Raw genomic sequence first — 234,696 nt, forward strand, 5'->3', positions numbered from 1 at the left:
ATTTTGCACCGGCGCACAGCGGGATTTTCCCTCCACAGACGCACGTCGGCAAACTAGGGAATAAACTTGCACTCCCTGGGCGGTTCAGCGCAAAAAAGGAGGCGTGTTCCGGCGCAAACCATCCCTGATGCTATTTTGCAGTTTCAAAAAACAATTGCGCCACTGACCAAAAAAAAACTAGTCTAAAGTCAGTGGCGCGTTGCGCGTGGTTCATTATGCTATTTTAAGGGCGCATGCTTGACCATAATAGCGTGCACAATGCACACACACTTTGCTTATATAATCTACACAGATGCAACAGTTATTTTTGCAAATCATAAATTGTTACAATAAAAAATATTAACACATGAGATAAGGGGAATCATAGTGGTGAGCATTGTGGTGATAGTTTTTAATTATTTTGTGTGGCTGCGTAAAAAAAATTCTCATGCAAATAACAATTAAAATATTTTCATAAGAAACCTTAATGTATATGAACTTGATTTGTAAGAGTACTTTGGGGTTGGACCTTGCTTGCGTTTCTTGGATCCGATTTCAAAGCCCCCAAACCCTTTCAGCGGTGAGGGTGGACGCAGCGATGTCCTCTGCTGGCGTCAGGTCCTGAGGCAGATCCACCTCCCGTTACACGGCGTGCCCGATTTATGCTGGCAAGCTTGGGATTCCCCCGTCTCCTGACATCATTGTAGCGCTTGGCGCAACGATGGGGATGTCAGCTGATGAGACAATTGTGGCTATTTCCTCTCACGCGTGTTTAACCTACGCTGATGTGGGCGGGTTTCTCCTATCCCCATACAAAACAAAATCTCTGCCTTTGACTGCTCTTACAAGAAGGTTGGTCTCCTCGGCTGTGAACCGCTCCTGGCGTGCGCCTGGTAAATCCGTCATAATAATAACAACCCGCCCTGGAACTTGCGCCCTTGCGTTTAAAGGGAATGTTGGATAGCGATCTGATTGGTTAATATGACGTTACGCCCAAACCACACCTATGAATAATGAACCTACTTCAGACCAACCCTTTATTGATTTGCGCCTGGCGCAAGAGTTATTTCTCCCGCCGTGAAAATAGCAACAGCGCCCAAGATCCGCCCACAAAGTCGCTTGCGCATTGCGCTTCGCACTTGCGTTTCAGATTGTTAAAATAGGGCCCAATGTGTTTTGTAATGAACTTATGACATGTAACCTATACTTATAACACTAATACATATAATTGCTATACTGCCTGTACGTTTGCCCACCAGAAAGCACTCTAATCTCCTGACCACTATTGTTGCTATGGTTACCACTCCAGGTACAGGTTTGAAATACAACACTATACAACTCACTGTATAATGTGCAGCTTAAAGGGAGACTCCACTTTTTTTAAAATAGGCTCATTTTCCAGCTCCCCTAGAGTTAAACATTGGATTTTTACATTTAAAAAATCCATTCAGGTGATCTCTGGTTCTGGCGCTAGCACTTTTAGCATTAGCACAATCCGTTAAATCTGATTAGACCATTAGCATCGCACTAAAAAATATCCAAAGAGTTTCCATATTTTTCCTATTTTAGACTTGACTCTTCTGTAGTTACATCATGTACTAAGACCGACGTAAATTAAAAGTTGTGATTTTCTAGGCAGATATGGCTAGGACTATACTCTCATTCTGGCGTAACAATCAAGTACTTTGCGCTTGTAACATGGCTGCAGGAGGCGCAATGATATTACGCAGCAGCCGAAAATAGTCCTCTTAGTAACTTTCAATGGCAGGGTACTATTTTCGGGCACTGCATAATATCATTGCGCCTCCTGCAGCCATTTTACAGCAGCAAAGTGCATGATTATTACACTGGAATGGGAGTATAGTTCCTAGCCATATCTGCCTAGAAAATCGCAACTTTTAATTTTTTCAGTCTTAGTACACCATGTAACTACAGAAGAGTCAAGATTTAAATAGGAAAAACATTGAAACTCTTTGGGTTTTTTTAGCAAGATGCTAATGGTCTAATCAGATTCAATGGATTGTGCTAAGCTATGCTAAAAGTGTTAGCACCAGACCCGGAGACCAGCTTAACGGATTCCAAAACGGTAAAAATCAAATGTTTAACTCTAGGGGAGTTGGAAAATTAATATATTGTCCCTTTAAAAATGTTGAATTCAGGTGGAAAAACACAACACATTTTTCTTATATAATTTGTGACCATGGACCACAAAATCAGTCTTAAGTAGCACAGGTATATTTGTAGCAATAGTCAACAAAACATATGGGTCAAAATTATCACTCTTTCCTTTATGCCAAAAATCATTAGGATATTATGTAAAGATCATGTTTCATGAAAATATTTTGTAAATTTCCTACTGCAAATGTATCAAAACTTTATTTTTGTGAGTGGATGCAGTTGCGAAGGACTTCATATGTACAACTTTAAAGGCGATTTTCTCCATTTAAAAATAAAATGTTTTTGTTGAATTTGCTTATTTATTCAGCTGTCAGATGGTGTATAAATCTCAATTAAGAAACTGACCGTTTTGTGGTCCAGGATCACATTTTTACCCAATGTTATGCAAAAATATCTTAACCTTTGGCAGTCTGATCAACTTATGAGTCAGAACAAATACAAATCATAAAAATTTTACAGGTTTATTCATAACACTCACCGGTAACAGCTCAAGCTATATTTATGAGATTAATGAGATCAATAGCATCAAAGTTTAATTTAAAATGACTGATTTTACATTAATTTCATTCTTTGACATGACCTTAACTCACAGAATGTTCTTTACATTATATTGGATGATTTGAAAACATTAAATCACAAAAAAGACTTTCACACATGGAGTCACATTTTAGCAAATCCAGGTATTCCATTTAAATGGACATATGTGTACACTTGCTGCCTACTTCAGAGAAAGTATGAGGCGTATGGTATTCCTGGCCAGCTATTCCTGGCATAGCCTCTGTCCAGCCTACAAACATTATTGCTTTCTGAAATGTTTTAATAATTAAAAGTTTCCATAATACCCTGAGTCTTTGTACAACTTAATACGGCTTTCTTAATAAGCTATAATTAGAGTCCTATCCAGTATCATTGATTAATTTTTTTCTGAAAATTCTTTGCTAAAATAGAAAATGTCATAGAAAAACAAAGCTCTTGTGCAATACTTAAAGATCTCACATTTCCCATGTGCACCACCTCCCACCTAAAACCCATTAAATGAATATTGCATGCCGCATATGGCCGCCTCTTACTTTCTATAAATAGCTTTAAGTGACTAGTAGGCTAAACTAAGAAAAATTAAGCAGCTATTGGTAATTACTTCTGTCTTATTTCTTTGTAACTCGTCTTTTGAGTTATACATCATAACTAAGTAAGTTAGGCAAGCTGTAAGCGTTGTGTAAAACTTTACAAACCAGATAAAACTTAATATTGGCTCTTGGTTATGAGGGAACTGATTCAACCTCTGCCATCCAATCAAATTGAATTAGCCTACAAAGCAGTTTATACCTCTCAGTGGAAGATTGTGTTGGATTTACAGTTCCCTCAGGATATTGACATGGGCTAGATCACACAACACAATACAGTATTTTCATGCCCTCTAAATTACCGTTAATCCCTTTTTGGCATTTACAGATTCTCCCACTCATAAATCAAGACACATAAAAGCCTTGTAAACACATTTCAAGCCTCAGCGGTGTATGTGTTGAATCAAATCATATTATTCACAACAGCAGTTCATGTGAATTAAAACATTACAGTAATATAACCAGCAAGCACTTTGGCATTGATGAGCGCAGTTAATGACCAGCACTAAATCCATTTAACAGGATTTTTGTTATGCAGCGAGATTAAAATGCATCCACATTCTTTTATTATTTGTTTGCTGATGTGTCTTTTGTTATTCAACACTGCAATACATCTGATTTCTTGCAAATTGATAAAGCAATTGTGACACAAATCTGATGTTATTGAAAATGTTATAAAAATGTAAACCAAATGAACCAATGAAAACTTGACTGGCAGCAGATTTATGAGAAAAAATGAAAATTCATCTATCCACCCAGACTCTGTATCCACCCGGATTAACTTGCTATTTGCGATGAACTGAGAAGATTCATAAATATTTCTTACCGCCTATTAAACTGTATTTTGAATTGTTTTATTAACAATATATTTTTGACCTTAAAGGGATAGTTCACTGCAAATAAAAATTTATTCTGTCATCCTTTACTCAACCTCAAGTTGTTACAATCTTGTAAAAATTTTAATGTTTAGGTAAACACAAATTAAGATTTTTTTTATTGTAACCAAGCAGATCTATATGGTATTATTTTTCCTACTACGGAAGTCAATGGTGCCACAGATCTTTTTGGCTACAAATTTTTTTAAATGTCTTTATTTGTGTTTAGCAGGACAATGAAATGTATACATGTTTCAAACAACTTGAGGTTAACAAATGTTTTGGGGGAAGACTTGACTATCCCTTTAAGACAATAAAATGATGTAGGTTTTTATTGCACATTTGTGACGAACAGTGCGGGTTGATGTGTCCTAAAATGAGCTCTTGGTCAACTGGACCTTGCAAAAGCATCAAAATACTGAATTTGCTGCTCTTATTATCATGTTAGTGGCTAGAAATATTCCACCTGTTGCCAGATCGACCAAATAAAAGTTTTTTGTTGTTGTTGTTTGACATGCAAAAATTGCCAGATGTTTTTGTGTTTTGTTCAGGGTTCAGGGTTACTTAAATTTCAAGGACCTTTCCAGGTCCAATACCCTCAAATTCAAGGCCTAAATGTGGGGACACATTTCAAGTGAGAGCAAGGTTACATCGTGTTACCTTTAAAGATACATTGTAACAGTTGCCTTTTGAGGGAACTTGCGCTGCGTCACTGCGGTGACACTTTGGGGACGCCTCCAGGTGCGTCTGAATGTGTGTATCAAATACAAACAAAGGTGAGGCTTAACGATAAAGACAGGGTGATGTGGGAGCCAGGAAGTATATCGCTCTCTGAATTATGGCCAAAGACAGCGTTACAGGGACGCAGGAAGTATAGCAAGGGAGACACAGCGTCTCGTTCCCTTCTCAGGGAATAACAGTTACATACGTAACCCGAGATGTTTTCATGTGTCAAACACAACTATGCAAAAAAGCATTTTGGTATGAATCAACATTCACATACAGAAGATAAAAGCATTTAAAGCGTAGAGTTTAGCATGTGTGCTTAAAAAGTCTAGAATTTTTATGATATTATTGTACACTACATAAGGAATAATATGGATTTTTGCATAAAATAGATCCAAGCACTTTTAATGACCTGTATCTATGTATGTATATTTTCAAAAACTTCCAAGGCCTTGAATGTTTTCCCCCAGATTCACAAACTTTCCAGGATTTCAAGGACCCGTGGGAACCCTGTTTGTTTGTTTTTTGCTGTTTGTATCTTTCACCACACTACAATGTCCGAGGAAATTCTCCGCATAGCTCTGCTTATTAAACCGACATTCTGCCTTGTGTACAATGTCTTAATCCTATATATTAAAAATATCCGACAAAACCACATTTGACATAAATCAATGATCCTTTTAAGATATTATTCAAGATAATTGCAATAAATTTCCATCCTGTAAAAACTGTATAACAAAGTAATGCACCTAAGTTAATTTTTTTGTTTCCAAATCAACTTACACATACTGATGAAATGTATGATATTAAACGCACTGTGATCCATGGGGAGAAGCTGCAGGAACGCTATTTGTGGAAGGAAGACCCCGGTACAATTACAATATTTCAGTACCCAGCTAACCTCTAAATAAAGGACACGAGGACACCAACACCCCCTGTCCGAACTCTGATCAAGGACGTAAAATCCCCTGTCACCTGCTGTGTGTGAGCATAGATGTGTAACGTGTGAATTTTATGTGTGTGTGTGTGTGTGTGTGTGTGAGAGAGAGATTTTTCCCAGTGCAGGTGTGTGCCAGAAGAAACGGGCAGCAGCCACAGCACAGAAACTATTATTATCACCCAGGGCTAAATTTACCTCATCTCTGCTGTCTATAAACACTGATAAAAATAAAGGTGCTACACGATGCCATGGAAAACCCTTTTTGGGTAAGCCGAACCTTTTGGGTTCACAATAGGCGTGTTGCAGTGAAGAAAGGTGTTTCAAACTGTGGGTCGCACAGTGGGATAAGGTGGGTTGCGCAAAGTCGCTTTGCTGTTATGGTGAATGATACAAAAAAACTGTTTGGTCAAATAAATGACCATGACTTAGATTTGTTTGATATTTCAATTAAAATTTAAGGAAAATAAAAAAATTTCTCATATTTTTCATTGAAAAATATGTTGGTGGGTCCCGAGGTAGATTACAGTATACATATGGGTCGCAAAATAAAAAGTTTGGGAACTACTTTAGACATTAAAAAGCTAAGAAAGAAATGTTGTTCTCCAATGGTATCGCTGTGAAGAACCATGTAGCACCCATTTTTAGGAGTTTACAAAATGTCATGCATTTTGATGTTGTTACTGTAAAAGGAAATGATTCTGATATCCATTTGCTTTTAAAATGAAGTGCTATTCACATCTAAAGTTTAACCACAAGAACTCTTTTGAAATGTTTTGGACTTCTATCATGTATATTTAAAAAGGGACACATTATTCATGAGACACGATTCACTTAAATCTTTAATTGAAGTGAATTTCCAGGTCTCCAGACCAGCAATCTCTTGCTGTAGAAAATTGCAAATGTCAGTGTAAAGTCATCATGCCATTAATTAGTCATCCAGTATTAAACACTTGTACCTACAGTATATATATAACTCTACAAGGAGAATATAGCAACTAGACATTTTTTAAAACACCTTGCCATTATCCTTGAAGTGTTTTTAGTTTTTGTGGGGGTTGATAGGATTAAATTATATTTATATATACTGACTCTTAAATTATCAGCAGATGGTTCTACCTCACAAGAGTCTCCATACATTTATTTTTATAATGATCAAGATACATCTTGGTTACAAGCATGCATGCACATGCATAAGTAAAACAAACAGAATTCTGCTCTGAATTGAAAGTGTGCATCAAGCTGCAAGCATTGGCATATTTCAAACCTGGGACTTTAAGTGCATGCACACACTGTTAGGCATAAGACTTCATGCTTCAGAATGGTATTTGATGTATTGGAATTACTGATCACTTTATGCTTTACAGTGTGGTTCTTACTTTACTATAGGCCTACATTTAGGATATAGGAATGTGAAAAATATACAAAAAATTATTTTATGACCTCTGCACTGTAAAAAATTGAGCATTTTTGTCATAAATTTTTTTGTATTACTTTAAGTTACCAAATTAAGTAACAAATCAACATTTTTTAGGTCAAAACTTAAAATAGTAAGTTGAATTGACCACTTAAAACGCAGTTGTTTTAACTTCATTCTGCACTTATTTTTTAGATTGTAAGCAGTTTTATGTTGACTGTTTGCTTTTCACATGAAAGTCTTATGTTTTGTTCAGATGAGTGTAAAATATTCAGAACTAAATAAAGTAAGGAAACCTTCTGAATGCACACTATTTATAATTTAGAAAACATTATTTCCTTTAATTATCTCAAAGCTCAGCATTGTTTACTGTATGAGATATAAATATTTGTCCTGTGATTACTTTGCAACACTTCAATTTCACAAGAGGAAGCCATACAGCCATGCCCACTTTTCAAAAACAACGTGGGGTAAATAATTAACCCGTCAATGTAATAAATGAATGTGTTCCTGTGGATGCAGTCTCCACCCACACTGCATTTTTAACTGTCATATTTAATTGGTTTGCAAGAAAGGTTTTTAGGAGTGGCACAATGTCATAAATGTGACACGCCTTTCGAGTATTTTACATCCAAATCGCTGTAATTATTTCCCAAAAAGGAAAAAATGACTCTGTCAGGTGGTAATTATTAAAACGTTATCACCATCACTGTACTGTATAATATATGAGACTTAAAAACTGTCAGAAAAATGTAAATTCACTGCATGGTGTTTAAATTCAAGATCATATATGGCTGATCAAGCAAGACTTTAATACTTGCAAAATGTAAAGAATTTAATAACCTTAGATGTAAACAAATGATTTTCATAATGATGCATAAAACATTTTCAAGACTTTTTACTGTATGCTGCTCTTTTCTGTTAAATGAAAGTGGAAGACAAGGACCCATGAAGCTGAAAGTAGTTATGTAAGTTGCTATTCACTGAAAATCTTGCCCGGAAAATGCTCAATTAATTTTAATTGTATGAAAAGACCTTGGGCATATTACTTTAAATAACCTTTTGTTTCACGCTAGAAAGTAAAACAAATCAGACCCAGCACATCTAAAACGCTTGCTTTATGTTTAGTGTCAACATGTTGTGTTTGTGAACCTGTATCACTTGGAACTATAATGTGATTGCTTATAGGGGTGTTAAAAAAAGTTTAAACTCATCAAAATAACACTCTCAACAATACATTTTGTTTCCAAACTTTTTATTGGTCACAGGCTGATACTTTTGAATATATAGTTAACTATAAGAGCTTAGTGGACAAACTCAAAAGGAAAATCTAAATGAGAAATATACTAAAGATAGTACAGCGAAAATGTATTTGAAAATAAAGCAGAGACTGCCACCTTGTGGCAGACCCATAATCACATCTGTACCTGAATTGTCTTTAGCTTTGAGGTAAGCTAAACATGTTTAATGAAATAATTTTGAAACACTTCAGAAACTTTACACAGTGTTTGTATAGCTTAAAAATATACTTGTGCTTCAAAATAAATCCTCCCCTTTGGAAGGCCAGAGTCCTGCAGATTTTAGCTCAATAAACACACCTGCCTTTAATTTTAAGGTGCATTATAGACTCCCATCATGTGGAACCATACAGTTTGCGGAACACAAAAGTTGTATTCGGTCATAAAAAGATTTTTAATATCTCAAAAAAACAATAATTGAAAAGAACACAGACTTGAGGCAAATACAATAAGAGGTGTACAGTCAGCATATGGTCTAGGAAAACAACAGACGGCATTAAAAATAAGGTACAACTAGAACAAAAAAGAAATTGCAAAATCACATATGACATGGTTTTAACTTTTTTACTTAATGTGACTTTGAGTAACAACAACAACAACAAAAAAATGCTTAAAAACACACAGTACAACTAAAGACAAAAATACACATGAAAATAACAGCAAATAAATACATGGATAAGCATACTGGAATTATATTCTAATTTCTTTTATTTTCAGTTAAATGGTAAAAAAACCCTCCCTTTTGTGGATAGAAAATGTGAAAATATTTTATTTCATTTATTGTTGTATTCGAATCACCACATAAATCTCTGTGTATCTGCACTGTCAGGCCATTGGAAGGTTTTATAGATGAATATATAGATCGTAGCTGCATTAACTGCAGTGTAAAGGCCAAACTCGAGCAACAGTCTGAGCAGAGATGGTAGAGGGACATGTGCACGATATAACAGATAAGGAACAATGAAGTATCGAAACTCCAGTAGTTTCTGTGGGACGGTGGCCAGCACCACACACACGCAGAACGCCAGATACCAAAACAAAGACTTGTACCTTAAAGTATCGAAAAAGTTCCAGACCGCAAACACGTATCCAGGAACCAGAAGGAAACGGACGAGGTCATGTCTCTGGAAAATTCTGTTCCATACATAGAACGGAAAATGTCTGTTGTCTGCGAGCAGGTATTTGTGAACCAATGTGAATCTCCAAACCAAAATCAAGAAGACGCTCATAAGTACGAGATAAATCGAGGGTTGCTTGCGTACAGCCTGAAAAAAACGGACTACCTTTTGGTAACTCAGAGAGATAGGAAGAGAAAATACGAGAGTGAATGACAGGAAATAGAAAATCTGTGGAAAGTTTAAGCAAGCTTCGTGACTGCTTCTATCTCCGACCACAATACCATTGTTTAGCACGGTGAATATCGCAAAACCGACAGCTATGATTATATACGGCCAGGTTGACAAGACCACGGCTTTTATGTTGGCAGCCGTTTTGACGAAATCCAGCAGAAAACGCATCACTCTCATTGCCCCACTAATGGTCATGGGGACCTGGGAGGGTGATTTCACATCTCGCTTTTTTGACTGTTCAGTTCGCCAGCTTTCGTCCATTATTTGGACCACCACGGTTCCAGCGCAGAATGCCACCCAGATGATGTTGGTCTGCCGAAAGAGGATGGCACAAATGCCGAGCAGCGCTGCTGCTTTATGGGATCCATACAGTGCCATAAGGTACATGAACAATGTGAAGAACGTAGAGCCGGCATCGGTGTAATACAGGAATGTGAAGAAGTAGAGCACAGGAAATGTTGACAGAATGAATGAAGACAGCATTCTGCGGACTGCTGAGCGGGACTAGAGAAAGAAAGGATATTGAAATCAGAAGAACATGACTCTTCATGCTACGTTAAAAAGATTTTAATAAAGTATTAGTAATTGTTAAAATTACATCAACAAAGGTTAATAAGTGCAGTTCATTATTAGTTCATGTTAACTAATGTAGTTAACTAATGTTAACTCATGAACCTTATTGTAAAGTGTTACCATAAAAAGAATGCATAAAGTATATATTTTTTAACATAAAATTATATATATTTAAAAAATTAGGTTTGTGTTACACTTTTAGTGGTTTTACCAAAAATGGCCACTAGCTGTCAATGGTTTGCTGCATACTCTTGTCACAAATTAATAAATTACTGTCGCTGCATTATTATTAATGCATTGAATGAAAACAACATTCTTAGACCTATTCAGGGATATATAGTTTTTCCGTGATAGATTACCATTTACATGCAAAATATTGAAGTAAATTTGGGTGCCCTGCTCATGGAACAGAGCCAGTTGGGGGGTTAAAAGCTATAGAGTGCTCCAAGTTGTACCATATTTGAATACATTTTATGGTCAAAGTCAAACGACTGCTGGCTAAGTGTTAGAAATATGATCATGGTCACAAATTATTACCATCAAAAAGCCATATCTCAAATAATATCAAAATTAATTTCTAGATTGATCGATGTCATTGTTATATTATTTTAGTGTGTGTTTTTAATATCAGTAGCGGAGAGCGGGGGCAAAAGTAACGCGGGACGAAAGTAACAAAGCAAATTTCTCTGAGCTCTGATAACATTTGCATCCCAAACTATGACAGCATCTTTAGGCATTTAGCAATTTAGTAATGTGTACTCTCAACAATTTAAGTTTGTACTGTTGGTTGCTTTTGAAATATTTGATAAAACTGAAATTTAAAAAGAAAATGTTTTTTTTTTTACAAAGATAAATTACAAAGTATGTTTGCAGGTACATATAAACAAGGTCATGGTCATGTATATTTAATAAAAACAAGTCTAACACAAAAATGTTTCTTGTTTTGTTGTGTTAGTTTTGACCCACCTGTGTGTTACTTTCGTCTCTGCAGGTGGGGTCAAATGTAGCAATTCACTACTTATGTTTAAAGTGAAATTATAACTGAAGTAAGTTGTTTTACATTTTTACAAAAATCCACCTGGTATTGATAGACCAAACTTGTGAGTTATTGACCAAAGCAAAAATATATCTGTCTAAAACATTATATTTTAAATAAAATGGTACTTTCGCCCCCGCTCTCCCATACACCCGATTCCTAGTAGCTAAAACTGAAAAATGAGTTGTAATCAGACACCTTATCTTTGGGGTGCAGTCTGCTGATGATCAGATAGATGATATACAGATTCCCACTGTTGAATAGCAGATTGATAAATCTCAGCATGGCAGTGGAGCAGACCGCCTTGCCCTTCAGATCAAACAGCCACGCCGCAGGTTTGATCAGCCCCACCGATGCCAGATATAACCCAGGGAGAGTGGTAATCATTGGATCCCACTGTTGAAACATCAGACACATGAATAATCAAATACACAAACACTGACAAACACAATCCGTCATTACCAGCGTACCTCATTAAACTTTCCTTCACAGTACTTCTGGGCTTGAGGGACATGAAATATCTCATCCATGTAAGGATCTCTCTGTTCCCGTGTGATTTTGGAGAACAAAATGCATGATAAAAGGAAGTTAATGCTGCACAGAGATGTGAAGATATAAAGCTCAAACCTCTCCATACTAATTCTAACACAGAGAAAACGCTTTGATATTTAAACACTTATGTAAGTGAACTACGAAGGGATAATGAGATCTCGCAATGCAATCATTCCTCAGCTCATTAACCATAGAGAAAAAGTATTCACAAAATCGTAAACATCGCATAAATGCTCATTTTTGACAGCTTGCAGGTTCGTCACATAAAGAGTCCGTGTGGAAACCTTGAACGGTGAGAAAATAATTCCGTATCGATGTTATCAAGTATTTACTTAGTAGGTTTTTTAAAGTATAAAACGCTTTATGAAAACATATTATCTAAACAATTATATTGCTCATGATTTAAAAAATAAATAAGTAGAAAAGATGCACTGTGCGACAAACAATTGTGTCCCCTTGGGCACATTTCATTTGACCAATTCAAAACTACTTCCGAGCAAGTTTGCTACGCCCGTTTCACAAAATTTTATATTTTATTCTTCTTCTGTAGTAATGGTATTACATTTTAAAGTTTAATGTTTTGTTATTTAAACTGTGTACTTAAATATATACAAAACTATTTAATATTTTATTAAAACGTCATAACATTCGCAGCAGCATAAGGTGTCACATTATTTTTATTCCGCCTTTGAGCGGAACGTGCTCTGCCTCTGCGTGTGTTTCATACTGAAAATAGTGAAATAACAATGCACCGTACACAGGATTTAGAGCTATTCCCTGAATACACAGTAACTCAGTTACTTTTCAAAGATGTGAAGAATGCGACAGAGTTGAGAAAAATGGCCGTGAATGGCGAAATTAAAGGCGCTTTGATCAACCCATCAATGGTGAGAAAACAGCACATCTTACGTTTTCATAATCGTTTATGGTAATCGGATAGGTAACGCTAAAATACCATTGCTTCTTTTGATCAGTATTAGAAGTCATGTACATTTTACAATGAGGAACTAAAGTAATCATTTAGTACTGTTCTGTACATTCCTGCACTATGGTACAAGTCATTGAGAGATATAACAGAGTGTACTACAGCTTCAATAACTTTATCTGAGAGATCATTTTATCTTATTAACTTTTTTCTCTTTGTAAAGGTTGTGGATGCATTCCAGGTCCTGGTTGCTGCCAATAAAGCGGTTCACCTGCATACAATTGGGAAAATGAAGACCAGAAGTCTTTACTCTGAAATCATTTTTAATCTTTCACCCACAAACAATGTGAGCGATATCCAGTACAGGAATATATTTGTATATGAATACCATTCATAGCGTGCCTTGTTTAACATAATGCTTTCTTGACGTATTAATAGATATCTGAAGCTTTCAAAAGGTTTGGGATTTCAGACAGTGATAGTGCAGTTTATTTTGTGTTAGTACACAATAAAGAAGAAACACTCAACATTGATGACATCATCTCAAAGGTGGATGGACAGCAGATTGATATCGATCAAGTGTCTGATATGACCGATGCTGCTCAAATTAAAAAGGTTTGTTTTCTTAAACAGTGATGACGGGAAGTAGTTTTGCATGTATTTGACAAATACAGTTTTTATTTTTGTTACAGCTTTACAAAGTTGCACCGCAGGAGGAGAAGTGTGGGAGTCTTTTGGATGCTGTTGTGTGCAGGATGGCCACAAAGGATGTTGCATAGATGTTGATCTATAAAAAAATCTGTGTTTTTGACTCATACTGAGTCTCCTGTGTTAATATGTCAATGGCCTTTTTAAATAAATCTGATTCACATATTGCAAAAGACTGGACGAATGTGTTGAAAGTTTTTTAAATATTTAAAAGACTTCTGAATAAGTTTGCTATTATTTAAAGTTCATGGGGTGCTTTCACAGATAGGGATTACCTTAAGCCATTTTCAAAAGCATAATTTAAAGTAAACATTACTGGTGTGCATCTTGAGACACACAGCACTGATTTATTTTAAGATTATGTCAGAGCAAGTGTTTTCGATCAAGACAACACTAACATTTAAGTTAGTCTGGGACTAGGCTTAAGCCCTGTCTGGGAAAATGCCCTATTAATATTAATAAATCATATTCTTTTTTTACTTGCCCTATGGTCCTGATTTATCCCTGGTCACAAGGAAATCACAGGTACATTTAATAAATTGTCAAAACTCAAATAGGATAAGGGACTGAGCAACTCTGTATCTTTGGATACAGCAGTTCCTTTAAATTCATTTTCCAGGCCTGCTGTTTGTTGATTTATGTCTTTAAGATTGAAAGCACCACTAATGTGTTACTCAATGCAAGCATTGGAAAAATCTAGATGACCACCAACTATTTCATGACTTTATTTAGTGTTTTCATATGAAACAGGTCATATACAAATATCACATTATTTCTAATGAGTTAATATTCCCTACTGAAAAAAAACAGCATAAGCTCTTTAAGGGTGGTTTCCCGGACAGGGATTATCTTAAACTAGGACTAGAACTTAGTTTAATTAGGAAAATAGCTAGTTTTAACAAACACACCTTACTAAAAACATTACTTGTGTCTATTTTGAGGCAAAGACTCTAGATTCTAAGACTAGTCTAATTGTTGTCTGGAAAGCTGGTGTAGCAAGCTGGTCTAGCTGTGTTTTGGTAACTTTTTAAGCTGGACTTAGCTGGACCACCATCTTTTCAGGTCGGAAAGACCGGCTACCAGCTCATGCTGGTCTTAGCTGGATTTTACAGTAGGGTTGAACATTGTATCACTGTTGTATCATCTTTTTAGGCCAAATGTATTAAAATGATAAGTATGAGTAAATGCAGAAAAAAACAAATATTTACTCAACCCTTATGTTGTTTGAAATCAGTTCATTTTTTACTTCTGCGGAAAACAAGGTATTTTGGCATAATGTTCAGGCTACTCTTTTCCATACAATGTTAGTGAATGAGGACTGGTGCTGACAAAAAAGAAAAAAATATTTAAGTACTCCATATGTTGCATGAGCTATATATTAAAGGCAGGATGCATGATTTTTGAAAAACACTTTGGAAAAGTGCCAAAACACACTTGTAGCCAATCAGCAGTAAGGGGCGTGTCTACTAACCGACATCGTTACCTGGGTTGCATAAGTGTGGGGCGAGTCTATCAAAAGAAGGGTAACATTGGCTTTCAGGGATCATGCACCCCGCTTTAAGACTTTATAGGTCATACGATAGCTTTATGTGAGGTGCAGACTCAAACTATTTACTCAAGTTTGAGTAAACTAACTTAATCTGGAAAGCTGCTAAGTTCATCTTTGCCGATGTTTCCTCCGCTGAGGATGACCACAACATTCTTGTCAGAGATGTCCGGTATTCTGTTATTTATTACGGCAGCAAACGCTGCAGTGCCTGATGGTTCAACAACGAGGCCGGCCTTATACAGTGTAGAAACAGCAGATTTGATCTCCTCATCGGTCACCAGAACAATATCTTCCACATATCTCTGACACAACTTGTATGGCAACACACCTGGAGTGAATCGAAACATTACAATTTCCAAATGGAATAAGAAAATCCTGAATCTTGTAACATATAAAATATGTAATGTGAATAAATGCATTATATTCAGTGTATTAACAGCATTATTACATTCAACAGGAGATCTTATACCTGCGAATGGTGGTGCTAGCCCTGAAGCAACGCTTTTGGCATCCATACCAACAGGCTTTTTCTCAATGAAGCTCTTGTACATTGTACATGCTATAATAAAAATAAATAAAATCAAAGTCAAAACAGCTCATTTAACAAGTGATTTTTACATTAAGATCTAAAGAAAAGTAGGTGAAGCTTGTCTATGCAAAACACTCTCACATGATAAACTAGTAGATATCATAGTATTTATTAGTAAACTATTCTGTGACAACCATTACACGTCATCGACCTGAAATGCACTATGCGCAAAACATAATGGTGGCCTCCACAGCTTCAAATTAGTATTACATGTTGTTGTTTTTTTTTGACATAATGAAATATTTTTGAGTGGATCTATCAATGGATTTTAGTACTAGAAGGCAAATATAAAATATTAAAGCAAACAAGTCTTCATAGTCAAGGTGCCCGTTAAAAAACACAAAAAATGTGCATGTCACCAAAAGGGAACGTTGAAATATCACAACAACTTTAAATATTCACCTCCTTCTGGTTCCACTCCATAGATCCTTGTATTCTCACATCCAGAGAGTTTGATGGCAGCTGCCACACCGGCAAGTAGCCCACCTCCACCACAACAAACAACAACTACATCTGGATGTGCTATAACCTCTAGAATCTCAAAACCTAAGCTATAATTGAAAGAGATGTTAACAAGTAAATTTATAACAATATACTATGCGCAGATTCACAGAATAAATAACTCTTCTTAGATGCACTGACCTGGCATGGCCTGCTATAAGATCAGGGTCATCATATGAATGCATGAAAGTCATGTTGTCCTCTTGAACGCAGCGGTTAACAACATCCATGAGACGTGGAGTTGGCACTCTTTCAACCTCAACTCCTAAACTCTACAGATGATGGATACAATATTATATTAGTGATTTAATTAAGATACAGACTTTACTGCAAAAAAGAAAAGTTGGGGGTCATACTTGTATAAGCAGAGATCTTGAGATGGGGGCGTTTTCGGGCATTACAACTTTGCCTTTTGATCTATAATGCTTACAGGCATAAGCAAATGACTTTCCATAATTTCCAGCAGACATGGTTACAAAATTGCCCCCTTTGAGTCTCCGTGCAAACTGGTTTGCAACACCTCTTATCTTAAATGAACCTGGTGGTAAGAGAAACATAACATCCATTCATTATCTTTCAGATGGTATATTTTTCATGCGCATATATTGCTGTTATAAAATCATACAGACATCACGCTGTACAATTTCAGACCACAAACCCACCGGTCCTCTGCATGTTCTCCAGTTTGATGTGAATGTCACCAGATGTGATCAGTGGCAGTGTGGTTTGGGACCACGGGATCATTGGAGTTTGGATGACATTTAAAGGACTTCGTCTGACAGTTTCATGTGCCTCTCTGAGCATCTCTACAGTGATGCTGTCTGCTGAAACTTCTCCCATTTTTCCTGTTGCATCAAAAAAATGTTGACGTTTAGTATAATTCTTATACCAATACTATACAAATTTATTGCTATAATTTCTTAACTTGCATAGTTCCAGATGCCTTTAAGAACAAACAGTAAGGAAAAAGGAAATGATAACCACAAAAATATAATAAAATACAAATAATATTTATTACAAATTCATTACAAAATATATCGTAAAAATACTAACATCGTTGCTGTCATTAATAAAATTATGTTAAAAAACTGTTGAAATAAAATGAAGTATATTTCAAGGGATATTTCGCCCAAAAATGAAAATTCTGTCATTTTTTGTCTAAACCTGTATGAGTTTCTTAATTCTCTTGAAAACAAACATATTTTATAAATAATGGTAACTACACAGTTACTTGACACCCATTGACTTTCATGGTATTCGTTTTTCCAACTACAAACAGATAACTTACATGACAGAATATTCATTTTGGTGTTCACATTCACAAATTTCCCTGTGAATTTATCAAATACATTAGATATATTTAACTTAATATTGCGCAGTAATTATGGATTATTACCGGAAAACAGTTAAATCTAAAACGTATTATTAATACTAGAAATTATTAAAAATTATCACGCAAGAGCATTCATCACAAAAACAACTACCATGTGAACCCAGCCGACCTATCTGCTTATGACATAGGAGTACCGCGAGAACTGACTGATCCTAAAGCTTTTGAGTCACTCTCGCGGTACTTTGAAGTCTGAAACAAACTGTTACATTATTGCCACTAGGGTTCGCTCGGCGGCTCAAAAAGTTCACACATTCTGCATATGTACCAGAAAAGTATATTTAAATGCAGTACGTCAAGTTTGGTACCTGACACAACAATGAAATCCGATCCTGTATTACTCTTAAATAAAATGCCTTTATCTAGTTATCATCACCCAGGACTGTGTTTGGTCGGAGCCGCTGACCCACGCTTCGTATTGAGTGTTACAGTTAAATGGATCCTACTAGGAACATGATGCTTTCACTGGCGCTGATTTTTTTGTTACCGGTGTGGCAATGTTTTGCAAATGACTTTAAACATGGCGACCTTCATGATAGAGGCGTGAAACGCACCATCCCATTCTTAAAAATTGTTTATTTGATTAATTTCTATACGCAATATGGGCTTAGTCAGACACGTGGTGTGTGCCATGTCTGGAGGGGTTGACAGTTCGGTCAGTGCGTTGTTACTTAAAAGAATGGGTAAGAATTCACACCCTTCCTGATAATTAAAATGTATTACACTTTTATTAATTACAGTTTAATTGATTTTAAATCAGTTGTTTTATTTATTACAAAAAAGTTTGTATTTTTGTTAGAGATAAATTCATAAAAATGTGCACGTTTAACCCATGATTTCTTTTAATGTTTTATTATTTCTAAATTATACGCACGCGCACACACACCTATGTATGATAAAATAAGATAGTTTGTTTATCTATCTATTAGGCTATCACGTGACTGGAGTGTTTATGAAGAACTGGGATTCTCATGATGAGAAAGGGGTCTGTTCCTCAGAGACAGATTGTGAAGATGCTTATAAAGTGTGTAAGATGCTAGACATGCCTTTCCACCAGGTGTCATATGTTAAAGAATATTGGCATGAAGTGTTCAGGTAAATTTCACAGTGGATTTCTCTGGACATATCATTTAATTATTAAATTAGAGCTTAATTTGTTCATTCTTTTTATCTTTCCTTGTTTTTTAAGTAATCTGCTTAAGGAATATGAGAGCGGCAGAACACCCAATCCAGACATATTGTGTAACAAACACATCAAGTTCAAGCACTTTTATCAGTATGCTGTTAACACTTTAGGTAAGTTTGGAGAGATTCATAAACAAACTTTTCATCTTCTGCCAAAGGTTTAGTAAAAAAAAGTTAGTTTTTATAAAATATTGTTCATCAACTTCAAAATTGTCCAATTAAATATATGTGCTATTTTATTTTGTATTTAATTCTTAAGAGATTTGACGATACCAACATTTATTTATACAATAAACACAACTGCCACAAAAGGCCAGAAAAGCAGAGTTGCACACAAATGTATTGTCCACATTTAATGGGGTATGTAACAAGTTTTGTGAAATGTTTTTTTGTGTTTATTGAGCACTACAATTTGTGTGCAGTTTGGGTTTAAAAAATGTAACTTCCTGGGTGCCACAGTTTTTACAGAATGTTCAGTTTTCGAAGTTCATGCATTAACCGGGGTCCATGTGAAGTTTAAAGGCGGGGTGCATGATCTCTGAAAGCCAATGTTGACATTTGAAATCACCTAAACAAACACGCCCCTACCCCAATAGAATCTGGGTCTTCTTTTGATAGACCCGCCCCACACATACGCAACAGGCAACAATGTCGGTTAGTAGACACGCCCCTTAATGCTGATTGGCTACAAGTGTGTTTTGGTACTCGGCCCGACTTCCTTTTCCAAAGCGTTTTTAAAAAATTGTGCACCCCGCCTTTAATGCTGAATATTTCTCATAACAGTCTCATGTGGAAACAGGTGGTGACGCCATGGCGACAGGACACTATGCACGAACATCCCAAGAAGACAAGGAGGTTTTCCAACAGAAGTACACTCCACCTGGTCGAACCCTCTTCAGAGATCGATTTGAAATCAGAAAACGTAAGCGCAACCTATGCCTCTGCTATGCAGATAATAACAATGTAAAGATATCCTTCAGTAGAGAAACCGTGATAATTTTTTCAGTATTAAAAAAAATCAAAGGAAGCAGCCCTTTTCATTAGCATTTGTGTAAATGATGTGGTTTGTTTCAGCTTTGAGATCTTGAATCCCTTTTTGAATCTTAGCGGTACGGCTATATCAGGGAGCTGATCTCTTAAAGGACCAAACCTTCTTCCTAAGTCAGATCTCCCAGGATGCTTTGCGACGCACATTATTCCCCTTGTCTGGACTAACCAAAGACTTTGTAAAGAAGATAGCAGCTGAGGCCGGCTTTCAGCATGTTTTAAAGAAGAAAGAGGTAATGTTGATTCAATTACATCTTCAAGATCTAGGTACATGAGGCTTTTATTACTTGAGATTAAGTAGTGTTTTGTTATAAGTAATTACTTTGTTTCTACCAAAAGAGCATGGGAATCTGTTTCATTGGAGAAAGAAACTTTGAGCAGTTTATCCTTGAGGTATGTGTTTGATACACATTTCAGCCTAAAAAACAACTGAAAGCACTTTCATAAATTCATAAAAGGGAATATATTAATGATTTACATGTAATCAAGGCACAATCTGATAATTTAAACAAAAATAAACCTAGCATGAAAAGTAGGTAGTTTTGAAACATTAACAACAATGCCCCTTACAGGAAATAATTACCACGTTCAGTCATGAAACTTATATAAATTTCCTCATATTTTATAGTATTTAGAGCCCAAACCTGGAAATTATGTCTCTATTGAAGATGGAAAGATAATGGGGCAGCATAAAGGCAAGTATTTATATTTATAAAATATATATATATATATATATATATATATATATATATATATATAAATTTATATATATATAAATTATTCATTAAAGCTCACGTAACACACGCTGTTTCTGCATTTCTGATATTAATCTGGAGTACCTATGGAGTAGTATGACATCCTTTATATCTCTGAAGAGTCTTTAGTTTAATCAGATTTATAAAAGAAAGATTAGCTTTACCGAATCTTTCCGATAACGTACGAAAAAATGAAGAAGGAGGAGTTATAACACGGGAGGAGCGAGTACGAGTCATGCAACACTATACAACACTGTTTTAACTTATGATTCACTACATGTTCGTGTCATTTATATAATATACACGCGCCTATTTCCAACATAAGACAGAAGTCTTACTTACCGCGTGTAACTCGTCATGAAAATCCACCGCATCAAACACACACACGCAAAACTCCGCTGCTAATCCGGATAATAAACTATATCCATTGTTTCCATAAGGCTGGATGTCTTCTCCTTACATCCAAAAACACACTTCTTGTTGTGCCATTGTTGACTTTTGAAATTAAACAAAGCTGAGTGGCGTGAAAAGCTGTTAGCAAGCTCTAGCGTCTCCCGCTGACTGACGGCTGGGCGGGGTTTTCCAGGGGAAGTTTTCCGGCGGAAGCCCATATAAAGAAGTGATACGTATCGAAAACCCCTGAAACGTCAGTTAGAACCGTAATCGAAAAAAATTAGCCGAAACTTGTACGAACCCTGGCGAAGTGCATTCGGCACAGAAATACTCTGAAACACGCCCAACTGCATTTTTGACACTTTGCCTACGTTTAGCATGAGGAAACAACTCTATAACTGTGTTAATAAGTCAGAATGCTTGAAATACCATTAAACCCCCCCTTTAATATTTCTTCCTCTCCTACACCGAGTCTGTGATACATATTACTGTTATTTGCTTTAGGTTGGTTCACATTAACACTGGGGCAGAGAGCTAGAATAGGAGGGCAAAAAGACCCTTGGTTTGTGGTTGATAAAGACATCACAACTAGTGAGGTATTTGTGGTGAGTTACACATTTTGGATTATTTATACTTGTGTATAATTATTTTACCGCAAAAGATTGATTGATTTATAATGTGTGGAAACTCTTGCAGGCACCAACAACTAACCACCCAGCACTGTTACGAGACACATTAAAAACAGACCGATTCCACTGGATAGCCGAAGAGCCACCTGTTGAACTTATTCGCACTCAAATGATGGAATGTCACTTCCGTTATAATAACCGGATGCCTTTAAGTGAGTAGCATGATTTCTGTTACATGATTTATAACAACAAGCAGGATTTTTTCTTCTGTTTTGATCACGTCAGCTGTGCTAATGGCATTATCTTTCTTCTTTTAGCTCCATGCACTGTGACTTTAAATCTAGATGGGTCAGTGTGGATAATTGCTAAACAGCCAATGAGAGCAATGACACCTGGTCAGGTACACTATTTATTTTTAGAAATACTACATAAAAGCACTCCTCAAAAAAAGCATCCTAGCACAATTATACAATGAAACTTACTTTTATATTTTCGAAGTACACTATATAAAAAAACAATTATAGAAATTATTTTTTACAATTTCCATTATTCTCATTATTACCTCATTAATGTTATGCATTCATGTGTTTTTTATTGTATTACAGTAAAAGAAAATAATTGTGTAATTCAGTGCTTATTGAATCAACAAATACAATACAAAAAATGCCTATCAATAAACAATGCACACTCTCTCAAGTGTGTTCATTGTGCATTAACTAATGTTAACAGTTTAACTTTTGGTTTTAAATATGTATTTGTACTACTGTAAATGCTAAAATTAACATGAACTAAGATTAATTAATTTTTTAGAAGTATTGACTAATGTTAACAAATACAATATTATTGTAAAGTGTCACCCAAAATACTCAAGTTAAAATAAGTGAAAAGTTTTTTTCTTTCATTATTTTTTTTTTTCTTTTCATTTGGATATGTGGAAATCTTGTGTAGTATATTTTCCTATGCAGGTAGATATATCTTTATTTAATCAGTTGATCCTTAAAACAACTCAATGTGTATACTTTCTGGTAATTATAAACAAAAATAAACTTATGTGTGAGATTCTGTACAGTTAGGATACTCAAATGCAATTTTAAAAGGAACATCAGATCTGAATTCATGCCTTAATGTGTGCTATTTTGTTTACTTTTGCAGTTTGCTGTGTTGTATAAAGGAGATGAGTGTTTAGGCAGTGGTAAGATTATTCTTCTAGGACCTACAAAATTCACTCTTCAGAGAGGTCAAAACTGCATGAACTGTACATCTAAAGACACAAGTCATCATAAGCTGGAGCCAATCAGCTGAGACCTATCTGTGTCATATTGAAACACTTCCGGTGGGGAACTACTAAATAACACCAAGATCTTTACAGGCCTGTGCTGTTCAAAAACAAACCTGTCCAACGTCTAAGACTGTAGAAATGCAAAGGCCTTGATTGTTTCTGCTAAAATACGGAAGCATTGGATGTTTTCTGTTATTTTTTTACTATGATTTTTTTTTAAATATAAAGGAAATTTTACGGATTTGTAAATGTTTGTGAATTTGTTGTAAAAAAAAAAAAAAAGATTTGTATTTCTGCTGTCTTTTGAGACAAAGACTGGTTTAGACCAGTGGTTTTCAAACTGGGGGCCGCGAGATGGTGCCAGGGGGGCCCCAGTTTTATGGCATTTTATGAAATACATTAATTTATCATGAATTCTGTGTAATTAAACCTAAAAAAATAAGGCTACTAACCAAAAGCACTACTTTTTTGTATAATTTAATGTTTTTTTTTTTTTTATTAAAATGTTGAGTTTTAGAACAGTTTTTTGTCACAAATTTTGTTTGGGGGGCCGCGCAGGAATGCACCGTGCACAAAGGGGGCCACACGCTGAAAAAGTTTGGGAACCACTGGTAGACGGTCAGTTGTCAGTAGAGGGCGTGCGCCCGTCATTTATGTCTTCTGAGACGCACAAAATCTGTGCGCTTTATATCGTACTGTAATACAATTTTTAATGTACATTTTAGCACAGAATATGTTAGGGTATAATATAGTAAAGTATAATACTAAGATAATTTAATGTAATTAAAAAAAAACTAATGCAATATAGAATTGGCCTTCTTTGCTTATAGTCTCTGAATAATTTAGCCGTTTAAATTTACTTTATGGTAGTTTTATACAGATTGCATTAGTTTGCGGATTCACGTTATGTAGGCCTAAATCCGTTAGGACTTTGTGAATAAATTATTAGCCATGCACGTGCAAAAAAATATCTGCTAAGATATACAATAAAGTATTTTTTAATAAAGGAAACGTCAACGAAAAACAAAAAATTAATGTAAATTAATAAACATAATTACTTTTTGGTGATAACAACAAAGACGTGACAAAAACATCACATCATCCAATAGTTTTAGACAAAAGTCAAGCCACGGTTACTGTATCCTTACTCAGACGGTTGACGAAATAATTAAATTTAATAAATTTTGTTTTATAACATTGGTGACTAGTTGTCACTGTAGGCTACTTATATCACTTTGCCGAAGGTTTAAACCAAACGGATAACATGGTAACCACTTTACTAGGTTAAATATATCTAATGGTTAACATATCCTATGGAAGACATTCTGCTAATAATTTTAAATAAATTAATTAAATGATAAAATTTGAAATTAAAACCAGATTTAATATTTAATTATAAAAAACTACCAAAATATATGCAAAATTCGAAAATAAAATTATTTCATTTTAATCTTCAAGGTTGATAATTCATCCATATCCAAGCTAAATTTAGTTTTTAATACACCTAGTCCTAGGCAAGACGGTGATGATAATGGCAGATTTGATTAGTATACTTAGTTAAGTTGCGTCTAATTAAGGCCGTACATGATGCGAATTATGCCAAGTAAAGACACTAAGTTAGCCTACCGAAACTTTTAACTTGAGTTTTAACACATCAAGCTGTCGACCCAAGATACCAATGTTCAAACTAAAACTGTCCATGTATTACCAACTAACCCTCGTTAATTTAATTTAAGGGCTCGCATTCGTAACCGCATCAAACCTGTGCGCAGCAAAGTTTAATTTATCAAATAACAGCGTTTTACTTTAACGCGTCGTTCGTTCGCAGTGTGAATGGGATATTAGTCTCCAAATAATGGAGAATCCAGCGTTGAATAACAAAAGCCGAATTTCCATGAGAGTTATTCTTTGGTCCTAAGAGGAGGTGCACTGCAGGTTTATGTTAATGTGTGTGTATGTGTGTGCGGGGGAGAGACGCGCACGCACGGAGCCATTTTGTCCTCATTTGAAACTTAACGCGGATAATGTCACAGCTCTCCATGGATACCAGTCGGATAAACCGCATTTTCTGCCGTTTATACCTACAATGAAGGATAAAAGAAGGTCGAAACGTCGGGAGAAGGAGAGTTGATGTGTTTTTCCTGGATGTTTTGTGGAGTTTCACACCATGGATCTTGTAATGTGTTGGTTATTATTGGTTCACCTTCTCCTTTGCGCTCCTCTCATGGGATGTTTTGACTTACACCTATCTGAGACTTTACATTCAGGGGCCTTTCTGGTCAATTTGTCACTGGGACCGGGTTGGACGTATACAATAGACCGTACTTTAACTTCAAAATACCTCGGGAACTTTTTAAAAGTGAACTGGAAAAATGGAGTACTCCGTTTAAATGGAGAGGTGGACTGTGCGCGCTCTCCTCAGGGCGCGCAGCCGCTTTATATTAATATCAAATCTTTAACCACTGAAAGACTAGTAAACGCACATTTTAATGTGTTCGTGCACGGGCGGAATTGCGTCTTCAAATATAAAAGGAAGGGGGCTAAACCTGATATTAACGTGGATCGCCTTTACAACTTGGGAACAACTTCCTGCTTTTCTCCAGGTAATGTACTCTTCAGTCTTGAGGAATATTTACCCGTCTTTACGCGAAACTCTGGAGATTTAGGCTATTTTTGCACGTCGGAACATCTAAATGTGTTTGTGCGTAACGGGACTTTGTTAGTAAAGGATACGTACTGTTTGGAGAACGACTCGAGACCCTTTAAAGACACCATCCACTGTTCGTTGCACAGTTCAAACGGTTTGATCGTCACCATGCTTCTTAATTTACAATGCACAACATTACAGACATCATCATTACAGTATACGCTGCACGAATCAAATCAATGGAAATCAAGAATGAAACGATCTGTGAATTCAGCACCTAAGTTTCAGTTGCAGCGCTACCAGGTTTCCATGCCTGAGAACGAGCCGGCGGGCACCCGCGTCATCACCCTTAAAGCGACTGACAGCGACCCTGGAGAAGCGGGAAAAGTAGAGTACGTCATGGAAGCGTTATTCGACAGCCGATCTAACGATTTTTTCCGAATAGACCCTCAAACCGGCAGCATTGAGACTAAACAGCCCTTAGATAGAGAAGTCAAAGACACGCACTCGTTTAAAGTCACCGCCACAGATAATGGCAACCCGCGGCGCACGGCCACGTCGATCCTGACCGTTACCGTCAGCGACATCAACGACCACGTTCCTGTTTTTGAACAGAATGAGTACAACGTAAAGATAAATGAAAACGTGCCTGTTGGTTTCGAGGTCATAACTGTGAGAGCCACTGACGGAGACGCCCCATCCAATGGCAACATGACATATAAGATTGTAAACGGTGAAGGTGTGAACTCTGGCTTTGAAATAGATGCTGAGAATGGCCTGGTGAAGGTCCGAGTTCCTCCTGATAGAGAAACCATGGACCAGTATCACCTGATAGTTGAGGCAAATGACAGAGGAAAGGACCCCGGGCCCCGCAGTGCCACTGCCATGGTGTACATAACAGTGGAAGACGAAAATGACAACACTCCTCAGTTTAGTGAGAAAAAATACATAGTTCAGGTTCCAGAGAATGTGGCAGTTAACACTGAAGTTGCCTGGGTAAAAGCTACGGACAGAGATGAGGGCAATAATGCCAAGATTTATTACAGCATAATTAGTGGCAATGTGAGGGGTCAGTTTTTCATACAAACCTCTACAGGAACCATTGATGTCATAAACCCTCTAGACTATGAAACGATCAGAGAGTATAGTTTACGCATAAAGGCCCAGGATGGAGGCAGGCCTCCTAAAATTAATGGCACCGGTTTGGTGGTTGTCCAAGTATTGGATGTGAATGACAATATCCCCATGTTTGTAAGCACTCCTTTTCAAGCTACTGTTTTGGAGAATGTGCCTATTGGGTATTTTGTTATTCACATTCAGGCAATTGATTCTGACTCTGGTGAAAATGCTCGGTTAGATTACAGCCTGACAGATACCACTTCGGGCTTTCCCTTCACCATTGATAACAATACTGGCTGGATAACAGTCAGCACTGAGCTGGACAGGGAAACCACTGAGTTTTACACTTTCAGAGTGGAAGTCAGAGACAACGGAGTTCCAGTCATGTCGTCCTCAGCCAGTGTCAGCATCACCGTCCTGGATGTGAACGACAACATCCCTACGTTCACGGAAAAACTGTATTCCCTTAAAATCAATGAGGATGCTGTTGTAGGGACCAGTGTGTTAACAGTTACCGCTCTGGACAGTGATGTAAACAGTGTAGTCACTTATCAAATTTCCAGTGGTAACACACGGAGCAGGTTTGCCATCACAAGTCAAAGCGGCGGTGGGCTCATCACACTAGCACTGCCTTTGGATTACAAACAGGAACGTCAGTATGTTCTGACTGTTACCGCTTCTGATGGCACACTTTTTGACACCGCACAGGTGTTCATCAATGTAACTGATGCTAACACACACAGACCCGTGTTTCAGAGCGCCAACTACCATCAGACCTTAGTTGAAAATCAACCCATTGGATCAACTGTTGTGGTGATCAACGCAACAGATGAGGACACAGGTGAGAATGCACGCATTACTTACATCATGGAGGACAATGTTCCACAGTTTAAGATAGATCCAAACACGGGCGCCATCACTACGCAGATGGAGATTGACTACGAAGAACAGGCCTCCTACACATTGGCTATCACTGCCCATGATAACGGAATCCCACAAAAGTCTGATACTACATATGTAGAGATTATGGTATTGGATGCCAATGACAATGCTCCACAGTTTGGAAAGGACAAATATAAGGGTGCTGTGTCTGAAGATGCATCACCACTCACCAGCGTGCTTCAGATATCCGCTTCAGACCAAGACTCAGGATTAAATGGAAGGGTGAAATACACCTTTGTTGATGGTGACGATGGCCAGGGAGATTTCATGATCGAGGAATATTCAGGAATTATAAGAACCAATATGAAGCTGGACAGAGAGTACAAGCCAGTGTATAACCTTAAGGCCTATGCAGTAGACATGGGCATTCCTTCCCTCAAAGCAGCCGTGGAGATCCAGATTTCCGTGTTGGACACAAATGACAATGCTCCTGTTTTTGAGAAGGATAAGCTTGAAATATATATCAAAGAGAATAGTCCATTGGACTCAGTGGTGGCACGAATCACCGCCATTGACCTGGATGAAGGAATGAACGCTCAGATATTGTACCAGATTGTGGATGGAAACATTCCTGAGGTCTTTGACTTGGATATGTTAACTGGAGACCTAAAAGTGCTTGTGGATCTGGACTATGAGACGAAAAATCAGTATGTTTTAGAAGTACAAGCCACATCTGCTCCTCTGGTCAGCTCTGCAACGGTCAACATTTATCTGCTTGATGTCAACGATAACGCTCCTGTCTTGCAGAATTTTGAGATTATCTTCAATAATTATGTAACAAATAAATCCAACAGCTTCCCTTCTGGGATTATAGGAAAGGTGCCTGCCTATGACCCAGATGTGTCAGATAAACTCAATTATAGTTTCATTGAAGGAAATGACCTGGGTTTGCTCATTCTAAACCCGGATACTGGAGAGCTGAAACTCAGCAAAGATCTGGATAACAACCGACCTCTGGAGGCCATCATGAAAGTTTCTGTCACGGGTGAGTAAATCTGTCATTGAATCTTTCAAATTGGCCATCGTTCCTGTGATGTGTGAGATTGTACAAGCAGAGGGTTTAACAGGATAAAAAGGAAATAAGCTGATCTCAGTTTGTTATAAATGTGCAGCCAGACATTAATATTTTTTATGTACACATGTCACTCTAAAACGTTTTGCTGTTAGAGTTGATAGAGCGGTTTCTCTGAAGTGCTTCATGTTCTCAGCTGGTTTGCTGCAGGCTAAATCCCGATCCTGTTTTTCTGCTTATGAGCTGTTTGTTGAAAATGTTGTGGAGGGCAAGAATTATTTGTGTGTGAGAATGAGGTTTCGGCTCACTTTCACAGTCATATTTGATTTCTGTTTTGTCAAAATGCCTGCCAGTATTTTGTTATGACATGTTGGATATGTGCAACACATTATATTGTTGTATTTAGTGGTGCATCTAAATTATGATTATTCATTTTGTCAAAAACGATTTACTGATGTTTCTTAGATTTTTTTCAAGTTTATTTTATGGATTACTGCTCACAGACAGACCATTTAACTGACCTGTTAATTCACTGTGGTAAATAATTCCCTGAGAAAAGACTTAAATACATAAAAAATACGTAAAAAACATTTCAATATATCTGTATTTAGGCTTTGACAGACACTTTTATCCAAAGCTAGTTACAGAAGTGATACATCCCGGGAGAAAATAATGTGAAAGTGCTATAGTGCAAAGTTTCAGTAATTATTATATACTTTACTTATATATAATAAACAATTAATTTTTCACAGATTTTATTTTTTCACAAGTCACCTTGTTGAATGAATTGGCCATCTTAGTGCATTTTTTGGCTAATGATAAATCAAAAAATGGCTAACATTATCATTCTTCTGCTAGTTAGCTGTGGTGAATTTGCTTTTTTATATTTTCTGCCTTTTTGGGGTAGTTGTGTGTACTGATTGTTGCAGTAATGTATCATAAGATTATTTTTCTAGCAGTTAGCTGCACACATGCACTCATAAAAGTATATGTGCTTCACGATGCCATAGACATTTTTGTCTGAATGAACAAGAGAAACCTAAAACAACAAAGGAGGAGGTCCCTGAAGTGACGTGTGTCCTACGACAACTTGCAATGTTGTATATAATTAACCTTATTTACACAGCACATTGGTCCCAGATAATTTCCGTAAAATTGACACAGAGCCTCAGGGCTGGGATGATTTGTACTAATAACACCTGTCTAAAATCGATTCTGAATCGCAGAGGCGATGTTTTGCACAGCTCTTTCATGTATTATGACTTTTCATTATCATTCTAAAATCACTGAGTTTTAATCGTTTATAACATGCATTTATAAAAGCAACACTCGTCAAACATAATCATTATAAATATATTTTTTTTTAAATCATGAAAATACTAGAAAAGGTTTAAAGCTCCAGTGTGTACTTTTTTTAGTTAATTCTTAGCAAAAACCCATGTTTTCTTCCAAAAGTATGTGCTCATTCATGTGTAATTACTTCCACCCCACTAATCAAAGTATTCTCGTAAGTGTAGAATCTGCTATTTAAAATACATACCGCCGTAGCGCTCTCTGGCTGAATCCATGTTGTGCCTCCATCTTTGAAATACATTCGCCGACGAGGGACATTCCTGAAATTCAAGCTCCGCCTTTCGCGCTTTCAGAGCACACTCAAGCTGGCCGCGAGCTGAAGCCTACGGAGGTTGCATGTGTAGGCGGTATACGTCATCAAGACAGTCTTATTTCAGAATATTAACAATTATAAAGCTGACATTTATTCTTAGTTAATTGTAAATTGATGTAATATGCTTATGACTTGCGAATGTAATGCTCAGTTAATTTAAATAAACCAGGCTTGATGACGTATGCAGCCCGGATATGCGACCTGCGTTAGACTGAATCCTTCGGCCGCACGCCGTGATAAACCTGCGATCTAATGCTTTGATTTGAAAGCCTGTTGAAGAACTATTCTCGAGGACATTAAAACAAGTCGCCAAGGAAGCGAAACAGGGATTTTAAACGACAACGCGACAGGAAAAACATCAAGACCAAAGTCAATATTGGAGTTAGTTTTCCAAGATGGGGCTCATTGGACTCAAGTTACTTTCTATCTTCACCACAGGTAATTCAGCATATTCGTTTACATCTATACAGTTTATGTTGTAAACTTGAAGTTTTATAGTTCCTTGGCTAACTATAGCATGGGTATGCGTAACACTTGTTAGTGTAAACTTTCATGTGGTTTAATGTCTTGGAACAGACACGCCGTCTCTCCGCCCATTTATGTAATCTGAGGTACTGAGATAAATGTTTTTCATCTTTTCTGAACTCTAACACAAACACACGGTGTACAGCGCTATTTTTAGCCTTTCATTGATAAAAGCGTCTGATCTGCGCGTCTTTCGTTTCATTTTACAAGCGTGTGAAAGTTGAGCGATCTTATTACCAATATCAGAGAAAGCTCTTACATATACACGGACATGTAACGTTTACTTAAACATAAGCATTGGACTCTGACATATTAGTTCGCGTCCATTTAAACCCGTCATTACTCTAGCTCATGAGTAAATGACAGGAGAGGAACTGGTCCACAGACCATCTCCTCAGTAATCTGAAGAGAAGCGGTCGAAAATGGACAAAAAGAGACGGATTTAAACACCAAGTGTAAACGTAATGTCTCTCTCTCGTCCACTTGTGATCTGATCGATGAAAACACATCTTAATACCAAGTTTAACAGCCCCTGTGATATTTTTCCTCGCGTGGATGAAAAAGGAGTGTCTAAGCTACGTTTATGATTGCTTTTTGTAACTTATGTGATTTTAAGCGGACATATCATGACAATCAGACTTTTTACATGTTTAACATAAATCTGTGTGCTTTGACGGATCACAGGCAAAGGACAATGCAAATTGTTCATTTTTTTTCTTTGCTTTAGCTACTGGAAGCCATGTTAACCTTGGCATGACAGGGCCACCGTACTAGGTAAAACGCGTTCCGAATGGGGGGGGGGCTAGAAACTAATAATCAGTTGGTTGTCATATAGAGCTTTACCGCTAGATGGGAGTAGATCCTACACAGTGGTGCTTTAAAAAACTGCTAAATAAATATGCTTATAGGCATTTCCTGAAGCAAGCTGTGTGTTTAAATGGTACTTTTATATTCAGTTTCTGCACGAGAGGGCCATCTGGCTATTGGTTGTAGTGGCATTTCACCATAATTCATTGAAAAGCATAGCAAGCAGAATGGCATATTAAAGGGATAGTTCACCAAAAAAATTAAAAATCTGTCACCATTTACTCACTCTCATGTTGTTACAAACCCGCATAAATTTCTTTGTTCTGATAAACACGAAGGAAGGTATTTTGAGGAAGATATTTTGAGAAATGTTTGTAACCAAACCGTACGTGGACCCCATTCACTTCCACAGTAGGAAAAAAGAATACTATGAAAGTAAATGGGGTCCACAAACTGTTTGGTTACAAGCATTTCTCAAAATATCTTCCTTTGTGTTCATCAGATTTATACAGGTTTGTAACAACATGAGAGTGAGTAAATGATGACAGAATTTTCATTTTTGGGTGAACTATCCCTTTAATCATCCTAGCCATAGAGCCTTCAGTGTAAACACAAAAACATTCCGTAATCGTTCTGGGATCGCTCCCGTAAAGGGGACCTAGGAACTTTTCCGTAACATTACGGAAAGCATTCTGTGTGAACAAATGGCAGAAACAGTGTCGTAATTGGCGTGCCCCTTAAGAAGTTATCGTTCAGCTCTTTGACACGCGGGGAATTAAATTAATATTAACATTCACGATGAAAAATGTATGCAAACTGGATTGAAAAGTGATATAGAAGCTCCTTACTGTCCGAGCAGAAGCTGAGATCATTCATTAGCATAATAGAACAGCGCATCATGTTATGATCTTATTATAAACAAAGATACACGCGCATGGTTTCGCGCAAGAGAAATCACGGATTATAAACAAAGTTCAGACGCTGAGGAAAAACCTACCAAGTGGACTTTAAATACGTAACGTGTCTTTATGGGATCTATAGGGTATGTGTGTGAATGAGAAAGTAACATGTTACAGCAGTGCGAAAGCCCCTTATGGGCATCTCTGTGTCGAACCTTTAAAGCACTTTTATATTTATAAAATATAATCATCAAATGGCATCAGTTTCTCAAAACACGCATTACTCTTTCTCTCTGTCCTCTCTTTGTCTGTCCCTCTCTCCCATCCACATGTTCCTCTTCCTGCTCATTTGCAACTCGCAATTCAAATACATCTCACAGAATACAGCTCTGTTGTCTGTACTTTGTGGCTTTACGGCTGTGTCTTTGTTGGCGTGATTGCTGCTCCTCATCTGTATGTGCATGCTCACAGTCATTGTTGGGGTCGTAATGACCACCATTTATGCAACGTTCGCTCATTCATGACAAAGACACATCGGTGTCCATCGGCATAGCTGTTCCCTCCCACCCTCTTTTACCTCTCAGTTCCACCCAGGACTCTCTCTCTGTCCTCTAATAAACTAATGTATTTTATTCTTTAACAGACCCACATGTCATATGTTAGGTAACCATTAACACTAGTTATGTGACCTTTTCACCTTCAGTCCAGGGTAAGGGAAACAGCCCTAAAGGGAAAACTTGTGCCAGATCACTTAGGTGAATTTTAACAACCAAATGTGCCATATAAATCAATTTTATGCTTTTAGCTGATTACAAAGATGTCAGATTTTGTCGTCTTTTTTCCATTAAAAAAGTTTGGAATTTAAAAGAAGCCAGAAAATATCTTACTTTACGTTGTTATCTTTCGCTTTTAAACAGGTGTTGATTCTTTTGACTGAGCTTTAATTGTTTAACTACTTGTGACACACAAGAACTCCCCAAGATGGCCCTGATAAAAGCAAGTTAACATTCTAGTCAAAACAAGGGCCATTCTACCCTAAACCAACACTGGTGTGTACCGCAAATACATCGAGGTGAGGACTGTGTTTAAGTAGTAACTTAATCTGTCTTATCTGTGTAAGTTAACATTCAACAAGCCTTTTCCCCACATGATGGGTGTCCTCTATAAAATCCTGGAGCTTTTTTTAGCCTTTGTGCTTTGTTTCACTGGATCAATACGGGTGATAAGACATCTGTCGATACCCAAACCCTCAAGAAAGATGGAGCCAGCTTTCATTTACACTGGTAAAATAGATTTTTCCAGAATTGTTTGATGTCTGATTCATGTTAGATATAAAGAAAAGACAGTTTGTAAATCATCACTTCTAGCTGGTTTCTTCCCCTGCAGTCGATGAGTCAAGCTTGCTGATACACGCAGACTTTTTAGTGGGGTGAGCTTCTGCCCGTGGGCCACCGTGTCTCATGTAGTTGACTATATAGCCCACTCAATACTACGGGACTCACATACCTGGACTTTGTTACATTTCGTTACCAAACTCTCTGAACTTGGGAAAGCTTCATACCCCATAAAATAGATTTAGAGGTCACGTGAAGTTTGTAGACTGATGACACACAATTACACACACTGCCATAAAGAAGTTTACGGTCACTTACTCATTCTTTATTTTTAATAATCTACTTTTTAAAATAATAATAAACTCATCAAAACTATGAAATAACACAAATGAAACTATGGGAATTATCTTAAAAGTATTTGCCTAAAATTTGTAAAAATGTCCTCTTGGCATTTTATCAGCCATATTATTAAGGTCTCACCCTGAGATGCTTTTTTAGGTAGTATTGAAGGAGTTCCCATCTATTCTGAGCTTCCCTGTCTTAATTATTTGGTTCATGTATTTAAATACATAAAAGATTGTTTGTAAAAATGCTAACTCTTTAACAGTAAGATTTTATTTGTTAACATTAGTAATGCATTAGCTAACATGAATTAGCAATAAGTGATTTGGTTAAATATGTTAGTTAATGCCAATAACAATTGTTTATGTTAGTTCATTGTGTATTAACTAGGGCTGTCAAAAGATTAATCACGATTAATCGCATACAAAATAAAAGTTTGTGTTTGCCTAATGCTTTGTCTATTCTTTGTAATTATAATAAATAGATTTTTTATTTATATAGCTAAATAAATAAATAAATAAATATATATATATGTGCATATGTAAATGTTTATATATAAATGCATGTGTGTGTATTTACATACAAAACAATTAACCACAGTGCATACACATATATAATGCAAAATAACTGTGATTAATCTTTTGACAGCACTAGTGCTAACTAATTTTAAAGGACAAGTTTGGTATTTTACACTTAAAGCCCTGTTTTCAGATTGTTTATGTTGAAATAGAACGGTTTTGACTGAAATTTGGACATATGATGCTGGCCCGAGAATTTTTGGGTGTTTGTTGTATCACCCCGCACCTCTACAATGGCTGCATAGGTGCACTGGAACAATCCTTCCTAAAATGCATTAAACCTTAGTTTACAAAGACGTGAAGCTCACCGAGTGGTCAGGGGTGTTCAACTTCATTGACTTGTTTTGTCCAACTTCATTGACTTGTATTAGATGTGCTGTGAGGTACGGTATTACTCCGTGCCGGGAATCTGAAAACAGGGCTAGAAGCATTGTTTATAGAAGTATTGTTCATTGTTAGTTAATGTTAGCTAATACATTTTGTGTAATTAAATCTAAGAAAAATAAGGCTACTAACCGCCAGCACTACATTGTATAATTTAATATGTTTTGTTAAATTCAAAAATTAGGTTTTGAAATGTTTTATGTCATGAATTTTCTTTGGGGGGCACTTAAGGATACACCATATACAGGAGGGGCCGCACATCGAAAAAGTTTGAGAACCGACCACTGCATTAAGTGATGTTAACAATCACAAGCATATTGTAAAGTGTTACCAGAAAAAAATAATATGTCGACGCAATTATATTTTTCTCAATACATAACTAATTAAAAATAAAAACCTAATATTAAAGATCCTTCAGATCTAAAGGTTTTTAAAGTCATGAATGCAGTATAGTGGCCCCAAATCATGCAACGGTAGTGTACTGCATATAACAAACAGATTTGCAGACTGTGTGTTGTGAAAAGACTCCCCTACTAATAAATTTAATCACAATATATAACGAAGAAGCATGTGAGAGCAGGTAATGTGTAGAAAATCTGTTAATGATTGCTGTTCAGATCCTGCACATGTTTGCAAAGCTTTCTGCTGAATTGTACATTTTTGAGTTTCCTTCAGGGCTGCTTTGAGTAAACGGATCTCATTTGAAATCATTTGTAACTGATTATTAATATGACATTTACATGAAACACTTTGCTCTAAGGAAATCCTTCTTACTAGTTGAATGATGAACTTTATCTTAGGTCTGCCAGTATGCGTGTTTCATGCAAGTAACTGTGTGTTGTGTGAGTAGACGGGTCAGGGGGGTGTAAAGTTGCCCGGCTGTGCTCTCAGATCTGCTGTTTGACATGTACACAGCAGCTGTAAGAGAGACACAGGCTTGAATCACCCCTAAACTGCCCAGAGCGCTCCATTCACTGTCCCCTGTCATCTAGATGTCATTAACAGAGAATCTGCACTCCAGGTGTTACTATCCTTCTACTTTGTCTACACATGACCCCGTGACCTCTGACATCACCAACATGCTCTGGCTGTCACTCTGTTTCAGACATAGGCCTACTTTGTTTAAAATAGACTACTAGGTTTAAACTTAAACTAAATTTGTACTAAAGAAAATGTGAGTGATACTTGCACATGCAAAACTCAGTAGCACATGGTATGGTGTTATGGCGGTTTGCCAGAGCATTGCTATGTGGCTACTAAGATATTTCAAGTGTCATTCGAGATATCACTAATGTCTGTAGCACAAACAGTGTCTGAGGAGTTATGCATTGATTTAATTTAAAGGTTTGTTCAAATCCCAGACCTTATGCTGAATAGTAATAATGTTGCCTTGGCAGGCACCACCAAATAGTTACTGTTTTGCTGGGGATGTTGAATAGACATAACATTAAGACTCAAGGTCTGGGTAGTTTAAACAAATTCTGTTTAGTCAATGTAGCCTAATTATAACACAGTCAGTGGAATGTGTTTTTGCAAAAACTTAAATTAACACTATAAAATGCTTTTTCATTGGCTAATTTGATCCTCTGGCTGTCCCTTGTGTCTATAGAAACAGTTATTAGATTACTAAAGCACACAGTCTGCACTGTTCTCTTACCAGTGTTGTTTTGGTGCAGCTCCATCATCATAACAGGCAAATGGCCTGTACTGTATCTGTGATACTAGCAATTTTGGTTAACCACAGGTTAGGATTTCTTTAGGATATGTTTGCATGCTCTAAAGACACAAATTTCCAAAGGATAAGGTTTAACGCTAAAGAGATGAAGATCAGACATCCTCCTCTTTACATTCCTGTGCTCTGAGAGCAGAATGTCGTCCGAGAGCAGGAAACCTGAACATTAATTAAGCTGAAATAACAGTGTGTGCTCCCTGTATCTCTGTTAAATGAGCGGGAAAGGAATTTGATTCATGTTTAATCTTGCACACTCATTTGAAGGTGGAGAGAGAAGAGAGAGACAGTGATGAATTTTCGAAACAGTGCCAAAAGGGACAAAAAAGATACAATAAATCTCAAACTTTGGGTCATTCTAGGATAGTTTACACAGAAATAGGACTCTGCATTAGAGGTCTTCACGGGTCCACTTAGATCCGAAAACCCGAGGTCTAACACAGTCTCACCCCATGTCGTCAATATTTGACGACACTTGACCATTCGTCATATGTTGACGCGAAGGGTATACCTTTCGCGTCATTTTTTGACGAACTGGGGACTTCAATACTATTACGTCCGTTGCATTCTCTTTCCTATTTTCTTACCATTTTCGCGTCGGTTTAGGGTTAGATTACGCGAAATTAAACAGTCTATGCGAAATTAAACAGTTGTCACCTGGCGTTGGGGTTAGAGAGTTAGGTACGCGAAATGAAACAGTTGTCACCTGGCGTTGGGGTTAGAGTTAGGTTTGGGTAGGGATGTCATTATGTAAATCTAACCCTAAACCGACGCGGAAATGGTAAGAAAATAGGAAAGAGAATGCAACGGACGTAATAGTATTGAAGTCCCCAGTTCGTCAAAAAATGACGCGAAAGGTATACCCTTTGCGTCAACATATGACGAATGGTCAAGTGTCGTCAAATATTGACGACATGGGGTGAGACTGGGTTGCGAGGTCCGACCCGAGACCCGATCGGGTTCGGGTCTAAAAGTTTCACATGTGCTTCGGACACGGGTCGGGTACAGTAATAGCGGCATCGGGTCCCGGGTAATTTAAAAATGAATGTGTTTTTTCTGAAAGGACCCGAGAAGCCCCGAACTCTCTCGCCTGTGTGCGTCAATGTCCTTTTCAAACCTCTCATCTGTTTGCCAAGAGCGCTTGCGACATTGTGTGGTTGTCGGAAGGTTCATTTTCGTTGAGACAAACATGTCAGTCAATTATAAATGTACATTTTAGCGGTTACGTTGGTGTCGTCGTCAGATAACAAAGTAAAACGAATGGAGCAGCTTGCCAAATTGGTTGCAAGGCCACCGGAGTTTCTTTCTGTCTGACTGCTGCGCGTGGGTCTGCAGAATGCACACACATCAGTGCCGTTTACATTCGGTTCCAGTTGGGTTAAAAAAAATTTCACTAGTTCGGGTCGGACTCGGGTCTAATTTTCTCGGGTTTGTCTCGGGTCGGGTCTTTCTTTAATTTTTTTTTATTTATGCACGTCGGGTTCGGGTATGAAGTGATTCGGGTCATTTCGGGTCGGGTACATTTCTTTGGACCCGAGAAGACCTCTACTCTGCATTGTGTTTTAAGGAGGGCATTTGTGAAAATATTATATACTTTTGCTTGAGCCATAAGGTTTTTATGTCTACTGCCAGTGGATGCTGGGAATTTATTTTGTTTGCTTTGATATAGCTGTATTTTTTTAGGAATGGCAAACCTATTATGACTTTTGATTCTTAGTGGATTAGAAATAAATTAAATCAAATAAATTCAAATAATTTAAAAAAAGAATAATTTTGGGGTACTGTGCCATTGATTTTCAAAAAAATTTGACTTTACGAATTTGTCGAATTTACATGAACACAAAATGAACACTAAGATTTTTTAAAGTATACCTTTATGTGTTGCCATGGGACATAGTCTGATTGAATCGCTGTGTTTGCACAAACAAATAATATTTATATTGATGTTATGACAATGTTAACCTAGTAAGATTTGCATGATATGCATCTGTTACTATCAATAAACTCCACCTACAACACTAGTCACACTTCAAAAGAAATAAATCAAATACCTAATACTTTAAATACCAACTTTCATTTTCATTTTTGTTTTGAAAGCCTGCAAAACTCCTTGCCTTATACTTCCATAATAAGTCCATCAGTGTAAACATATTTTTTGTCTGTTGTGTGGGATTTAATAACGTGTGTTTTGGATAACACTTTACAATAAGGTTTCATTTGTTACCGTTAACTAACAATAAACAATACTTCTACAGCATTTTACTCAGTTAACATCTGTTAATATTAGTTAATGCACAATAAACTAAAATGATCAAATAATGTCAAATTTTGTTGACATAGTCTAAAAGTAACAAAGATTAATAAATGTTGTTAAAATGTATCTCCTTGTCAGTTTATGTTAACTAATACATTGAATAGTGATAGATAATAGAACCTTATAGTAAAGTGTTACCCTTGTTATGCATTGAATTCAGGCCATTCTTTTAATTGAGATTGTAAATTAAAAGATTAAGATTGGATTTTCTTGTAAATCTTATGAAACTGTGCCCATACCCCACCTTGTCCTGTACAGTGTAGGCGATCTTGGAACATAAATTAAAGGCATTTTTCAAGAATTGCCTTCTGGGTTCTGAAGGGCTCGTCTGGAAATGGCATCTCCCTTAGGCAACCTTACTAAGATCTGAAAGACCCTTAGCTTTACCTGTAGTTTTAAGAAATGTCAAAGATGTTTGATGGTGTTCTGCAGTTCTTCGTGTTAAATTGAAGATTTTGACTATATTTTCACTAATATAGTAATTCTAATACAGCTTATGAAAAATTATACACATGCTTGTTTGCGCTGTGAATCTATAACTTATAACTGTGAATATAGCTGTGATTGTTTTTAGTCAGTACTTTACCTTTAAATCCTATATATGTTTCATCCTACATACTTATTTACTCTATAGGAATTTGACTGTTTTAGTCTGAATTTAATGTAAAGACACTTCGCTACACTGGAAAATTGAGAAACGTGCTATAGAAATGCATTTGAATTGAATTGAGTAACTTTTGACCATGCCAAAAATTAATAATCATCGCACAGTCTTACAAACAACTTCCTCAAACAGAAATCTGAAGCGCTCTTAAAGTAATAGGAAATCCCCCGAAGCATTTATATTGAATGGCGAAATGTAGGTTTTATAAGCCTCTTTAAATGGACAAACTCTTACCCAGGATTAAATGGCAGTTTTTCAATAGTATAGCTAGTCGGACTGTCTAACAGGTCAGGTTGTTTTGAAGGTGCATTTTAAACCAACTAGACCTGACCTGTGAGCTTAAAGTGGAGGTTCAATTCCTAGGGCTTAGATTTTGTCCCATCATATCAAGATCTATAATTCCCCAGCTAGAAGTCGGAAGGGGAACCTGTTCATGTGTAACCAAACACACTTTTCACTCTATCCCGACCCTGTTCTGCCGCACATGAAAGACATCTTTGTCCCTAACACTAAGAGGTTGGAAAAGCATCTGTTTTAGCCAACGGCCAAAAAGTGTGACATTACATGTGTTCAGTAGTGACCGACTACCGAGTCAGATTGGAGAAATATACTCTCAAAACCATCCATTCACAACAACAGTTAGGGATTATGGGAAAATTCAAGTACCCTAACTTAGATTAGCCTTACAAAAACTTGTCCGATTTATTTTGCATGCTTGAACTAGCATCCTTTCTACGATAGCTGGTCTGTAATTCAATAGTGTTGTTAATACTAATGTATGACAATGCCAGTATTAAATAGAGGAAAGTATTTGATTACAAAACTTTGCATCTTGGCTGCTCTATTTTAAAGTCTGAGCGACATGCTCTTGCTGCCGGGGTGTTTTTTGTCATTCTATGAGTGAAGAAAGACTTACATAGAAATGCAATACTTGGGCTGCCATCCAATACTTATTAAGCCGTGTATTGTGGATAATATTACATTAATTCTGATAAAGACAAAGAATTTTTATTATGGCTAAGTAAGCTGCAAAGAATTTGTCTTAGTGGTTTGCTTAAACAACATGGCTTTTGTTTTAGAAATAACTGAGATTTAAATTGTATTTCTGCTTATTTCAACCCTTAGGGGAGACAGACGCCATATTTAATTTTGGCCAAATGAAAATGAGATTAAAAATTAACAGCTTAGAGTCTGTTGTATGGGTATCATTCATGAATCATGAGTTTAACACATATCAGTATAAATAGTTTAACTCTATATTATGTAAATTGGTTACATAATGCATTTTTGATTGGTTTACACATGATTTGCAAAGACATTTGAGGAGCTCAGATGCAAAAGCAGCTAAACGCCACCTCCATCAAAAATAATATGGTATTAACTGAATGCTCTCGGCATGTATTAGGCCAGTTGTTCTCAAACTGGGGGGCCTCAAGATGGTAACGGGGGGCCCCAGTTTTATGACATTTTATAAAATAAATTAATTTATCATGAATTCTTTGCAATTAAACCTAAAACCATTCAATATGTTTTGTTTAATTAAAAGTTGAGTTTTAGAACAGCATTTTGTCATAAATTTTCTTTGGGGGGGCAGCGAAGGAATGCGCCGTACACAAGGGGGGCCCCACGCTGAAAACGCTTAAGAACCACATACGTTTATCAAATACTTTCCCTTAATTCAAGCCTCGGACCATTCAGAAATACCGGTTTGTCGGCAGAATTAATGAATATAATATTGATAAAAATGCTCATGATAAAAAAATGTATTTATAAGAAAACATATCAAACGCTTTTAGAGGGTTTTGCATCCTTATTTATATTTTATGAATGTTAGATTTCTTACTCTTCTTAGATCACATAATGTTTGCACAATTGACTACTACTACAAAGCATTTAACCTAAGACCGAGTCTTTCATCAAGTGTTTTGTTTTACCTGACCAAGGTCCATAGGACAACATTGTAATGTCAGAGCAAATGTGACATTTTTGCAAGTTAAAGTTAACCAGTCTTGAGAGGCCTTCAGGGAATTGTCGCAGTTTAGTCTTAGTTTAAATGTACTTTGTACTTTTTTGAACCTTCAGGCTAAGCTTAGCAAACATATTTACTAAATTTCTCTTGTCGTTTAGAGAAGGTGTCAAGGCACTGTTTTAGAAATGCCAACACCTCCTACAAGGGGGGATGGTTTCACCTCCCCCTGATTATACAGCCAATAAAACCATTTCATTCATGACCTCTGTCGCCTCACAACAGCGCTTGAAAACAAAGCTCTCTTCTTGAATGTTAACAACCAAACATGAAATCTTCCTCTCAAATGACATTTACATTAAAGCTGGTTTTGGTTTAGGATGGAGCCAGATTTTTTCACACAATGCTATTCTCTGTTTTCTAATCCGGAAAAATGATCTGCAGGCCACTGCAACCTTGGCCGGGAAGATTTATTATTTATCTCACGTTCCTCGTGATAAGTTTGTTTTGTAATCTTGAAGTGCAGAAGTGACCGCAGGACAAATGCATAAAGGCCAGTATTAGCAAAAACATTTCTCCTCCCTTACATGTTTGTAAATCATAATAATAATAATAAATATTAAATAAATAAAATTTTATTTTGTCTGCTCTACTTTTTTTCTTTAATCCAAAATATTTTACTTCCAAATAAAAAAATGGCACACTTTGCAGGTCAGTTTATTTCCTTCATCCGGTTTTGATTAGAACCTGGTTGTTCGGCTATTATGTTAATGGTTAAAACCTTATTTATAACATTTTGATGAAATAATGTTGTCTTAAATAACCTTTAAAACACTTTATTGTTGTAGTAAGATGGATGTGTTTAAATAGGAAGTCCTGCATACTACAAATCTTTGATCGTTGCTCGTTTCCTGTTGTTTTGGTGCGTATATCTGATTTATTGTCTTTGTCTGCTCTGGTGTTTTGGTTCAAAACAGAGCTTGGTTAATAACCTCTGATCTGGTCAACGACATTTACTTAAAGAGGTCAGAGAGGTCACGCCTGGCCAGACCAGCTCAGTTCAATTACTAATTTTATTTGTAGTGAGACTCGAGCTCACAAAAGAGGTCATCTGGGATTTCAGAACACACACAAACAAACAAACACATTTCTGTTTACTTAAAATGTCCGTCTGTTTAGCATTCAGTCTTTGATAACAGCACAGGCCAGCTCAGGTTTATTCCCACAGCCTTTGGACAGAACCTGCCTGCGTACGATAGTAGCCAGTGTAAGCATATATGTTTATATTAAAAGCCAATACATTTAGGCGACAGAGACCTCTGTCAAACTGTATAAATTATTTATTTGGTTCATATCTTTATTGATGATTCAGGAATATGTCCTGTGGGCTTCATCTCTTCAATCCAGATATACTTTTTATAAAAGGCGGGGGTACAGGTTTCTTTTACATGTCAAAAGGTTTCTCTTAAATGAATGCAGGTTGTCAGCGCTACTGGAAAGGTCTGGCTCATTGTCTGCTCTGTTTCTAGGTGTCGGGGACTCTTTAGGGTGTCTCAGGTCACACAACCGTTAATGGATTGACAGAATATATGCAAGCTTGAAGGGTTTCTGTAGTCCTGGTACATCTGAAACTCTTGCGGGTGTCAGACTTTTTGTTGACTGCCTATAGGCTCTCCTTTAGTATGTTAAGAGGAATCACCTCTGTGCTAATTGTTTGTCGGTCAGTGTCAGGTTAAACATGTACCCCTGTAGTATGGGCTCCATACTTGCCGGTTTAATACGAGTAAAACAATAATTGCTTGTTGCATCTAAAAAGGTTTTTTTTGTAATCTTCAATCAAAATAACTTTCTGTACCTGTAAAAAAATGTTTTAGCTGGATGTTTAACATTTCATCCTTTTTCATCTGATGCTTCTTTTTCTATGGCCCTCTTTGTCCACTCCCATTCACCAAAAGCAGTTGTCCCAGCATATGCCCCTGTGTCTGGTTGGTCAGGGTGACTTTACGGCCCTCAGTCATCTCTGTGATCCTAGGAATGAAGTTTCTATATGGGGACAGCCAATGCAACAAATGCGTCAGCATTCTGAAAATGCTTCATAAATGAACACACTTCCAACACACATGGAAGCACACATACAATATCAGGATTGTCCATTGGGATTATTTTGTAGCTCATAGATTTTTCTTTTAGTGGCAGATAACATATGAGTTCTCAGCTGATTATTTAAGTATCAATTTGAGTATTTATTAAATTCTTAGATGCTTCTCAAATTTATTAGAAGATTTGTGACTTTTGTTTGCAGACGTTAGCACCATTATAAATCTAAGCACAGTTTGAGAAGATCTCTTTTGAAACTCTTCAAGCTCCACACCACAAGATATTCAGGCTGAATTTGTGCATATTTCACCCTTATAACAATCTTAGGTAGAGTCCTGCTTGCCTTCGTGGTTGCACCGATTATCTTAACAAATTTTCCTGTGGTGCGTTAAGAGCTTCTGAATCTGCTTGGAAGCATGTCGGGGCTGCTTTGATCGGAAATCAGAAATCCTGTTGTGTGGGGTAGCCCCGAGGACAAACGCACACACTGTAGATTGTCACATAAATCAAAACGATATCCAATCAAAAAGCGAGCAGATGAAAGATAAAACCAAAACAACTACATGGTGCAGCATGCACAGTCCAAAGTGAGATGAACATTAGAGATGTAAAAAAAGCACTCCATTGTAATAATGACATTACTTTATGGCCGTTATTTGCCATGTTTGTTTACTGTGACGTCATGTTTGGACGCGAGAAACATCGCCGAATCTTTGCAAGATTTCCTGTGTTCTCAGCTGAGACTCGCATTGTTTGTGAAGTTCATCTGATTTTGCGTGGTGTGCTGTCATGACCACATAGCGTCAGTCTACATACTATAGACCCTTTTACAGCCCACATGATCAAATAGCCTACACGCGCATTTTGGCAACAGAAGTGGTGTTATTCCCCATTGGTTCTAACGTGTTAGCAACTCAGAAAGTTTATTAAAACAGTTTCCCAGCATCAAAATGTGTGGTTGTTGCATTTGGTTGCACTTATATAATATATGTATATATCTATCTGGCCACTTTGTATTTGGCCATCTGCTTACGTCTTCTATCCACTTCACTATAGTAGACGGATCTGGTAGCTGTGTTTTAAAAGTTGACAAGTCAACTTTTTAAAATAACTTTCTCTGTCTGTGTTACTTCACTGCTGATTCTTGCCATACTTCTGTTGCCAAACTGCACGCGCATACATTGCCATGTCATCATTGTGTACAAACGGTAAAAGGGTCTATAGGAACAAACGTGTTAAATCGTCCATTTTTTTTATCATGCTTCTTGTCTTTAAAAAATATTTTGGTGTGTACCTAGCTTTAGGAAGCACATATGAAATTAATGGTATATATTTTCAGGAAAAAGGCAGGAGTAGGGCTGGGAAAATTTTTTTAAGATTTTTTTTCTCCCCCTCTGCAGTATAGAGCAGTACATACAGTGTTTCCCAAACATAGGCTCTACTGGGCATTCCGCCCAGGTAAAATGGACCCGCCCAGGAAAAAAAATCACTTTACGAATTTCCGTATTTTCTGAACTCGACTGGATGACCCGTGTTTTGTTGAGAGAGCCTGTGAAGATGCACGCGTCATAAACTCATTATCCAGCGCATCATAAACTTATCATCCAGCGCGGCAAACTGGATCAACTGCAGCACATACTGAGGTAACTGAGCAGCCAGGGAACTACACTGCGACCAAAATGGTCGCATATGCTTATGTGCATATGTGTTTATAGCATCCAAGTTGGCTTCATTTTGCGTGCAAGCGTGTCCGTGCAAGCGTGTCCGTTCACGTGCTCTTCGTTTCTCAATGAATTGGGTGCGACGCGAAGCAAGCTCAGTGTCACATTGTATCCTTTCATGTTTCTGAACTTGAGCAGAGTTTTACCATTAGAGGTCTTTCTTCCCTGAGAGGACCCGTACGGTTCCGGGTTTATATTAGAAATGGTCAGTCTGGTCCGGGTCGGTCCTAGTTTATTACTTTGAGTCCCAAGTATGATTAATATTGTGTGTAAAACCCGATTCGACCGGAGAACTGCCGTGAGCGCTACCTAAAGCTCGAGTGAAGTTTCAGCGTGCCTCCAGTTTCTATGGTGATGACAACTGGCTCTTGTTGCGCCCACGCGCTGCATTTTCTTTAATCCATTTTTTTATAATCTAATCTATACTATTAATAGACCATATCTTTTCTAAAATCTAAAAAGTTTGCACAGAGATTGTAGCAAAAAGCAGTGCTAATGTCAAGCCCATTGCACTGAACGAGCAAAGCTAAAGCTGACTCAGGATATAAAAAAACGCTAAGCTGTAATGTAAAGTCTGTCATCAGGACAGCAAGTAAACTTTTAAATCTGAAATAATGAGTGGATTAAGCTTTTTTAATCGGCAAAAGAGAAATAGAAAGCAGAAGCAGTAAAAGTGCCTATCTCTAGAAATTATTACCATTATAACATCAGTCACATTTATAATCTATAGACCTGCACTGTCTTTTAATATACTGTACATAGTATTGTATATATTGAGTTTGATAAAAGGGGTCGTCAAATTGCTTCATATACCAGTGCAAAAACAGAAAGTGTTTTCGTGGTGCTTTGACAAACAGTGTCAGCTTTGTTCATGACAAAGAAAGTTTGGGGTGGTTAGATTAATGAACTATAATGTGAAATTAATATTAATGTTCAATTATTCAAAGTATTGTGTTGTGTCACACATTATTAGTTCTGTGTCACATGTATAGTAGACCATTTTTTGTCGGTGGATTATAATGATTGCCCTTTTCACCAGCTACCACCACAAGTAAATTTCAGATCTGTGGGAAACACTGACATACATTTTGCATTCGCCAATCTTCATTCCTTCCCAATTTTTTGTTGATGCATTTTAATTAAAAATAATAAATATATATTTTAAAAATATATACAGTTTGCAATTATTTTGTTTTAAATGGGGTCGGGGAAAAAAAATCGATTCGAATCGTAAATCGAGTTTTTTATAAAAAAATCTCAGATTTTTTTATGGGGACGAATCGCCCAGCCCTAGGCAGGAGACTATAAAAGTTTCCATTAAATATAATTTCTGTCTAGTAGAAACAACTAATGCTACGTACACACAAAACACGGGGCATCGCATTACACGCTCTAGATTACTCACGGTATTTAACTTCGTGTCATGCAAATTTTTCGCTGGAGTTGAATATTTTAAATTTTGGCGTAGCGCGTTTTAGGCGAATAGCTCGTGTTTTCGTGGCAAACGCGACACTCAAATCCTGTCATTCACATCGCCCCACGCGAGCATGTGTTTTAAGGCAACTTTGCATTGACTTTGTATGTAATCTACTCGCGCAAATTGTTGAACTCGCGTCTGGTGTGAACCCACAGTAAGACATTCGAGTTGCATTCATGATTTTTCCTTATGTAGAAAAGCCTCTGTTTCCTAATATCAACTATCATTATGTTAGTTTACTTACCCAGCTAAATGTTTAATAACCAATAATAAGAAAATGAATGTAAAGAATATGTCTAAATTGGAAGATGCACTACAGTCTGAATAAAGAGCGCATCAATCTCATGTGCATTGGCTGCTTTTTTATAAAGGTTAAGTATTATCGTTGACAGTCTGTATTGTTTTTAAACAGAAGGTCAATTTTCCTTCCCAAGGGCTCTTATAGCCCCTAGTATCACACCATGAGGGAAACATTGTTTACACAGAGGGTGTGCTGTTTATGAAGGGCCCTGTTACCCACAATTCACCACTGGATTCAGTTTGGCACAAAGTTTGATTCTTGTCTGCACTGACTGCAAGTGTAAATGAGGTATTATTACTGCGATGACAACACTGCGTGCCATTGGGTTTTGTAAGCCAGCTTCTTTCTCTTTCTATTCCCTTAACTAAAAGGAGTGTGTCAGCGTCCTGTTATCCATTATCCTTCTTCCAAAACCACCCACACACAAACACACTGACTCTTGGTCGTAGTGTCATGGTGACTGTTAAGGTCTCTCAGTCATTCGGCTTATTGTCTGTACGTTTGGCTCTGAATCGCACTGAAGTCAAATGCTTTGGGTTTCTTTTCGTACAAACTTTGTTTCAACCGTTGGCTGTGACTTTAAATAATTCAGTTTGAGTATACCTTTCTTATCAGTGAAATCTATTTTTGTTAAATGTTTGGATTATGTCAAGCCATTTTACAGTTTTCTCCCAAAGTTCTCCATTGAAGTCCAAAATTCTCCATTGAAGTCCATTGAAATTCAAAATTGCATTTCACTTGGATGATATTGATGTCAAGCTAACTAAAGATCCACTTGGTCAGTCTATGCCACGTTTCCTCCAAAACGTATGTGAAAGTGACTTACAGGAAAGCTGAATTAAAAGTAAATAAACTATAAATATAATAAAATCCGGTCATTCCTGTCGTATGGGATTTAAATAGAAAGAGGAAATCTAATGAGGGTGAGCAGTGAATGAGGGTATGGAAGGATATTAGTTCCCTGAGGAGATGGGGATAGCCAGGCAGGAGTTAACCTGCTCATTCATTAGAGGTTAGTACCATTGAACTATGACCACACGGTTACCAAGATGCTAAGCTTACCCACCCCCAACCTTTTACAGACACTCTCTCAGCAGTCCTTGACTGGGTTTCAGAATTGTAGTGCCAGGTATTGACAGCAATTTTAGGCAATTGACTCAAAATGTTAAAGATCCAAAAGGCATGTACATCTATGATAAAAGCAGTTCGCCTAAGACAGTTGTTCATATCAAAATGATTTTAGTGAGAAAAGTTGAATATTTAAGCATATGTAGCGAAATTTTAACCAAAATAAACACATCCCACTGATCAATTAAAATATGGCTGCAGATTTGTATCTACGCACATTGGTCTTTGTGCGAATAGTAACAAGTTACGCTACAATCAGTGACAACCAAGTTATCAATGTGTTATCAAATATTCTTGTCTTGTTTAAGATAAAATTACTGTATTTTAAGATAAAGTAACTTGTTTGAGTTTAGCTGGCAATGTAATGGCATTTGGGATAGGAAGAGGGTTCGTCAACTATGAGACTATTTAAACTTTTCTGTTAAAGTCAAAACCTGACGTGTTTATAGCTAGCTACCTGAATGATAGTACATCCAGTTTAAGGCCAAACATTTGTGACTTCACTTGTGTAACGCATTTTTCTAGCCTAATAGTTTGCAGATAGTTTTCTTCTTCAAAAGTCACCCATGTACCTTCTCATAACTCTGAGTGCCAAGTGTATCAGTTGCAATGTCATTAGATCTCTCTCTCTCTTTCCCTCTCATTCTCTCTCGCCACAGTGGTGTTTGGTTACGGACATTGTTAAGCCTGGTTACTGATAAACAGGGTGCTTAGTTACCAGCCCCCGGATGGTTGGCTCGTTTCAAAAGCAAAAAAAGCGTTGCCGGGGGAAAGCAGGAACCTGTGTACGTTTGAAAAAGAGAGCTTGTTGTATCAGAAGGCAGCGTGAAGACGTTGAAAGCATACAGTCAGTATTGACCCGCTGTTGCTTGGTTGCCCTCAGTCTGTTGGGAAATGTCCCCATAAATTGTAATGATTTGCTACGTCCACTGCTGACCGCTTTATTAGAAGCAATGGGACTGCTGCCATGAGAGACATTCACAAATGCGTTTGTTTCTGACAACAAGTACGCCTCTTAAATTTGTCATTTGGGCTTGCTGTGGTGTGTATAATTTGCTTTTTGTGCTCAACATGAAGAACTGACTTAAACAATGTAGCACACATTTCTTATAATGTTAGCCGACGTAATCACCCAGACTCCCTAGTTTTGTTTTTCTGCTGCAAACTTTTCATTGTAATTATTGGTAATTTCAAGGTCAGGTCTTTTTTTCTTGCAATATTTTAAGTTTCTGGCTGCCTTATTGTACAAAAATTCTGGCAATCTATTTTGTATCATAAATCATCTACTCTATGTCGTTCCAAACCTGTAATTCCATCGATCGTCTTTGTATTTTTGATGAAACTTGTGACTGCTATTCAACCGACACTATTCAAGCCCAGAAAAGATGGAAAGACATTGCCAAAATGTCCAGGTGCCATCAGTCGTTCAAACTAATATTATGGCGTTTGAGAACGACTTTATTCAAAAAAAAAGAAAATTCTCATCCTTTGTCGTTTGCATGCACGTTCACAAGCAGACTATGGCGCATGTTCCCACTGTACAGACACAAAATAAGTTGGCATTTAATTTGTGCATTTATACGAGTATTGTTTGCAATGTTTGCATAATGGCTTAAAGGTGCAATGTGTAAATTTGAGCTGCATCTAGTTGCACCCAACGGCTCAGTCCTCTGCTCACCTCTCGCTTTTGAAACATATAGAGAAGCTACGGTAGCCGCCACCGGACAAACATGTCATCGTCGGAGACAACTTAGTAAAAAGTTTGTCCGTTAAGAGCTGTAGAAACATGGCGGCACAAAATGGCGACTCCATGTAATTTAATAAACACATAACGGTTCATAATAAAAGATCTTTATACACCCCTGCTAATAGAGTTTTGTATATTATTTTGCATTTCTGTCAAGAGATCCTTCTAAAAATTACACACTGCACCTTTAAATAAAAATAGGAAAAATTAAATACTGGCATGCGCCATAGTCTGCTTGTGAACAGTGGCAGCCGGTTACTTCTTTGTCAAGGGTGCACGATGCATGCTAGTCAAAACATGTATTTAGCCCCTCATGTGTGTGGCTCGTCATGTCAAAATATGTTTTCGGTGCATCATGTGAACCTATATGGACCACCTGTCATGTCAAAACAAGTGCCTGCAGCAGCTGCTTTAAAGGGGTATATGATAAAAGAGATGCTCACATTTGCTAGTACTTTGTGAATGTCTCTTTTATCATAAACCCTTTTGATGCGTGTGCAGCAGGAACATATTTTGACATGATGCATGATGCACATAGGTTCACATGATGCACCGAACACATATTTTGACATGACGCGCCACACTCATGACACTCCATACACATATTTTGAATTTGCGCCCCTAGGAAGAGAAGTCACCGGCCGCCATTGCTCGTGTACGTGCACTCAAACGACCAAGGAGGAGAACAAATTGTTGAATATTTAGTGGTCTACCTTAGCAAACATGACTTACAATTGAAGTGCAAGTTAAATAGGCTTTATAACTTACTGGGCCCTCATTATAAAATATGTGTATGTGCATGTACTTCATGAAATGTTTCTTCATTTTTTTCATCAGAATGAATCCCCAGATTACATCATAAAGCTGTAGGTCTCTGAGACCGCTGCTCTGATGTTTTGATATTTTAATTGAGTTTCCCCTAAGCCCCTCTCTTGCCTAGTTGGTGCTCTGCTCCCGTGGAGTGCTTTAAACCCAATTTACCATCTTGGTAACAGACATCCATCCCAGCCCCTTATACCCCCAGTTTCACCACCCCTCTATGAAAAGAACAAAGATTACAACACAAGGGTTTGGAACTGTGGGGGGAACTGGGTGGATTAAGGCAAAAAAAAGAGCCTCTGTAGGGCAAACCAGGTGCGTTTTATTTTTCCAGCAAATCGTGATTCTTTGCCTGCATGCATGTGGCACTCATTCCTGAGAGTTTATTGTGCCAGATGGATGCTGTTACAGGAAGACTAACTTGTTAACTGGGCTCAGTTGTGTCATGTTGGAGGAACTGCAAGATGATTTGTGATTTCAATAATGAGTGAAGAGAAAAAACTAATGCAAACCAAAGCTTTGATCTAAATACTTATTAGCTGACTTGTAACCTCCTATCCACATGGACCATCTGTCATAAAAAAACCTTGTGACTAAATGCATTCTGCACAGTATAAGAAACAGTATTTGAGCTGTAGTGGGTTATATGGATATTTCATGCTTACCAACAATTTGTATGTTGCAGAAATACTACTGTTTGCTTTGAGATGACCTTAATTTTCCTGCGGTGTAGACAAAAACGTCATATAGTCTAACATTAGAAACCATTAGGAATGCCATCATTCACCTGTTTATGAGCACCGTCTGGCTCTAGTCTTCATAGCATTCAGTTGGAGCCCAGGAAGATGAGCGCATTCCTCACACTTCTAATACTTCACTTTACCCTTTTCTCTCTTTTATTTTTCTTCTAACCGGTGGATTTTTAAGTGTTACAATAAATCACTCAAGTCTTTGGCCCACTCAGGGTATGAAGACTTTTGCTCTTTCACTTCACAGAAAAGCATTGAAAGACAAAAAGACAAGTTTTCTTTGAGGTGAATTATTGGCTCAGTTTATGGTAAAGTGCTCTTGAAGTCAGGCCGTGTTGCCACATGTCGTCGTCTACCTGCATGGGAAGTTCCTTTAAATGGAAATGGGAATAAATTGTTGAAGACGTGGGGCGTGAACTAGAATGACAAGAAATCAGCTCACAGTTATTGCATTAATCAGTGCCAGTTTTTTTTGTAGAGGTTAAAGATTTACAGCACAAAAACTCTTAGGGAGTGTCTTTGGCAGTACATTTTACTACTAGAGGGGGTTTTCTTTTAAATAAGAAAAAGTTTCTTAATACATTAATCTTGGTAGGCGTGTCATGATACACAATTTTTGGTAGTCAACTCTATATACCACTTAAATGTTATAATGGTTGATAACACATTTATTTTGATGCCACATGTAAGCTCACAAATATCACAAAAAATATGTAATATTTTAATAATAATTATTATACCATAAATTATTATCTTTATTTAGTAAGAATTGGTACTGTAATTTATTAAATTCAGTTAAAGGAACAGTATGTAAGAAATGTATATCAATTAATCATTAAATGGCCCTGAAATGTCACTAGACATTAAGAAATAATTTTCATTTCAAATACTTATATCACTGACAACAGTGGTCTAGCCAGGATATTATCATTTAAAAAGTGGAGTTGCAGCCCTCAACTGATGTTTATGTTGTCGTTTTGTATATTGGCCACCAGCTGTGTGATTGCAGTACCGGTTTTAGCCACACGTTTTGTGATTGCAATACCAGTTTTTGCCACAATCCTACATACTGTTCCTTTAAGGTATTAAGTTGTAACTTTTTGTAAAATAAAATATACAAGCAAGTGTTCAAAACTGGTTTTGACTTTGCAGGTAAGACCACTTTGAATTGATTTAACTTGCATAAAGTGCATAAAGCAACTTACATAGTAACTCATTTTTTTATTTTTATTTAAATGTAAAAATATGTTTTAGTACTATATGACAAGAGTCAAATTAAAACATTTATAAATTAATTTATTAGGCTACTTAAAGCTGATGCTGCCATTTATTAATGCGTGTGAAAAATGCAGAAAACAATCAGAACTTACCTTTTAATACACAGATTACGGATAAATATGTAGATGTGTCTGGGATTTGTCATAGGATTGTTTGATTTTGGCTGATTCACACTGCCTGTGATTTTCTGGAATCTATGCGTGCATTCACCTTAAAGACACTGTAATGATGTACATTATAATGTACACTGCAAAAAATTTCTTTCTTACTTAGTATTTTTGTCTTGTTTTCAGTAAAAAATATCAAAAATATTTCTTAAATTAAGATGTATTTTCTTGATGAGCAAAAATAATAATAAAAAATATAAACTTTAAGTTAATTAGTGCCTAAAACAAGCCAAACAAATCTGCCAATGGAAAAGAAATATCTTCTTGAACTATGTTTACTTTTTTGCTTGTTTTAAGCACAAATTTGCTTAAATTGTATATTTATTGTCTAAAAACTAGACTTATTTTACTACTAGGTCATTTTGCTCATCAAGAAAATACACCTTAATTTAAGAATTTTTAGATATTTTTACTAAAAAACAAGACAAAAATACTTAGTACACTGTAAAAAATACTTTGCTGCCTTAAATTTTTTTTGTTGAATCAACTCAGATTTACAAGTCATTTCAACTTACTATTATTTATCTTGACTAGAGATGAGTTGTTATAACTACAGGTGAGTTGTTATAACTTATAAATTTAAGTTGACTTTTCTCAACTATATTTTAAAAGATGTGACAACTAATTTCTGTTGACATGACTCGTAAATCTGAGTTGATTTAACAAAAAATTTTAAGGCAGCAAAGTTTTTTTACAGTGTATTTGTCATTGTGTACTTGGTGAATTTTTTCCACAGTGTCTTAAGTTTGCTTATGATTTCCAATCTGAAAAACCAAGCGTGTGTATTGTTTTCTTATTCAATCTTGATCCAGCACATTGCATACCTTTCCTTTAAGTTGCCGAACCATCTCAGCTTCAGCGTGGAAGTGAAGAGCTCCCTGATCCAGTTTGCAGACATTTTTTCATTGTGAACGCTGATATGTATTTAAAAACCATGTCAAAGTGCTAAATTATAACTACTTTGTTGCAACGCCACACGTATCCTCATTACAACACACCCTTACGCATTGTTCCTAGCTTTTGTTCACACAGGACATGTTAGGGGAATGTTATGGCCATACCGGGAGCTATCCGATTCCCAAGATCATTTCCAGAATCTGTTTGTGTTATTCTGTAAATTTCATGGCAATTTTCTGGATTCTCTGTCAAAAAGGATTAAAATACATTAGCTTGTGAAATAAAAAAAAAACAATCAGCAAGCTCCTGGCTTTTTGCTTATTTCATCTAAGTTGATTTTTCACACAATTCATAGCCTTTTTGTTAGTATCCTGTGTTATCATGGGTTCATGCCCACAGGAACAAAGAGAAGTGTTCATGTCTACTGCAGACAGAGCCAGAGTCCTGTCAGTATCTGAGCAGTCGTCTGCAGACAGACACGTTCCTGGCTGCTAAACTACCTTCAGATATGAGAATCCCTCAATATTGCAAATATGTGCTGTGAATTTTTCTTGTAAAATTCAAATCTGTACAAATGGATAATAAACAAATACTTTAATGATACTTTGCCATTTAAAAAGGATGTCATTTCTTTGTTTTGTTTTTTTTCAATTGGAGCACCAAAAATGTGATTTTGTTTTGTTAACTGCTTTCTCATTTGCTAGTCACTTTGGATTAAAGTAACTGCTATATAAATAAATTTATAAGTAAATATATGCAGCACAGTAATGAGAATTTGGGTTCGTGTTTAGGGGAATCGATTCATGTGCAGTGACAACTTTAAGTATAGGGTCTTTACATAACTTTAAATGTATGTTCATTCATTGTAGAGGTTTCTACATTCATCTGAATACGTGCTTTTCCAGTTCTGTCTAATTAGTTTAAACGTTCACAACGGTACGAAGTTTGCAGTTGTCAATTTATTTTGTGGACTTTCTCTGTCAGCACTCACAACTAAATTTTTTTATCTTATACTGCATCTTGCTTCCTGAAAGCATCTTCTTCCCTGAACAACTGATAGCCTTCGTTGACTCTTTTATGTTAACTTAGGTGTTGTTTTGATTCAGTCTGGTGCATTTGTCTCGGTATCACATCTAGGAGTTTTTCGCCGGAGGGCATGTTTGAATCGCTACATGCCACACTACTGTATCACCTGTTGAGCGATTCAACAGGCCAGATGTTTATTTAATTTAAAATATCTGATTACAGATCATAGAAAGTATTTCAATAATCTGTACTGCTATAATGACTCTTTGATTGCATTTGACAGGCTCTTTGACTGACAATCCTGGCTATTTCAGGTGGAAGGTATCTGCTTGCTTGTGTGATACATAGATATTGTTTTAACGGTCAAATTAGATCAGTGCTTGACACTTTAACTCTTTTCATGTTGCCGGTCATTTCAATATGAGTTGGTTTTTCTTGGTTAGGTTAAAATACTTGGTTCCCTTTCAATACGGTTCACTTCGCATTGCGTCAGTTTGCTGACGCTATGGGGGAAACTCCTGTTTACTCCGTGATTGAAGCCTATTGGTTAACGTCTGTAGAAAATACAGACCAATGACGTTTGAGCCCGCGCGGGGGCGTGGCACACGTCCCTATATAAGCCGGTGAAATACGTCAAGAGCTCATTACTTTTCTCCTTCAGCGCGAACCTTCTCGCTGCTCCGAAGAAGAAGCCCTTACTCGCCGTCGATCCAAGCACTGCAGCGGACTACAACACACCAGCGTGTTCCCCTGCCGCTTTCCGGTGAGCCTACAAAGAGTATCTAAAAGAGCAGAAGCGCGTTGAGATAATGTCGCTTCGGCATTGCGGCTCCTGCCGAGCCCCTTTGCCCGTGGAGGATTTCCACAAAGAGTGCGTCATCTGTCTGGGTCCTGCCCACGCCGAGGCCGTACTCACCGAGGCGGGCTGCGCCCACTGCGAGCTCCTTCCTATCGCGGTGCTGCGCTCCCGCCTCGAGATCTTTAAACGGAAGGCTTCCCGTGCTCTCCCGCCTAAACAGCAGCGGAGCCGTGAAGCTGGAAGACGCCCTGAGACCGAGTCCACGCCGGCTCATCCCCCGCGTGCTCTGTCTCCCCGCCGTCATCCTGTCACCTTCGCCCGTGAGGACTTACGCCCCCTGCCGAGTGCTAGCGGCATGGTTTCCTTTGGGTCCGGTGACAACTTGGAGATGATGTCATCCTCTGAGGAGTTGGAGGATTGGGCGGCTTCGGATGACGACGCCCACGCAGCCGCCGCTGATGAACCTACCGAGTCGCGTCCTCACGACTCTGAGCTCATCCGCATCTTGACGCAAGCTACGGCGGAGCTCAATATCAAGTGGTCGCCGCCGTCAGAGCCTCAACTCAGCCGGTTGGACGAGTGGTTTCTGCAGCCCGGGCGCCGTCAATCATCCCGCCAACGGCAGGCGCCGTTTTTCCCTGAGGTTCACCAGGAGCTCACCAAATCCTGGCGTGCTCCCCACTCCACCCGAGCTCAGAGCGCCGTCTCCCACGTCCTCTCCGTAGTGGACGGCGCCGACGAACACGGCTACTCTAAGATGCCGCCGCTCGAGGAAACTGTCGCCGCCCATCTCTGCCCGTCTTCAGCCGGCGGATGGAGGGCTAAGTTGAACCATCCGTCGAAGCCCTGTCGCCTGACATCGACCCTGGCGTCGAAATCCTACGCCGCCGACGGACACGCTGCATCCGCTCTCCATACGATGGCGGTACTGCAGGTATACCAGGCAAAACTCCTCCGTGACATGGACGAGTCAGGTCCGGACCCGTCGACCTTTCAAAACCTGCGCAGCGCGACTGATCTGGCCCTTCGCGCCACTAAAGTCGCCACTCAGGCTGTAGGAAGAGCCATGGCCAGCCTGGTTGTTCTGGAGAGACATCTGTGGCTGAACTTGACGGACATCAAGGACACGGACCGGGTTGCCCTTCTTGACTCGCCCGTGTCACCGTCGGGGCTCTTCGGCTCCGCTGTGGAGGGGTTCACCCAGCGCTTCACTGAGGCACAGAAATCGTCGCAGGCTATGCGGCATTTTCTACCGAAACGATCTGCCTCAGCGTCTGAGACCGGCCGCCCAAAACCGCCGCCAACTCAACGCCCTAAGCCAGCACCAGCTCAGCCCCAGCCGAGAGCTGAACCGGAGGTCAAGCGCCAGCGTCCTGCACGACCGGCTGGCCCGCCTCGACGCCGCGGTCCCCGTCCTAGGATTACGCTGGACCCGACGCCGGCACCGCCTCCCTGAAGAGAGTCTGAGGAGGAAAAGAGGCTCTGGTCCCGCTTCGGCCGGCCCGCCCTCGAAAGTTCTGCGTGTTTCAGTCCCCTCGGGCGCTGGACACACCCTCGCTGTAACAGCGAAACACAAATTTTTACCTTTTCACAAAAAGAGCAAATTTCCTCCTCTGTACACACAAACACACACACACGGCTTAACGTCCATAAGCATATCGACGCTCGCCGTCAAATTTCACGTTTGGCAATCCACCCCCGGTATGCCGGGCTGGATTCTAAACGTAATCCAACACGGTTATTCACTTCAATTCGCCCGGAGACCACCCCGGTTTCGCGGCGTTCTCTACACCACTGTCCCAGACGATCGTATACAGATCCTCAGGGAAGAGGTGCGTTCTTTATTACTAAAAGACGCGATAGAGACGGTCCCGGCGGATCAAAGCGAATCAGGCTTTTACAGTCGTTATTTTCTCGTTCCAAAGAAAGACGGCGGCCTCAGACCGATATTGGATCTACGCGTTTTGAATCGCGCTCTTGCCAAACGGCCGTTCAAAATGCTTACAGCCAGACGAATCATGGCGTTAATTCGACCGGGCGATTGGTTCATATCAGTGGATCTGAAAGACGCTTACTTTCACATTCCGATAGCGCCACGTCACAGGCCGTTCCTAAGATTCGCGTTCGACGGGACAGCATACCAGTACAAAGTTCTGCCCTTCGGATTATCTCTGGCACCACGCACATTTACCAAATGTGCGGATGCGGCTCTCGCCCCTCTCAGACAGAGCGGCATCCGCATATTGAATTACCTCGACGATTGGCTTATTCTGGCACAGTCAGAGAGGGAAATTACTGCGCACAAGACAGTTGTACTCCAGCATTTGGAGAATTTGGGGTTCAAAATCAACCTCCAGAAGAGTTTGCTCACCCCCACGCAGCGAATCACGTTCTTAGGCACGACGCTCGACTCATTAAAGATGCGGGCATGGCTTACACAGGAACGCGCGCTCACGGTCAGACGCGAGGCGGCATCGTTCAAAGCGGGTTCGCATCTCCCTCTCAAACGATACCAGAAAATGCTGGGTCTGATGGCAGCAGCATCCCCACTAATACCGTTGGGAATGCTGTTCATGAGGCCGCTTCAGTTTTGGTTGAAAGCGAAAGTTCCGCCCCGTGCTTGGTTGTCGGGCCGCTTATTAATCAAAATCACGTACAGCTGCGTGAAAGCGCTTTCGATATGGACATCCCCTCACCTTTTCCTCTCGGGCACGGAGCTCGGCTCCGTGAGCAGGAGGAAAGTGGTGACTACGGATGCGTCTGCGACGGGTTGGGGCGCTCACTGCGACGGCGAGCTCGCCTTCGGTGCGTGGAACAACCAGTTGTCTCAGCTACATATCAACCACCTCGAGATGTGGGCGGTTATCTTAGCGCTACGACACTTTCGACCGAAACTCCAACATCAACACGTTCTAGTGCGGTCGGACAGTATGACGGTGGTTTCGTTCATAAACCACCAAGGAGGGCTGAGATCTCGCTCCCTATCCAGGCTGGCGAAACGGCTTTTATTATGGGCTCACGCGAACGTACGTTCGTTAAAAGCGACTCACGTACCGGGTGTAGCCAATACGGGTGCAGACATTCTCTCGCGCAACGGTCCGCCGCCGGGAGAATGGAGACTGCATCCTCAGACGGTCGAGAGAATATGGACCGTCTTCGGCCGGGCGGAGATCGATCTGTTTGCATCAGACGAGAACGCGCATTGCCCGATCTTCTTCTCGAGACATCACGATGCCCTGTCGCAAGCATGGCCGGCTTGTCTTCTGTATGCTTTTCCTCCGGTGGCCCTGTTACCACAGGTCCTTCAGAGGATAAGAGAGACGAAATGCGCGATAATTCTGGTCGCTCCGTTTTGGCACAATCAACCGTGGCTCCCCGACCTATGGCAGCTGAAAACATCAGCACCATGGCCAGTACCGCTGAGGAAAGACCTCCTATCTCAGGCGAGAGGGACGATATGGCATCCACAGCCGGAGCTATGGAATCTACACGTTTGGTCTCTGAACGGCAACCATCACGTCTTTCAGGACGAGTGTTAAATACTCTAACTGAAGCTAGGGCCCCATCTACCAGGCGCCTTTACGCTCAAAAGTGGTCTATTTTTTCTGATTGGTGCACGACGAAAGACTTAAACCCAAACACCTGTGAAGTGGAGCATATTCTCTCCTTTCTGCAGGAAATGCTGGACAGCGGTCGCGCGCCCTCGACGCTTAAAGTGTATGTGGCGGCGATAACGGCGAATCACGCCCTTATCGCCGGTCGCACCGTGGGAAAACATGATCTAATCATTAAATTCCTCAGAGGCGCTCGCAGACTACACCCACCGCGACCTAACACGGTCCCGTCTTGGGATCTGTCCACGGTCCTGAAAGCGCTGCGCGGTCCCCCTTTCGAGCCCCTCGAGCAGGCTGACCTGCGCGCTCTCTCGTTTAAAACCGCTCTCCTCCTGGCGTTGGCATCGGTTAAACGAGTAGGCGATTTACACGCGTTTTCAATTGACCCGTCGTGTCTGGAATTCGGTCCTAACGATAGCAAAGTGATCCTTAGACCGAGAGCGGGATACATTCCTAAAGTTTTGACCACGCCATTTAGAGTTCAGGTGGTTTCACTTCTCGCCCTTCCGACGGCGGACGGCGAACAAACCCCGAACACGCTCTGCCCCGTCAGAGCGTTAAGAATATACACGGACCGTTCTGCCTCATACCGCAAGTCAGACCAGCTGTTCGTAAGCTTCGCACAACATTCCTTAGGTATGCCGCTCACTAAACAGAGGCTATCTAAGTGGATCGTCGAAGCCATTGCTTTGGCTTACGCCTCCCTGAATGAACATTGTCCAGTTGGTTTAAAAGCTCACTCCACGAGGGGTATGGCTTCATCTTGGGCTTGGTCTACGGGGATTTCTATCATTGACATTTGTAACGCGGCCGGCTGGTCCTCGCCGTCTACGTTTGTCAGATTTTATAGCCTGGATGTCCCTGCCTTACAAGCACAGGTCTTATCGGCTTAATGATTCACGCGATTGCGTTTCTGTATGCCTTCACGGTGCGTTGCTAGCTCACCGTCATGGCTACCTATTAATAAATCATGCACAGCTCGCGGCGCGCTCAGGGAACCCGCCGTCTCGTGCTCTATTGTATATGCATCATGGTGCGTTTAGAAACTTCACTGTATGCGTATTACTGTCTCATATATGGTGCTTACACTTGCGCTCGCTAGAGCTATGTATATGCTGGGTTAGGGCCACATGCAGTGTCTCTCCGGTAAGGGCACCTCAGTCCGTTGTGTATGCACGGCGGGATGGGATTACGTTCCCCCATAGCGTCAGCAAACTGACGCAATGCGAAGTGAACCGTATTGAAAGGGAACGCTTAGGTTACTCACGTAACCCCGGTTCCCTGAAATAACGGGAACGAAGCATTGCGTCGCTGGCCGTGCTACAAACGTCTACGCAGCGAGTGTTATTCGGCTGCGCGCTTCAGTCGAATAATAATGAGCTCTTGACGTATTTCACCGGCTTATATAGGGACGTGTGCCACGCCCCCGCGCGGGCTCAAACGTCATTGGTCTGTATTTTCTACAGACGTTAACCAATAGGCTTCAATCACGGAGTAAACAGGAGTTTCCCCCATAGCGTCAGCAAACTGACGCAATGCTTCGTTCCCGTTATTTCAGGGAACCGGGGTTACGTGAGTAACCTAAGCGTTATATACGCTAGTAATGTTTTGTATTGTCTGCTTTGTAACCCTGAATGAACCTGCATTGAAACGGAGAAAAATCAGACGCCTGTGTCTCTAGTGAACATTCCCACCAAATAATGCAGGGATATTTACCATATATCGACTTATATATAGAATTTTTGGCCATATCGTCCAGCCATAGTAAATTGTATTAAATGTTTTATTTCTTATGTAAGTAAGTACATAGTGTTTACAGACATGCTTTTATCCAAAGCGACTGACAGTCCATTACAATGTATGTTTGATCGGTATGTTCCCTGGTGATCAAATCTTTGACCTTTATGCTGCTAATGCAGTGCTCTACCAATTGCGCTAATGTAATAGAAAATGAACATGACACTTTTTAACTTAATAAAGACTGCATTTGCCACTCCAAAACCTCCAAACGGCCCCCGCTAATGGACAAAGAGCTGTACTGTGAGCTTCTATCTTGATTTGATCTGCTGTACTAAGGAACAGTTCAGTAAGCACAGGCTGTCACAATGACAAGGGCATGGATGAAGGAACAAGAAGCAATCAAAATATTAGTTCAATAAACTGCACCATTAAACAAGGTATGTCTGTGTTCAAGAGTACATCTCTTTTTGTACCCTGCGGAAGGAAACTGTCAGAAACATTTCTTATTGCAAGTCTTTATTGCAGTTCAACCAAAGAAGTTAAAGATTTTATTTGTAATAGAGAACTGCCTCATTGTAAAAAAAATCAGCATTTTTTTATCAAATAAAAAATTAAAAAACTTTAAAAAAAAAAAAAAAAACTTTCACAACTTAAAAAATTAAGTTAAACAATTTCAACTTGTTTTTATAAGTTATGTCAATTATTCACATGTCAAAACTTAAAATATTATGTTGAATTGACTTGCAAAAGTTGTTTTACTGTACTGAAGCCCACTGCACATTCAAGGTGTTTTGAGTGTTTGTGCTGAAGAAGGTTGTGAGCCTATTAGCTTTACTAAAGCCAAATCTTCTGCTCATTTGCTACTATGTGAGCAACACATGATAATAGGCAACAACAAGTTTTATGCGCATGCTTCAAGTCGTCTTCTTAGTTTTTAGTGTATATCTGTTGCGAAATTGCGTGGTTTTGTGTGTACACAGATCTTTATTGAGACGACGCCATGTTTGCAGAGGAAAAGACTGGATAGGGAAAGCTCTGGCTTCATGTGTATGTGGTCTTAGTCTGTATAAAGTCTTATATAAGTAACTTAGTAACTATCACTAACTTTACACCGTGAGAAATACTTTTATCAAAGAGTTTCACTGTTTTCATAACTCGCTTAACACGCTGGAGGCAAACAGACAACCTAAGGACATTATGGGATAGTGTGCCAGATGTATAATGAACCTGTTCCAAAGCTAGCTTGACAAATGGAAATTAATTTTAGTTGAATGAAAACTAAACTACTAACTGCTAAAAAAGGCAATTTTGTAGTCTGAAACTAGAAAATTCACTTTATTAGTCTGAACACTACTCACTTACTAGTGAAATCATCTTCAGTAGTCACTTCAAGACTAGACCTTATTCTGACAATCCAGTTTGTAACATTTATGCATTTAGCAGATGTTTTTATCCGAAGTGACTTACAGTGCATTCCAGATATACATTTTATCAGTATGTATGTGTGTTCCCTGGGAATCGAACCCACAACTCTACTAGTTGAAAGAATTGTGAACATAACCAGCGAATCCATTTTAGTCGTCTGAATTAGGGATGCTAAACAATTAATCGCGATTAATCGTTAGCAGAATAAAAGTTTTTGTTTACATCACATATGTGTGTAAACTGTGTATAATAAATATGTATATATATAAATATGAACACATTCATGTATAATTTTAAGAAGAAAAAAAATTATATATTAAGTATGTATATTTATATATAATATAAATTATATATAAATATACAAATGTATATACACATGTAAACATTTCTAAAACATATACATGCATGTGTGTACATTTATTTATACAAATTTATTATACACAGTTCACACACATATATGATGTAAACAAAAACTTTTATTCTGCTAACGATTAATCACGATTAATTGTTTAGCATCCCTAGTCTGAATATTAAACAGTAAAAACTAAAATTCATTTCAGTAATCTGAGGCCAAGTCTACGCAAACACTGGTATTTTTTATAAAATACCTACGTTTAGAAATAATCCCACACAAGCATGATTTACAAAAATCTCCGTCCACATGAAAACGCAAAAACACGTCATGAAGCACTGTCACGATCATGCCAAACCAACAGGTGGTGATGTAACCATAGCCTTAAAATAGGGCTGAACGATACATCGAATTTTCATCGTCATCGCGATCTGAACTCACGCGATGAACACATCGCAACAGACAGCCTTGACGCGGTGAATGAAGGGAAAACGGTAAGCGCATGTAATAAACGTTTGACCTATCACGTTTAGTCCTGAAGACATGCCCTGCGTCCCAAACCGCATACTTCCATACTATATAGTAGGCGAAAAGCACTTTTTCTTGTACTCTTTGCATACTATATAGTATGGAAGTAGGCAGTTTGGGACGCACGGATGGTTTGCGCGTTCATGCTATTAGGCCAATCAGGGGAACCCCCAAGTCAGCTACGCTCAGATTGATTTGTGAGGTGTCAGTTGCGATGCTGTGCCTGTTAGCAAAAACTATAGCGGAGGAAGGAGAGAAGAGTGAGGAAAATGCGTTGTCAGACGAAGACCTTGTGGTGAAAAAGAACAGCACTTCAGCTATATCATGCAATTATTTTGGATTTAGGAGAGATGACGCCGCAAACACAGGTACTGTGGATGCGGTGATTCACATATTGCGTCTATTGCACGCTCAAGTTCATTATTTCAAATGTAGGCGCGTAGTATGTGCGCTCTGGAAGCGGAGCGGTCGCGACTCGCATGTTTTTCAACGCTTTCCAGGCTTTTCAAAAACATTTTTACTTTTTAGAATGAAAACTTTTACAGTTATTCTCTAATCAGTCTCTCCTATTTTCTCCTACTCCAAGTTTGATGATCAATATTCATAATGCGCAAAACTTTCATTGAACTAGATCTCTGTGTAGGCGGAGCTGTCAGCCGCGACAAAAACTAACATGAAAAAGATACCTTTAATCACGTCACAGCATATCATGTAGTTAGTGTTTCAATTGGGCTGGGGCCACCTGTCTTGCTCTGCTCTGTGTGCAAGTACCCGTTAGACGCAGCGTGACCATACCGGGCCCTATTTTAACGATCTGAAACGCAAGTGCGAAGCGCAACGCGCAAGTGAGTTTGTGGGCAGATCTTGGGTGCTGTTGCTATTTTCCCGCCGTGAGAAATAACTCTTGCGCCGGGCGCAAATCAATAAGGGGTTGGTCTGAAGTAGGTTCATTATTCATAGGTGTGGTTTGGGCGTAACGTCAAATAAACCAATCAGAACGCTATCCAACATTCCCTTTAAACGCAAGGGCGCAAGTTCCATGGCGGGTTGCTATTATTATGACGGATTTACCAGGCGCACGCCAGGAGCGGTTCACAGCCGAGGAGACCGACGTTCTTGTAAATTCCAAACTTGCCAGCATAAATCGGGCACGCCGTGTAACGGGAAGTGGATCTGCCTACACATGACCTGACGCCAGCAGAGGACATCGCTGCGTCCACCCTCACCGCTGAAAGGGTTTGGGGGCTTTGAAATCGGACCCAAGAAACGCAACCAAGGTCCAACCCCAAAGTACACTTACAAATCAAGTTCATATACATTAAGGTTTCTTATGAAAACATTTTAATTATTATTTACATAAAATAAACGTAATACAGCCACACAACAAACTTATTATTATTAACTTATGAAAATATTTTAATAGTTATTTGCATGAGAATTTTTTAACGCAGCCACACAATAAATAAAAACTATCACCACAATGCTCACCACTATGATTTCCCTTATCTTGTGTATTAATATTTTTTAGTGTAACAATTTATGATTTGCAAAAATAACTGTTGCATCTGTGTAGATTAGATGCAAAGTGTATGCGCGTTGTGCACGCTATACATTATGGTCAAGCATGCGCCCTTAAAATAGCATAATGAACCACGCGCAACGCGCCACTGACTTTAAACTTTTTTTTCTGGTCAGTGGCGCAATTGTTTTTTAAAACTGCAAAATAGCACCAGGGATGGTTTGCGCCGGAACACGCCTCCTTTTTTGCGCTGAACCGCCCAGGGAGCGCAAGTTCATTCCCTAGTTTGCCGACGTGCGTCTGTGGAGGAAAAAACCCGCTGTGTGCCGGTGCAAAATACGAAAGATACATGCGTCACTGACAAAGTCAATTGCGCTGGCTGCAGGATAGGGCCCACCGTGTTTTTAGTTCATAAAAGGTAGGCTTTACGCTTTGCATACACACCCCTCGAAAGCACCCTTCCAACCCCCACATAACTTGAATCCAAATTTAACCCCTGCATTTCTGTAGTCTGAATCCTAGACTGTACTTAAAATACACTGTAGCCTTGAATCTTAGACTTTAAGTAGCCATGAAGTCTTCTCTGATATCAGACCACCTCTCCAGGACTGACTTAAGGTCTGTATTGTAATCCCACCTGATACAGGCTGGAGAGATGTACTCGTGCGGCCAGGCCACCTCCTCCCTTTCCCCAAGCTGAATAAAGTCTATTGTGTGCATGGAGTCCTTCTTTAAAGTGCGTCCATATGAAAGCCGGCTAATCCCAGTAAGCCAAGCAGAGACATGCATACGTTTCAATGCAGAGAGAGACAGAAAGAGACACCATGACTGGAAATGCCCTTACTGTAGGACGTCAGGGTGGACAGGTTTATGTGTGATGTACTACTACAAACTAGAAAGTTTTCAAAGTCAGCACGAAGCACTCTCTCAAACCTCAAGTGCACTTTCTGGGAACAGAGCTCATTCGCGTCTATTGTAGGCGCCTGCACTCTACTTTGTCAAATCATCGCTCTGCTTCACAATCTATAGCTACAAACTTCCTCCTCTAAGCTATCATAGAGACATCCACACTCAGACATCCTTATCATTGCTGGATTACCCTGATACAGTAGCTGCCTGCGGTTCTGCGAGATTGACAGTAATAGACTTCAAGATGAGTTGGCGGTATATTTAATCTGACATATAGGAAATGTGTATTGATATGTCGAACCGTCTTAATGATCTAAGTCATGTCTAACTTACAAAGGTTCTGCCTGCCGGATATTCAATTAGAAAGGGATTTCTTTCAAGACATTTCTGAGTGACACCCAGACCAACAAAATTAAGATCTTATGAAACACGGGTCTGTGCAAATGAAAAAATTCTTACATAAACGGATGTAGATGCAGAATAGGGAAAAATAGTATCATTGGAAATTATTGCAGCATTCAGATCTAATTTGAATTTAGTTGTATGTCAAAAGCACTATTCGGACGGGATTAGTTTTCCAAACGACGTTTGAGTTTCAACATGTCCCCCAGGACGTCTGTGATTTTATGTACCGATTCGGACGGGATTAAAATTCTCAGGCTATTCCAGAGATGGGAGTGTCTGTTTCATGCATTTGGGCGTTGCAGAAAATCACGTGCTCTGGATACGTGTGTTTGTAATGTTTAATATTTTGCTTTTAATGTAAAATTATTACCGAACATGTAATTTATTAATTTAATTTTACAAATCAAAATAAAATATACAAATCCTACTGAAGTAATGTTAGCCTACGTGTTTTATATAAGTGGCTGCCTATAAAAAACCCAAAGAAATAATGATTAATAACAATTTATTATCTTTATTAATTAACATTACCATTCCGGAGTTGAACAAGTTTGAACAGAGTTTCTTACCTTATAACGTTACTGATATTACAGTGGCCAGTCTTAACAGTGTTTGATATTCAGCTCGTCTTGATTTAATTATTTTATTTTGCCGAATGTAAAAAAAACATTCATATATAAATAAATGGGACTCAGGAAATACAATATACGTGCATTAGTAAGACCTTACGGCAGATCATGTTGGCCAAAACACGAAATGAACCGCGTTTTCAAAAGATATTGCGGGCAAACACAGACATTTGCATTCCGGACGGGATTAAATTTCACAGAGGACTTCTGAGTTCGGCGAAAAACAGTAGGTAAATTGCTCTGGAATTCTTACGGAGGTCGTCAGAGAAAAACACAGACATGGCCGATTCGGATGGGATTAAAAACACAGAGGACCTCTGAGAAGCACGGTTACCTCAGAGGTCCCCCTGTAAAACTAATCCCGTCCGAATAGGGCTAAAGATTTGTTTATAGTTGTTGCTTTATATAATTTTGTGACAGATTTTGTGGAAACCTGGCTAATGTATTTTTTTTTTTGTGATTTACTGTTTTTATCATAAAATCATTTTACTTAATGTAAAGAACGTTGATATCTATAATACTGACAGAGTTAGGTCATGTTAAAGATTGATGATAAACATGTTAATGAGAATTAGTTGAAATCAAACTTTGATGCTCCTAATCTTATAATTTTGATAAAAATCCCTGGATTTTAAAGACAGGCTCACATTTGCTGCATATAGGTGTAAAATGACATGAAATGTAGTTTTACATTTCTTTGTTTTATAGATAAAGCCTGTGAATCAATTGTTGCATGCATCCCAATGCTTATGTAGCTTAATAACCCAAAGTTTGTGGTTTCAATATCCAGGGAACAAAAACATACAGAAAAAAATTATATATTTAAAGTGCACCTATTTCATTGCTAAAAAACAATGATATTTTGTGTATTTGGTATATATTTGTGTGTATTATTTTTAAAAACAATTATTTTTCACATATTGTACATTTTTGTAGCTACAGAGTTCAAGATCTCTTACTGAAACCCACTGATTTTGTACAAAACTCATTGATCTGAAAAGCTCTGTGTCCCTGATTGGCCAGCTAATCTGTACATTGTGATTGGCCTGAATACTGGAAATGTGATGCTCCTTATCATGTTTGAAAGATTCGCTCACAATGCAATGGTAACAGGAGTTAACTTACAGGCTTTGAGACAAAGCGGGAAGAATTATGATAATGTCGGTCATGTCTACATCACCAATCACAGGGAGTAAACTGTTGCCTTCAATTTGTGTGTTTGTTGTAGTCCAAGAAAAGAGATTTTCGTTGGAAATGATAACTTGCGTCATGTTACTTTTGGGTTTGTACGTTTTGCATATCTTTAACATGTACTAATACACACTTACACACAAAAGAAAATGTAAAAACATGAAACAGCCCATAGTTGCTCTTTAAAACACTGTGTATCGCTTGGAATATAAGTGTCTCCCAAAATGTACATCCTCTATCGACAATCAATAGCCTCATGCTCCCCAAGTGTTTTCAGTGCATTACAAAATGAATACTCATCCACCCCACTGCTCCATCTGTTGGCTTTAGACACATAGGAGGTGGTAATGATGTCAGCGATTTGTAATCTCGTTTTACCCATTCATTAAACGGCTGGTCCCATCTGGCAAGTGCAAGCACTGGGGACATTTGACGACATCTCGCTCTCATTGTCTGCAGTGAGGGCCAGTGGGGTTCAAAGAAAGGCCAAGGTGTTTTGTGGATTTTATAGTTTTTTGTATTCATGTCTTGTGTCCTGTAAAGAACCAGCCCAAACACGGTTAGAAAAAACGTGTTTGAACATAGCTTGGAATAATTGGCTCTTCATCTGTCTGACGCTTTTGTCATCCAACAAAAACATGTCAATGACAAGTAGTCTGTATCACAAAAAGCGATTAATTTCTCTATGTAAGGAAGCAGCCACAAATCTGTATTAAGGTAGTTACTGGGAGACCAAAGAGGTTTATCCTCTCTCTTAGATCAAGCGTCTCATTCATTCTTTGGGTTAATCATCGACTTTAAGGTGTGTTTGTATTTGAAATGGCATAAGTACCAACTGCGAAACACATTCACACATAAATCCCACAAATCTTTTTATTTTATTTCACTGAGAACCCTTTGTACCTTCTTCACGCAGCAACAGTCCCGCCTTTATGTCTTTGTCAGGGATTTGGCCTGTATTTAACAATGGGTATAGGATGCTTGATATCTGCAATCAAACTGGAAAAGTTAATATCAGGATTTTTTAGTATTAGCATTTTAGTAATAGTGCACCCCATATCCATTATTTTAAATATGAAACGTTTAATATAAAATTTTAGATCAGTGATTATAAGTAAAGTAAGTAAACAAGAGAAAAAAACTATATGTCAGTGGCAAGTAGGCTGAGCTTTGATGTATTGCAATATAGTCTTGGCTTGTGGCCATTATAAATATTAGAAATGTATTGTTGGAAGATGTTGCAAAGACTGAACTGTGTAGTACTGAATTGTGGAGTTACAGTGTTGAAGGATTCACTTAAATTACATTCATGATTTTTTGGGCGGGGCTAAAATGGTGGCTTTATGCCACACTAGACAGTGGGCATGGTCTCAGCGCTGACAGCGGACTACCCCAGCATTTGAGAGAAGAGTATCCTGCCTGTTTTTCCAAGATTTAATCATTTAAATTTGGCTTGTATCACATTTTTCTGTATTAACATATTTAATATCGGACTTTACACAGACTTTAAGTAATCAGCTGTCTGTATCAGTTTTTTTTTATATTGGTGCAACCCTACATTTTCTGTTTTTAATTGTGATGACGAACTACTGTATATTGCTTTTACTTACTCAAAAGATTTAGTCAAATAAGTAACGTCAGTGGCACTATGAGTTTATCATCTCACAGATCTTATATTGATATGTTGGTGCCATTGATGCATATGAAGACAGAGATGCAGGTGTGCAGATTGGTCAGAGGAACCCTCATGCAGATCAGCAGAAAGCATTTCATCCATTCACACTTGCATCTGGAATTATTTCATAAGCTACTTATCAAGTCAATCTACCACAACCATGGCCTTATCCTGGCATTTCCTGTTATATTGGCATCTACAATATTTAATGGAAATAATTAATATTACATTTTAGAAATTCACATACAATTATGTTGTTAAAAGCAATGAGCTTTACTGACACAAATTTTCAATGCTTGTAATAATTTCCAAGATTGTTTTGTTGATTGTTAAGTTCAAAGGTTTACACCCTGTGTAACCTTGTGACCCTGTCTGTTAAATCCAGGCTTAAATCTCATAATCTAATTATGAGATAGAGATTAATAGAGATTAGGAGCATCAAAGTTTGTTTCCGTAATTGATTTCAAATTAATTTTAATATTTGGCATGCCCTTAGTCAGTATCAAAGATATCATGGTTATGTGATCTTTACATTACGTAGGATGATATTATGTAGAAAATTTAGCTGTTTTTTTTATTTAACATTTGGTATGTACAAGATATGTTCATTAAAAATAGTGCAATGTATTACAATATTTGGTGTATTACAAAACATCAAAAAGAAATAATAGCAACACTGTACACTATTTCAGGATTCCTTGCAACTTACATCCTGAGTGAATGTGTGTTCGTCTGTTTATGAGAAGTTACATGGATTTTTTTCCTCATGTACCCAAAGCACATCAGTCGTGTAGAGAAAGGTGGGATAAGTCCGTGGTTTCCTCAAGATTAATTGGCTGAGTGGGTGGCACGTTTGCTTCGTTTGTTATGATTCAAACATTTGAACCTGAAGGAGGGTTGCACAAGACTGTCACATGACTGCCACACTAATTTTCTTTGGCTCCTCCTTAGAGATATGTACCTCACAAAAGCCATGTTTTTAGTCTCATTTAATGATTTTGTTTAAATGGTGTGCTCTGGGTGGTGTTTCTTAATGTCTTTGTTAGTATATCATATTTAATACATTGACACCTATATTCCAGTTTTTCAACCATTTCACCCCAAAGCAAGTTTTAGGATGAGCAATGTTTTACAGTACATATAAGTCGATTAGTCATTCTTGTCTAACAGGAGCAAAACTCACTTCAGGTCAACCCACCACTAACACGCTTTGAGAAAATAATGGAATCCACATTCATCCTTGTGTAAGATGAGTGCGTCGTGGATAATGACAGGGAATTCAAATGGCGGAGTTTGTTATCCCATTTTCTTTATCTAATTACATTAGTCAGCTTGAGTAACATAACACACCCTTTTAAAGTAAAGAAACCCTTCTCAATTATTCTTACAGCTGTGGCCATGGGATATCCTATGGCTTTCATCCAATATCTAATACACAATATAAAGATAATGTGAGGCGTACTGCAGATTTAACAACCGCCAGTTAAACATTTAGACACAAGATAAACCAGTGTAAATGTATGTATAAAGATAAGGGTTATTATCATACTAAAGCAGTTTGTTGTGGCTATATAAATGTTGATAAACTTGTCAATGTTTATTTAATTCATGTTATCTAGATATGATTTAAATATTGGTTTATGTAATTATTATAATGTAGGCCAAGTTATTATCAGTTGATTGACTGGAATAACTGTTAACTTTATTTTTGCATGTGGTGGTCATCAGTATGTTAAGACAGCGACAGATCATTTATCTATTGGAGGCAGATGATGGCAATTTGTTGCACTTTTTGTCCTGTTTGCAGGCTTATCTAGGGAAAAGAATATCATAGAAATTCATGGACAAATAAGGTGATATACTTTCTTTAAAAGAAATAAAAATAATCTGAACTTCTTTGGTACGTTCTTATATTATTATTATTATTATTATTATTATTATTTAATTGTGCAACAGTGCAATCATATCACAGAACACAATAAAAACCTAACAATAATCCTGTATCATCATTACATCAATTGCCAACAGACATTTTCTTTAATGTCTTTACCTCCTGACAGAATGTGTTTAAAGGTGCTCTTTTCCTACAGTAAGTGTGCTTAGGTTGTGTAATTGTGTACTTAGGGAAGAAAAAGAGAAAAGGAGAGGGATTGAAGGATGTCAATGAGTATGTCTTTGCTCAAGTCTGTGCAAATGCACTTTTGATGTAATGTGTGACATTGCTGATAGATTCAATTCACTAAGAAGGAAGGTAGAGCTACGGATCAAAGGATACTTGAACTTATTCTGCATTTAGTACTTTAAAGGTGTCGTATAGTGACAGCGTGAGCTTTGTCGAAATGTGGAGGCCAAACTTTCAAAAAGGGTCATTGAAAGATACAGTAACCAGTCTTAAAGGTTCATAGATACAGTAACAAGTCTTAAAGGTGCAGACACAAGTCTAAGGGGCTGTTTACACTTGGTATTAAGATGTGTTTTCATCGATCGGATCACAAGTGGACGAGAGAGACACATTATGTTTACACCTGGTATTTAAATCCGTCTCTTTTGTCCACTTTCGACTGCTTCTGTTCTGAATACTGTGAGGGGACGGTCCGTGAGACGCTGGGCGAATCTCTCTGCTGTCATTCAAACGCGAGCGGGAGTAATTATGAGTTTATATGGACGCAAACTAATATTATGTGCTTGTTTAGCAAGTATACATGCTGCACAGTGTTTTGTACATTTATAGGTTGGAGCTTTCTCTGAATTTTCAGCGCAATTGATGAAATAGGATCGCGCAACTTTCACGCTTTCAAAACAAAACTACGGAGAACACACGCAGTAGTTTTATCAATGAAAGGCTAAAAATAGCGCTGTTCACCGTATGTTCACGCCAGAAGTCAAAAAAGACGTAAAACTTGTGTTTAATACCTCAGATTAGATAAATGGGCGGAGAGAAGGCGGTCGCGTGTGGCTGTTCGAACACATTCAACCACATTTGCGTTCCGCAACTCCAAAGCGATCCGATTGAAAGTGGTTTCGACTACCTCTGAATGTGGTTGAAAGTGGTCGAAAGTGGACGCGTTCAAAACGTTTTGAACACCGTTTACACCTGGCATTAACGTCGTCCACTTGTGATCCGATCGTCGAAAAAACGCATGTTAATGCCAAGTGTAAACAGCCTCTAATTTACAGGGTCACAGAAAGGGACGGGGTGGTTAAAAAAACATCTGCTGCTGCCTATAGTCTGGAGTTGAAGCAGTCATTACTTTTATTATGTTGACCTTATCCTAACCAAGGACTCCACACCGCCATTGCAATGATTAATCTATTTAAATGTATTTAATAAAGAGAAGTTTTTTATTTGTGAACTTACTGTATCCGATTTGGTCTACACTTACGTCACCTCACACAACTTCAATAGTCTGAACTCACTCTGTGCTTTACATACCAGACAGAGCTTTAATATGAATGGTAGTGGTTGCACAACACATTTTCTTGAGATTTATGGTTCTGGTATAATTTAGAGACACATAACTCAACCCACAGAATCATGACACCTCCATATTTGAAAGGTCTCGGCCGCATTGTTTTGCCGGGGGTATTAATTGGTTTTACCACCTGTTCTGCAGTTGTTCCTTTAGCAAAACAGAAAAGGACCCAACGTGGTACTTGCGGGAGCTTCCTTATAATTCATGCTCACCAAATGAAAACAGTGGGCTTTAGATCAAACGTAGGCTGCGTAAAATCGATTTCATCAAATAAGGTGGAATCGCAGAGAGCACTCTGGGGCTAGCCAACTATTAAGTAGTTTTTCTGGGATTATTAAGGCTTTTTTCTAATATCCTGATTTAGTTCACCCAAACAAAACCATTGTAGCTCTGTGCCATTATTAAAACATTGCCTTGTTTGTTTAAGCATGCTTACCTATTCAACAAGGAACACTGTCTTAACCAATGGCCTGAGGTTGGTGGGGCTTTTTGTTAGACTAAAGTCAGATGGGCAGAGTGTTTAGTAAACATGTCATTATTTGGTGACGCTAAGGCCACATAAATTACATATTTTACATATTTTACCTTTAAGACAGAATCCAAGTGCTTACCGGCTAAGGTCACGTGAAATCAGTCTAAAAAGAAACTATTGTCATATTCGGATAATATAGTATATGGCACGTGGATGTTAGTTGGGATATGTGTGCATGATAGTGGGGATATTTATTTGATTTATTATTGATTGTTTGTTTACACTGTTAAAATGTCTGATTTGTTTTATGCTACTGTAAAACCTGTTTTCTTTTTTAGAAGTTGTTGTGATATTAAACATATGTTGGTTATATCATTATTTAAAATAGATTTTAACACAATGTAAAAAAGCATAGTGGCCCTAGTTCCAACATTCCAAGGAATTTCCATGGGATGTGAATCTGTAATATTTATAGTTTGTTGTTTCTTTGCTCTTTAGATGGTATCCACACAGTGATGTCCTTCTGTACTCTCCGTGTGACCATCATCACTGACGAGATGCTCATGAACAGCATCACAGTCCGTCTGGAGAACATGTCCCAGGAACGCTTCCTGTCCCCGCTCCTCTCACTCTTTGCGGAAGGCGTGGCGACGATTCTCTCAACCAGCCGTGATGATGTCTTCATTTTCAATGTCCAGAATGACACAGATGTCACCGGCAGCATCCTCAACGTCACCTTTTCTGCAATGGTCTCCGGAGGAGCTCCCGATCGATACTTCCCTTCGGAAGAGCTCCAGGAGCAAATCTACCTGAACCGGACACTGCTACGGCAAATTTCCAGCCAGAACGTCCTTCCATTTGACGACAACATCTGCCTGCGGGAGCCCTGTGAGAATTATATGAAATGCGTCTCTGTGTTGAAATTCGACAGCTCCCCACCATTCATAGCTTCGAACACAGTTCTCTTCAGGCCGATCCATCCTATTAACGGCCTGCGTTGCCGTTGTCCTGCCGGATTCACCGGTGACTACTGTGAGACCGAGATTGACTTGTGCTACTCTGGTCCATGCCGCAACAACGGTCTCTGCCGCAGTCGAGAGGGAGGGTATACCTGCGAGTGTATGGATGACTTTACAGGTGAGTTTGCATGTCTATTACACAACATTTGTGTGCGGTCTGTTAAGTATTGCACTTGTGGGAATCTATAGCATACTGTTAAGTGTTTAAGAAGGGGTGTTTTGTCAGGAGCCGAAAGAACAACCTGAGGGTTGTAAACCACAGTTAACAAAACCACTTCAAGAACCAAAAAGCATAATGTCCTTGTCACAGGTGGACAAACAAGTGAAGTTTTAAGCACATTAAACTGAGTAAAGATCAGATCGGATATACCATGGTAATTAAAGTTTCTGTCTCATTGACAATGCCTATATCTGATATGACAGTAGGAACCCACTCTCCAGTTTGGAGGCTACTTTGCAGTTCTTGCCCATCTCTTCCTTTTTGATCAATGCCAAATACCCCTCTAATCACCCCCTTTGGTGCTTTGAAGGTCACAGTTCAACTTCAGGTATTCTCCATCTATTATAGTGGTGATGACAGCCCGCCTCTCAACATCTATGCCTTTCTGGCTTTCTCACATTAGTGGAAAACAGATCTGTCTATTTCCCTCTGAGAGAAAGATTATCCCTAGGAAATCAGGGGTCATTACAGGCAGAGGGACTGTCATCCTGTTCCCCGCCACACATAAACACCCCTTGTCCAGATTTTGTCAGGAAAATAGCTGATATACAACACTGCATCAGTTGTATGTCCATCTTCGAAAAGGGAATTGGTGGTGCCATAGAGGAACTCTTGGATTGCAAAGAGCTTCCGTTACGAAACCTGAGACCTAAGTCTGGGCTCAAACTTTGATTTAAGGCCAGCCTAGTATCAGATCAGAGACAATGATTCCTCACGAAGTTTGCCAGTCACAGAATTTTTGGCCAGGTTTCTTCATAATAATGTACATGTCAGAGGCCTGATTGACTCCAATGCTTATTAGAAAGATGTAGATGGTGTCTAGTATTTAATCCTCTTTGGGTTTAAGGGATACATGTTGCAACACTAACTTTAGCTGTTTCATTTAGAAAAAAAGTGTTACATTTTAATCGCAACCATACATAATGTTGTGCATGATGACGTTTTAAGGGACACTTGGTTTCTATATTTGAAGAATTATCTTCGTTGCAAAGTGAGAAAACTCAGTTTTTTTTATTTTTCAGAAATCTCGTTTTTTGGTTGTGCATTCCAATTAATATCAATTCAACTGCAGTTGGTTTGTTTTGATTTAAACCTTCATAACTTGAAAAATACAGCTAAGTAGCACCATAAAACAAAATAATAACATGATAACATAATAATAAACATGTTTTGACAAAAATGTTAAAAACGGAGTTATCTCATTTTGCAACGAAAGTTTTAATGTGCTCTCTTTGAACTGGGTATAGTCATAAAATCTCGAACCTAGTCTCACTCTGTTTATATTTCTGCATAACCTAAGATACCTTGCTTCAAGTAAATATTAGTGCACTTTTCGAAAGAAACTTTTGTAAGTCGCCACTATGCTTCCTGTAAACAGTTCTTGACATACCTTTGCGAACACGATCAATCCAAGACATCAGACGTTTATCCGCCCAGTCTGACGAATATACCCCAATCATTTTCAGTATTTTCTGCTTTGTAACCTTGAATAAACTTAGAGAAAAACAAGTGCCTCTAGTGGACACTCCAGCCTCTCCACAAAGCTAATAAACTTTAAATATGCTTTGATTAGTCGAGTTTCTTTCTTCATGCAGGGACATCTCTATATGAAAGGACATTTTTCTTTAAAGTCGCCATGAACCGGAAGTAGCGATTGCCTTATTTTCCCCGTGGTGACGTATATCCGAATGAAACGGCTTTTGAGATTAAATAAGGCAGGGCTGGATTTGAATTTGTCCATCGAGATCTGATTGGATCGTTTGAAGTTGGGTCGTGTTGCTAATTGCTAATAGCTGCGATCTTCTCCCTGACCCCGCCCACCTGCCATACTTTTGACCGGAAGTGAGAAGAGATCGTTTTGAGGAGGGGAGGAGATTTGCATTTTTGATTAAAGATTATGAGGACACACAAATTTTTTAAAAATAATGAAGCTCACAAATAAGTCATTTGTTAATAATACCACAATATTAAAAATATATATATAGTTTTTCATTTCAATTTCATTGCGACTTTAAGGTGAAGATAGATACATTATTTAATGCTATAGCGTTATACTGTTTAGCACAATAAGCTAGTGTATAGGGACGCCAGCTACACACCTTTTATCTAATTACATCTTTTAAAACTTATTTGCTTAATTATTCAGTATTTTTTATATTTTAATCCTTACTTAATGTGGTACTTTAGTGGTAGTTACTAGGTTTAATTCTTAAAATAGAGCTACCAATGCCTTGCTCATCATCAAATTAAACAATTGTAAAAGTCATATAAATAAATTTTAATTGAATAAATTACAGTAAGTGTGGTTAGGTAACTAAATATTTTCGCTATCTACAGTCACGTAAAGTTCACTATCTGATAAGTTTTTGTTAGTCTGACAATCCTTGTTTGACATGACTTGCTCTCCTGCAGGTGAGAACTGTGAAATAGATGCCCGCTCTGGTCGCTGTGTCCCTGGTGTATGTAAGAACGGAGGTGAATGCGTCAACCTGCTTGTGGGCGGCTTTACATGCAACTGCCCCTCAGGAGAATACGAAAAGCCTTTTTGTGAGATGACAACCCGCAGCTTTCCCGGACAGTCCTTTATTACCTTCCGAGGCCTGCGACAGAGGTTTCACTTCACGGTCTCCTTTATGTAAGTACTGGGATGTATTTTTCATCTTTTAGTTAAGCAGTAATGCCTAAAAATGTGTCCTCATTTGTTGAAAGTTGCATATGTAACCTTTAAGCTCAGCTTGGGGGCCAATGGGGAAATGTATTGCACTTGTCCTTGGTCATATGACAACAAATACTTACAGGCTTATCATTTCCACCCTTTCTTTGAGCTAACAAGTTGCTTTTAAAGCTAGAAAGACATACAGTATGATGGATAATAGATTGTGTGTGTTTTTGTTCTTCCCATGTTCTTTAGAAGTTATTAATGATGCTGTTTCTAAGCATTGAATGTTGAGACAAAGTCACTAGAGAAATATTTTGGCTCACTTGTCATGTAAAAACAGGAAAGGCTACTTGTTGAGAGAGCCCTATCAATGTTTTTCTTTATTGGTATCTTCTTCCTGTAGTGCAGCTGGTCTCTGACTCCTCCGCCTTTTGTACCCCGGCCCAGGCATGGGAGAGGTGGGATGTTAAGGAACCACTTCCTGTTTCAGGACCACTGTTCTTACGCGCACTTCCTCCGCGTTTTATTCTTTTCCTGCTTTGATTAAAAGATGTTATTCCTTCTGTCTGGCTTTGAGGTTTCTTCTGGTTGAAAATGTTTGGGTCATCAGTTCCAGAATATCGGGAATGGAAAACAGTCACACCCGATCGACACTATTGACATTAATGAGGGGTAGTGTAGACCTTTAATAAAACCTGTAGTTCTGGTTGTTCTCATCAATGTTTTTATGTTTTTTCTCTGTCCAGGTTTGCCACAAGAGAACGAAATGCTCTTTTACTCTACAACGGTCGTTTTAATGAGAAACATGACTTCATTGCTATAGAGATCATCGAGGAACAGATTCAACTCACCTTCTCAGCAGGTACGACAATCACACCATCGCATCAGCACAGATTAAGTAAACGATGGAAAACACAAGTATATCATTTAAGTGCTTCTTATACGACTGTGTTAAAATAGTTTTAACTCAACATACATATGCAATTAAAATTTGGCCTAATCGCCAAATATACTTTTGCCAATATTGTGATTCCCTGAAGGCACCTCAGATACTTGTTCAAATAGTACGAGTTGTTGTATTAATGATAAAGTGTCCATACTTCAACCAGACTTTTCATTGTCTGTACTAGTGTCCCAGGGAGTGCAAACATATACACGCATACCTTCACACACACACATACACAGACACTTCATGTCTCAGGCAGTTATAAATTACACAACCCTATAATGGTGCTGGATCTTATAGCAGACATAAATCATTCCCAGACAAAGAGAGGAATCCCGCGTCATGCTGTGGAGCCTGTTTTTCGTGTCATAACCTATGAGATTACTAAAGCTCTTCTTTTGACCAATAAAGGGTCTCGGCATCCTTTAAAATGTTAAAGATCAAAGGGTGCATGCAGTGTTGAGGAAACTGCTTTAAAACCGTAGGACATCTGTGCAGGTTTTCAGAAACCAGGTTCATTTACATACAGTAGCATTTTGTCACGGTTCACAGCAACGTTTTGGTTAAAATTGCTTGTTATTGGAAAAAGTACTGCTTTTAGTTAGTTACTCCCTAAGACCTGTGTGTAAAGATTTGAATTTATTAGTATATCAAAGAGTTTGCTTCCAAAACCAGTTAACTCTTGTTAAAATCTTGTTTTTTGATTGTGCATTATTTTTAATATCAAATTAAACTGCAAATGGTTTGTTTTGATTTTAAGCCTTCATAATTAAAAAAAATACAGCTAAATAGCATAATAAAACACAATAAAACATGATAACATAATAATAAACATGTTTTTTAATTTTTAAACGGAGTTATCTGGTTTTGGAACCAAACTCTTCATATGTTAAAAATAAATTAATGACTTCGGTTGGTGTGAAAAAACAATGTTTCTATTGTTCACTAACCAGGCCACAATATTTGGTTACTGTTTACCGGTGCTTTATGAATACTGAAGACTGTCTCTGCCCTTGGTAAATATTCCTCTAAACCCAATGTAAATGTATGCTCCACAGCCCTCTGAATGAACTCCATTGATAAGACATAAGGATTTCTAAACATGATTGATAGTCGTTGTGTGGGCAGCTTTGTACTGCAGCCACTAAGTGATTTTATATTGAACCAGAATGGTTTTAAAGGGACAAAGACAATTTACATAAGAAATGCCTTTATTACAAATGCCAAAACACACTTTTCAAAGTAATATATCCACTGTAAGGGTGTGATTAACAATCGGATTATTATTTATAATGTGCTTAATGAACTTGTCTTTCATTTTTAGGAGAGGCTAAAACAACTGTGGCACCTTTTGTATTGGGTGGAGTCAGCGATGGCCAGTGGCATTCGGTTCAACTTCATTACTACAACAGAGTAAGCCATTGTCTTGTTTGGGAATTCCTAAAGTTTCTTACTTATTCCAGTTTTTCTCACTGCAGTTTCCACTTGTGTCTAAGTTTGAAGGACAGGATATTTGACTCGTATTACACTTGACTAGAGCTCTTTTTCACAAACATCCACACCCAAAGGCGACAACGTGTTAGCACGAGATTGCATAAGTCTAAATGCACTTACAAGCATGTTTCTGCAAACTTTGCGACCTAAAAATTAAGGATTATCACGGGAGTTTATCAAGCGCCGTCATGTGACGGCCACGGAAAGACAATCTGCTAACTGGAGGCAACAGGATTCCAGTAAACCTTCCGAATAACCTCATACACTTCACTAACAAAAGCCGCAGTCGTCTTTATTTCTGTCTTGTGATTCTCAGCTCTTCCAAGGCCAGAACACAAGAAATTGAATATACCATTGTGACGTGCCAAGTGCCTTCCTGCTTGTGAGAGACTTCAACTTGAGTTTCATAAACCTGCTTTAAAGATTTTTTTACGTGTATTCTTCAAGCATATCTTTGTACTTGTATAAAGTGAGCTTGGAGCGGTTATTGATGATGGCAACAATGAAGTCTCGTATTTCAGGGCAGATTACGAGTCTGTTTTAATACTGCGCAATGACAATAAATGCGGTTTTCTCAAATAATACATCTCAGACTAGATCAACATGTTGGATTTTAACATAGCAAAATATTGAATATTTTCTATTTTTATAGCTCAGTGGTACAGATTTGTGTTAGCATCACAAAAGGTTTTGGGTTCGAACCCAGGGAACACACATACTGATCAAAAATGAATACCTCAACATAATGATAACAAGTCGTAAAGGGGACATATCATGAAAGTCTGACGTTTTCCATGTTTAAGTGCTATAATTGGGTCCCCAGTGCTTATATCAACCAAGAAATTGTGAAAAGAACAACCCAGTACCTTAGTTTTTCGGCAAGCATGTAAAAAATAGGTCATTGAAATTTGTCTCCCCTTGTGATGTCAGAAGGGGATAATACCGCCCCTTAATCAACATTATCAAACCACGGCAGTGCCATTTATTACAGAGATCAGCTCATTTGCATTTAAAATGACACACCCAAAAATGGCACATTTTTGCTCACACCTACAAAGAAGCAATTTTTAACATGCTATGATAAATTATCTATGTGGTATTTTGAGCTAAAAGTTCACATGCATACTGTAGGGAACCCGAAAATTTATTTGTCATCTTAAAAAAGTCTTGTGAAAAGTCCCCTTTAAACAAGCAAATACCACTTACAAAGTGATGAAATGTGTGTATTTTTAAGTTAATTGTGTGCTTTTTTATGTTGTTCTGATTGAGAGGATGATAGTATGAAGGAAGAATTTCTTGCAACTGGCCACCGATTGCCATTGTTGGTAAAATATACAAGCACAAATTTACAAGGCGCTAAATTAACATGGGTGTCAGAGACCACCAGCCAAGTGGGAGTCTTCACGCACTTCTATGTCAAAACCGGTCCACCTGCTCCCCCTCAGCATACACGCACACACACAATCATACTGTACAAGTACCAGGCAGGCTGGAAACACAACAAGTGTGTGACAGCGCACAGCTGTCATAGACTGTGAGCTGTGATTTATGATACCACAGTGAATTGTTCAAACGCACACACTTTGGCACGAGACCCAGTACGAATGAGAAGAACCAACAGCTGAAAAGAGCATAGTAAGAAGTTATACAGTTCTATACATTCCTTCACAACTAGTTAACGCTTTTCTTGATTATCACCTTTCACACATCATCACATATAGGCTTGTTTAGATCTTGAATTTGTGTTGCAATATTATTCATCATGTATTATTCATCACGTGTTATTTTTGCCCCAAGCCCCTGTTAAAGTTCCCATGAAATGAAAATTAAACTTTCCTTCCTTGTAGTAAAAAAAATGTTTAAGCGTAAATATAAACTGCGAAAAAATCACACACAGAAGATAAAAGCATTCAAAAATTACAAAAAAGTTTCTCATCAAATTTCCTGTCCAATCAAATGCTTTCTAGACTGAAACGCCCCACCACCTACATCCCACAGAACCACCGCCTAAATTTCACAAGCCTGAAATGAGATACGTGTTAATACATTTATTAGTTCTTATGCGGGAAATGGCACGTAGTAGCCTACACTATTTAGAGGAAAAGAAATGATTCAGAAAGTGTTCATATGCTTTCCATTGGGGTGAATGAAGTCTGATATTTCGTTAGTGACGCGTGAGCTGCTACGACGTTTGGATAAATCATAAACAAAACACTATTGGTTATTTAAAAATAGGGGGAGGGTCTTCTCAATTAAAATGACATCACCACAACAAATACTGCTGCACGAACTTTAGTGGGCCTTTAATTTCAGACCCTGCAATGGACCTGTACATTTTTTTCAACCCTTTAGAGCAGTGGTTCTCAAACTTTTTCCACGTGCGGCCCCCCTTGTGTACGATGTATTCCTTCACGCCCCCCCCTAAAGAAAATGTATGACAAAAAACTGTTCTAAAATGTTAAATTTTAATTCAACAAAACATATTATGTGTTGTTATACAAAGTAGTGCTGTTGGTTAGTAGCATTATTTTTTTAGGATTAATTACACAGAATTCATGATAAATATATATATATATATATATATATATATATATATATAATATATAATATATTATTAAAAGTTTCTATATTATAAATGAATGTATTTTATAAAATGTCATAACTGGGCCCCCCATTGCACCATCTCGCGGCCCCCAGTTTGAGAACCACTGCTTTAGAGTACCTGGAAGCACTCAATAGTACTGCACATACATAATATGGGTCTATTTTACATGCATTGGGTCCTGATCACACCATCAGGGATTATTTCTGAGATAACAACCGGCTGCCTGTACATTATACTGCTTATTACACGGCTATTTACCTCGTAAATAATGTAAGGAACATTAAATATTGATTTGAAATATTTTATTTGCTCATGTTTAAAGAATGCAGACCGTCCGCTACGAAAATGCATTCAAATGTCACAAACACACTATTTGCTTTAATCCTTTTCAAATATAATGTCATATATGTTATTGAAAGACATATTTATATTTCATGTTTGTGTAATATTAAACTCTACCTGTCAAAATGATTTGCAGCATCCGAGTTACCGTGTGTTATTAGTTTTGAGTGGTTGTTATCTGGGAATAACAAACCTGCAAATGTCGCGACTGGCCAATCAGAATCAAGCATTCTAACAACCTGTGTAATAATTTGCATTATTATAATACACCACTCTCATTGGGTCATAGTTACATTTGATCTTGTCAATGGTTTACTAGCTTGTGAACTTTTTAAGTAACTTTTTCTGCAAAATGTAAACTATTGTTTTAGAAGACATTGGTTTCCGGTCATTCCAACTGTTGTTTTCCTTGTAGCATTGTTGAGAATGCAATGCGTACTTGTGTTGCATTATGAATTGCATTCATGAGACATTTCATAGAAGCATTTGTATTCACATAATACGTGAGTATGCTATTTTCATTCTGGAGGTTATTGAGGCAGTTCTTTTGCTAAGACGTTTTTATGATTGCCGTGACTGGCATTCTTCATTGTTCTCAATAAAGAAAGGAGGACATTTGGAAAATTCCTTAAATTCTTAGTTTCTCAGAAACTCTACTTGAAATTTGATGTTCTTGTCAAGACGCATTAAATAGCATAGAAATTTTCCATAAGAAGACAAGAATATCTTTAGAAAAGAATGTCAGTAGAATAATAGGACAGATGTTTTGCTCATTCTTGTGTTTATTTTATTAATAAATGTTTAGGTATCACAAAGGGTGCTGCAAATGCTAGGAAACCTCAGTTCTCAGAGACTTTGTTTTTGGAGTTGATGTGTGTCGCCACACATTGCAGTTCTCACAGCTAATTTTAGACCTTTTGGTTTTTCTGCAGCTTAGTTCTAAACTCCAGCATTAGTACTCATTACATGATGATTATATATCCCAGACACTCATTTAAATTCCCAGACATCCCTATATAACAAGAACTTTTCCATATGGTATATTTCTGACGATCAGAAAAATAGGGATATGCACTAGTGTGTTCTTCTGCCATTGTTTCTTATTAAAAAGAAAAGGCTTTATAAACCCTCTGCAAGATAGAATGTAATAGATACTTAAGTACATGTGTGTATGTACATTGTAAAAAAAAATTTACAAGTCATTTTAACTTGTATTTTTTATCTTTGTAACTTATAGTTGATGTAACTTATAAAAAAATTGAAATAAGTTATGCTAATTCAACTTTATTTTATAAGTAACAGCAACTTATCACTAGTGAAGATAAAACATTTAAATGTTGAAGATGATAACGCTTAAATTTGAGTGCAACTTTTTTTACAGTGTACGAAAACAGAAAATAAGTGATTATGTACTGCAAAACATATAAAAATATTCAGTGATTTCTTAATTTTATTTTTTAAAACTGTCCTTAACTTGCATATACAAACAATATAACACAAGTTATTTGAGTCAGTACACGCTTCAAAATAATGGTGCTTTACAATGCCATAGAAGAAACGTTTTTTGGCTTTATGGTTCCATAAAAAACCTTTAACACCCTTTCTTTTGAGCAAAAAGGTTCTTTGTATTGAAAAAGTTATTTTTCGTTAATTAAAAGGTATGAAAGAAATGCTACTTCTAAGACCCTATCACTAAATGGTTCTTTAAGTAACCAAAAATGGTTCTTCTATGGCATCTTCATTTTAAAGAGTGTATATTCAGCTGTTGTGAATTAAATAAACATTAGGTGAACTGTAGTGGAACTTTGCTAAAATTAGTAAAACTTAAATTTGCAATGGCATGCTTTATACACTAATTCATAACTTATAGACTACTACAGTGTTTAGTGTCCCGAGTTGTTTTGAGAATAATCTCACAATAGACCTTTTATTAGAACAAAGTCATAACAGACTATATTATGAGAATAACGTCGTACTCAATACTGAATTCGCTGTTAAATGTTTTTTTACGTTGTTTTGGGACTAATTTAAAGTACTACTTCTCTGGGGTAGCAGCTTACGTTCTAATCGCCACTTTTTCTCCCGTGGTCTACGCAGGACAGCCTGCACCTGCTGGACTCCAGTGGGGTGCTGCGCGTCCCTCTCTATACGGCCTGGCTGGAGCTCACTCATAAGGAGGTACTGTATCCAGTGGCCTAGCGTAGCTACCGGTGGCGGTTCCTACTATCCTTCCGACCTCAGGGTCCGCATTTACAAAGCGTCTCACAGTCCCTTCTAGATCACTTCTGTTTTACGTTACGAGAGACAAAGGGCAAAGCCAGCAGGAGGCAAATCAATTCCAATCAGCCCCTGTAGTTTGAGAAGCTTTGTGAATACAGGCCCAGAGCTTCTTTTTAACTTCAGCATCTTGTCTTTGTGTCTAGGGCGTGAAGTACTACTAGGAAATCCTAAAATAAACCTGGTTCAGATTCTTGGTCCACTTAAGATTTGACTACATTCAGTAATATGAATAACTAGCCAGTAGGCCGGATTATAGTATTTCAACTTTAATAGACATCAAACAATGACCGTTATAAGTTGGACATTAGAAAAGTCACGGTTAGAGAGTCAACTGATTCAAACTAATAGCTTTTTGACTGATTGATTGGAAAAAAATGTGGTTGAGCTGTGTCACCAGTGAATTGCTGGTATAATGTTCAGTTTGAATTGGTGGAGTGATGCAGATTTTGTGGTGTACGGAGATCATTTCAAGGTGAAAATGATTTGGGGAAGAATGGGCTTTACATCCTGGCTAATTTGGGTGTTTTTAAACCTTGGTATGTCATTTATCATTCATCTATGAAGGACTAAAACTGGAGTAAAGCCACTTCCGTTTCCAAAAAAGCTTGTTGGTTTGTGTGCAGAACTAAAGAGTTGGTAGAGGTAATAATATTCATGTTGAGAGTAAAGGCTACTGCATGCGATGTAAAATGTTGCGAGGTAGGTTTTCCTAAACTATTCAGCTTGTTTTTACAAACAGTGAGTTTTAAAGCTTCCCTAGCTCAGTTGGTGGAGCATGGCGTTAGCAACAACATGTTTATGGGCCCAGTTCTCAAGGAAATGCCCATAAATAAGCTTGCTTTGCACCTGCCAAATGCATGCATGTAAATTATTGTCAGTGGCAATCCACAATGTCACAGATGCTGACTTGCTGGTATTTCTTCCTTTAAACATTTACAGTTTTCAAAGCAGTTGCTTGCCATATTAATTTTTTAACTTTACTCTGCTCCCACTATGCCAGCAGATGTGTTTTTTAATTCCCTTATAGGCCCTTAGGTTAGTTTAAATAGGTCCTAGTTGTTGGTTGTGTCATTATGCAGAGCATCTTTGCAAGGGTATTTCGTGAAAATGTAAAGAAAGACAAAAATGTGATACGAAATGCGTAAAAGGTGGCTTCTTGGCAAACAGAATTAATTTACATTGTTGATATCTTACATTTTTACCATCGTTGGTCTCTTTATTTTTGGTAGCAGGGTTTATTAATATCTGCTGTAATATTGCATTTGCACTTCATATGGAAACTCAGCATGTCTCCACCACACGTAAAAGGCTGTTTGTTAATGCTCCATAAAGGAAAATGGGACGAGAGAGGATGTGAGATGAGTAAGTGAGAGCATCACACCCTATAAAGGAAGGAAAGATGACCTCATGACTCCCTGCAATGAGGAGCTGGTGACTCTAATACATAGCAGTTGTAAATTCATTTGGAAAAATCTCAGTAAATGCATTTGGAAAGATTACTGCAGTTCAGTCATAACAACTCTCATAATACATTTTAGAAAGCTAATGGTAATGTCAGTCTGTTTAGTCTTGATGTAACCGGATGCTGCTGTTGCAGAGCAAGTATGAAAACTTGCAACTGCTACTACACAAATGCTCAGCGAGCATGCAAATAATGCTTCTGCAATGTTGGGCATAATTTCCCATCTGCAAATCTAGACAGGTGGCGCTGGGGGTGGAGGTGGGTGATGTTAAAGCTCTTACCATGCAGCTTTACAGCACATTAGGCAAGGCAAGTTTTGCATTTGCTACAGGTTACTTTAAAAACCAATCAGTTCGAATCATGCTGATTGGCTGGCGGATCAAAGGTTAGAAACAGCCTGCACCTTTAAGATCATTATCTTAAAATTAAAGCCTGTATTTGAAAGTAAGAGTGCCCAGGAGCAAAAACGACATGAAATTCAATCACATACAACTGCCATTGAAATGAATGGAAATACTCATGGACCTCATATGCGTGTCTGATATATGTCTGATTATCAACTCACAAAGTGGAGAAACTTGTATTAGAGCAACGGTTTAAAGGGAATTTGTGTTATATTTACATTGGCACATTTACAGCACAAGTCATGCAATAACCCAGGACAAGTCATAACAGAATAAGATGTCAATCCATTTCACTTTTCAAGGGTTGAACTTTCTGTACAGCAAGCATTTAAACAGTTTCCAAGTTATGCGGTGGCTTTGTTGTTTTCCCTTAAGTCACAAATTAGATAATTGGCCGTCTGTATGAAGGGATTACTGGTGAGTTAATGTAAAGACGATGATATCCCTGTCAAGAGAAATTATCCAGACTGACTTGGCTGTTGATTTGGCAAGCCTGAATACTGCTTTCATACAGGCCTTGCTAAAAGTTCAATCCTTTAGCTTAAGAACAGAACGTTATGAACCTATCCATTAATCTTGTTGTGGTGTGAGATTTTGTAAATAAAATTTGGGCACTTTTGTGCATCTCTGTACGGCTTAATTATCCACTCTGGTATTTTTTCTAGGACGAACTTGGTTGATGTTTCAAGCGAGCCATGCTATAATACTAAAATGTGACTTGTAAACACTGCAGATCACTGATTGGTCAGACCGAATCGCCACTACCGGTGTCATCGCTAAATGCAAGTTTAGCTTACCATCGAGCAAATCCAGTGATGTCGTCATCTGCTCTTTGTTGTTCGAATTCCCAAACTCGCTTTTTTGCAGTGAAAAACATCCACATACCGAGATTGGAGGACACCATTCCATGGATACACTCCATTGCTCCTGTGTTGTGCGTTTGTTTGTGTTGGGTTTACACTTATGCAACTCTAATAATAAGTCTATAATCTCATTCACTGAGCCAAAGTATAATGGGCCGAGCCACATCTTGCATTCATAGCTTGAATACACTGGCTATGTTTACATGCACAAATTTAATAAGATTGAAGGTTACGACGATACAGTTTACATGCACCCTAAACATTGCAATCTGATAAAAATGTTCGTTTACATGTACATTCTATAGAATCCGAACCGAAAGTCTGCGCAAGCGCAAAGCCAGGGTTGCCAGATTCGTTTATAAAAACCATCCGAATGGACGTTCAAAACTAGCAAAAAGCATCCCAATCCTTTCATCTTTAACCCGCAGAAAAACAGCTGCTGGAAACTAGAAAAAAAAGAGGACATGGCAACGCGAATTCGAATTCCCGCTTTATCTCTGTATTAAAGTCAAAACGGACTTGGAGAAAGTTGTTCTTAAGATGTTTTCAGATATAGGTAATAAAAAAACACTTTTCAAAAGGCACAATGATATTTTTTTGCTTTAAGTAGCCTAATGTTTTAAAAGTACACATAAACGCGGCAGAATGTACATCGTGTGACCCCCAGTAACCTTACCTTAATAATGCGTGATGCCACTGCCTTGCTGTCGCGTGTTTCTGTGACGAGAATCATGTGATATAAGACTTTTATATAAGACGTGAACTTGAGCACAAATGTTCTGCGCATGTGCACAATGTATTTTTGCATCCGATTTAGAAAATACTATGAGGCTGTTTACACTTGGCATTAACATGTGTTTTTATCGATCGGATCACAAGTGGACGAGAGAGACACATTACGTTTACACCTGGTATTTAAATCCATCTCTTTTGTCCACTTTCGACCGCATCTGTCCTGTATACTGTGAGGGGGTGGTCTGTGAGACGGTGGGCGAGTCTCTCTGCTGTCATTCAAACCCGAGCGGGAGTAATTATGAGTTTATATGGACGCAAACTATATTATGTCGGAGTCCACTGCTTGTTTAGCAAGTATACATGCTGCATAGTGTTTTGTACGTTTATATGTTGGAGCTTTCTCCGAATTTTCAGCGCAATTGATGAAATAGGATCGCGCAACTTTCACACGCTTTCAAAACGAAACTACGGAGATCAGCCGCTTTAGTTGTATCAATGAAAGGCTAAAAATAGCGCTGTTCACCATATGTTTACGCCAGAAGTCAAAACAAGACGTAAAACTTGTGTTTAATACCTCAGATTAGATAAATGGGCGGAGAGAAGGCGGTCGCGTGTGGCTGTTCGAACGCATTCAACCACATATGCGTTCCGCAACTCCAAAGCGATCCGATCGAAAGTGGTTTCGACTACCTCTGGATGTGGTTGAAAGTGGTCGAAAGTGGACGAGCTCAAAACGTTTTGACCACCGTTTACACCTGGCATTAACGTCGTCCACTTGTGATCCGATCGACGAAAACGCATGTTAATGCCAAGTGTAAACAGCCTCTATGATTCAAGTGTTTACATGCATACTTTCCTCCTGCGGATCGGGTATCAGATCGGAGTACACTACCTCTTTTAATACGATCCAAATTTGCATCCGCTCGTCCTCAATCGTATAGATTAAGGCAGTGGTTCTTAAACTGGGGGCCTTGGCCCCCTGAGGGGCCCTGAGATGGTGCCAGGGGGCCCCAGTTTAATGATATTTAAAAAAAAAAATATTTATCATAAATTCTGTGTAATTAAACCTCATTAAAATAATGCTACTAACCAACAGCACTACATTGTATAATTGAATATGTTTTGTTTAATTAAGATTAAAATTTTAAGTTTTGGAATATATTATGTCATAAATTTTCTTTGGGGGGCCATGAAGGGTTTGCACCACAGACAAGGGGGGCCGCATGCCGAAAAAGTTTGAGAACCACTCAAACTTTAATAATTGTAAATTTATAATATGTAATGTATATTAAGCTGCTTTATAATATAAGCATTTCCATTGTTCAATTTACAACTCTTCTTTTGTTATAGTAAAGAATTTTTTGCTCATAGTGTGATCATTGTGTTGACATCTGGCTACAAGTGAAGTTCTGGTTAGGTCATGTCAGATGTGTCGAGATATGGTACACCTTCTAAAAAGACTTTGTCATGAGACATGAATGTCTTAGGTAACCTGTTCACTGAGGCAAAGTGGACAGCGTGTGAAATGAGAGATGGCTATGTACCTGCACACATTTTTCTTCTTAAGAAGAGCAGCGTTTGGTGAAGTAAATGCATAGTGCGGGACAAAAGATCATGGATCATGGCCGAGCACTGATAAATGAAATGTGTAATTGAGACACATGGGTTTAAAATTATTACTCTTGTCCCATTGGCTAGCCAATAACATTGTGTTATGTGTATGGCTTAAGGGAAGGTTTGTGGAGTAGGGGACTAGAGCCAGTTCCCTTGAATTATTCACAGCTCTAGGTTTACACTGCTGGAGGGTGGGTGAGGTAATGGTGTTTGAGGATAGTAAAGAGATCAGTGTAACAAACCCCCCCTCTTGTACGACACTATAACACACACACATAGACACATGTTCTGCTGCGACACCTGCTCCGGACACATTTCCTTACAGATGGTTTGGATGTGTGCGAGATGATAATAACTAGAGGATTTTCTTAGTATTTAGCCATTTTTGCCTGAATTTCTTAAAATGGTATTTTGTCCCATGAAATGAGCCATACTTTAAATCAAACTAAGTTTTTAAAAATGGAGTAAACGTGTTTTAGAAATAGAGTAAAGCTGCTCTATGAAACCATTTGTATTGTAAGTGCTTTATTTTTTCCAATACTGTTGTAGTAAACGGCAATAGTTATTAGTTTACTCACATATATATAACTTACAATTGAGATATTACGTACTCTACTACGTACACACACAACCACATATTTAAACACTAAAGCATATATTTATGGCTCTGAGAAAGCTGTCGTACCTGAACATTTCATGAGTAACGCAAAAGTGTAAGATGACACTATCATCGTTTTTTTCTATGTTGTTTTTGGAGTTTCGTGTGTAACTCAATCTATTGATTGACATTCTCCCTTAATCCCAAATAACATAGTTGTTTTCCTGTACAACTGACAGACCAGTGGCAGTTCGGACATTTTTTCTTTGAAAGCTGAGCAGTTTTACTTAAAACCCAGGGGTTACGTACAACCGTTAATGTCAAACCTGAGATCAGTCTGACCCTCTGGGGAAAACACAAGCCGTTTAGAGCCATTTACAGCCGTGTTCTCCTGTACCGACTTGTATCTGCAGTCCAAACACTGCAGAGATGTTTTAAAGGATTCAGGGTATCTGTGATTGATATACATTAATACACTTGTAGTACACTGACTGGGCTGAACGGTACATGTCCAAAACAGATCATTGGAGAATTTGAAACTCAAGAGTTCTGTTTAAACCAGAAACATAGACATAACCGTAAGTCATGATTGAGGTCCCTGTTAATGAGGAATCAAATGTACAACAAGTACAAACTTTTTCTCAAACATCTATAGTGAAGGTTTCTCACAGAGTTGTGCTCTTACATTTTAAATCCTTCTTAAACATAATAGTCATTAGTTATGGTTTGAGATTTGAACAAACCCCTAATGCTACGTATGATGTGTTGCCATGCTGTCACCTATTTTGCGCTGACAGAAATGTTATTGTATTTTAATTTTTTGGTTTATTGATAAAAGCCATGCTATTGTTAATCATAGTGAAGTCTGTGAAAGATAAAACTGTTAAAAAATACTAATAATAAAAATAGTCCAGTATATCATGGAGATCTGGGGAGCTCTGGCTAGAAAACCACCTCATAGTATATCAAGGACAAAATTAGTGCGCGAAAAAAGAGCACTTTAAATACACTTTGTAATGTTATAATATGAATTACGTACCTTCGAAATTCAGTTGATGTCGCGAGGAACTCCATCACCTTCATGAACTTCCACGGCTTCTTTTCGTTAGCGGCCTGTCCACTTTTGCAATCATCCTCACGTTTTTTTCTTATATATGTATCACGTAAGCTTATCCACTTCTGTTTAACCTCCTCCACTATAACAAACAAAGCATGATGGTCAAAAGTTAGTGGATAAAACTTACACGCTTATGAATATGAAACCAAAAACTAATGGAAATTAAACTCACCATCGAATCCCATTTGATCGGCAATTCGTCTCCATAACAACTCCCTCTTATCGATGTTTTTATAGTCGCTGTTTCGTTTGTCGTACAGCTCTTTGTTTTCGGAAACCAAAGAGACCAGCAACTCCACGTTCATCTTCCCTCGCTGCATCTTCTTCACCTCGTATCAAGGTGTGCTCCTGCAAGACTGTCTTGTGCTTGAGTGCCACCAAGTCGTGTTTTAATGTAACTTTAACAGCTCGAGGCACGTGAACAAAAGCGCCAATCTCATTGGTCGGCCAACTTTTAACGCGCCACGTCAAACCCAAAAAAACGTGTCCAAGGCGTTTTTCTGAAAATGACGCTTTTGCGGCTAGGGCCTTATTCGTGGGGGTGTGCACTCACATTGGCACTCGTTCTTGAGTCACGAGACGTTAAACTTCGACGATAAACGCGCACGAAAAACGTCCCGGTGTGTAAAGACCTTTAGGTCAGTAAGCAACCACTTAGCAGTTAGGTTTTGTTTCATTATATGCACTGTAGAAATAATTGCTGCCAGTCGAATTGGCTTTAATAGTCAAGTTACCATTTTACATTTTAATCGGTGGTGAATTGCTGTAATTTAGAAATTAGTTACAGTAACTTATTTTTAAGAGTTTAAGATGTGGTTTTCCGGACCAGCAAGGCGCGTGGACCAGCTCCACTTCACCTCTGTAAACTCCCCTGTTTTGCTGCTTCTCGCATGTCTCCTTTTGAAAACATGAAATGCACAGTATGTCTATGTGGTACCTAAAACAAAATTTCCATTGTAATTCCACCAGGAATCTTGTAAGGTGAAAGAAAGGTTTGTGCATGCCTGACTCTCACTCTCTTTCTCTCTCTCTCTCTCTATCTCTCTCTCTCTCTCTCTCTCTCTCTCTCTCTCTCTCTGACCTCATCCTCTGTAAGGAGCTGTTGGGATCAAGTGCGTTACCATGGCTCCAGCAGCCTTCTGTCCCCAAAGAGCATGCATGTAGAGGTGACGGGGAGTTTTCAACTCTGTAGAGAAAGAGAGACTAATATAGAGCTCTTTCATGCCTGTATATCTAAACCCTGTTTACACGAAACATAAACCGAAGCAGAGGCTCGGAAACAGAAAAGCTAAATCTTCCTTACTCACTTTCAGATTAAAACCATCTCTTTTTAAACTGTGATTTATGCATTAGACTTTATATATACTTTATATTTACTTTATATCACTTTATATTACAGCTATTAGTCAGAGAAAAAACAGGCTTATGTGGCACTGCGCTCTAAGAAGCTGTCAAAAAGCTGGTACCCTTTTAATAAGAACCTAAACAGGACCTCAAAGATACATATATGTACCTAAATAGTACATATTAGGACCTTTTTAAAGGGTACCATCCCCGTGACAGCTTTTGTACCTTTGTGTAGTTTTGAGCTGCAAAGAGCCCTCATCCCCCCAACATCTGGGCTAATGTACCCTCTTCTTTCCCGGGACTATACTGAAACTGGATCCAACTTCTGAAATCACCTGCATAAGCCTGTCTCACGACCTTATGACAAAAGGTGAAGTTTGAGTGAACGACAAATGCAAAATCTCACTTAATCCCGCCTGATCCAGCACTTTATCTCCTTTCACACCAGATGAATTCATAGTAGGACATACCTAGGATCTACCAGGAAAGAAAATATATATATATAATATTGTAAAATATGATTGTGGAAAGTCTACTGAATTTCAGCCCGAGGTAGAAAGAAACCTCACACAAGTAGACACCTGTCAGAAGCTGGAGGACGCGTGGAATGCAGCCAGATATTGAGATCTGAGCATATGTGTGTGCAATTCATATACTGAAAGTTGTCGAAACATCGATGATTGATTTCATACCAAACGTCTGCATTTCTGACACCGTTAGTAGAAAATGTATTATTAAGGACTTCCAGTTTTCATAAAGACAATTTTGGCGGTATGCATTACAGTATGGTACGATAACTACTGAGACAGTACTTGCCCAAACAGCCCGCTCATCTCTCACCTGCACCTGCGGTTTGTGTTTGGAGCCCCACTCAATTGGTGGCATGAAGCCAGAACCACCAGGGACCTCAATCTACCCCCGACAAACTCCTGCGATGGTCTGGTTACCACTTTACCAGACTTACAGACCTCTGCTGTTTAAAAAAAAACAACATTAAACCAGTTAGTCAACTTTTCCTAAGTAGGATTAGTGATATGTAGACATTAAATGTTGTACGTCAAGAATTTAAACATTTTTATAAATTTTCTATACACTTAATAATTATGTTATTTGTTTTTATTAATATTTTATTACTATTGTTTTTATTATTATTTTGAATAATTACATTTGTATTTAAATATAACACAGACAGCTGTGTAAATGTAGGCTTGAAAACTGGTCGTGTACAGGTGTGTGTGTGTGTGTGTGTGTGTGTGTGCGTGCGTGCATGTGTGTGTGTGCAAAGCTTAGGGTGATCCTGGGTGATGTGGTCCTGTCTTGACACAGAAGTCTTTGTTTTGGTTATTTTACACCATGCAAAAGAGCAAACAAGACTGATCTGATCGAGACTCAAATTGCACGCACTGTGCATGTTGCCTTTATGCTTCTCCTATACTAGTCCATTGGACAATTACAGTACATACAAATATCACAATATTTCTCATAAAGAGCAGTTATATTACATATGCAATTCAACATACAGCAAATGGAGGCATTTGATTTCTCTTAAGAAAAAAATAGTGATACACTATAGACTGTTTAAGACCTCTCGAGCTATAAATGAGCAACCTCAGTACATTTTATTTCTATAGTGCATGCTTTTTACAATGCTTTTTTCTCTGCCAATGTAAAGTTACACCGCTTAAATTGTCTTGTCCCAGTCTCTTGCGATTTGTCGGATGGTATCTTTCTAATAAACAGTGTTAACCTGCTGTGTTTGGCAGCTGGGGTGTTGTTATTCGACTTCACCGGTTAAGGGGTCAGATAAATGAGTTGCTGGAATCAGGCGGCGTGAAGTTGAGCTCCTAAATCAAAGCAGGGAGAACATACTTGACCCTGACCGTGTCGTGCTATATGGTACAAGGCACACAGTTCTTACATTCAAACTAAAATTCAGTTGATCTCTACTGAACCGTGCAATATGTGATTACATTGGCATTAACCACAAACAAGATTTTTTGTTCAGTTGAACACACACTGAACAAACAACATTTACAGCCCTGGGTGCTGATTTGTTCATTAAAATGTGTATGAATTAAATCACTAAATCGCTTCCTAAGTCTACATGTCAGGTACAAAATCTTTAAAGTGATTTTGATGACTTTTTAATAATTGTTTGTCCCTATCACAGTAGGGCACTTGATGCCATGCAATATTGTGTCAATAGTCACGCATCACTTGTTTATGGCTTCAAGTGAGTATTCATGTGGTGCCAGATTGAATGTTTTCAAAGCAGATAGCATAAGCAGAGATAGCCATCTGAATAATATCTGACGCCCTTATATCCTGTTGGAAACAAGCCAAACAAATGCAGCAAAATGCAATGAAAGTGTGTTTTCTTCCTTAGCTTGTTGTTAATGCACAGACTTCTGTTTAAAGATTTCTGAAGCTGCTTTTGTGTGCTGTGGTCCCCGATGGGATTTCTCTCCGTGACCACGCCCTGGTCTTTTCAAAATTCCCATTTTATCAGTGGTCACACTTTACTGTGAACCGATCAAATGCCCTTGCAGCCAGACAGATAGAAAACTAAGAAGAGAAAATTATTTTATTGGTATTTCTTCAACCACTGTATGTTTCTGTAGACATTTGGGAAAAAAACTAAACACACCATTCACACTCTTATAAGTTTGTTTACTAACTAATGATTTATATTTACCTGACATTTTTATTAGAACTAAATGTCTCATATGATGTATTTTGTTTGATAACATTGTTTGATAGAAATACTTTAGAAACATAATTATATTTTTATGATGGATTTAAGATTAGAAGTATTAAATAAATGAAAAACAATTAAATATAGCAGAATGGGCATTTTACAAGTAGGAAAAATAAATGATGAGGGTAAAATGTTTCCAATACGCAAGTTTTTGTGACTAAAATAGAAAGTTGAAAATTAAAAACAACCCCTAGGGCATAAAAGTGCCCATACTGTGGAAACACCCATATGCATGTGCTTATGTCTACTGTACATTAGTTAGGACACATCATCATATATATAGCAACAGGAAGGCCAAAAGTTAAAATAAAGTGAAATTGTGCTGTTTAGATAGCACAAAATGGAAAATTTTGCAGGTGTTTTTTTACTATAGGAAAGAGTAGTTTGGGAGTGGCAGTAATAGTTTAGATAAAGCCATTTTGCAGTGGAAAGTGTCCCATGGTGAGATTAAAAACTACAGTGATATACAAATCAGAACCAGTCTTACTCTACACAGTCAAACAGATGGCCCACATCTGCCCTCATTCAGATGTTATAGCAAAGGTACAGCACATAGATATCTACTATAAAAACAAGCTTTGATCTGTGTGTGCATGCATGTAAACGTCTTCACACTGCCAAATCTAAGCCAGATTTTATTTATAACCCTCAGAAAAGCTTTTCACACATCTTAAACCCAGGAATAATGTGTGACCCAGTTAAGTTTAAAAAGACACTAGGTTAATGATATTTTTAAAATGTAAAATGCCCAGAACAGTGCTATGATAAATATCCTAAATGAGCATTATCTGAGCTGGTGAAATGCCTGGGCCACAGTATAGCAAATGTACAGCAACATTTGTACATTTGCATTTATACATGAACCGGTACCTGGTTCCAGTGAATCCTTGTGCAAGTGTTATTAGGTTTCATAATGTTTTATGTTTTCTCATTACTAATGTCAATCTGTCTGTTGTCATTGTGTTTGGTTGTTGAGCTGAAACTTAGAATCTCTTATTAATTTAGCAATTTTTTGTCTTTTCAGCCTAAGATCAGTAAATTGGGGTTGCCTCAAGGACCGTCGGGTGAAAAGGTGGCAGTGGTCGCAGTGGACGACTGTGACATCTCCATGGCTGTGCGATTCGGCAGTCACATCGGGAACTACTCCTGTGCTGCACAGGGCACCCAGACCGGACAGAAGAAGTAAGTACTGTATATAAATAATATATAAAGTATATTGTGTGTGTGTGTGTGTGTGTGTGTGTGTGTGTGTGTGTGTGTGAATATTAATGTATGCAAATTAGCAGACACTTTTGTTTACAGTCCAAGTATATGTATTCCCTGGGAATTTGAAAGCAGAGGTGTAAAGTGCTCAAGTATTTTTACTTTACTAAAGTACATTTTTCAATTGAGTGCACTGTAAAAAATTATTTGTTGGTTCAACTTGAAAAATTAAGTTACCTGGTTGTCTTAAAATTTTGAATTCAACTTAAAAAAAATATTAGTTAATTTAAAAAGTTGTGTAGAAATTGTTGTCAACTTATATTTTTAAGTTGAATTAACTTAAAATGTGAAGGCAACCAGGTTAACTTACTTTTTTTAGTCGAAGTAACAAATCTGTTTTTTAAAGTGTGTCTTTGGCAAACTTTTACATCACAGCATTGCATGCATAATATTGTACTTTTCAATTCATTTTAGAAGTTGTTTTTTACAAATCATTATTAAGTAAAATGCTAGTAATTTATTGCTTATTTTTAAGTATTTAAGTATTTTAAGTTTTTTAAGTTACTTGAGTGAATGTAATTAAGTACTAGATTGTTAATATAATTAAATATTAAATAATTATGTAGTGGAATTAAAAGTGTGATATTAGGCTTTAAGAATTAAGTGAAGTAAAAGAGAAACACTCTGATACAAATACTTGAAAAATACCCTACACCTCCACTTGAAAGAAAAAATACATGAAATGTTCCACAAAGAAAACAACAAAAGCATGCTGTCTAAATGAGCATAACATAAACTATAAAAAAATCAAGGTATTTGTTAATAGTTTTTTATGTGTTTCTTCAAAGAGAAATGAAAGATTTAAACAAGATTCTTGTCCTGCCACCTTAGATAGGATATGGTGTTACCTGAAACATTATGTTAACTCCACAAAAACTTATTATTTTCTTTATAATGACACTTTGGTAATTACTCATAGTTATACTCTCCCACCTATCTATCTGTCAGAAAACACATCTAATTGTTTTAAGATCTTTTCAACATTACTGTTTACTGGTGTTGATTTCAGTGTGTTTGTTTTAATTGGAGATGGCAAATGCACTTGTGTCAGCATTGTGCATGCTAGAACAGCGTTGTTCATTAAAACACGCCGAAGAAACAACAACAGATACATGTGAAAGTTTAACCTGTCGCTCCAGACCGATAAGCTCCGACCTGTTTTATATCACATGACAACATTCTGTTCCCTGTGGTGCCGTTGCCATGGACACAATGATTGACTTTCACTTAGGGAGGGTCATGCCCCCTTTCACCCGTCTGCCCTTTATTAAAAAGAATGTTTACTATGGTAATCTATTTGTTTTATGTGACGTTACAGCATGTATGGTTGGAGTATAGTGAGTATATTTCAGTGTAGGGACTATTTACCACAACTTACTGTATTTCCTGCTCCTCCCCATTAATGTGTATCGGGTCACGGTAAGTTCTTTAAGCGTCGGCGTGTTTAATGTGATTCTCAGGTGCGTTAATCATTTTTCTGAGTCATCTACGTGACTTCTCATTTACTGTGAGACACTGAGATGTGATGAATAAACTTTACGTAGACCTACTTTTCTGGTGATCAGTAAATAAATGTTAACTGCTTAAGCGACTTTATTCTTCTTTTTTAGAGATATTGCATGTGCCAAAATCTTACATGTATATTTAAAGTCCCCCCTTGAAAATCAAACCTGACAATTCTTATTTTTCTTTATGAAATATTGCAGGGTAATAAGTCTTATAAGCTTTAATCAAAATCTGAAAATGTACTTGTGGCGTGATTCTCGGCTTGATGGCTTGGGCAGAGGATAACCCTGAACCTCTCTAACTGTTAGTTACAGGGTTCCCAGGGGTCCTTGAAATCGGTGAAAGTTTGTGAATATGGGGGAAAAAATTCAAGGCCCTGGGAAGTTTTTAAAAATATACATACATAGATATTATTCCCTGTGTAGTGTAGGATAATATCATTAAAATTCTAGACTTTTTTAGCACACGTGCTTAACTGTTTGCTTTAAATGCTTATATCTTCTGTATGCGAATGTTGATTCATACCAAAATGCTTTTTTGCATAGTTGTGTTTGACACATGAAAACGTCTCGGGTTACGTATGTAACTGTTGTTCCCTGAGAAGGGAACGAGACGCCTGCCTCCCTTGCCATACTTCCTGTGTCCCTGTAACACCGTCTTTGGCAATATTTCAGATATTAATATACTTCCTGGCTCCCGCATCACCCTGTCTTTGTCGTTAAGCCTCGCCATTGGTTAAATTTGATATACACATTCAGACGCACTTACCACTGGATGCGTCCCCAAAATGTCACCGCAGTGACGCAGCGCGAGTTCCCTCAAAAGGCAACTGTTACAATGTATCTTTAACGGTAACACGATGTAACCTTGCTCTCGCTTGAAATGTGTCCCCATTCAGTCCTTGAATTTGAAGGTATTGGACCTGAAAAGTCCTTGAAAGGCCCTTGAATTTGAAGTTAACTAAGGTGTGGGAACCTTGAGTATGTCACAATACGGAAGTAAAGTTAATTGTGACTTCTTGTTAACGAGGACTTTAATGCATATGGAAACCTGCATTTTCATTTCAATTTTGTGTTTTCTCTTCTCTAGGTCTTTGGACTTAACCGGTCCTCTTCTGCTTGGTGGTGTACCTAACCTACCGGAGGACTTTCCTATACGAAACCGGGACTTTGTGGGTTGCATGAGAAACTTGACAATCGATAGCAAATCCATAGACATGGCCAGCTACATCGCAAATAACGGCACAACAGAAGGTCTCGGATTTATTATTCTGCATTTGAGATATACTGTACATGTATGGTTTGATTCTTGTTGTGCTTCATTAATACTAATATTGATATATTGATGTGTAGGCTGTCCAGCAAAAAAGAGCTTCTGCTATGAGGGCTTGTGTCAGCATGGCGGCCATTGTGAAAACAAGTGGAACACTTACTTTTGTTACTGTACCGAAGGACGAGGTGGGAAGCACTGTGATCAAGGTAGGTGGACGCGTATTGTAAGTCACACAAGATTGAAATCACTTTAAGTCGTCAGCTAATTCAGAATTCTACTGTATTTCCGGGAGACGTGCATGTTGCTTTCTTTAAACAAAGGCAAACTATATTTGGATGCTTTAAGATATCAGTCAGACGGCCTCTTGGGCGTTCCTTAGTGGGTCACTGGTATGGAGTCCTGCTATGCCACTATTCTGAAGGTCTGGCTAGATGAGGCTAAATAGCCTGCAAGTGTGCATATGCGTGTGCTTGTATGTGTCTATTTGTTTTTTTAAACCTGGCACTGATTGCTTTTGGAAGTTAAGGAAGCAGGCAGTACATTATTGTGATGGTGTTTCCTGCAAGGGAAATGTCTTATCACTTATAAACATCAGCCAGGGTCTCCTATGCACTCCTTTTCAGCCCTATACCAACCTTTTGGACTGAGACTTACCTTATAATTGTTTTGTTTTTAAAGCTGTGCTCCAAAAAAGCTGCCTTACTGTTTACATATGGGTGATTCTCACGAAATCCAGATTAAGAAGGTGTCCACCATCAGAAATTTAAAAAAAAAACCTTGACGCCAAATTTATTTTTGCATATATAAGATTAAGGTCTGAACTTACTATAACCATTATTTTTAGATGCTTTAAAAAATATTTCCTATAGAATTATTTACATTTTTTAGATTATCACTATCAAAAATTATCATTACCGCAACATGATATTACATTAAATATGCATTTACAAACTCATGTTTCGGTAATGAGAACAAAAAGACAAAATTCAACTTTTATCTGAAGAGAAAAAATAATAACTGCTTATCTGGTAGCCATCTTGAGTGTCACACTCAATTATGTCCCTTCCAACAATAGTTTTTTTTTTTTTTGAAAATGTTAGTTCCTCGAGGGCTTAAACAATGATTGAAAATTGTTGCGGAGGATGAGAAAATTGGTCTTGGACACATTTATATTCCTTATTATTGTCTGTACATTTACCAATGTATTTTTTAGATTGTTAATTATAAATATTTCCATGTCAAAGAACACAAATCCAGTTATGGACACGTTGCGGTAATGAACATTTTCACCTTAAATGTGTAAAAAACAACAAAATTTGGTTTGTATGATGTCATTTGAAATGATGTGCAAAAGAGTACCTGAAGAGATGTTTTGTTTTGATATTCTTACTATGCATTTACTTTTTTTTATCACAATGTTTCATGACACCTCATAAGTCTAATTTCGCAACAATCCCCCATATGTTGCTTCTACCTAGCCAGCATGCTAATTTTTGTTTACGTAGGTAGCTTACTAGTGTTTGGTGACAATTTTGGACTAATTGTCTCTCTTTCTTCAAGCACAGGAAGTGCGTAAACTTCTTCTAACCTTAAATTATGATGGCAAATTCAGAAGCATGCTTGAGGGTAATGAAAAACATGTTCGCCACAGTTTACAGGGCAATAAATTTGCTACGCTTTGCCATCTTTGGCATTTAAAACTGTTACTGCCAAAAGAGTCGGATGCAACATGACCATGCACACTGTGATTCATTGATAGTGTGTGAGTTCGGATATGTTTGCATGTTTAAACAAATGAAATGATAGGCATACAAGAGGGGATTGCATGAATCAGACTGGTCTCTTTCAGGTCCCCTCTTTAAGGCCTGTTGGGGCAACATTCTGTTACAAAACATGGAAAACATGTTCAAGTCATGTCATTATCAAACAATAACTGTGTTGACTAACTTCCAATTTAACGTTCTGGCATTTTAAGTGTGTCTGCCAGGAAAAGGTGTTATTTTTTTATGCTTATATGATGGATGCCTGAGGTAGCCCTATCTTTGCGGTTTGGTTTCATTACAGGACAGATGTAGAGGTAGTAGTGACTTGTTTCCAACGCGAGCAAAGCTTTATTCAGAAATTGAATAATGAATAATGTTTTTACAGTAATGCATTCAGTTCTAATTTTACGTCTGTGTATTTTTCAGTCATGCCTTCACCGCAGCACTTTAATGGTCGTGCCATGGTGTCATGGAATGATCTTGATATCATCATTGCCATCCCCTGGTACATCAGTCTGATGTTTCGCACCAGAGAGACCGGCGGGACCGCAGTACTGATGCAGATCAATGCCGGGGACTCATCTCAGATCAACCTCCTGGTGAGTGTTTAAAAAAAGGCTAATACAGTTAGGAAGTGCTTTAAGTGATCGTTTCACATAGCTTTCTATTAAATATTTAAACATGGTGGACATTTTTTTGTAATTCTGTGTTTTCACAAATCTCAACTCAAAAGGGACGATGGAGCTGTTGATCTGAAAGAGAAAAAAGACATACTTTTTGTAGAATACTATTCATGCTTAAATTACGTTATGAATTGCATTCTTGTGCACAAAAACAAGCTTGAACAGTAACATTGTAGTAGCCAAAAAAGATAAAGCTTTTAATGCCCCATCAGATTAGATTAAACCATCAGAATTTGAGGTATGGTGCCAAAAGTTCAAAACACTAAACACAATGTATTTTCAAATATAATTTGGCAAAATAGCAAACCTTGGAGTATTAAATAACCTTTTTTTATTATATACAAAAGGTTTTATAATAATACACAAAAATACTTAGAAAAACAAAAAGATCAAAGCTAATAAAGGGTCAGTGACGTGACGTTAATTATTTTGTGTCCGTACAGTATGGTTCAATTAAATTTAAAAGGGTTACAAGTCAAAAATTTCTGGTTTTATTTCATTTTGAATGAATATTTGGGGGAAAACTGCAAAAATGTCAATTTGGTGTAAGTGGTCTGTGTCGGTTGGTGTAACAATTTTTTTTTAAATAAAAATATAAATAAATCATAAAAAAATGTGTAATAAAATATAATCATCTAGTTTAGTGTAATATAATTTTTTATACATTTTTTACATAATTTGTCAAAGATTATTTAGAAATTTTAAAAAGATGTCAGGATAAATATTACAAAAACGCATTACAATTTACATTTAAAAAATAACTAATAAAATTTTTATTTATTTTATTTGATGATTATGCTTACATGCCTTCAAGATGGATTAAATATTTAATATTTTTTATTCTTTGGTGCAATTGGCGGTTACACCATTTTATATTTTCAGGTTCATTCAGTCATAACTTTCATAAAAATAGTGCAAATGTAATTTTTTATTGCATAAAATGAACATAAATACACTATGTGCATTGAAAAAAACCTGATGCTTGTTTTTTTTAGATTTTTGAATTTCTCATCTTGCCAAACCGTTTTTGTCACTGACTGCAGATTAATTTGTTGTTAATATTTGTTAATCTTGTTTGTTATTTTTTGCCAAGCCGCCCTACATTCTTTTCAAAGCTGAGCCTCAGTTTATATTTCAAACCTGTGCAACATGAATATACAATTATTAATATTATTTTTAAAATATTTAAATAAAGAGGGAAGATGTCAGTTGTTTATTCATTAGTATTCATTAGTTCATTAGTATCACTTTTGGGCACTAGTTGCATAAAGATTGTTTTTGTCGTGAAATTGCTAGAGTATTTTATTGCAGTGACTCATGTAGTTTGCATCCCTTTTCTAACTTTTCCGAAGGTGAGGGACAAGTATGTGCGGTTTGAAGTGTCTCTGAGAGAGCAGCAGGTGGCTGTGCTGGATTTCCCAGAGTTCAGAGTAAACGACGGAGAATGGCACCACCTCCTAGTGGAGCTGAAGAGCAGCAAGGAAGGAAAAGACACAAAGTACATAGCACAGGTCGTCCTGGATTATGACATGTTCGTGGTACGTTCTGTGTTGCACTTCATCATTTACATTACATTTACATTTATTAATTCATCAGACAGTTTTATCCAAAGCAAATGAGGCGTACAACAATGCCAAACATCCTGTAGAGGCAGTATAGTAAGACATGCTGTAATACAAAGTATTAATACTGTACATTAATACATGATCTTTTCAAATAGTGCAGAAGCGCTAACAGAAAATATTAAATTGAGGAATATGGACTGTTGTTGAAAGCGGCACAAACCTGACCATAATCATACTTAAGTATAATAAAATAAATGGGTTTAAAATATTGACAACTGAGCTATCGGTATAATTGAAATCTTAATTGTTTCATAGTAAGGTTGATTTTGCAAGGAATTGCCCAGGTGATGAAAGGTGTGTGCTGAATCCTTGCATTCTTTTACAGAAGACAGCAGAGATTGGGAATGAATTACCTGGACTCAAGCTGAGGAGCTTGTTTACTGGTGGACTTCTGGGACAGAGCAACAGTGTCCAGCAGGGCTTTAAAGGATGCATGCAGGTGAGACCTGGAGAAAGATAATCCTAAGATTTTTTAAATGAAGTTTCCTGCAGAGATTTCACAATTGTATTTATGTTATACCCAGAATTCATAGCTTTATTAGTGGTGTTTGCTAAAGCAAGCATTACTTTTTTAAATTGGTCGTACTAAATATTAAAGGAAAACACCACAGTTTTCAATATTTTATTGTGTTCTTAACTCAGACGGATTTATACATACCTATCTTTTTTCAGTGCGTGCACTTAATCTTTGTATAGCGCGTTGTGAATGTGTTAGCACAGGGGTGCCCAACCCTACTCCTGGAGGGCTACCGTCCTGCAGACTTCAGTTTCAACCCAGCTCCAACACACCTGTCTGTAATTATCAAGCAACCCTGAACACATTGATTAGCTGCTTCAGCTGTGTTTGATTGGGGTTGGAGCTAAAATCTGCAGGACGGTAGCCGTCCAGAAACAGGGTTGGGCACCCCTGTGTTAGCATTTAGCCTAGCCCCATTCATTCCATAGGATCCAATCAGGGAAGATTAAGTGCGCGCATTAAAAAAAAATTGGTATATATTAATTCTTCAAAGTTGAGGTAAGAACATAGTAAAATATTACAAAAAAACGGTGTTTTCCTTTCAAGGGGTAGTTTACCCCAAAATTTAAATTCTGTTATCATTTACACATGGAAGTGAATGGTGCCCCAGATCTGCTTTGTTACAAACATTCTTCAAAATATCACAGAATATTCAGAATATAATTCAAATTATACAGGTTTGGAACAACTTGAGGTTAAGTTAATTATGACAGATTTTTTTTATTTTTGGTTGAACTATCCCTTTAAGGATTTGAATAAACATTATTAACTGAGTGTAAATAATAAATATTCCAGCAACATCCTGCACCGTTTGTGTTACGGACAAGTATTAAAATACCTTTTGCCAAAAGACCAAAAATTCCACAGACTTACCTTAAAAAAGACTTAAGCATTTGGGTTGGTGTCAAATATCACCCAGAACATCCTAGTTACCACATACAATAGCATCGCTTTGACAATTTCTAGCATTGACATTGTAAATTTTGCATGGTGTAGCAGCAGTCACTTAATGTAAACCATCGTCTTTTGGTGTAATTCTGTTTTGTTAAATCTGTGTTAGCCGTTTTCTCAGTGTTTTGTACGTGCTTCACAGGGCGTTCGGATGGGTGCCACAAACACAGCTAACATTAACATGCAGCAGGGGCAAAAGATCAACGTGGAGGACGGCTGCGATTTGACCGGCCCCTGCGATCCAAACATGTGCCCAGAGAACAGCCATTGTCTGGATGACTGGAACGCACACACCTGCACCTGTGACCCTGGTAATGACATCAGCAGTACATTTACAGGGTTTGTAAAGCTCTATTTTAGGTGAAGGCATTCATCTGATTTTTGTCTTGCTTGCTTGCTGTCGTTCACAGGTTTCTTTGGTAAAGACTGTGTTGATGCATGTCATCTGAACCCTTGTGAGCATTTGTCAACGTGCGTTCGGAAGCCAAGTTCCTCTCACGGTTACACATGCGAGTGCGGTCCGGACTATTATGGACAGTACTGTGAAAACAAGTAAGTCACTAATGTTGAACTTTTATGTTGGACCAGTCTGGTTAAAATAACTGCGGGTTAAGCTGGTGGGCTAGATGTCACTTAAAGGTTTAAGGTCACTTATTCTTTGCTACATTTATTCATTTTAAAAGAAAAATATTATTGTAAATTCATCAAACTCATCAAAACTATTAACTACTATTAATTACTAATTTTTTTTGTGTGTGTTTGCATGTAAAGTAGTTCTGCCCACTGATACACGTATACAAAATATCTACTTTGGTTTAAATCATATAGCTAAATCTCTACCACGTCACACAGTCCTGGCATTGCACTGTATGGTATATACCATTATACCGCCCAGCTCTTTTTGATAAGACGTCCCTGATATATTTGTTTGACACATATATCAGTTTTTCACTCCATTTTTAGATTAGCTAGCGTGACTTGGCTGTGGACAGTCTTTTGATTTACAACATTATGGAAATCATTTTCATTTCAATGGTGTGTGTTTGTGTCTGTGGGTGGGGTTGTTATTGTGTTGGCATTGCTCCACACAGCGAATCAAAACAACACAATGCACCCCGTCACATGCCCACACAAGCTCTCAGAAATATTACCTCCCCTTTCATTTTCATATTTAAGCTGATAAACCCTGAGATCAGCAATGAATTGCCTGCTTATTATGGCCACCCCTCTCTGTGCTTCCTCTCTCACTGACGGCCCTTTATTAAGTTAGGACACAAGTATGCCGTTGGCATCTGATGCACCATGCAGCCATGCACTTTTATTATGTGAAGAGAATGCATGTTTCCTGAATGGAAATGCATTGGGCATTCAATGGTCTAAAAGCGTGCATCTCTTAAGTTAATTTATTTATTTATTTTTTGTGTAAGGGCTGTGTTCAGTTTTATCAGGTTCCAAGTTCAGAAATCCAAATTGTGAAATTAAGCTGACTTAAAACAAAAGCTGAACATAGAAGATGATCCTCTGATGTGTTGTGTTATGACTTGTGCTGTGACACATAATGACACATGTAATTAATCTTTCATAGCTTGAAGCGTTCTTGTTAATGTACCTGCCTATGATGTTTCAGGCATAGCACTGCTAGACTTAAAGGTCTAGTTTAGAGCATGTTTACTCACAATACCTTATTTAAATCACCTGCTGTGAGGATTAAAAACAGGATCAATTATGTATTTACACACATTGGCCACCCAAGAAATGGGTGTCTGAACCTATTTACCTGGGTAGCACAAGTCTGTTTCTCACAGTTTTCTTATCTTCAGTGTTTTTAGCTCAGTCTTCCGTGTTCAGATCCATATGGCATTACAAATCCTCCCAGTGATTGATAAAGTTTGTTCTTGGTTGAAATACGCTGACAGATTTTCATGCTCCACTGAGATCAGCAGCCTACTTGAAAACCATTAAAAAAATTCACAGGCGAAGGTTGTTCTTTGTTTTTGTTTTTTTTTAATAGCTGACTCACCAGTGTCACGTTATTTAAGAAAACAAAAGGTACTTGTAGGTGAACCTGCATGTTTTATTACATTTTGCCTAAATTTAATTGTGATTTAGGGTGGAGAAACCGTGTCCTCGGGGTTGGTGGGGAAGCCCAATGTGTGGCCCCTGCAACTGTGATGTCAGCAAAGGCTTCAACTCTGACTGCAACAAGACCACGGGAGAATGTCGCTGCAAGGTGTGAATACTTTTTTTTTTTTTTAACAAAACAAATGTATCAAATCAGTCCTTTTTTGACTGTAATAAACGATTCTCAATGCAGGACAACTATTATCGACCAAAAGACAGTGACACCTGCTTCCCTTGTGACTGCTTTCATTTGGGTTCCAATTCGCGAACGTGCGACCCAGAGACGGGCAATTGCCCGTGCAAGGCAGGTGTGATCGGACGACAATGTAACCGCTGCGACAACCCCTTCGCTGAGGTGACCAACACGGGATGTGAGGGTACGTGCTGATTTAACCTACTGTATCCTACTTTGAGTTCACAAACAACAATTTAATACTAAGTGATTGTAGTTACATCGCCTGTCTTTATTGCCTTTCTTCAGTTGTGTATGAGCGTTGCCCGAGAGCCTTTGATGCTGGAATCTGGTGGCCCAAAACTAACTTTGGACGGCCAGTAGCCATTGATTGCCCCAAGGGATCTATTGGTAAGTGTTGCTGGAATATCTTTAATGGACTTGGAAGTTAGGAATGAAGATATGTCCATTTTGTGTAAGGTGCAGTGGCGGCTCATGACGGCTCTTCCGAGGGGCGCACGTGTTTTCAAAATTTGTAATTGTTGCGTCCATGTGCATCAAGTGTTTTGTCAAAATAAGTGCCTGCTGCACACGCGTCAAAACCGTTTATGATAAAAGAGACGCTCACGTTCACAAAATACACACAAGATACTCCCTTAACAGTAAACTCTGACTACGCATGAGATTATGCGAGTATCTGGCAAACGCAAGCGTCTCTTTTATCATAAACCCTTTAGACGCATCTGCAGCAGGCACTTATTTTGACAAGACACTTGATGCACACAGGTTCACTTGATGCGCTGAACACATATTTTGAAATTACGAGCCACATACACATGACGGGCTAAATACATGTTGTGACAAACTTGCATCGTGCGCCCTCGAAAAAAGGAGTCACCAGCCGCCACTGGTCAGGTGATACTGGATTTAAATTTCCAAGATGATAAAAAGGAAAAATCTTTTAAAAATCTTTCATTAAAGTGAAATCATAGGCTGAGAATTGTACAAATGCCAGTGTAATTGTGGTTATCTTTCGCTTGGAATTGCCGTACCCCATTGATGTTAGCCAGCCCTGTTAACAAAGAACTCTTATTGGCAGATCTTTGCAGTTAGCTTTTTCATTGGTCAGGTGATCGAATGTTAACAAGGCCTTGTCTCTAGGGGGAACTGGTAGAACAAAAAGCATTGTGGGGCTTGACTTGGCAGTGTTTGTAGTAAGAGACATTAACCCGGTGCTGGTGAATGACTTTTTTAAGGAAAGGGTGTGGAATGAGTTTTCTGTTTGAGAAACTCCCGTAACACTACTTTAAGGAAAAGTCTGGCAAACAACTCTTTCTTTAACCCTTTATTTAGGCACTGCCATCAGACACTGCAATGATGAGAAAGGCTGGTTGCCCCCTGAACTTTTCAACTGTACCACCATTACTTTTGCTCGACTCAAGAAAATGGTATGTCATTTTAATATCATTTTACTTTAAACAATTACAAATATACTTTGAAGAGGTTTATGAAAGAGCTCTCTTAATTTTTCTCTGCAGAATGAAGACTTGCATCGGAATGAATCCATGATGAATGGGCAGATATCGGAGGACATTGCTCACATGTTACAGAAAGCCACTGATCAAACCAGCTCTTTCTATGGGAATGATGTGAAAACCTCCTACCAGCTCGTTTCCAAGATTTTGCGCTATGAAAGCCAGCAGCAGGGTTTTAACCTGGCTGCCATGCGTGATACCAAATTCAACGAGGTGGGTTGTGGTCTTTTATTTTTATTGTTTTCACAGTATAATATCACAGTTAACAGTTATTATTAATGTCTGCATCACTTTCTTTGTACTTAGGTTTAGTGTTTTGAATGAGTGCTTAACTTATCCTATGCTGTATGTGCTTTTAGATATATTATCAGTTTAATTAAAGTAGGAGAGTTTTTTCTAAGTGATTAGACCTAGAGTTGTGAACAATTAAATAAGGAATAGAGATGCACGGATATAACATTTTTCCACACATAAAACACAGGGTTTTCAGATGTTTTTGCAAATAGGTGTAACTGTGGATCTTTTTGACCAGAGTTGTCATGTGTAACGCAAAGAAAAATCTTTTCTAATTTTTACTACATTGTTGTCACATAAATGTAGCCTAAGAGGAGGGCTTTTTTACTTAGGCCAGTAAACAGCCATCTACTGTAGCAACAATTCACCCTAGCAACCACCTGCCAACATCTTTTGAAACACCAAGCAATACCCTAGCAACCATTCAAAACACCTGAGCAATGTCATATCAACACACATGCAAGCACCACTCAAATTTCTGTTATAAAACAGAAAAATGTAGTTTTTAGTGATGTTTCTAACTACAGCAACAGTGGAATTTTGTGCAGCCCAAAATTGTGAGCTTTTAGCCCTGAGGTTTAGTGGATTAGTTTAAATAACACAGCATACAGTGATTGACGTCATGAGAACAAAAACGTCCGCGTTTAGAGCACATCTGGCAACATGAGCATACTTATTGTGATTTATGATTTTAGGATAAGGATGCATTTTAAGACCACATTCAAAAGGCTCATCTTGGCCCAAATTCAGCATTTTAATGGCTCTTAAATCTGTGTCTTAAATATATAAATGTTTCACTACGCAGAACATAGTGAAGGCTGGCAGTGCAATCCTGGATGCCAGTAATAAAGACCACTGGGATCAGATACAAAGAACAGAAGCGGGCACAGCACAACTGCTGAGAAACTTTGAGGACTACGCCGACACTGTAGCTCAAAACATGAGGAAGACCTACCTGAAACCCTTCATCATTGTCACAGAAAACATGAGTGAGTTCATGTTTATTTATTTTATTTTATATATAATAGATCAAGTTTAGTATTTAACATGATATTGCAAATAATTTAGTTTATATCTTAACATATTTACAAATTGATGTTTTATCTACTATTATTATTTTGTGCTTTAAAATTAAGTACAATTCCAACAGCATCTTCTGACTCTTTCATAGTTTTTGCGGTGGATTACCTGAATGCCACATATCCAGAAGAGACAAAAATTCCCCGTTTCCAGAAGAATGACCAGGAGTGCCCTAAAGACCTGAAGTCATCCATTCTCTTCCCAGAATTCAACTTCAAATCCCCAGTGAATAAAGGTATGAAATCAAATTAATGCAAAGACAATGAATTATAATTTACACACACACAACAAAGATGTTGAGGATGTTTTTATATACTAATGTTTTATTTAAAAAAAAAAATTATTAGCTTCTATTAGCCACTTTTTTATTAATTATTTATTTTTTATTTTTCCCACCTTATGGGCCCAAAAAATTGTTTAATAGAAAAATAGTGTGATTGAATTGCCATACGAAATATTTCTATCTCTATATCTCCATAACTACATGACTTTTCTTTATTCTCTAGTTTCTCCCACAGCTGATCCAGCAGCTCATCTTCATTTTGATGAAGAGCACAGTCATGCCGTGAGGAAGAGGTATACTGACAATCTTGCCCCATTTCCTGTGGCTGCAGTCATCATCTACAAAACACTAGGCCACCTCCTTCCAGAGCGCTATGACCCTGACCGCCGCAGCCTCAGGTACTAAATGCCATGAGCTTGGCCTCATTGAGGGCAACTATTTAAAGCTTGTCTAAATATTTAGTCCGCAGTCTTGACACATTAGATGGTAAACATCAAACAAGTAAAAGTGACCATTATTCCAACAGGCTGCCGAACCGTCCGGTCATTAACACACCCATCATAAGCGCAAAAGTGTACAGTGAAGGTGGGCCGATACACATGCCTCTCGAACACCCGATCACGCTGGACTACAACCTGCTGGAGACAGAGGAGAGATCCAAACCTGTGTGTGTGTACTGGAACCACTCTTTCACGTGAGTACCACCACCTTCAGACCCAAATGTATACAAAGTTCACTAATTGGACCATTTGTGGCAAACGTTAGAGTAGGAGTTTGTAATATGTTGGGTACATTAATTGTAGGGTTAAGAAGCATTATTTTCTTCATTATGAAATTAATAAAAACTTTTTCTTTATATAAAATTGAACTTTAATTTATGTTTAAAGAAATAATCACTTTCCCAACAAGCCCCAGGCTGTATTGCACTGAATGTGCAGATAATGACAATAAATTTTAAGCATGCTGTGCAAGTTTCAACCTATTTTTTGTGTTATTGTGTATTCGTGATTCTTTGGCAAGAAGGGGGAGTTCCAAACCCACACCATTATTTTAAAGGGAATGTTGTGTCTATGACTAACTCTAGTGTGGTATCTATTCATATCAGTGTTGGAGGGAAGGGTGGATGGTCATCCAAAGGCTGTGACCTCGTCTTCAGAAACTACACCCACATCAGCTGCCAGTGCAATCACATGACCAGCTTTGCCATCCTTATGGACATCTCCAAGAGAGAGGTACTGTGCTTAAGTCAACCTAGTGAAGAAAAAAAACTGCTGTTTCTATAAGACTTAAAGACCAGTGTTGGGGGTAACGCATTACAAGTAATGTGCATTACGTAATAATATTACTTTTCTAAAGTAACGAGTAAAGTAACGCATTACTTTATAAATGTACACATTCATTTTAGGTTACTTTTTTAAAAAATAATGCAAGTTACTTTTCAGTTTAATTAATTCAATTTAAAAATAAAATAATGTACTGAATTAAACTGAACATAATAACGTAGAATTACGCGCACTGTGTACCTGAACGGGAACAATTTGAGTCAGAAACAGAGATGGCAGGCCAGACATTTTTGCGATCATAAAAAACACCTGCAAGGCCTGAAAGAGATCAAGCCTTTTGCCATATTAAACTATGTTATTACCTCAACTTAGACGAATTAATACATATCTATCTTTTTTCAATTCGTGCACTGTACAGCGCGTCGTGAATGTGTTAGCATTTAGCCTAGCCCCATTCATTCCGCATCTTTAGGTTGCCGTCATCACAATCATGTTTTGAGTTTTACTTTTCTTTTTTTTCTGTTCTGATGTCTTGTTTCGCCACATTCTCATTTCTGTGGACCCTCTCTTGCTCTTTCCCCCAGCACGGTGATGTTCTTCCCTTGAAGATCGTCACTTACACCACAGTCTCTGCCTCTCTGCTGGCACTTCTGATTACCTTCATCCTTCTGGCCATCCTGCATAAACTACGGTCAAATCTGCTCAGCATCCACAAGAACCTGGTGGCCGCCCTTTTCTTCTCCGAACTCGTCTTCCTCATCGGAATCAATCAGACGGACAACCTGGTGAGAAACTCTTCTTTAAAGTATTACCATTTTAAACCTATACCGTTTAAAGGGGAATCATAGGAAAGTGAAAATGAAATCAGAACACCACACAGAAGTGGCTTTTATCAAGTGAATGTTTAAATGTCAAATGTGGTTTGTGTCTTCTCACTAAGCCCTCATTGAGATGTTTTACTTTTCAATTTTTAGCACTTTACGGAAATTTTGATTCCTAGCCTCAAAGTCTTTAATGAATAGCTGGATATACCATAAGGATATGCAGCTTTGAGGTTGACATCTGGTTTTGGATAATGCACCACTAGAGGAGAAAAAGTTATAATAAATCAATTTTAGGTGTGGTTTAATGCACAAACTCATACTAACTGTTTCTGCTGTGTCTTTGACTGTATGGGACTTAGTGGATTATAATCAGATTACTGCATTCTGTTTGTATATTTCAGATTTCTGTACAAATTTGGTTCATTTGACTTTAGTTGTGCCAACAGTAGTTTAATCTCATAAATACCAGATATCAAGTATTGCAAGTATTTATAAATAGGTTTAATGACTGGGAATTTAGTTTGGTTTTGGCTTTCCGCGTTTCCTATGAGATTTTCCCATAACGGCATTCTGTAACAAAATTCATGTTAGATCTAGATAAACTGTTTAGGTCTATCTGTAAGTGAAAACAAATCAGTGTTAAAATCTTGTACATATGCATTTCAATGTCTTTGCTGTAAATTTTGAGGTGAATTTCTAGAGACGTGGACATTTCTTGAGCCACGCACTTGTTTCAGTTGTCCTCCTGAATGTTAACGGTTTCTCCATCTCTGCAGTTCGTGTGTACGGTGATAGCCATACTACTGCACTACTTCTACATGTGCACGTTTGCCTGGACGTTTGTGGAGGGTTTGCACATATACCGTATGCTTACAGAGGTCAGGAACATCAACCACGGCCACATGCGCTTCTACTACGCCATAGGCTGGGGGATTCCTGCCATTATTACAGGTTTGAAACGCACACGCAAACATTCTCTAAATCTCGAACAAATTATTTATAGATACTGATATGTGTACACCGGTGTACACAACATAAACCTGTTTTATCCAACACAGTCATACAGTTTTATATGAGGTTGCTTATGAATTTCACAAACACAGCACCACTAATAAAACATTGGTGTTGCCTTTTAACCACACACCACATACACACCCATGTTCTCGTGCTTGGGCTCGCCCCTCCTTTAATTGCTGTGTGTGTATGTGTGTGTGTGATCCCTGTGGGAAAGAGACAGAACTGCCAGTGTCTTCATATTACTACCTCTCTCTCGCTCTCTCTCTCTCTCTCTCTCTCTCTCTCTCTCTCTCTCTTTCTCCCTCTCTCTCTCGCTCTCTCTCTCTCTCTCATAATGGGTGTCACTTTCTTCACTGGCACATGCTCAAAGAGGTGAAAAAGCCCCTATCTCACAGATAATAGCGTTTGACCCAACTCCTGTCCTCTCAGCACAATGAATGTTTGCCTGATCTCCTTACTCCTGTTTATAAAGGTTCTTTACTCATACTTGGGGTTAGGAATTTAAACAAACCGCTAAACCTAAGTAGTAAATTGCTGTGTTTAACTGATCATGCACTGTTTGTTGTACGGACATGAATGAAATTGACTTGTGGATGAATCATAAAATGTCAGAATAAAATAAAATATTACAGGCAAGAATGTCATAGGGACCACCTAGAAAAGCCTTTGCATTCACTCAGACCACCCTAGTAAACACTTCAAAACACGAGGATAAGCAAGCACCCTGATCATCTTTGTATCCAGTAACTACATAGCAACGCAATATAAAAGCAGCTCAGCCAAACCCAAGAAACCCTAGTAACAAAAAATGTACACTGAAGTAAACTCCCAACAGTGGCAGTGATTTTACACAAGTGCACATCTTACAACGTCTTAAAGATATGTACAATGTTTTTGTTTGTGTTTATCAGGACTGGCCGTGGGTCTTGATCCTCAAGGCTATGGGAACCCCGATTTCTGCTGGCTTTCTGTCCACGACACCATCATCTACAGCTTCGCGGGACCTATTGCAGTAATAGTGCTGGTGAGTACATATATTCGAAACCTATTCATACCTATTGTTAGTTTCATTCCATAGTTTCATGCTTACATGCATTTGTGACACATTTCTCTTTTGCAGGTTAACGTTGTTATCTTTTTGATGGCTGCAAAGGCATCATGTGGTCGCAGACAGCGCGCTTTTCAGAAATCTGGAGTCATGTAAGACCTGCACTGTGATTCATTCACAATGATTTGGATTGTTATAAATATTTTTATTAATATTTTGTTATTGTATGTGTCCACCAGACCTGCTCTTCGAATGGCCTTCCTACTGCTGTTGCTTGTTAGCGCCACCTGGCTGCTGGGTTTAATAGCAGTTAACAATGATGTCATGCTCTTCCACTACCTGTTTGCCATTTTTAGTTGTCTGCAGGTAATGCTTTTAAGAAAATATATAAATCTACAGTAGCATTAGTCAGATTATTGGATTTGAACTTCATGTGTGTAGATAGATCATTTATATATTTAACTCTTTCCCCGCCAGCATTTTTGAAAAAAGAAGAATTTTTTTATTATTTAAAAAATGATAAAGTTGAATGCCTTTCAGAAAATGTTCTTCTTTAAATATATAAACATACAAAATATCAAATAAAAAAAAAAGTTTCATCCTAAGTTCATTTGTTCTCTTTTTATCACCGCTCAAATATGGATAGGTTTCTTTAAAAATACAAAATTTTGAAAAAAAAGCTACATTAAATCAATTTTTGTGAAGGACGTTTGATAGAGATCAGATTCAGAGTGATCCTCTAAACATACACACAGTTTGAACTGTTTGCCCTGAGGAAATACTTACGGATTTTATACGTTGGATAAGAGCACCACCGGGTGCATAAAACCGGAAATACGGACTGCCGGAAAAACTCATCTTTGTCGGCGAAGCATTTTCTTTTAATTGAAGAGTTAACTAGTAAATGGTGGGGAAAGAGTTCATTTGTTTCATTATACTGATCTATATATATGAGTAAAAGAAGACTGTAACATTGAAAAACAAAGCAAAAATATAATAATTCAAATAATTGAAACCACCCTACGCAATAAAGCTTGGTGTAAACTTTGTTAACATTTCTTTTTTTAGGGTGTATTTTTCTTCTTCTTCTACATTGTGTTCAGTAAAGAGGTGAGAAAAAATCTAAAGAACGTTTTCACTGGGAAGAAACCTTTGCCTGATGAGTCCAGTACCACACGCACCTCCCTACTCACGGTAAATTTCAGTCATTTTAAAATATTTATACATCAAACATCATTTACAGCTCTGGTTATGATCAAACAAGTCATTGTAATTTGCATGTAATTTTAAGCAATTTAGTTTCATAGCAAGAAGTTTGCGGTAATGTGGCCCTATGTTTTGTTATATTTTATTTTAGCGCACACTGAACTGTAATAACACATACATGGAAGATGGAGTGATGTTCCGTTCAGCCATCGGCGAGTCCACTGTATCGCTGGACAGCACAGCCAGGTCAGCTAAGAGCCACAGCAGCTACCTTAATTATATGCACAGGTAACACGCTACTGCTGGGGCACAGCGCTACACTTGGATCTCACCTGCTTTTATTTTACCTGACCTTTCTTCATCTCTTAATGTATGATTTTCGGTCCTATTTGCATGATGTTTCTCTTTTCAAATGCATGTGCCAAGGTGCATGGCCTCTGCTTCGCAATACTGCAGTACTATATGCAATGCATGCACGTGGATGTTTGTCGACAGAACCTCAGTCATTTTATTGTTTTAAAGAGGACATAGCATGAAAATCTCACTTTTTCCATGTTACAGTGCTATAATTGGGTCCCCAGTGCTTTTATCAACCTAGAAAATGTGAATAGGATCAACCAAGTAACTTAGTTTGGTAAACCATTCTCTGCAAACATGTGATAAAATAGGTCATTGAAATTTGGGTCCCATGGTGATGTCAGAAAGGGATAAGGCCGCCCCTTAATCTGCACTATCCAACCACGGCACCGCCATTTAGTGCAGATATCAGCTCATTTGCATTTTAAAGGTCACACCCAAAACGGCACATTTTTGCACACACCTACAAAGTGGCAATTTTAACTTTATATATTAAATTATCTATATGATATTTTGAGATAAAACATATGTACTCTATGGACACCAAAGATTTATTTGGGAATTTATTCATATATATACATTTACAAAGCAATCATTTTTGTCATCACTAAGCAATACAGTGACACCAATTTTGATGATATTCAGTATTTATCTTGATATTTGTTGTCTTTTTTTTGCTGTTATTTCTCTTTGCAGAATGTTGATTTATTGATTTCTCTTATATTTACAGTTTTTTTATGCTCAGATCTTCTCTTTTATGCCTCTTTCTTTGATTGTCTCACACTTTTACAGAGATGAATTAGGTCAGAAGCCTGGTGTTTCATCTGGAAATGCTAAAGCCGGATACACTGACATTGATGGCTCACTCTTCCATAACGGCACTAAAGCAGATGGTATAAAAAACTTTTGTGAGCCCTGAAATTTACTGTATGCATGCATATTTGTTTGCTTATACTGTTAGACAGCATATTATAAGAATTACATGAAGTTATCCAGAGCTGCTGTGTAAGAAGTAATCGCTTGTTGAGTTGCTGACAAAGGTTGCGTGTTTTCATTTTTTTAGACTCAGATTCAGACAGTGAGCTCTCCGTGGACGAACACAGCAGCTCATACGCTTCCTCTCATTCATCTGACAGCGAAGACGAAGACATCGAAATGAAGCCAAAATGGAATAATGAGAGGCAGCCGATACACAGCACTCCAAAAGGTAGAAGACACAGCTTTTACCTTCTTAATAACATTCAGGGTAAATATGGAAGTCACAAAACTTTTAAAACTGGGATAAAGAGCTTTACTTTCTTATTAACGCTCATCTTTTATGTCTCAGTGGACACCGTGTCCAATCACGTGAAGCCTTACTGGCCAACTGAAACCATGACAGCCAGTGACAGTGAAGATCCAGTAGGGGCAGAGAGACTGAGAGTGGAAACTAAAGTCAATGTGGAGCTCCATCAGGAAAATAAACTCAATCACATTGGAGAAACTATTCAGGACAAGGAAAACCCAACACCAGCCACACAACCCAATAGCAACCACCATCCTGAACAAAGAAAGGGTGAGAGCAACAAATACATTTTTTTTAAAATTAATTCACAAGTTTTAAAATTAATTCATGTAAATTAGAGATTGTTTAGTAGTATGACTATTAGTGAACAAATAAATACATTAATAAATTTATGTTAAATGTGAACACATAAAATAAAACAAAATATATATATAAACAGTTAAATGAAGCCAGTTTAAAGACTAATGTGATAATTCACATATTTTGATTATGATGATTAAATTACAATCCTACAGACAGTTCATTATTAATTTATGAATTATTAATAACCATTTATAATTAAATATTTGTAATGTAAAGTCAGCATCATGTAATTCAATTCAATTTTATTTATATAGTGCTTTTTGCAATTGTTTTATCATTATATTTACCATATATAGTGAATACATAAATTGTTTTTCTGTTGGAGTATCATTTTCATATCTTTATTTAATTTTTCTATTTTTATATAATTTTTCTATTTTTATAAAATGTTTCTATTTTTTTATATCTAATATTTTTGTGCTAAAATGTTTTTGTCTTTTGTAGCCATGAAAATTGTGAAAAGCCCTTTAAAAATAAAATAGAATTGATATTTATGAGTAAAATAGAATATTCAGGACTTTTATCTATTAGGAATTAATTGCATTTATTTAGATCATGGGTCTCCAACCTTTTTGGGAGCAAGGGCTACCACAATGGATAAAACAAGGTGGAGGGCAACTTTTTTATATAGTTTACTCAAAACTTGTATTGTTTTACTTAATTTTGTTTTATTTTACTTGTGGATATGTTTTATCATTGTTTAAAATGTGAACATACATAAAATAAGCCAGACAAATATAAAAATATGTAATAAATAAATATTAAAATTTAGGCTATTAGTAGAATATGCTTTGCCGGGCAACTCACAGACTCTATTTGGGCACCATGTTGGAGACCACTGATTTAGATTATGATATTACAGTATGGGTAATAGCATTGTTTTACACCCAAGCATTTTCAAAAACAATTTACTGCATCAAATATTTAGAATTGTTTTATTTATTTAGAATAACGTTCACTGATTATTGTGCACAATAAGACCAAAGACATTCAGTAAAGTTACATGTGCTAATTTTTTCACATTTTCTCTCTGCTTACAGGTATTCTGAAAAATAAGATCTCATATCCCCCTCCACTGACAGACAAAAACATGAAAAACAAACTAAGAGAAAAGCTGTCGGACTACAACTCCACCACCATAACCCCCAGGGTGCCCACTATAACATCTAATGACGGCGGCAACAACGTCCTGATCAAGCCTCCTCTTCGGCTTCCTGTCCCACGAGAGCAGCAAAACGGCATCGCAATGAATCTAAGATCAGGGACTGTTAACGGCGGCAACCAATCAGATTCTGAGTAAGACTTCTTTACGTTCCACCTCTACCTTACCCCACCTTACTCTGTTTTCTCTTGTATTGACTGTCAATACAAAATTCAATCTGATCAATAATGTACAAGTAGTGTTGTAACAAAACCAAAACGTCTGCAGTTGATGCCAATACGTAAAATTCCTGATATCGATTTTAAATCTGCTGCCATATTATGAAACAATAATAAGTATTTAAGAAAACAAAATAAGGACGATACAATTTTTTTTACAAGGAATACAATTAAAACAAAAGAACAAACTATAGATTATTATTTAGTTTTTACAGCCATGTACTGTATTATATTACAAGACATTCACACATACTGTACATATAAAGCTACATCACTTAAAAACAGTTTTACAGTACAGGCCACTGAACGGCCTAACAAAGTCTTTTGTACGTGACTGTTGATATTTAATCCTAGTAATAAATAATGTGTGTGGTGAAAGAAAAGCTGACCGACTCATTTAAAATGCATATTTATACCGTGATAGAGAAGTTAAGGTGACACTCAGTTGAGTACTATCGATAGTGTAGAAAGACTGGTATTGTATGTTTTACTTTAAACATTGACTTGCAGTATAGTCTTGAAAAGGAAATAGAAAAAACTGACTTTCATTTTGCATGTTTGTGAAACCTGAGCCATCTGATTCTGTTTAGCCCTTGTGTCTACTGAAGCATGTATGCCAACACAAAGAACTTCTTTACACCTGCTGTCTATGTGGCATGTAGCTGCTGTACCTACCTGTATCCCTGCCTCCCTAACCCGCATGTATCCTCATTCCTTTTCTCTCCCCTTCTGCTCACTACAGCGGCAGTAATGAAACATCAATCTGACTCAGCAGGAAACCTGAGGAACTTCTGCCCTCATGAGGGGAGAATATCAGCACCCGAAAGACGGAAAGTGAAGGTGGATATGCGGAGACCCTCCTCGTAGGTGCACATCGCCTGGGATCTGTGCCCTGTTGGAGGACAGTATTACTGCAAATGTCTGCCTGATAATAAAGAAAAGATAAAGGGAATGTATGTAAATACGAAAGAGGGGGTAAGCGAGGATAAATGGAAACTGTGCCAAACCACTTTATGTGGGACTACAACCCTTAGCATGGTGAGCGGCATGCTCATTCCCAGTGACGACGGGTGACCTTGAAGAGATCCAAACGACTTTGTGATTGTTTTACCACTAGTGCTGTGCGATCGCGCACAAAATCACACAAAGCTGGAACCGTGTAGAGACAATTTTCGTTTACGAAATGGAAATCACGAAATGCTGTATTTGTCACTAAGTGCCCTGTTCGCCCGTCCTGTTAGAGGAGATTGGCCTTCGTTGTGTAATTAATTTGTAGATATATTTTTTTAAATTGTAATATTTTGTATGTGAATTTTTAAATTTGTATATTGAAATGAACCGTTTTAATACCAATTTAATGCAAGACCCTTTTTTTGATGGTGGTCAAATCAAAATTTGTTTTGTATTTGATTTGTAGGTTTAATTATTTTGGTTGCTATGGTGCTGCAGTCCCCAATACATTATTTTAAAGGGTTTATGCCCATTATAAAGACATGACAACACTTTGCAACTTCCGCAGTTTGACTATTCAATGATTGTAATAATAATGTTTGAACTGTGAAGACATAGCCCTTATACTCATGAAAAGATAATAAAGAAAGTGTTTTGTTATGATATGAATCTTATTCCAAAGATGTTTTAAATAATTTTCCCACAAGAAAAGACACTGGATTTCTTACTGTAAAGCTGTATTTATTTGTATGTTTTGAGACACTGGACAAAAATTGAAGCTGTAAAAATAAAACCTAAATGGATTTGTATGTGTATTGTATGTCATTGATCTCATCTGTTTTACAAGAATATATTTCACTTAAGTCACAAAATCTATTTTTGATGTTACACAAAACATACATTTAGTTTAATAGGTTACAGATGTTAAAAACAGTGCTGGGTTGTTAATGAAGGACTTAATGACAGATTTGCTCCTATTTTATAACTGGTTAAATCTTCACCTAAACCTGCAGAAACAGGTTGTGTCTGATGATGTTTATTGGGTATGGGTGTCGGGGTGTCAACGCACACTCTACAGTCTAAAACAACTAGATACCCCATCAAATACCAAGCCGAAATTCACATGTTTCATGCCAAACAAACCACTGCAGTACTAGAATGTTTTATTGTCCTATCTGGATTGTTCAGCATTGGAGTCAGACTGGTTAAACACTGACCAGCATGTAGGGTTTTTGAAGTGTACAGTGGAATAACCAATTGGAGGGAACTCTATCAGATCAGATTCATTCAAGCAGAACAGCTTTGATGTTAAAGAACAACCCAGCAAGTAACTTGTAATTTCATTTTTTAACCACAGAGAGGTAGAAAGTTCCATAGTTCAACATTTAGGTATAAATGTAGGGAATGTTTTGTACAAATGATTAGCATGTTTGGTTACTATCTTTGTTATAAATTAATGAGAAGGCATTGAGGGATTTTTAGTTAATTTACCTCAGGAGAGTTCACCTACACTGTAAAAAAAAAAACTGTAAAAAAACGGTAATTTTCTGGCAGCAGGGGCGCCAGAAAATTTCTGTTAAAAAACGGAAAAATACTTTCAGAAAAAAAACTGTAAAAAAACTGTAAGAAAACGGTAATTTATTTTCCTATAATTACAGTTTATTACTGTTAATCTACACAAAAATATCCTAATTAAACAATTAAATCTTTTAATTTTAACATAAATTAATTGTTAAAATACAGTCATACACCTCTAAAACACAGAAACTTTGTCTTTAAAAAAAGGTTTTAAGTACAGATAATAACTGATATACTGTAAGAAAACGGTAATTTCTTATCCTATAATTACGGTTTATTACTGTTAATCTACACAAAAATATCCTAATAAAACCATTAAATCTTTTAATTTTAACATAAATTAATTGTTAAAATACAGTCATACACCTCTAAAACACAGAAAATTTGTCTTTAAAAAAAGTTTTAAGTACAGATAATAACTGATATACTGTAAGAAAACGGTAATTTCTAATCCTATAATTATGGTTTATTACGGTTATTCTACACAAAAATATCCTTATAATGCCATTAAATCTTTTAATTTTAACATACATTGTTAAAATAACATGGTTAAAATATTCAAACACCTAAAACACATAAAAATTCTTTAAAGAGTGATAACTTTTTTTTATAACAGTTCTTAAACTTTTTTTGCAGTTTAGACTGCAAAATAACAAAGATTTGCTTTAATAATAAAAACAACAACAGTAATCTTAATTTTGTTTTATTTGTTATCTGCAAATACATGCTGTGATCAACATTTAACAAAGCATTGTTTAGCAGCACGCACGCACACACACACACACACACACACACACACACACACACACACACGTTTTATGAAACTGGTTCTCCCCACTGGTTAAAATTACCGGTCTTTACTGGGAGCTTTTTTTTAACTCTTTACTTTGAAATGTACACAATTTAAAACGTGTAAACACACGTTAAAACGCTGCACTCACTCAAGATAACAGTGAGCCACAAAATACAAGCAGAATGAACGCTTTACACATTACAGAACAGTATATGAACTAAATGGAAATGTATAAAACAGAAAGAAGCTGGCATGTGAGATGTCTACTCTCGCCATTCAAAGTCTGCAATTTTTGTTATCAAAGAAAGAACCTTAGGATTTACGGACTGCTGTTTTTTAGATTGCTGCTTCTCCACTTTGGTCCCCCTATCTGGATTTATCCTGAAAAGGCATCTGTGAAGACAGAAATACTTTAATATAGTGCTACAAACATTTTTCATAATCAGCAATTGTGATGAGCCAGGTAAAAAGTACTTAAACTGAGCTACACAGGTGACAGACATATCTAAAGTAGGGCTGTCACTTTTTATTCGATATTCGAATATGCATTCGAACATGACGTGAAATATCCGTATTCGAACTATAAATAAACCATCCGGTTTTTTAAATGCCATGTGTAGCGCATTTTTTACAGTAACACCTCGTAATAGAAAGAAAGCGGGCAACTGTGCGCAAGAGAGGGAATCAAATGGGATCAAAATGAACCTCATGTGCATGTCAAGATAGAATTATAGTTTGTATATAAAATGACATATTGTTTATAGTGTTAAATATTATAGCAGAATAAAAAGCTTGTGTTAATACGTTCACATTATGAAATTAGCATGTATGAAGATAATTTCATCATGTTTACAACGCAATGTAAACTTTATATTAAACAACAACAGCATTTGTCTTGTAAACGGATTTTAAATGATCATGTGCTGACTGTCGCGCGTCACATAGACGACAGAGTCAAGTGAGATCTGCTTAACTCAGCGGTAAGTTTAATTTAATCTCAAGTATCAAAGGGTTTGTGCTCTCTATCACTGAAAACCCGCAAGCAAACAGCACGCGCAGGGTTAATGCACTTGTGAATGACGGCTCACAAACGCGCGGGATAGGCTTTGTATGTGTGGTTGTTGTCAATGACAGTTCTGGTCACAAACACGCTCAAGCGCGGGATATGTGTGCTTGTCAATGACGGACATTAAATCCGCGGAATTCCGCGGAGTTTTCTGCCAAAATCTGCGGGCGCGAATTCCGTTTGCGTCTGCCTATATACTCCTGCTGCTATTTAAGTTGTCACGTTATTGTTTGTAACTGTTCTGAATCATTTTTTTATATATATAAGTTTGTTATTCATAAGTTGATAACCTGGTGTTTCAAACATTAAGTAAAAAAGTAATGCAGACAACCCTGTTTATGACTGTCACTGTTAATAATTTTGTGATTGAACCTCCATTACGGTGGGGTTTTTGATGCGCGTGGGGGGGCGGCGCCTAGATATTCGAATATATTCGGATACATTGCATGAAATTCGAAATCCGTTCGAATTAGATTTTTCTCAAAAGTGACAGCCCTAATCTAAAGGTATAGTTCACCCCAAAATAAAGTTTTCATCATTTACTCAACTTTTAGTTGTTACAAACCTGTACACATTTATTTCTTCTGTTGAACACAGAAGATACTTTGAAGATTTGTTTGTAACCAAACTGTTGATGGACCCTATTGACTTCAATAGTATGGAAAAAAATAATTTGGAAGTCAATGGGGTCCATCAACTGTTTGGTTACAAACATTCTTCAAAATATCTTTGTGTTCAAAAGAAGAAATTCATACAGGTTTAAAACAACATGAGTGCAAGTAAACGATGACAATTTTATTTTGGGGTGAACAAGTATCTCCCATTAAGCAACTGTGCCTACAATGGCTGTGATGCATTCCAACAACCAGTGTTAAAGGAACAGTATGTAGGATTGTGGCCAAAACTGGTATTGCAATCACAAAACTTGTGGCTAAAACTGGTACTGCAATCACACAACTGGTGGCCAATACACAACATGACAACATAAACATCAGTTGAGGGCTGCAACTCAACTGTTTAAATTTCTTACATACTGTTCCTTTAAAATCTGCTGCCAGTGTCAACATCTCCATAGATCATAAAGGAAGTGTTATACCATGTCCTAACCAGCCGTGACGGCGACAAACAATGATTGTATTTTAGAAACTGTGTTGTAGTTCCAGCCGCGATGAAATAGAAGCAAAGTATGGCAATGATAATCTCAGGTACCGTTTATGTGCTTTATTTAATGTTAAAAGCGTGTAATGTGACTTTGAATATCATTTATTGTTCCCAACCTTGTAGCCGTACTACCTCAGGTCTTACAATTTCACAAATGGAAACAAGAACGTTCAAACTTCATTCTATAACAAAGATTGCTTTAATAACTCCGTATGTATTTTTAATAGTTTAAAATGGTGTAAAGTGTAAAATAATACATTTTGATTTATTATGTTTTTAACAAAATTAATCTCTGGGGCCGTGCATTTGCCGCGGGAGCCCGCCCACACGCTGTTCTGATTAGCTGTGGTTTTTGATTGATTTTGTTGCATCTTGTAATCGTGTCTGGTGTGGACAGACAAATTGCTTGTCGCTGGAATCTTATCGCATCGTGTCTGGTTAGGACACAGTGATAGTCGCACCACAAGATTGATGGAAGGTGAAAATGTATGCCGTTTAATCAGACCCAAAAGTTACGTGCACAAAAACCACGCGCAAGCGAGAGATACGAGCGCGCAGAACACTTCGCGCGCGCGAAAGCGTCCTCGCGAGCGCCCAGAACATTTTGCGCGGGGAAAAGCGTCCCCGCTAGAGCACACCTCCGCTCTGCGCGCACAAATGCAGTCACGCGAGCAAGGGCTGGGATGAGCGCTCGCTCGACTCTCTCTATGCTCGCGCGGCTGCACCACACGCGCTCGCTCGATCAAGATCAGTTTTGGGACTTTGAGGGTGAGAGATTGACTGATGTCTCCGCATCCGTGATTGGTTTTTTGATTTAATCAGTGACATGCATAATCCGTCACACAGATAGAGAAGACACGTTTTAGTATGACCATTATGTCGGAGGAGGTAATTTATGTTAAAACATTAGTTTTGTTTGATCCATGCAATAAGCTGCAAACCAAAAAAATAACACCAATTTTTAAGGTATTATATGGTTACGGTTTAATTAGATAATATCATCTTGCAATATATACTGTAGGCTACAATTACATAGTCTGAACCAACTCTGTGACGTGACAAAGTTAGCATGAGCAAACTTTAGTATAGTCCTGTACAAAGCTTTGCAAGGTGATATTATCTAACCATTTTAATTTGAGTGGACCTTATTAGCATGACAAAGACTGTTCATGTATTCCCAAAGCATGTTCAGTTGGCCTGTGTAAAAATAAAATAAAAAGAAATAAGATATACAGTGAAAATTTTAAAATGGAACAGTAAGATTTTTGTTAAATATACAAAGCAAAAATAAGTAGTATAAACAAAGATATATATATATATATATCAGGACGTTATACAGAATGGCTAAGTGTGTGTGTGTACACACATAGCCATTCTGGACCTTTTCATGTTCAAAATAGCATTGATTTTTTTTTGCCATAATATGGTTCATTTTGTTAAATTATCTACATATTAAACAACAAACAAAATTGATACCTTAAATTAGCGTTTTTTTGGTTATTGTTTGCAGCTTATTGCATGGTTTAAACAAAACTAATGTTTTAATAAATTACCTGCTCTGACATTAATGGTCATATTTAAACGTGTCTTCTCTACCTAGAGTGACTGGATACAAATTGAGGAACAGAAGATTATGCGTGTCACTGATTAAATCAAACAACCAATCACACATGCAGAGACATCAGTCAATGTCCCGCCCCCAAAGTCCCAAAACGGATCTTGATCGAGCGAGCGCGTGTGGTGCAGCCATGCGAGCATAGAGCGAGTCGAGCGAGCGCTCATCCCAGCCCTTGCTCGCGTGACTGCATTTGTGCGCGCTAAGCGGAGGTGCGCTCCCGCGAGGACGCTTTTCCGCGCGCGAATAGTGTTCTGCGCGTTCGTATCTCACTCGCGCGTGTTTTTTGTGCGCGCGACTTTTGGGTCTGATTAAACGCCATAAAAATGTAATGTCCAACAGGGAAAAAATTGTGATCTATTAAATCGGAATAGACAGTTAATAATGTACCAATACCAGTTGTCTTCCCACAGATGCCAGGGGCCTCATTTATCAAGCGTGCGTACGAACAGAAGTGTGCGTAAATTTTGCGTAGGAACAGTTTTACGCAAAGTGTGGAATTTATCAAATTGCACTTATACGTAGAAATGTGTGTAAATATACGCACAGCTCGGAGCATGCGTACGCATAGCATCTAGTGGTAGAATACCGATACTACACCGGATCATCCACAGTGTGTAAAGAAGTGTGCATTTATTATCCACAAGCAGGTATTAAAAATGATTATTGTTAATATAGTAACAGCAAACCAGTGTTGAATTAATGATTTTTTTTGTGACTTGTTGTCAAATTGGTGTCTACCCCTATAAAAGAAAGCTCAGACAAATGCTTGACACAGCCGATGATGCTGGCTATGCAGCTGTCCAAGGTGGAAAGTACTGTCTTTGTCTGTTCTCCTCCAGTTGCACTGATTTCACGTCGGTGTGCTGTGACGCATTTTTTGACTGATAATTTAAATGTCAAATCACTTTTTTATTTCTGTAAGTGTCCTCTCCTCAGACCCAACGGAATTAACCGCACTGGTAACATGTTCACAATGCAGATTTTTTTCTTTTGTTAGTCATTCCTCCCGCACTAAGTGAACCAAACAGTATGTGTTATTTGGATTTAACCTCATCCACGCGCAACTCCATTTCTGTGTCTGTAAAGTCCCTTTTTTCACTTTCTTTGCCATTATTGCGGTGAGGGGAAAAAGCACAACCACGTGAATTCAAAAGGGAGGTGTTGGCACCATATATGGATTATTGGAGGCGTTTTGGAATGCAAATGAACCATGAACGTGCACGAGCTTGGTGCTTAAGATCACGCGGGATTTATCAACAAGGATTACTTACTGATGTGCGTACGAACCACGTGCGCACGTTTGATAAATACCGATTTTTTTGTACTTACGCACATACTAAATTTCATTCGTAGGACAAAATATAGAACATTTTCTACGCACTGTTGATAAATGAGGCCCCAGAAATGCACAGCGTCTGCTCATTTTGCTCCTGTCATTGAATAAATGTTGTAATGATCTTGCCATCAAATAAAATTTATCTAGACTTTCTTCTGTTACCGGTTTCATGTCCATTAATTTCCTAAATGGATAATTGTTTATTTATCCATCTTTGGGCCATATATACACACTTTTTGTTCTTCAGGAAATGCATTTTGTGGTTAAACTTTAAGTCTTACCTCTGCATGAACTCCAGAGTTGCTCCAAGTTCCAGTGGATAACTGATGTTGAGGCAGTAGTAGGATACGAACATCATCAGAAGGGCATCACCACAATTTGTAACCCCATCTTTCACGATGGTCTGGTCCACAGCAATCATCAAGTTTTCAGCTGTGAGGGGAGAACTCCCTACAGTACATAGGAAAATAAGAAGTCAAAAACATTGTCTGTCAAAAAAAACCACATTATTTGGCTCGCAAATTAGCACAACAACAAAACCTTACTAATCTGGGTTTTACCTTTCCATGTTAAAGGAACACGCCCACATTTTGGGAATTTAGCTTATTCACCGTATCCCCCAGAGTTATAAGTCCATACATACCTCTGTCATCTCCGTGCGTGCTGTAACTCTGTCTGACGCAGCCCCCGCTAGCTTAGCTTAGCACAAAGACTGGAAGTGAATAGCTCCAGCTAGTATACTGCTCCCAATAAATGACAAAATAACGCGAACATTTTCCTATTTATGTGTTGTGATTTGTATAGTCACACCGTGTACAAATAACAAGGTGATATGAGACACAGCGATCTTTTAACAGTATACATACTGGAAACTATATTCTCAGAAGGCGAAGCACTGCTACTGGGTGGAGTGATTTGCTCGCAGCACACGAGAAGCCCCTGGTGAGGAGCAGAGAGTTCGGTCAGAGTTGTGCAAATCACTCCACCCAGTAGCAGTGCTTCGCCTTCTGAGAATATAGTTCCCAGTATGTATACTGTTAAAAGATCGCTGTCTCATAAGACCTTGTTTTTTGTACACGGTGTGAATATACAAATCACACCACATAAAAAGGAAAATGTTCGCGTTATTTTGTCACTTATTGGGAGCAGTATAGTACCTGGAGCCATGCATTTCCAGTCTTTGTGCTAAGCTAAGCTAGCGGGGCTGCGTCAGACAGAGTTACAGCACGCACGGAGATGAGAGAGGTATGTATGGACTTATCTAACTCTGGGGGAGACGGTGAATAAGCTAAATTCCCAAAATGTGGGCGTGTTCCTTTAAAAAGTTAAGGGTGTCCACCAAAAAAATAATTCTCACAGTAACTGTATTTTCAAAACAGACAGTTTATCTGTGTAATACAAATTAAGATATTTAAAAGTTCTCAGCTGTTTTGATCCAAACAATGTAGATGAAAGGCAACCAACATTGAGGATACACAAAGATAAAAGCATGAGTGTAATCCATTTGACCCATGAGATTAAATTCAAGTCTTCTGAAGCAATACAATCACTTTACTCTTTATAAATATAAAATGCAGTTGTAACACTCAATTTAAAATCACATAAAATAAATAAGGCCGTAAAGTGAAACCAAATTTGTCTATACATTATGGCAATGGTGATTAATGCAATTCTATGCTAAAAGATATGGCATTTTGTATGTGATGTTGATGTACACTAAAATGTGTTATGATTTGATACTGTAGTTAATAAATCTCATAAGTGACCATATTTGTTCAGAACACTTGAATTAAAACACGCGTAACGTGGATTACATTAAAGGACAAGTTCGGCCTTTTTACACTTAACGGCCTGTTTTCAGATTGTTTATGATGAAATAGAACGGTTTTGACTGAAATTTCGACATATGCGGCTGACCCGAGAATTTTCGGATGTTTCTGTTTTACCTCACAGCTCTACAATGGGTTTAATGGTGCACTGGAACAATCCTTCCTAAAATGCATTAAACTTTCGTTTACAAAGAAGTGAAACTCACCGAGTGGTCAGGGGTGTTCACTGGTATGTTCACACAAAAATCGCTGCAAAATACGCATTCCAACAGGTTTTATCGTAGTTTTTGCCAACTCCATTGACTTGTATTAGATGTGCTGTGAGGTACGGTATTACTCCGCGCCGGGAACTTTGTCTCTATTCTTGAAATGAGCAATGGCGGATTAGCGCCACCACCTGGGCTGGAGTGTCTATTATCCAAGCTCTAAGCAGAAGAATGTACGGGTGTGAGGCGTTTGGAAAAATAGGTCCACAAGTTAACAACGAATGCTAAAACAGCTGTTGGAAAGCATCTTTTGCAGCGATTTTTGTGTGAGCATACCAGTGAACACCCCTGACCACTCGGTGAGTTTCACTTCTTTGTAAATCACATCTACTTGTTCCACAATCATCTGAATAGTGGATGAAGGTACAAGGTATTTGGCCTGTAACTTCATGTAAAACATACACAAATTTCTCATATATAGCCCTTTCATATCTGGTGGGTCCAGGATATCCTCAGGCTCGTCAATGCTTACATCTGACGGACTTTGAGCAACATCAAAAGACTGGCTTGGCACAGAATCAACAAGATACATAGCTGACACGTGCACAGATGCAGCTTTTTCATGATTTCTAGAAATGTGTGCCGTAAAAGAGGACCTCAATGAAAAGGCTTTGCCACAGCCTTTAAATGGGCACTTCACCTCTTCTTTCTTTGAAACATGCAACTTTAAATGACCTAAAAGATCTTTCAGATCAATGCATTGTTTCTGGCAATGTGGCTTTTCACATTTCAGACCCTGTACGGTTTCACATTGTGACACAGATGACCGCCTATGTTGGCGCAACATATGACTTTTAAAGGAATTATACTTGATAAACTTTGATTTGCACCCAATTACACAACAGGCATATTCACCATGTGCTTCATTTGTGTGTAATTTTTGATGATTTACATACCCTTTCACTGTTTCCATAGAAATGCCACATGTAGGACATGTGAAAGCTTTTAGAACACTTGCCATATTGCAAACTTACTTAATGTTTGAGCTTGAAGGCTTCTGACTGATCTCAGTTCCAGAAGTTCCAGATAGCTATTGTTCCAATTCCTGGTATTGAATCAAAAAACTGAAAAAGAAATGAAAAAAATTAGTTTGCATAATGTTTGTGCGAAATTACATTACAAAAATTGTAATACAGCAACATTAATTTTCTTTATTTACTTGAGTCTCAGATTCAGTCACAAAAAATATGTAATTTAGGCATTTCTGAAACAGTCACTCAGTGTTAAGCCTTTAGAAATTGAAATAAAGTGTGTTTGTTTCTTAAACCTTTACAATGTGACTATCTAGCACCACACTACGAGTATTTTCCTTATGTTATTTTAGCTGTAGAGTGCTATATTAATTACACTAAATTTGCTGACTTTTTTTGAGAATCGTGGATGCTTTTGCTAGAGAGTGCTGTTAGTGTATCATTTGAAACCAAAGTCAACGTTGACTTATCACTTTAACCCAAACAAGTATCTTTTTCTAATAATTTTGACCATGTTTTGGGCCAGTTAATGCGCAGCATATTTGAAAGCTGTCGCTAGCAGTGGTCAACTTTAGTTAGCTAAATTTTTTAGTTAGCCAGCCACGTGCCACACAGTCACGGCCACAAAAATACAAGCCAGCACAAAGGTAATGTTCTCATAAATGCAACGTTAAATTGCGTTCAGGTAAATTAACGTTAACACAAAGCTAAACTGCATCTGCAACCTAACTAATGCAACATCTGACATACATTACTTGTTTTGTTTTCGGTCGTCAGTCTTAATGTATACTCTAGCTATGTCAGTACTGCGTTGAATTTTTTAATGTGTCAGTAAATATTTTCGATGTTACCTCTCACAAGTGTTGCTTCGTCGAAAACAGCAGAGTAGTTCACCAGCGCGCCGCCGTCTTCATCATGTCGCGCGCTTCTTCCTGCGTGCGCCACCAACGTAGCAGAGGTGTCAATTCTGATTGGCTTAAATAATTATTGCCGTGAAAATGATTCGCTGAACACAGAGGTTTTTGATTTGTCTTTTGCATTGGTTTTTGTAGCTTATTATTTAAATTGCAACGGTCTTTTTTTTTAAACAGCTAAACTTACCATACCAACTTTATTTGTTAAGCACTATACAACAACCAAAGTTGTCCAAAGTGCTGTACAGAAAAATAAACATAAGTACAATAAACACGCACTAGGGATGCCACAATTCTCAATACAATATTGAACCGGTCGGTTGGACCCCCACGGTTCAATTCACGCATGTGATTTGCGGTTTTTCGGTTTATCCATTCAAATCTGTCCGTTTTATATTCCCTGTACTTCAGTTAGTGTGTTGCGTGCCCGCATGATCTGCGCGCTGGGATATAAAACTTAAACGCCTTCCAGCGAGTTGATATCCAGTCACTATGCACTAGCTGCTTTAACTGCTTGCAATGCTGGTGTCAGATTTCATTCGCGCAGTCACATGGTGATCACGAGCAGAAAAATCCGACAACAAATAAAAGCAGCATTACTGTCTTTTAATTCTGTGGTGTGGATTAATTATTTGCGCGAGTAGATTACATGATACAACATCAATGTAAAGATGCAAATTCGCGCGGGGCAATGCGAATGACCCAAATTGGCTTTTTTTGCCGCAAACGCGCGTTATTTGCCTCAAACACGTCTTCCGCGGAAAGTTCAACTCCAGAAGAGAATTTGCATGATGCTAAAAGTAATCTTGAGTAAGGAACGCATTTTTGGTTTCTACAGACAGCATGATGTTGGACTTAACAGTAGTGCATTAAGGTATAGCCATCAAAGTTTTATTTACTCAGTACAGGTATAAAATGGCCAATTTATGTTTACATGTGTTTATTTTGTAAATGTAAGAATTCACGTGTTCCCCAGTTTGATTAGGATATCATTTTTATATATCTTTATTTAATAATATCTTATATTATTTTATCAATACACTAGAAATGTGTATACACTAGAAGTGTGTTTTTTCATTTACATAAAATAAAGAGATTTGCAATTAAAACTAGTTTTTTGCTTCTTATCATCTCGCTGTTCCTGTTACCTAAGCATAGAAAAATTTAAAACGATTTAATAGGCCAAGTCCCCTGCTAAAAAAACAGCATAGACCAGCATAATTCCCATGCTGGTCCATGCTGGTTTGTTGCTGGTTTAGCTGGTGGTCACCAGCATATCAGCACCAAAACACACCATATGCTGGTCTTGTTGGTATGACGAGCATGGGATGCTGGTGCTGGTGCAGGCGCTGGTTCTGGTTTGTTGCTGGTTTGTGGTCACCAGAAAACCAGCACCAAAACACAACACATGCTGGTATGCTGTTTTTTTAGCAAGGTCATGAGAACCGAAACCGAACCGAAAACCGTGGACAAGAATCGAAAATTGTATTGAACCGTGGACTAACTGTATTGTTGCATCACTAATACACACACAATAAAAGCATTCAAAGTAACAAATTAAAACAAGCAAATAAAGTCGACATCTTACTAGGTCTCAAAAGCCAAAGAGAAAATATGGGTTTTAAGACTGGTTTAAAAAAAAAAAAAGAAGAGGCCTGCAGCTGCTTAACACAAGTATACTTTTAACTAGGATATCTAAATTTTTAACAGATCACTGATAATCTGTGACAAGCTAAGGGGTGTCAGAAATTAACACAGTTGTTACAGTATTTCATGTGTTAAAAGAGGCCAGCAGGTTAATAAAAAAACTTTATTTTTACAGTTAGTTTTGTTAAAATTATCATTGAAATCTGTTTAAAAAACAGATATATACTGTATTCCATTTATACAAAGTTTCTCTGTTTAATTACATTACACATGTCAATTAACTGTTTTTTTTTGTAATTTTAATAAAACATTTCTGTAATTTAAAAAAACAGGGAAAACACAGTAAAATGTATTGGCAAAAACTGTAAAAAAATATTTTTTTTTTACAGTGTACTGTAGAGCAATGTACAAACGTCTTCTTATTATCTGGCGCCATCTAGCGGTACAGCAACTCATACAGGTGTGTCATTAAAAGCGAATCGCTTCGTAATGTTTCTTGCCGTTTTAGGACCCTAGTTTTTTAAAACCTACCAAAGTAGGTGACAAACAGTTGGTTTCCACGTGTTAGATTTTTGTCATGTTCTGTATAGCATATGAAGTGATTCATGTGGATACTGATGATGGACACTGATAAAGCTTTACCCAAACCTTATGTATTCGTGTGTTACTTCTTTTAGCCTACTGTATATAAATTACATTTTAATCATCCAGTAGATGACGCTATTACCAGGGTCTTAGAACTACGGGCCTGAAACTGCAGTCTCGTAACACATACACACAAACAAAATAAATATATATATAAATAAAATTTAAAAATATTGACAATAAAATTATAACGAAAAAAAAAAGAAAATCATAACATTGCTAGATCACAATAACTTAAACAAATACACAGTTTTAACTGTTTTTTTTTTTTTTTGTTGTTGTTTATACTCTCCTTATTAGTTTATATAAATATCTAATTCTTTAATTACCACAGAGAAAAAAGGTTTCTGATTGCTGAATTTACAACAATGAATATGGGACTAACAAGAGCAGCCTCAAGTACTGCAGCAATAGTTCCGCAGGGATAGGCTTACCCGAAAGTAAAAAAAAACACACACACAATAACGCACAAAAGCCCATTTATTTTCCACATATACATTTGGATCATCGCAAACAAAGTTTGGTTTTCATAATTGCGATTATTTTAAAAATCTGCGAAAAAATAAATAAATAAATGCGGTGTGTTTCCATCAAGTTGTTCTAGTGAATGACGGTGGTGGTAACCTAGTAACCAGCAGTAAACAAAACAAGGCACGCTGTGGAAATGGAGACAGGACTGGATGTATGGGGCAAGTTATTAATTTATTAACAGTGATGCAGCTTAATTGCCAAACTGGATGCTGTGCACAGAAGCATGATGTATTTTTGATGAAGGCACTAGCAGCAAGGACATTGCGACGACGTCGAGCCTCATATGGTAAAGAGAACGACAGCGGAAACAGCTGACAATCACTCACGTGGGCTAATGTTCGCTACGTCAGAATTAATTCGGCAGATGCGTTTCCATCTCCCATTATTCGCATTTACTATGTTTCGCATAAATCAAAAAACCACCTCAAGCGAACGAAAAATAATTTTTTTGCGAATTAGGTGGCTTAATCGAAATTTAGCATATGCATCACTCGTTTTTGATGCGATACTTCAAAATGCGTATAAAATTATGGTGATGGAAACAAATGTTTTTGAATTTTGAAGTCAAGATTCGGCCTTTTATTTTTCTAGTAAACGCATTTACACTTAAAAAAATAATAATAAACGTGTTCATATGGGAAGACTAACTTGTTGGACAAAACGTTTATAGTAGCTGGGTTTCCATCCAAAGGTGAAGCGAATCTTTTCGAAATTCGCCAAAAAGGTAAAAAATAAATGCAAATTAGGTGCGTTTCCAACCAGTTGTTCGAGCGAGTGACAGTGGTATTGGTAACCTAACCAAAAATGCTGCATTCCTTCTTCTGTGCACTGATAATAAATGAATAACTTGCCCCATTGTGACTACATGGCAGTCTTGTCTCCATTTTCCAAGCGTGCCTTGTTTTGTTTACTTTTGGTTACTAGGTTACCACCTCCGTCATTCGCTCAAACTTGATGGAAACGCATATCGTGTTTGTTTGTTGTAATGTTTTTGCTTTTTCCTTTTTTTGCGATTTAGGGGACTTAATCGAAATTTAGCATATCCATCACTCGTTCTTGATGCGATACTTCAAAATGCGCATAAAATCATGGTGATGGAAACAAATGATTTTGAATTTTGAAGTCAAGATTCGGCCTTTTATTTTTCTAGTAAACGCATTTACACTTAAAATATAATAAACGTATTGATATGGGAAGACTAACTTGTTGGACAAAACATTTTAGTAGCTTTCCATCTAAACGTGAAACGAATCTTTTCTACATTCGCCAAAAAGGTTAAAAAAAAATGCAAATTTGGTGCGTTTTCAACTAGTTGTTCGAGCTAGTGACAGTGGTATTGGTAACCTAACCAAAAATGCGGCATTCCTTCTTCTGTGCACTGATAATAAATGAATAACTTGCCCCATTGTGACATGGCAGTCTTGTCTCCATTTTCCAAGCATGCCTTGTTTTGTTTACTTTTGGTTACTAGGTAACCAATACCTCCGTCATTCGCTCAAATAACTTGATAGAAACGCACATATCGCGTTTGTTTGTTGTAATTTTTTGCTAATTTCGAAAAAAATTGGCTATACCTAATCACTTAAACCCATGGACCCTTTAATTCCACTTTTAATTCTGACGTCAAATTATAAAAAGAGAAAATCATAATTTATGTTGCTGAATATTTTAAGCAATATTTAGAATTAATCTCCATAAATACACACCCTAATTTTTCCTTATTCTCTTTAGCAGTGCTGGCAGATTCTTCTTCAGAAACAAAAACAACACTTTATAATATTTTCTATGTAATAACACTGTTTTAGTAATATGGGTTAGTTAACATTCTTGCAACAAGATTTCTTTAGGAATTCTCTTTTGTGCAGTTTTTATGCTGAAATATCTGAGAACATAGCCCTGAAAGGCTAATGATGAATACAATTATATTTGACCATCATTTTAAATATGTGACACAAAAATATTTTTTGGTGAGGCCAGTAAAGAACAGTTTGTGGGGGTTTGACAGCATTACCCTGTGCATACCCCTGCAAGCCAGCCCAGTCGCATTTGGCAATGTTGAGTTAGCCCCATTTATGTGCACGCTGTCTCAGACATTTGATGTTTTTCAGAACTCTTCAGAAATAAAAACATTGCTGCAATTTTTAGCCATTTCTTTGTTTGATAGTGTGGCAAAAAATTTGTTGTGTCTGTGTGTGTGTGTGTATGAACAAATAGTACTTTATCATTTTATATAACATTCCTTGTAATAAAAAGTTGAGTTTTATAGCTTGCGCATAAAAGCTATTCTCAAGGTCAAATAAGCCTTACTGACAGATAGAATGCCAAAGAATTAAACATGTGAACCTCAAACACTAAATATCTTGAGATTCATTTTACATTAAAGGGGACATATCATAAAATTCTGACTTTTTTCACTTTTAAGTGCTATAATTAGATCCCCAGTGTTTCTATCAACCTAGAAAATGTGAAAAAGAACAACCCAGTAACTTAGTTTTGGTAAACCATCCACTGCAAGCATGTGAAAAATCGGTAATTGAAATTTGTACTCCCCTTGTGATGTCAGAAAGGGATAATACCGCTCCTTAATCTGGAATATCCAGCCACAACACTGCCATTTAGTGCAAAGATCATTCAATGCTCATTCGCATTTTAAAGGACACACCCAAAACGGCACATTTTTGCTCACACCTACAAAGTTGCAATTTTAACATGCTATAATAAATTATTTATATGGTATTTGAGCTAAAACTTCACATACGTACTCTGGGGACACCAAAGATTTATTTGACATCTTAAACATGTCTTGTGAAATGCCCCCTTTAAAAAATACATTACAATTATTTTGTAGAGCAGATTATTTTCATAAATTAACTTTTTAATGTCTAAAAAATGCCTAAACTTAAATTTTGGTGGACTACATGGGTACACTTACCCTAACTTTTTATTGATTTTGATCAAAACTGTGAATTTTACCTGTTTGCATATTTATGCAATCTTATCAGTAGAATGGCTGATTAAGGTTCAAAAGGTGTGTATTGACTGAGCTTTGTATTCAAAGGTTATATTGAGTCTCTAGATGCAGGAACAGAGTTGTGTTTCTGATGCTTGGAAGAAACATGTAAGTAATATTTGAGGTTCTGGCATAATGTTTCTTCTTGATATGTCATTAACTTTATGTTACTCTTTATTATACAGTTATAGTTACTATGGTAAAACTACACAACTGTAATTAAAATAGAAAATAAATAAAATGACAAATATTATTAAAGGTCTTTAGACTTATTTATTTAATTCATTTTGATTTTACAGTAGTAACAGCAAAAGGAAAACAGGAACTTGTCATGAAAAATATAACTTTTTGAAAGCCTGTATATGTTTTTTGCTTTTGTTAATTACGTTGTCTTCCTTCAAATGGCCGTGCAAACATTTTACATGCATTGGGGATTTTTCACAAAGCGAAGTGCTTTGAAGGTATACTTTTTATTAATATGCCTGCTGAGAATCGAACACACAACCTTTACGCAGTAGGCTACTCTAGATACAGAAACACTAAATTCGTAATGCATACATAAAACCCAACAAAAACAGTTGTCAACGTTTTGTTTAGAGCGAGTTTAAGATTATCGAGATTACTGTACCAACTACCCAAACCAGAGTGAAAGTGTAGCCTACGGCGTCCACATCTGAAAGTAGACAGTGGTGCGGCCCCTTTAATAGATCAGCGTACGGCTTTAAAGGATTTGCCTGATAGTCTGCCGTGCCGTGCCGTGTGTGAGAGAGTTGAGATACATCAACAAGACATACGCACACATTGCTGTTCTCTAATAGGGAGATTGACATTAACTCGCGCGGAATCAAGACTCCAGGGACATCACACAGCTATTTTATACAGTGTTGTCCATCGGGAATCTGGTGTATTTTCCCAGCAATTTTCCATCAGGTGTCTGAAGGATTATTCACACACTATCAGCTGGGTTCATGAAACTTTGCTACGATTTACGAGCGAGGTAAGATTCAACACACACGCAGTATAATACTGAATCGTGCAACAGGCGATGTACAATAAATGTCCAATACTGTCATCTATATTCGAGTGACGAGCTTAAAACGAAGCGGGTTATATCGCTGACAGTATGTCGCACTAAGAACTCGCTGATTTAAATAAGCGTGCATACGTCATAATGAAAGCGTGCCATCGCTTTGTGATCTTTCAATTCATTATATGCTCATTTGAATGTGATGGTCGTCAAGGACACGATGTGTCATTCTGTAGGATACCAGGACTGGATATATTGTATAGTACATACACGCGCTGCTTACAATGATTCATATGATGGAGTGTGGTTATATATGTGATGGAGGGGAAATGACACAGTGCATGATGGTGACTGAAGTGTAAAGCGATTGGTGTAATGATCCGTTAATGCTGCCAATCTCAGTCTCCATTTTTGCATTGATATTCTAACCCATTAAATAATTTCTTAGCTTCCATTATTCATTGTTCATATGATTCGTTATTTTTTACATTGGTTTTATTGATTCGATTATCAAATGATTTATTAGTTCATTTACGGTGGTTGACTAGCTGAAGCATTGATGTATCGGTTCATTGATTCGTTTTGATTCATTCAATTTTTGTATCATGTTCAGCACTGGGACTATGAACGTCAGTACACTCTGTTTCACACAAACATGAATGTCCTTGTAAAATGTCTTTGCTGTCTTCTCTCAGTACACTGTCAATGCTCTTCACAAATCAATGGACCTCAGTGATGGATTTTCATGTAGAGATGTTTGCACTTTTGAGACCTGTGGATTGTGTGGGAGAATAGATATAGTTGACCTGAGACTTCTAGAGCTCTTATGGCAAACCAAATTTCCCATGACCACAATTGATAATCTGTTTTCCAATAACAAGACCTGAGGTTTCAAAGTAAAGTCTGATCAATAACTCATTGGAGGTCTATAGGCCCCATCTATGAAGTTTTGATAAATAATAGCACTATCTACAATGTGTTTCTGTACATTCTGTACTCCGTGTCCTTTTCTGTCATTTGTTGTCTTTTTAACCTTGTAAATGTCAATGTAGATGACATTTTACATTTAAATGTGTCACTATTTGCATCGGGTCAGTCTTGTGTAAAGGTCTGGCGCTCCAGGGCTTTGTCCATTTAGCTCAAATATTTTTCCATTAAAATACTGCTGAAACAATGTCAGTTACTATACAATATACAATCAGTACATTACAGTCATTATATACAATCAGTTCATTCTGAATAGTGTTTTCATCTTTTCTAGTCTTAATTTATATAAATAGACTTTATTCTCACCATTAATATATATATAGCCTTAGAAGCTGGCATGGCATTTAGAAGAAAGAAAGAAAGAATGGTGTTGTCACAGTACCAACATTTCAGTAGTTGGTATCAGTAAAAATTTATATTTCTCTCAATTTCGGTACCAAAGCAAAACACAAAAATATGTGAATTAAACAACACTATTTTATCAATAAAGTTATGTATCAATATAAGATAATAATATAAAAGCATTGGAATTCAGTATTTACTTTACATTTTATACATCGGCCTTTAATGCGTTTCCTCATTTCATCACAACAATCAAGTTTTAAGCAACTGCACAGCAACATGCTAAAAACACTCACAACACATATATCTTAGCAATACCCCACAACCTGCCATTGTAGTGGCATGGTTTGCACAGACAAACAACACTTTCATCTACTTCAGAAAGTACAAAGGATGAGTTCTTTCACTTATTTGCTTATTTTTTGACTATTTAAATAATTTAATTTACATTAGTGATATGGACTGTTTATCATGATATCAGACTCTTTAAAAAAATGGGGACATGGGTAAATGCTTCATTGAATGCTCTGTGGTAAATTCACAGTTTATTTCCAGAGGGATCTCCTGTCATTTTAAACTGTGGTCTATAAACACTTCACGAGGCAGCTAAGCACCTGGAGTCCAGTTACAACTCATAGCAGTCATCAAAGATGTTCTCTTGGCATTGGTCTTCATAACGTGACAGCAAATGAATTCTCCTTTAGCTTTAAAAGGTCACAAGTCACAGCCATGGAAACTGGCTAAGATACTCTTACACATGTACCCAACAAAAGTCCCGAAACTATGAGTCAGATGCTAAATCATTCATGGCTAATCTGTAGCCAACAATGTAAATAGATTAATACATCATCAGTTCACGGATATACATAACGTGTGTATTTGGTTTGATGCAAAACTCTTTAAACATGTCATTTAGAAAATTTACTGTCAAAAACGCTTTAGAATAAATTTAATATAATATTTACTAAAGCTGCGCCGATCAGGATTTTTGCAGCCCGATACCGAACAACGATTTTTTGTTGTTGTTGTTGTCATGATCAGCCGATACTAATGCCCCATACTGATTTTTCAAGTTAATATGTAGCTCTTTGATGACTGTATCTGTTTTCTCTAAAAATCGAGGCTGCCATCATGATGATTTCAACATCAGGGGACATTTAGTAAATATTAATAAGTATGTATTTATCAAAACTTTGATTAAAATATTTAAAATCTGCAATTAACAACCATACACCACAGACACTAATAAAGTGTGACACATGAAATTCTCAGAAATTTAGCTAACTTTAAGAAAATTAATAAGAATGCAATCACCATGCACCCCTCCGATCAACCAGCACCTGCAATGACCTGTACACACAGGAAGTAGTTCAAAAAGATTTCCACCATTTCTTAAAGGGACGGCATCCATTGTTGTAACACCACAGACATGAATTTGGGGGTCACTACTTTTTCTAAAATATTACAATATATATATATTTTAAAACAATATAATAAAATTGTACATATATTCACAATAAAACCACTTCATTTGTGTTAAAATTTTTATTTTGTTGCAATTACAATCCATAATACCTCTCTGATGTATGGTGGAAAAAATTGATATTTTGTTACAAATGCAATCTTTCAAACTCATTTAAATGTGTAAACTGTAAAAAAAATCAGTAGAAATGTCAGCTGGGTTGCCACTAATTTACCGTAGATTTAAATTAATGTTATTTACTGGCAACTAGGCATGGGCCGGTATAAGATTCTGGCGGTATGATAACCTTTAGCAAAAATACCACGGTTTCACGGTGTTACGGTTTTGCCATTGCAACACTAAAATGTGTTATTTTTTAAATGCCAGGTAAAAATAAAGCCTTTAAATTATAATATGCTTTCAAAAAATATATAATATTTTTGTAATGTATATTAAATGTAAAAATCAAATCAATCACATGACTTAATGATTTAATGAATTTTGTATAAACACAGCTCATACCTTGGAGACGGTATCACAGAATATTTCAGTGGTTTTGAAACCTTGACTGTTTAAAACCTCGGTATACCTTGAAGCCGGTAATCGGCCCATGCCTACTGGCAACATTTTGTTCAAATTACATTTAACATTTACAAGTCTTTGTCATCATAGAGTAAAACTAAAAAAACAGCATCAAGCAAAACATTCTGGGAAACAAAATCTGAAGCAAAAAACAGAAAAAGGTTGATGATGATTTCTGGTTCCCAGAATGCTTTGCATAAGGGCTGTTATTGTATAGTTTTATTCTGTAAGATAAAGACTTGTTAATATTTAAAATTTATTTAACTTTGAACAAACTCTTGCCATTAAATAACATAAATTTAAATCTACGGTAAATTACCGGCAACCCAGCTGCAACAACATTGTAATTTCTACGGAAGTTTTTTACAGTGTATTTTAGGATGCATTTATGCTAAATGCATTTAACAGGCTTATTCCTGTTAAAAGGAATGAAAATAAAACAATGCTCAGTCTTCAGTGTATGAATTAAATATACAGTACACTGATTCTTATAAAGTAAAACAGTTCTTCAGTCATGATCAGAGAGTGATTTTCTCTTTAATATTATAAACAAATGAATTGGGTTACTGTAGCTTTAAGACGTGAGAGAGATCTTTGCTCTGTACTCGTGCTGAATGAAAGGCTGTCTTTGTGACAAGAGCAGCTGCAAGGTAAAATAAAACTGTCAGAACTTTAAATCACATGCAAATACCAAACTTTAGCATGAAGATGTAATGTCCACGATAGATATGTTGTATACGCAGTTTGATGGGAATGTGAAGATGCGTCACGCTGCATGTTAGGACTGGATTGCCCCTCATAGAAAATACAGAGAGGCAGAGAGGAAATCCAGATTCGCAGGTTGTGTAAAAATATTCTCAAATTTCACCCGCATTCAGGAGCACCATGATGACAAAAGTAAATGGAAAGATCAGTTCATGAGATCAGAAAATTTAGCGAATACCGATGGAGTCATTTAATGTGATGATCAACCAAAACCGATCTATGGCCGATGTTTGGATCATCCCTAATATTTACTAAGAAAGTCAAATATTTTTATCCACCGAAAAGGCATTGAAAGGTAGATTTTTGAATTGATACATTGCAGAAACTTTTTTGTTTACATTTCAAATTCTCCACCAGGTTGGACAAGGTTGGACCTGCAAACTCTCAATGTTCTTGCTTCTACCTGCAAATTAAGATGTTTATCTCTACGTTTATTTTGTTCTTGCAGGGCTGCCATACACAATGTTAAGGTAAAGCCTAAAGCAGCTGTGTTGAACATGCTAAAGCGGCTGGACAAAATAAGATTCCGCGGTCCAAAGCGTGATGACTTCCTGGATCTACCCGAGTCCCCCACAGGGTCAGACACTGAGTGTTGTGATGACATACTGCTGAGACCTCGACTTTCAATACGAGACAGTGATGAGCAAAGAGACTCTGTAAGTCATTGTCTATTGTTATCATGTCTTTTCACAACCCATACAAGAATAAACATTCTGTCATTATTTACTTACTCTTGTTGTTCTAATCATGTGCGAGTTTCTTTGTGTATGGAGATCACACAAAATTATTATACAGTTATGTTCTACAAGATTACTAAATCATCTGAAGCTGTATGACAATTTTAAATGACAAACTAAAATTTAAGTTTCAAAATCTCCACAATTCTCGAATTTATCTATGCAGCCATTTGTATTGACCAAATTTTGTTAATGTTTGAGTTTCTTGCACTTGTGTTACATCACCTGGCTTTCTTCTGTACGTTCCTGTGATAAATCTTTTTTATCACAAGTCCGATCACATCGACTCCCATACATCACATAACAGCGCTAAGCAGAATAGGCTTGTTTAACGTCCTAGCTGTTATCTCATCCGGTCAGGCATCTGTCCACCAAATGGTGCATTGCCAACTTGTTTACACCGGACACACTGTGGCTTCAGTCTAATACCATTTCATTTACAGATGGTTGATGAAAGAATCCTTGGCTGTTATTGTGTTAATCAGGTTTTCTGGATCCCTGAGAGGTTTGTTTTCCCATCTGTATTTTGACTCCTTTCACATAATGATGAAAACATTAGATGTGTCATGCTGTTGGGTAAGTGTTTCACTATGGAGCCAACACTCCTTGCTTTTAAAATGTAAACTGAGATGCTGTTGAGTGACTTGCTTGTGGGTTTTTCTTTAGAGCATTTGTTTCTGTGGGGTGTCTAACTCTCATCCCTCTCACTGTCATTATGGCTTTTTTCCAAAACCATCTAAGCTACCCACCAGGCAACAGTTTTAAGGGCCATTTGTGCTCCCGGTGTGAAGGCTGTTACAAACTATAGACAGAAAAAAATGCCTTTTACATTGTCTAAAGAAAATATTAGCAGTGAAAAAAGTGAGGGTGTTGTGGATGAGTGCCAAGGCATTGGTATAGGTTTGCTAGTGAGTTTTAAGAAGTCGCTAGGATGATGCTAGGTGGTTGCTTACTGGCTGAAGTCAAAGAGCTTGTTTTTCTATGATAATGTGGTCTGGTCTGATATTTCCTGCCTTCTAATACCTTGTTCACACACTGACAGTCCAAATCTGATTTTTCTTCATTTTTATGTTTCATGTTGATTTGTGTGTTTGAGTTAAATAGAAAATTGTGGCTCCAACTCCCGATCACTTCTTTTCATGCTCTAGCTCCATCATTGGTGCAAGATATTAGCGCTCATTTTTGTGATATTTTGGCATAATTTGTTTTTTACAATGAAAGTTTATGGAGATGTGGCGTCTGTCTTTTTTATAGTCTATGGACTATACATTTTCATATTACATAACATTAAAGAGCACATTTCATTGTTAAAAAAACGACTTTATTTTGTGTATGTGGTATAATAAAATGTGTTTGCGTGGTTTATGGTTAAAAAATAACTCGCCTCATTGTTTACTTGGGGTTTGTATCGTTAACATGTACTAATACACGCTTACACACCAAAGGAAATTTAAAAATGTGAATCGAACAATAGTTGCTCTTTATGTATTTGCATTTATGTGGCACTGTGCAGATCGATAGTCGTAAGACATAAAAGCATCATAAAAGTGATCTGACAGCACTTCACTCTCGCAATGATTTGATGTCACATGCTAAACAGTCTGCACAGGGTCGCATGAATTTGAGCACACCAATTATATTCACCTCCATGCAACGTCATTGCTATAGAAACCAATGCAGCTATTACATAAAAAAAAAGGACTACAGGACACACAAATCGAATCTGAAGAATTGTGATACACAGTGTGCTGTGGACAGTCAGTCATTCAAATTGGATGTGCAAAAAAATCTGATTTAAATAGACAATGTGAACATAGTCTAAGACAGTGAGTTGCCCACCAAAGCACATTCTATTAATAGCCTCAATTTTATTAAATAAGCTTGGCTTCTATGTTAACATTTTTAAGAATGATAAAACATATGAACAAGTTAAATAAAATAAAATCACCAAGTAAAACAAAATGTTTAAGTAGACTACATCAAAATGGTAGCCCTCCCCCCAGATTGTTTTTTCCATTGTAGTAGCCCTTGCTCACAGAAAGGTTGAAGACCCCTGGTCTAAGATAAACCAATATAGTGTATCGAAATGGGTTTATTAAAAATTCTCATCCAAGATACTAGTGACATTTTAAAAACACCCAAGCTATTTTCCTCTGGCCCCATTTGTTTCACTATGGTTTCAAACACAAAGCAGCTATGATTTGCCTTAGAGCTCCAAATAATTAAAAAATCGAATTCAAATATATTTCTATAACGCTTTTCACAATTGTGTATTACTTATGAGATCTAATACAATTATCAAGATCAGATTTGTGGTATGATGGACAGACTTGTGTGCCTAGAGCATCCTAATGCTAACCACCACTTGGCATCCACATCCACATTTGTGACAAAATGTAGTTTGTTTGGGACTGCCTTTGTGTTAGCACCCCATTGATGCCTAGTAATATTGCTTGGGTGGGAAGCATGAGCTGGAGGGTCAGATTTTAGGGTGTTGTCGAAATGATCAATATGCTTTTGTAATGGTTATCAGGACGCTTGTTTTAACCTCTGTACACACTAAGATGCTAGATGGTGTCAACACATAGTTTGCATGTGTTTGCATGGGTAATTTGTTCCATCACGTGCAGCTTTAGTGTTGTAGTGTTGAATGCAACATTTTACTAACAGAGACTGTGGCCAGTGGTGCCGTGCTGGTTTAGACAGCATTAAAGTATGACTCATCCCTCATATGGATCAGAATAGCTCGGTCTCTCTGTTTGTTTCACATGCAAACACATGCAAAACCCTTTTTTTACCAAGTTGTATTATTTATATACTGTAGGACAGTAATTTTACTCTGCTGTCTATCCATTTTCTGCAGTGTTGAAGTGAAAGTATCAACTTCTATCTCAGGATTTTTCAGATAAGCATGTTTGGCCCTATATAGAAATATTAGATTTATATTACAAAATATTACGATATGAAACCAAAACATCATCACCAAAAAAATGTGAGCGTGCAGGTGTCCTTTGTGTTGGCACGCTGCTCATTAATGCTTGTGCCTCGTGGTCTGGATAAGATGTTAAGAACCTTTTAATAAGCACTTTTTAAAGAGTTTGTTGTCTTTAGATGGTATGTAAATATGCCCTGTTTATTAATACAACACGATTTTATATTTTATAGCAAATTATGTCTCAACCCCTACATGAAGCAGTTTGTCTCCTGCTCTCCTTCACGCTCTGACACGTTAGTCTTTACTGTTTTTAAAGTTATTTATTAGTATCGCCTGAGGTACAAGATGCTACTTATCTGATAGTCTTGGAAACCAAACTATATTTATGACGTTCAGTAATGCTAACATTTTACCAGGTGTTAAGATCCTATACCCATGCTTAAAGGGATAGTTCGGCCAAAAATGATATTAAACCCATGATTTACTCACCCCCAAGCTGTCCGAGTAGCATATGTCCATCGTTTTTCAGACAAACACATTTTCGGATATTTTAGAAAATGTTTTAGATCTTTCAGTTGATTAAATGTAATGTTACGGGGTCCACCCATAGTCCACGACCTTCAAGTACAAAAAAAGTGCGTCCATCCTTCACAAAATAAATCCAAACGGCTCCAGGATGATAAACAAAGGTCCTGAGGGTAATCCGTGCGGTGTTGTTGTAGAAATATCCATATTTAAAACTTTATTAACGTAAATAACTACCTTCCGGTAGCGCCGCCATCTTAGACTCCTCTGTATTCAGGAGAGAGTATTAGCGTTGTGCACACACTTTTCTTAGTGACGTATGACAAATTCGGAGGGCGGGGGCAGCAGAGTAGCCTCCGTAGGCTGTGTAAGCTCTCATCCTGAATGCGGACGCGACAAAGATGGCGGCGCTACCGGAAGGTAGTTATTTACGTTAATAAAGTTTTAAATATGGATATTTTTACAACAACACCGCGCGGATTACACTCAGAAGACCTTTGTTTATCATCCTGGAGCCGTTTGGATTTATTTTGTGAAGGATGGACGCACTTTTTTGGACTTGAAGGTCGTGGACCCCGTAACATTACATTTAATCAACTGAAAGATCTAAAACATTTTCTAAAATATCTGAAAATGTGTTTGTCTGAAAAACGATGGACATATGCAACTTGGACAGCTTGGGGGTGAGTAAATCATGGGTTTAATATCATTTTTGGCGGAACTATCCCTTTAATCAAATTCCTTTGGACCCCACATCGATTCCACTGGACAAAACATGTGAAAAAACTAAATGATAATAATAAAATGTCAATTAAGTGGTTTTTAATCAAATATATCAAACTATGGGGTGGAATCCCGCACATGGCTTATCTTAGTCCCAGATTAAAATGCATGTTTGAGCTGCCTTAGTTTAAAAACACCTTGTACTGAAATATTTTAAAGAGCAACTATGGTCCGACTCACAATTTTACATTCCTTTGGTGTGTAAGTGTGTATTAGTACGATATGCAAAAGGTACATACCCCAAAGTAAACGATGACGCGAGTTCTCTGTCAGTTCTCCTGTCAGCATTGCATTGTGCACGAATCTTTCAAACATGGTAAGGAGCGTCACAGGTATTCATGAGTATTGTACAAAATCAATGTGTTTAAGAAAGGCGGGATATCTGGAGCTTCAAAAATGTACAGTATGTGGAAAATAATGAGTTTTTTTACCATAAACCATGCAAACACATTATATTATACCAAATACACAAAATAACTTAGTTTTTTTAGAAATGAAATAGGTGCCCTTTAACTTTCATCAGTGCCATTGTTTTGTCTTAAGATGCACACACACGTTGTTTTTGTATGGTTTGTTTGTAAAAACTACTCAAATGTCCTAATATAACTAAACCCTAGTGCTGGATTAATCTAAACTTTGTTTCGAAAACTGCCCCATAATAGTTACAGTATAATTCAGTTAGCATACTAGTAAACCTGCTAGCTTAGCATAGCACTAACCCTGCATGAAATGCTGCATTAAAAAGACGTCTAATAACCGTCCCAACACAGCCTAAACATCTTGGCTAAAACAAGGCAATTTTGGGCTGTCAGTGAAAATTTTATTGACGTCTAACCATAGGAAAAAATTCATTAAATAAATAAATAAAATCAAACACCCTGTAATCTTTAAGGTTCCATTTTTAAAAAGTCAGATTTTCAAATTTGATTTGTTAAATACAGTAGAGTAACATTTATAGACGGTTTCATCTGTCACACAAGCGCTGTCACGGTTACGTGCCTGAACCAAAGTAAACTTCTGGTCTGTATTTGTTTATCGTTTTGACAGGTGGCTAAACTGATCTCTGAAACAAATACCTTGTCAAAAATAAAATGTTTTGGTTTGCTGAAGGCGAGGGGAGACGCCAAGCATGGATTACAACTGTGCAGAGATTTTGGCAGCCAGGCAAGAATTCAAGGACCTGTAGCTAATATTGTATGCATTAATTTTACACAGTCACGTTAGCTCAGTGTATTTTAATAGCCCAAGTCATAAAAGTTTACAAGATATGTTAAAGGTCAAGTTCTTTCTGATCCCATTTTTAAAACCATGGTTACAGTAATGTGTAATGTTGCTGTAATAGCATAAATAATACCTGTAAAATGATAAAGCTCAAAGTTCACTGCCAGCCGATTTATTTTCTTTAACAGAATTCGCTTTTTAAAGCCTACAGTAAACGGACGGTTTGGACTACAGCCCTCTACTTCCTGCTTTAATGACGTCACTAGAACAGTTTTTTGACTAACCTCCGCCCACAGGAATACGTCAGTCGCCAGCTAAGCTAACGGCAAGCTAATCTGCTATAGAATCACAACACACTAAACAAACTACAGTACACAATCAGAACTCGATACATATTTCTGAAGGAGGGACTTCATAGAACAAGGAAGACATTGTGGAAACAGGACAGTGAAAACAGCGCTATACAGATAAGTAAATTGTGTGAAAAATACCGCGGTTTTTTACACGTGAAACATGAACACATGTTAAATTGCGCACTGTAAACACAATCAAAGCTTCAAAAACACATAAAGCACATGAGCTTTGAATATTTCTTTGGTAATTATTGTCACACTGGAAATTATACACTGGAAAGTAGAGATGCACCGATATATTGGCCAATAATTGGTATTGGTCGATTCAAATATATATTTCACACTATCGAACGATAGTTTAAAAACAGCCGATAGTCATGGGTGATTTATCTTGTCAATCAAAGAAGAACAGGAAAATGCAATGAATTTGAGCTCTGTGTATAGAAAATGTAATGTTCATTATTAATGGTCATTATATGAATGAATAACATTAAGAAAATTTTATCTTCAGATACTATCGGTATCAACGTCAATATCAGCAGTTATCAGTCAAAATAATCTGTAAATTTTTATTATATCAGTGCATGTAGTTAAGTTCCATGTTGATGGATACAGTAGAAATGTATCCAGTGACCATTTTTTTAATTGTCTTAAAAGACCTTTCATATTTATTTGTTTTACTCCGTCTACTGCTCTGCTAGACTATGCACATGTCAAGGTTGTCAGGCTGGTTTTGTCATTTTCTTTGGTTTAAGATGCTAAGACACTGTGTCTATAACTTAATGCATATTGAGCAAAGATGAGCTTGCAGGTTGCATATGTGCCAGGTGAGCAACTGCCATTAAAATGACTGCCATATGGGGTTTAATTTATTTCAGGAGCGTGTTCACACATACATTCAGACAGGCCGATGACATTTTTTAGAATATGATATTTTTATTCTGGTCGTGGTTATCTGCTCGAAAGTAATGAGACAGGATTTCTATGGTACTCTTATTATATCACTATTGCTCTCACTTCCTCTCCCAAACACCTCCATAATTTGGTTTCATATTTCTTTAAAATACGTTATCCTTTGCTTTTGTCCATGTGTATATATGCATTTAAAACACGCCTAAGGAGATATATTTACTGCAGTGTGCATCTGTCATGCCGGCGTGCTGTAGAGACCTCTGCGTGCACTGACAGTCGCATTGGCCTCTTAAAGAAACCCTCTCTCTTTTCTCGCTCTCTCTCTCTGCAGTGCCTCCCTCTCTGCTAATCTCTCACTCACCTACTTTCTCTCTCGCTCACTGCGGCTCGTCTTTCTGCGGATCTCGTGTTCTGTTGACGTGTGTGTGTGTGTGTGTGGTGGGATGGAGTCGTGCTATCAATGAGTCCTACAGTTTGCATTCGACAGTGTAATTGGCCTCCAGCTTGAGGTTTGTCTTTGTGTGTGTCATACCACAACAGGAGGACAACAACATACAGAGGGCTGGTTTTCTGTAAGTCATTGCTTTGAGACGAAATATGTGTGTACGTGTGAAGGATTCTAATTCATGAGCAAATTATTCTTTTGAGACCAGTTCATAAAAGCTCTTTGATTTAATTGTTTACAAATCGGTTTCAGTTTCAGTTTCAGTGGTTCTGAAATTGAAGAACAATTCATTGCTGAGAAGCATCTCATTCAGACATGTCTTGTTCACGGTTATCTGGTTTAACTGTTTAATCAAATTAATCAAAATTGACTCAACTCATTAAATTTAAACCGTCTGTTTCAGGTTTGACTTAGGTTGACAGTAGGGGTGTAAGAAAATACTGATACATGAGAGTATAGTGATATTCAGATTGGCAATACTGTATGAATTATAAAAAAGCAATATCATGGCAGTTGTTTCATTCAGAGATCATCTCGATCACTAGATAGCTTTCTTCTTATCTCCAAACTTAATGACAGGAAGTACTTGCATAGGGGCATGCCATATTTTTTGCTACGGTTTGCATATGGTGGTGTGTTCTCAATGACAGCTTTCCTAAAATTCTATCCTATTATATTCTTAAAATAGGAAATATCCCAATATTCCCATCTCGCTTTACAGTATCGAAATGCAGGGTCGGTGCCAGATAATTCAGAATAAGGGGGCCTCCATGTTTTACTGGGGGGCCATGTCTTGTTTACCTTATTATTTATAATTAGTAGTATATTATTATTATTATTATTATTATTATTATTATTACATGGCACTCTAAAAAGCTTGGTTCTGATTGGCCATTTGCGACATTCCAAGGTATTTTATTCTCAGATTACAACCGGCAGGTACGTGAGCGAGTCATCTTAACAGGCACAGTTTAATAATATGAATTAATGCAGTATAAATATGCATAAGTAATAGCATATATGAGATTTTATTTTTGACATTGATTTTTTTTCCAAATAATCAAAACAAATGTGCTTCTTTTGACTTTGAACTTGTTTTAACGCTTCTTAGCTTACACAGTAGGGAATGGATTTCCCTCGAAGAAGGTTTGTAATTCTTAAAGCAACGCTAAAGAGTTTTTGCTCTTTGCTCCCCCTACAGGTTGGAAACGGAATTGTCCATTACCACTGTCGTAAATAATTAAGCCTACTGCAGCAAAGCTGGTTCTGATTGGATTGTAGGTCTGCCGTAAAGCAAGTTTTTGTAGTTTTCACTCGAACTACAGGACCGCGACCCGACGGTTGGAAACTTCTTTAGTGCGGTTTTGGCCGATAGAGGCTTCAAAGCGAATGTGAAAGTGCCGTTCACCCTGTTGCGAGTGGATGAACGACTGAAACTTTTTTGGAAACGTTATTTTAAGGTAAAAAAAAAAACTCTATGGTCTTGTCGTGGTTGTCCAGTGTTTGTCACAAGATGGCGCCAAACAGTAATCTTTATTGATCTTTATTGGCGCGGAGCGATTTTACTCATACAAGTAGTACCGGCTAGGCGTTATTACTTTGGAGCGGTTATTATTTGAAAAGAACGAACCTGCAAATGTCTCAACTGACCAATCAGAATCAAGCATTCCAGAGAGCCGTGTAATAAGTCTTGATAACTTGGCGGGATTTATTCTGTGATAACTGACTGGCTGTAAGTTATCCCTTACTTATACTTCAATAAACCTTATAAAATATTAAATGTGTCACTTTAAAACTATAACTTATCATGACGCTAAAGTGCAAGACTATGCATAGATAACTTGCGCAAATCATAACATCCAGCACATAAACAAATAAAAAAAAGCGGAAAAAAAACAATGTTACTGACAGATCTATACAACAATGAGATTTTGAAGAGCTGCGGACGATAAAAACAGGACGCATTAAACTTTCTAAGAACAAGGTCCTTTTATTTTTCGCGAAAATTCTTTGTAAGGTCTCGCTCAACTCCTCGAACATGCAGCAACATTTAGTGCAGACAAAACACTAAGAAAAGCTTTAAGAACTCTACGTTAGCACTGCATTATGGGTTACTATATTTTTTCCCTATTAATTATACCCTTAATTTTAACCAGTATTCATGGTATAACTAAATTAATTTGCAACAATTATTTTATTATCAGGTTCATTATTATTTTGAGAAGTAACTCATGAGACTCAAGTGAACGGGCCTCTCCCTCACTGGGCCCCCTCGTGGCACGGACACACACATTACGCCGCAACCCATGTACCAAGTATCATATCATATACGATTCTTACTGATACACAGCCCTAGTTGACAGGTATATTAGTAGCATTTGTTTAATAAGAATTTGACTGACAGGGAGAAATTGACTATTAGCTAAATAGACCAAATGTTAACAAATATCATGTAGCCTACTAATAATAATTAGGTAATTAGGTTATGTTATCCTCAAAAAATTTCTTATCTACTGAGAAAATGAAATAAATAACTGATGAGAAGAAATAAATATAACTTTCTAATAGGGAATTTTCGATTATTCATAAAAGAAAAGTACTAAATGCAGTTGATGCATGGTAAACTCCGATCACCTAAAGTAAATTTGTATCTGTAATGCGAGAATAATAGTGTATGTTGCCTCTAGCTGCTGCAAAGTTTAGAAAGGTTAAAATGTCATGTACAAACTTTTTCATAATTTTGTATGTTTGCCTGCAGGCTGGTTCAGGGACTCTGGCTGTCATGCAAGACCTGAGGAGCGAATCAGAACGTCTTAATGAGGTCAAGGGTCATTTGGAAATTGCCTTACTGGAGAAGCACTTCCTCCGTGAGTACTAGATGAATACAGTATCTGCTGTCCTGTCTTTTATACTTTTTTATTTATACGTTGTTTCACAAAGTTTGTTGTCTCTGTGATGAGCCTCTGATGCCCATGTACCTTATAGGGCAGAAAACTTCAGTACAAACACAAGAGCGTTCCAGTGCTAAATAGGCATGGGCCGGTATAAGATTCTGCCGGTATGATAACCTTTAGCAAAAATACCACGGTTTCACGGTGTTGCGGTATGGCCATGGCAACACTAAAATGTGTTATTTTCAAATGCCAGGTACAATTAAGCCTTTAAATTATAATATGCTTTCAAAACATATATAATATTTTCGTAATGTATATTAAATGTAAACATCAAATCAATCACATGACTTCATGATTTAATGAATTTTGTATAAGCACAGCTCATACCTTGGAGACGGTATCACAGAACATTTTAGTGGTTTTGAAACCTTGACTGTTTTAAACCTCGGTATACCTTGAAACCGGTAACCGGCCCATGCCTAGTGCTAAATGGTGATGATTATGTATTTTTTGCATCTGGTCAAGAAAGGGAAGTGCATTGGCTTTAGCCCTCACCGTGGACAGGATGTCAAATATGCACTAATTCTATCCAATTATAAAGTAGTAAAAATATATTCTAAAGAAAATATGTGTGTTTGTGTGCAGTAAAATCTGATGTTTTCTTTGGTAATATTTGAGATACAGTATAAACATATCCTATACAAATACATATACAATGTTTTATTAGATTTTTGGGGCTTTGGCAAAGTTTTGACCTGTACTGACATTTGTGCTTTTGTCAGTGGCTTAAAAACCTAATAATGGCAAAAGTCTCATAACACTGTGTTCAGCACAAACTGGGCTTCAATAATATGTGAGCAACATGTATGTATTGACATATTTAGTTATAATTTCACAAGTATACCTTATAGCAGGTGTCTCCAACCTTAATCAAACACACCTGAAGCAGCAAGTCAAAGTTTTCAGGGTTGCTTGATAATTATAAACAGCTGGATTGGAACTGAAGTCTGCAGGACGATAGCTCACCAGGAGTAGGTTTGGAGACACCTGCCTTATAGAAACCATAGTTTTACTACAGAAAAAGTATAGCAACCATGTTTTTGACTAAATGCAATTGTATTACCATATGTTTTATAGAAATATTGCGATTAAACTGTTTTTTTGTAATGAGACAATGGTACATTTGTGGTTACAGTGGTTTAGCTACAAATAGTAAAATTATGGTCAATAGCTGACTCTATGGGGGAAACTCCTGTTTACTCTGCGATTGAAGCCTATTGGTAAGCAGCGTTTGAGCATGCCGAAATGGGGCTCAAACTGATTTTGCCAAGTGAGGGATGTCCTCAGTCAGGGCAACATATTGTGTTGACCCAAGGAACCTAAACCCACCCCAAACACCAACCCTAACCATAACAAAACCTTAAAATCAGAGGGACATGATAAGTGAAAACAATAGTCTAGAAACAGCTAATCCTGGTTGTAAGCTTAAACTGTAAACTTATTTCTGAAATCTGATTGGTTGATTGAAATGTTGTCCCAGGGTCAACATAATGGGTCAACAACGTTGCCCTGAGGACATCAATCACTTGGCAAAATCAGGAGAGCCCCGAAATGGGAGCGGATAAAGCCCTATATAAGTCTGAGTCGAACACCACACAATACCTTTTTCAACTGAAGTGCGCAGGCAAAAACACTCGCTGCGTGACGTTAAAGCACGGCCTTAACTGCTCGTTCACATTATCTCAGGGAACCAGAGTTACGTGAGTAACCTTATCGTGCCCTTTTGATGCGGTTTACATCGCATTGTGTCAGTAGCTCACTCTATGAAGAAAATATCCAATCATGCCTTTACTGGAGAATAGGCGCTAAATAGAATCCCAATTAACTCTTTCACCGCCATTGACGAGATATCTCGTCAATTAAGAGAAAACGCTTCCCCGCCAATGACGAGATTTTCCGTCTTTCCACAATACTGCTATTATCCACCAGGTGGCACACTTCCGCAACTTATACAACCCGGACTTAGCGCCTCACATGAAAGAGAAAGAACTCCTTGTATGTTTTAAAGATCGGAAAAAAAAGAGGGAAAGAGTTAAACGGGTTTGTTTGAGCGAGTTCGGGAGTCCGGATCTCGGAAGTGTAAAAGCACAAGACATATGGTTGAACTGTAGATGAGTGGGCTTTCAGAATCGTGGACAGATCCCAAGACAGGACTGCACGTGGCCATGGAGGGTGATTTACTGCTATATCCGCCACATAAACCTTGAGTGTGGAGGCCGCAAGGGGCCGCCATCCAGCAGCTTCTGCAGAAATGATAGGATGTGTGCCACATCACATCTGCTATCGACTATCGACATTATTTCTGGGGCACTTAACCGACTTACAGCTATCGTGACAGGCCTACTGCTTGGAAAAATTCCCTTGGGCATTGTGTGTTCTCCTCTGAGGCAAACAGGATCTGAGCCCGCCTCATCCATATCTCGGAAGAGCTTAGCTTGGCACACTTGCAGAACTGCCATAGTGTAAAGGGCAGAAGCGGAATGGCCGTTGACGGCGTAAGACTAAGACCCCAAAGACGAGCTGAGATATCATGGTTTGGAGGGATGTCTGAGCTTCGTCCTCCAGCCGCTTGCCGATGAAAGGCAGAGGTGGGCAGGTACCGAGTCTTTGAGCGTCTGAAAGCTTGGAATAGCCGTGTTTATCTTCACCGTCGACCACCAAGAGGACCAGGCCGACGGAATTGTATGTGAAGATAAAGTGCGGGGGGTGCACCAGGAGCCAAGAGGCCTTGATGAACATCCTGGAAGAATGGGGCTTGTCCCTAATGAGACAGCTGACGGCCATGAATATTGGATTGTGGCACGGGGGTGTGGCAATCTTAGCTCATTTCAGGTAATGAAGTAACAAGAGAAAAACTGTACTTCTTCTTCTTCTCATGCAGTTTACACAAAGTAAGAAGATTTGTTTCCAATTTTCCATGCACAATATAAAAGCCATTCCAAGCAATATGCAGACATATATCTTTTGTTTGTCTGACAAGTATTCGCTAAGTTATAGTTAATTTTGTGACGCAGTTCTGAACAGTTCAGGACACTGAGGGAGAGAGAACAGAACGTGCATCATGTTTATTTTCTTAATTTTGCAAAAAACACAACATTTTAAACAATAAAAACTAGACACTTTAAAATTTTGAATGCTGTCTAAATCATATCTGCATGTCCAAAATCAGAGTAATGGTCTCATTGCAAAGTGATAAAAAAGAGATTGTGGTGCCCGCACAGCGGTGGACCCCTGAGTGTTAAAAATGCCAAAAAGTCTTGTAGTTATTGTATGGTAATTGTACACAGATGAGCTATAACATTCGAATTACCCCCAGCCTAGCAATGAACGCACCTGGCAACCAAAGGATGGCACATATACAGTTCATAGAGAGATATATAGACCAGTGTCTGAAGGAGTAAAGCTGTGGTTTATTGGATTTTGATAAAGTACAAATTGTGATGCCACTGTGTCATGGAACTTGAATCTTAGAAATGGGGTGCCTTATGTGTTGTTTGTGTGTTATTGTAGTGAGTACATATCAAAAGTGTTGCACAGATGGCCAACTGGCATCCAGCTGCGTGTCATCTGAAGCTTATTGATGCCTGAGTGGAGTAGAGATTGTCTCCAATATTCACAGTGACCAACACAGGGCCACAATGTGACAAATCATCATCAGCTACAACACTGGTGACCAGGTCAATGTGTCCAAGCGACCACACAGTTTATCACAGCCTTCTGCTTATGTGCCTGCGACCAAGCCTTGTTGTTTCTACTCTTTAATAATAAGGGTCAATCAGAATGACTGAGAATAATTTGCTTTCTGTTTGTTTCTTGGGAATTAAACTCATGACCTTTGTGGTGTTAATGCAGTGCTTTATCAGTTGAGCTACAGGAACTCTTCATGGTTCTTATGTTTTTTCATAAGTGTATGATGAACAGATGCTGAGTTTGACCCACTGCTGACATCAATTCCCACTTGTGACTGATAGTCTATTTTAAGTGTGTCTGTGTGTGTATTCCTGTCTTTAAAGCTTGGACCGATTTAACACTGCATTAACAGTTACTTAAGTCACTTGTGCTGTCGTCAGGGGTTTCCCAGTAGACTCTGGTCTTAAGTATTGTTTTTATGAAACTAAGAAAAATAGCCCTCATTGGCCCTGTTTAGCCATTATAAAGAGGTATTGTATATTTTTTGAGTCTTTAAAAGTTTCTAGATACTAGTATTCTAGTACTTGTTACATATAGTTTTGAAAAATAATTTCTACAGATTTATTTAATGATTAAAGTGGCAAATATGTTTTATGTTGTTGATACGTCTATGTGGTGTTTTACTGTATGTGCCCCCCCTGGAAAATTAAGTCACAATGAGGAAATAAAAAAATGTTTATTGTTATATGCCTCTATTGAAAGACCTTTAAAATGATGTATAATTTGTAATAATCGGACAGAAATCAAAAAGAAAAAAACACAACCATACTTTAAAATCACCAATATTTATAGGAAAAATATATTTTCTACTATTTTCTTTCTTTTTTCTTATATCTTAAATACTGTTACACATCAGAAATGTTTCCACCAAGTGTGTATATGTGTTATCGGGATCGCACTGTCTAAGGCCGCATTTACTGTACATTGCTTGTTTAAAGGGACTCAATGAAAAAAAGATGATGTAATAAAAAAAATACTGATACTGTCGGGAACTGCCCGCTTGTGATGTTAGGTTCTTGAACGAATCGTTCTTTTGAGCCAGTTCTCAGGAATTAACCGGTCGATCTGGTTCACAAATCGAACTGAATCAAACTTTATAGTTTTGGGCATAGATTCCGGGTTGATGACGCATAGCCGAAATAGCACGTCAGACTCAAAAAGAACCGAACGAAGTTTGTCGATGATTGCCGAGGCGAGGATTGCCGACGATTCTGACGGATGAGTTGATGACACTGCGTGTGAATCACCGAGGATTTGAATGAGCCTGATGCGTGAAGTTTCTTTTTTTATTAGTTTCTTGATATGCTTGTTTTATTAAAAAGCTTTAGTTTTGGTACGATTTATTGTGCATGCAAATCATACTGTAGTTTTAATGTGTTGATACAAACGACTTTATTTGAATGTTTCATTGATATAGTAAATGCGTAGTGATGTCATTTCTTGATGACATCAGGAACCGGTGAATCGGCTTTTTGAACCGGTTCCAAACTTTTCGAACTGTCCAAAAAGAGCCGGTTTGCGGAAATGAATCAGACTTTGCATCACTACTGCCCGCCCGGTCGCTCTATCATGACTGAGCGAGACAGCGGGGAACGAACCCAATTGCAGACGAGATTGGGGAACATGAAACAAGACTTTATTAAATGACAAACACAAAGCAAAAACCCACGATGGGGAAAACAGTGCTAGAAATAATATAGACTAGACAGGACTGACTCCTAACAAACAGAACTGGGCTCGACCCAAACACGGACTGGACACAAGCCGATCGACGCGATCCGGGGAGACCTGACAGACAACATAATCAAGGACATGACAAATACATTTAAATACACAATGCACGAGCACAGGATGCTAGACAACAGGGCATTATATAAGGGAACAAATCAAGAGGGAACAGTGGAAACTAATCAAACATTAATGGGAGAGCTAACAAGGAGACGGGAACACAAACGAGACACAGCAGCACACAGACCAAACAAAGGCCATGTGCTACAACACAAAACATGGGTACCGCCACGATCATGCCACATGACCAAACAACCATGAATAACTATGACAGGAGGGCAGGATCATGACAGATACAGTCAACAAATTAGTATTGGGCATCAAGATTTGTAGTGTCCATCCTCTTTTGCACACGGTTTGAATGTGTCAGATCAGCGTGATTAAGATGTTTTTTTATGTCTTGTTGCTCCTAATAACTCTTTCATTATCTCGTGCATATTTTAAAATCTAAACCAAAATGGACATGCATTCTTTGTATTATGAAAGACTTAAGAATGTACAGCTCTCAGAAAATGTACACGAAAGATCACAGATGTTTAATTACTATTTGGTGTGTGTGTCTGTGTGTGCATTGTTGCTAGGTCATAGTGTCACAGTATGTCATTGAAGGTTTAGTAATGAGATTAAGAGACGAGAAGTTCACAGCCTTTTCTGTATCCAGATACACCAAACTAATGCACAGAACTGTTGGATTTGACATGCTCTAATTTAAATTACACAGTCTATTGTGATAATAGGCTCCATTTAAATTGTTAAATTGTTCTTTGATATTTACATAAAAGGTATGTAACTTTAATAAGTGCAAAAATTATCCTGAAATGTTTTTACATGACCATTTACAACCCTAGGATTTTTCCTTTGAATGAAATGCTCTATTTTTGTCCATTTGGAAGGGTCATGAATAATAATATTGAGCTTTGCTCTGATTGCTCTGCTCTGAGGCTAATGCCAGTAGCTCACATTAGTAAACAGACCTTATAGGTTTTAGTTCCTGTATCAGACGAAAGTACAGATTTTGAGGAACAACTATTTTTTTAGATATTGTAAATGTTTTTTTTTTCAGTATGGACCTGCAAAATGTAACTGTAAAGTCAGTACTAGAACTTAAGCTTAAATGCTTGCATATAGCATTAATTAGCATATAGCGCTAACTCAGCAGTCACAACTTTGTTTTTAGCATTTTATCTCGACTGTGATGTCACAGTTGGTGTTATGTTGAGATTGGTCTGTTCCCTTTCAGTCGGTCACTACGACGTCACGTCGTGACCGACGAATTGGGAACTCGCTTAGAGAGACCAATCTGCTTCGTACTCTACTAAAACGCCAATGAACTTGGCATTGAGATATTTGCATAATGCTGGCGCCGCCCCGCCAGGTGCGTATATAAGCCACAGTTGCAAATATGGAAATTAGCTTTTTCGCTTCGAAAGCCGGCATTATCTGCTACTGAGAAGCTACTCTCTGCTCTTCTGGGAACGGTTGCTGAAATCGATTGACAAGCAGTACTGACACAGCGGACGCTCGCAGTATTCCACTGCTCTGCATCTTTTTTGTTTTGAGTTTAGTGTGTGCGTTGCCTCTCCCTGTGCGCATCATCAGCTGAGCACCTAAGAGTGATTTCCCTAAAGAGTGATACGTGAGAGCTCTGTGTGTCTCTCTGTGAGAGCATAACCCTCTTGGATTGCGGAGACGACTGTCGTTTCTACGGGAACGGCGTCCGCGCCTTTGCAGTGCTGAACGCCGCCATGGTGCGGCTGTCAAGTGCTCGCAGGACGCTCTTCGCATCACTACGCTGAGTAGGACGGAGGATGCGTCCTTCACCTACCGGCCTTCTCATCCTCAGCCGGTTGAGGCTCCGGTGGAGACTGCAGAGTCGTGTTCTGCGATTTCTGCCGAATCCATTGGACCTCCTTCTGATCCCGTCACTTCTGCAGCATCAGAGGGGTGCCCATTTTTTTCCCTCCGAGGGGGAGTTGTCCTGGAGATGGCGGCCGTGCCCGCTTGAGCGGCGAAGACGGTAGAGTTGGAGGGGTTAATCCCTCTCCGCCCGAACCGTCCCGCCCACATGATTGGTACTTCGGTGCTGCCCGGGCCTCTACGGTCCTCACCTCCTGTGCCTGCCTTTCCCGACGGCACAAAGAGCTGACGTGATTTGCGGCCATCTCGGCCGTTCAGCTTTCACCCCTCACCTCCCTCACCAACGGAGCCGCTATAAGGACGGGGATCCACCCAACCCGTCCCTCTCGTGTTTGTATAGACAGTCGTCCGGTTACGGGCGCTGCCCATCAGGCATGCGGAGACGCGGCTTCAGCCCTGCACGCAATAACGTTGCTGCAGTGACTTTAGAGATTTACAAGGGAGGCCGCAACCTTCAGTCGTGCCATGTCCACCACAGTGGTTCAAGATCGCCATTTTTGGCTGTGTCTGGCTTACATGACGGACGCAGACGAGAACAACTTCCTGAATGCTCCTGTCTCACAGACCGGCCTCTTCGGCGAGCCCGGGGAGTCGTACAGCTCCGCTGCGCAGACTGAGGCGATCTCCTAGGTCGTGCCCCGGCGGAAGAGAGCTGCCCTGGTCCACCAACGCCGGCTCCTCCGTCTGCCTCTCGCCGTCGGCGTCCTGCGGCGGCCACCTCCGTTCCCCTTCTCGGACCCCATATCGGCAGAGCAGGGGAACCGGTCGTCAGCAGCTCGCCCCGCCCGCTTAGCCTCTTCCCGTGAAAATCGGGAGTTTAAGTGGCCACAGACGGGCGACCCGGAGTGGCAGAGGATCACTCTTCAGGAGACAGTGATTCGCTCCTTCCCCCGGTAGAGGGTCGGGTGGAAAATCCTTGGTTTGCATATGTTCCACCGGCTGTCCAGCCGATACCCACTTAACCACACATAAGAGTGCATTCCTCTTCCCTCTCCAGGTCTCCAGAGGATCGAGAGAGCCGTGAGTGTACACCTGCTCACCCTACCTCTCCTCTATCGCCAGCGGGTGTCCTGAGGAGTCCGAGCTCTCCACTGAGGAGACCGGACCACCAGCACCCTCATCGGAGTCTGCGCTCTCCGCAGAGGAGACCAGACGACCGTCACCCTCAGCGGGCTCAGGTCAGTGTCACACACACACACACACACATACTGTAGATGTTTATGCTGTCACAGCAGACGCACCAGCAGTCCTACCTGTCTCGCTTCGCTGCCCCACCGCGGGTACTTCGGTAGTGTCGTTAATTCTCCTCGTACGGTCCCTGGATGCTTCGCTTCAGTTCCCAGCCCGTCTCGTTGGGTTTTACGCACTATCCGCCTCGGTTACGAATTACAATTACCGGCACACCCCCAAATTCTCGGACATTCGTTTCACTATAGTGAAAGCGTCCGATGCACATGTACTGCGTGCACAAGTCGATGTCCTGCTGGCGAAGGACGTTTCGAGCCAGTCCCTCTTACCGAGAATGATGATAGGGTTTTCCAGCCTTTATCTCATAGTACCCAAAATACGCGGTGGGTTACGACCGATTTATTTACGCACCGGCTCTACAAATGTGATCCTTTAGGATGATACGCCGAGGCTAGTATTTCAATATTCAGATCGCTTTGCAGCATAGACCTGTAGACGTGTACTTCATGTGTCCATCTCCCCTCGCCTTAGACCGTTTTTCGCTCTGCGTTCATGGAGTGGACATACTAATACTAAGTACACCATTCGAGCTGTCTCTCTCTCCCCGTGTCTCCATGAAAGTGCTAGTCATGGCATTAAAATCTCCGAGAGAGAGAGCGTTGTTCGCATTCTGCTTATATTTACGTCAACTATAATGGCTCGTTCTTGGCAGACGTGCGCGAACACAGAGATTTAATGCTTCAGCATCTCGCTCGTTTAAGTCATCAGGTCAGCTGGGAAAAGAGCAACTTTGCCCCGTGCAGAGGATCCTTTTCTCAGTATGGAAATAGACTCGATCGATTTATTGGCGTGTTTTACAAGAGCGCGCAACCAGTCAGTTCTGACTTGCCTCGGTTTAATTCGAGGGAAGTACGCGGTCCCTCTGAAACAATTTCAGAAGCTCCTGGACATATGACAACATGCTGCGGCTGTGACACTGCTCGAGCTGGTTCATATGAGACCGCTTCAGCATTGGTTTTACGATCGAGTCTCGAGGAGAGCGTGGCGCAACGGCATACACTGTGTAACCATTACACCTGCGTGTCATTTCAATTTTACCCCGTGGCAGACCCAGCATTTCTGATAGCAAGATATGCCCCTGAGTCGGGACTCCTGGCATTCTGTAGCACATACAATGCCCCCAGCACGGGATGAGCAGCCACGTATGACGGGCTTGCAGTCTCAGGGGTGTGCATAGCACCCCAACTGCCGCGAGCGGTGCGCTGTATATCTGGGACTTGTACGCTCCGCTATGGAGATGCGAGGGAAGGATGTAGTAGCCGACACCGACAACATTGCGACTGTTGCGTTATTTACCGTTAAGGCGGTTTTTGCGCTCTCGTCACCTGTCGCATCTCGCTCGTCATCTCCTCCTTTGGAGTCAGAAGCATCTAGGTCCCTTCGTGCCATTTACATCCCGGGTTCGCTCAATACAGCGGCAGACGCGCTTTCCCGAGCTGCGCGCCCCGGTGAATGGCGACTCCACCCCCAGACGGTCCAGCTAATTTGGAAGAAGTTCGGTCGTGCGCAGATATATCTGTTTGCGTCGCCGGACGATACCCACTGTCGCCGGTTTTTATTCACTAACCGAGGGCAGCCTCGGCGTGGATGCGTTGGCACACAGCTGGCCGCGGGGGACGTGAAAATACGCATTCACTCCAGTGAGCTTAATCGCACAGACACTGTGCAAAGTCAGGCAGGACGAGGAGAGCCTTTCGTTAGTCGCCCCATACTGGACGACAAGGAATTGGTTTTCAGAGTTAATGCTCCTCGCGACAGCCCCTCCCTGGCAAATTCCCATAGGAAGGACTTTCTTTCTTTAGGAAGCGGCACATTATGGCACCCGCGCCCCGACCTGTGGGATCTCCATGTATGGTCGTTGAGTCCGCAAGGTTTAGGTGATTTATCGCAAGTGGTATCTAACACCATCGACGCGGTACGAGCACCGTCCACAAGACGGGCTTACGCGCTTAAATGAAACCCTTTTCGTCACCTGGTGCTCTTCGCAACGCGAGGACCCCAGAGAATGCTTAACATTGTGCTTTTATATCTTCAACATAGGTTAGATGGTAGGCTGTCACCCTCCACCATTAAAGTTGATATCGCCGCTATTTCTGCTCATCACTCGCTTATTAACGGCAGATCAGTTGGCAGCATGATTTGGTTATTAGATTTTAAGAGGCGCTCGCAGGCTAAACCCCTCGCGCCCTCCCTCTATTCCTCCTGAGACCTGTCCATGGTGCTGAAGCCCTACTACAGGTTCCGCGTTCGAGCCTTTGCAGTCTGCGAGTCTGAAGTTTTTGTCAATGAAAACTCTGACCCTGCTAGCATTGGTCTCCGTGAAGAGAGTAAGGAATTTACATGCATTCTCTGTTGACGATTCGTGCCTTCAGTTTGGTCCTGCTGTCTCACTGAGACCCAGACCAGGCTACGTGCCCAAAGTTCCCACCACTCCCTTCAGAGATAAGGTGGTGAGCTTGCAAGCGCTGCCCCCCGGAGGAGGGCAGACTCAACCATGGCTTTATTATGCCCCGTAGCGTTACGCATCTACGTGGATCGCACACAAAGCCTTAGGACCTCAGATCAGCTCTTTGTTTGTTATGGTGGTCAGCAGAGAGGGAAAGCTGTCACTAAGCAGAGGATGTCTCATTGGATAGTTGATACTATCGCCCTTGCTTATCTGCAGGGCATTCCTTGTCCATTTAATTTGAGAGCTCACTCTACTAGAAGTGTTGCCTCATTTTGGGCATTCGCTTGTGGTTCCTCGCTAACAGACATCTGCAGAGCTGCTGGTTGGGCGACACCTAATACGTTCATTAGATTTTACAGTGTTCGTGTCGAGCCTGTCTCCTCTCGTGTTCTTTCCTCGTTAGGGGATGCACAGAGAACAGGCTCGCAGGTCGGCTTGCAGCCTCCGACTGCTGCTCCAAACTGAGCTCAGTATGGAAGGCCTTCGAGGCAAAAACGCGTAATAAATTGTTTTGCCTTCCTCCGCTGCCTTGGCAGCCTGATGTTGCGGAGCATCCGCTGCCAGCCTCTCACTAGCTGCATCCTCGCGAACCTGTGTTTGGCTCGGGCATCCACATTGCGTCCCACCGGGTTCCTTTGTGAGTATTTTTCCGTGGGGTTAATCCTACTAGCCCACGTTTCCCTCAGCAGAGCACTGCTTTGCTTATACAGCCACGGCTGTCATTTATACCTCAACTACGGTTGACTTTTGCCCACCAATAGCCCTTAACGGGGCGGTGGCTTCCGCAGCGTCCCTATACCGCTCAGATAAGGCGCTTCCCAGTCGCTGGCACTACTGTGGGGTTAAAGGAACATCTAGTGCCCGGCCTTCTGCCTTAAAACCTAATTCTCCTTATCCTTAAGTGGAACCGGAGGGCTTTACGCAGACACTGGAAGAGGTCAGCCCTCAGTGGCGTTTTGGTAGGGATTCCCAATTCGTCGGTCACGACGTGACGTCGTAGTGACCGACTGAAAGGGAACGTCTCGGTTACGTATGTAAGGAAGGGAACGGAGACGTCACGTCCCGTCGCCACAGGGCTGCTCCCTGCTGTTTATCGGCCGGTCACACTTTCCGGCTTTCTCAGCGAAATGAAGCTAATTTCCATATTTGCACCTGTGGCTTATATACGCACCTGGCGGGGCGGCGCCAGCATTATGCAAATATCTCAATGCCAAGTTCATTGGCGTTTTAGTAGAGTACGAAGCAGATTGGTCTCTCTAAGCGAGTTCCCAATTCGTCGGTCACTACGTGACGTCTCCGTTCCCTTCCTTCAGGGAACGAGGGTTACATACGTAACCGAGGCGTTTTCCAGCGGTATTTTGCATGCATGAGGTTTACATAAAAGAAACCAACGATATGAGGCTCACGATAATAATAATTCATAATTAGTTACATTTATATAGCGCTTTTCTAAGGCACTCAAAGCATTTTACATATGAAAGGGGGATTCTCCTCAACCACCACCAATGTGCAGCATCCACCTGGATGATGCGACAACAGCCTTACTGCACCAGAAAGCCCACCACACACCAGCTTATTAATGGAGAGGAGATAGAGTGATATAGCCAATTAGTATGAGGGGATGATTAGTAGGCCAACGGGCCAGTTTGGCCAGGGCACACCCCTACTCTTTTTCGAAAGACATCCTGGGATTTTTAATGACCACAGAGAGTCAGGACCTTGGTTTAAGGCCTCACTTTTTGAAAGTATAGTGTCCCCATCACTATACTGGGATGTAAGGACCAACACAGACCACAGGGTGAGCACCCCCTGCTGGTCTCACTAACACCTCTACCAGCAGCAACCTGATTTTCCCGAGTGGTCTCCCATCCAAGTACTGACCAGGCTCAGACCTGCTTAGCTTCAGTGGGCACGCTGTCTTGGGCTACAGGGTGATATGGCTGCTGGTATGACGATATTTTATTACCATATACAGAGCTCTCGTTTTTTCATCTATGACTAGGTAAATACAGTTTTTTTCTATGGCACCTTTTAAGTTATTCTTACACAGAAGTTATATTTTCTGTCTGAATAATTATTATGTAACAATTCTCATTGAAGACAACCATCATTAGCTGAGGTTTACTTATCTTCTATTTACTGTGAGTCACTGTGTTTAACACAACGCTACTTTGAAATTAACCATTCTATTTCCTGCTATTTTTATATCCTTCATCTCTCTGCTTCTCTCTCTTTCTCCCTCTATCATTTCCTTGTTCCTTCCTACACAAAAACACAGTAGAACTCAAGTAGTCTTAATTAACTTAAAAACAGGACTTTTCTAAACATTATAAAATCATTACAAATAATATAGAACCCTCTTTCATACATGTACAGTGTGAGGCTTTCTGAACATTTCTGTCGTGTGATTTTTACCCATATACATTTAATTGTTTTGACAAAACAAAAATAAATTAAAAAAAAATTGAGAATATGACCATTTTAGTTGTTTTAAGTAGTAACAACACTACTATAATACAGGCTGTGGCAGGTGCATCATACAGTAGGTGGACACACTGGCATTGTGGCTGCTTGAAAGACTCAGACAGGCATCACTCAAATTCTCTTCTGAAATGTTAAATATACTTTTCTCTTTACAAACTCTTAATGATGAAGCGTCAGTGGTTGATTTGTGGACTCATTGTAGCCCTGACTCATTAGTGTGACAGTGTGGCTGCTGGCAGGAGCTGTGACAGCTTATGAAAACATTAGTGAAAGTGCAGGACAGAATTAGGCCAGTGAATGTGCCAGCATTGATCCACAGCTTTTTATATAAAAAATAGACACAGAAGAGAATAAAACAGCAGAAAGAGAAAAAACAGGAAGTGATATATAAAATGTTTTCATTACATCTTTAAACACGTAACAGGCCTGTTTAATTGTCCCCATTTGATTTACCCAGTGACAAATGCTACCCGCGTCCTGATAGCTTGAGTGACCTTGTTCTGCCAGGGTCGCAGCTATATACAGAAGCAACAATCTGATGCTAATTCCCTCAGTTCTTTATTGAATCGTGTTTTTCCTAAACTCTAAGTACACCCACACTCTCATCTTCTTAGTTGGGTTACCATGCGACAGCGGCATTCAGTCAGGAGTTTATTGTTGCTCTGAAAAGCCACCGCTGACTCAGAGACTGAAAGCTTATGTTTCCTCTCAGGGGAACGAGAGGTTCACCGCTGTGAAATGCAGCAAACATCACAGAACGGTAATACGCCGACCACATCTAAACCCTGGGTTCCTAAAACTAGAAAATATAGCATTTGAAATCTTACCATAAATATTAAATGATTAATGATTGTAGAAGAATTAATCCATATGATATTTTGAATGCAATATTTTAACTTATTATCTACAGTGTCTGAATTCTTATCTTTTTGGAGTAAAGATCATAGGCTGGGACCATACCTAAACAGACCCCCTAAGACCTAGACCAGTGGTCACCAACCTTTTTACACCCAAGATTCCCAACTTAGGCCTTGATGAGAGGCAAGAGCTATCTATCAAAAAGGCCCAGACTGAACCTCCACATTTAGGCGTTTTATTTAGGCTAATTATATTTTAATTACATAAAATGAATGGATTCAGTTTTTTAAAATGACAAGAAAACTAATAATATTTAAAGTTCCACTTTAAGTGTTGTAAAATGAGGGGAAAACGTGCACCATAGACACATTTCTTAAAATTCTTATCAAATAAAGTCAGTATGTCATAACATTGAGATACAAAATTAAACCTTAACATGCGCATTGTGGCCATAAAACTGCATGCTGGTGACATCCACTGGTAAAAGCGGTGAAGTTAATGCAATGAGAATTAACTGATTTTACAAATAAAAATTGTACAAATAAAAATTAAAAAAAAAAATTTATTATATATTTAAGCAATATCGCTCGAGTAGGAGTACGGCCTCGTGCCTCTGGCCTAATCACAGCCGTGATGATATAGAGCTATATCACACGACTCCGAGAGCGATATTGCTTTTATACAACAGTTCGACGGCACACGTTTGAAAAACGAAAACAGGAAAACAACAACGGAGTTATTTTAAAAGCCTCTTTGTTTGGGAACTACTTTCTTCTGCCACGGATTTAAAGGCCAGAATGACAGGTAACACTTTCGGCTGTTTTGAATATAATAACACCATGGACGGATTCGCCGTTTTTAAATATTAAAATTTCTTGGTCACAAAGTGTAGTTTTAAGATTAGTTAAGTCGAGAATATATATGTATAATATTCAAATCTGCAGTCGATAAGTAAAGATAGCGCCAGTTTGAACGTCTGCTTAGCAAGATTCGGTACTCGAGATCCAGAGCAATGAGTGGACGTCAGTGTTCACTCGCCCCGCTGACCACCGCCCTATCTGGGCTACATCTCTGACAGGGATTCCCTGGCTCTGATGTTGGCCCTGTCTGTGTTTGATGGTCAAAATGAGATCAAATCAGCAGTATTTGGTGTCATGAAACTATTACTTGTTTTCTTATTCATATTTTGTGTTGTTATTGTTTTGGCGCGAGGTAAAAGTTAATAAAACTATATTTATATAATGTTGCTTTTGCCATTTAATCTTAACGCGATACGAGCACTTGCTTATTATTCGGCTTTGTTCTTGCCAGTACTATATAAAACAGTTTTTTTTATAAGTGTCACAGATGTTTTTTGCATGCTGCTTATAAATATATCAGGTCTCTTCAGATAATAATTGTTTTCATTCCTTTTTCCAAGTGTTAATCGTCCACACGATGTGACAATACTCAGTTTAAAGTTACATCCAAGAGCGCTGATCTTTGACGGGATAAGTACTTCCGATTGGGATTCACAGACTGATTCATGAGCTATACTAATGAGACACACGGAGAGTGTTTAAAGGGGCGGTGAATTTATTGATTTTATTGTTTTATACTGTTGTCTGATGTCTACTTATGATGTTCGCGTGGTTTTTACATTCAAAAACATCAAAAGCAGTAAGTAATAGGCTATTTTGTAACATGGATTTGTGGCTGTCTGGAGAAATGGTTCGTTTGAAGGGGCGGGCCGCACTGAAGACCTGGACGTAAACACCCACTGCTATGATTGGACAGCTTCATTACCTGTCATTACATGTGGCAAATGTTTTAAAAACATTAATGTGTAAAAATAGCAGCCGAATACATATTTGTTTGAGCCACAAAAGATTCTGGGTGCTAAAGATGATACACATAAATGACAATACATATAGTAAAGTAGAAACAAAAATTTTAACTTGACGTGACTAAATTACCGTATACAGCACAGTAAGCGCGCATCAGAATCTAAACTGCGGCTGATAAATCCTTCTTTATCAATTTAGTCACGGATGTTACAACAGACATATCAAGCGATCTCTAACAAAGCAATAGTGAAACGCAATAACTTAAATAAACTTACTGTGTACTGCTGTGTCATTTTTGTCAGATCCAATATTAGTGGTGTTTTTAATCACAGTCTCTCTGCAAATCCAGCATCGACTTCTTTACAAATGAATCCGTGTACACAAAGTAAATACTCCCCACTCGAGCTGGAACTTTTTCAAAAGCAAACTTTATCCACGCATTCCTAATGTTGAGACTCCATTATCCAGCGTCTGTGTTCTTCCCATAGACCGTTCTTCCACAACCGAAAATGCGTTTCCATGGTTACTTCAGATAACTGCGTCAAAATAAAAGTCTCTCAGAAAAAATTATTTAAAAGTCATTTTGGTTACATTTGGCAATCTTTAAATACATGTTTACTTATTGTTGAGACACACGTGTGTCACGCGAAGCTGTGGGCGGGGCTACAAAAGTGGTCCTTGTATTTGGCTATGGGGAGGTGCTTCAATTCTACTTTGATTTCATACTTTTCCGAAATTCACACTGACTTGTTTTACTGGCTTGGTGCCAAAAACTGTTATATTTCAGTAGCACGGGCGTTTTCAGTTCTGAAACTTGCAGGATGTTCATTTAAATATGATTACCTCTTATATAACAAATTATCAAGTTAAAATTGAGTATTTGATTCACCGCTCCTTTAAAAACAGCGCGTCTGTGCGTGCAGTTTTTCCAGTCAGAGATGAGCCTATTAAGAACCTCCATTCATTCACTAATACTAAAATCAATGACGAGTAGGTGGCGGAATAATACGAAAGGTGAAGCGGTTACTGTGCCTTTATCAGTAGAATATCGCATAGCTCTTAGCCAATCAGATTCGAGAACCAGAAAGAACTGTTGTATAAAATATTATAACAATAAAAAAATTGAATGTAATGCATACAGGTAACAATGTTTTATACACAATCCCTGTTCATGTAATCAGAGAAAATTACTTTATGCATGCATACTATTATGCATGCCAGGCCAATAGTTGGTGATGTCACATCATTAACATGTAATACGCCTGTGCATGAAATCCCAATTTTCACAAATTCACAGTTAGTTTAGACAGAGATGATAATGGTATTGTTTTGAAAAACATTTTGCTAAAATTAAGATTGGCTTAAGCTTTTATTGGAGCTTTTGCAACATTGGTAATGTTGGTGTTACATTACAGTAGATATATTGTTAAATGTTTTGATGATATTACTGTATATAATTAGTTATCCAATTATATATATGTTGATTTTTTTTAAGATAGCGCTGAGTTGCTTTGATCTGCAGGAAGTTTTCATTGCTTGTGTATCTTTAAACTGATGAGATATAAGACAGGAAGTGGCTTACAGGATGTTGGTCTGGAACAGCAAAGTTAAAATGATCCTCTTCAGTTATCCTAAGGACCGTCAGTCTTTGAATACAGAGCCCCGTGACGTTCACTGATATTTAAGCATTACACCACATCATTTACAAGCTAAGCAAATTATAATATACCACAGGGTGTCATATCAAAATGTTTAACTGTTTAATGCCAATGCAGGATATAGATCATGGACAGGGTTTACTATAGTTGCAATACTCAGTACACAATAGTGAATTATTTCAAAAGTTGCCGCTGAGCAGAGGTTGTGAATAGGTGTCAAGTAGTGCCTTATTTTAAAAACTATTTAGTTCTCTGGGTAGCAAATTCTGAATTGGAAAACATTAAAATGGATCTGTTTTAAAAGCAGTCTGGCTGTTGATATCACTAAACATGAGTCATGTAATAGTCTGGACAGAGTTACATAACTATGGCAAGTTACATATCAGTGTATGTTTTTGAAACATATTGTAAAATAGATTGTATTGTTCTCCACAGCATGTTGCTCAGTGTTGTGGAAAAGACCTTACAGAATCTGAACAATTAAGCACCCATGGGTCAATGGTTTCACAAATGAATAGAGCCTTTGTTTTACCCAGATCATTAGGGAACAGTTCTTTCCTCTAGATGCTTAATCCACCAGGAGGGTTTAGATCCAGTCCGCTCCTATAAGCTGCATTTGATAGTTCTGGTCATGGGGTTTCTAGATCCTAGTGTACATTTCGTTTCATTTGGAGTAGTTCACAACTACTGCATAATAACAGTAGAAGAAAGACTCCCCATAAGTTTTTGGAGCATCAGGACTTTAAGAAACATCATCAGTGATTTTGATGTCTGAAGGCAACTATGTTAGAACATTAGAGGCAACCAAGCATGCGTTTTTGATGCATTGGACCAATTTGGGACATGGACTTCTTCAGTGATGGAGCCACAGATTACATCAATGACTACCTCAAACTCAGTAAGTGACTAAATTAGCTGAGATCTCGTCACTATGAAATTTTCCGGTTCTTTATTCACAATTCAAAGCATGCTCTTGTGAAAAGTATTAATTTGAGGTCTCATTTTATTGTTACTAAATATAGATATTTATTTGGTTTTGAGTATAGAATAATGTACAGCCAGCTGGTTGTTATTGCAGAATAAATCATGACAGGCTGATCAGAAATTGTACAAACCTGATGGGATTTACTTGCTATAACAACCAGCTGGATGTATGTTCTCCTGCTTACATGGCAACTTGCCACATATATAAATTTAGGAAATCTAGTAGCAGCAGTCACTCGCCAACTTCATCAATGGGACTGAAGTAGAACGTGTCTCCAGCTTTAAGTTCTTGGGTGTCCACATCTGTCCTAGCATCTGAACACCTAATTTCTGGTTAGGTAAGCACGACAACGCTTGTACTTCCTGAGGAGATGAAAGACAGACATCTGAAAGACATCTGTCTCCTTAAATCCTATTCAGTATCTACCGCTGCTTCATTGAGAGCACCCTGACAATCTTCATCAGAGTGTGGTATGGCAGTTCCACCGTGTGTAAAAAGAAAGCTCAGCAAAGGGTAGTGAAAACTGTCCTGCACATATTTGGCACCCATCTGCCTGCCATCGAGTCTCTTCACAAAACATCATTAAGAACTCTACATGTCAAATATATGACTATGCAGTATTACCAACTACTTGTTTAAAGGAACAGTATGTAAGAAATTTATATCAATTAATCATACAATGGCCCTGATATGTCACTAGACATTAAAAAATCATTTTAATTTCAAATACTTATATCACTGATAACAGTGGTCCGGTCAGGATATTGTCATTTAAAAAGTGGAGTTGCAGCCCTCAACTGATGTTTATGTTGTCATTTTGTGTATTGGCCACCAGTTGGGTGATTGCAGTACCAGTTTTAGCCACAAGTTTTGTTGTTGCAATACCAGTTTTGGCCACAATCCTACATACTGTTCCTTTAAGTTATTTCAAGTTATCTTGTCCTTGTGTTTGTTATAAAGTGGTGAAACCATTAGCAGAGGAAGTCATGAGTTATGATGTTATGATGGTATATTAACAAGAAAATAGAATTTGATTTAGGGAATGCAGTGTTTCCCACAGACTTTGTTTATTTGTGGCGGCACATTTGCCAGGTGGTATGGGTGAATAATAATATCCTACTAAAGGTCCGGGAACCATAGCTTTTAATACCCAAGGATGGCCCAAGAGCCCATCTGACATGTAAAGCAACCAATCACGTTACACTTTGTACCCGCTTATGTTTAGGGGATTGCAACCATCATTCATTAACGTCTCTAAAGTGTTTAATGACAATTGCAAACACTTTGAAATACCTTTTATACTTTTAAACATGCAGTGTGTATTCAAGCTTGATGAAGCATATTTTCACGGATTTAAACATAAAGCTTTTTGCTGTTTCCATGCAGATCATTAAATAACCCAACAGTTCATTTATCAAATACATCAGATGTTTAGCCAACAGTCCATGTGTGGACATCTGAGGCTGAGACTATGGGAATAATGTCAAAACCTATACTTGACATGTCAATGAAAAAATGCTTAACTGTGTTTTGCATTTAGCACTTACGGCCACACACTCTGTAATGACATATATGTTTTGCGCACCAATTGTGAACATTTCACGTATAAACCAGTCTTCAGAATCACAGCCAACCGCCGCAATAGATATAGAATAGCCAGAGGTGTGTACAGGACCTGTCCTGTAAGAGGAAGGTTGTAAAAAAACGCACTGTGTATAAGGGCGCACTCACACTATCCAAACCAAACCATGCCCCAGCACGATTGTCCCCCCTACATACTTCCCCAGAAGCGCGCACTCACACTGTACTTTTATCAATCCAAATAAACAAACCGCACCTGGGCGCGGTACAGAGGGATCACACTAGTCAAACGAACCAGGCTTTGGGGGTCAAACATGCCCGGATGCGGTTTGGATAGTGTGCCCATAGTGATATTACGCACTGCCCAAAAATAGTCCCCCTGGTTACTTTCAATAGCAGGGGACTATTTTTAGGCGCTGCGTAATATAATTGCATCTGCTGCAGCCATGTTACAACAGCAAAGTCCTTGATTATTGAATGAGAGTATAGTTCCTAGCCATACCTGCCTTAAAAAACGCAACTTTTAATTTTTTGTCTGTCTTAGTACACGATATAACTACAAAAGGGTCAAGTTTTTAAAAGGAAAAATATAGAAACTCGTTGGTTATTTTTTAGCGCAATGCTAATGGTCTAATCAGATTCAATGGATTATGCTAAGCTATTCTAAAAGTGGTTCCGCCAGACCTGGAGATCGGCTGAATGGATTCCAAAATGGTAAAAATTAAGTGTTTAACTCTAGGGGAGCTGGAAAATGAGCATATTTAAAAAAAAGTGGAGTGTCTTTCAAATACTTTTTGTAAATATTGCATATTAATATTGCAATTTTGGTTAGTTTGTGTAAACTGGTTATATTTATATTTGCAGTACAAAGGTATGTACTTGTATAGTTTTATGCATTACCATCTATTGAAGTTATAATAAAATGCAGAATAGACTAATCTTCAAGTTATAAGTTTTTGCCGTTTATGAAAAAGTATTATGTGTCATGTTTAATATGATATTAGTTTTGCAACTAACTTAAATCTTGTGCTTGTGGAATACAGCATATTATGTAATAACTCATGTTTCATTTATTAGTCTAGTATTTGTATCTCTGTGTTTAAACGGTTGTAGGCCCACAGTACAGTACAGTATGCTTCTTGATTCAGTTAAGAAAGCAGTGTTCTGATTGGTTGAATAAAAGCTCATACAATTGGCTTAACAGGAGATGCCTGAGTAATTGTGAATCTCAACCTGGCAGGTCTCAAAAGTACACACACCCAAGTCCAAGATGATCACACGTGTGGTTATTTAAATTATTATAAATTCAATAATAAACGTTCACATTTTTAACTATCAAAACCTTTGTACTTCGGTGAATTGTGTTATGTATGTTACACTTGTGAATTTGGGTACGCATGTGTTCATCAAATCTTTAGCTTGAATTATTTTTGACACTAGTCCGGTGCAATAACACCTGCTTGTCTTAGGTGATGTCAATCTATAGACATAGACAGAGATTGTGAGGCAGATTTTGAAGGTCTTTTCTACTGAAAAATAATGAGAGTTAGAAAAGAAAAGAAAAGCGCAGAGACAGAATTTTGTGACATTTATATTTAATTTAATCAATTTGATAAATTTCTTAAAATGCTATTCCAGCATAAATATTGCAGGAAGCAATAAGTGTAAATAAAAGATTGTGATTTTATGCTTGTTTAGTGAAAATAGATAAAAAGATGTAGTTTTATTGGACGCACATGCGTTGTCGCTGTTACGGAGCATCTGGACGGAGCTTAAAGGTGACATCGAATGATTGAACGGGGTATTTATCCTTGTTCTGTGATGTGACATGTAGACAAATATTTTTTGTTTGGGTCTGTAATGCCTTAGAAGCTTCTTAAAAACCTCAGATAGCTCTATCAGGGTGGGGGATTTTAAACAAGTGGTTTTGCACCTATTTTGCTCCCCCTACTGGCTTAACTTGCAATCTCATTACTGATTGGCTGACTTTGCTGCCACTCAAACAATGTAGCCAATTATTTTAAAGTGGAGGGGCAGTGAGATGCCTGTGATGTCATAAGCATTAGTTTTTCAGATTGGGCCGTTTTCTGGCTGACATTTCTAAAAGAGGAATTTCTATGAGACTGAGATGTTTAGCATGTCTAGCACTTTTTGTATGTTCATGAATGCGGGTAGACTACTGTACCATTATTCAACAAAGACCAGGTAAAAATGTTTTTTCATTCTCTGTCCCCTTTAACTTCCGGTCTCTCTTTGTTTAATGTTCTAGTGGCTAAACTGATCTCTGGAACAAATACCTCATTGAATAAACGAATGATTTGGTTTCCTAAAGACGAGGGGAGACAGAGATCATGCATCACCGCTATGTGAAGAAAGTTTGGCAGACGATCTGTAGTTAGGATTGTACATTATATAGTACACATTTTACACAGTAACGTTAGCTCAGTGTAGCTTTTGATATGCTTTAACTATGATTTAAAGGCACACAAGGCAAGTCTGAGTATTATTTCTCTACTAGCTCCCCCTAGTGTCTGGGAGTAAATGCGTTCTATATCTAAGACTATACGAGACTGAAGGACACCGGGTCGGATACAGCGAACTTGCAAGTGGGGTATTCTTCCTACAGACGGTAGGGGCGGGCGAGAGAGTCTTCATTCTTCATGTAATGAGTCATTTAACCATATACCGACTTACGAAGATGATTTATTAACATAAAAATGCTGCCTTGTGTCCCTTTAAACTAAGGTACTCTACTTGTTGTTTATTTTGATTTGTTATTAAAAAAATAAACTACTCCAAAAGGACTGTGTTTTTTATTCTTTGTGGAGTTTACCGGAAATACGTGTGTTCCACGAAAGCCGTTTGTTTATGTTGTTACTGTTCAAACCGTCTAAGCTCAAAACAAATATGACGGCATGCTGATGACATCAGATGTCAGATAATCCTTTGGGTTTTGTGCTTCCTGACATAATTTTTTTGTTTTTTAGTAAGCTCTTCTACTAAGATCAAATCAAATTACAGACTTTATGATCATACAAAGTGGATGTAAATTATAATAATAAGTCCGAGTTACATCAGTCTTTGTACTAAAGTAGAGACACTGAACTAATGAGGGCTTGATGTTGTTAGGTAAATTGACCGACTACATACTGTAGCGCTGTAGATCTGTACATTCATCTCATCTAACAAAGCACTTGTAATGACCATGTCTTAAAGATTAAAGCACAGGTGCTGGAGTTTTATAGTGATCTGATCTGACAATAATTCAGCCCTTATTTAAGCATCATTTGCCTGTATTAGATAAGTTCATGTTAGAAATAAAGCGTGATTGGAGACAAAGATAACTGCATGCTCACAGCAGATCAATACACAGTGAGGTATACTGTACCACTGAAGTGTAAAAGATGAGTATAAAAGAAGATAAATAGAAAAACATCTACAGTATTAACTTTTTCAACATTTGGTGAAATAATTTACCTTGTTAAATTATTAAATATTGCATGCTATTACCATTGGATTCATTTTTGACACCTACAAGAAGTATAAAGGCAGTACTATGATACAGTTGATGCAGTATTGTACTGAATGATTACCTTATTTCATGTATCATGCTATTTACATGATATTCAGAAGTACAGAAAAGGTATGGTCCAAAAACATAATAACATTTCTAACATACTTATACTACATATACTACTAAACTTATCTTTCACACTTTATACGCTGGATTTCACACATCATGTCTGGGTTTAGACCTCATGTGTATGAAGTGCTCCTAAATTAGTTTTAATATCATCGTTCAACAGGTTTATCATATCATGTTTGTTTTGTATTTTCAGAGGAGGAATTGCGGAAGCTACGGGAAGAAACAAATGTGGAGACCATTAGGCAGGAACTGGAAAGAGAACGCAGCAGAAGACTTGACCTAGAACAGAAGATAAACGAAGTTCTGAAGTCCAGGTGAGCAAACTTAAGTAGAGATTCATCAGCATGTGCCAGCCCTTAAACAGTCTGAAACATGGGCACAGAAACTTACTTGATAGAGCATTGCTTGAGCAGTGCAACAGCCATAAGTTTGAGGCTAGGGGGCACGCATACACTAATAAAGTAGGAATTGTATTGTTTGTTATGAAACTGTAATGGTCTATGTGGGTCTCTACTGGTATGTGTTCGGTTCTGTTGGTGGGACCATTAAAGGAATGTTGTAGTGGTTTTAAATGGTGAAAGCGAATGGTTCCTTGTGGTATTTTAATGGAAAGCAATAGAATTTCTTTGATGGTTTCTGTTGTTTTTTGGGGGGGGATTTTTCAGCCGGATTATGAGTCCTGTAGTGCCCAGTAAATATGAATGAATATCATTCTGCTAAATTTCTAAATGCATATATGTGTCACATTTTGCCTCTTTATTCTTTACTTTCCCAAAGACTTTTTGAGTTTGTATTTGGGTCCTCTAGTTTTGTTATCACTATTTTCCATTTGTTCATCATTTGTTCTTGATTTGTCACATGATTCTAGTTAAAGGTGACATTGAATGATTGAATGGGGTATTTATCCTTGTTCTGTGATGTGACATGTAGACAAAATATTTTTTGTTTGGGTCTGTAATGCCTTAGAAGCTTCCTAAAAACCTCTCTCAGATAGCTCTATTAGGGTGGGGGATTTTAAACAAGTGGTTTTGCACCTATTTGGCTCCCCCTACTGGCTTAACTTGCAATCTCATTACTGATTGGCTGACTTTGCTGCCACTCAAAAAATGTAGCCAATTATTTTAAAGTGGAGGGGCAGTTAGATGCCTGTGATGTCATAAGCATCAGTTTTTCAGATTGGGCCGTTTTCTGGCTGACATTTCTAAAAGAGGAATTTCTAGACTGAGATGTTTAGCATGTCTAGCACTTTTTGTATGTTCGTGAATGTGGGTAGACTACCATTATTCAACAAAGAGAAGGTAAAAATGTTTTTTCATTCTCTGTCCCCTTTAAGTTTCATCACATGTACTGAATAGAGGGTTTTCACGGCGCGTCATCAGAGCGGAAGACGCCATATTGGAGGCACTCCGCATTACAACAGAGCAGACACTGATGTATATGCCGAACGTCGTCAAGGAAAATAGTTAATTATTGCCGTGTTTGAGATGGTACCAACAGTACATATTGAGAAAAACATTTGGATTATTATCGACTTCCAAAAGTTATTAAAAACCAGGGAAAGGAATGCAAGAAATTATCAGAGGATCGACGCTTGTGGTTGGTAAAGCTCAGGAAAAAGAGTAGTATTGTATTAGAAATATGATTGAAGTACATAAAGTATAAAACAATTATGCTTCTACTTGTTGTGCTTTATTTAAAGAGTATTTAATATGTACTTTAGTGTATGCACAAAATGTACTTAAACACAAATAAAATTTGCGCTGCAATGCCTTAATGCCAGTGTGCTTAATTGCTCATAGCAAATTTTCTATTGTAATGATAATTATATTTTTAATAGTAAATGGTAAAAACAATTATTGCTTTTATTTTTTACTGTGCTTATTTTACAGTAAAGCACTTTGGTAGGACACTGGCTATTTTAAATTTGCTATATAAATAAAGCTTACATTGACATATGGGCTCTGCATGAAAACTAGGTAGTTCACTAACTTATATCGGGATATGCAACTGAAGGAAGAATCGCCGGGTCGTCACGGATCCTAGAAGAGGGAGCTCGTAGGGATCTGCACCGCCTATAAATTTTAATTTCTCGAAATATCGTGCCTTTTCTTGTGGTCCAAGTCCTTCCCTATATGCCTTTGCATCTTGGATGCGTTTTCTGTTGTTTAGACATGTCTACATTCACTTAAAGTATCCAAAGCGCATAATATTCCATTGTACTCCTTTCAGTTCTTTACACCGAGTGCCTCCACCATGGCCGCGCATCGGGGTTACCGCCCAGAACGTGACGTCGGTGAATACCCTCTATATATAGCCATCTAGATTTTATTTTCAGCTAGCATTTTACATAGCTTATGTTTCTTTCTTTGTTTGGCCCTTATTCGGTTGTGTAGTTTCCTGTTTATGTTATTCCTGACTCTGCATCATTAAAACCTGTTTAAATCTACAGTTCAACTTCACTACACTGTAACATTATCTAAAAAACATCTATGTAGTTATAAGCCTTCACATACTTGCAGAGAGTCTCATTTCCGATCTGATCACATTGCCCTTAATGCAAACAGCCAAATTATGTGTTCACATTAAGTATCAAGAAGACCCAAAATACAAAAATTAGTAAAGCAAATATTTAAAGGTTAATTAAGCTGGTATTTTGGAGAACGTTTTATTACATTTATTATTTTATTATTAAATTATTATGTATTTGGTAAGTTGATGTGCCTTGGCAGTGTTCATTGACCCTGCCCTTCACTTTATTTTGCTGCTAACATCACATGCTAAAGTTTAAAAATAGCAGCTACAGCCCACCCGTCATGACCCTTAATGGTCGATATCTATACGTACTGTGTTGTACATGTGTTCTGTTCTTTCCACTGACCTAACATTACCACATCTAATTGATTTAATTGACAGCACTTTACAGTTCGACTGAGGGCGGCAGAGGGGTGTTTCTAGTAATAATCCTGCAATTGTGTGCAAGATCAAAATGTAGGAGCCATTATATTACTTTTACAGTATGTTATCTCAGGCAGGTGATGTTCTTCAAAATGTTTTAAAAAACAACACACTTTTGAGGCCACTGTGGGATGTTTCAATACCCATACAAATCATTAAGGAATCCTCTCTGCTTTATATTAACTGAAATGTGTAACATGTTTCTGCAGGTGTGAAGATTCTCCACCTCAACCTGCACGCAAACAGCAGGCACCCGCAGCCAATGGCACAGGTAATACAACACATCACAATGTAACATTACATCCAACTATTATAAAGTTTGATTGAAAGTAAAAAGTAGAGACCAAACAAACCTGCTAAAACAACATTATGCTGCCGCATAAGTTACCTCGTGTCAGTCACATTCTGAGGCATGTATCCTTCACAGATAAAAACTCTCAAATTTTTGATCTTGATGCTAATTTGTGATTTGATTACTGATTTTAATCTCTCTGCTACAGGAAGCTTCCAGTTGTTATTTTAGGCACTTGTCTAAATTTGTAGACCATCTAGGCCAGACCAACCTCATTTGTTTGAGGCAGGACATCAGAATGTGGAGCATAAAGATCTCTTTCTATCTTTTTCTCTCTCTCTCTAGTTTGTAGAGTTGAGAGAATGTGAGTGCACAGGTCTACATAAAACTTTTGTTAAGTAAAATAACAAAAATAAATAAATAATAATAATCTAGAAATTCACTGGAGACTGTAGTTTGTCCTAAAAACAAAATATAAGTGGTCCTGTATAGCTTAGTGGTATAGCATTGCTTTAGCAGTGCAAAAGATCATGGGATTGAATTGAACACAGTGAAAACAGTTAAAAATATGTATACCTTGTAATGCCATGTATCTTAAGTCTCTTAAGATAAAAGCGTCTGCTGAATGCATGAATGTAAATGCGCGCAGCCAATGGGCGTATGAAACAATATCAAGTAGCATTACGGTACAGTGTTCATGGGAAATGTAGGAAGTACTGCCAGAGGGATAAAAGTCAGAGAACAGAGCATTATGTATCATGCATGCAATGTCTCATGCATCATCGGCCAAACTGGCTAGTAAGTTTTTATTAACACCCTCCAAAATGAATTTTAACCCGCATTTGGCAGGTTGGCAGGTATTAATTTAGAACACTGGTAATAAAGCAATAAGCCCCAAGAAGCAGTGGGTGCATTTTATAACAGCTAAGGGGCGTTGTTGCCTTAAACCCCCTTAGCTGTTATAAAATGCACTGTAACCCCACTGCTTTGCGGGGTTTATTGCGTTTATAAAACGGTTACTTCATATGCATAGTAGGGTTTCACAAAATGATTCAACAACAAAAAAAAAAACGTTTCATCCTACCGTCATCTGTTCTCTTATCAGTTATCACCTCTCAAATTTTCAGCCAAAGGTGGAGATAATCCCATTTTTGTGAAGAAGTTTTGTAAGAGATCAGATTCAGAGCTCCATCAAAACTTTACACGTCACGCTTAATCCACCACGGGCATGTTCAATCTCACACCGGTGCGCAACGTTTTGCTACGGTTTCCGGGTTGAACGACATGTTTCCTGGAAACGGTGTGCAACGGAATGCAACAGGTTTTAGAAGCGTTTTCTCTTGTTTGGTGGGTGTGTCAGAAATGTCAGCCCAATCAGCGGCAAGATGTATAAAACCACGCGATAGTAAAGAGACAGCTCTCTCAATGGGTTCAAGTTGGAATGTTGTCTTTCATTCTGGACGGCAAGGTCAGTGACTGTAACATCGAGGGTATTTTACAGTATTAAACACACATTTATAACGATTTCATCAGGCTTCAGAAACATTTAAAAAAGAACACAAAGAATGGCCTCTCAGCTACCGTAGTTGCAACTCTTGCGTCATCACAACAGGGTGTTCAATGCATCACCGTTTCTGTTTAATAAACGTTGTGCAACGTTTTGTCGGGGCTGAACGCAGCCCACAACGCTGTTGTGTCGAGTGAATGCGTCAGTGTTTAAGTTGGGTAAGATTGCCATCTAGTGGATAATAGCGGAAATATCAATTTAAGACAAAAACAACCCAGAGAACATTTTCTCTTTATTGACGAAATGACTCAACAATATTTATTGACATTTATCTGGATATCGCCATTAATTGTGCAATTGTACACAAATTAAAAATATGATTAAAGACTGTGGTGTTTATTTTCATAAATTAGTACGCAGCAACAGTGGCGCAGTGATACTTGTGATGCGGTCTGAACCGTGGGTTTACCGGGGTATTTTATCACGGCTTAGAATGCGTTTCAACCAATCAGAATGAAGAACCAGAACGAGCCGTTTTATAATATGTATTTTAAAATCAAGGTAGAAGGAAATCTCAAATAACCCATCTAACCTACTATAGTGGTTAGGGACAGGTAAGTTTTAATTAAGCAATTTCTTTTATAGCCTAAAAGTTGTGTTTATCTTGGCAGCGTAGTGAAAATACGAAGTGAAGTTTAAATTATATGGGCTATAAATGAGCGAAGCGGAATAGACTTAAGGAATTGCTTATTTGTGGATTTACATGCAACTATTTATGTACTATTAAATGCGTTTAATTTTATTAATTAAGTGGCACCTCACGGTATTATTTGATATTAGGGTTACGTGGCAGTGAAATTTAAAGAGCAAGGGTGGGTTAGTAAGAAAGGAGGGTTACCATAGCTCTCAAATAAAATGTTTATCTATCTGTCTTTTTCTGTCTTCTTTAGACAAACAACAGAAAGAGACGATGTGCTTCCGGGTGCAGAACTGGCTCTATGATCGGTTCGGGGTTTATATTGAGGACTTCCGCTTCCAGCCTGAGGAGAATACGGTTGAGGCTGAGGAGCCTCTAAGTGCTAAAAGGTCAGTTTTGACAGAATCACATATAAGGATGTTGTTCGGTTTATGTTTACACAGCTTCATTATAATTTGTAGGTTTGAATGAACAGTTTCAAATAAAATAAAGTAATTCCATTAATACTGTGTAATGAAGGAAATAAAACACTTAGCTTGGTTTTTATTTGCTAAATTTATTCCCTCTCTAGCACAGTAACTGCATATAGTGCAAACATCTGCCCCCATGTGGTCAGGAGACTATAATGACCTTCTGATGACATTTACATTTAGACATTCAGCAGAAGCTTTTATCCAAAGCAACTTACAGAGATTAGGAAACAATAAAAGCGATGTCACAGGGAGGCAATAGTGCAAAAGGTGCTTATAACAAGATACAAGTTTTCATTATTCCCAAACAATACCTGTTAAGAGAAAAAGAGAGTTAGTGTTGTTTTTTACTGAAATGGGAGAAGAGAAAGAAATGCGGTTAATATCTATGTCAAGTATTTTTGGAAGAAATGGGTTTTTAATTGTCTTTTGAATGTTGCAAGAGATGTGGCTGACTGGATTGCAATAGGAAGGTCATTCCACCAGCAGGGGAAGTGAAGGAAAATGAGCTGGAATGTGATTTAGTGCCCCTTTGGGAAGGTAACTCAAGGTGCCGCTCATTTACTAAACGTAAGGTTTAGCAAATGATTTTCTTCGCAGGACGTCAATATGTCACCAGCAGTCGTGGGGATTACTTTTCTATTGGATATATCTCCTTTACCTTCATACATTCCTACACCCCAATGGGTTGAGAGAATGAGAGTGCACAGGTGTACATAAAACTACATTCCTAAATACAGAAATGTATGAAGGTAAAGCAGAAATATCCAATAGAAAAGTAATGTCCAGGAGTGCTGGTGACATATTGACATCTTGCGAAGAAAATCGATCAGATTTTGTGCGAAATGGCCAAACACATGAACGCAATCTCCTTCTTGTGGTCCATCTCTCAGTGCCACGCCGCCACCTATAGAGCGGGAGTGTAATATGCACATCCTGCTTGACAAATGCTATGCTTTAACGCTAATAATGTATAAAAAAGAATATTCGAATCTCAAAATTGAAAATCAAATGTAAACCCACCTAACGAATACTTAAATATTCTGGTCCAACCTGAGCTATTATTATTTTTATTATCATCATCATCATGGTTTCATATTAACATTCTCAAAAAACCTGCACTTGCAAGTTATGAAAGGCCACTTCAATTGTTGACCAATCCAGTGGCCTGTCATAGGTAAATGAGTAAAAAAATTGGCAAATAAATAAGGAAACTGTTGCCCTGCCCACTGATACAATTGTGCATTAACCGATCTCACATGAAGAATTTCTCCCAACTAGTCTCAGTTTAAAAAAAAGAAAGATTGTTTTGTGAAGGAAACTGGTATGGTCATTGGCTTGCTAGAAAAATAGTAATTGTCCAGTGTATTGCACAAATATAATGGGTGTTAAAAAATGTTACACTGACATTGAAGAGATATTACGAGACCTGAATATCATAGGAATTTGATTGTTGAACATTCAGACTTGGGCCAGTTCTGTCTTGGGCCCACACTAAGTAGAAATACTATGGAAACCACCCAGAACACCCTAACAACTGCTTAGCAACACTTTAACTATCACTCAGATCATCTTAGCAACCACAGCACCCCACCAATAATTCATTTTTGCAAAGGCAGGCACCAGATATAAGAGAAATGTAAAAATCTAGTACTGAAATTATCCGTGTTTTACTCTGCTTTGAACATATTAAACAATCTGAATTTTTTTTTTTACAGATTAACAGAAAATATGCGACGACTGAGTAAGTTGAATTAATATGCACTTGAAACACTTTGTTTCTTTTTTGTTTTAGTTTTTTCATCTTTATATTGAACTTTTTTCTAGAACGTGGTGCCAGACCTGTGACAAATTTCTTAAGGAATCTTTCCGCCTTATCTAACTGGCACTCGGTGTATACGTCAGCAATTGCCTTCATTGTGAGTACTTATGTCAGTTTTCCATCTCAAACCTGGATTTCCTCTTTAAAGGGATAGTTCACCCAAAAATTAAAGTTCTGTAATCATTTTCTCACTCTCATGTTGTTACAAACTTGTATACATTTCTTTGTTCTGATGAACAAAGAAATGTGTATTTATATATATATATATATATATATATATATATATATATATATATATATATATATATATATATATATATATATATATATATATATATTTGTAAACTATCCATTTAAGGAAATTGATTTACTGCTTTATTTTCGTATAACTATCTTGTAAAGCTTATCGTCAGCCCTGTTACCATGACTTTGTATAATAGATAATTCATTACTGACAATTGGAAATGTATAAAAAAAATCAGAAATTTAAAAGTTAATGTATTTTTTATCTAATAAACATCTAAAATAATGACATTAAACTTAATGATATTATAATGCTTAATTTACTGAAGCACTGTCAGTCATATTACCTATCTGAATGGACTTACATATCTGAATGGCATCAAAGTTTATATACATTTTCTGAACACACATTTAAAAGTATTTATGTAGTTTAAGATTGTACAAGGTAATTGCTTTAAGGGCATTTTTACTTGTTTTTACAGGACATGACTGTGATTCTCATGTGTCTTTTTTCACAGATCTATATGAATGCAGCGTGGCATGGCTGGGCCATTCCTTTGTTTTTATTTTTAGCCATTCTGAGGTTGTCATTGAATTTTCTCATCGCCAGGTAAGGCACCCAATTCTGTCTTTGATGCTGTGACTGTCAGGTGTCACATAAAACAAAATAATTGAAGTTTGAAAGTACATTTCATTCAAATTTGTGCTTTTTAAACAGCATGTTTGATATAATGATTATGTTATGTTATAGGATACAGTATGTGTTTCCTTCATCTAGCACTATTTGTCTAATATATATATTTATAAATACTGTATATGTATGTGTATATGTATATATGTAGAAAGTAGAAATGTTCTGAAACATATTTAATTTTAATAAATGAATGAACTAAGATCCCTTTTCTCTGTTTTTATAAAGAGGGTGGAGAATTCAGTGGAGTATTGTGCCTGAAGTTTCAGAACCTGTGGTAGGTGTTTTTCCCCAAAGATAATAATTTAAATTCATGACAATACTGTTTTTTGTGTTTTTAAAAGTGTTTTCCTTTGATTTCCAGGAACCTCCTAAAGAAGACTTGACTGTGTCTGAAAAGTTTCAGTTAGTTCTTGATGTTGCACAAAAAGCGCAGGTGTCAAATTTATTCTCAAACTATACTTTTACTTTGCTTTTATCTTTGTGCTTTTTGAAAGGTCTCTTTTTGGTTTCAAACAAGTCTTATGATATTTGACAGACACCACCAACCCAGAATGTTTCTTTAATGTGTCATTTATTTTTGTGCAGAATCTCTTTGGAAAGATGTCCGATGTTTTAGAGAAAATCAAAAAGTAAGAAGCTCTTTTGACTTGTGCCACATCACATACAGTACAATGAAATGCACTTCAATAAATGTATCTCTGTTTGTGTGTCAGTTTGTTCATGTGGGTTCAGCCTGAGATTACTCAGAAGTTGTACATCGCGCTCTGGGTGGCCTTCATCTCCTCCTGCGTCCTGCCCTACAAGCTAATGGGCTTTATGATTGGTGAGGATCATTACCCATAATCCCACACATGCACATAAACACTTTACACAACAAATAATACATTTCACACACAAACATAGTGCAAGTACTATTAATATCCATACAGTTTCATTAAAATGCTATTCTAATCTACCTAGTAAACCTTCATTAATTGAGATTTTTAATGAGCCTTTTTTCTTATCTCAGGGCAGTAAAATTAAAAAACTAAAAATATGTTTGTTGTAAAATAGTCATTGTTTTGTGTTTCCAGTCACAAAAATGAGTCTCCTTTAAAGGAATAGTCAATTTTCTTAAAAGAAAAATCCAGATAATTTATTCACCACCATGTCATCCAAAATGTTGATGTCTTTCTTTGTTCAGTCGAGAAGAAATTATGTTTTTTGAGGAAAACATTGCAGGATTTTTCTCATTTTAATGGACTTTAATGGACACCACCACTTAACACTTAACTCAACACTTAACAGTTGTTTTTCAACAGAGTTTCAAATGACTATAAACGATCCCAAACGAGGCATAAGGGTCTTATCTAGCGAACGATTTTCATTTTTGACAAGAAAAATAACAAATATACACTTTTAAACCACAATTTCTCGTCTCCTGTGTTTGGGGGTCTGACTGGCTATATTAAAGGAAAACACCACCGTTTTTCAATAATCTACTATGTTCTTACCTCAACTTAGACAAATTAATACATACCTATCTTTTTTTCAATGCGTGCACTTCATCTTTGTACAGCGCGTTGTGAATATGTTAGCATAAGTGCTCTTCCGCAATACAATATAGGTCTTATTTTTTATCCTTTTAAAAAATCACCATTTTATTTTGTGTCACCATACTTACTCGTGTAACTACTCATGTAACATGTAAGTCTGTAAATAGGGAAAACATGGAAGTGTTTGGTGGTTTCTAAATTCATCCCTGTTTGGATCCTAAGGAATGAATGAGGCTAGGCTAAATGCTAACAAATCCATGATGCGCTGTACAAAGATTAAGTGTATGAATAAAGATAGGTATTAATTCTTTGTATAAAAGTTGAGGTAAGAACATAGTAAAATATTGAAAAATGGTGGTGTTCCTTTAAAGACATAAAACCTTAAAACAAAATCACATTTAAGTGTTTAAAGTTTTTTGTGTCATTTCTTTGACAGGGCTTTACGCAGGCATCAAATTCTTTATCATAGACTTTCTGTTTAAGAGCTGTCCGAAACTAAGAGATAAATATGACACGCCGTACATCATGTGGAACAGCCTGCCCACCGACCCACAGCTAAAAGAACGGAACAATGCTACTGTGTCACGACGGGTAAGAGATCAAGTTGAATGTTCACACTTCTGTTTTTTATATTCTACATTGACAGTGAATGGGGGTCTGTCAAGCTCCAAAAATGACAAAAAGGTGACATAAAAGCACTGTAAAATGACAGTATAAGCCAAACTTTAGTTGTGTGAGGTAAAAACTAAAATTTACATTTCACCGCTGTAGCGTTTATGGGATTTCATTCAAGTAGCAATGGTTGATTTATAAACAAGTGATTTCATTAAGGCAAATCTTTTAAAATAAGCAGCAGATCCTCTTAAAGGAATAGTCTACCCTTTTGCCATATTAAACTATGTTATTACCTCAACCTAGACAAATTAATACATACCTACTGTATCTTTTTTCAATGCGTGCACTGTACAGCGTGTTGTGAATGTGTTAGCATTTAGCCTAGCCCCATTCATTCCTATGGTACCAAACAGGGAAGCCACCAAACACTTCCGTGTTTTCCCTATTTAAAGACTGTTACATGAGTAGTTATACCAGTAAGTATGGTGCCACAAAATAAAACATTTTTTTGGTACCATAGGAATGAATGGGGCTAGGCTAAATGCTAACACATTCACAACACAGTGCATGCATTGAAAAAAGATAGGTATGTATTAATTTGTCTAGGTTGAGGTAATAACATAGTTTAATATGGCAAAAGAGTAGACTATTCCTTTAAGTAATTTATGACTTTTATAAATGAAATGTATTTTTTGAAAAAAGATTTTAAAAGAATATTTCTAAAAAATAAATATATAAATCTTAAAGAAATGGCTTTGTCCGACATTTGTCATAATTTGTGAGATGGGTGTCTCTCAGGGTTTCAGTTTTTAAGTTGTTAACAGTTGCACATAATCTGTTGTCTCTTTCTCTCAGCTGTCTGGGTGTGAGAAGGTAGGGATTCTGGTGTGCATTTTACAGCGCCTTGTGTGTGTGTGTGACACCACCAGCTTTCTTTACCTGTGTGTTTGGATATATATAGTAGACACCTGTACACCCGACATGACTTTTGTCTGTGGACAAATGGATCATAATAGACACAATTAGGTTTATAAGTATATTTTATTTTGCATACAGAAAAAGTTTACCTACTTTTAGAATCAGTAAATTTTTTACTGTAGTATTAATTTTATGACAGTTAAGCATGCACAAATCTCATTACCATCATGCAAGAAAGTCACATTCCACATTCTGTAATGTGTACAAAATTATTGTCTACTCTGGACACAATATGTGAGACAACAAAACCCACTATGATGTCCTTACAAATGCATTTTATAATTTAATTTTTCAGTCCTTCCAGTTTTTTTGTGATTGTTGCAGGCAAAATCCTTGATCATGCAGCACATTTTCTTAAAAAATGCAATGGAATGTGCGGGATATTTATGCAATTTTATGCAATGAAATAGCGGGAACTTGCAAAAATTGCAGGAACTTGCAAAAACTACGGGAACTTGCAAAAACTGTTTGCAGCTTTTCAATGATGTTCACGTCACATAATCAAGTCACTTCATAACGTTCCCATGGCAACAGGGGACATGGCTGCGCTTGTGTGAAATAAATGCAACATTTTTCAACTTTCTGCAATAAATAAAATTTGCAATTTATGCTGCGAAAGTGTACATTTTTCTGGAGGGACTGATTTATTAAACAGCATTACAGTAATCAGAAAAAGTTTTTTTGCATTATGGTATGGGAAAATATACTTAACTGTTATCAAAATCACTTATATATAGTATAATTATGCTGTTATATGTGCCATTTTAGATCCATTTTCACAGACAACATAGAGAGAGAGAGAGAGAGAGAGAGAGAGAGAGAGAGAGAGAGAGAGAGAGAGAGAGTGAGAGTGTATTTACCAGAGGTATAATTTGGGCTCAGTACAGTTATAAATAATGTATTAGATTATTAGAGCTATAAATAATTGAGTTCCCACCTTTAGTACACTCTGGATAAATGACTTTGTGTTTTAGAAGTTACAAAGGGAAAAAACCTACAGTAGTTTTAGACCTTGGTCTGAAGCAAGTTTATATGGAAAAACTATGGATCTAAAAAATGAATATTGAATCATGAAATCTGCATCAGTAATAATCAGTAGCATGACCTGTAACCTGCACTCAATACTGTTACAATATTGACTAACTTATTATATGCAAATGTCTCGAAAAACCAACTCATACACATGAACTTGCAACTACTAAAAACACTAACTATTTCATGTTTACTGTTATAGTTTTGATGGGAAAAGCTGCCTTAAGGTTAATATTACAGGAAAGGGTCAGCTGATATTTTTAGGCTGCTGTAGATTTAAAGTTTCTTCTCTTTGTGTTCAGATACAGCCAGTTGTATCACGGAGCAGTTTAGCCACCGTCCCAGCTGGAGTGACCAGAGAAGAGGAAAGCAGCCGTTCACACAACACAAAGAAAGGAGCATTTCACGAGATCTTTAACCTGCCGGAGAGCGAGAGACCTCTACCTGGTGAGCGCTCTCTGTCTGATCAACAAGAATTTCAACCACTGGAAAATGTAAGGATTGGTTATGATTTGAATGTTCTTTATAACAGTATGTGAGAATGGATGGAGATGCTGTCTGATAAACAGAGACAGGAAGATGCCAACTGACTACATTCGCAACGGGATGCTCTACGTCACTGAGAAGTAAGAAACTTATTGTTGTGTACTTAACATTGGATAGTTGAGCATTGCAAGATGTCTTCAGATAAATAATTATTATGCCATAATTTAATGTCATTATATACACACAAGTATATACAATGAGTCAACGACAATCCAGTGTTTCGTCAAGTCCATTAATTCAATCAATTGTTTTTCATCTGTTAGCTACCTGTGTTTTGAGAGCTCCAGCTCGAGATCAGGTTCTTCAAAGAAAAACAAAGTCATCAAACTGGTGGACATCACAGATATTCAAAAGGTATCTTAATTCACAGACTTCAGCACTGCAGTAGTAAATTTGACCTTTCAACTGATAAAAAAATGCTTGCATTTACTCCAGTAATTGGTTAATCGTTTTATTCAAAAACTCCTCTTTAAATTCATCAAATTGTTCGAGCTCAGCATCTGATGGCCCATCTGAGGTCCCACACTTTTATAGCAAAATTGTGTAAAATCAATTTGATTACCGTATTTTCCGGACTATAAGTCGCTCCGGAGTATTAGATATTTATCGAATTTAACATAATTTATCCCAAAATTACTATATTAATCCCAATATTAATTTTGGTCAGTATCACCCAGCCCTGCTTAATGACCCTTGAAGATCCAGATAAAGTATTTTTTGGGATTTACTGTTTTCAACATAAGATCATCATACATAATGTAAAGAACATGCTACTGTATAAAATAAAATAAAATAAAGCCTTGATATCGTTAATATCGATTGAGTAAGGTCATGTTTAAGATTGAAATCAATGTAAAAACCATTGATTAATATCAAACTTTGATGTTCCTAATCTCATAATTAGATCATGAGACTTTAGCCTTAATTTCACAGAAAGAGTCACAAATTCTCAGTTTAGGTTTATAGATGAAGGAATTCACTTTTTTTATTATAAATGTTCTGTGGAATTTTTTAAAGACTAATCGTCTTTAGAATGAGGACAGAGGATGTCTGTACAGTACATTAATAATTTATGTATAAGTATTATACAGTTTATTTATTTTTACCTACAAATGCTAATAAGATCACATTGTACATTTCCCTGTTTTATCGTATTCTACTTTTACAATAACTGCTGCTTTTCGTTTTCTATAGTACAAGGTTTTATCAGTTTTGCCTGGATCTGGAATGGGCATCTCTATCGCCACGCCATCAACACAAAAGGTAATGAAACGTTGTGCTTTCAGAAGCATCATTAAACAGTTAGTGTTTGTTTGTAAATGAGAAAAGTATGATGGTAAACTGCTTTGTCTTGTTCTCATAGCCACTAGTCTTTGGTGCCATGATTCACAGAGACGAGGCCTTTGAAACGATTTTTACCCAGTACATGAAGATCATGACCACAGCCAATCCTGAGACGTAAATCACGTGTGGAGGACGTTTCATTTGGACGGGACCAATATCTGACAGGCAGGAGCTCGAGTAAGAGCATACAGTACATTCCTGTGACATGGACACTTCCTCCTGAAGGGATGTGGCCAGCTTCGCATCATGTGACTGTCACAGTTTTTGGCTTGAGCGCACTGAATAGTTTACAGACTTTGCGTTATGTACTTTCTCCCTGTGATTCCTGTTTTCACACCATCGTTTTATCCTGGTAGATGTTACAGGAGTGTTTTGTTAAGGAAATTTAAGATGCTTGTACTGTACAGGACAGTCCGTGACATTTCAAAAACACTTTTTAAAGCAGTATTTCCGTCTAGTTTTTTAGATAAATATCTAAACATCTTTAAAGTATGATTATTTTACTTGAGAAGCAAACTTGTATCTTGAATGACATTTATTATTCTTACCTTATACATTTTCAAGTTATTGAGTTATTGCTTAAAACAAGTAAAAAAAACAGATTTTCAAGATATATTGATTATAAAATGTAATGTTTTACCCATTTTTGCTTATCAAGTAAATATCTTATTTTAACAATCAAAATATTTAGAGATATTTAGATATTTTTTCAGGAATTTTTTTTTTTTTGCAGTAAATGCATCAAAGTGTTCAATTACAGTGGTTTGCAGTAACAAAGTCTTTATGACCTGAGATTTATGTATTAAGGAAAGAAGAAGGCAGCCTGTGTGTAAAGAAAACACAACTGTCAACATACATAAATGTATAACTTAAGATCAAAGCATCTGGTAAATGTGATTTTCATCATTGATTTGTTCTTTTGTGACCAAATTTTGTATGTTTGACTATGTGACTATAAATTACATTTGAGAGCTTCGACAGAGAAACATCTGGGAAAGATGTTTTGTGATAAAAATTGTCATTTGTGATGTACTGTAAGCGACAGTTGGCAGTGCAATGTGAGCCCAGTTACTGTAAGTCAGTAACTAAAGTAATTTTAGCATATTAACAGGGATTTGCAGAAGCTACCTGAAGAGAAGGTAATGTTTCAGCAATCATTTTTACTATTTTATGTTGGTAAAACTTCTAAAAAGGTATACATTTGTTAAAATTAGTTAATGTATTAGCTAACATAAACTGACAATCAGGCCAAGCAATATAACTTCCCAGTATCAGGAGAGAGATCACATGACCTTCACTGTTTGCACTCTCATTGGTCACCATAATGTTTTGTACTCATTTGTGCAAGTTCAACTTAAGTTGAGTTTATATATGGTCGCTTTTTTGCTGCAAATCACTGTAAATCTCTTATAAGACTGACAAAGAAAAGCCTTTTTACATGTGTTTACGTTGTTGCTGTATGTCCACAAAACACACAAACTTAGATAATCTCATCTTTCCAAGTGTGCTTCATGTGGTTTTGAACAGAATATTTTTTTCCCAAGTTTTGTTCTATGGGAAAGTGAAGTTTCAAACAGTGGTGACTTCTCTTCCGAGGGGAAGAGAATTTAAAATATGTGTTCTTTGCGTTATGTGAACCATGTGCATCATGCGTCTTGTCAAAATACATGCCTGTTGCACATGCGTCGAAACAAAAAGTTGGCAAATGTTGGCAAAATACTCACAAGACACCAATTTAGTAAACTCTGACTAGACTTGAGATTAACTCTTTCACTGCCATTGACGAGATATCTCGTCAATTAAGAGAAAATGCTTCCCCGCCAATGACGAGATTTTCCGTCTTTCCGCAATACCGTTTATACTATTATCCACCAGGTGGCGCAATTCCGCAACTTATACTTAAAGATCACTCTGCATCTGATCTCTATCAAAAGTCCTTCGCAAAAATGGAATCTCAGCTTTTTGCTCAATATTGGGTGTTTTTGAAGAAACCTACCCATGTTTGAGAGGTGATTACAAGAGAACTAATGAAGGTAGGATGAAACGTTTTTTTGTTTGAAAGCAGAGGGTCTGTTCTTTCATCTGATATATTGTTTTTTATATATTTAAAGAAGAACATTTTCTGGAAGGCATTAAACTTTTGTGAAAATCATGAAAAATGCTGGCACTGGCTGGCAACTTTTTTTTTAAATGCTGGCGGGGAAAGAGTTAAGCGAGTGTCTGGAAATGCAAGCGTCACTTTTATCATAAACCCTCCAGATGCGTGTGCGGCATGCACTTTTTTTGACAAGAAGCATGATGCAATTGGTTCACATGACGTGGCAAACACAAATTTTGAATTGAGGAACCACACACAAGAAGGGCTACATATATGTTGTGACGAGCTTCGCAAGTCACCGACCACCACTGGTGGTTTTAAATGGTTTAAAATACCTTTCCTAACTAAGTCGTGGCAGCCAACTGAGTTGTGTAATTCAAATAATCTGATTTAAAAACACTGTTTAGATATAAAGGTGTAAACCACAGAGCATTTTTACCAGGTATTTTATCAATAAATAATCAGATACATTTACATGCAGGCAGTATATCAGACAATTGAGTCATATGGTAAACTTAAACCGTATGTGGCAATGCTTATGCCACTTTAAACTACAATAAGCTACAGTCAGTTAACAAGTTAACAGTATAAAATACGGCAGTATAAACTTTTTTTTGAAAACCATCTTTGGGTGAATCTTACAAAGAAATGTTGGTAACTCTTTACAATAAGGTTGAATTGGTTAACATTAGTTAATGCATTAGCTAACAAGACATACTAGCATGTTCATTTACTAATACATTTTTCAAATCAAAAGTTGTAGTTTTTAGTAATGCACCATGAACTAACATGAACATTAACAAAGGTTATTAAATGAGCTTACTAATTTTTTAGTTGATGTTAGCTTATGCATTTACTGTGTTAACAAATACAAACTTATAGTTAAGTGTGACTGAAATGTCTTTATACAAATGTATTTTAATCATCAGTGGCACTGTAGCACTAATAGCCTTGAGTTATAAATGGTTTAGACTGGAAAATTTAAGATCTCTGCTCTTTGGGTATAGAGGACTACACTTTGTAATGATGCAATTTAGCATAATTAAAGTAGATAAACTAATCTGAAACATTCCAAAGATAATCGTTTCATGGAAAAAAAATGCGTTTTGACTTCCATACAACTGTTAGAAACTGTTGTCTGTATTTTACAGTACCAAACGTCCTTATGAGCTTTGGAGGTGACCCTGTATAGATATTGCTAAGTGAGCTGCTGCGCTCTAGGATTGCACTAATGAAGCACCGAATGTATCAGAACCTGTAGTTTTGCCAAATGTTGTTTCTTTATAATCATTTTCTTCTTTAATGTTGTCTCAAGCTGTGATGTTTACATAAAGGCTGGGTCTATTAAGCCAGTTGGATCCCTGCTAAACCTCCCGGCCCAGGGGTGTGAAAACTGCAAATATATTTTAAAAGGGTTGCTGTGAATTTTTGGGGTAAACTCAAAAATTCCAGTGACTATTTGCTCACCTGCCTTTATGGTATTGGGCACAAGTGCTCTTACAAAGAGCAAATGCTTTATGAACTAATTGAGAGTACACAGCAAAATCACTGGTGTTAAAATAACACCCAGGGTGTCAAATTTAACACTGGAAAAGTGTGTATATGTGTCCACACTACACTGTGTTAATTTAGTCAAAAGTGTAGTGTTAATTTAACAACACTCATTATATGTTAATTTAACACTCAATATTGTTAAATTTTACACTTTGTTCAACACTATTCATTGTTGTTTCCACACTACACTGGTGTTGGCACAGAAATACAGTGTTAAAAATTAACACTCCTAATTTAAGGTCAACACCAGTGTAATGTGAATTCAACAATGTTAAGTGTTAAAATACTGATTAATAGCCACTTTTGTTGCTAATGGGTTGTTTCTATAAAAGACAAATGACAAGAAATATTGCAAAACCTCTTTTTATTAAAGTACATCACATTTAATATTTACATTGATACACACAACACTGCATTTAACACTGCTTATTTAAATACCTCAGCTACAATTAGAAACAGAATACAGTATGGAATAATGAAAGTTATCTTATACCACAGCGCAGTGACATGAAAACCACTTATTATAAGGTCTTTAATATATCAAATGAGAGTTTAAAAAAAATTAGCTACCCTACTCAAAACTTGAACATTAAAATACACTGCAATTACCTTACTGGCAGGCAGAAATGCTTATCCTTCACAATACTAAAGATTTTTCCATAACAAAACAGACATTTCAATTCAAAAGACGTTTCATTTTTCTTAAATACGTTCCAACCTGGTATTTAGTTCTGTAGTTGTTTTACTCATGATGTAGTGGAAGGCTGCATCAGTGGTCTTCATCATGCAGGGAATGGCTTTTTGGTCCAGAATGATGCAAAAATTCTGGATGCAACTTCTGTTCCCAACGCAGTGCAGGCAGGGTTGTGCTGATTCATTCCCCTCAAAGCATGGATTGATGCTCATCACCTAAGTGTTTTAAAAGAGTGTATTTGATGAATGTATTTGACGTGTATTTATGAACTTGTATGCATTTACATGGGGTGAACAATGCAAGCAAACTAACTGCTGAATAAATAACTAGAACAAAATACCAAAAAAACTTACAGCACAATCAGTAGCTTCAGTTGCACATTGACCCTCTTTCTTCTTTCTTCTTTCACAAATGAAGGCAAGAGGTGAATGAGCCAGGGAAGAGCTGCCACATCACTGTCCCGTCCTAGCAAAACAGAATTTAAACACCATGAGTATACAGTTAAACTTTAAAACCGTAAAAGTAGCAAACCCATGTACACTTACCATATTTAAAGGGGGGGTTTAATGGTATTTCAAGCATTCTGACTTATTAACACAGTTATAGAGTTGTTTCCTCATGCTAAATGTAGGCAAAGTGTCAAAAATGCAGTTGGGCGTGTTTCAGAGTATTTCTGTGCCGAATGCACTTCGCCAGGGTTCGTACAAGTTTCGGCTAATTTTTTTCGATTACGGTTCTAACTGACGTTTCAGGGGTTTTCGATACGTATCACTTCTTTATATGGGCTTCCGCCGGAAAACTTCCCCTGGAAAACCCCGCCCAGCCGTCAGTCAGCGGGAGACGCTAGAGCTTGCTAACAGCTTATCACGCCACTCAGCTTTGTTTAATTTCAAAAGTCAACAATGGCACAACAAGAAGTGTGTTTTTGGATGTAAGGAGAAGACATCCAGCCTTATGGAAACAATGGATATAGTTTATTATCCGGATTAGCAGCGGAGTTTTGCGTGTGTGTGTTTGATGCGGTGGATTTTCATGACGAGTTACACGCGGTAAGTAAGACTTCTGTATTATGTTGGAAATAGGCGCGTGTATATTATATAAATGACACGAACATGTAGTGAATCATAAGTTAAAACAGTGTTGTATAGTGTTGCATGACTCGTACTCGCTCCTCCCGTGTTATAACTCCTCCTTCTTCATTTTTTCGTACGTTATCGGAAAGATTCGGTAAAGCTAATCTTTCTTTTATAAATCTGATTAAACTAAAGACTCTTCAGAGATATAAAGGATGTCATACTACTCCATAGGTACTCCAGATTAATATCAGAAATGCAGAAACAGCGTGTGTTACGTGAGCTTTAAACTCCTGTTGACCAGACAGAGGGTCATCCATATTGTTGTATGTTGGCTATTTTGCAATACATCACCTCAGCATATTTCTGCAGATTTTCAAAGACAAAAAGAGTCAAGAAAATACCAAAAAGGGTGCAGTTTTAACCGTTATTTGAATCAAAATCATCTCAGTATAATAAATCATGTTAGAGACAGTGTACAGTACAAATGTACTGTGTGTACTCACATAACTAGTTGGTAAGCTCTTATCCTCCAAACTGGGTTAAGGAATAACAGTTCCAGAATTCATGGGTATGCCGTATTCAAATATAGTCTGGTAGGGTCCTATCACAAAAATGACAATAAAGACTCTGAAAACTCAACATTCTTTTTATATTAAAAACAGCACTCAAGACAATATGAATCTTCATTTATACATTTTCAAAATAGTAATCAATTTGATTGCTATTTAATATGACATCAATAGCAAAACGATGTATGAGAAGATAATATATTTTTATTAAAGTTGGCAGCAGGTCATGTGAGTTTCTTTCCAGATTAATAATAATAATAATATGTACAAAACTACATATACTAAAAAGATTGGTTAACTGTTCAGTTATGTCAAATAAAATGATTTATATGTATAAGTATATAAATTTACCTTCTGTAATGAATTTATATAAGTATTAGCAGTCGTTTCTCATTGGAAGTCATCCATGTCAGGTCTTCTTTAATAAACTGCCCTAAAAACAGCATCTCTTCTGAATGATTTGAAGCACTCAGTGTGAACTTTCACCAAACTAGCAATGACAGAAAAAAACAAATGTTCGCCATACACGTTTTACACTTTCGTATGTATTTGCCATTTGCATCTGTCTGACATCTAGCGCCACGAAAAGCTTACAACACACAATGCATCCAATCTGTGCATACAAATGATGATATATTGTGAGGTTTTGGTCAAATTAATTGTTGGTTTGGCGATATTTCCCCTGTATGCATACATCTTAGAAAAACACATGACGATGCGGTTGCGGTTTTCTCCGTGTTTTTCAGTAATTTGAATAATTAACCGATATCCGTGCACTCACGTGCATGTAAACGACCTCGTTAACTCACGGTATCTAGCCTATATGATTACCTTATAACGAGCATCATATGGTGAATAAACGAGCTTTCATTTAACTTAATTTCATACCTTCAATTTGTAGTGCATGTCGCGTTTTATCATGGTTCAATTCTTTCGTTCATATCTCCTGTTAATATTATCCTTCTTGGTTTTAAACTTTTAGCTAGCAGTTTAACTTTATGCTAAACTAACAAGAGAACAACGTAACACAAGGTAGCTCTGATTAAACTGAACCAAATAACGAACAAAGGGGAAATAAAATGGGAAAAATATCTTATTTAGGTTTTTTGGCATATGGCTGCGTAGAGTCAGACAGAGAAATAACAGTTTAATTTAGCTAAACCATGTGAATATTATGAGACTGATTTACCTGATCTCTTCAGTCCTCCTGTGAAAGAAAATGGCGGTAAAATCCCTGACAGGATATGTTTAGTGGAGGCGTGGCTTGATTTACACCGCTCAGAGTGAAATCTGATAACACCCTTGTTTAACACTGACACTGTCGTGAATATAACACTGGCCTAGCAATGGCAGTGTTATTTTATTACCAGATAGTGTTAAAACAGCATCAACACTGTGTATTTAACACCATCCCTGAAAATTTAACACTGGTGATTTTGCTGTGTATATTGATACAGTGCATGGGTGAATCTCACAAAGCCTGTAACAAACCAAAATCAAAAAGTATTTGTTGTAATGCCTTAAATTTATTTGTGTTTTAGGTTTATATGAAGTTTTAAACGTGTGGTCGGAAATGTACTAAATTGTCACCACATCAAATATTTGAATATTAAATCCATAAATTCATATATGTATAAATATTTTTTGATTTTGGGATGAAATGTGACACCCTTCTTTGTAAGAATTACCCAGACAATAATACCAAAACTCTAAAAACAAAATATGAAAACCCATTATTATGTTTGTGTAGAAGGTCAGGGTGGCATTTTTATGTGGCACTAGATAATAAATATGTATTAACTATATCTGTGTAAAATGTTGGGTTATTTTACAAAATAACTGATAGGTAATCTAACAATTGTAAATGAATTATTATTTGTCCTCGTTTTTCTCTAGTGTTTTAAAGATAAATAAAAAGGATTTTATATACATAAATAGCATAAAATAAGTTATGTTTAATTTTTAAGAGAACCACGTACTGAATATATCTTAGTTTGTTAGTTTTCTAATGTCTGTTCATTGGTTCATAAATTGAAACCCCCCTCAGTTTACACAATCATCCTGTTAAAAAGTTTATATACCCCTGACTCTTAATGTGTTGTGTTACTTTACTGAGCATCAATAAATGTTTGTATCTTTTGTAATAGTATGAGTTTCACAAATGCCTTCAGTGTGAAATAATGAATCTCAGAATCATACAATCAATGTTGGAAAGGAGTCAAATATGCAGACGATGCTGAAAAATCTGTCTAATATTGTGTATGTCCGCCTTTTGCCACCAAAACAGCCCTGACCCATCGAGACATGGCCTCCACTAGACCTTTCTATCAGAATCAGCATTTAGTTTTTCAGCAAATCACTTGTCCTCAAAGTTGATGTGTTAGAAGCAGGAAATATGGCCAATCGTAAGTGTTTGAGCGACTTTACGCAAAAACAATACCTTACACCAGGGGCGTCAGTTTGTGTTGAAAAGTGGTGGGGAAAAAGATCAGATGAAAAAACATTACAGCAGGACAGGAAAAATCTTGAATAATGGCGCATCAAAAATGGGCATAGCGTAGGCCAGTCAACAACACAAAAATACTCAGCATAACACCCTCAAAAATGTCGACCGCACATGTAACAGTCCCTGCAACACCAGCTCAACCGAACAGTGCCAAAGCACCATACTGTAGAAAACAGCAGTGCATTAATTCAATGACTACAATGAAATTCATAAAAGAAAACACACCATAAGCACAATAAGTGCAACATATGTGACCCTGGACCACAAAACCAGTCGTACGCTGCAAATAATATTTAAGACATTTTTTTTTAGGATTTTTGTCTTGTTTTCAGTAAAAATATCTAAACATTCTTAAATCAATATGTATTTTCTTGATGAGCAAAATGACGTAAAAATAATTCTAGTTTTTAGACAAAAACTATACAATTTAAGTTAATTTGTGCTTAAAACAAGCAAAATTATCTGCCAATAGGGTGAGAAAATTTAGCTTGAAGTGTTTAAGAAAAAAGAAATCTTATTTTTAGATTTTTTTTCTTACTCCATTGTCAGATATTTTTGCTTGTTTTAATCACAAATTCACTTAAATTATATATATATAAATATATATATATATATATATAATATATATATATATATATATATATATATATATATATATATATATTGTCTAAAACTAGACTTATTTTCTCAGGTAATTTTGCTCATCAAGAAAAAGCATCTTAATTTACAACACAGTCTGAGACTGGGTTGTAATTTAGGATTTTTAGATATTTCTACTGAAAACAAGACAAAAAATACCAAGTAAGAAAGTCATTTTTGCAGTGTAAGTCACACAGGTATTGCTTGATTTTTCAGAACATTTTAACCAAATGATTTCAAAAAGAGGTGGGGACAAAATCAGCCATTTCAAAAAGTGGGGGGAACATGTCCCCAGCGTCCCCAGTGTAAATGACACCTATGCCTTACACATATCATATTACGTAAACCCAGGTCAACATGTTGGCTTGTTTTCTTTTTCATAGAAAATACATTTCAATGTCCTGGATTACTTCAGTTACATAGAGAAAATATTTCAAGATGACCAAGACTGCTTTATACATAGAGAAAACATTTAAGGACATCCAAAATTCTTATGTAATTCAAAATTGGTTTATGTTGCTTAGGTCACATTAGTGGTTAAGGTTTAGTGTTTCTCTCGCCTGCAATTAATTTTTTTTTAAGTATAAAAAATAAATAATTATAATAATAAGTGTAATTTTTCCCAACAAAGTATGGTCAAATTGTTAATATGAGTTATTCACATCTGGTAGTACTTGTCACCTGTCACGAGATGGCGCTAAAGTCAAGGGATTAAAGTCTGCAAGCAGGCAATTTCAAAATATTCAGTACTGCTTTACTGTATATAATTGCTACTGTTTGAGATTCTGGGTGCCTGTGTGGTATTTAAGAAAATATTTCATTAATCTCTTAAGACCTGGATGTCCAAATACCAAATTTTTGTTGTTCGCACCATAATACTTAATTCTGTGTACTGTAACTGGAACCTGTTGCACAAAAACGTGGACAATTACACTGCTTCAAGTGATAAGGGTTTGTCTGTTCCATTTGATCACATCGCTTCCAGTGGGCAATCGTCCAGCGTAAGCAATGATGGAAAAAACGTCTAAAAAAATTATCAAGGGTTATCAGGCTGCTTTTTTCATAGAGCAGTCTTTCTGTGGGTTCTAGGCAAGAGTACTCCACGTCATTAAATGCTAGATTGAGGCGAAATGGGTCCAAAGTTTGTCCTTTATTTTAGGCAATGTCAGTGCCCATATTTGGCCATCATTTCCTGTCATATTTTTGGCTCATTGGAGAATGTGTCCTGCAATTAGCCACAATCCCTTGCTTGCACAATGTACTGTTGATTAGCATAGCAAGAAGTACGTCACTTACAAATGTTTGTAATATCTCCATTCGTTAGATATGAAACCATTGGTAAACCTACAGCTATCAGATTCTTCCACCATTCAGTGCCTAAAGCAAAATGACGTAAAAGAACTAACTTGCAATTACAGGTTTCAATAAAAATGTTTATAGAAAGTCCAAAACTCTAAAGTGCAGCATTGATTTATATAAATAGTAATATCCAAGAGCACCAAACAAAAATGAGCTCACTTCCACTCAAAATACATCATCCCGCTTCTAAAACTCTCCTGGTGGGAACAAATTTTGACTTTCTGAATAGAAACATCAGATGGCTAAAGTGTATTTTTAGTCCCTTATTGTTGGCAAACCTCTGTATCACGTTTGACGGGGCAGTTTGTAAAATGAGAGCAACATGGCAAACCTATGACGTCCAGATCCATCATGCTCCAGCAGAGAGAAAAGGAGATGATCAAAGAGAGGAAAAGAGAGGTCGGCGATATGGTAAAGGACATGAAGCGAAGGCTTTTGGGGACTCTGGAGGCCAATAACAGCTTCACAGATTGATGTCTGGCTTATGAGTGATGCGGCCATCATCTACGTGGTGGAGGTGACCCTGCTACTGCATTAGGAGCCCATACCACAGGCATTTGACACCCTATGAGCTGCCCATATTTTATGGGCAAAAGTTAAAAGTGGCAGCAACAGCACAGGGACATGACCGTCAGCAATCGCTCTCTTAAAACTGTCTTCTGCCCCTGTCCCAGAAAGCATATCCATCGGATCTCCACAGCACAGCTTATTTTTTAAACATTTGGAAATATCAACACTTTTAAAAAGACTTAAAAGCGTTCAAATTTATCCAATGCTGGGTTGTTTTAACCCATATGCTGGGTTATTATATCCCATGGTTACAGCACGTGTTTTGTTCAATTTTTATCCATTATGGGTTAAAAATAACCCAGCCATTTTTAGAGAGTAGAAATAGATACAAATATTTTTATATATGCTGTCATATACCGTAATACACTACGTGAAGCAACCAATGATTATAAAGTGTGTATTGATAAATATTTAAAATATATTTAATGGACAATGAACCACAACGTGAACAATTGTGTTGGCTTAACTAACATTAACAAAGAATAATACATGCCTAAACAGATATATTACTTATTGTTAGTTCATTTTAGTGCTCCAGTAGCTCAGTGGTAGAGTATTGCGTTAGACTGTATAATGTACACCTTAATGCACTGTAAGTGGCTTTGGATAAAAGCATCGGTCAAATGCATAAATGTAAATGTAATAAATGTTATGTTATCTAATGCATTTATTAATGTTTACAAATACAACCTTATTGTGAAGTGTTACCATTTATATAATCTGAGGGGTGGGAGGGGCTTAACAGGTTCAACTCTCACAATCGTCAGGTTGCGACTGAGCTGCCCTTGAGCAAGGCACCTGTACCCCATGCTCCCTGGGGGCTGCAATGATAGCTGCCCACTGCTCTGTGTATGTGTGTGCGTACCTGGTATTCATCATGGTGTTGGGACCAAATGTTAGAAGAAAATCTGAAATAGCAAAAAAGTTTTCTGTTTGGGTTGCGGTTAGGGTTTGTGTTAGGGGAAGGGAATAGAATTTGTACAGTATAAAAACCATTACGTCTATGGAATGTTCCCAAAAAATTAAAAACAAGAATGTGTGTGTATGTGTGTTCACAACTTGCAGTGTGCATGTTCACTGATGGGTTTAAGGGTGCATGATCTCTTTAAGCCAATGTTGATTTTTGAAATCACCTAAACAAACATGCCCCTGTGGATAACAATACAATACAATGTTTATTTATAGAGCACATTTAAAACAACCAAAGTTGACAAGGCAATAAACAACAAAGCAATAAAACACAAACTATAAAATACACATCTGAGTGCCCTTGCCTGAGTGTGTAACAAATCTCTGGAGCATGATTATGGAGAGATCTATAGACAAACAGTATTTTTTTTTTATAAATTTTATATTTAACTGGCAGCCAATGCAATGAAATTAAAACTGGTGTGATAAATTCGTGTTTGCGCTTCCCATAAGGAAGCCGAGCTGCTGCATTCTAAACCAACTGTAACACGTGACTGAGGAGCACTGATATACAATGACTTGCAGTAATCCAATTGTGATGTTAGAAAAGCATGCATAACCATTTCAAAATGGCTTAACCTTCTTTTAAAGACGAAGGTGATAAAAACAGGACTTGACCACTCCACTTATCTGCTTATCAAATTGAAGATTATTATCGGTCCAAACACCTAAGTTTCTTGCACAAGTAGTTCTATTTGAGTAAGATTCAAATTCAAAATCATGTACTGAGTGGTCATTTGAGTCAAATAATATGAATTCAGTTTTACTTTCATTGAGGCTTAAGAAATTACTTGTAAGCCAAAGTTTTAGTTTATCGATACAGTCTAAAATAGGCTTTAAAGCCTGTTTTTTATCGACCCTAAAGGAAGCATATAAAGAGAAAACAGTATCGGACCAAGAATTGAGCCTTGAGGGACACCAGACTTAAATATATCTCAGATGAAGATTGATTTCCAATACCAGCAAAATACCTCCTCTTGATGAGATACTTAAACATTACCTTACATTGGTCATTATGTCACTCACTTAAATTTTTGCATGATAAATAATTCTTGGGCTGTGTTGGGATGCAGAGTGATAAAAATATTTGGGTCATAAGGGAAAAAAGTTGAGAACCTACCGCATGACACTTTTCTAAGGGACATCAACAAATGGAGGGCTATATTGGATTGCCTTAGAAACAAAATGGTGGAGGATTTAATGGTTTATTATAAAAGCTTAATTAGTTTGTCTCTCTCTCTCTCTCTTTCTTTGTGCAGACAGCTTATGATATTTTGAGTCAGTATTAAGACAGACTAAGAAAGTCTCTACTGGTTTGTCATCTCACTGTCACCTCACGTTTTGTGTTGAAGGTTACTATGAATAAATGAGTCATATTTTGACATTAGCTCATCCTCTCCACTTTCAGAATTAATTCCACTGTTGATTTCGCTCTGGGAATAAATCCACGTTCTTGATGGTGAATTTAAAGTGACGCTGTCTGCATTGGCAATTGCTAATGAGCTGGCATACTGTTTACCCGTCATGCACAATGCACTGCTGCACACGGGGTGACGGCTGCCTGTTTTTAATGATGTTATGTGCCGTTCACATCAGAGTCGAGGGACAACCGGGCTATAATGACAGATGTTTAAGTAGAAAAAGAAACATAAGGCGCATCTGTTAGTGAAGTTGTGCTGGTGGTAACTTTATTGGTAAGTGAAGTTATGTAAGCAAACATCCCATGTTCAAGTTAATTTTATAGGCTATGTTAATACTGAGTCAGGACTTTCTGAGGATGGCCACTTTGAAATTTGTCTCAGACTTGGTTTACGCCCACGGTCATGATCTGGCTCAGAGACCTCATGCCCGTTCAAACCAAGGGGGCACAGACCAAAGAAAATAACACAAAATCAAAATTAGAGAACAGTAACCAATGAGGCAAAATTACAACCAAAAGTTTTCAGGGCTACAGTTCTTTTATTACAGGGTTGCTGTAGTTGTGAGAAACTAGTGATGTCCTGGGTTCGCAATTGTTCTTTACATTTTCCCCAAATTTTTAACAAATTGGTTCTTGGGAGTTTAGATGTAAAAACCGCTAAACGCCACCTCCGTCAAAAAATAAATAATAAATAATATTAACCGTATGCTCTCGGTTATAATTAAATAGCACTAAAAGTGGGCTTGTAATCATAGGGGAACCATTTTTAGTGCTTAACAGAACCTGTGTGAAACCTGTGAAGCACCTGTGAAGAACCATATTGTGCTATGTTGAACCATAAGTGGTGCTATAGTCATGCTTTAGCACCACTTATGGTTATACAGAGGTGCTATAAAGCGATAAAAGCTCTGTGATTACAAGGTCAGAAAGGCCCGATCTCAGTCGCCACAGCTTGTACCAGCTGTCACCCTTTACATAAGCATGAACCTCTGATGCTGATGGGGTGCTGTAACTCAGATTATCACCTGCTGTGAGTGATGGGATGCCCTGTTTGGCTCTTTGGAGCCTGTCAATGCCTTTAATTCCTTTTGTCACCCAAATCGAGAAGGTTTATTATTTGTCTGTAGGATGGGGAGTCATGTCAGAGCAAACTGGAGGAGTTTATAGATGAAATCTTTCTGGAGGCAGGCCCGTGTCACAGCATGACAGAACGAGATGTAAGTGAAGGGTCAGAGGGCTGCTAGAATTGGTTTCTCTCTGCCAGATGCTACCCAGTGGCCTTTGGTCCAACTCAAATTTAAAGGAGTAAAAAATCTTGGGCTATATGTAGGTTAACTGTGTAAAACAATGATGCAAGAGATTGAAATCAATCTGTACAAGTGTTGCACGGAAAATTATTGTATTCTTTTATTATTATTATATACTATTATCCAGATAAAAGGGATAGTTTACCCCAAAATTAGGTGTGCCTTAAGCTAATAGGCACTTTTCATGAAGTAAAAATAGGACCTGAAACTCTTACTATTATGAATTTTATTAAAATGTGGTAAAACAAACATTTGAATGTGTTTAACCAGTATATTTTATATTTAACATAAGTATAAGTAATATTTGTAAAAATACCACAGCATCAAAGTATTTACATATTGTAATTAGATTAATTTAAAAACATGTGATAAAGGATATTTCACGATTAAGCTTTATAATGATCTATACACGGACAAATATTTTTTCTCTTCAAGGGAGGAGGATCTTTGATGATCATGATATCTTGTTACTTCTTGACAAAGTATGGCAGAAGAATGAAAATGGTATCATATGAAAGTTTATAAATTTTTCTTCACGTTGAGACTAAAGATTATTACCTAACTGTAATTTATTGGTCTAGGCCAAAGCTATGCATCTCACAGTTACATTTGGTGGCTTGTAAAAGTGTCAAAATCTTTAAGGAACAGTCGCATAATATTTTTCCTCAGAAACAATTCGGTTAGTTCAAGATGTTACATAAAAAACAATAAATGAATGCTAAGTTATGTTATCAATAAAAATAAACATTTATAATGGTACGTGTGGCACCATTCTCATTGCTATATCACATTTTGCAGAAAAGTAATGGAGCATAATTGCACAAAATGAATTATTTTGATACAAATAATGTAATATATACATGATTTAATAATGTAGCAGAATGAAGCGGATGTCTACTTTTGAACATAAATTCAATTAGGGTTTTTCCTTCATTGAAATGTTTTTATTTGATTATTTAATGTGATTAATGTGTAATGATGTTGATAATGGCAGGAGAGAGAACGAGAGTAGCACACGCACTCCTTCTGATTCCAAAGCACTCTCTGCTCTCTGTATTCCTCGCATATTTTTTATCATTTTTTTTACCAATGAACAATTATAGACAACCTTAGCTTGCATTTGTTAAAACTAAAATAATAAGCATAATTTTTATGCTATAAAATTATTTTTCATTTATAGCAGTTGCACCCACTGCGCCTGTCGGGGTCAGAAAAGTCATTACAGCAGGTTGAGTTGCATGTTATTCGGTATCGTCAAAAAATGTCTACTTAAGTCGTGGGCTGTGAAAATCGCACCAAGTCTGCTGTTAAGCTTTTTCAGGATTCCTGCAAAATCTCATCCATTAAAAACAAAAAATACGGCTGCAAGCAAATAAACGTGGAGACTGGGACAATGCAAAGATCAAAGAGGCTTGTGTTTTTAGTGCTCACTTAATTTGAGGTAAGTCATCATTTTTCAGCCCTGTTAGATTAAACTAGAAAACCTGGATGGTATAAACAGTTTGACCCCATGCTGCGCGTGTACCCGATACTCATTCAATGTCTACAAACATTGAAGGGGTCTATAAAGCAACAGGGCCCGGTTGCATAAACCACCTTAAGTGTAATTTTCCCTTAAGTTTACCCTTATGTTTCCCTTACTTATGTTTTTTCTGTTGCATCTTCATGGCAACAATAGTATTTTATAACAACAAACCTGGGTCGATGTCATGAAACACTTAACGATTACCCTTACCTAGGAGAACCATTTAAGGGATTATGCAACATCCTTAAATTATTCTCTTACAGTAGGTAAGGGGAATTGACCCCTTAGTGTCATACTTAAGGGAAAAACTTAAGGTGCTTTTGCTTTATGCAACCGGGCCAAGACCTTTCAGCCTACTTCTATTCTTTCTGCATATTCCATCATCTAAAATTGAATCAAATGAGCTAATTCGTGGGCGTGATGATTTAGTTTTTTTTTAACGCTGCTAACAATATCTATATAGCCTACGGTCTACAAGCATTAATAATATTAAAGGTATAGCGCAAGATTTTCGTTTTCCGGGTGGATCACCACTGTTATTGGTCATCCCAGATGTCAATCATTCTGATTATATGTTGACGTATAACCGCCGTACGTGCTCGCCTCTACGTTCGCTTTCTGCACATGCGCACTTTCACGTGTATGTATGATGTGCTACGGTTTCAACCATTCATTGAAGGTCGCGTTCTCACTGTGTTTTTTTCAAAATGTCTGAGGGTCGCAAGAGAAAAAGTGTCTACGAATTGTATGACAAGAAGAGAAAGGACTATAAAGAAAGAAACAAGACCAGAATGTTTATGGGAGACTTTCACACGCTGGCGTGAGCTAAAAGGACAGGTTGGGCTTCCCACGTGAAGTTTCTACTGGAAAGGTACATTTTGTCATGCTATTTGGAGAAATCCATTTAAAATCACTGCTAGTAAAAGTTGATGTAAGCTATGATTTGCGATGCTAGCCCTGGCACAAGTCACGAACCGCACAGACACGGTAAACATGCCGACAGCAACTTGTAAACAGAGCGAAGAGAAGAACTGAGCTCCTGCATGCTCTCTCTCTGTCTCGTGCACGCGTTTAACAGGCGTTCCCTCTCGGGAGCATTTTTTAAAAAATATCGAGGGGTGGTTCTTTTAAATAATTTGGGAAAATCTTCCGCTATACCTTTAACATTATACATCGTTTAAAAGGTCTATGGGTACAAACATTAATAATATTAACATTATACATCGTTTAAAAGGTCTATGGGTTTAGCATCAGTGTATGGTCTCTGTTTTGAGATACAGATGTTCTAGCATCATAAATGTAGTATTTTGTGACCGAAGTCCAGATGACAACATGCAAAATATAAACGTGACTTCTTACCTTTGTGTTAATATAATGATCGCGAGTCGAATCCAGTCTGTTTCAGATGTGTGAATAACCCATGAAAACCGTCTAATAGAATTCATCAAATGACCATTTTTGTCCACAAATGCGTATAATCCATGAAATATAGATATAGTCTGTTGTTTACATCAGATTTCGCGTGAACGTCTTGTAAAAGAATATAATATACAATCTGAGGACACTGTATGACCGGTCATGTAAGCTGGGGGTTCAGGGTTTTTTTAGTAGCCTAAGTTTCACATTCCCGTGCCGGCTAGCTAGGTGTTTGCTCAGATTTGAGGTGAAGTTTTTCGCTGTAGATAAAAGTTTTATTCCCACGCAGAGTGTACAGCGGACGCTGATGTTTTTGTCACCTTTAACTGGGTTAAACTCAAAGTAATGTCGGTACTTCCAAGCATTAAACGCTGCATAGTCTTGTTCTCTTCCGTGCTCCATGTTGTCTCTTCATGTTCAACACTACACTGACTGACGGCGTGGCGCTAATAACGTCATTGTCACTCGACTCACGTCACGAGACGAGACAGTCTCACGAAACATAAGCAAGGTTAAATAATGCAGTAACGCAGCCTGCTTACGAGAAAGTAACAGTAATCAAATTACTGTTTTTGCAATTGTAATTCCTTACTTTACTTTACTTTACAGATTACAGGTTACTTCTAACGCGTTACTGCCCATCACTGGTTACCAGTGCATTTTATAACAGCTAAGGGGCATTGTTAAAACCCCACGGCTTTGCGGGGCTTATTGCGTTTATTAAACGGTTACGTCATATGCATAGCAGGATTTTATAAAATAAAAAACAGCAAATAAGTTTTAATATTATATTAGTACAAACATTACTCTTCCGCCAAGCAAAGTACAGTAGTTCCTCAGAATCAAGTGTTGCTGCAACAGAGCACAGTTCCCAAGCAACACAGACACAGCAAAGACACAATAAAAATATGATTAAAGACTGTGGTGTTTATTTTCATAAATCAAAATTGTCAACACTGTTGAAGTGTGGATTAAATATGCCGGTAAGCATGCCTACATTTCTCGGTCAGCAATTTTTTTTAAAAAGTTGCCACTCAGTTTTAGTTTAATGCCTTCCAGAAATGTTCTTCTTCTTTAAATAAACATAAAATATATCAAATGAAACAACAGACACTCTGCTTTCCCCCCAAAAAAATATTTTCACTTCTAAAATTTTGAGCTAAAAGCTGGGTTAATAAAATTTTTGTGAAGGATTTTTGTTAGAAATCAGATTCAGAAATTACACTGTGTTTTTAGTAGTGAGTAAATCCGTCAATGTTTAATTTGGGAAAGATCGCCAACTAGTGGATAATATCGAAAATATGGATTTGAGGTAAAAACTCCTCAGGAAAGCGTTTTCTTTTTTATCAACAGTAATTGTGCAATTGTTAAAAATAAAAAATATGATTAAAGACTGTGGTGTTTATTTTCATAAATCAGCAGCAACAGTGGCACAGTGATTCTTAAGCTATGTAATGCGGTCTGATCCGTGGGGTTACCGAGAATTTTATCACAGCTTAGAACCTGTTTCAACCAATCATAATGAAATACCATATTATATATATGTTTATCCCTACCGAAAGGTGTCTTGTTTTCTCCCTTCGGTCAATGGACACTCTACGGTCTTCTCTGCTCCAGGGTCTCTTTATCTTTAAATAATGATACAGGAATGTGGTGCTCACTGCTTTAGACACTATAACACTGTGATGGTACATTAATTATATGGAAAACCAAGAGGTCAGGGCTGTTTATCAATTCACTGGAATCTGAGTCCATAATGGTGTTAAACTCTTGACTCCTTGTTGGAGCCCTTGACCCTTGTATTTAGACAGAGATTTAGTAAAGATAAGGATGTATTTAACGTCCGTCTTGTAAATTAGGACAAGGAGTTCAATAAGTGTTTTATTGGTTTTCCACTTAACAAACACAATCTGTCCCTTTGCCATTTATCTGTATGTCTTTCTGTCTGTCTATCTATCAATTGCCCTGTTTTCTATACACTACATTTTTCCATAGTTTTAATTTTTACTTTATATTTAGTCTTTAAACACTCAGCATGCAGATGGGCATTAAAAAAATATTTCTATTTCAGATTATACAGTATTATTTTTTTTAATAAATCAATACTATGCAAGATACATTAGATGAAGAGTCAAATCAACAGGTTATAGCTCCATCTAATTTTCAATTTTATAAACAAATATTTTTTTCAATACTAATTTTGTTGGTATTTTTAATATTAATCGCTTTGGATTGGAAACACTTTAGAGCAGTTAAAAAATAATAATACAGGTAAACCATTTAAACATCCTGTACATCTGTCCTTAACAATGTAGTTTTTTAACATAATCTACCCTGACCAAGGGCCGGGGCCCACAGGGGGACCTCAGCAGATTTTCAAGGGGCCTCCAGATGACTTAAAATTAATAAAAATTTGGGTAACACTTTATTTTACGGTGTCTTTGTTACACATGTTACATGTAATTATTATAGTAATAACAGTTAATTATGCATAATTACATGCAACTAACCCTAAACCAGACCCTAATCCTAACCCCAACCCTATAGTAAGTACATTAATGATTATTACTTAGTACTTAAATGTATAATTACACTGTAACAGTGATACTGTAAAATAAAGTGTGACCAAAATTTGACAAAACAAGCATTAAAATACGCTAAAACAAGCAAAAATCAAGATGTTTCTTTTTTGGCCATTTTAGTAGCGAATAGCTACCCAGTCTCACAAAGTTTCGTGATATCCAAGCTCTATTAATTTTATTATAAAAAATTGAGTGAGTGGGGGGGGGCTTCAAATATTGTTGTGGGCAACTAGGGGGCCTTGAAGTGAAAAAGGTTGGGAATCACTGGTCTATAGTGTGTCAAGTGTTGAGCATTTCTGCAGTTTTACAAATGGCCACAACATGGCACTCTTGGAGCATCAAATTTGTATATGAAGATAGCTCAGAACTGCAAGGCTGCTGCTTTTTGCTTTTACTAACTGTGATCGCTCAGTGACATGAGAAAGCGAGCTTTTAATGTCAAGCCAAAGAAACACTGCTTATCACCCCACTGCCATTGTTAATCTTTGTTCACAGGAACATTTTTGGCCTATTGCAGTCTTCCTGCTTTGGTCTTCTGTGCTGGTAAGCTCCATCATACAATTAAACTGTACAAACTCCCATCAGATGGCTCCCTGCTGCCACAGCTACAGATACAGAGGGATTGATTTCAGTCAAAATCTTTGTTTTCATGGACTTGGATACCACAAGCGATCACAGTTACATAACAGCAGTTGCATTCACTGAGCAAATGAACATGCTGCTCTTGTCTTAAGAGAGACAAAGAGATTTTGTCCAAACACTGTGTGGTCTTAAAGCACGTATCAGGCTCAAGTCACTACTGCTTGCTTACAGTACCGAACTATACTAACCCTGCCCCAGCATTATTTTACTCCTTTCTACATTCCTACACCCCATACAGAACCTTGCATTGGGCATGAATACATCGTTTCCATGAATACTTCACAAGTAGATGCTGACTGTTATTTTTCTATTATTCTTCTATCCTCTATTAAAAAAAAAAATAATAAAAACTCTCTCTCTCTCTCTCTCTCTCTCTCTCTCTCTCTCTCTCTCTCTCTCTCTCTCTCTCTCTCTCTCTCCCTCCCTCTCTCTCAACAGGTATTGTTTCAGAATTGCAAAACTAGTAACTTACAGTACTGTAGTAGTCTATAAGCACCTTGTTTCCATATGACAAATCGCTTTATTGTTTCCTAATCTTTTTAAGTCGCTCTGGATAAAAGCGTCTGCTAAATGCCTAAATGTAAATGTCTTGTTCTCTCACTCTATGAAACTCATTTGTAATGCTGGTAAGAGCTTTCAAGTCTAAGCTGTGGTTGAAAAAAAGAGCTGCATCTCATGAGGGATGAATCACTTTGGATGTGTTGGGACCTCTACTCCCACCACGGTTATTTTTTATGTGATGCTGAAGACCCCCATCAGACAAATGTGTGCTTCCTGTGGCGGAAAGGCACTTTAAGCCTCAGTATTTGCATACTCCACCAGGCCACAGTGGGAACATTAGGTCCTGGGAGAGAGTATGCCAACTGTTCTTCTCTAAACTTTGAGTTTTCTGTGTTTTCTAAACTCTGAGTAACAAGCTTTGCTAGAACTATTTCAATCTAAATGAAAAGTCTTCTATTTACCAAACAATTCTAGACAATTCAGTACAGGTCATTAAAAGTGTTTTTCTTTCAGCACTACGCTCTGAAAATGCTGTGTCAACCCAGAATTGGGTAAAGGGATGAACCCAACCTGTTTGATTGTAATTTAGCCTACGCTGGGTTGTTTTAACCCAAAATGCTGGGTTTGTTATTATTAATTTAACCCAACTGCTCTGTTCGTCCCTCAGCATTTTTTGAGTGTAAAGCGCATTGAGCTGCATTTTATGTTTGAGAGGTGCTCAAAATGCATTTCCCGTAGCTCAGTTCATAAAGTGTTCAATTCCCAGGAAACACACATACTGAGGAAATGTATACTTTGAATGCACTACAGATTAAGTAGGCCAAATGCATAAATGCAAATGTGTACCTAAAAGATTTTGATAGTTGCATAGAGAGGTAACTCTTTACTTGAAGGGGTGTTCATAAGACTGACATGACACATTCATATTCATGACATGACACGACACATGCTATGAACCTGAGGGAGATTTTATGCACGTTTATGACAACTGTCATTAAGTGTAATTTGTTCAATTATGTCATTTTTAATACACAGATAACATTGTTTGAAATGTCTTTGTTATGAACTTGACATTCACCAATACATCATAACTTCTCATGACAACTTGACATTAACCAAGACAACATAACTGACCACTTTTTCGCAGTGATACCAAATGAATCAAGTGTTTATACTCTGTCATATAGTTTATAACAGCATCATGAATATTTTTCTTGACCTCAACTAAAGTGGTACAAATATAATTTGTCATTAAGTGTTAATACTCTATCAAATAGTTTTATGAATATTCTTCAGTTCATAATGTTTTTTAAAGTTTCCTCTGTGTTTAACAAATAAAATCAATCATTCAATAATAATAATAATAATTAAAATAATATTTTATTGCATTTGGAGACCGATTCACCTTAAATTAAATAAAAACAGGACAATAGTGGGTTAAGCCATGCAGTATTTGGTCCGTATTGCTGCAAAAACAGTTCATTACATTCAATTAATTAATTTAATTAATTAAATGTTTTGTTTGTTTTTTCTTCTATGTCAGAAAATTTCAGAACCCTCTGTATTGAGGAAGAACAAGTTCTGTTAGTTGTATTGTGCACATACATAAAGTTAAGTATAATCTTTTGAGGTGTCTTTTGCATTTTGTTAAGGTATTATTTAAAATAGTATTAACACTTAATGACATAAATGACAGTTTAATTTAATGTTAACCCATAAAGCTAGGTAGTTTCTTAACATTGATAATTATTCTGCTATGCCATGTTTATGACAGATTTATGACAAGTAATGATGTATTGGTTTATTTGATATTGGTTTATTGGTTTACTTTGTTTCTCACAAAGAAGGAATTTTTAAAAGCTGTGAAGAATTTAAAAAGTTTACTGAGACTGAGTGTCAGTTTTGATCAGCAAGCAACATGCATTTAGTTATTGTGCAAATTGTATGCCAATGTAATTTTGGCACTAATGTGCAATTATTTTAAATGAATGAGAAAAAAATAAATTTTCAAGAAAAACACTTCATTTTCATTCTAGAACTGAGCCAAAATAATTGAGATAAACTGTAATTCAGTGATATGCCATTAAAATAAATTGTAAGCGACTGGACAAAAGGCTTTTTATAAACAGAATGTGTATGTTTGGATCTTCCTTTGGCGAAATGACAACACTGCATGCGGATGGAATCCAGAATCAGTTATTGCATAAATATTATTTTTAATATTTCTTGTCAAATTAAGCTTATTTTTGTATTATTTCAAACTGATTTGTTTCGCTGTGCTTTAAAAGAGATAGGCTACAGTATGTTATTTAATAAACACAGCAGCTACTTTTAAACATTTTCCTACAAACTAAACTAGCCATTATCATCTTTTAACCTCAGTAAAGAAACAATTAATAATTTTGTTTGTAAAGTCAAATTTTCTTCAAAATGCATCACAAGAAACCGTTAACAAAGATCACATTCACAAAAAAAACCTTACTTCTTTAAGGTGACCATGGGTTGTGCACTTCACCAACAGACTTCTGTACTGTAAGTGCTCTTTGCGAAGGAATTCCAAAGTTAACTTTTGTTTGGAACGCCCCTACAAATGGCATCCCCTTCACAAAGGCCCCTCGAGGGTACCTAAATGCCTTATCAGAAAATGTCCTATATGTTGTGCACTCTAAATGATGGCCAACATGGCTATTTGCTGCAATAGCACCAGACACATGAGAGAGGACAAGCATTTCCACAAGAGAGAGTGAAAGTGGCTCTGGTCTCTTGGACCTCATGCCTGTTGTGCTCTGTATAGACGACGTGACACAACAATACATTTTTTGAGAGGTACACATCACTGTCAATTGAGTATCAACACTTTAAAAAACACTTACTGTAGCAACACACTGGCATTATGAGAGTGGCAGTAGTCAGCATTTACATCTTATGTTAAAACCAATTCCCTTCTGTCATTCTTTAAATGACGCACTCACAACTCCCAAGAATACTGTAGCACAAGGAAAATCCAGTTTTCCACTGCCAATTACATCATTACAGCACATTCATGGGCGCTCATCTTGTAAATAGGATCATTCGACTTAAAGGCATCATTGACACAGAAAGCTTCTAGCACACGACTCCATTGGTTTCATTCTGTTTCCTCTCAAAATGTTGCTAAAAAAAGCTGATCCAAAAGCCCTCGGGAAGCATTACCAGATCATAAGACTGTGTCTTAAGCTCTTTGAGGCATTTCCCAGTACAAGACAGCCTATAAAGAATAGCATACTCTCTAAGTGCAAGCTTTTTTGTTTAGCAGGCTTAAGAATATAAAATAGTGAGATACTGATTACAGGCTTTTGGTACTAATAGAACCATGTACTTTCTCTTAAATATTTCTTTTGATCATTCACAGAAACACACACACACGCACGCACACACACAGTGTCAAAGGAACTACATCTCCCATCAGTGTGGTGTAAAGTATTTCGCGCTGGTACGAATTCCTGTAAGCTAAATTTATGGCAAGCGGCGGTGTTCCCTCACCACTGGCCTTTTAGAAATTAATTTAGTGTGAGCAGTACAGGTGTTCCAAATAAAATGCCAGTGCCCACAGGAGAGACATGAAGAGAGAGGAAAGGAAGGGTGTTGTGAACATAAGCGAGTGTTATATTGGAACACGAGGCATCGAGTCATAAGTCTTCAGCATTTTGTAAAATGCCACAGCCTCTTGTACAAGACATCCCAGCAAGAAATTTTGTGTTTAAAAGATAGCCATCCAAACACAGCCCAGATGACTAGGCTAAAACAAAGCTAAATTCAATAGACGTGTAATAAATAAAATAAAATAAATAAAACCAAACACTTTGTAATCACTGACTTTGCTTATATGATGGAATATCATACATTTTGCTTTTTTTGGCAAAAACAACATGATACCAAATTCAAGTTTATTTCGTCTAGAGATAGGTTACTTATAACCAGACTATAGCGGATCTACCTAGACCAGTGGTCTTCACTATTTTTTTTTTCATGAAAGCCACACTGATATATCATAGTCAATAGGAGACCCACTTATACTGCAAAGTATCAAAAGTTAAATCAAATATAAATTGCTTGTCTGCTTATCAATCTGTCCTCCCTGAACATACAGTATGCAATGCAATAAATACAAAAGGGCGAATCAGTCAAATTTGTAACTGAGACAAGATGATTTCCCCTAATGACAAAAACAGGATTTCCCTAATGCTAAGCATTCTTATAACGTGCTTATGCAGTGCCCCCGGACCACTAGGGGGCCACCTTTCTCTTAATTTTTATGCAGCTCTGCACTGAACGATCGACAAGTGACAGTGGCCCTGTCCCAAGTGCGCCATTACTGTGCCGCAGTGTTGTCAGATCAGATGTACGATAATTATTCTATTTGTACAATCATTTTTACCCTGTGTATGATGTACGATCAATAATGAAACAAATCCCATAATGTACGATAATTTCCACATTTTGTGACACCACAAATGGCCGTTGCAATCATAGGGCTTCTATACTATATGATCTATCTGTTGATCCTACGTCTACCATCATAATTGTGAGGAGAATGCAAATGCGTGTAGCGCATGTCTTCTATCTCTTGGTTTTAGCTAGAAGGGACACATCTACGGCCTAAATCTCGCAAATTTTTGGGTTTAAAGTTAGGTTTGGGGGTAGGATTAGGATTAAAACAGTGGTCCTGGTTAAATGGAATACAGCTACGGCATAAATCCAGTGAAATGAGTTTAGGGTTAGGTTTGGGGTAGGATTAGGATTAAAACAGTGGTCCTGGTTAAATGGAATACAGCTACGGCATAAATCCAGTGAAATGAGTTTAGGGTTAGGTTTGGGGTAGGATTAGGATAAAAACAGCGCTCATTCAGCGAGATTTTGTGTGATTTTGCCAGTTGCTGTCTCCCTATTTGCCACAACTTCATCTCTTCTTACATTATGTCTTCTCGGCCAATCATGTTTGAGAATGACTCTATTTCTTTTCTTTTTCCAGTTGTTGTCGACTCTCCGACTAAGGTACACTTATTTACTACTGGGAAAATCTACAGGCTATCAAAAGTTGTTTGTCTAGATAAAATAACTGTATTCTGCACATTTGACTTGTATATGACAATTTTCTTCCCAATACCATAAATTTAAGGTTCTGGTACAATACATTTCCAATCTGGCAACAATGCTGTGCCGTGAGAGCAATTTAAAAGCATTATGCTTGCATAACAAGCAGTCTGATCGTACTTTGATGTCAAATGACAATCGCTCTGTGCAAGCGCTGCATGCAGTTGAACACGCTTATCTTTATATAACGGATATGGTTTTCTAACAAAGTTAGCGTCTGTATGCCATGATTTACTTTCATGCGAGCAACAAATTAAAGCTTGCCAAGCCGCATGAGGCTTATGAGTCGAGCAATGAGTAACACTGACCTGAAAAAGACGGCTATTGAAAATTCCCTTGTTTGATGCAGGCTTGGATGAAGGTTTTCATTTTTGGTCATTATTTCTTTAAGCCAGTGTTTTTTAACTCCAATCCAGATTGTTTAGATGCCCTGCTTTAGGCAATAAAGTACAGTCTTAAAAATAAAAGTTCTTAAAAGTTCTTCACAGTGATGGCATGGAACAACCATTTTTGTTTCCTAAAAGTTAAAGGTGCTCTAAGCGAATTCACGCATTTTAGACCATAAAACATTTTTTGTTACATACAGCAAACATCTCCTCACTATCTGCTTGATGCCTGTCCGCTGATCAAACTTTTAAAAAACACAATCTCTGTAGACAGCCTATGCTCCTAAAACTGCAATAAAAACAAGGTGGCCAAACCTACCACCAGAAACCATAACAAAGTGTTCCAGCCAATAAACGACAAGAAGGATTTGGGGGTGGGGGTTGGACGCGTTTAGGCAAAAATGCTACATGAAGAACCTTTATTTTTAAGAGTGGATGGTTGGTTATGCTAGTGAATGTTCAACAAAGACTGAATTTTCTAAATAAAAAGTAACATTTGATAGTAGGAAGAGAAGAACCAGCATGCGTGTTTGGTCAGCATGGTTTAATGTAATGGATTCTGAGACATTCAGCTGAACTTTGAACGTTCCCTGTCAAGATAATTAGAAGCTGGACAGAAGCTTGGCAAGGACTATGGGAATTTGAAACACAGTAAGACATTCATCTTAATGATGGATATGCTGTCTGCAGAAAAAAACTAGAGAATCCCTAATGATGTTGGGCGCAGTTGGAAAGATCTTGCTATCCAGATGATAATTCAGGAGGGAGTTGAATGCTCTTGACTTAGTCATTAAGTAGCATAAGGGCAGCTTTGACCAGTTTGACCTTATAATGTTCAAAATTATTTCAAAAAATTGTTTATTTTGTGGTTATGAAGTGCAATATAAAACTGTGGAAATGAGGGGTATGAGAGGTTTGCAAAAGCATAAGTACAGAAAAATAAAAAATCTAAGGAAAGATTTTGTGAAATGCATGTTAACTGGCTCTTGTATACCATGAAAATGACAGATGAGATTAATATCTCAATTGCATAGTTGACCAAGTCAAGCAAAACATAAAAGTGAAAACTAATTTCTCATGAGCAATGAAAGAGAAAGCTTTTTGGTTACACCACAATGTCATTTAATGAGGTGGATGAAATATTAACAACAATAATTCAAACGAGCTTCACTGCTTATTTGTTTAAAAAAAATATAATAATTTTTGTTGGGCAACTTCAGTTGTTTGTTTGCAAGATACATCTCCAGATGGCTACACCTACACGTTTTTGACTTTGCTTCACTTCTCATGAGCTTAAAAAGCATCTGGTAAAGGCTTAAATATAAATGAGTTTCAAAATTAATTTTCATTTAAAAAATGAAAACATGCTGATAACTTAAAATGTATAAAACCATTGTATATAAAAATTAATAATATTAGGGGGTCAATGATAAAAAAGGTTGATATCATTGATTACAAAAACAGTACCAAAAAGCGGGTTACACTTTATTTTGATAGTCCACTTTAGACATTCTACTAACTATAAACAACTTTGCAACTACATGTCAACTACCTTTCAATAATTTGCAACTATACGTCAACTAACTGTCATTAGAGTATTAGTAGACTGTAAGGGTTGGGGTTAGGGAAGAGGTTTGGGTTAGTGGAATAAGTTGACATGCACCTGCAAAGATACCTATATTCAGTTGAAAGTCTGTTGAGATATCATCACAATAAAGTGTTAGTAGATATTAAGCAGACAGTCTACTAATTCTCTAAAGATTGGTAGTTGATAAGTAGTTGCAAAGTTACTTATAATTAGTAGAATGTCTAAAGTGGACTTTCGAAATAAAGTGTTACCAAAAAGTGTCCAGGACAACATTTTATATAAGAAAGATATAAATTTTTTAGCAGGATGTAAGTGGGATTATCTTCTTTTGGGGATTGGGGTGTTTATTTCTTAGCAGAAGTAATAAAATATTGCAGTTGCTGACCTTATCGATTATTGCATTGATAGAAGATTCTGACTGCAAACAGGTTTACTCTTGCAGTTTGGAAAGCATAGTCGTCAATGAAGTGTCAAAAGCATACTTATGAAGTCTCAGGCGACATTATAGTCCCCTGGCTGGGCAGAAATGAGACATGACACACCGGCTAGTTTCCTGCACAGCATCTCTCTTGGTCCCAATAGCTGAGCAGGGTCATGACATCTATCTTCACTTTTACACATCCGTCAGGTGTGGTGCACTAGTGTCTGGCCTGGAAAAGACGTAAAACATTGCAAAAAAAAGAGTTAGTTTTTTACTTGATAGCTCTTGTCCAAAATGACAAAGTGAATTTAAGGTTTGTGTGTTCGCTGGGAATCAAACCCATACTTTACCAGCTGCTCATCTTCTTTTAGTTACATCATGTAACACAACTTTAGGCATCCAGACAAATATCAAAATTACCCATGATTAACTTACCCTAGAGCCATCTGCGATACATATGTTCATCATCTTTTAGACAAGCACATTTGGAGTTATTTTAGTAAATGTCCTTGCTCTTCCAAGTTTAATAAAGACAGAAAACAGGGATCAGGGAACTGACTTTACTTCCAAAAAGTGCATTCATCCTTCACAGAGGTAATCCACACACCTCCAATGTGTTAATAAAGGTCTTTTGCGGGTAATTGATGCGATTGTGTAAGAACACTATCCACATTTCAAACTTTATAAACTATAATAACTAGCTTCTGGTAAGGACTCCATCTTGGACTCACGCGATTCACAAGAGAGTTTTAGTAAAGTGAGCGTTGGTTGCCATGGATACGTTGCGCACTGAATCGCGTGAATACAAGGTTGCGTCTTTACTGGAAGCTAATTATCATAGCTTACAAAGTTTAAAATATTGATATTTTTCTTACAACATCTCATAGGTTATCCGCAGAAGACCTTTATAAACCCCTTATAGCCATGTGCATTACTTCTGGGAAGGATGGATTCCCCTCTTTTTGGGTTTAAAGTCAGAAGTTATTCCCTCATTCCTGTTTTTTACCGCTATAAAACGTGGAAGGACATTTACTAAAATCACTTCAAATCAGTGTTGTTTTCGTCATCGATGACGATAACGAAATGATTTCATTGAGGCACCTATTTTTTATGACGCTAACGCGACGATGACTAGCTAAAAATGTTTCTAAGGTGACGAAAACATGACGAGACGCTTTCGAGTTTTCTTGACGAGACGAGACGAAAATGATTGTAAGTTTGACGTTCACAATCCATGTCATTTCTGCCAATTTTGCGTTAAATCTGTCTGTTTTTAGCTAAAAAGTATCAGCAATGCTGCCGCTTCCTATCCTTGTTTTGGGTCAACACAGTCTCACTCACGCACACCACCTGGCTGCCGCCATGCCACGCATGCGCATCAGATTTTAAACAACAACACACCTGCGGCTGTGGCGAGTTCGAAGGACCGTGGCAGTGACGCCAATAAACGGAAACGACAAGATGATTTATGGACAAACTTTCAGTATATTCCATCAGAAAGAAAAACGGAATGCATATTGGGAGACGACGGTAAATGTGGCCACAAACTAGGTGGAAAGAATACCACCAACCTCAAGCTGCACCTGAAGGCTCATCACACTAATATGTTTTAAAGGTAACTAGTCACGCTGTTAACATATCATATACATTCAATTTTACCCGACATTCGGCTTGTGACACATTTCATGGTAAGCTTAAGGTTTTACATGTATCTGCTCGTCAAACCTAAGCCCATTTCCAATACTTTTTGTGGTGTATTTAGATAACAAGGCAATGCACGCGTTTCTCAACTTTATAAGCGCAGTCTCAGCGTAACACACAAACTCAACATGAGGGTATATCAGGCTCAACTTTTTTGTTATGACATGCGCAGAAGGCACACCGACTAAAACGACGGCGAGCCCTCAGGGACAAACTTAATGCATTTTAATAGTATTAAATACACCACACTTTTTTACCTAAATTAATTTGTTAAAGAATACTTGTTTTACTAAAATTGACTTAAACTTGACTAAAACCTTTTTGTGTTTTCGTCGACTAAAACTATCAAGTTTATAAGTGACTAAAATGTGACTAAAACTAAAAAGCATTTTCGTCCAAAAGACTAAGACTAAAAGGGCTGCCCTAAACAACACTGCTTCAAATGTGTTCTGAAAGATGATGGACATGTGTATCTCGGATGGCTTTAGGGTGAGAAAATCATTGGGTTATTTTGATATTAGACCAGTGGCAGCCGGTGACTTTTTTTTAGAGGTCGCACTAAGTGAAGCTCATCACAATGTATTTAGCCCGTCATGTGTGTGGCTCATCATGTCAAAATATGTGTTTGGCGTGTCATGTGAACCTATGTGCATCATGTGTCATGTCAAAATACGTGCCTCCTGCAGAAGCTTTGAAGAGGGTTATGATAAAAAAGATTCTCATGTTTGACAGATTCTCGCTTAATCTCATTTGTAATTAAGAGTTTAGTGTTAAGTGGGTGTCTTGTGAGTATTTTCTGAACGTATCTTTTATTATAAATCTTTTTGACTCAAGTGCAGCAGCCACGTATTTTGACATGAAGCATAATGCACATGTTCACATGACGCACCGAACACATATTTTGAACTTGCGCCCCTCTGAAGAGAAGTCCATTGGACTTCTGGGCCGCCACTGGAGTGTAAAGGTAATTTGAAGTTTGTAAAATTACCTGTATGTAAAAGACAGAATGTAAAAAAGATAAGATGGTGAACCATCTCTTTGTTCCACCTAACTTTCTTTTTACATATACCAGTACCATAGTTGGCATTATAGAAAATGCTTCTGTTTTTGATTTGGGTTGTTTCCAAACTTTGGTACTACCAAACGCAAGTAAATAAAAACAGGGAAGGGATACTTAAGAATGATAAGAATAGTCATAAGGGACTGTTCGTTATTTATTTGAGGGGCCGCCGGAGGAGTTTTGAGATCTGTTGACAAAAAAGACATGACCCTCCCTTCGCCTGCTATAAATTTTTCTGTGACCCTCCAAAATGACTGTGAAAAAATGCATGACCCCCCCCCCCCGCCCTGTACTGCTTCGCGCTTGGCAAAGATGTTCAGAAGCCATTGTTTTTACAACTATGACAAACGACAAACCTCTGCATATACGTTTACACATCACACTCATATGGTGGCCATTTCAGTAGATTTACTCACTAGCATTGTTGCGGAAACACAATATAAAGCCAAACTTCCTGCAGTTACTACTCATCTAACGTTGTCGTTATGTTCACATGAAATATAACAACATTGAGACCATTCAACAAAGCACAGTGGGTATAACATATTCAACACAGTTGGTTGCTAGACTCGTCAATAGGCTTCCACAGTCATTGTATATTTTAGCATTATAGGTAACTTAATAGCAGCTATTACCTTTAAAAGCTGCCGAGTGCCGAAGCTGAACATTATCCAAAACTCTGTTTCTCAGACGAGCGTAAATGTGCGAGCTTGGATCCACTCCTTCCTTCTCAAATGTCTTGAAAATGTTGTCGTTTGCGCAACAATTTCAAATCACCGGGACCGAAAAGATATCTGAAGACTTGGCTACGTACGTACATTCGCTATTTGCTGCTTCTCAAACTTTTTACGTGTAGATGCGTTGTACGTGGGTCTTCTTCTTCTTCGTCTTCTTCGTTTTATGGCGCATACCGCCACCTACTGTATCGGAGTATGCAGCATGGTGTACGTGGGTCATGTGACATATGGAGTATTTATTTTGCATGTATTTAAAAGATTTTTCAGTGTAATTCTATTCAGTGTTTAATAATATTATCAATACTATAAAAAAAAAATTAATCACTCTACCCATTTTTTAATTCTCACAACTCAACCGGGTCGCGCGTAGTCTCACCACTCGAAACCCACAGCGCGAGGCCTTTATTTTACTATTTTAAAAGAAATGAAGGATAAACGTGGTGTGCAGAGGGGTAGGTGCCTCAAGTGTGAAGAATGCGAGGATTATGACCTGCCAGCACAGGGAAATGCATGCAGCTACTGTGGATGCACACCAGTACACCACCTTCAAGTCCCAGACACCGAGTTGGGTCAGAAATTTGAAAGTTGCCAGAAATTCGACCAGGTATTAATTTTCTACATTTGACATGATTTGTGGTCCTAGTGTTTCTGCTGTTGGTTTAAAGCTTTAAAATATTTGAGCTAGCAGCTACATTGTACATTCCAGCTTCATGTCAGTGATGATACTGATACAGTAGTGATGAAAGGTGGCACCGTTTGTTGCATTCTCAAATAAAGCTATTGGTTCTGTAATTTATACAGTGATGTGTATATAGCGCATTATTTATATTGTTCATATATTTCTTTCATGAATGCTACTGTTAAATACATCTCCTGTAGCTGAAAAAAACAAAAAAGATAAAAAAAGTTTTTATTTGTATATTATGTTGTGTATCTTGTTCCTATTTTTAATACAAAGATAAAATATAATGACAGAGATTTTTTATCTTCACAATGTCTGCCATAAATGTATTATATATTTTGTAACCAATACATTTTGTTTTTTAAAATAGGAAAATTATTTTGGCTGCCTTGCTCAGTCACTTGAAAAAGAATCTTATAAAATCATGAATTGGGATTTTCCTGAAAACTATTGCGATGTGATATTTTTGCCATATAGCCCTGTGCTACAAATGTTTGGCCTGTGCCACTAAACTTTCATCCTCTGTAGCACCAGTGCTATGTCCATAAAAAGTTCTGTTCATAGAATATTGATTTTTAAAACTCTACAGTAGTGCATGTAAAGTGCCCACATGGAATGTTCATTTTCAAAAAAGCTATGCGGCCTATGCTCTGTTGCTATATGGCAACTGGACTAGTTTTACGATGACTGAGCGTCCTGTTGAATATGGACATGAATACTTTTTCATTGTGACAATGTAACAATTTCAAAAATCCCTCATTTGGTTTCCTGTTTCCTGCAAACATTGGGATTATATAGAATGTAGAATATAACAAGAAATGCTGTATTGCTGTTACCCAAAAAGGCAATAAAAAAGAGTTTTTAGATAATTTAAATAATTTTGTCAATTCTTTTCACAGCTTTCTGAAAAGAGGAAGCTATCTTTGGGATGGCTTCCCCACCCCAAGGCAGCAAAGACCTGTTTTAACAACGAGATCCTGCCAGCCTTTTACGAAGCTTCATATCCTGTTCCTGATGACAAGGTTTTCAAAAAGGATTTCATCATTGAACGCAATCGAGCTTTTGAAATAGTAGAAAAACTAGATAAACATGAGAGCAGACTCTCGTTCATCAGAGGAATTAATCCTGCTGCTGGGGGCCGCTTCCTTAAAACTGACTTCAAGATTAAGTCTAGGCATGACTTGGTCACCTGTGACAATAATTTAGGCAAAATAGACAGAATTATATCAGAAATAAAAGATGACAGACAGCATATTCAGGTTCATGACAATTCACTATTCAGACAGGATGGGATAAGACTAAAAGGAGGGCAAGAAAGCAAGCATGCATACAATATCCAAGCCAAGGCCAGAATGACGAGCCTGATTTCCTGTGCCGAAACTGACCGGTCAAGGTTGGAGGCTGCACTGCAGAGACTCAAGACCTTCTTCAGCTCTGATGACAGGGATCCATCTCGAGAGAAAAGAATGAAAAAGCAAGCCAAGAAGAAGGCAGAGAGGAAGAAGGCTCTGCGGAGGGAGAAACAGGAAAAGATATTGATCAAGGCCATTTTTCCGGAAGCGTCTGACCCTGGTGTTCAGCAGGTGAACGTAGGCGCTGTGGCTGCGCTGAACCACCAGCAAGGCACTCTCCTCTACAGTCTGCTGAAAAGGTTGAACATCACTACAGAAGCTCATGACATGATCCTGGCCAACCTCAGCAAGACAGGTAGACAAGGCTACCAGGTGGCACATCTCAGTTACCATGCAACATGTATAGGAGAGTGCGAGTCTGAAGACTGCCCCTTCTTTGAAAGGGCTGCAGCTCTTTTCCGCAGCCTTGGGGGCCAGACTCACCGGAACATGTATGCTCCCTCTGCTACAGGCTTGCCACAGCTTGGTATGGCAGAACTGGACAGAGAGGTATTTGAGAATGCAGAGAGCACTGTAGAATTATCCCACCTACTTTCAGTAGGTTGCTTTGCAGAGGAAGTAGAACAGTTAATCAAAGCACTCTGAATTCAAGTTGTCATGTTTCAGCAGTTGTTTTCTTGTTCATTTGAATGATACACTGTTTACAGTGCTGCACTTTATATTTAGAGTTGACAAAATGAGAGGGTAACCAGAAGAACCCAAAGCAATGTTCATTGTTATTAAATGTATCTTTTTGTGATATTTAAAATGAAGATGGTCTAACAGACAAAGTGTTCTTTTGTTCACCGGTCACCTTTTTGCACAAATGGTTAATTAAATCCAGATGTCATGCATCTGTATGCTTTATCCTTTAGTTGTGTAAGAGCCCTCATCACTTTCTGTTGTGAGACTTGTGACAGCATGAGAATTTCTTTGTATGCCATAAATATGGTCCGCTCCTTATGTCTATACATCTGGTAATCAGAGATGGAAAGCCTGGCTTCACAATGAAAAAATAACAAAGAGTACCATTGCTCCTCCATAAGCTTACACATATTCTGCCAGAACCTAGCAGGCTTTTATCTACTGTACAAATATGTTTTAGTTTGTGAATGTATAGGGACAGTGCAGATGGGGACACATGTTCTGGTTTACACAGTCTTGTAAAAATGAAGCAAAAATAGCCTACAAACATTAATACTCAGCAAGTGTTAAATATCTCATACAGCTCAAATAACTGTTGGGAAACAGCAGTGCAGTAAAACATATAGTTTTATTAAGAGGTTATGCATGTCTGGGAAAAATCTGTAGAAAGAGAGACAAAAAGACAAATGTGTTGACAAACACAGCAGGTACGTACAATACAACATTAGTGCACAATTCTTCAAAGGTGCTCCATGCTATCTTGGTTGGCGTAACCTCTTGTTAGCTAGCTAGACCCTCCCCCTTCTCATCCGCACAATAACTCTCCAAACCCCACCCCACATCATTCTTGTCAGTTATTGGCTGGAACAGTCTGTTATGTTTTGTGATAGTGAGGAGATGTTTCCGGTATGTGGAAAAAAATGTTTTGGCCTAAAAAATGTGCAAGATCGCTTAGAGCACCCTAAATATAACATCATTTTTTTTAAATTGAGGGCGTTATAAGAAGTCTCAAAAAAAACCTTAGAAGAAGATATAATCTTTGTTCACTACTTTCTGCCGCAGTCTACCAAATCTTGATACATTTGGCTCATTTTCTCCAACATCACGGTCAACATCAGCAGCATCACTGTCACCAACCTCTAAAACTACATCATCTTCACTCTCGTCACTAGATAAGTCTAACTCTGACTCAGTGTCTGAGGCCGGGTCATCGGTTGGAAGAGCTGCAAGATCACAAAGCACACTTGAACACACAGTTTTGCCAATGTGAGCTCCCACCATCTCTAGCTTGATGCTCTTCCTGCAAGTCTGCTGCAAACCATGTTTGGACAAATACTTGTCCAAGTCTGAAACACGCAGTTTGGATAACTGACCCTGCCTGTATAGTTCCTTCCAGTCATAGTCATCATATTTTTTAGCATTTGACTGCACTTTTCTGTCATCTATTTCAGCAGATCGCTTGGCTTTCATCAAGTCCATACGTTTTATGTGCTGCACATATTCACGTACACAACGCTCATCGACCACATACTTCTGGGCAAATTCTGAGATGGAAATTGGATTGTCTAGCTGGACATCCCTGTGTAAAACAGCTTTCTTGAGTTGAGCACGCGGTTGAAAGTCATCTGGCAGTCGACCATCAACTGGGGTTCTGTTGTAAGGGCAGTACTTTAGAGCTGGCAGTTGTTGGTGGTCTGGATAAGGTTTAGGGATCCTTGTAATTGGTGGTCCAGAGAGGGGATTTGAAGAGCAGAAGTCACAGAGAGACCCTGACCCTGAGGATTGGGGAAAAGCAAATGTCAGTATAACATTCTCTTTACAAAACTCATGTCCTACTGTGTGTTTTCCATCTGACTTAAAGGGGACATTCCACAAGACCTTTTTAAGATGTAAAATAAATCTTTGTCATCTCGTCATTGGCAGGGAAGCGTTTTCTCTTAATTGACGAGCATTTCCGCAATACCGCTATTATCCACCAGGCAATCTTCCGCAACTTCTACAACCCGGCAGTAACGCCTCACGTGAGAGAAAGAGCTCAGTGTATGTTTTAAAGATCACTCTGAATTGGTTCTCTATCAAAAGTCCTTCATAAAAATGGAATTATCTCAGCTTTTTGCTCAAAATTTGGTGTTTTTGAAGAAACCTACCCATATTTGAGAGGAGATTACAAAAGAACTAAGCAAGGTAGGATGAAACGTTTTTGTTTGAAAGCAGAGGGTCTGTTCTTTAATTGGATATATTGTATGTTTATATATTTAAAGAAGAACATTTTCTGGAAGGTATTAAACTTTTGTGAAAATCATGAAATATGCTGGCGCTGGCTGGCAACTTTAAAAAATGCTGGCGGGGAAAGAGTTAAAAACAAATAGATTTTTCCTCCAAGATTGTAAATAGTGCGAGAGAAAGTGATAGCAAACAAGAGACAGGGATTGGAAGATGCTGCAGCACATAGACGTGGGTCAGATTTAACAATCTATTTTCATTATGACAATATAGACGTTCCAAAATATGCCTTTTCTAGTTGGTTTCTAGTTGCAATGTTAGATATGCATTTGGCAGTAAATAAACTGCCACTTCTGGTCCCTTAACAATGGAATGGCAACATTCAGCCATATGAAATGCAGTAAACTCACCTTTGCAACTTCCCTTGAGGAACTCCATGTACAGTTCACCAATCTCAAAATGTCTGTCAATGAAGCTTTCTATCTTCTGAAAGTAATTATGGCCTGGAACAGATGATCTCTGGGTCTTGCCACTTGTCATGTACCGCTGTAGAAACTCACGGTTGTAGAAGAACTGTAGTTCTGAAAAAGATGTACACACATATTGGTCATTTACTTCTCACAGTCAATACATCTGGGGCATGAATGAATAGCAGATTGTTGCAGAGTGCCCCAGACTTTTACTTTGGAAGTCAGTGAGCTGAAAAGCACAGGATTTACATTTACGCATTTGGCAGATGCTTTTATCCAAAGCGACTTACACTGCATTTCAATGTACACTTTTTTACGTTCTTATCGTTCTTCCTTTCCCTGGGAATTGAACCCATGACCTTGGCGTTACAAACACCAATGCTCTACTGTTTGAGCTATTATTACTTTATTGCTCAATAGTGAGCACCAAACTCATCTGTGAATCAAGGTTGAAGCGCAGTATACCTCAAAGGTTTATTTTCCTTTTGGAAGAAATTGCAGAAATTGGAATTAATGAACCCCATACCTGTTTTTTCCACAGTTAACGCTCTGGTAAATCCTGCTGGGGCAGGTGACTGGTCAATTCTGAGTCTGACTTCTTCTGCCACAGCCCAAGCATTGTTTTCCATCATCTTCTGTGCATGATCCTCAAGGACTAATCTGGTCATTGTGGATATCTCAGTTTCTGTTAAGCCATGGGTCTCAGAAAAGATCTGCCACTGGATTGTACCTCCATCACATATCGCTTCACCTGAAATGAACAATTAAAAGATAATTAGCCAATGTTCACTCACAAATGTACTTTTATTCCCTCTACCCTTCTCTGCCCACTACGCCTCTTTTCATCCACAAACAATGAATTTCCCCTTGGTCTCAGGGAGCATGAACTGTTTGTAAAGGAAATTTGTGAAGGGCTGGCTGAGTAAAGACAACAAGTTTCTGTTTCTTGAAAGGTCCATCAGGATGAAATGAGTTTTGTAGGATATGACTATTGCACATTTACCCAGGCAAGCATTCAGCCTTTCAGCTTCATTTTGCCCAGAATCCTCCCGAGCTCTGTGAATTCGACACAATAGGTCCGTTGAATGAATCCGGATTTTTTCTGCTGCTCTGAAACGTACCTGAAAGACTTTCAAACTGTCAATATTTGTACTGAGCACATTTTCAGACAGAGAAAACATGAAATAAATATTTCTGTAGTCTGTTGACTTAAAAAAAAAAACATACCTCAAAATTTGAAACACCAACTCCAGGTCCAGCATCTGTCAGCTCAATGATCTGTGGACAAACCATGGGCATTGGGGTGATATCCAGATGTTTCAGCAAATCTTGACAGGCCTTAATTAATGGCTTGTAGCAGTCCCACACATTCTTTTTTGAACTGGAAGCCAGTGTCGCTACAGCATTCTCAACTGCAGTCACAACACCAGATACCTGACTAATGACCTCACTCCCTAATGCTACGTAAGCAGCAGACAGAGAGTCTTTGACTTGAAACCAGTCCTGTGTGCCTTGTTCCAGTTGCTGTTTGAATGACTTCAATTGCAGGTTAGTGTATGAGCGGAAAGGGCAGTCTGGTCCCTCTGTAACACACTTTACATCAGCTTCCATTGCGGTGTCAAGGAAGTATTTTGTGGCATCTCTGGTCCGACAGAAGAGCTTTCTCACATCCTTAAGGACCGCTGTACCAGGAACCTCAAAATCATCCGGGAACTCCCTCCTGAGACGCATATAATTGGAGGCCCAAGTTGTCCCATGAGTCCCGATGTAGGCCTTTGGGTGGACTACTGCCATACTGGAATCATCTGAAGATACCAAGGTAGTGGCTTCAAATTGAGAAGGTTCTTTCTTGAGCAGACGGAAAGCAGAGGGTGTGATGTACATGGAAGGCTCTGGGAAATCATGAACTGGTAGCCTTTTTGCAGCCTGATCATCTGTGGGTTGGAGAACCGATTGTCTTCTTGACCCATGAAATCCCTCTGAAAATATAAATAGTTGTGTGATTCACCAACCCATTTACAATGGTGCACATTAATAATATCGTTTCAACATGGCAACAAACCTGAGGTTCCAGGCCGAAGGTAAGCCTTGTCATCCATGCTGATGGCCACAGCAAACTTTCTCCTTTCTCCAGCCTCCACTCCAAACAGATGCTCTTTGGCAAGAGAAACGTGTTTCCTCTGATGGTGCGTGCATTCGTTATCTCTTTCCTCTGTTTTTGGAGGTTTCTTTGAGCACCAGAGTCCTAAACCCTTCTGAAGAAAACATTAAAACAAAAATATACTATCATATTTATCTGTAAAGAATTAACCATTACATAGTTTAAAGAAAAATACTGACATACACCAATTTAAATCAATTTAAGTTTTCAGTACTCAAACATCACATGTGCTAACCCACATAAACACACATACAGTCAGTCACCTATACACACTGACTTGCTGGAAACAGTCAAATGAGCACATAATAAAGCCCTAGAAATGTATATTGAGACCTACATGTCTCCTGCTCTGAAGGGATTTCAGACGTCTTGCTCTTGCTCTGCTATTCACTGTGGACACAGCACGAATCAACGGCAGACCTAGTCTCAGCCTTCTGTAGTTTGCCAGTTTCAGCAGATCCCGGGACTTCACTCTATGATGGGTGTAGAGTACGCTTTCATGCCGACGACCATGAACTGTAGTTTTGTCCTCTGAAAATAGCAGAGAATACAAAAATCCTGGTTGCCAAGTGTTCCATTACTAGCTTTCAATAGCCATAGTTCACTATAAAAACAGTATAATGTTAAGGGTTTACATTTATTAAAGAAAACAAATATGCATTTAAATTTACTTACCTATACACTTAGCCAACCACTTCTCATCCTCCTCATCCATCATGGTTTTGTGACCCGCGCCTCGTGCCCTCTTCTTAATGCGTTCATCTTCCGCAATCTGGTCTGCCTTCCTTTTCACAGCTTGTTTCAAACACTGTCTGGTGTACGGTGTCTCAGCTGCCTGTAATGGAAAAATAGTACAAATGCTTAATACCACATCAGGTATTAAATAGCATCAACTTTAAGCTGTAGTGAACAGCAACACATTACACTCAACAGGCATCATTATGAAATGGTGCTGATTATTCCACTTTAAATGTTTCTGAAGTAGTAGGCTACTCACTTTCAGTTTTTTCACATTCTCTAATGACTCCTGCAGAATGCTCCTCTCATTCTCTAGATCACCAACCCTTTCTGGAGTCCATCTTATGGAAGCTACTTGTATCTGCTCCGTCAAAGC

The 234,696-nt window shown here is 37.7% G+C and overlaps 7 protein-coding genes and 2 long non-coding RNA genes across 20 annotated transcripts in view; 4 read left to right on the forward strand and 5 right to left on the reverse strand.

Annotated features, from left to right (window-relative positions):
• Positions 1-8,480: 8,480 nt before the first annotated feature.
• On the reverse strand, positions 8,481-12,307 carry alg10 (ALG10 alpha-1,2-mannosyltransferase). Its single transcript, XM_065274721.1, has 3 exons — positions 11,963-12,307; positions 11,691-11,888; positions 8,481-10,387 (listed from the first exon to the last, which is right to left on the reverse strand). The coding sequence occupies exons 1-3, from the start codon at positions 12,125-12,127 to the stop codon at positions 9,329-9,331; spliced, it is 1,422 nt and encodes a 473-aa protein (XP_065130793.1). The 5' UTR covers positions 12,128-12,307; the 3' UTR covers positions 8,481-9,328.
• Positions 12,308-12,647: 340 nt separating this feature from the next.
• On the forward strand, positions 12,648-13,852 carry tprkb (Tp53rk binding protein). Its single transcript, XM_065269340.2, has 4 exons — positions 12,648-12,931; positions 13,193-13,315; positions 13,408-13,584; positions 13,662-13,852. Exons 1-4 carry the CDS (start codon positions 12,791-12,793, stop codon positions 13,746-13,748), a joined length of 528 nt encoding a protein of 175 aa, XP_065125412.1. The 5' UTR covers positions 12,648-12,790; the 3' UTR covers positions 13,749-13,852.
• Positions 13,853-14,663: 811 nt separating this feature from the next.
• Positions 14,664-18,146, reverse strand: srr (serine racemase). Of its 3 annotated transcripts, none has more exons than XM_065274711.2 (7): positions 18,015-18,146; positions 16,979-17,161; positions 16,673-16,854; positions 16,458-16,588; positions 16,218-16,366; positions 15,696-15,785; positions 14,664-15,554 (listed from the first exon to the last, which is right to left on the reverse strand). In XM_065274711.2, the coding sequence occupies exons 2-7, from the start codon at positions 17,154-17,156 to the stop codon at positions 15,313-15,315; spliced, it is 972 nt and encodes a 323-aa protein (XP_065130783.1). In that variant the 5' UTR covers positions 17,157-17,161; positions 18,015-18,146; the 3' UTR covers positions 14,664-15,312. The 3 variants fall into 3 exon arrangements, with proteins under 3 accessions (XP_065130783.1, XP_065130784.1, XP_065130785.1); XM_065274712.1 differs by having other exon boundaries at positions 18,083-18,140; XM_065274713.1 differs by lacking the exon at positions 18,015-18,146 and adding an exon at positions 17,605-17,808.
• A 25-nt stretch (positions 18,147-18,171) lies between these two features.
• Positions 18,172-23,927, forward strand: trmu (tRNA 5-methylaminomethyl-2-thiouridylate methyltransferase). The gene is made up of 11 exons (XM_065269335.2): positions 18,172-18,389; positions 18,636-18,801; positions 18,896-19,002; positions 19,691-19,813; positions 19,999-20,171; positions 20,278-20,331; positions 20,567-20,633; positions 21,591-21,691; positions 21,783-21,927; positions 22,033-22,115; positions 22,868-23,927. Exons 1-11 carry the CDS (start codon positions 18,308-18,310, stop codon positions 23,015-23,017), a joined length of 1,251 nt encoding a protein of 416 aa, XP_065125407.2. The 5' UTR covers positions 18,172-18,307; the 3' UTR covers positions 23,018-23,927.
• A 1,053-nt stretch (positions 23,928-24,980) lies between these two features.
• On the forward strand, positions 24,981-122,111 carry celsr1a (cadherin EGF LAG seven-pass G-type receptor 1a). 8 transcript variants are annotated; one of them, XM_065269234.2, is made up of 36 exons: positions 24,981-28,687; positions 74,559-75,197; positions 77,712-77,934; positions 78,705-78,820; positions 80,229-80,317; positions 85,443-85,523; positions 97,548-97,705; positions 100,382-100,545; positions 100,645-100,770; positions 102,754-102,926; positions 104,363-104,548; positions 104,961-105,074; positions 106,246-106,414; positions 106,514-106,655; positions 108,213-108,333; positions 108,418-108,601; positions 108,706-108,807; positions 109,750-109,844; positions 109,935-110,144; positions 111,031-111,214; positions 111,397-111,540; positions 111,812-111,986; positions 112,115-112,282; positions 112,694-112,820; positions 113,456-113,656; positions 114,472-114,646; positions 115,624-115,736; positions 115,833-115,912; positions 116,000-116,126; positions 116,829-116,954; positions 117,118-117,254; positions 118,116-118,216; positions 118,387-118,569; positions 118,651-118,878; positions 120,012-120,267; positions 121,124-122,111. In XM_065269234.2, the coding sequence occupies exons 1-36, from the start codon at positions 25,162-25,164 to the stop codon at positions 121,152-121,154; spliced, it is 9,174 nt and encodes a 3,057-aa protein (XP_065125306.2). In that variant the 5' UTR covers positions 24,981-25,161; the 3' UTR covers positions 121,155-122,111. The 8 variants fall into 8 exon arrangements, with proteins under 8 accessions (XP_065125306.2, XP_065125307.2, XP_065125308.2 ...); XM_065269235.2 differs by having other exon boundaries at positions 121,127-122,111; XM_065269236.2 differs by having other exon boundaries at positions 24,982-28,687; positions 121,094-122,111.
• A 1,575-nt stretch (positions 122,112-123,686) lies between these two features.
• On the reverse strand, positions 123,687-134,248 carry LOC135760666 (uncharacterized). The gene is made up of 4 exons (XR_010537469.2): positions 132,772-134,248; positions 131,924-132,013; positions 129,136-129,304; positions 123,687-124,066 (listed from the first exon to the last, which is right to left on the reverse strand). It is a non-coding gene; the product is annotated as an uncharacterized lncRNA (long non-coding RNA).
• Positions 134,249-139,375: 5,127 nt separating this feature from the next.
• Positions 139,376-197,216, forward strand: gramd4a (GRAM domain containing 4a). Of its 3 annotated transcripts, XM_065274636.2 has the most exons (20): positions 139,376-139,664; positions 144,281-144,488; positions 154,502-154,610; positions 179,021-179,141; positions 181,992-182,053; positions 184,532-184,667; positions 186,467-186,492; positions 186,576-186,667; positions 187,332-187,423; positions 187,733-187,781; positions 187,869-187,940; positions 188,093-188,136; positions 188,221-188,330; positions 189,479-189,633; positions 190,513-190,530; positions 191,970-192,114; positions 192,200-192,293; positions 192,477-192,567; positions 193,408-193,476; positions 193,577-197,215. In XM_065274636.2, the coding sequence occupies exons 1-20, from the start codon at positions 139,636-139,638 to the stop codon at positions 193,673-193,675; spliced, it is 1,821 nt and encodes a 606-aa protein (XP_065130708.1). In that variant the 5' UTR covers positions 139,376-139,635; the 3' UTR covers positions 193,676-197,215. The 3 variants fall into 3 exon arrangements, with proteins under 3 accessions (XP_065130708.1, XP_065130709.1, XP_065130710.1); XM_065274637.2 differs by lacking the exon at positions 190,513-190,530 and having other exon boundaries at positions 139,377-139,664; positions 193,577-197,214; XM_065274638.2 differs by lacking the exons at positions 139,376-139,664; positions 144,281-144,488 and adding an exon at positions 151,701-151,870 and having other exon boundaries at positions 193,577-197,216.
• LOC135760589 (uncharacterized) lies at positions 194,295-201,744 on the reverse strand. The gene is made up of 4 exons (XR_012336252.1): positions 199,900-201,744; positions 199,483-199,580; positions 198,257-199,342; positions 194,295-198,118 (listed from the first exon to the last, which is right to left on the reverse strand). It is a non-coding gene; the product is annotated as an uncharacterized lncRNA (long non-coding RNA).
• Positions 201,745-229,335: 27,591 nt separating this feature from the next.
• Positions 229,336-234,696, reverse strand: part of LOC135760640 (uncharacterized) — a 7,872-nt gene continuing 2,511 nt past the window's right edge. The window contains exons 2-10 of the mRNA XM_065274717.2: positions 234,580-234,696; positions 234,258-234,417; positions 233,920-234,113; positions 233,484-233,676; positions 232,649-233,400; positions 232,425-232,542; positions 231,948-232,172; positions 231,362-231,532; positions 229,336-230,503 (exon numbers count right to left, since the gene is read on the reverse strand). The exon at positions 234,580-234,696 is cut by the window's right edge and continues 228 nt beyond it. Of these exons, the coding sequence (XP_065130789.1) occupies positions 229,749-230,503; positions 231,362-231,532; positions 231,948-232,172; positions 232,425-232,542; positions 232,649-233,400; positions 233,484-233,676; positions 233,920-234,113; positions 234,258-234,417; positions 234,580-234,696 (2,685 nt within the window). The 3' untranslated portion in view covers positions 229,336-229,748. The remainder of the gene's footprint in view (positions 230,504-231,361; positions 231,533-231,947; positions 232,173-232,424; positions 232,543-232,648; positions 233,401-233,483; positions 233,677-233,919; positions 234,114-234,257; positions 234,418-234,579) is intronic.

The sequence above is a fragment of the Paramisgurnus dabryanus genome, chromosome 1 (genome assembly GCF_030506205.2).
Source record: "Paramisgurnus dabryanus chromosome 1, PD_genome_1.1, whole genome shotgun sequence".
Taxonomy (NCBI): domain Eukaryota; kingdom Metazoa; phylum Chordata; class Actinopteri; order Cypriniformes; family Cobitidae; genus Paramisgurnus; species Paramisgurnus dabryanus.

Bases quoted from the DNA above. Each gene is read 5' to 3' on its own strand.
- gramd4a (XM_065274636.2), top strand. From the start codon at position 139,636: ATGAAACTTTGCTACGATTTACGAGCGAG. The intron at 186,493-186,575 runs GTAAGTTGAATT...ACTTTTTTCTAG, and splicing joins AGAAAATATGCGACGACTGA to AACGTGGTGCCAGACCTGTG. The intron at 187,941-188,092 runs GTGTCAAATTTA...ATTTTTGTGCAG, and splicing joins ATGTTGCACAAAAAGCGCAG to AATCTCTTTGGAAAGATGTC.
- srr (XM_065274711.2), bottom strand. From the start codon at position 17,156: ATGGGAGAAGTTTCAGCAGACAGCATCACTGTAGAGATGCTCAGAGAG. The intron at 16,855-16,978 runs GTGGGTTTGTGG...TCTTACCACCAG, and splicing joins GGAGAACATGCAGAGGACCG to GTTCATTTAAGATAAGAGGT. The intron at 15,555-15,695 runs GTATAAGATCTC...GATTCACTCCAG, and splicing joins GCTAGCACCACCATTCGCAG to GTGTGTTGCCATACAAGTTG.
- tprkb (XM_065269340.2), top strand. From the start codon at position 12,791: ATGCACCGTACACAGGATTTAGAGCTATTCCCTGAATACACAGTAACT. The intron at 12,932-13,192 runs GTGAGAAAACAG...CTCTTTGTAAAG, and splicing joins CTTTGATCAACCCATCAATG to GTTGTGGATGCATTCCAGGT. The intron at 13,585-13,661 runs GTTTGTTTTCTT...TTTTTGTTACAG, and splicing joins ATGCTGCTCAAATTAAAAAG to CTTTACAAAGTTGCACCGCA.
- celsr1a (XM_065269234.2), top strand. From the start codon at position 25,162: ATGGATCTTGTAATGTGTTGGTTATTATTGGTTCACCTTCTCCTTTGC. The intron at 108,334-108,417 runs GTGTGAATACTT...TTCTCAATGCAG, and splicing joins CGGGAGAATGTCGCTGCAAG to GACAACTATTATCGACCAAA. The intron at 109,845-109,934 runs GTATGTCATTTT...TTTTCTCTGCAG, and splicing joins TTGCTCGACTCAAGAAAATG to AATGAAGACTTGCATCGGAA.
- alg10 (XM_065274721.1), bottom strand. From the start codon at position 12,127: ATGGAGAGGTTTGAGCTTTATATCTTCACATCTCTGTGCAGCATTAAC. The intron at 11,889-11,962 runs GTACGCTGGTAA...ATGTTTCAACAG, and splicing joins GTGAAGGAAAGTTTAATGAG to TGGGATCCAATGATTACCAC. The intron at 10,388-11,690 runs GTGTCTGATTAC...TTCTTTCTCTAG, and splicing joins GACTGCACCCCAAAGATAAG to TCCCGCTCAGCAGTCCGCAG.
- trmu (XM_065269335.2), top strand. From the start codon at position 18,308: ATGGGCTTAGTCAGACACGTGGTGTGTGCCATGTCTGGAGGGGTTGAC. The intron at 20,634-21,590 runs GCAAGTATTTAT...TATTTGCTTTAG, and splicing joins GATAATGGGGCAGCATAAAG to GTTGGTTCACATTAACACTG. The intron at 21,692-21,782 runs GTGAGTTACACA...AAACTCTTGCAG, and splicing joins CAACTAGTGAGGTATTTGTG to GCACCAACAACTAACCACCC.